The sequence below is a fragment of the Pezoporus flaviventris genome, unplaced genomic scaffold (assembly GCF_033815535.1).
Source record: "Pezoporus flaviventris isolate CSIRO_AGI_PZ_B2104156 unplaced genomic scaffold, CSIRO_AGI_Pfla_v1 ptg000015l, whole genome shotgun sequence".
NCBI lineage: Eukaryota > Metazoa > Chordata > Aves > Psittaciformes > Psittacidae > Pezoporus > Pezoporus flaviventris.
In genome coordinates, this window is record NW_026892563.1 from 13,803,061 (window position 1) to 14,090,205 (window position 287,145).

Consider the following 287,145-nt stretch of genomic DNA (forward strand, 5'->3'; position numbering starts at 1 on the left):
GAAGGGCCAAGTCCACCTGAATGTCCCATTCAGCAGAGTACTGTGCCTGGCCTGTATGAGCACTTGGTGATGGGCTCAGAGACCTTCCTTGCTCTGTCCTGCTGGCTGGACTATCAGCTCCCTGCAGTGAAAGGCCAGAAGCTCAGCCCCTACATGGATCTCACACTTCACCGCTGACTCAATGTCATGGAGCTGAAGAACAACAACAACATCTTGCAAACACCAGTGATCAGTCCATGGATGTGGCCAGGCTTCACTGGTTTGTGCCAGTGCTGCTGCCTGTAACCCTAATTTTGACTGAAAGCACCTGCTGCTCCTCTTGGAAGGATGACTTCCCACTTCTTACCCCTTTTAAACCCATCTAATATACAGCCAGGATATGAATGGGATGGACAGAGAACTGTGCATGCAACTGGCAGTTCCCCTTGTGAATCCATCTCCTGCACACACATGAAAAGCCTGCCTCTGTTAAGCAGATTTGGAGCATAAAATAAAACAACCAAAATATATAACCTGCTTTTTGCTGTTAGTCAACGTAAGATTTAGCCCTTACCTTCCAGCTAAGAGATACAGAGATTTACACAGACCCAAGCTCATGTTTCTGATGAGAAATTCTTCTAAATTATTGCGGAAGACAATCTGTAGTACAAACCCCTGAAAATGTTTCACAATTTGTGTAACAGCTTTTATTGATGCATTAGATTTAAATGCTTATAGGAAGATTCTTGCTTTGAAGTACCTAAAGGAGAATTGTTTCTGCGTGCTCCTGAGCTAGCTCAATTAAAAGCAGAGAAGCTTATGAAGGAAGAGGAGCTTTTCAAAGCAGAAATGCTGGACTAAAGGAACCTACTATACAGGCAAGGCAAGTGGCAGCACCCCATGCCTGCTGTGTGAATACTGAGTAAGGGCTTCAAGAACGGTTTGCATAAAAGCACAGAATACTTTAACCCAGTTAGAAGGGACAAGCACTTGAATAGGTTTGTTTAGAAGGAGGAATGCAGGAAGTTGTTTTGGGGAGGTGTATAATTTCTTTTTTTCTCCCTGTTAATACCTGTAATTGTGATCAACCCAGACAAACACCGGATTACTCAGTACAAAGATGTAGGGAGCTCTTTAAGTGGGCAGAAAAACACCAAATGACTAAACCACCAAATGATTAAAAACCATATGGAGTGGAAGTTTGGGGTAAAGGGAAGCTTGGGCTGAAAGAAAAAGAGTTTTAACCTTTCTGCCAAAATGTAACGAAGAAAAGTTATGAACCCAAATCTGTGTGTCTGAGGGAATCTGAACAAGCAGAAAATTCACTGGCAGTTTCAGGGATCTCACTGTATACAGTGAGGAAATCTTTTTCTTTTTTTCTTTTTTTTTTTTAATAATAAAATCTTGGCCGGCTGTCAAGTGCAACTGCTGTTTCGAAATTATTTCTGTTTTGAGATTGATACTAAATTATTAGAGTGATTAAAATCGAAGGATCTTTGGGTTTTCTATGCCCCTGCTCATACCCTTCCCCCAGATAAAGATTACAAACTACTTGCAAGAACCCCTGCACCAGGCATCTGACAGAAACAAGCTATGTCTGCATCCAGACTTGCCCAGAAGGCACTACAGGGCTAAACCACCCTCTGAATTACTCAGCAGGAGGCTATTAGCATCCTGCTCTGACTCTGCATTTTGACATGTATACATTTGCCATGGTTTTGCCCACCAAGTGGGTTCTGTCATCTCAGGCATCTGTAGAGTTCAAGTTTTGCTTAAACACAGGAGAGCAAAGCTCCAGCTTGCTCAGTGTTTTCCAGTGCACCAGCAGGATTTATTCCATAAGTACCCATGAATTAAGTAATGGAAGAGTAGAAATCTCATATTAGCCTCCAGGTGTCTCGCAATGGGGGGGGGTGCTTTGCAGGACTGTGCAGCCAGAAGGAAGCCTCCATCCTGGAGTGTGAGGAATTTTATATATTATACTGGGTAAGAGCTGTGCTCCCTCTCAGAAAAGTTTCTCAGCGCTGATATTTCCACCTCTGATGCCAGGAAAACTGCTGCTCTTTCTACACCCTCCCCTAAATGCAGCACCTGCCTCAGTTAGATAGCATTGTCTGCTTTTCCAGGTACTCAGGAAAAGAAAATCATTCCTACCTCTGAACAGCATCAACTGCTGACACAAGCACTGGCAGTTACTCTACAATTCCATAGTGTTGAAAGGGGAAGTAGAAGTCTAAGTGTTTAGTTTGGAATAAAGACTATATTGCATCAATGGCTCGGTAATCTGCAAAAGAAACAATCGATCACGTTGTTTGCAAATCTAATCAGGAAAAAGGAGTGATGAGTGGCAAGGAAGTTTGATGTTTGGAGTGCAAAGAGACTTCGCACCAGGTTTTGGCACTCTCAGGTGAAGAGCAATATGTGGTTATGCACTGTAAATAGGAAGAAAAGAATTTTTCTCTCCTTCCGGATTTCAGGCCACAAAAACCACAACTAAAATTATCTCACTCTATTTAACTGAAAAAAAATAAAAACATCAGATTTTTGCCAGATATTGACAGTTGATGTTTAAAGCTCAAAAGTAGATGCTTTTCAAAATGTTTATTGGCTTGTGAAAACAGTAGGTTATTTACCTAATCTGTTCTGCACCCTGAACTAGCACAAATGCCAGTAAGGAAACTTCCTGTGTGCCTTCTCCCATGCTGATCTTCTGCATGAGAAAAATTCCCTAGCAAAAATAGATTTTCACTCCCTCCTTGAAATCAAACACCTGGCTTAGGTTAAGGGGGCACATAACCCTGTCCTTGGCAATATTTGGATTGCAAGTACTATGGGTCAGGGAGCATTTTCTGTTATTGGCTTCTGAAAATGACAGGGCCTTCAGTTTATAGTTGCAGTGATGACAATGCTACCACTGAAGGATGATGAGAACATGATTATTGTCATGATTAACATTAATTTATAATTCAAATGCCAAGTATAAAGACCAGCATGCATTTTTCATCATTCTTTATCTTTGCAATTAATTTCTATCATATTCTAAAAACTATTGAATGTTGACCTACTTGAGAGATGGAGCTCATGAACTGATCTAATGCCTCAGATTGAAAGGTGGCATCAAGAGTGTGTCAGTCCCCCCCAAATGGTAGTACTGCTGATATAATTCTGAGCATCCGTTACATCAGTTTCATGAGAAAGAAAAGAACGTATGTGTGCTTCTTAAAATGTGTGAGGCAAATGAAATAGGACTGCATTTAGCACATTTTCACTTAGTTATTTTCAGAGATCTGATGGGATGGATGGATGGATCAGGGTGCACTGGCAAAGTCAGTAAAGGCTTTAGGATGGTCTACAAAGCTTCCATGCCCTAGCTGCAATGGATTTAAGAAAGCAAAAGCTTAGCTGATGACAACAGTAAACGAATCTTTTGCCTATATGCACCTAATTCTAAGCAATCATGCACCTAAGAGGAAATATACTGAAGAGGAACCTCATTCCTTACTTGCAAAAGATCTGGTTCTGATAGAACTTCTACTTCCAGAAGCAAGTGGGACAAGAATACTTTAGACACTGAAAAAGTTCACATGAGGAGCCCTAAGGGCTTATATACAGCAGCAGATGGGTAGACCCTTAATCATCAGTCTGAAAAAATCACCCTGATGTCACTGCTGGAATTTGATGCTTACTCCAAGATGTGATGAGCAAATTTCCTTACCAGCAAGGTAGAAATCTCATGCTGTGGAAGGACGCACAAAAGTATCCTAATAGGAACAAGTATGTCTTTATAGTAATAAGGGTCCAGTAAGAAAGTCTTATCATATGGCCCACAACTAAAGCAATATTTCCATGTCAAAAATGGCATGGCTGAGTCAGTTTTGCACTCTGAAGAGCTGCAGTGAATGACAGAAAGCACACAAAACCTCATCAAATTACCTAGAGCTTCATTTGGCACAAGGGTGATACAGACCCAGAAAAATGGGCTGTGTAATTCTCTAGCCCTTGGGGCAGAGAAAAGGAGGAACAGACAGAACATTTTTTGCCTTTAAGATGTTGCAGAAACACCCTCCACCAAGGAAAATATGATCAAGACAAAGCAAAGGCAAATTCCAGCAATACTGGTATTCCCTTTCCTTTTGCTGTGTCAAGAAGAAAAATGGGAGGTCTAGATTTTTTTAAAAGCAAACATCTGAGTTTTGAAGAGTCAGGTACCTACATTATGCAACTACAGTCCCCAGCAAAATGGGCTTATTTTCTATCTAGAGTTGTCTAAAAATAAATATGAAAGGACTGTTTGCCAAAAAGGGTAAGGGTTATGCACATAACTCAATGTCCACTTAGGAAAATCTTTCTGCATTACTACAAATAGCACGAACGATTATTCAAGCTGAAAGGTCTTTTTAATCTAATTTACTTTTAGGTCCTCTTCTGTCTTTCCCCTTTTACATTTCTATCAGTCTGAATAGTAAATGAAGATGAATGCTTTGTTTAGTTTTTATTTCTTATCATGTCTCCACCATTATATAATTTATTTTATACACATATCTTTATATTCACACACAAACATATGTACATATATAGAAACACATACAGGTACATGCATAAATATATACGCACATATACACACATATGTGCAAGGATACAACCATTGCAAGAGGAAATCTATTTGATTGAACACTGTCAATATTTCAATTTAAGGTGGAGCTGTACCAGCCTGTTGCAGCTTGATCTTACAAAACCCATTTTTCAACCATGATTATTACACTCTTTAGGCATCAGAACTGATACAGAAAACAGTTGCAACAAGGAAGGAGCAGCTCTGGCACAGGTAGATGAGACAAAGGTATAAAAATAAACAGTGGCTTGCATGACAGTCCCCAGCAACTATGTGCAATCTGTGAGGAGGGAAATGGTTCCCTGTACATTGGATGCTTGAGCTGGATGTTGTAAACATCGCCTAGAAGCTTTTATCTATTAGTTTAGTTTAAGCCTCTACCCTTAACATGTGCACCATAAAGGCAAGTCCCATAGCACCTTATTAACTTGTTTATTCTTTTCAGCTCCCTGCATTCGAGTTAAATCACATTATGCAATTAGCTGCTATGAAAACAAATGAATTACATTTTGGTTTTGCGTGTTTAAAGATCAGTTCAAAATCTGTTCTCTTCAAAAGGTATTTGATGGACTGACTTTGGATCAGCTTGATGTCTGAATTACTTTCCTACACTTTGAAAAGAGGCTGCTGCTGAGGTTATGTTAAAAACTACTGAGATGGTGCAAAAAAAAACCCTGTGACTCAAACAGTGAATTTTGATGATTTGGACAACTTTATAACCTTACCCATAGGGACAAAAGAATTCAATATTTTTAGGAGGTAGGTGTAACTGGGTGGTCGTCACATGCCACAAAGTTCATCCTGTAGCATATTAGTATTTTTTCCACTGAAAAGTCTAAATATCAGTATTCAAGTGATTCAGTTATTAACAACTACTTCTGGCAAATAAAAGGCAGCACATCTCATCTATGCTACATGACATTTATTTGTACGGAAAAAGGAAAGAGACAGTTACCATGTAAACAAAAGAAAAACAAGAACAAAATTTCACTTGCTCAGTTGAGCTCATCACCAGCTAAGCCTAATTTTGATGAGCTCTCCCATCAACAGCAGGATCCACTCTAATAGAATTTACCATAAATGGAGATTTGGGGGTTTACTGTTATCAGAGGGATTGACCAAATGTGAAAGTATCAATGGCAAGAAGAAACTCAAACTATTTGAAACCATTGGTTTCAGCATGCATTTGTTTTCTAAATGTGTAATAGGTCCACCATGGCTGTCATCAGAATGGCTCTGCATGATTGATTTTATGACCTTCTTCATGGAGTCAGTTCTTACATGCCTATTTCCAGTGTTAATGTGTTCCCCATAAAATGCATGTTGAAGGCATATAGAGGCTGTATGAGACAGGTCACAGAAAAAAACTCATCCCAGCCCAAGAAACCATTAAGGTTTTTTTTCCTCCTCTTATCAGTATATTCCAGGAAAACAAAGGCATTCAACTTCTTTTTATTACTGGGGGATGTATTCAGTCACAGAAATATCCCAGTTATAGAAGTGATAGTAAATGCTGTTGTTCAATGGGGGTAGGCAACAGCTTCTTTGCCTGAAGCATACTATGAAATTAGGGTCTTCACATTCTTCTATCAACACAGGACATCATGGGTGTATGAGGTTCCCTTTAAACCAAATCATGCATATTGTATGAGCAATAAGCTATCTTCTAGAGATACACTAGAAAAATTCTTAGTACTCTTTTTAAAAAAGGAGAAAAAAATTGCATGCCATGTGAAGAGAGTCTTAATAAAAAAGAGTACTTAAAATAAACTAAAATTTATATTATGCTATAATAAGCTATTTAGAAAAAGTCCAAGCCAGTTCCCACTGAAAATAAGTGGGATGAATCTGAGAAAACACAAGGGTGTTTTTCAGTAAATATTTATGTGAAAACAGAAAGAGGAACAGAAACTTGGCCATAAATTTGCCAAGGAGAATAGAAGGTGTCATTAACATTTCCTCTCTCTCTATGAGCCATGGGTTCTTCCTCCTGGGGAAATCACAGTGGAAAATTGTAAACAAATTTTTCTGCACAGCATCATAAAATAAATTCCCAGTTCTGTATTCAGTGATGGAGATATTGCCAGGCAACAGGAAATGACTGCTGTATCTTGAGAGAATGCCCTGAATCTATTATTTTTAGGTCATTCGTTAGTGACACAACACAAAGTTTCGCCTAGGTTTTACTCCAGTGACCCCACACTTGAAGCTAAACAGATGTCCAGAAATTTCAGGAGATTAAAATACACAAACAGATCTCTTTAGCTCACTAAAATCTGTAGCTATCAAGTGACAACAATCAGTGTGCAGTTTAGCAGGAATTAAGTTTGGCTATGTCCACTTAACATTACTCTTCAGGCTGCCCCATTCAGAGCTCCAAGAAGTCTTGTTAGGGTTTTTTGCTACAAGCATTAATTACCTTTTTTTGCTTAAAACATATTCAGAGGAAATGCTCCTTACTTTTTTGTTGTTTGTTTGTTTCTTTTTAAATTGGAGAGGAGATGATACTGAAAAGTTCAAGTCTTTCAAGCAAGCAGAAAAGGTAAAGCTCTACCAGAAGCCATAAATTCAGTGCAGGGTTAACAAAGGGTTTTGTGGAGTGTTTACATGCAGAGGTGTATTACATGATTGTAATAGTCCTCTTTAACTTCAGATTTTTAAAATCCCTGCAAGTTCTGTGTAAGTAGTAATGCAAATGACTTCATTTTCAGATGCTTCCTCTAAAATGTAAATGCATGCACCATCTTTGAACACAAATCTATTAACAATTTGGCATCATAGATGGCATTTTTAAATACTAAACACTTTGATATTCACCATCCTTAGTGGTATTTTATTTTGTTCGCCAACTGTCTAAAAACATGCTTACAGGCAGATTTTTCAGTTTAGGTGGCACACAGTAATCTGTTAAACTATAGTTAGCTACAACACTTGCAACAGCCTCTCTATACCCATCAGCTGTACCTAACTTACATATAGAGATATGGAGATACAATGAGGTTGAGCCCATTTTTTAACCACTGTATGCAGAAGCAACTGCTGTCCCTGTGTTGGTACGTGTTCAGGCAGAGGGCTGTTCTTGGTGGCTGACAGCACAGGGGGAAAAAAGCTACTATGCCACCCCCTGTATGCTGGGACCTGCTGCTAAAATTGAATGGCAATAGCTGCTGACGTAGTACCTGAAATACTCAGCAAATGTGCTGGTCCAGGATGTTTCCTAGCATCCATCAAGGGTTTTAGTGAATACCTGGCTGCAACTTAAAACAGCATGAAAACTCATAAGGACTTTCCTCTGACTTAACTCATGGCTAAAGAGAAAAAGTCACATTTTAGCAGCAAAGTGAGCAAAACCCTCCAGCTCACTCCCTATAAAGCTGTACTGCAGTAAAGATGAAGAAAAAAACCACCTGGGACTGAGGAAGGTGAGGAGGGGGGATCAGGGAAAGCAGAGTGGAAGGGAAAAATGGAGGGAGGAATAAAAGGAGGAATGCAGGGAGGGAGGAGACAAATCTGTATGTTGTTAGAAATAGCATTTGTCAATTCCATATACATGTAATAACTCTGAAAGGCCCAATTAAGGCAATGGAAATGCAGAAGCAGTAATGCAGAGATGAATCATCTGACCTAAAATAGAGGGAATGATGAAACATATAAGGGAAGAAAGTATATCATTTTAGTTTTAGCAGCAAAATAATTCCAGGTATAATTTTCCAAAAATGTTTGGCCAACTGACAAAAGACAGTGTCGGTTACTACAGCTTTATCCAGGTACAGCAGAGAACTTTCATCTATTACAGGCTATTGTTTAAAACGGACATGTCTCAGACACAAGCTAGGCAAGCACCCAGAGCACCACACATGCCAGCCATGTCCAAGAGTGACATCGCCAATTAAGGATACAAAATAAAATAAAGATCAATTTATCAGCTTTTTAAAATAGGATGTCAAATACGTTGTGAATTACAGAATCCCCCCTCACTTTGCCTTCAGCAGGACAGCACTGCACTAATAAATAAAATAAGACCACAGCATAGCTCTCATCGCAGTATAGGTCTGCAGCAGTTATGAAGCAATGGGGAAAAGTTTCCAGTGCAGACTGCCCATGCATATTCCCAGAACTTTTACAGCTCTAATTTAAATGAAAAACTGTCAGCTGAAGGGGGGTGGGGAGAGAACCATATCCAGGCAGCTGAGCTGACTGCCAGAGGAGAGGACAGAATTTCTGTTCCACATCACACATTTCTGCAGATTCCTGGGAACAAATACGCCCCTTCAGTAACTCCAGAGTCCATTGACAAGACTGTAGGGTCAGATTCCTCAACCACTGATGTCAGGATTTAAGGCTAGCTCTAAATCACTCAAACCTACCCTCTCCTCCAGCCTGAAAAATGCTAATCTCTCTTGCCACTGTGTCAGGTTCCAGCAGCAGTTCAACCCCTGTATGTCATCCAGGCAGCATGCAACCGCTGCCTTTTCCCAGTTCAGCTATCTCCATTGTCCGCATACAAAGGGAAATTTATATTTTCACCAGGTTCTCTCCAACAAGGAAATTTCCCTTTCGTATTTAAAGAAAACTTTAACACTACTTTGTGCTAGTTTGGAAATAGCAGGAGACATTAAGAGGAAAAAGGACAGCCACATACACTGAAACAGAGCTAGGTCCTTCCATGCCACTTTCGAGACTCTCAGGATTTTCTGTGCTATAATTAGCCATCTGGTAAGTGCCATCATCTTTTAACCCAACATCAAAATATACCTGCATAAGCATAAAGCCAATTTCAACCTAATGGCCAATGTCCACTTGAGATTTCTCTGGAGCTAAGCCCTCGGGTATCATAGCTCATCAAATGTCTTCTATGTGCAGTACAGACAATAATACTTTAGACATACAAATATCACAAAGTACAAAACCAAAAACCAGCTTAAAGCCAGATTTGTCTGCATAGCTTTATCCTCTTTACAATGATTCTCTTTAGCTTCATGATTTGTGCAGAAAAACTCCAGATACTCAGCTGCTTATGGCAACATGCCACAAGGAGTTATAATGCTGAGGCTTCACTGCAGTCTGCCCAGAAGTCTACATTACTTATGAGGTGGAAGTCCACGGCTGCATTAAAATTGATGCTTAGATACGGTGCACCAAGGCACATGTAGCCCGCGTGTAGTTGCATCACCATACAACCCCAGTTCAGGCTGAAGTCCTCTTTGCTATCATTTCCACCTCACTGACCCCTGCTCTTTCTAACTTTAATGCCAAGTGAGGATTCTTGACGAGACCTGTTGCTTAGGTAGCTGTGTAGGAACCTCCCTTAGGTCTTCAAACTTCGATCAAAACTTTGGGTAGTCTTCCCATTAAAAAGACTTTTCTTAAAAAAAATGTGGTTTTTCTTTTCCCTCCATAAGGCCCATGACAACACTATGGGAGACACTGCAAGAAGTAATCAGATTGAATCCAGCAAACCCAAGAGTGTGGCTTATGGGTGTGATTTTACCAATGGAGTTGTTTTCAACCAGAAACACTTGCCCTCCAGTTCTCCAGTACAAATTCCAGTTGTACTAGTCACACACGGTCTACAGCTATGATCTCTGCCAACATAACTAAGAGAATGACATTAGTGAAAGCAACACCTATACAACTGAGAGAGGGGAAGCCAGCTGTGTAATGGCATGGCCAAACTTTGCCTCCTCCTATTTAGCATTCAAAGTGGCACATATACATAGCACTGTGCAACCACATGTACCTACCAAATCCCTGGAATACAATACATTAGAACCAGCTAGGCCCTAAGCAAGATGCTTGTACTGGAGAGGCAATCAGCCTCTCTGTTGTCCATGCATAATTGGTTGATATATAATGAATTGCCACAGGGAACTGGGGGCAAGGGAGTCAACCTGACAAAAAAGCAAGTCAGGTGAAAAGACCTCTTCCAGAGCACTGTTTCTATACTTCAGCACTGTAAAGCAACATCTACTAAATAAATCCCCATTCTGTTTTAGGTCTGAACTCATCATGCGCAGAATGTAATCTGACAGTATAGAACTGACAATAATAAATTCCGTCAGTAGCCTGAACATAAAGCAGTAATTCAGTGTCTTGGTTATTTTTGCTGTGCCACTTGAACTTTCTACCCAGTAACGGATAAATCAGCATGAAGATGACATCAGTAAGGCTGCACAGGCCATAGAAATGTAAAAGCTGACCCATGGCTTTACAGGGCAGTATTTCTGTATTCACTGCCTGAAAGCAGGTTTCGGTTCCTCATCCCAAACCATGGGCCTGTCTTTATAGCACACAGAAAGGCGTAAGAATAAACTTACAGCTATTATAAATTGCACCCTCTCCTTGAAATACGTATTTTGTAGTCTTGGAATCACCATGTTAGTATCATATATGAAATTACTAAAGCTACACAACAGCACCCTCAGGTATAATACCTGCAGAAACAAAAAAATCAGCTTTTTTGACTGCAAAACCAAAAAAAAAAACCACTTAGAAATAACATTTCTGGCACTATATGATGAATCAGAGAAACGTAGACAGAATTTTTCAGCAAGACAATAGGTTTATTTCACAACTGTTGCATTTCTGTGCTTGATGAGAACTTACCACAAATCACCTCTAACATTTAGATACAATCTTCTGAAAAGAAAAATAATCTACATGACATACACCGCATTCTTCCAGCATCTTAGCAATGCATGAACACAAATGAACTTGCTGCAATGCCGAAAATTGTATCCATCTTTGCATAATCTCTAACCCCAGCAGATTGCTGTTTGAGGCCAAACTGTCTGACTGACACTGAGGAATTAAAGCATCAAGCTGACTTAAAATATACCACAGCACTAGCAGCTCTTTGGTGCTCTCTGTGATTCATTTATATAAACCTTCTAGAGAACTAAGGCTACAATCACAGTGCTTTCTGCCAAGAAACTTGCTCCCTAAAGCCACATTTACAGGAAAATAGGATGATAAATGTATCTATTGTACTGACGTGAAATTTTGCACAATCATTCGTTTTTCCTGAAAATAAACGTTGCTAAACATGAACAAAAGCCTGAGCCTTCCTTTTTTTATAATAAGCACAAGACACTTCATCTTCCTTTGCTCTTCCTTACTTGGAGTTAGTGTACAGACAGTATCCTAGAATATACTTGCCCTATCATCTGTCTTCCCGTTTGCTTTTTCCTTCTTTACATGCAGTTTGTCTCAAATAAAAGGCCAGGATGTACACACTGGTTAACTAGGAAATCAAAGCCACTATTTTAATATTGGCTCACACACTTCCACTGTAATCAGAATACTGAGGATTTTATTTTTAGAAGACTTAGACACTGAACTCCAGCTGAAGTTAATCAGAGCTGTGAAAATTGATAACATGAAATTGTGCCGTCTGCTGCACTGTGTCAGATTTTGTATTTCGGTTGCTCCTGCAGCTTTTTATCAACATCCGTCTTTTTAAGTACCCATGAATGGCTTATTAGTTGCAAATGAAAATACATTATTCTTTTAAACAATCATAGTGCCATAACCGTCTGCCTGTTTAAAGAACGTGAGCCTTAATACCTGCAGCATATTTTTCTCTGAATCATTGTCTGGCCTGTGGAACTATCACCTGTTCAAGTAGGTACCTATTTACTACTATATAGTAATATTGCCCTAGAAAACTGCTATCTAGCTTGTTGTGTCTGGCAGCATTTATCTGAAACTGTCCAAGCCCTTAGGCATGTGAATTCTGAGTGGAAAATATTAACTAGATTGTGCTATTTGCAGAAGAATGAGGGTGACAGCTAAAAAAAAATATTGAGACTTGGCACTTAGAAACTGCAATACCAGGAATTAGAAGAGTTTTACATTATAGTGTGTCACAGTTATTTTCCTGGTAAGAAATTTAAACCTTCAGAGTCTTCTCTGTGTACTTTGTTTCACACTGGTTATGGGAACACAGTGATTTTTGTAATACTCCCATAGTGTTTCTCTGAATACTGGCAAGTACTTTTGTAACAAGTGACAGGTTTTAAGTGGGAAAAGTGAGATTTCTTTCTACCTGCTAGCACCCATCACAGGAGGTTTCATGCAAACATTAGGAAAACACAAAAATTGAGGCACCCTTTTCCATGCACAGTTGTCAGCAATCAGAAACTGGTGGAAAATTCTATGTTTTGGCAAGTCATTAAGTTTTGGCAGATTATTTGGAATCAAAGCTAGACCTTTAGCGTTTCCAGAAACAGTGGCTGCATTCAACAGTGGCTGAAAGGAACTGGTTCATTCAAGTGTCTTCTGAGATCACAAGTGACAGCACTTCATCCCTTGGAAGTTCTGGGACAGAAGCTGGTATCTGATGGCATGGGGGTAGCAGCTGTAGCGTGTCCTGCAGCATTAGCATTTGCTCCACTGATAAGATTTTCAAGGCCAGCTGAGAGACACGGCAGTTTCTTAGAGATTAATTATCTCCTTCTGCAATATGTCCTTGGCAACAGTAATTCCAGAGTTTTCGGTGGGAAACAAGTCAGACATAACTCTCTGTCCCTCGGGTACTGCATTTCTGTTGTTACAGCAGCTGTGGGAGAACCCTAGGCTTTGGAAAGCCATGCTGCTGAGGAAGAGGGCATGCAGCAGCAGCACATATTCCTAAAGCTATCAAAAAACAGAATGGACCCCTCTGTATGGACACAAGGCTCAAAGAAAATTTACCAAGATGAAAAATTCTAACATCTGTACCTAACCGAGGTTCCGCCATCAAAACAAAGCAAAATTAGCCAGCATGGCATTCCTTCTGAGGTGTGCTCCTTCTTTAATCTATCTCCTTTCCCAAAACCAAGCTTTTTTTCTGTCAAACCCTCCTGTTAACACAGGAGTGCCCCAACGTATCCGAGACACTTCCAAGGCTCTTTAAATAACCTGATGTCATTAGTTCTAAATTAATCACAAAAAAAGTCCAAATCTTCACTGAGAAATTTTTAGGGGTCTATACATCAAAAAGGGCTGAAACTACAAATCTAGAAAGACAGCCTAGCTTCAGGATATGACTTCACTATTATTTTTATACTGAAAATGAAATAAATGTTAGCATTAAAAGAAAAATAAACTATCAAGAGTACAAAACTTGGACCTATAGTACAATATTTGTACCACAAAAAAATAGTACATTCTCACACATACAACCAGTGCAAGTGGTTTAGTATTTTCTAACACTGCACATTTTCTCACAGAATCCATGTCTATCAATCCATATTTTTAAAATAGCTTGCTTTACATTCCACATTTTGCAGGGGTTCAGCTTTTAACAAAATTCCAGTGATTAAGCTTGCTGGCAAGTATGATCAAAAGTTGATCTGAGTAGCTACTGGATACTCAGAATGGAAAACAAACCTTATACTCAACAAACATGCATCTGGTAATAACAGCTGCAACTGCACTCATAGAAATGAAAAATACATCAAACTCAGCACTCCATCAGAGCATTTAAAATTAGAAATGCTTGAAAAAAAAAAATGTTCGTAAACAAGCTATTCTTGAAGAACAAGAAAGTATTCAAATAATGTGAATGGCGTATTTGACAAAATTAACCTACTTAAAGACAACTTAAACCCCAAACAATTCTACAGCATGAATTCCTTGCGTAGATTTCATCAGAATCAAGAAAAATCTGCTTTACAGGGAATTAAGGCATCCATACAACTTGAATAATATCAAGTCAGACTCCACCATGGAATACAGCCACACTGAGTCTTCTTCCCTTTGGACCACAAAACCTTTGAGAATTATGCTTAAAACTATCTCAAATCATCTGCTTAAGCTTAAGAACTACAGAGAGTATCTGCTGTCTGTTGCCAGAATTACACAAGCCCCTGCATGGGCTCCATTCTCATGGGTGTACTTTTACTACAGAAACTGACAAATTAAAAATACTGATAACAAATGTGCAGTCAGACACACTTATACAGCTGTGTCTGCATACACTTAAAGGACCTTTTTTTTCAGCAGGATAATTCCAGCACGGAGGTTCTCCATCTGTCACATGGGCCCTTTTGGAGAAGTGCAGACAAGAAAATAATTATGCAAGGGCAGTTTGTTTCTGCTTGGCTGAGAAACAACTGAGTGCATATGAGAAAAGTTAGCAGGGCACTGCTAGATTTATGAGCTCAGTTTAATTTCAGAAGTGCTTTACTAACAGCATGGCCAGTGTCACTACATAAACTGGTTATGCAAACATATCCAACTGCTTTCCTCGTTGTTCGTTCCCATTAGCATTGAAGGTCCTGTTGTGCCTCTGGAACACAGCTGTCTGGGTTCCTGCACAACAAGCACAATCATGGAACTACTCTAGGTGAAATCAAGTGGCTTGCTTCATGCTGGCTCATCACATAGCCACACTCATAGAATCATTGCATGGCTTGGGTTGGGTTGGAAGGGACCTTAAAGATCATCTAGTTCCAACCCCCTGCCACAGACGGGGACACCTTCTATTAGACCAGGTTGCTTGAAGCCCAGTCCAGCCTGGCCTTGAACACTGCCAAGGATGCGGACAGCCACAACTTCCTTGGGCAATCTGTTCCAGTGCCTCACCACTCTCAGAGTAAAGAATTCTTTCCTAATATTCAACCGTCTCCCCTGCTTAAGTTTGAACCCATTATCCCCTGCTGGAACAGAAGCAGCAGTGGTGCAAACCTGTGACTGAACAACCCCATTGCCCTTAATGGACAGCTGGCAAAACCACCAAAAGAGCCAGCAATGACAAAAAAATACACCTGGAGACGGGAGAGAGGAGTGGGACCCACTGAGGTACATCACCACTGTTGCTGTCATTGATGTTGGCAACAAAAATGTGGCAAAAACGATTAAAAGCAGCATTAAACACATTACAGATTCTAGTAGCTGCTTCAGAGCATTTGTAACTTAGGTGGAATTATCTACAAGCCCACTCTGAAAACGCATATGCAGATTAATGTTAATCTCTAAAATTTGATTCATATTTAATGAAAAGATAATGGGACATATTATCCTTCAACAAAAACAAGGGAAATCTTGTAATTCTAAATTCTATTTTAATACTTGTATTTCAGCACATAAAGCCTTATTCAGGTATTTAATTCAAAGTGGGTAATATCAAATGGAAGCAAGCCTGAAGCGATGATAAAGTCCATTATAAATTCTCAAATCACATAAAGATGAACCAGCACAGCAGTTACAAAGGGTCCTAGCCAAAATCCACCAGGGCCCCTAATTCCAGGGAACAGCGGACTGGCCTGCAAGGCAGGATGTCATTGGACAGTGTTTCTTCATACACTGAGCTGGACCTTCACCTCCTGCATTTTAGAAAAACATGGATTAGAATTATTAAAAAAATAAACAAAACACAAACCGAAGAAAAAAATCAGCCCCCCCCCCAAAAAAAAAATCAAAACCACCAAAAAAAACCTTCAAACCCACAGCATATGAGGCTCTTAAATTAGGTGAACCGGGTTTCCCCCTGCAGCCCCCCACCCGCAGTACACAAAGTCCAGGCCAAGGAGGGGGCACGGGTTACCGCAGCAGCACCCTACCGAATCCGACCGCCACCGGCCCCACAAGGGGGACACCGGGCCCTGCCTCTCCGTGTGCCCCCCTTCCCCCTCCCGCTGCCTCAGTTTCCCTCCCGCACGGGAGGTGGGGGAGCGGGTGGCAGCCGGAGACGTGCTCGGGGACTCCAGGCGTTAAGTCGCCGTCCCCGCCACGCGGCGCCGATGGCCGATGAGCGCGTGTGAGGGCTGCCGCCCGTTCGGTACCTGTCTGGAGAGCGGGAGGCGGGTAAAGGAAGGGAATCCCCGTTAACCGTCTACTCCCCGCTGCCCTTCCCCACCGCCGCGCCAGCGCGACGGCTCCCCCACCCCCCTTGTCATACCCCCCCCCCCCCCCCCCCGCCCCTCCGCCGCTCCCCCGCCGGCCAATCGGAGCGCCGCGCACGTGACGAGCGTTCCCTTCGATGACCTCATCCCTGGTGTGGGATGACGTCAAATTCAAGATGGATGGAATCACGGCGGCGGCGGCGGCAGCAGCGCGCGCGGGCTGAGCAGTGAGAAGGAGGCGCCGTAAGGGGGGCAGCAGGGGTGGGGCGCGGCCGGCGGCGGAGAGGGTGAGTAACGGCAGCGCTTTGCGCCCGCTCCGGGGGCTGCCCGCGCCGCGCGGGTCTCCCCGTGTACAAAGGCGTCTTTTCCTGACGTAACTCTGAGGTGGTGTTTTTTTTAACCTCCCCTCCCCCCTCACCGAGCGGGGCTGCGGTCCCTGAGCCGCGCCGCGCGCATGCGTCGGTTACGAAACTCCTGTCGCTCGCCTTCCCCCTCCCCCCTCCCCGCGCATGCTCCCTGCTCATTGAGGAAGCGGCGGCGGGTGTCCGCCGCCGACGGCCACATAAGACTCGCTGGGGTTGCTGCCTTCTGCGCATGCTCCGGCTGCCCATCGCGGGCGTGTGGTGCGCCCCCCTCCTTCTTCGCCCGCCCCTTTCCCTCCCCGCACGGCCGGAGTCCCGCGCAACTGCGCCGGCGCGCCTGTGGCGGAGCGCCTGCGGTCGTGCTCTTACTTTACGCGCATGTGGGGCGGCGGCGTTGCTGGGTGCGGAGTTCCGCGTAATTGCGCCTGCGCCCCGCTTGCGGTTGGGTGGGGTGGCGGGAAGGCAGGCGCGCGGGGCCGTACGCTCGCCCGCCTGCCCGCTCGCTCGCTCGTGTCGTTTCCCCCCCCCCCCCTTCCCACCTCTACCTGCGCGGGAGGGAGGGTGGCGGCACCGCCTCAGGAGGAGGTTGCCCAGCCCCGCCGCGCCGCAACGGCCGCGTGAGGAGCCGCCGGGGCGCGGCGCCGCGGAGGCTGCCGGCGCTTCCGCCTGTGGGGCTGCCCGCGGGCAGGTGGCGGCTCCGGTCTTGAGCTGTGAAACATGGCAGAGGAGCCGGGGGGGCTGCGTCTCGGTGCTGTAGGTCCTCCCCGGTGTGTCTTGAAGGGAGAGCCGCGCTAGCCTGCGCGTTTCAGGGCGGAAAGCATCCCAGCAAGGTTCCTGCGGCGTATAAGTACATGCAGGTATTAAAGTGTAGCTTTGACTAGTCCAAGTGTTCTTTGGCTGTGTTAGTCATGAGGAAAAAGTGTGTCTCGTAATCTAGCGGGAAAGTCCTTCCTCTGGACTGCACAGCAGCGTGTGCTGTGCCTGCAGAAAGCTGTGGGAGGTGTTTGACCTGACCACAGCTGTCAGACAATCTTACTTTTAAAGTCCATACTGTCACTGTATGTCCAGATTGGATACAGCTCATGTGAAGTACTGAACGGCAGGAAAACTCAAAGGAGTTATTACTGAGACAGGAAATACTGTGGAATCTAATTCTGTCCTGAGTAAGTTCTTAATAATGAAATGGCACTTGTTTTAAAAGCTATTTGTTTTTTTTTTTTGTTGTAGTGGGAGTAAGCGGTAGGTAGGCTGCAGGTATAAGAAGGGATTATGGTGAATTCCATACGGTGAGGATCTTGTAGTTTAGTTACAGTTAATATTGTTATCCTCAGATAAAAGCTCATATCAATATAGATCTTTTTAATGTGTTTTTTGTACAACAAGGTTTTCAATACTAAATGAGGGGTAGTAGATGTGTGTTACAGGTAAATCTACTGCTTTTTGTTTGTGTTGCCTGAACGCTGCCAGTTACAGTGTTCTGTTCTGACTTTGTGCTGACAAACCATCTGCTTTGACTAAAATTTTCCACCAGGGTTATGGTGATGTTCTTAAGGGGAAGTTTTGAGCAAACTTTAGCAACTGTTTTTATAAACCTTGTTGGCAAAAAAACGCAAATTATGTGGCCTTTTTTGTGGTGGAAGGGCATCTGACATCGCTTTCTGTCAGAAATTTTATTACCCACATGCTGTATGGTTGTAATCTCATAAGAACATTTGGTTTACCTGTAGGAAGTCCAGACATCTAAAGATGCTGCGAACATCTAAGGAACTGTCATTTGCATGTTCTCAGCAGGGACTTGCAGGGAGATGTCACAAATGACAACCTGTGGAGTTTTTAGCTATAACGATGTGTGCCAGACACATCTCCAGCTCTGAGCTCCCCTGCGGCCACTGGAATGAAGATGACCCCTTGGGAGCAGAACTGAGAGTGAGTGACCATGTCTTTCACTCTCAGTGGTGTTCTTGCTCCTCCACTAATTTCAATATTGCCTTGTGATCCCAAACAGGATTAAAGTCATAATGAGTTAGGTGCTTTTTTTAATGCATAAGGTAACTTATCCTTTAGTATGCATTATCACTTATTTGATGTAAAAAGAGGCAATAGATTCTAAGTTCCTGAAGTCCTTTTTGCATTCTACCTTTAATCGTACACCAGTGTGATACATGTTGATATTTGTGCTTCCTATTCCTAGTGTGTAGGTTCCTGGTGGCAGGGTGATACTTAGTCAGGTGACTCAAATTCAACATGTTTCTCAGTCTGAGAATGCTGCAGATCACTAGAAGCTTGATTTCGCTAAGAGATTGGGGTTTGTGAGCTCATGTTTTTGTGTTTTTGTGTCTGTGATGCTAGAGAATACCGATATCCAGAGAATTAAATAGTTAGTGCTGTGATTTTCATAGTAGCGCTGACTACGCTTTCCTTAAAATTAGTTAGAGGCATGCTGATGTTTGGGTTTAAAGGATAACTTTACAGGAAGCCATGAGCTTTTTTACCATATTGAGGTTGTTTCTTTTCGAACTTAAGTAGCTGTGAAGCAGATACCATAAAAATAACATCAAGTAATTTCCCATTACAGTAGTCAAGATTTTGACAGTTGTTTCATCTGAGAAATAGTGATAAGTATGGTCTATAAACACGTGTAGACTTCCAGGGTGGAGGAAGGAGGAGCTGGGAGAGGAAGTTGGGCTGTAACCACCATATGGTTTGTACTGCACTGGGAGGTACTATGCTCTGAGTCACGCACCACAGTCACAGCTATTTCCAGCTCTCATTAAAAGAAATTATCAACTTCTGAGCGAGTGAGCTGTTTCATAATGAACTCTACTACTTTTAATGATCTGCGATGCTTGGTAGGGAAGAAAAAGAAATCTTGAGAGGCAGCAAAATCTTTTGTTGCAAGTGGAAAGACTGCAGTATGCCCTGCTTTAAAATGTATGTTCTGTGCAAAGGGATTTGCTTTCCCAAAATATTTATAGTATAGATTTAATATTAGCCTATGTGCTGTAATTTTTTTCCTTCTTTTTCTTAATGATAATATTTAAGACAACAATTCTCTTACATTTTCTTTCATTCAGCAGTGAAATAAAAAAGTAACTATCTGTTGCCTTTGATTATTGGCTACTTTATGTATTACGTTGTTCCAGAATAGTTTGGGCATATTTTATGAGCAGGAGAGGAAGTGTTATGCAGTAGTTCCACCTTCTTAAACTCATTTTGCCTCCACCACTGCCACCATCAGTTCAGCAGCCTTACAGACCATCAAAATAGAATTTTATCACCTAGTCCTGATTGTTGAGGGGGTTTTCTCTCTGAGATTTAGTGAACACACCTCTGTGGTACAAAACCTTTCGTACAGTCTGTGATGAAAAGGCATGAAAAATCCTTTGGCCATATAATTTCAAAAAAAATGTTGTAATGCTTTGTCCTGCCATAGTAATCTGTATACAATTAAATTGCAGTCTTCAGGAAAGGAAGAAGTATTTTCACTTTTTTTGTCTCAGAGCATTAATCTCCTTATCCATGGTTTGTCCTGCATCAGCACTTTAACGGTGTGAGTAATCTTTAGGTTGCAGTTCATTCTCAGTAATCTCTTCTTGATAAGTTGTGGTGAGCACAGAGACAGTTCTTACATGGTGAACAGTGGGTGTCTCTGCCACTTCTCGCTCCCCATCCCTCTCATCCACTGCTTTTCCTCCACCATTGTGTGGCTCAGGCACAGACCGGCGCCAAGCCTGACACCAAAGTACACTAGAACTAGGATTGTGCCACTGTTCTCAGTGGGGTGGGTGCCCACGAGCTAAAAAAGCATTAAAGGTACTTTGGGGTGAACTCTTTGGTGTTCTGGTCTGAATACATTTGTGAGTATCTTCAGAGAATCTTTTAAAAATTGTGTACTTGAATAGTAAATATGCCTCGCAAAAGCCCTTTCGAAGTAAGAAACGTGAGGAAAAGCAGCAGAATTACAGTGGTTTCTAATCACTGTTTGCCACAATGTAATTTACCTGTCACAACCAAAAGGAATTGGTTTAATTTGTGCCAGGGTATAACTCTTAAGTACAGTCTTTCAGCTGTTGAGTTAAATGGCCAAATTCCCTGGAAGTTCAGTAAGAACGGGGCCAGCTCCTCTCTCATAAATACTTTTGAGGAAAGTGTTCTTGTTCATGGAGGGGGATTTTTAATTATGAATTTTAAGGTATGTGAGATGTTGCCTGCCTCCAAATGCACGTGGACTTTGAATAAGCTGAAAATCTTCCATGTGCTATTCATGACCTTGTAAATCTCTTATGTAAAACTCATGTAAAATTGCTGTTGTCTTTCCCCTTTTGCAGTATCGTCTTCCCAGTATCTTGCCCATAATTACTGATGGCTGAATGGAGATGATGGCTGAATGGCGTTTTCTTTGGATCCCTTCAGTGGGTGGAAGATACCTGCGTTCCCTGAATCATAGGTTTCTCACTTGGCAATTTTTAGGCCCAGGTTTTATATTAGTTTTGCATGTTTCAGAGTAAGTGCATTACTTTTCCCCCAGTCTCTTGTTTTCTTACAGAAATCTTAGTGTAAACACAATTCTGTTGATAGAAAAGTACCTTATCGTCATATAATTGGCTTCTCTTCCCATCTGAAATGTACTTTGCCTGTACAAAGCACCTTTATATTAATAGAAATGTGCCCACAAGTAAGGCTTGTCATTTTCACTATACCAGCAAAATCAAAAGCAGTATGTAGACAAGATTTTATTGTGAATTGAGACAGTTAAACAGGGAAAAAAAGTGGCTTATATAGTAAAGCAGATAACGGAATATTATTCAGTTTGGTAAGTGTATCTCAGCATTACCAGAAAAATAATAAAGTCAACCTGGAGAAAGAATATATGTGTATATGTTTGATGTGTGTCTCCCCTTCTTCAAATTCTCAATTTCATGCATCTCTTACCAAAAAGTCATACGAAATATTTCTGCAGATGAGGTTTTTGTAGGTGTTTCTGTTGTATAGCCATCAAGCCTTTTGAGCTTGCCCCATCAGAGACTAATGGCAATGTTCTGAAACTCAGGAGAATAAAACCTGAAGGGACTTTTAGCGAAAGATATTTTTTAAGTTTCTTAGTCCCTTGATTTAGTTTACAGAAACTTGGATGATGAGTTAGACACCTTTCGCTTGAGGCATTGAGGCTAAGCACAAATACTTTCTCAAACTGTGTTTGCTGTGTTTTAATCTTCATGGACTCTTTCAAGAAGAACCAGAAAAGCTCACAGCTAGTGCCCTCTCCCTTATATCTAGTAGCTGTGCAATCCTGCGGCTGGCTGGATCAGTTTGCTGATCTGACAGCGAGCTAGTCCTTCCCTGGTGAGGGAGGAGAGATGAATTGCTCCTTGCAGGAGCTCCTTGCAGGAGCAATCCCTGGTTAGGTTAGACTGAGAGTAAAATGACATTGCACGCTTAGCTGCTGCTTGTTTGTAAACAAGAGTAAGGACCAGTGGAACTTTGTGGTGCTGCTCTGACGTCTTGTAGTTTGCTGCAAGTTGGGAGGAGCTATTTTGAGTGTCAGTTGGCAGAACTAAGGGTACTGCGTGTGAAAAGTAGCCTCTAATTTCAAAGGTAATTTCTTATATCAGGATACCTGTTAATTCTTTGTCTCTAGTGGGGGGCAAAATAAACTGCACAATATTATAGAATTTCTTCCTTTGCTCTAAATTTCTTCTGCTTTCTGTGTGAAGGATGAGTGGTTGAAAATTAATACATCAATTTCACACACTAGCAAATACATTATTTATCTGATTTTATGCCTGTCTTCATACCAGTGTCTCCTTGCTGATGACCCATTGGAAAAGAAAAAAAGTCTGTCTTCATGGAGAAAGTCTGCAGTATTATTTCCAGTGAAAACAGTGATAGCCATTTAAATCACATTTGGTTCAATCCAGAAAAACAGAATCCCCAAACTTGCAACGAGAGATTACTCAAATATTTGGTTAGAAAAAGATTATACAAGTGCAAACAACCTTGCTCTGCAGGTTTGGAGCTTTCACATATAGCTTTTGGGGATGTGTAGCAGGGAGTGTGTCTGTAAATATATATACATGGACTGTAGGAGAATATCTGTGTTGCCAAGGCTGTTGATGGGAGCAGAGGCATTTGATGAACTGCTGTCAAACTGACATAATAAAATCCAACATATGATCCTTGAGTAGAAGTTTAAGCAGTGTAGGTTCCTTTTGTATCTGAACTCATGGTGAGTAATGAAACGTTTTTCCCCTGTTGTGTCTGAAGCAGCATGTGAATTTTCAGAGCCTTCAAATCCTGTGCAAAGCACTTGCAACTGAGTGCAATATTCCCGCATTTACAGGGGGATACACCAGGAAGTCATTTGTGTTTCCTGGCTGACTTATAATCCATGTTTCTATGTGTTTTTCAGTGGGTTTGCTCCCACCACACTTCTTGTGTACGTTATCCCTGTTGAAACCCCTGTTCAGTCCCCAGTCTTGCCAGTCTCCTCTGTTGTTTCTTCCTCCTTCCTTGTATTCTCCGCTTCTAGCTGCGGTTTCTTACAGCCCTGGTGCTCCTTGCTGCGGCGTTGCATCTCATTAAGTGTTTCAGGTTCTCACTGCCACCCCCAGCATGCTGTTAACACAGCTTTAGCTGACAGCTATGTTGTTGTAATGGAAGTCAGCAGGCAACATCAACATCTTATTTTAGTCGCTTGTGTATTTGCAAGTGCAAGCTGTTATGCTGAAATTGTTCACATAAATACCTGCCTAATTCTACCAGTAAGGTTTCAGCATCAGTCACTTCATTGCTTCTTAAGGTCAAGTTTCAGATGGGCAGAGCTGACCAAACCACTTGCTGACAAAGAAAGGGTAGGTTCTTGTCTTCTTTTGCTGCAACTCTGGTGCTTATTTGACCTCTCGGTGAGCTGGTTAAGCTCCTAACAGTAAAACAGCAAAAATATCTAAAAAGCTGGATTGATTTTGTTTGTTTCCCGTTTCATTTTAGGGAGCTGAATCAACTTACTGGGAGGGCAAATGAGCAGCAGAGATGGTGAAAGGAAGAGAAGGGTACCACAGGGCTGGGAGGATGACATGTTATAGTAAGGGGTGGAGGGGAGGAAGGGGAAGTACCACTTCAAAAGCAGGTGTATGTTGAAGATCAATAAGCTGCTGGGCCAAAGATTAAGCTTTTTCACCCTTTGCTTGTGAAGAGCAATTTCCTTTTGTCAGAAAGTAATTTTGAAATAGTAGAATTGTCTTTTTCTATCCTTGTTCAAAACCAAAATAAAATAATCTTGCACCAAATTTGGTATTTAGATTTCTGAAATCTTGTTTGCTGAGATTGGTAGAGAGGGCTGTTGAAGACTGACACTAAAATCAGGAAGGCTGCAGTGCTCCAGCTGAACTAGCCCTTCTTGGGTCTGGACTCTTGCTGTCACTGTTCCTCCTGAGGACCAGCAGCTGCTGGCGTGTGGCACCTGAACACAGACAATAGGAGATTTTTCTGCTATGCTCCTACTGTTCCCTTGATGTAACCCATACATTATGGAATTGAAGAGGAAAAAGCTTTGTTTCCAGTGAGTAGCAAAGGTGGCTGGAAAAGAATGGTTGGAGAGAATAGAAGCAGATTATCTGGAGGAAAAACGTTAGGTAGTTAGTGGCAAAATAATCTTCGGCTGAGGAAGTACGAGTCCTCAAACACCTGTAATCAACATCTAGTATTCAAGAGACTGCCATAGTTCTGTTATCTGCAGATAACAGGCTAGGCACACCTTTTTGTGTCAGGCTGAGCACAGGGAGCCAAGCATTGGCTGTGAGGACAAACTGTTGTAAGGAGTTTTTGTCTTCCTGTGGCTGCTCCACTACCACCATTTGCTGCCTCTTCAGTTATGCCAATGCAATTGTTCTTGAGATTGTGGTTTAATATAAAAATTGACCAGCATTGGAAAAGAAACAGTATTTGGGTTTTTTATTTATTATCTGAGCTGCAGTGTAAAACATGCCTGCGAATATTTGTACTGGCAGGGCTGAAGGAGTGAACTGCAGTGTGCAGTCTCTGATCAACTTTGTTATTGAAAAGTGTTCATGTAGTAAAATTTTAATTCAGTGTACATTTGCTGTAGTAGTCTTTGGCATTTTTTTGTATCTAAATATTTCAGGCTTTCAGTTGATCTGTGTAAACATCTTAAAATGGTTCTGCAAACCAGTTCTGGTTTGGTCCTTGAAGTATCATAGCTTGTTTTATTTCTGACTGTTACATTTAAAGGCTATTAAGCTGAAAGTCAAGCGCTTGAATTAGGAAATTCCAGGATTAATGCTGCCTTTGCAGGATTAATTATGTCCCTTGCCATTTGTGTATGTTGCGGCCTTGGTTACTGTTAAAGTGACACAGTTATATTGTACAAAAGAGTTCTGCCTCCACCTCACAGAAGCGACTGCTCTGAGAATAAAAGGGAGGATCGTAGTGGAATGCTTATCCCTGTCTTATTTAATGTAATAAATTGAAGGTGTCCTGTGAATAAAAAGAATGTAGAAGAAGGATGTGTGACTTGGATTCTGCTTTAGACCTGCAGATTTTACACCTGTCTCTACTAATAGCATTACTGGTTTATGAGACTGTTGTAAGGAACACATAGTAATTACATGGTGTTTACTCTGTGAGTGTCTTACACAAAACACAAGGCCTGGGTAAAGCAGATTAAAATGAAATACCTGAAAATATTTCAAAACATTTGACTAATATATTCCTTTCCTACTGTGTTCTTGAAGTATGGGTTCTACACCTGCTTCTGTTGGATTTCTCTATAATACTGCTTCAGTTCAAGTTTCCTTCATAAGCATACTATTCATCTGTTACCTCCATATCCTATGCTACAACTTGCATCCAGATGAATCACTTGAGTTTGCAAATTCAGTGTCTTTCAGATGAAGCTAAAGGAAAAGATGCATTCCTGGAACACTCGTTCTAATAACACTCCTTGTGTTAATGCATGCTTAGGCCATGGGACTGGATTAGAGCCAATCAAACTCCACCACTTTAAATTGCAGTGGCATCTGCAAAGGATACGGGTAGCACTGACAGTCGTTCTAAGCAAAACATAGAAAGCTAACTTAAGTCAGATTGGTTTCTCAAATTCATAGAAGCTTGACTGCTCTGCATTTTTTAGGGGGATTGGGGGAATTATGCATTGTAACTCTGATGTGAATTAAGGATAAATTAGTGTTTATGAAATGATACTGCAAAGCGCTGAAACACTCAGTACCAATCGAGTGAGGAAACAGAATTCTGCTTTTGCTACAGTCATGATGCTGTTAAGTCATTCAGACAAGGTAGTTTGAGATCTAGAGGTGGTAGCTTAGCCCTATGGTATGATCAATGCCCCACGACTCTGAATGCAGCACACTTTTAAGTCATTTCTCAATAATACCGATTTAGACTTTGATCACTTACTTGTATCCATTTGTTATAAGATATACCACCCACATTAATCAAAGGGTTATAGCTTCTTAATATTGTTTTTTATTATCAGTTTTCCTTGTGAGCTGATGAATAGTGACACCTTTTTGTTGTAGCGGCATACATCATGTATAAATTATAAACTAAAGAGTAGTTTCTCAAGTCAGCTGTGAAAGAAGAGAATTGCTTCAATCAGACACATCACTGGCTTGTTTTACTACCACCATGGAGGAAGATAGTGTAAAATTCTTAAAGGTTAACTTGAACAGAATTGTAAGCGCATGCATGAGAAAAGAAAATTGGATATTGCTGATTTCTCTATGTCTGTGCATGCGCACAGATAATACAAATTTCAGCTCGTGTCCCAGAAGTTCTTGGTTTAAACCAACTTAAAACCTGAGTCTCTTCTTTTGTTAAGATCTAATTAGGAGCAGTGTACTGAGTTACTGAGATATCCTGCAGTAAGAAGCAGGTTGTGTTTTGAAGCATATGGAAATGGAGATTTCTGTACTGCAGTTTAATTGGTGCTTAGTGTACTCTTGGATGCATCTGAGGATAGCTGTTCCTCAACTTTATGGGTTGTGGGCATAAAGTGCTCTTATTTTAACAAATAAAACAGAGTTAGAATAAAGCAAGCACAGATACTTCAGTTATAGTTGTGTCACTTCCAAGAAACGAGATCCTGTCCGTGCAGTTATAAGTGACATATTTGATAGCTAGAAGTATATATTAACAATACTTATTAAGCCTAAGCAAACATTATGAATGAATCTAGATTACAGACAATAATCCTGTTTTCTTCTGCCTTCCCAGTATTGCTCTTTCCATCATCCTATTAAAAATTATAACAAAATCCTGTTAATTTGTTTATTCAGCAGGAAACCGACAGGGTTACTTAACCTCAGAAAAGTGGCTTGGCATAACTGAGCTTTAGATATCTGATTCAAATAGTTTATCAATGTAGTTGTCAAGATAGATCTTCATAAAGCTAAAGCTGAGATGATAGTGAAAGGATTGAACTGTTCCATCATGTGGACAGATATATTGCTGGAAGAGAACACAGTCCACCAGTTAGTTAGGTGTAATATTCTTGTTGTAAAATGAGTATTTAGCACTGTATTTGAAAGCAGGCACATGAGATGGTTCTTCTCATGCTTGTGGTAAGAGTTTTATTCTAATTCCCATAGCTTTCCTCCAGACAAGATGCTTTCTTCAGCACTGTTGATGTTGGGTTAGCCAGTTTATGAAATACAGAAGGATTAGGTGTGTTTACTTTAATCTCTAACAACTGTTCACAAGAGGTAACCTACAACTTCTTTTTTGTTGTTCTTTTTCAGAAACACCAGAATCATGGAGGGGCTCTTGCATTACATAAATCCAGCTCATGCCATTTCACTTCTAAGCACACTGAATGAGGAGCGTCTAAAGGGACAGCTGTGTGATGTTGTTCTCATTGTAGGAGATCAGAAATTTCGAGCTCATAAAAACGTTCTGGCTGCCAGCAGTGAATACTTCCAGACTCTGTTCACGAATAAGGAGAATGAGTCTCAGTCAGTGTTTCAACTTGACTTTTGTGAGCCAGATGCTTTTGATAATGTATTAAACTACATTTATTCTTCATCCTTGTTCATTGAGAAAGGCAGTCTTGCAGCTGTGCAAGAGTTGGGCTACAGTCTTGGAATATCCTTTCTTACAAACATTGTTTCTAAGAGTCCTCAAGCTCCTTTTCCTGCTTGCCCTATGAAAAAGATACTGTATCAAGATGAAGATGAAAGTAGTTCTCAGAAGAGAAGTGTCATTGTCTGTCAGAACAGAATTGAAGCACAAGTGAAAGGTATAAATCAAACACATGATTTAAGCCATACTTCTAAACCTTCATCCTCTGTTGCTGTCAAAACTAGCAGTAGACCACAAGTAACAAAACCAGCTGAAACCCTTCACAACTTGTCACTGACTGAAAGGAGATGGCTGAAAGAAAGCCCTGCGAGCTATACCAAGGTTCATGAAACTTCTGGAACTGTGGAGGATCAGAGCAGAGGTGGTTTACTGAAAAAGAACACAGTACTTCCTCAAATGCCTTTAGCAGAAAAAGAAATTGCAAGCGATGAACCAGGAAGCAGTGGTCAGCTTTTAAGAGGAAAGGCTGCAGAGATGTCATTAAAAAGATCGCGCCCACCAGTCTTGTCTCTGCGTGGTACATCAGAATCTACGTTTTTGTTGCGAGAGGCAGGAAAAGGAAGTTGTCAAGGTGAAGACAGGAATTTGCTATACTACTCAAAGTTAGGGCTAGTAATCCCATCTAGTGGATCTCGTCCAGAAAACCAAAGTATTGACAGAAGTGGGCCACTTGTAAAAAGTCTCCTTCGAAGATCACTGTCCATGGACAGCCAGGTTCCCATTTACTCACCTTCTGTTGACCTAAAACCTTCACAGGTATCATCATCCTCCTCACCAGGAATTAATGATTCCCAGAAGACATTTAATGTTGTATCTCAAAAGTCATCCTTGAAAGAGTCATCAGAGAAATTAGTCGCAGATGAAAAACCACAGGTAATACACCCACATCGCCTTAGGTCTTTCAGTGCCTCTCAGTCAACTGATAGGGAGGTTGCTTCTCCTCTCACAGAGGTGCGAATAAAAACTGAACCTAGCAGTCCACTTTCAGATCCTGCTGAAATAATAAGAGTTACAGTGGGTGATGCTTCAGCATTGGCAAATAAAGACTTTTCTTTTAAAACTGAGGATGATCATAAGGAACCAAGCAGCCTTCCAGCAAAGAGGAGATTTCAAGCTGATAGAACAATACCATTCAAGAAACTGAAGGCAGATGAGCAGGGTTCTCCTGGGTCAGAAGATAACTTTGAGGAAGGCTCAAGCCCTACGCACCTTGATGCTGATTTTCCTGATTCTGATGTCAGTAAAGATGAATACAGTGAGTTGGAAGAAGCAAGGCCAAATAAAAAATTTAAATGCAAGCACTGCCTTAAAATTTTCAGGTCAACAGCAGGTCTTCATCGTCATGTTAACATGTATCATAATCCAGAGAAGCCCTATGCTTGTGACATATGCCACAAGAGGTTTCACACAAATTTCAAAGTGTGGACGCACTGCCAGACGCAACATGGAATTGTGAAGAATCCCTCACCAGCTTCCAGTTCGCATGCTGTTTTGGATGAAAAATTCCAAAGAAAACTGATTGATATAGTGAGAGAGAGAGAAATTAAGAAGGCTCTAATCGTTAAACTAAGACGTGGCAAGCAAGGTTTTCCGGGACAGTCTGCTTCACAAGCACAACAAGTCATCAAAAGGAATTTAAGATCGAGAACCAAAGGAGCCTATATTTGTACCTATTGTGGGAAAGCGTTTCGTTTCCTCTCACAATTTAAGCAGCACATAAAAATGCACCCAGGAGAGAAACCAATTGGAGGAAATAAGGCTCTTAAGCAGAAAGATCATATTCATATTGAAAGTCCAGCAGAAAACAAAGAGGTTTATCAGTGCCGTCTTTGCAATGCTAAGCTCTCTTCACTTATTGAACAGGGAAATCATGAGCGACTCTGTAGAAATGCTACTGTCTGTCCTTACTGCAGCCTTAGATTTTCTTCTCCAGAGCTGAAGCATGAGCATGAAAGCAAGTGTGAATACAAGAAGCTTACTTGTCTTGAGTGTATGCGTACCTTTAAATCATCCTTTAGTATTTGGCGTCATCAAGTTGAAGTTCATAATCAAAACACAATGGCTCCATCAGAGAACTTTTCTTTACCTATCCTGGATCACAATGGTGAAATAACTAGTTCATCAAGATTGCCTCCTCAGGCAGAATCCAATAAAATGAACAATTTTGTTACTGCAAAGGAAGATGGTGTGTTCAGTGATTCGTCAGAACAAATAAATTTTGATTCTGAAGATTCCTCCTGCCTCCCTGAAGACCTGAGTGTTTCCAAGCAGTTTAAAATTCAGATCAAAGAAGAGCCTGTGGATGATATAGAGGATGAGGTCACCGAAACGAGCAGGGAACCGAAGGAAGTAGTCTCCAACAAAGATGCTGGTTTGTGGCCCTGTGAAAAGTGTGGGAAGATTTTCACTGTACGCAAACAACTGGAGCGTCACCAAGAGCTGTTATGCTCTGTGAAGCCATTTATTTGTCACGTGTGTAACAAGGCCTTCAGAACCAACTTCCGGCTGTGGAGTCACTTCCAGTCTCATATGTCACAGGCTGCAGAGGAGTCCACAAATAAGGAGCCTGAGATATGTCCACCAGCTAATTCTCCATCACCCCCACCCTTACCTCCTCCCCCACCCCTCCCCAAAATCCAGCCTTTGGAGCCTGATAGTCCGACCGGCTTATCTGAAAGCTCCACTACTACTGAAAAATTGTTTGTACCACAGGAGTCAGATACACTCTTCTATCATGCTCCACCACTCTCAGCAATCACTTTCAAAAGACAATACATGTGTAAACTCTGTCATAGGACTTTCAAGACTGCTTTTAGTCTTTGGAGCCATGAACAGACACACAATTAGCTTTAACAGATAAGTTTAAAAGCTGGTTCATTGGAGGCTGTGTTCAGGATCTCAGATGTATGCCATGTAAACTAGAAATTCAAGAGGATCAAAGTGACAACAAGGATGAGGAAAAATTTGGAATTTGTGATGCTGCTTGAATTTGAAGATTAAGGTAAACTAACTTGGTTAGTAGATAGCAGAGTAATTTAAAATACTGTGGTCTGGGATCTAATAGTAACAGAATGATTTTAATTTCATTTAACACTGAAATGCGATCACATCTGGATTGTATGCATGGATCTTCATCCCGTGATGTTGGTGTGTGCGTGTGTATTATATATAAAGTTATATATTAAATGAAAGAGTAACAACAATTTGGAGTCTAACTGTGAGTTTATAGTAGTGAAATACTGTAACCAACTTCATTATTTTATGGGTTTTTTTAAGAAATAAACACATGAGCTCCATATAAATACTTGCCATGCACTTGCAGTTAGGGAGGAAGTGGATGGAGTGTCTTGCTATATTGACTTAGGTCTTAGAAACCTTTAGCAATAACAAAGAAACCTCAAGTTTGAGTAATCCTGATGTTATTGGATACAAATGTTTGATATTTTAAGGGAACATAGGATTGTTTTTTTGTTATATGGAACTTGTGCAGATTAAAATAGAAAGTCAGCAATATTATTAAGATTTTATATAAAAAGTAGCAGCAAGCCTGCTTTCAGCCATTTAATTATATGTTTCTAAGGAAAATTGGGTGGGAGGGTGTACTTTACTTTCTATAATGTCCAAAGACTAATTTACTATAGATACTTTGGTAGTTGAAGTCGTATTAACAGCCATCTTAATGCAAATGGTACTGTTTATAATATGAACTAAGATTGAATGGATGTCAGACAAGTTTCATAATTTTGTTTCCACTATTTGTACAACTGTTTGTAATTCTAACTACAAAGGAATGTATAACTATTAAATCAAAAAGAGAGCTCATTAAGGCACAGAAGATGAGTTCTGTTCCTACACAGAGTAATAAGCTTGGCCATGAGTACGAAGATATGTTTTAATATAAACTAAAAATGTAAATATTTATATAGACACCTGTATAAATGAAGAAGTATGTATTTGAAATTTGTATTAAGCATACATATCCAGCTCAAAGCAGAGGAAAAGCATCACACTACAATCACTGCATTTTATGAATACAATGCATAGAATATTTCTTTCTGACGCTTTCTGTCATGTGTGATACCGTGTTGCAGTTTTCTGATTTGTTGAAAATCATGGTAATTATGGGATGCAGGTATTTTGTGTGGTTCCGTTATTTTACCTCAAATCAACTGGAGTGTTTAGTATGAGATCATTGATATTTACCAGAAGCTATAGTAAGGGTCCAAAATTACTCTGTAAGTAAAAGAAATATTTACCCAGAAGTAGGTGGGAAACTAACGGTGAAAAATTCTTCTACTAGAATTTAAACTTGGAGTGGTGATGAATTAAAGTGAACATAAATGATGCAAACAGTGTTTATGATCCTGACCAACTTTACCCTGTGTGGGCTGGGAGAAGGGATTTGCATTCCACACTACATACTCTTGAGTCCAGTCTGTGTTTGCTGAAAACAACAGGTCATGAGTTCCAGGGGAAGCAGGAAAGAATCTTTAATTTCAGCATCTCAACTAAGAAGAATTGCAAGCTGATACCAAGATTTAGGCAAATCAAGCACAAATGTAACTCCTAAGAATCTGAAGATGGGAATCCTTAGTTAGGCACATGCAGGAGGAGATTCTTTTCTCAGTGAAAGCCCAAGTGTGTCAGAGCACAGAGTTTTTTTATCATTATTTTTCCTGTAAGTTAAATTTAAAAGAATTGGCTCAGGATGGACCCCTGACATTTTTTCAGCTACCAAAATATTGCAATGTTCCTTTCAAGCCTCTTCTGTTTCAGTTTTGTTTAAAATTGTTACTGAACACTTCTAATAGTAACGTGTTATTCTTTTTTTTTTTTTTGTCCTCTTTCAGGCAAATGATACCTGAATATGATTGCGCTAATTTGTTAGAGTATCAGTTAAACTCTTTTGGTGACATTGCAATTAAAACAAGGTACTTGTTTAATAGTGACATTTTTAGTTACAGACTTTTTTATTTCACCTAATTAAGACTAAATCTCTTTCTTACCAGAAATAATTTCAGAACAAGTTTATTGCACTTCACCTGGTTTAATAAAATCAGAAAAACATAAAGTTTCCCTAAGTATCCTTTAAATGTATTTAAGAAATCTGTCCATATAAAATATAATCATGGGGTGGGGTTTTTTTAATGGTTCCTAAGTTTTCATCAATGATTCCTCTACACAACAGTCTGCAAATTTATATGTAGCCTTTTAAAAATCCGTGTGCTTTCTGAAGCAAGATGGCAACTAGGTCAGCTGTGTCATAATGGTCTAACTTCCAACTGGAATTCTGCTATGTAATACAATGATAAATTTCACACACTTAAATGAAAAGTTTGTGCAACAGCTTTGAAGGAACCTTGACGTTTTTCCTAGTACACTATGTGTTATAAAAAAATACATAAAATATTTTGGTCTAAGTAGCCTCTTTCTAAGCGTTTGGGTTTTGGGGGTTTTTTTGTTTGAATTTTTGTAAGTTTTTTTTTGAGCTGTGTGGGTTGGTTTGGTTTTGTTTTTTTTTAATTCAGTTCCTGTTGTTTAATAAAGGAATTCAGGATCTCTGAAGTTTAAATAGGAGATATTTATATAGCAGTTGTGGTTTTCTATTAGCTTTTATACAGTATCTTAAAAAGCCCTTGATAGAAGTGTTTATTTTGGAGGATACCGAATAAATATGCTTCCACTTATATAACTTTAATATATGTTTTAAAACTTAAATTATGGAAAAAAAAATGTTAGTTGCTTGTTTATAAATAAAGGTCTTTTGAAGAGTGTCTAGTTTGGCCTCAGCCAAAATAAAAGGCAAATTTATTGATACAGAAGCCTGTCTTCATCATATTTTGTTTAATATTTTAGCTGTGTGCTAAAGTGACACAAAGTTCGAGGTCTTGTTAAATATAAAAAGTGGTTTGCTTCTTAAATTTTGTGACAGGAATGTGCAGATGTTTTAATATATAGATTAGAATCTTTAATTCTTCATTTTTTTTGCTATTTTTATAATCTGTTGGATATATCTCAGAGGACTATCCTGCTTCAGTAGAAATACAGTGGAAATGTTTCTTGCATTTAAGAGGAGCAGGGTTGAGCCATGAAACGTATTTTGATTTGTTTTTCTTTTCAGGCACTGTGTTGGCAAAGTGTCTAAGTTAAGTTCCTTTAAGATCAGTCTTAATTTTTTAAAAACATGTGCTTAAGCTCTTTGGTAGATTGGGACCATGATCAACCTTGAAAGAGCAATGGCAGAAAATAGGTACAGAACCAAAAGTTTAAGTTAATTTTCCTCTACATAAAAACTGCATCTACAGCTAGGGTATAGTTCTGTAGTTTTATAAAAACAAAGGAGATGAACCAGTAATAATAGAGTCTCTACTTTGGGGGGATTTTTTTTTTTTGTAAGGGGGAGTGAAACACCCTCTGACAGTTAATTGGGCAGATAACCTGCTGAAGCAGTGGGTGACACTAGAATTTGTCTTACGTGTTTTAGAAGGGAGATGTAGCCTTATCCATGAACCAAAACACAGCTCTGAAAGTCTTCTTCCTGCATTTCCTATTTAGGCAGGCCTTCTAGTGACATCCAGTAGATTTATTTTTTTTTTGTCTGATGTTTGTTTTTCCCCAAGTAAGGGGGGGCCGCAGGTTTGGTCTGAAGCTATACGTACTCTTTGTTTCCAAGCTTCCAGTGATAAAACTACAAGTTACTCACATGGGATAAGGACAGACTATGCCTAACTTTTTGGCACTAAACAGTGAGGGTGCAAATATCTGGCATGAGCCTGTAATCTGGCAGGTGCCTATACTGTTTAATAAAATTGTTTACATTTTCCTACTAGAAGATTTAGATAAAAATCAAAGCAAGCTTAAGGGTTTGGGGTTTTGGGTTTGTTTGGTTTTTTTTTAATGTTACTGTTAATGAATCAGTGTTAAAAACTTTGTTGTTGTTTTTGTTGAACACAGCCTAATAGTATTTTTTTAATGTCATTGATTCTTGTTTATTTAAAATGACTTGTGGAAAATTGTACTATAACTGTTGTACATAAAGGGACACTATCAAGAGAAAGGTTGTATACAGTAAACGTACTTATCTGTATTAAGAATACTTGATATTAATAAAATCAAAGAATTTAAAACCAGGAATTGAGTCATAACAAGCTGCCTTGGCATCCTCAATTGTTGCAAGGATGTCTAAAAAATATATCTGAATTCTGTGGGTTGAGCTTATTTTCCATGTTGCTTTTTCTCTCTCTATTCCAGAATAAAGGACTTAATCCATTTTTTGCTTTTCTGGTTCCTCAGCCATACAAATTACTTTTTAAAGACACAAGCTTCCCACTATTGCAGCAGCATCTTTAATTAAAATACGTACATAAACCCAGAACAAACTATCTTTTGCAATGTAACATGCAAAAAACATATAAAGTGCACATTTTAAGGCTTATTCTTGACAGTGTCCCTTTAAAAAAAGCCAGGAAAATGGGATCACTTTTAGTGCTTGGGTACAGAGGAATAGTTTCTTACAGTTTCTAGAAATTTGAATTACCCAATATATTTGCTATGGAGTTTTCCAGTTACACAAAATCACTTGTCATTTTAAAGGATTATAGAGGTAAGACAAAAGAAGCTGGTTTTATAATCCTGTATACTTTACAGTCATTCTATATCTGTTCAATACCTGAGGATGGCTTTTTACTTTTTTTAGGACTGAGACTTAATAGCTTAGGGTAACTTTTCTTTAATGTAATGTAAATCCATTGCTGCTTTGTACAACTTTTTCTACTGTGTGTTTTCTTTACTTAGATCTTGACTAAGAAATGTTGGCGCCCAATAAACTTACACTTTGTTTCTTTTGAATTACTGTGTCTTATACTGGAATCTCTTGGCAAAGTGTGATGTTATTGTACATACCATTGTGTCTGCGGGATGGGAATTTTGTTTATAAAAGAACATCTTTTGATCTATTTCTTGGATGTAAATGGTATTTTTTACAACACTAAAATAATCGCTTTTTGTTTGTTTTAGTACATGCCCCACTGAACATATTACTGGAAAATACAAGAAAACCAACTGCTTTAAACAATCTCTTAAAAACTTGAGTGCAGCCCAGATTGTGCTTCTTATTCAGAATGGAACTTTCTGGAAGCAAGGTTACATCAACTGAGTATCTCTTTCATCTAAAGAGATGCAAGCCTGGATCAAGCCAGATGTTTGCAAATACATGGTCAGGACTGTTTATGGTATTTTGCAGTGCTCTCATCGAAAGCAGTTTTGCTGCATGTATTTCCCTCTTCAAAACCGCCTGGATGTGGATTCCCATGATGCAGAAAACTGTCTTTTGAGAACAGGGTTTACTAGGCCCCTCTTCAAAGTAAATGAGACATGTTTGAGAACTCTTAGGCCAGTTTTCTCAACTCCTTGGCCTCCACAATGTCTATCCTTTGTGCAGTTTGGTTGAACCCATTGACCAACTTCACTCACATTTAACAGAGGAGCAAGGTCTCCGAAGTTAACCTTTAACAGGTTTCATAAAAATCACTGACTGAGTAGCAAAGAATGGTCTTAGTGGGAAGGACAAGATTTACATCAAGAGCATGTGCTGAGCAGTTACCTGTGGTTTTTACCCCAGCACTTGACATCCCAGCGTGTGCATGTGTACTATCTTGTCAGTGTAAGTAAGTGTGGCAATAGGTCAGGTGAAACATAAGGCAGAGCTGCACTTCAGAAGTTAGGTGAGCTGTGGAAAAGGCAAAGAGAGGGCTGAGGGCTGTTCTCGAAGTTGTTCACGGAGTCATAAATCACCAAAGGTTTGGCTCCCTCTTTCTCCTTTCTGCATAGGGAACTCCTCCAGCTCTTTCCACATCCAGTTAAGATCTACATACAGTCCTCTCTCTTACTGTTTCAGAGCAGACTAAGATCTACTTAAATGCTTCACAGAAAATGCCTGCTCTAGAGACCATGCAACCTGTATTTGATATAAAAGCCAAGAAGCAAACTAAAATGATAAAAAGTTACTGATAATGCTGTAAGTATTATGCATATTTTCATGGTGGTTCTAATTCCAGCTGTCTGCTTCTAAGACAGTGCTCTGCAAACAAATCAGTAATGTTTACTTACTTTCCCTTCACAGGATGTTTCCAGTTATCACTCTTTTTTTAATATACAAACACTAAGAGGATATTTTTTACTTCTTGTATTACAAGTATCCTACGTGGGTAATATTTGTTTCCAGTCCTGAAATATTCTGATAATAAGAATTTTCAAGGTCTTGGCTGCAGGGAAGCAACGTACACAACTTCTATTTCCACTTCATATTACATGTGTTGAAAGAGTATATAGAAAGCAAAGACAGTTTCTGCTAACAAAGAATTTGCTTTAAAGTGCCTCTGCAGTTTTGATACTATTCTTAACAGTTTCTTAATGTCTTGTCAGTCCAGGGTCTAGGATGGATACAGCTGTTCAATATCATGGAGCCTGGCTGTAAACGTTAGCTTAAGCTGGTATTTGTGGGCGCATGCTCTCATCCAGCAACATGCATCGCTAAAATGAGGTCCACTGGTGTTAAAAACGAGGCAATGATGCCTCTTTTAAAACGAGGCAAAGATGCTGTAACATCTGTGAAAAAGTTTAAGGGAAGAAAAACTTCCCAAAAGATTGTTTAATACAATTTCCCTTACAATCTTGCCTTGGAGAAAGTTCAGATCCTTTTGGAACACTCTTTGAAAACTGCACATCACAAGGGCTTCACAAGGAGTGGCAATTATACCTATGGAGATACATTCACAGTTTCTCCCCCTTGCCACATAAAAGACTTCCTCTCTGTATGGCAGCCCAGGGCTGTGATTAACAAGGCAGCTGCTGTTTCCTGCTGCCTCTTCTTCACTCATCAATTGACTGAGCAGCCAAACACCATGAGAAGGAAACAACTTTGTTAGCTTGTATTCAGATTACTTGTCCCAGAAGAAATTTGACTGAGGCATGTAAAAGCATGTAAGCGCATCTTTTAAAAGCATGAAAACACATCTTTTAAAAACATGAGAAAAAAAACCCAAACTATAAAATTACCAAACTGTCACTCTGAGCAAGCCTGGAGGAGAATTACAGATACTAAAAATGAGATTTGAAATTGGGTGGGATTTTTTAGCAAGCATTAATTACTACAAGACTGAAAAGGGGGAAATCCACAGTTTTATGGAGGTGATCCTATAATCTATTACGTACCTCTAACGCTTGTGTGCATGCACTAGGAGGAGCCAGAAATAAAAGACTGAACCATCACATCCACCTGAAGAGCCACACTTGAAAGCATCACACCTAAGGCAAACCCTTCTCTATATCTATTTGTATGTATGTATATAAAAATGCATCTGAGTGTGTTTAACTATGGCTCAGTTACACTGAAAGTGCTGAGTCTGGATAATATTCCCTGTTAGGTCAAAGGCATGTTACAATACACTTTTGTCTAAAAGCTAGCTGTCTTCTCTGGAGTATTTTCACTGTTCTAGAAGGCAGCATGGGTTCTGAGATTTTTCAGAAGCCTTTATTTCATACTCTTGCTACTGATTTCCTAGAACATTGCTTGAAATGTGTTTGCTCTCAGTCTAATATTTAAAGATCTCTTTTAGTACTTACGAAGTCCTTTCTTCTTTCTGATGCCCAGTGTTCCCAAAGGTAGTTGGTCTTAGTGTCCTCAAGCATGTGTGTGAGGGACATGAGTGTTTGTACTGCACGGAAGAAGCACACATCCCTGGGAAGTCAGCAACTCCTGGGCTGGAGCCTAAGATTTAGGAGAGGCAGGAATCTCTCCAGTAGTTCCTTGCTGTTTCTTCAGATCTATCTTTGACATAAGAAGCCTTAACCAGTTGGACGCAATGTTAACTCTGAGGCTAAATTAACCCATAAGCAAGAAACGATGTAGCTGGAATCACTCATTGTGTCTAGAGTGCCGTCCTTGAGGAAGGCAGCCCGCAGTACTGCTCATGCGTATAGCAGTCTCTCCATTGCAGCACCGTCACCTCTGGTGATACTTGCGCCCTCTGGTGGAGAGAATAGAACTGGCTCCAGCAGGTGGAAATAAAAGAAGCTTCTCTGCCATGTTTTAGTTTAAAAATGTTCTAAAAATTCACAGTATTTTAGTAAATGTATTTTTGAAAAGTAATCATCATAGAAAAAATAATACTTTCAAACATGTTTTTTCTTCTTCCATTGCAGTACCAGGTGCAAGTAGTAAAAGAAATAACCAGCAATTCCAGACAAAACATCTGTTGCTAGTCCTTGATCCTCCTGAAAACCACTTACAAATAGACTATTTACTGGATATTGGAGAAAGAGAGAAGTGTGATCCTACAGAGAAAATAAAAATAGTTATAACAAAATGATAAGAGACTTCTGTAATTAATGGGTAGAATACTGATGTGTTACAATGAATACTAACACCATGGTGCCATTGTACACCTTGATAGGCTGTAATTCTCCTGCATGAATGGCTTCAAAGAAAGTACAAGTATCCAAGGTGTACCAGCTTGGGTCCGTGGTTGCTCTAATAGAACTGAAACACGGCTTTGCAGTTTTGCGTTATACCTGAATATGAACTTTGAAATGATGATTGATCAAAATAAAACATTGTGACCCATTTCTTTTGAAACTTAACCTATTTGTCAATAATTATATTTTTTGGGGCATAGCTGTTTTTTCAAGATTATTTTTTTTTTTTTTTACGGACAAGATTGTGTATGAAAAACATATATAATAAAAAGCTGTGAAAGCGATTTTCTGATCTAATGAAAAATTCAGTTCCTGGCAGTATGCTTTCTTAAGTACTTAAGAGATGTAGGCATTTGGGCAAAGAAGAATTGAATGACCTAAATGAAGTTTTTCTACTATGAGGTCATGGTGGATGTGTTACTTCTTCTTCAGTAGAGATTGGTGTTTGGATAGATCAGTATCCCCTGGTTTTGCAAAAGGACAAAAATAAAGAGCAGTTAGTCAAAGTGCAAGTCTAATGATGTCAAACCATGTCATCATCTCACAGCTTTTTTGCTATGGAGCAAAACTCCCCTGTTAAGAAGATGTTCTCTGGAAGACACGAGCTGGGGGGAGTTATTCCAGATCAAAAGCCAGCAGAGAGCTGGCCTCCTTCCCCCGACACTAACTCCTAGTTATGAAAGCTTGCTTAGTGGCACTTCCTCGGTGCCAGACTGCTGATGGTCTTCCAACAGGGTTTCTCTGGGAATCCCATCTTGCCTTTATTCCAGCTCTTTGCACACTCTCCGACAACTGTTGCAAAGCAGGGGGCAGCATCTCTGGTATGTTATAGAATCATAGAAACTTTAGGGTTGGAAAGGACCTTAAGATCATCAAGTTCCAACCCCCCTGCCGTGGGCAGGGACACCTTACGCTAAATCATATCACCCAAGGCCTTGTCCAGCCTGGCCTTGAACACTGCCAGGGATGGAGCATTCACAACCTCCCTGGGCAACCCATTCCAGTGCCTCACCACCCTAACAGGAAAGAATTTCCTTCTTACATCCAACCTAAACTTCCCCTGTTTAAGTTTTAACCTGTTACCCCTTGTCCTATCACTACAGTCCCTAATGAAGAGTCCCTCCCCAGCATCCCTATAGGCCCCCTTCAGATACTGGAAGGCTGCTATGAGGTCTCCATGCAGCCTTCTCTTCTCCAGGCTGAACAGCCCCAACTGTTGAGTCACATGAAACAAGATGGGTTACCTGGAAAGGGTCTACAGAAAACAAACTGGAGAGTACACAAGAGGGAGGACCAAATGGAGGAGCTCCTCATCTGGCTTTAACACTCCACCTTTTCTTGCCACACAACTCCTGGGCAAATGTGCCAGTCAGCAGGTGGAAGGACATGCCTGTTACCAGCCTCTGGAACAGCAGGTAAGAGAGTGCGGGAGACACTGAAATGCTACATGTGAAAGGGGAGATGGTCTCCTCTTTCATAAGAAGTAACATGCCAAGGGGCCGCATTTCAGGCATGAAGATTAACAGGTCTACTTCTGGCAGCTGAGCTGTCCAATGAAGAGTGTGTGGTGGTATCACTTCAGGCTGACCATTACACCAGCAAAATCTCATTGTGAAGACATGGTTCTAGCCACCTCACAGGTAAACTTGGCATCACACAGAGTCCTGGGACACTGGAAAAAGCTCTGCTGGCCAAAGTGCAGTTTTGCCACACTAAGGATCTCTTACACTATTATACTGTCCTGACAAAGCACTTCTTTCAGATTTCATGTTAGACTGCATGCATGGCCTCTTATGAACCTTCTCTTTCTTTCATGTGTGTAAAAAGTACTCTGGAGCTCAGAGACAAAGAGTTATTGAGAAAGGTTTGGATTGATTTTAGCTCTCTGCATTGTAATTTTATGAGTGATCATTTAATCACAGTGATTGAACCTACTGTGCTGCTTTTTTTTTTTTTTTTTGGTCATTGTTCTGCTCACAGTTCTAAAAATGAAATTGATTAAGTAACTATGATCTCATCCTGCTCCCTTTGCTTATATCTATAATGCAGGATGCAGGATAGTCTCAGATGAGCACTTTGCAGATGCTAGCTCTGAGTGCATAACCTGTTGTGTCACACCCTGGCATACACATTTGCCTGTGCCAAGTCTAAGCCACCATTCCTGCAAGAAACCTGGGAAGTTCAAACAAATAGTCAAAGTCCTAAAATTCTGACCACATTCTGTCTGTGGGGTGAAAAACAGCATCTCTGAACACGTGTGATGAACCTGGCAGCACTAGTTAACGGGTGAGAGAGTTCTTTGTTGTCCATGTGCCTAGGATAACTCTACCATCACAACATTCTAACATAGGCTAGGTCAGAGGAAGCTGCAGTTGTCTTCTTGCCTTTCCAACACAGAGTGAAACAGTTAACAAAATTCATACTTCAAAGGACCAAGACAGGACGTGTGGTAACCATGATGAATGATGCATTTGTACCTCTATTGTTCCAGAACCTTGTAAAATCAACTCTGTATCAATTTCACTCACTTTACATTACTTAAACTTGCTTTGCAACCATCACTGACAGAGCTATATATTTGCTAATTAAAAGAAAATACGGGATTTGGGAAATGCAGAAGTTGCTTAATAGTAATACAGCACATAGCAGAGCCTAGAAGCATGTCAGAATCACAGTTGCCAGCTTCAAAGTATATGGAATTATGAAAACCTAATTACTTTACTAATCGCATCCCCAGAGCTATGCTTTGATGGGCAAGATCCTGAATGTTCAGAGAGGGCTATTCCAAGTTCACAGGTGCACAAAAAAGGAAAATAATTAAATATAAATTAAATATTAGCTGCCACATCCTTTTGCTATACTTCAAAAGTAAAAATGTAAAATATTTCTAGAAACAAGATAGCTGTTAAAGTTCTGTAAGAGAAAACTGCCCTTAATAGTTAAATGTAATCTTTTACACTTTCTTGCCATTTCATGTTCACTAATTGGACTCACAAAATTCCTGCCAGTGAAGGAAAACTCTCTGCATGGCATATGTGGGGAACTGAAACATGGGACAAGCTAAGGGCAGGTTTGTCTGCCACAGCACAGTGCTGTATTAGAAATCCCTGAACTATCTGCAAACAAGCTGTTACAGCAGAGATACTGGTTGGATCTTAAAATCAACCAGACTAATCAATCTAGTCTCTCAGCAGGGTCAAATAACCTCTATAGGAAGCTGTGCTAGCATAGCAATATGGCTCCGGTTGTGGATCTCTGGAGATCTCAGCCCCTTGCTCCTTGGTATCGTGTAGGTATCATGTAGGTATGCTTGGTATCATGTAGGCAGATGGCAGCTGGTCAGCGAATGGAGTGGAGGATTTCCCTGTGTCCCAGGCAAATAATACTTTAACTTACGAACAGCCTGTTCTTCTTACGTAGGTACAGTCACCTAACTGCAGCAAATAAAGCCACGTTCTGGCCCTGTCAAGTTTGCAGCTTATAGGTGCAAATGCGGACAATGCATTTACAACACAAAATGATCAAACTGCTTCTCAGGCAGTGATCTGTTCCTCCTACCAGAGGCCTAGTCCCAACATTCTAATGTACTGTATTAAATGTTGATGGAACAGCCTTTCAGGTATCCCAGGCCCCAGAGAACAAGGTGAAAATCTGCAGCAAAGATTATTTACATTTCATGGAACAGGATCAGGTCAGGGAGTACTTCAGCAAACTGGACATATGGGCCCTGATGAGATGCACCCGCAAGTGCTGAGGAAGCTGGAGATGCCATCACAAGGCCACTCTGTATCATCTTTGAATGATAGTAATGACTGGGATAAGTGCCCAAGGACTGGAGGAAAGCAAATGCCACTCCTAACTTCATGAAAGGCAGGATGGAGGTTGTTGAGACCTGAGACCAGTCACCCTCACCTTGACCCTGAGAAGGTGATGGAGCAGCTAATTCTGGACACCACTTCCAGACACATGAAGAACAAGAAAGTCATCAGGAGAAGTCAACATGGATTCACCAAGGGGAAGTCACACTTGACCAATTTCATAAACTTCTACAATGAAATTACTGGCTTGGTAGATGAGGGGGGAGCAGTAGATATTGTCTGCCAAGGCTTCTGACACTCTCACACATGTGCAGCAAGAACTTACAATAACATTTCACTACCAACCTCAGTGACTTAATCACTGGTTGCTTGAGAATGTCAGTTGGGCAAAAAATACTACCAAAGTTCCTTGGGTGGGAGCTGCCATGGGTAAGGAAAGTCACCACGAAAGAAACAAAGCAGGCAAAGGAAAGCACAAGAAAAATGAGGACACAAATAGCGATGAGCTGATAAGGTAGCAATCTGAAAATCAAACAGGAACTTAACTAAAAATGAGCGCGACAGAAATAAATTATCACAAAACTTTTATTTACTATCAAAAGGCAATTTCCTCCCCTTTATTGCAGACCTCATACTGATAACAAGTCATTCAGCATGGCCTGCAGAAAGTACTCTTGGGGGATTTTTTTCTTCCTTCCAGTCAGTTTGACATCCCTGGCAGAGATGATGAAGCGCCAGGAATTAAAAGGAAGTCCTTGGATAGGAAGCAGAGGGAACAATTAAATGCCTTGTAGTCTCCTCAGCTATTCCTGCAGTGCTGCGGAGGGGTGAGGAGGAAGAAGCAGATCACAGCCCTGCAAGTGTTACCCTGTTAGGTGAAAGGGTGCCCGCCTGAAATGCTCACCGAGAGGCAACGTGGCAGTTCTATCCACCTAGCTCTGTAATTCACATAAACTAGGTGACTATGTCTCAGCCTCTGGAACACAACCATTATTACATCATCTTACTTCTGGGGAGGGGGGGAAGTCGAGTCTGTTTTGTAGCCGACTCCTGCTGCCCACTCTCAGGCACTACCACGTTTATCTATTGTATGCAAAGACGTGAGGGACTGTTCGCATTATTTTTCTCTTGCAGTTGTTGCTTAGTGTGCAAACGGCATCGGTAAATAACAGTGATCTAAGGGGAAACGTTTTGTGGTAGGAAAACCAACATCAGTTATTGGCTTGGCACCTCTTCCCCGGGCTTCTGAAAGCCCCATCGTCCCTATTAAAGTTCCCCGCTTTTGCCCGCCCGTGGGACCGCTCTTCTCGCCCCATTCCTCCCGATACAGCAGACGGTTTCCCCGCGAAGCGCCGCCTCAGGACGCACCCGAAACCGCTCGGCGCGGGCTGCGCCCCCAGACCCCCTCTCCCGCACGGGGCACCGGGCGCCCCTTCACCCATAGCGCTGCGGGTCTCCGGGGGACCAGCGGAACGAGGGCTCTCCGCCCCTCCCACGGGGTGCCCCGCCGCCAACGGCGCTGGGCCGGGGCCAGGCATCCCCTTCGCGTCCGGCCGGCAGGGGCGGGGCGGGCCAGGAGGGGATTGTGCCGTAAGCGGGCGGGGCGGTTCTATGTGGAGCGGTGCACCCGCGGGCTGCCGGCAGGACGTGGTGCTGCTGCTCCCGGCTCAGGGCCCTGAGCGGGCTGCTCCTGCCCGGCGCCGCTCTGAGCGCCTTGGTGGGGGCCGGTAGCGCGGCTCCCATTATGGTCAGCCATGGCGTGGCTGCCGGGCGAGCTGGCCGAGCTGCGCTGGTGTGCTCTGGTCGCTCTCTTCGTGGCGGCGCTGGCCACTCTGGCCGTCTACCTGGTGCAGTACGTGCTGCTGGCTCTGCGGCGGAGGCGGCCGCCGCCTTCGCCGCTGCCGTCGCCGCCACCGCGGCAGGACGAGCTGCAGGAGGAGGGCAGCTCCGTGCTGTCCTGGGCACTGTCGCTGGGCAGCTGGCGGCGGCAGTGGCGGCGGGCCTGGGTGGCGGCGCTCAGCGCCGAGGCGGCTGCAAGGGCGGTGAGTGCCGGGGACGCAGGTGAGGGGCGGCGGGCGGGAGGGCAACCGCGCCGCCCTGCCGCAGGGCCCGGCCCGGCCTGAGAGTTCCGGGCGGTGCCGGCGGCGGCTTCCCCGAGCCCGGCGGGCTGAGGCTGGGGCCCTGGGGTGTCCCGCCGAGGCGGGGGAGGGCGGCGTGTGCCCGTGTGCCGGCGGGGGCTGCTCCCGCCCGGGGCGAGAAGTGGCTGTAGAGACACCGGGACTTGGTCCGGACATATCTGTCATAGCTGTCAGCATGGTGCTGGCAGCGACTGCTGGTGTGTTACTGTCCTTCGGTGTTCGTATGTGCGTGTGTGTATGGGTATGCGATATGTGTGTTTGTATATGTTTGTATGTATATGTTTATATATTGTGTATGTATACACACACACACATATGTACTCGGTGGCAGTGTGACAGGAATTCGCAGGCAGGAGCTGGCCAGGGGCAGGGAGTGGGCACATGTGCGGGAGCCAGGAGAAAGGGGAGGAAAGCCGTGATCCCCGGTTGCCCCTGGTAGGGGCTTGTGTGCCGATAACATTGTTCGGGCGCAGGGAGCAGGAAACAATGGAAACTTCCTGGCCTGGGAGCCAGCGTGGGGCCTGCAGCCCGTCCTTCGGCAAATAACTCCTAGAGCCGGGCTTCCTTCGTGTTGTCTTAACGCCTTGCTGAAACTGTGTGTGTGTCAGTGTAAGGCTGAGGGCTGGTTTCCTCCATGCAGCCGAGGGACGGTGGGTGTCTCAGGTATTGGTCTGTTTGCTTTTGGCCCATGTCAGGATGGATGCTCAAAATGTGCCACCCTTTTGCATCCCATCCTACCCTTTTTCCAGAGGGTGCACTGTGCCATGTGGCTTGTTGGTTTGCGTATGTCCAGTTGTAAGATGCGAGGAGATTAGGTGAGGCTGTGGCACCAATTCTCTGGTCCTGAGGACTGAACCCCTGCCATGTCAGTGGAAAGTGCTGAGCCTAAACTGCCTCAGAAGCGGCATGTGCTTAAGTCTCCAAATTCGTGTGCAGCCCTCTCCCTAGGCTTAGGAGGTTCCTTTCGCAGCAGCCCACCGAGCTGTCTTCTTACACGTCAGGCTGGGGGAGAAGGAAGAGTAGGGCAGTGCCTGCGTGTGAAAGATAAGGAAAGTATTAAACACTTTCCAGACATCGCTGTAAGTTAGGGCAGCAGAAAGAAAATACCTCATCTGCCCTTTCAAATTGCACAGGGCAGGTGAGGAAAGCATAGGTTGTGCTGAGAAATGAAGACTTGCCTTGTACTTGTGGAAGATAAGAGCCCAGACAGCTTGGGTGCAGGTGCTGGGAACTGAAAGTAGCTAGAAACAAGCAGCAGCTTCCCGTCCCTGACTGCAGAGCAAAGCCGCTTTGACAGGGCCATGTACACCCTCCCGCCCGCCCCTGGTGAGCAGCTGCAGCCGTCTCTGGCCATGAGTTCACTGCCTGGCACTGCAGCGTGGCATTCCTTCCGCTGTCAGCCTCCCAAAACAATGTCAGTGGTGCACAGCTAATGAAATTCCTGTGTGCAAAACAGCCTCGGGTGACAAGGGAAGCTGTGCTGGCTGCTTGGTGTGGGTAGCAGGTGGATAATGCAAGTGCTGATGCCTCTTGAAAGCATGACCTCACTGCCAAAACAGATATAAAGCTGCCTTTTCCTTGCTGTCTGTGTGAAGACTGAGGAGCTGTCATGACTGCCTGCCGTCACCCATGAGGAAGGATTGGGGAGGGGAAGGTTTCTTTCCTCACCTCTGCAAGATGATGTTTGGGTTTTCTTAGTTTTGGCAGTGCAGCTCTATTATTAGGCCAAACCAAAAACGCCTTTTAAAGCTGCAGCATTGATTAATCCTTACTCAGGAAGAGCAGCTTCACTGAACTCTGACGTTGCTCATGGGCTTCGCTCTGCACTGTGCTATATACCTTGATATTCTGGTACAGAGTAAGATGAGTTATGATTAGGCCCATAGTTATGTACTAAGTATAGGTGTTCAAGCTCTACCCTGTATTATGTAGTGAGGTGTCATGCAATTAATCCATACAAGTTTTGACATACATTTGCAGTTCCTTCTCTGGTTCTTCCAGGAACTTTACTGGCAGTGTATTTTTATTACTTGGTTTCAAGAGACGGGTTCACCACCTAGTGATGCTTTCTTTTTTTCTTCTTTCTTAGGATTCACAGTTGCTTACGTTTGAGGAAGATGACCCACCAGAACCACTTGAGCTAGAAGTTAAACAAGTTGTTAGTATTGTAAAGTCAGCTCAAGAAAAGGTAAACTTCAGTTTGGTTTTGTTTCAGTGTACTTTTGGGCAGGAAATGTTCACTTTTCTTATTAGTGTCAGTGGGAGTTTTATTTGTCAACGCTTCTATACCTGTGACCTAAATTTGTTATGGCTGCTAAGAGGCTGCCTCTCTGGTGAGCCTGTGCAAACTCTTTGCACTGATTCACTCCTTTTGCAAGTCATGAGCAGAATGTCCTCCAGGCTTTCTACCAAATGGGCAATAACCAGGGTTATGCCAAGCTTATGGGTACATCCTCAATGAACTCGTAAGCTGCCCTCTCCCTACCCCCATCAGAACAATGGTTCCCCATCCTATTGCTGAAGTGTGGGGTGGGGATTTCATGAAGAAGGAAAGGGAAGGAAAACTTCTCCTCTGGGACAAAAGTCTGCCTCTTGATGTTTGTGTGGCTGATTACAGGTTTGCTTCAGAAGCTGTTGCTGGGTAGGGATCAGTGGAACAGGTGCAAAGTCCTGAGGGTGAAGTCTTGACTCTACTGAATCCTGTACTCAGTGAGGAGAGAATGGTCTCTTTCTTCCTCTCCACATACCCTTTCTTCCTCTTCCCCCACCCAACGTACTGCACAGTGCTTTAATGCATGTAGAGTGAAAATAAGGCAGAATGTGGCTCTTGGAACAGAGTAAACGTGCACTGAAAGGAGGAAGAAAAAGTATATATGCTTATTAGCAGTGATATCTTTTGCATTTTCATCCTAGTGACTGTAACTACTAGTCATATTTGCACAGGTGCTCTGCTTCAGGTACCTGCATCAAATCAGTCTAATGCTTTTCTTCTAGTTTTGCTTTGTTAATTTGGTTTGTTTGTCTGATTTAGATGTTAAGCAGCTCTACTATGATTCCTTTGAAAACTATGCATGCTTATCTGCCTGATACACAGCTCTAGGCACACCCTCATTGGTGGCAGCTGGGGATTGCCAACATGTAAATTTGTGCACTTGTTCACCTTCTTCTTTCCCTTGTCCCTCCTGTTTTTCTCCCCTGCCAGTGGTCCCTGCCTCAGCAGTGGTGCTAGAGAGAGACTGGAGTTGGTTGGGCTGTAGAGTAGACACTAATATTGCTCTGTGCCACTGAAGACACAAGAATGGGAAATTTTAAGGAGAAGGAACTACTAGGTATAAAAGTGGTGTGCTGTGTAACATGTGAAGTCAGCAGCTGAGGGAGATCTGTTACAAATAAAAGCTAGCAACTAACGGCACAAAAATAGGTGACTTGCAGCACAGTGTCTAAAACATTGCTGGAAAGCTGGAAGAGCTGCAAGAGTGTTTGCATGGGAGGTGTCCAGGAGGTTTGGGTCTGTTGGTTGCTCTTGGCCAGCAAAGTTCAGCAAGGGTGCATGGGGCCAGCGCTGTGCTCAGAGTACTGTGCCCATGGCTGCACCATGATTAAAACAGTGTCCCAGGGCTAAAACCCCTCTTTTGTCTTGCCTGTGTGCCAGAACCAAGGCACAGCGCTGCAGTCCTGGATTTCCCTGAGGTCATGCTGTACCACTGGGAACATCTCTGCTGCAGTCCTCAGCTGGCTTATGTGTTGTTTAACAGTAGATTCTGCCTGCCGTAGCAGTGAGGTAAGTTAGTGCCTGTGATGCCCTCTAGGCACCTTCACCTGCTGTGGTTAAGCTTGGGCAGTGGAAGGCAGCAAGTGCTGACTCCATGGGAGCCTAAGCCCAGGGAGCTGTTCGCTGCTGTAGGGCTGTTCTCTTGCTTTTCTCTACCTGTGGCTTTGTAAGCTGGCACCCTCCCTTATGCAGTCTTTGGTCCTTGTCTGACCTTGGGTTACATCATTTCAGTATGTTAATCAAGCTGTTATACTGCAGCCAGCAATCTAATGTGGTTTTGCAGCAGCTTAGACCAATATAAGCACATTTTAAAATGTATTGGATTAAACCAGGTTTGCTTATGTAAAGTGTTTTTTTCTGAACTGCCCCTAAACCTGTTTCCATAATCTTGTGCACAGCTGCTGGGAAAATTTCTCTGAATTATTCTTACTTTTTCAGTTAAGGTACAACCTTAATATTTATTTGGGTTTCAGCGTATAATAACCTTAGAGTGGAACTCCGATAGCTGCTTTCCCTCCTACCTTAAATGCATGCCTTTCTCTGAAACACCTCAGGAGTTCTCTCATACAGTAATTGTGGCTCTTATATATTCCTCAGGTAATAGCAAGGGTCCAAAGGTGGTTTTTTGTGCTGTTTTCTTTTACCCCCTTGCTTTTCAAGCTCTGTATCTTTGCATGTGAAATTGAAATCTCTCTCTGTAGCTTGTCCAGGCTCAAACTTCTGATATGTATTTGAAACTCACTACTGATATGATTGGCTCTGAATGCAGTTTGTGACCACATGCTGCATGTTTACCAATGTTGTAGCATCTCACAGAGCTCTGCACTTGCCTGAGGCTTCAACTGGCATAAGACTGTTGTCCTGCAACTGGTCCAAGATGCTGCTTTACTTGTGGTCTGTATAGCAAGAGTGTATAAGTGCCTTGATTCAGGATTCTGGGCTTGATTTAAATGCATGTTGTTTCAAATATGTAATTGACCTTGCATCAGAGAGGTTGTGATCATCAAAGGAAGTATAGGATTGAGGGTGAGAGATCAAAATAGCAGTAAACATGGGATGTGTAATACTTGAACGCAGCTGCATGCTGACAGAGCCCTGTGGTATGTCTTCTGTGGTGGGTGGTCCTCTGTCCTCTTGAATGCTGGGCCATGGGGCACAGCCAGGTGATGAGCCTGCTTGGTGCTGGGAAGTCTTGCTCCAAACCAATACGGGATTGCCAGCCTGACTGTAATTACTGTATTACTGCTGACAGCCCTGTTTATCACCAGGATGCAGGCTGACATGTGCTGTCCTTAGGTATATACACACTATCCTTGGCTTGAAGAAGCTGAAAGTTGTAAAACTGGTGTGTGGTCCACAGTGCAGTGCTACAGACGTGGTTGGGGAAGCTGCTGGTTGTCAGCCTGGCCAAAGCTGTTGTGATAGGGACAGGCTGCTCTGGGGCTGAAGGTTACACTACACTGCTTCTTGACAAAGCCTCTATTTATACGTCACCTTCACTCCAGTTTTGGGCCACAGCCTAAATGTATAGGATAAAGTGGCCCATTTTCATTGTGTGGTGTTGGTTGTTCTGTTTTAATAAAGTAAACATTAGGAATATTCTTAGCTAATTCTGCCAGCCTTTCCATTACTGCAGTGTTTTCAGAGGCTTTGAACTTCACAACAACAAAAAAGGCAACAAAAAAAGATGATCCTCTTGGGGGACTTGGTACAGATGGTTTGGATGGAGGAGGCTACAACAGAAGTCTCCCTTCTTTTCCTGCTTCATACCTAAATAGAAAGGGGTAAAATGCTCTCAGAGTGCCATTCCATTAATGAGTGATAACAAGTTGCTATACAAGAAATTACTGTCTTGGATCGCAGCAGGCAACAGCAAATATGAAAGCCTCATGTTATTACTTATATGATGGATCTTGCTGAGGGGAATGGTGGTGAGAAAGGAGGACTGTTTCACAGGCATCTGAGAAGTCCTGTTTTCTGATGAACTGTGCAGCATATCCGGAGAGCCCTTATTAACCCACGCAGCTGTCATAGCTTCATCTTGGTATCACTTTGCAGCCACCCTGCTGTAAGCTGGCAGCCTGTGTTTGTGCCACACTGGGGTGTCACAGCTTCCACTTCCATTTGCGCTGAAGCAGGTAGAGACATTGTGCAGCAAAGGCTGCTTTCTGCTCTGGAAAAGACTGGTTTCTCATTGTCACTGCTACAGTACTAACTGAGATCATTCTGAGCTATGTACACGTTTCTGTCTGATTATTTTTGGTGGGGTGAACTGTCCTCACCATCATGTGCAGTTCCTTTTGTCTTTAACTCCTTGTTTTGCTTGAAAAGCTGTCCTGGAGCTTTGCTGCTTTAACGGTGGTTTCTTTTACAAGCCTAGGTGGAATCATGGCCCTTCCAGCTTGCTTCTGTACTAGTGTAATTCTTTGTCTTTATTTACTTTTCTTCCATGGTGCTTGCTGTCGTATCAAGCAAATATCATGTAAATATATCATGAAGGAATTCTGTTTCCTTGGCTAAGGTGTTCCTTAAGTATCCTTTCACAATACTGTCCTGCCTTGTAAGTCACTCCTGTGAACCCATTCTCTGCAGCAGCTCCAGTTAATGCTGTCTGCTTGAACTTGATAGCTGAAGTGACACACAGCCCGACAGGCGAGGTCTTGCCATGCAAGATCACTGCTTCTTTGTGTCTCTGAAAGTACTTTCCTGATGCATTTTAGGCTTCCAGTCTGCCTGTCCTGTGGCTGCTTCATAATGTGACTGACTTGATGCATCAATGTCTCTTCCTTTGGTGTTCTCCCAGTGATAATACTGCCCTTTGTATGAGTAGTATTCGTTAATTCTCTACACACGTGCTGTATTTTGAATTGTATTTCTTTTATTTTCTTACTTTTTCCCCATCATTTCCATGTGATGTCTTAATCTTCCTTTATATTGCTGCTTCCCAGCTTGCTTTCCTCAGTATCATGGTTTCTCCTGAGGGATTTTGAACCTTAACTATGCAATTTGGTTGGTGCCTGACAGACTCCTTTGTAACTTGCTTCCACTTTCACCTCACTACTCACTGTACTGTCTTCTCACTTTCAAACACATCCCCATTCACCTTAACATGGGAATGATGGAGTGCAAGCTTAATTATCAGTGTGATGACCCTACTAAAACAGACAAGACAACATAATGGATCTCACCTACTTAAGAACTAAGTGTCTTGTAGAAGGAAAACATCAGGGTGGGGATTTGTTTGTTTCAGTGGAGATAATACTGGTTTGGGCACTGTCAGGTAGCCTGCCTGTCTTCCAGTCGTTGCTGCAGATGTGCGTGAGCCTCCTACAGGCTTGTGCCACATCTGCGTCTTTACAAACTAACAAGTCTGTTTCTGGTATTTATTTGTTTTCCCCCTTTTTAAGTGTAAGTACTGCTTCCTGTCCTTGCTCTGTTTGATATTCACTGAAGTTGATTAGGTGTATTGAAAATTCTTCCTGTCCTGGCCACTTGTACTCCCTGCTCATTTGTTTTATCCCCCTCCAGTCTCAAAGGAGTGGATAAATTCACATGCTGTATCAGTTTGTGCTTCGTTTCTGTTGCTAACATGGCAACTCTCTCTCTCCTGTACTCATTTCATCACTCACTCTGCCTTCACCCTGGTGTTTACCATTGTTTTCGGAAACTGGTCTAAAATTGTCTCATTATATTTGCAGGCAAATTTGCTTTGATACCAGCTTCTAAAAATCCACCTCTGGCTGTGCCTGCATTAGACACTTCGCTCCTTCAGTTTGTATATGTCTCTTGCTTGGGTAAAGAGGGAATGGTGAAGAAGCTAGAGAAACCCCCTCAAGAAGCCAATGCATAGGCTCTGATAACCAAGGAAGATCATGTAATTCTTATGCTGAATGGCTGTTATGACTATCATTTCTGACTGTAAAGTTTTCTTACAGTTAAGTTTTAAGCTGAGCACACAGACTGTCTATGTGGCCATTGACAAGGGAAGTTTTCCATGCAAAAAAAAAAAAGAGCCTTCTCCTTCTCAGAGGAGTACTCCAAAACAAACACGGAAAATTGTGGAGGTCCTAAATCTAATAGCATACTGATCCCTACAGTTGAGATCAAGGCAGCTTTTCACTGTGTGGCTGCTTCATGGCATGTACTCATTTTCTTGTGAAAATGGTGAAGATTTGTGTTACGTACTATAGAGTAACCTGCTCTTCCTGGAGATAAATGCCAAGTGCAGTGAAACTTACAGAAAAAAGGCAAGAAAGGCCTGTGATGCTGAGGGTTTTACCCATACATGTGATGTGGTCATGGCCTGGGGAAGGTGAATAATAGCTTATCCGAAGGGCTGTCAGGGAAGTCACAGCCCTTCAGCCTCCCTTGGCCACAGAAGGGAACCTGCTGCTACATGTGGAGAGGGGAAGGAAGAGTTACAAAAAGGCCACGCATAATGCACAGATCAGTGTGTGCCAGTGCCAAAAATGAAACCTCCAGGCAAGAGGACACCATGTGTGAGGAGCAGAGGCACTCCGGTGCTCCTGGAGATGAGACAGGTTCTATTGCTGCTTGAGGAAGGAAATAAAGTGAAATTTTGCAGCTCTGTCCAGAGGAGCCGCAAACAGAAAAAGTCAAGGTATAGAGGGGGAGAGCAAAGCCAGGGGAAGGGCTTAAATAGCTGTGGGTACACAAGTTTGGACACTTTGAGTTTCTCAGAAAGACGTGAGTCTTACTCAAGTGCTGTAGTGCTTTTCAATCTCCTTTGTTCCTGCAGCTGTTTATTGGAAATAAATTTTTTAGGGTAATTATACTAACAATTTTAGACATGTGTAAGCAAGGTGTGTTACAGCATCTGGAGCTTGTTGGATCTGGGTGCCCATGTCAGGCAGATGGGGAGCAGAGCCCAGTCATGTCAAGGAGTTTTGCCCCATCAGCTCACCCACAGCGTGGGCTAGTGTGGTCAGGATCAGGGATGGAGGTGGGTTAGGGGAGAGGCTGGTGGGTGAGGGGAGAGGCTGGAGGGTGTTGAGGAGCTAGCAAGAATAACCCTGGCATGGGGGATGATCAAGTGCCAGGAGTCAGCTGAATGTGGGGAGGAATAATAGGGGGCTGAGAAGGAGGAAGGTGCAGCCTTGCTGGTGAAGGCACCCGAGGAAGGGCTGAGAATTCCTTCCATGGGAGATCCCCAAAATATATGGAGAGACCTTGGCTGTTGACAGCTAGAGCTGCGGAGGTGCTGGAGAGAGAAAATACCTTGGTCCTGCTGGTAGAAGAATCCCTTCTTCTACATTCTTTGTGCTTCTACTTCACCTCATCCTATTTCTAATTTAGGAGGTCATGCTAGTCCAGATGTAAGGTAACAAAAGAGACCTGGGGTGTTATCTCTCTGGGAGTCCAGAATTAGCCAGCCACAGCTTCTGTGTGGTGGTATAAGGGCCTAACTTTTAAAGAGCAGTTTGTTATAAGAATGCCAGGCTTTCTAGACTCTAAACCACAAAATGTTGATGACTGGGGATGAACTGTAATAAGGAGGGGTGGAAGAGAAAGGTGAGGAAGATAAATGAAGAGCAGCTCACTTCCCACCAGTTCAGGTGCTACTGTTTATTGTGAACATCTCTCCTTCCTCTTCTCTGACAACCAGAAAGGGGTGCTTTGCCTGACCCTCCCTTCTACTCTTCATCTGTACAGAGAAAATGAGTTTGAGGAAGCAGGGTGGGTGGGGGCATGGAAGAAGAGTGTAGCACAGGAAGCCTCAGTATTTCTCTTCATGTGACTGTTCTGGGGAAAATGGCCTACCTATTTCTGCTCTGGTCTATCAAAGTCATCCACTACACTTCTAAAGGAATGTCACTTAAAAAGGGAAGTGGCAGTTGCGGTTTTTTAATCTGCTTCTCACTGCACATGTCAGTATCCGAGATGAAAACAGAATTGCTTTGTCTTCAAATTCTAGCCCATTCTCTCTGTATTTTGACGCTACAATCCATTCTGCTGCCAGAACAAAGGGATTCAGCTGACATACAGGCATATTATTTTCCATTTACAAATGTGGAACCCGTCCTTTTTCTGACTGGATTAAAAATTAGACCTCTGTACCTGAAGACCACAGTTATTTTATTGAAAATGAGGGGAGAAGGGGAGTAGGACTCTCTTGACGAGGTGTAGAAAGGAGAGTGAAAATTGCCCTACCTGCAGCGTCTGTTTCCATCCTTTACTCAGAAGTAAACATAATTATGAAGAAAGTGGCACATGAAAACACGATTAAGAAGAGAGTGGCACATTAACTCATCTACCAACTCTTCTGCCACACTGTTTTTTTAAGCAGTAATCAACCATGTAGCTTGGTGTTAGACATCCAGAAATTCCAGACAAATAGCTTTGCATCACATGTGCAGCAAGTCCAACTTGTTCTGAGTACACTGAACCTCCTATGCATGTGTGGATGAAATGTGCATGGATGATAAACCCACTGCATTTAGGACATGCAGGTGTCATCAGCTTTTGCATCAGACCTGTCCTTTTCCTTCCTTTGCCCTTGAGAAAGAAGTGTTAAAAGAGCAACGATGCCAATCCATCCTTGTGAATGAAAGGAGTGATTCAACTCAGCTTCTAAGTTGAAAATATAACAGAATCATAGAATAGTTAGGGTTGGAAAGGGCCTTAAAGATCATCTAGTTCCAACCCCCCTGCCATGGGCAGGGACACCTCACACTAAACCATGTCACCCAAGGCTCTATCCAGCCTGGCCTTGAACACCGCGAGAGATGGAGCATTTACAACTTCCCTGGGCAACCCATTCCAGTGCCTCACCATCCTAACAGGAAAGAATTTCCTCCTTATATCCAATCTAAACTTCCCCTGCTTAAGTTTGAACCCATTACCCCTTGTCCTGTCACTACAGTCCCTAATGAAAAGTCCCTCCCCAGCATCCCAACAAATAGAATAAGCACTTAGGCTCTCTGGTCTTGTTAGCTATTAAAAATACTTAAAAGTCAGTTATTTTCTATCATACTAGTGGGTACTCATTGACTATGTGGGATTAAGGGTCAGAAATCATTTCTGAAAGGATATAGACTCTGCGAAGAGGTGAGGGGAACTGATTCGGCCACTTCTAAACTATAATTTGCAGGAGACAAACCTGAAAAGGCAAATCTTGTTGCTTATGAGTGTGCTTGGGATTTTTATTTGCCATGTCCACCTCTTCCCCCTGTTCGTTAGTAATTAAGTCTCTACCTTAATGGATGTGCTCTGAAGCCTTTGATAATGATCTGGTTCTTCTTAAAAATGTATTCTGTAGAGCTCTGGGAGATTAAATGTATTTAAGGAGACACTGATAAGGATCTTCCAGAAGGTACGTGATTCATTTTAAAGCCTTCTGCTTCAATCCCAGTGCCCATAAGTGAAGCAGTAAGTGCACAAACATAATTTAATAGCTTGCATGCAGAGTTTATGTCAACAAATCTTGCAGCAAGTTATTTGTCTGCGCATTGCATTAACCTGGATAACTTTGCCTGAGTCAGCCTAAGGAGGGCTCAGCTATCCTTTCCAACAGTGGAGATGTGGGGGCAGTAACCACAGAGGGACAGAAACAAGCCTCTGTTTTCAACCAGCAAAGCTGTTTGCAGAGTGAGCTTCTCTCTGGCATAATAAGCCATTTCTCATTTCTGTACCTGGGGCTTTCCTGTGCTACCAGGTGCTTTCTGCACACTCCAGGGATTTTGCAGCCCCAGCACCTCAGTTGGTTTGCAGAGAAGAGGGAGGAAAAATCACTTAACTATCTGTAAACTCAGTATGATGACAAGTTAATCTTTCTGCTCTTAGAAGCGAGGGAGTCTACTCAAGGAAGTCCATTACAGTTGAGTGGCATACACTGTTCCCCAGGCATTTAGGTAAATCACCAAATTTCAGGGCCTTTCTTGATCTGTTCAAAGACTTGAATAAACTTTTAAAGGCTCCTGCCCCTTCCCACCCCACTGGGAACAGGAATTGATCAGACAAAATCTTCTTCTACAGCACCAGGGTTATGCCAAAGTTTCACATTTGTAGGATAACAATAAATCAAGTATTGTTTGGTGAAACCATCTGTCCCATGGTAGGCTACTTAGCTGAGAGCAGAAGAGTGAGAAGAAGCAGCTTCTTTGTCTCCCTTATGCAAAATTGTGATTGTTGAGCTTTTAAAGCACAGGAATCTTTGGCAGGTGAGGAGTTAGTTTTGTATTAGATAACAATACGAAAGAAATTTTGGAAAATACCAGAATTTCCAGGTATTAAATTTCACATCCAGAAGTGAACACTTGAACTACGGTTTATAGAAGGTGCAGAAGGGGGTAGGGATGTTTATAAAACTGCATAGAAATCTCCCACCTACAGAAGTAGCATAATTCTTGTAGTGTAAAGTCCTTCCTTCTCTTAGTTCCTTTCCTGCCTCCAGCAAACCTTTTGAAGACTAATTTGTTTTTTCCTTTCTTACCTCTTCCCACCCCTTTCATTTCATCAGGTGGTTTCTTGCAATGTTGTGGGAGATTCCGTTAAATTTGTTGTCACTGTCTCACCCACTTCGTCCATGACTGCAGAAGGTCAGTCATACAGCGTGAAACTCTCTCCACTTCACTTGCAGGTAAAGTGTTCAGTGTTGTTCTCTCTCTTCGTCCTTTCATTACATCTAAACCCACAGCTGAGTTGAGCCTCCTGTTTGCAAAGTGCATACAAGCTCGTGTTAACTGTGGTAGAACATTTATTAGTACAACAGTTTCCCTCTGGAGCAAGTCATAAGTTCATAAATTGAGCTGCCTTTTTAGAGCACTGTGGATAAGTAACACGTTGGTTAGACTGTTTGAATGTATAGAACACCAATACCCTTTTTTTACTAGCAAGTACTCTCAAAGCTTAAATAACTTCTGCCTTCTTGGACTGTCACTTTGAGTTTACTTACGAGAAACTGGTCTCATTCTTCCTTTGGCAAGGCTTAGTATGGAGCTTAATCTTCAATTTCTTTATAGGACACCAGAACACTCTCCAGTAACTGCTTTCCTATCCACAGCTTCAGCTCTATGTGAAGGATGGAGGAGAAGATGTCAAAGTTGACTGGTTCCTCATTAACGCCAATGAAACCAACTTTGAGATCCAGCCACTGCAGGAGGTTAGTCAGTCGATTTTGTTTGCTGTAATGGTTGAGAAGATGGGTCTCCATCCCTTCAGTGCAAAACCCTGCGTAATGCTTTTGGTTAGCAGTAGAGGTGTCTAAGAGTTTATGTATCAGATGAGGCTGGAAGAGCAAAACGCCTGTTCCCTTCTGTTGGCTTCCTTCAATAGAAGCATGGGGCAGTTACCTGTTGGTAGTGCTGCCTTGAGCTGCTTCAGTGAAACCTGTTATGGTTCATCCAGCAAAAGCCTACATCTCTGAAATCTAGGAGCATTTCTCAAGATTACTGAAGCATTACAGATAAACCAAGTCTGTGTCTGACGGATGACTTTGCAAACATTTTTCATCCACATTCAAAGGTGTGAAAAATGTATTTTCCTAAATATCTTCTCTCAGAGCACTTCTGAAATAATAATAATAATGGAAAAAAAACATTGTAATGGTATTCACATCAAGGTAATTACAAAGTTGCCCTTTCATTAACTTAAATCAGTTTTGAAATTAGGCAACAATAGCTCTGAAACAGCTCTGAAAAAATACAATTATGTAAGGAAATAATGGATGATCCAAAAATATCTTGATGGTTTTAGAATTATGCCTTATCTTAGTATATAAACACTGGTTCATTAAGATTTTGTTTTTTTTTTTTTACTGGGACAGCCCTGAAAGATTTCCTTCATGACTGAGACTCTTCTGTCTTTGACCCTTTGCAATGTCTAGGGATTTGTGGCACAAACATGATGACTTAAGCTTTTTTTACAACAGAGTGAAGACTTGATTGTGTTTTGTAAAGCTGGTTTTCTGAATGAAGGCCTCATTAAAAAATAGGTTTATTGTACAGTAAAGCTGCTTCTGAAGCCCTTGTACTAAGTGACCTACAGTTGTAATAATTTATGATTATAGTTTTTAAACACAAAAATGTGAAACTCATAACCGAAGACAGATGACTCTTTCAAACTGTGTTTTAATGTAGACTTTACTGTGCACATGTAGCAGTGTAATAACCTTCACAGGTTCAGGTGGCATGCTGATTATCCATGTATTGAACAGTCATTAAGTACTTACTGACAAATGTAGATGACTCTGGTATAGTCACTGGACTTCACAACCTGCTTTTTCGGAGATGCCAGGGTTTCAAAGGAGTTGCAACTTGCTGTGCTTTGCCACATTTTTTAAATGAGCCTGTTAAGTTCTTAATAGTTAGGGGCTTTATTTTCACTTTGAAGTTTCTATTAGCGCTTACTTAGGGAAGAGGTGAGGCAATAAACAGAGAGCTAAAGCCTGTGAGCAACCTACACTTTGGAAATTGCTTCTGCTCCTAAACTTAAATGTCAACTTTTGTGTCCTTTCTTCTTTTTGAAGCAGTATTGTGCTAACAAATAAGTACCTTTTTTGGCTTGTGATCATCTAGCAGTGGTTTTGTCTTCAGTCAAACACAACCTATTTTCTGTTGATAATAGCTGGGTGAACCTGAGTTGCATTTGGCAAGGTGGCTGACTGGCAGGGCTTGAGTTCACATGCGGTGACTTCACATCCTGGTGTGGCTCAAGCTGGGCATGGTAGCTGGCTGTACGCCCTTAGCACATGTCAAACCCAGAGTAAAACATCTTCTCTTAAGCCTTTTTGGTTGGTGATTAAGGTATTGTGGCTTGCCTTTTAGAAGGTGTTATGATGGAGCGTTACTTTCCAAATAAGTATAGTTAAAAATGAGGTTTGGCTGACAGGAGGCTTTTCAAACAAACTGCTTTCCAAGTAACTATGGAAAGATCAGAAAATACCTATAAGTAGAAGTCCAATGACTGTTGTTGCTGCTGTTACTGTTAAATAACAGATATCAGATTAGGTTGATGGCAAAGCAAGAAGCAGCTGGGATTTTACAATTGTCAGTGTTCTTCATCAGGATCTAGGTAAGGTCAGGGGAGGGAAATTGCTTCCAGAACAGTCAAAACAACCACAATTTGTCTGCTTATTTAAATAATACAAGTAAAGAAATGATTGAAACTGAGGCTTCAGACAACCTAATTTACTTTCATATTTTTTTAAAGTGAAAGAGTATTATCTGCAAGTAGCAGAAATGTGCCACTGCCTCTTTCCTTGGTGATTGTTTGAAGGAGCACAGTGTGAACAAAGCAGCATTTCTGTAGGACTGCTCAATGCTGTTGTATGTTTTGAAATAAGGGGCCTGTCATCAAAGGGCAGTTAGGTAAGAAGGCAGTGAAACAGGATTTTTGCACACAACATTCCTGGGATTTTTATGAAACACCCTAAATGTTGCTATAACACTTGAGTAATTGGGAAACGGCTGTTACTCCAAATCTGTTTGACCTGTTGTGCAAGCTGCAAGCATACCTTTAAGAGTGAAGAAGTCATTGCATGATGATTCCTCTACACCTAAGAAAGGACTGAGGCTTTTGAAATGACAGATTGCCTCTCGTTCCAAGAGCTCTCTGTGATGAAGGAGCATGTTGCAGGGTGTCCAGATTGGCAGAGCAAAGCCTGTGCAGAGATGAGGTTGTTTGAGGCTTCAGCTATTGCTGCCTTGCAGCTTTTATGTGCTGTGTGGCTGCACTGGTGTGGGTCAGGTAGTGCTGAAAGTTGGTGGTACAGAGACAGTACTATCAGAGCAGTCTACCAGGATTAGGCATTCAGTCCTCCACTTGATCTCCCTGCTGGTGCAAATTGGGTGTCCTTGTCACCAGTGCCTTTTTTTTGCAGCAGGGCCTCATTTATTGGCCATAGCACAGCAGTTGCCAGCCTGCTGCCGTCAGATAGCAGCATGATGAAGTCTACCTTTTGTCTGCTTTGCATTCTCCAGCTATTCTGTATCTGGACATGTAAATTAGTTACCTTTCTTTTAAAGCCTTGTTCTGGAATAGTGAAACCTGTCAGGTATGGTATTAGGTGAGAAAAGATGGATGAGTCCCCTGTGGTTTAGATCAGACCTTTTTCTCCTACTTCAATCTTTTCTTTAGGAAAGAAACCTCACTGAGATTTCTTCTCTGCTGCCTTCAGAGCAGTTGGGTACGAAACTGCCCTTTCTGTGATAGCTTAATTTAAAAATGTACTCCCTGTAGGGAGCTGAACAGAAGAGACTTTATGAGGAGTGCAGCAGGGGAAGCAGGCTTTATACACCTTACAATTAGTTGTGTGAAACAAAATTTGTGGGCTGTTCTGATCCCTCAGAGATTGTGGTGCTAAGTTCAGATTGCCATGAGATTTTTGAATGGACAGACATATGAGCTGGTCCCCCAGAGCAGTGTGACTATCTGTCTGTACAGTGCACTTTTCAGCAAGGTTGAACACCTCCAAAAGGTGCTGTAATATTTTTTCCAGTGCAGCACAGGATTAGCTGCTTCTCAGCTGTTACAAGCTGGCATAGCTCCCATTAAATCAGTGGAACAGGGCTGATCTGCTTATCTGATGACCTGATCTGCTGTCTTGGTGGAGTGAAAAGCAGCACAAAAACTTTAAAACACCATCATAAAATGTAAACTGCTGATGAAACTTCTGGTTTTCTGGCCAATAGTTCTGCCTTCCTAACTCTCTGAACAGAATGTGGCTTTTTCAATATATATTTCTAGTTTATTGCATAATATAGAAATGCAACTAATTATTTGAAAGATCTCTTATTACATTTTGTTGTTAGCAACAGAAACCATGTCTCTCTCTGACAAAGTTAATGTTCAATAGCTTTGGTGGTTTACATATACCAAATTAATACTTGCCTTAACATCTTTCGAGTTTTGAGAAGCATGATTGTTTGTTTCCTCTTAGGGACAGACAGCAGGGCCATGTGCAATATCTGAAACGCTCAGAGATGTTCTGAACAACCTCTTTAGCTCAGTTTCTCCATCTGTAGTGTTGAGTACGAAGCCTGCAGATGTAAAGGAGGTTCAGGTAAGTCTATTTCCTAAATCTTTTGAGAAATGTCCTTCTGCTTAGTGTTTCTATTACATATTCATGACTCACAAGCGAGTAAGTTTAACCCCGTTTGGTGATCAGAAACAACTGGAATGTATTCTTTAAAACAACATAGCCTTTGGCAGTGAAGGCTTTGTGATCATAACTCCCGGGTGGATTATCTGTTGATGTTACGCCCTATCACACGTTTGGTTCCCTATATCAGTGTGACAGAAGTTAAAAGTATTTGGTGTTTGCATATGTGCGATCCCTTGCGCTCTGCTTGCTTTTCACAGAATGTACAGAACGTAAGCCTTCTCCCTCAGGGCACTAGTCCTCCTAAACCTCCAAGGGCTCATGAACTCAAACTGCTAGTGAAGAACATCGCAGTAAACCTAACTGATCACAGTGCTGCAGGTAACGTAGCCCATGCATTGCTGCTTGCTTTCAAGCAGTTTTTTTTTTCCTTTTGGATGAAATAATTTGGAAGTTCTGGGTTACAGCCTTCTGTCAAAAGAAAATGTAAGAAATCGCTGTACTCTGAGAAACAGGCTTAATCATGCTTGTGCAAAACTGTGTGTGTTTTGCTGTATTTGAATATTTAAACACCTTGATCTTGTAAACAAATCCATCATTTCTGAAAGCAAATTGAAATGAGCATGTTTATAGAGTACGTTGATTATTTGTGGATTTTAGTTTTAATTTCTAAAAGTTATCAATTTGGGTGTGCCCAAGATGAGGGGCTCAAATCCAGCTCTCCATTAACTGTTAGCAGTGACATTGGTTTGGTTCAATGTTACTGCATGTTTACAGCTGATTTACTTTTGAGCAATTTGCTGACCTATCTAAACCCCTCCTCCTCTATGTAAACTCTCCTCAAAGGTGGTGTTTTGTTGTCAGGGATTTTTTCCCCTAATGAACTACCTCTGCAGGTAGCGGAGGGATTACCTCTTGCAAGAGGAGCACAAAGCCAAAAAGGCAGTCACTGTGAGGCTGCAGTATTGGTTTTGGAAAGTAGCACCAAGCCTGTCTCGCAAGTAGTCAGACTTCAGGTTCAAGCATGCCTCTGTCACCGACTGAGGCACAAGCAGGCACGTTTCGGATTTTGTCAGTGGGAATACAGATTTAAGGCTCTGTTATTTATGGTCACAAAACAATTCCATAATAATCTTTTTAGTGGAAGCTTCTGGCTGCTAAATTAGGCAAGGCACTAGTTTTGGATAAATATATCCTACTTACTCTACTAGGGTTTTTTTCCAGTTAGATGTAATAGGTTTCTGCCCTGGAGCCTTGCATAATGCTGCTTGCTCATCCTGGTTGGAAGTGATTCCCCTAAAACTTTCTGCAGACTGTTTTTGTAGAAGCAAACTATTTTTAAAGCAGTTCTGGAATTCTTTGCATTGGAATGTCCTATATAAATAAAACTGTGCTGGAAACTGTAGACTGCAGGAAAGCTAACTCAGAATTTGTTATTACTCTACAATTTTGCAGTGCAAACTAAACTTCTCAAAAGAGCAGATCATTTTGTCTGCCTTTAAAAGTCTTGAGATGAGATACCTTTGTGTGCATACAGTGCATGCAATGGAAGAATTCATCATATGAGAAATCTCTCTGCCCCCTCACTGAAAATGAGAGGAAAGGGGACAATTGATGTGCTCTGCTTTGGGGACCCAGATATTGAGAAGCAAAATCACCATTTGCTATCCTGAAAGGAGATGGAGGGAATTTTGCTGGTTCCCTAACAGCTCTGGGAGTGTAAATGCTTTGGAACTGTGTATGAGAAATAAAGCTTCCCAGTGGGGTTTAGCTGGTACACTTGAAATCCAATGGAAACTGCACAGCTGGGAAGATGCTAGCTTCTGGACATAGCTTGCCGCCTATTTAATTATTGTTCTCTTATGCTGGTGGTGTCTTCAGCAATAATTAATTATCCTGTTGCAACTGTGAGACTCAGGAAGATGTGCAATATTGCAGGCTAACCTCCATAGATATACAGAGGGCTGGGGAGGGATGGTTTGTCTGTCTTTATCATTATCATCCTATAAAGAATGGATGCTAACATGTTTAATAGGAGCTTGTGGCTTTCCTATAGGTATGTTGGTTCAACTGGTGAGTAACGAGTAGCAGAACTGGTCTCTGCTTATAGGTTGTGCCCATTGTTATCTCTTTAGTTTGTGTAGGTAAACAAAGATTATCCTAGATTTAGTACTATGTGGCCCACAGTGCATGATCTAGGGCAAAAGTGACTTCTGCTGTTAAGGAAAAAATTCTTAGTTGTGCATACCAGGGCAGAAATGCTGAAATACCATGTTCAGTGTCAGTCTGTCAATGGCTTTAGTGTAATTTCAGGCAGAACTATACAGGTGCTTCTACCCCAGGGTGCTGAGCTCTGCTGGCAGCAAGAGCGGGCTGCAGAGACATATGGCTACGTTAACAGAAAACCTCCCCAAGTTCATTAGCTCAGGCTCAGCTCGCTGTGGAAGCAGCTAAACTACTTACTCCAGGGTTAGCTTGGATCCCAAGTAAGCTGCATGTACATAGTGCTTTGTCTCCTCTAATAACCTTGCCAGGCCCAAGCTGTTTCTGTGTCTGAGATAGGGTTCACCACAGCCCCAGTGCACCACCAGAGGACCACTGAGAGGTGATGATAGTAAATACAAACCTAGATTCTTCTGGAGAACTGGAGGTAGCATATCTTTTGTTTGGTTTACACACAGCCAGTACTGATCTTTTTGCTGCTTTCCTTGATATTTTGGAACACTGTGACTGAAATGATTTCTGATGCTTTGAGAGACATAGAAAATAAATCATTTTAAGAAGACATTGTGGAAACTATTTCCCCTTGGAGCAGCAATATAATTGCTCTAATATGCCAATTTGTGATGCTATCAAATTCCAAGATCAAGGTAGAGATAATTCTGCACCAGTACTCTAAAATGCCATGAACTTCTTAAAAACCACAGTCCGCAAAGCGAGTGTTAACTAACACTACTGTCTTCATTCACTTGCTAGGAGAAAATGCTTGCTTTGATGTTCAAAGAGAGTACTGTGACTGTGGCCAGTAGGAACTTTGAAAACCTCTGGGTTTTCTAAAGCAGCTGAAAACAACTTTACTCCCTCCCTGCCTCGCATCCACACCACCACCTCCTTGCTGTCCCCCTCTGTCACCCTATCCTTTTTGATCTTTTTATATCTGCACAATTTTTGCTTCATGCCAGAATTTAACTGAGGTTGTCACATTTCACACTATGTAGAACAGTGCATAAGACAATCTTGACCATTCCCATTAATGTAGATGGTACGCAAACTGAGGGAATCAGTTTATTCTGTGTTAGTGTTTGCAATAGTCTGTTCAAAAGTGCAGTATGTAAGGAAGGGAGTTCTTCACTTTTTTTCTAAGTGTGCCTCTTGGTGATGAAATTTTAACAACTGGATATTGATTTTTCTTGCCCTTACAGGCAGCACAAACCTGGTGTGTATAGTTCAGCTGAATGACCCTATGCAGAAGTTTTCCAGCTCCGTAGCCAAAAATGCTGCAAATCCCTTTTGGAAGGAAGAGTTTATCTTGTAAGTAACATACCTACTGAGAATAGTTTATAGCAAAGCATCTTTTTGTACTTAAACTCTGTGAGGTTTTCGAGACAAGAATGGCATTTTGAAATATTCCAATCAGATAACCTCAGACAAATCTGGAGCTGGCAGGGACTTCAGGATATCTAATTACCCTCTGCGTGGATATGAGATCAAATAGGTGTCTAGGTCTTCCCTGGCAGATACCTGATTCTAGTAAATGTGTTAGCAAGGTTTTGAAGTCACTTTACCTTGAAAACTGCATTTGAGGAAACCTGATGTGTCTCCATTCTCTGCCGAGTCGGAAATATAAATGGGCAAAAAAATAGACTATCTAAAAGAATTGTGACTGTGCTTAAAAAGGGAATGTAAAGCTAACTAGATCTTTTTCTGTAGGACAAAAATCGGACTTTTGGCAGCCTCCATGGTATTCTGTGATTCATACAGCTTCTGTAAATAAGGTCAAAAGTGAGGAGTTCTAAAACTGTTTTCATTTCCACTTCCTAGCAACATAGCACAAGTATCTGGAGGCTTCTGTATTGTATGAGTTGAAGAAGGGGAAGAATCACTGGTGGCAGTGTGTATCAGAGGGGTGTTTTTCTACTGGCTTTAAACATGTGCACAGGCAGGCAGAAGCACCTTCCCAGGGAACAGGGGTAGAGATGCCACCATAAAACATACTACAGATAATGCTTGCTTTTTTTTGTACCAGATTATTAAGGTGAGAGGCAGTTCATGCACGGTGGAGTCTCTGTAGCTTTCCTCTCCTATCTCAGTTCCATTTCTCTCTACAAATACATATAGAAAATATGTATTTCAGAAAGTAATGCTGCTTGGTTTTGTGTGATGTTTTTATTCCCTCTAGTCATAGCCTGGCATCCACTATATCTGTTCCTTCCCTTGCAAAGCAGAGGCTTAGCTCACAAGGAACTGAGCGTGTATTCAGACCTGTGCCTGTCTGTGCTGAGTGTGCTCTTCCTCAAGGAGCGGTGTGTACTTCTGTGTGTTCCTCCTCAAGTTGAAGGGGGAGTGAGAGTGTGCACAGATCTTTTCCTGCCTCCTAATCACATTCTGCTGGACTTCACATATAAATGTTATGGAATGTGCCTTGCAGAAACAGGATAACTGAGGGAAGAAGCAACAAGGGTTGCTTGATTTGAAGTAAGGCGCTATGATCATTCCTCACAAGTTGTACAGGACTTAGAGAATACCAGACCCCTCTGCATGTGTGCCAGGGGTGGAGATGATTAGAAGTCCTTGTAGTCAGCAAAGGAGACATGTTATTGTAGAACAACGCTTAAAGGCCTCACCTTTTTACGTGGTCTGATAGTTGTGTGCACCTGGTTCTTAATCCTGCTGTCAAGTGGAAAACCAGCTAGGAAGTGCTCTTCCTTCAGACACTTGTAGTCCAATGACTTACAAGGTCTGATTTTAGTTATAAGGACCTACAGCTTTTGTGGAAAGCCACAGATCAGACTATGTTCTTTTGTGACAGTGTGCTGTATTGCTGTCAAGACATTAGGATTAACATGATGTTGATTTCTTCTCCGCAGTAGGAGGGAAAAAAAATGCCCTTCTGTAGCAACTTTCTATTCTGGAGTATCTCAAAGTGCTTCAGCCACTGGGTCTGTGAATCACTTCAGCCATCTGTTGGAAGAACAGCATCTGTGCTTGGTGCTCCAGAGCAGACACATTCACAGCAGTTTTGGACAGGAAGTTTGTAAGAATAGTACCCTTTCCAACTGAAAGTGCAGAGAGAGGGCAGGCAGGATGTGATTCAGTTGACTGGAATTTGGCCTTGACACTAGGGATAATGCTGGGGTTTCCATGCTGTTTTTCCGAAGTGCATGAGGTAAACCTGGGGACTTTTACAGATAGCTGATCAGGATTTGGCTGCATACCTTCTTTCAAGTTCACATCCTCCCCCCTTTTCTTTCTTCAAAACCAAAAACACCCACCAGTCTGAAGAGCAGTATACTGATCACCATATTGGGCTCTGCTTTAGCTTCATGTGAAGAGCACCAATTGTACCATCAAAGTGCTTCCTTTCAAGTGTTGGGGGTGCAGGAGGCAAGGTAGTGGCAGGGAGAAGCTTAAAACCTGCTTCACAGATGATGTCCCACAACACCTAGTGGAGGTGGGATGCCAAGATCACACCATCCTGAAACACAGACATACAAAAATAAAATACATATATGTATGTCCTGAAGACTTTTGGCAGAACACCTACTGAGAAGGTTGTAAGTTTATAAAAACAAGCATTACTGAAAGGTTCCTCAGTAGGTACCCTGTTTGCTTCTCTGGCTGACTTAGAGGAAAGGTTTTTTATCTTTTGTCTAGTTCACCTTGTGAAGTACTGCTTGTGCCAATGATTCGGCTAATAGTTCACATTGGTTTTGATGCACAGAGATTGGTTCTTGTTACCTTGTAACATCCTAGAGGCTCATTTGGGGAAAGTAGTACTGACTCCTCACATAAGACCTGCATCTATCCTGCTCTTGCAGAACACTTCCTGCTTTGACAGGATACCCAATAGCTATGAATTGGTTGTTGATTGATCCTGTTCCAGCATCTTGACTTACGGGTTTGATCCTGCCAGGAAAAAAATAGCTTCTTAGTGCTGTGGTTTAGCAGTCAGACTGGGGACCATCATCAGCTTGAAGGGCAGGGTTTGTCAGCTACTGGGGAGAAAGAAGGTCTCTGAAATTTTAGGAAATTGAACTTGTGCAACAGTGCTGGAGGAAACCAGGCCATGGTTTTCTGGCTATGATCCCTTTAGTCGGTCTTACCTGAGGACAGAAAGATGCTACGCATGTGTCATGATCAGCAAGTTGTACTGCCTGGCTTAGTGTAGCCAAAGAAAAGTTAGGGTGTTGGCAACTAGAATCGGAATAGGGAAGACCTAAGTGGGAAAGAAAACCTGCTTGCCTGCAAAGACCTAACATAGTTTCATTTATTTCACAGTGAACTAAGTGCCAAATCAAAATCATTGCAACTGCAAATAGCAGAAGATGGAAAGTTGGATAGTAAGTATTAAACCTGAATTATTTTGTATGATCACCTTGTGATCTAAACTTTGATATAAGTTCTTTTTTATTTCTAGCTGGCTGTATAGCCAGACACAGAATTGTAAGATTTCCGAACCTGCATCAAAGTGTAGATGTCTTTTGCTGACTTCACCTGGTAGTGAACTTGGGTATGCCTCAAGCATGGATCTAAGCAGTCCCTGGGGAAAGAATAACTGTGCAAGGGAGATCAGCTGAAAACAGCCACCCAGACTTGTATGAAATGGACAGCTTGGGGAAAATTTATAATACTAATATTTCTAGATTTTTTTTTTTCTCCTAAACATTCTGCATATACAGGAAAAAAATAATGGCCAGAAATGGTGGCAAATAAGTAATGTTTCATGTCTCCATTATTTCCTGTTGCACAGTACTATACCAGGCTGAGGAATAATTGTATAGTGGAAAGAAAGATTTGAAAACTGCCATGTTTGTGCTCTGTGTTCAGTTCTTGTAATTGGCTGCCTGTGTGCTTCCTCCTCCTCTCCCATCTTCTTACCCTTAAATATACTGACAGCTCAGATGTGCGCTGATTTTATTGATTTTATTTCTTCTAGGTCCTTTATCCACAAAGGTGACTGTACCTCTAGATCTGTTCAGGAAACAACCTTCTGGCCAGCAAAGTTTTGCACTGAACAGCAGGGCCAGTGAAAGCAGCCCAGAGCCAGGGCCCGGGCTGGGATCCATTAGTGCAGAGGTACTACTGTGTTTGGATGGTTTTACAGTAAATCTTTTACTTTGAGAAGTACTTGCGAATGCTCATCTTGTGCTTTGGACTGTCATTCACAGTGTGGTGCAATCTGTAGCTGAGTTACAGTAGAATATTCAGATTGCACAGCGTTTGTGTATATTGGAATACTTAGTTATTTGGCTCTTGAACCTTAGCAAAAATATTAGAGTACTAGCTAGAAATCTTAGTCTCCTTCTTCCATGACTGCTTCTAAGGTGACTTGTTTTGTTCCTTTCCTAGTTCTCTTTTATAGAACCCAGTGAATTGAAAACGTGGCAAGTACCTTCTCCAGTGCTGGCCACTAAGATAGAAAAGGATCGCACTGTGATGCCCTGTGGGACTGTGGTCACTACTGTAACTGCTGTGAAAACCAAACCTCGTCTAGAAGGGAGATCATCCCCATTGAGCACAGGTGAGGAAGTCCACTTCTTCCTGTGCTCACTCCTAGGGTTACGCATGGGGATCAGGAGAAATCGGGAGGGTGGGATGTCAAGAAAGGCACTGTTGTCCAGGCTTCCCTGATGTGTCAGAGGGGAGCCATTGTTTGTATGCTTCAGAATCAGGATTTTAACTTTCAGAAAACCCTGGGTTTATATGAGGAGTGGTTACTGCTCCTTTTAATACAAACTGTGAAACTTCATGGTAGAGTGATAACATAGAAGAGCCTGGGTTTGGTATCAGGCTCTTAGAGTGTTTTCTAATGACAGACCATCCTGTGCCTTCTAACCTTGATCTGTATTATGATCCCTAATGAGGATTGGTGTCATCTTGTGCCAAAGTTTATTTCATCGTGTATTTCAGGACTAGATTCTCCGATTCTTGGGAAAAGTATGGAAGTAAAACCTCTAAACAGTGTGAAGTGAAATAAGAAAGACTGCATTATTTTAAGTTGTTAAAGCAGATCTTTTACTTAAGTGAGTGTTGTCTAGCATATTACAGTAGAATGTTTAAAAACAATAAAGTCCTCCCCTTCACAGGTCTTCCTGTGTCTGGTTACTGTAGACCATGTATTGACAATTTGTATTAAACAACTTTCTCAAATATTTATGATTTAAACAGGCTTTAACACTGGTATCATAGATTTTTATTAATTCCATAATAAATGTATTGAGTAGTTTAAATAATCCCAAAACTTGGTCCTCAGGTTCTCCTGTGAAAACTCCAGCTAAAGTCAAAGTGATTGAAAAGGATTTCTCTATTCAAGCTATCCATCCTCCTGGTGCTCCAGTCAGCAAAACTTTATCATCTTCAGATACAGGTAATAGAATGTTCAAAGCTGCTCATAAGAATATGTCTGTCTCTGCTGCACATGGGATTAATGTCATCTTTTTAAATAACAGCAAACCCACATGGCTACTGCCTTTCAACAGGCACTGAGATGTTTGTGTTAGCAAGTGCAGTGGTGAGGGATATAGCAGTCTTGCAGTAAAAGTCTGGCTTGAACTGGTGATTAAAATTACTTATTTTGTATATGTAACAATGAGCTGTGGTTTGGAGAGGGGAGGTGACTGCAGAAAAGCCAGGGTGTCTCTTCTCTTTTGAATGAAGAGTCCTTCTTTATAAAGGCATGGGAAGCACTGCACAAAATTAAAACCCTGTGACACTTGCCTGTAAGGCCACTGTGATGTCCCCTCTGCCTGAGGAGACGGCATGAGGCTGGACTGACGTAAGGAAGACTGAATTCTCTTCCTGGCCCTGCCACTGGGCTTTTTTTTTGTGCTAATGCAAATACACAATCTTGCTGTGCCTGTTTGTTCACCTTCCTAAGTCATGTGGCATACAGTTGAAGTGCCTTCTGTGTGTCAGGTGGCATTGGTAATAACTTTAATTATAGGTCACTTTGACTGTATTAAACCTAATTTTAACTCTGGGGCATGTTACCTTTTTGAGTCGTAACTCTGAATCCTCAGGATATTTTTCAGTCTTGTGTATGGTCACCATCTGATCTTTCTGTAGCCCTGTAGGCAACCGTAATGAAAGGTGTGACTCAGTCTAGCTGCAAATGGCACATGGTGTGGAATTAGTTTTCTTTGTACAGATTTGAGTGAAGACGGGACAATCTGGAGATGATCTAGACTGCTCCTGGCACAGTCGGAAGGCTTTCTGAGAGAAATGGATTGGCCAAAAGACAGAAATCTGGGGGACAGTATGATCCAGTAGCTGTGAAAAACTATAAAAGCACTTGAGTCTTTCCCTACCTCTAGACTAAGAAGTACTCTGATACTATGAAGCACTGTGGTATTACTAAACCAATTTAGGAAATGTTAAGATAGCTGTAGACTGCTGAGTTAACTCTCATAACTGTTTCTAATATTAAAGATAGAAAACACTTACTGGAAAACTCTTCTGAAGACAATTTAGAGCACACTGATACAGACAGTGGTTTTATGGGAATGTAGGGGGAATTTCTGTGGAACATTTATACAATACAGCAGGAAGAAATATTCATTAGAATAAAGCTTTAACCCAGATTAAAGAAATACAAAGGAGCTTTTGGTATGGCAATAACTCAGGCAGTAGTTATTCCAAATATCATGCCAAAATAGCAACAAGGACTGTAGAAAAGGTGCTGTGGCCGTGTCATAGTTCTAAGTGATGACAACAATAAGAATTAGCAAGCGCCACCCATGCTGTCCTGGATGCTCTCTGCTGTGCCTGGAGGCTTTGCAGTGGCTGTGGAGATGGAGAAGTAGAGGTTTATAGTAAGTGTGCAGACATGCATGGGCATGTATACCCCTCATGCACACATACGACTGAGCTCCAAAAGTATCTGAGATACTTGATGCAGCATAATTATTGAGGCCTCATCTTTCATTGTATTAATGTCACAGGGACAAAAGACACTGCTGAGTTTAATTAACATTGGTGCTATTCCTGCCTGTGTTCTTTTGTTGTTAAAACTATTACAGCAAAGCCCCCCTCAGACAATTAAATATGGGGATTTTTGTCTTGTTAATTTTCTTAGCCTTGTTTATTCCTAAGCTTGATGAATTTGACGAGTGTATGTTTTTTTGCTGTGCCTCAAGTACTTGCATACCAGATGCCAGAAATAGACATGCTTAAAAATAAACTTGTGCTTGGCACTAGAGAGCATTTTATAAGGACAATTTTGTGTTCCTGTTCAGTGTTTGGACAGGAAGAGGGGGTGCAGTTCGTAGGCTTCGGAGGCAGCTGATAAAGAGCAGAGTGACTGCCATTTTGCCTTCCTTGTCCTACCATATTGCCAAGCAAATCTGGAAATGCTGAGCAAGGATGTCTGGAAAAAAAGCAAAACAGCTACCTGAAGAAGTAGTAATACAGGGCAGCTTTGTACTGTGTTAGAACTATGGCTTTTCATGACTGTCATACCTGATGCACTACCCACTGCTTCTGGATTACAGTCACTGCAGCATAGCAATGCACTGAAATAACTGGATAGTTTGTCTGTGCTTCCTCCCATGTGCAAGGGTTTGTAAGTGCAGCTTAGTTACCCTTTCTGGGTAACAGAAAGACAACACTCAATAGCTGGGTAGTGAATTGGAAGGTGTTTTGGTGTGCTTAGTGTTTAAAACATTTCTGCTAATTTATCGGAATTTCATGTCAAGAACAAGCTCTGCCTCTTTTTGCTCTGTTTTTTTTTTTCCTGTTTTTCTTTCTTCCCTCTGAAATAATGCTTTCATTTCAGAGCTGTTGGTACTGAATGGCACCGATCCTGTTGCAGAAGCAGCCATTCGGCAGTTAAGTGAGTCTGCAAAGCAGAAACTGAAGTCTCCTAGAAAGAAAAGCACCATTATCATATCAGGGGTGTCCAAGGTAGAGCAAAAAACTACACTTCTATTTAATGCTTACTACTCTAAAGTCTTTGCTCCTCTGAGCGCGATGTTAATGTGTTTTCTACTGTCTCCCATTCAGCAGTCGCAGCAGGATTTAGGTCTGTGTGCCAATTTGTTTCAGTAGCTGTTTCAAGTTAAGCCAAATCAGGGTGGGATTGTTGCATAGGGTGTTTTGGGGTTTGATTGGTAGATTTGACAGCCTGACTGAAAATGCATGGTAACCTTGGATGGGAGTGGGATGATTAGGGACTTGGGAAAACGAGCTCAGGTGAGGCCAGAGATTGTCCTTCTCTATGTTTTGCCCATGGAGGGAAGAGGCACAGAAAAAGTATGAAAGATATTTTCTGTTTCTTTCAAAGTTGTTAAAACTCTTTGAAAAACCTCCAACTCCTCTGGACTCTGTTCCAGAGGGAGGGCAAAAAAGACTTGCACATGTTACATAGCATTCCTCCAGACTTTCTTCATTCACAGCCTCAATCTCCCATCTGATGCTTGGTGCCTGGCTGTGTTCCCTTCCTTAAAGGCTGCTGTATGCATATTTACTGTCAAGTCTTGCTGTTATGCACAGAACCCCTAAAGAGCTCTGTGTGAAAGACAAGTCAGTGAGCATGAGTCTCTTGATCATCACTGTGCTGTGATGAGAGGGAGAAATGAGCATCAGCTGCCACAGTGCCAGGTGTATCTGCTTGGGAGATGGAGGCAGTGGGACTGCATGGATCTGTGTTTAGCTGATACAGCTGACACAAGTCCTTCTTCAAGATGAAGATGCGGTTATTTTAAGGACCAAAAGATTGCCTATGAATGCTGATCCTTCATTACAGCAGCATGTGTAGGAAAGTCCCATTATTTGCAGTGGGGCTGGGCTTAGGTGGGAGACATGTACTTAATTGGGTTTTTTTCAATTATTCGCCTTTAACAATATGATTAAAACTTGGCTAAATGCTCCTCCCCTTTAGTGGAGCTAGGAAAGCTTCCAGTGGCTTTATGAGAGCCCTGAGCAATACATGTAAAACTGTAAAGAAAATAAAGGAGTTTTTGCAGGGAGGCTTGTGGGTTTTTTCCAGCAGAGTGGCTTGTGTCAGTGTTGTCTCTTGTTTTCACTGGGCAGACCTCCTTATCTCAGGACAGTGAAGCTGCACTGATGATGGACTACGCTGCAGCCATGGACAGGTCCTGCAAACAAGTAGATCCACCCACTGCGGGGGAAGGTGTTGCAAAAGTCACCTCTGATGAAAAACTGTCGTTAGGTGCTTCAGAAATAGTGCCCAAAACTGATCCACAGCAAAGTGCCCATAAGGCTTGGGATTTGGAGAACAGCAGCCAGCAGTGGGACACCAACACACTCTTAGACCAAACCTGTGAAGAAATATCTGGGAGCTCATTAAGTGTTTCAGAAACTGGGAGCATGAAAAAATCAAAAGGTATGTGATTCTTATCTCTGCTTCAGTGGATCACTGCTTTCTCTATGTAACTGGCAGTATCATGCAACACTTCAGTGGTTTATCTCTTCTGTTTTTTGTCCTTAAACTCCTTGCGATTGTGATGTTGGTTGAAGTTGTCTTATTAGCACCATAGAGAGTGCAGTCCTCCAGCTCTCTGACTCAGGTCAGGCTCCCTTACACTCCCCTCCATCAGGAAACATAAGGGTTCAACCTTACAAGTTGAAGGGCAGCTCACTAAGCTCAACTCAATTATCTGGGAGAGAAATAACCAGCCACATTATCAGTTTGTCAGTGAAAACCATATCCTTGTAAACAAGGACTTATGCTATATTAGCAGTCCCATTACTAAGGTGAAAATGCCAGGGTTTCAGAGTTGCTTTCTGTTACATTCCTTCTTCTCCTTTACATCTCTGAGAACAGGACTCCCCTGCCTTCAATAAAGTGTGTGTTCAGGAAGTACCAGAGCTAAACCAGAGGTACAGTCTCTCTCAACTGCCTTGTGAACAGTTTCTCCCTTTTCACTGATTTCATTAATGCTAGTTTGCTAAAGAAAATGGAAAAAGGGTAATTTAATAAGTAAATAAGGGGTCAGATAATTTTGCTGTTGTCATTACACACCTGCATAGCTGCAGTCTGAGCATGTCTTAGGGTCCTTTGTGTTTCCATTATAAATCCATTAACCTCTGAGGCTGTAGCACTGGTTTGTGGCTAAGTGGTAAACACAGGGTCTGTTAGGAAGTCTGACACCAGAGCCACTGCAGTGAGCTGTGCCCTGAACAGGCTGCACACCAGTCTCACAGGCTGCACGTTGAAGTTGCAGAAATTGTTGTGTTTCTCACCCATATCCATCCCTCTTTATTATTTTCTATTCTTTCCTTATCCAGAGATAAGATACTGTGAAATGGCTTACTAAAAAACCTCAGTATATTACTAGATTATTGTAATCCCTCCCACTTAAAGCATGCACTGGACCTCTTTGCCAAGGCTCTCCCTTAGAGCTTTGAGGTTTTCTGGACTTCTCACAGCTTCTTTGCTCCACCTGGTAGATCAGGATGGTATAGCAGCAGTCAATTTGACATAGATTGGCACTGGAAAGTTTTGGTATGCTTGGGGTGGGGGTAGGAGATTAGTTGTGAAGGGATTTGTCTGATTTGGAGCCTGGAAGTTTAGGAAGCTGTATGGCATATTGCAAAAACTCTGGATTCTTCTTTAAAAGCAAGTGGAAATTTGTATGTGAGGTGTTGTCCAGTTTTGTTGTTCCCTGTGCAGTACACTGCAAAGAGATAAGGTTTCTAAAGATCCTGTTTACTCCGTGTAGTACAGGACTACTAAAAGCACAAAGTAATATTTGAGACAGTTGTCTCATCTTGAAAAAATACTTGTGAAGACTGCCTCAGATCCTTTTCTTTACACATAGACCTCTGTGGAAGTCTGGAACCTCTGCTTTGTCACAGCTGAGTAGCTGTGGAGTGAGACAGGAAATCATTTGAACCCTCCTGTCTTCAGTTACCTTTAAATAGTTCAAGATTTCTGTTTCGTCAAAAACTTTCCCTTAAAGAAACAAAACAACAAACAAACACAAACAAAACTCAAAAAAGCCCTCAAAGCAAACAAAATGCCTTCTGCTGTAAAAAGCCTTGTGTCTATTTAATGTCTTAAAGTTATCTCTCTGTTCTTTTTTTTATTAACTTTTGCATATTATTTTTTACTTTTCTGATTTCCTCTTTCTTACCCATTCCCTTTTATATACTTAAGAGGACTACTATGCCAGCCAGAATTAATTACCTACACAGTAAGTTATTTTGTTGGTTTGGTTTGGTTTTGGTTTTTGGTTGGTTTTTGGTTTCCTTAGAAAATGCAGCTTTACAATGGTTCACTCATTGTAAAAACTGAAGCAAAACATAGTCTGGCATATGTTTTCTTCTTCCCCCATCCATTTCTTTCCTCCCTCCAAAATTACTTTCCTGTGCTCCCATACTTAGCAGACTAGTCATAACAAATCATTCTGCTGGTGGTCGTGCTGTCCACGTGTATCACACAGAATGGACAGAAGGGCAGGCTTGGAGAGTGTACTCTACATTCCCGATCTCCCTCCATCATGCCCATTCCGGTAGTATCTGGTAATCAATCCACATCTGATCATGCAAACCATGTGTGACCCCATAACCGGGTATGCATATGCAGAAAGCTTATTTTAAAACCTGCTGCTTTCAGTTTTCTAGGTCTCTTTTCTAGCCTAACTCATAGAGCAACAAGGACCTCAGCAGGTATTTACAAAACCACCTGGATAAAAACTTTTGGAAGCTGGGAAGGAATGGAAATAAGCAATCTCTTTATCCTTGTAGATGTGGAAGGAAATCTTCATTAACAAAAATGAGATTCAGAAGTGATCCAAGCCCCTCATTTTTAGAACACCCTAAACTAGTGCAGAGAAGCCTATGAAGACCAGTCAGTCTGTACGGCACTCTTGACATGCTCTCTGCTTGTCTCCTGGTGTTAGGGGCAGAGTTGGCATATGGATCCTGTTGAACTCAAGAAGTAAGCATGCAAATAGCACGAGCATTGCCAAGCTTGCAATTTGGTGCATGCCTCCACAGCAGCTGGAGCCACTGTCAGGCAGCACATACCAAACTGGCTAGAGACTGATGGGTGGCAGCGGGGATGCGGCAAGCTTCCATGTAGCAATGACCTCCAAAAACACAGGGAGCTTTCATGTCTGGGGGTACTGCTGCTTGTGCTGAGCCTGTGTTGCTCTCAGGGAAGTGCTGCCTGCAGGTTTTCAGCTGCAGCGAGTTGCCACAGGCCACCAGCACAACTTGTGCAGCATTCTTGGTTTGTGTTTATTTCCTCATATGGGAAATCAGTCTGGATGGGTAGAACTAAATAACAGCTTACAGATAAAGCCTTCTGTCCTGCGCCTGTTGGCACAGCTTCAGCTGCAGCTGCCAGGACTGCTGGGCCGAACAGCTGACTGCTAAAACAAAAGTCACACAGCAGCAAGGCCTTATTAATCCACCCCAGCCTCTGCATATTAACAACTGTCAGTGTCATGGGGTTGAACACTGTTTCCTTTATGCTGTGCACAACAGCTTGAAGTGGTACTGTCTTGCCAAAAAGATCAATCAGAGAGTGGTGGAAGAGCAGTCAAGATTCAAATCCACAAATTCCAGTTGCTTTCTGCTTTCATCCCATCATGTCCTGTTAGAAGAATTGCAGCAGCAGCAGGACAAAACACATCAGAATATCCTCCCAGGTGCTGAGTGCTTAGTCCTTGAAGTACAAAGTAATAAACCCAGCACATATTTGTTAACTGCTCTGGTCTGAACAAAGAAGCCTCTGGCTGTGTGCAGCAGAGCTGCCATGAAAATACCTATTCTGCAGCTGTCACTGTGCAAAATGACATGCAGCCCCTCAAGTCCTTGGGGGACAAATATGTAATTCTAGCTATTGCATGGTATTGCATGAAATAATTGGTCTGTGTGTTGCTTTATGTATCCATTGGCAGTGGGAGGAAAAGCAGAATCAAGATTGTGCAGTGACAAGAGTTAATAGCTGAACTAGAGTTGGGAAATCTGATAGTGGTACAGGAATGAGGTGTGGAAGCTTTGCCAAGGAGATGACTGTCCTCACGTACTAAGACTCTGACTGCCAGAAGGCTCCTGTGTTGGCTTGCTACCTGGGTCCTCCCTCGTTCAGATTGGCTCATGCCACTAGGACAGCAGCGCTGCCCAATTCTGCACAAATCTGGTGCTATTTTAACATGGGGCTGATGTACTGACACCCAGCTAAGTGTTGCCAGTAGCTCGAAGCAGTGTCCCTGCCAGCGGCAGCCAAGCTGCCTTACACATCAGACATGTGCACATGGAAAGGGATAGTGGAATTTGGCAGAACGGCGGCTGCAAAACTAACCCAAGCTTGCAAAAAGAAGAGTACTGGTGGCTGTTGTTGGCAATGAGGTGGGATGACAGCTGCAATTGCCTTGGCTGCATAATAGGCTTGACATGGGATCAAGAGAAGGAATACAACAAAACACAGTAGCTTAATTTGCCACAGAAGGGATTTGAGCTCATTTCTGAAGCTGTTGGAAGCAAATGTAATACTATTTTTAACCTGCTTGAAGTTAATTGCTGTTCCTAACAGGATTTTAAAATATCAAATACTTTGTGATTGTTACTCTAGGTAGCGCTACTCAATTCATGTAGAACACTTGCTGTCTGGCTTGCATGGGCATACTGAATACAGGTTGACTGCCAGGTAGAGTTCTCCAGCACCAACAGTCCTTCACCTCAAATTAAAATGCCACCTTCATGTTGTGGATCACGGGCTAATCTCTTCCTTCTTTGATCCTTGAAACAAAAAAGAGTAACGTTACTTCTGCTATTTAATTCTTTTTATAAAATACTCTGTAATTCTGTTGTATTGGAAAGATTGGATATGCCTGTTTGACACGTGAGAACCCAGTGTGCAACCCACACCAAAGGCTGTGCATGTGTATGTTTGACCACTAACGCAGCTTTCAGAAAAGCATTTGAAATGAATAAAACGTGAGGAAGGAGACTTCCACAAGATGTGTGGATTGACTTTAGAAGCTGAAGTCAGAGGACTGATTCCTCATAGGCATGTTTCACTGTAGCTTTCCTCCCTTTTCAATAGCATCATTTCTAAAATGAAGGAAAATTAATTTCTTTCTTTAGTGCTCCTCTAGCAATACACGTGAGCTCTTCTCTCCTGAGCATTTCTGCTAGCTTTACAAGCGTGTGTACATGCATATGTCTAGAACTACCACAGTCTGTCATGATGCGGTTTGCATGATACTTGCATGGAACAAGTTGAAGTGGAGAAATACATACTTCCATGGAGTCTGAATTTCTCAGTGGTGTTCAGCTGAGAGAGAGCTGGATCAGAAGCGAGGCAAGGAGAATTCAGTAGCATGTAGTGTATGTATGGGTGCCTCTGGCTGAAAGCACGACGATTGCCAGTATCTGAAATCACGTGTTGCAAGGTGGAACTTGTACTGTTATGGCCTCTAGGTTACAAACCATGAATATTCTTGCTTTAGAGTCACCACACTCTTAGTTTTTTAACATTGTTGGAGTAGTTACCAGGGTGATGCTTAAACTGGAAAAGTTAAGACTGAGGCTTTTTCCAGTCATGCTGCAGTTACAGTTCAAGCTGAGCTCCAAGAGGACAGCAGCCAGTTGTGTCTAAAGGGCCCTCACCTCTGCTGTTTGCTTCCACAGGTTCGATTCTGAAGAAAAGCGCAAAGCTCTTTTTCCGCCGGCGACATCACCAGAAGGATCCTGGGATGAGTCAGTCACACAACGATCTCGTCTACCTGCAGCAGCCACTGTCGGAGGAAGCACGCAAGAAGGGAGGCACGCTTTCACGTATTCTGAGCAGAAAGCTCCTTTCCAAAAACAAAAGCAAGAACAAACTGAACGGTGGTTCAACAGAACCATTCATACAAGACTGAACACTCTATGATGGCATACTTGCACATCAGTTGACCACTTGTTTACACAGCAGTACTAGAGGACACAAATATGGCTGATGACTTGCATAAAACTATGTTCACTAATGCAGTGGTCCAGGAACAAACAGAAAGCTTATCTTTTTTTGTTTGTTTATTTTACCAGAAGACTTTTTCTCTCTGATAATAAAAGTTGCTTCTCCAAATACAAGCAGTGCTAATTGTATCGTGAGCTTTTGGAGGATCATGTGGTTTGTTATAGAAGATGAGAGATTATGGGGAATGGTGCATGTGGGGAGGACCTGCATGTAAGCACCTAGTTTACATTAATGGGGAGCTAAGAACTGAAACACCATACCTGCTGTATGATTGAACCACTGTAAAGAGAGAAGATACCACTGTGTTTCCTTACTGCAGCCTGGAATAGTAGCAACAGAAGTCTCACCTTGTTTTTCTAGTCAGGTTGAAAGGGAAAAGAGAGACCCAGATCCAGTTTGCATTGTAATTTGGAAACGGGTAAGTGTTCAGAAGCAGAACTAAAATGCTGATTAAGATAGCCTACTGTAATAACTGTAGCCTGCTGTAATAACTGTTCGATCCATATAGGTGGAGAGATGCCTTTGATATTAGCCATAAATCAATAAATTATGCAAATACTTACACTAGCTTATTGTTCAATGTTCTGTGCATAAGTTATGCTTTAAAAAAAATCCAGACTTTTTTTTTAAGTCTGCTTGAGTCTTCTCGCAGAGGAAACATTTACAAATTCTTATTTGTAGCTTTTCTTCCCTGTGTGAGAAGCTGCGTTAGTGATGCAAAAACTTACCTTAGGGGCTCTAATTCCTTCTCCCAAGTACTTGTTAGACAAGTATATTTAACCATCGTATCAAATGCAAAGCTAGGAGCAATAAGTGATGAATAGAGCGTATTTAACCCTATAATGCTTTTCATTAGACAGCTTATTTTACTTGCCGAGCACTTACTGAGATCTTAGAAAACACAGTTGTGAAGAGAGCTGTTTAAAACATAGTAACATTTCCTTTAGTTGGCTTTCAGTTTCTAGATCTGCCAATGTTGTCATGTGCCGAGTGGTTGGTCGGGTGAGTTTTTTAACTTTTGTTCCTAATTAAATATTGCAGCTGGCTCCTTAAAAGGGAAAACTGATGAAAGTAAAGGCATAGTTCTTGTTTGGGCTATTAAGAAGAGTAAAATGTCAGTCAGTATTTCCCAGGTACTGTCTTTTGTGCGTACCTGTACTTTTCCATTATCTGCATTCCTACTGAGGACAAAGGACCAAGCCTGTTCCCTCTAGCCAAGAAAAACATCCATTCCATCTAAACTGCTGACATGAATGGAGGATAGATTTGTGCCTGCTTTGCCAACAGTGATTTTCCCCCTCCCCCTCTTCCTCCCCTTAAGACGTCCAACACTTTGGCTGATATTTGGGCTTTCAACTTAAATTAATCGTCAAAAATAAGTCACTGAAGAACAGAAGCACAATTCAAAACTTCTAATGGGCTCTGCATTCCTTGGTAAATATTTTACAAAGAATATAAAAGTAGAGGGGTTTTGGTTTCTGTTTTACCAGAAAATACTAGGACAAATGAATTGTTGAAATGTTTTAACTGAGCCTACTGGTCAAAAATGCTGTTTATGTGTAACCTCCTAAAATCACTGTGGTAGTACAGCAGTCCAGACTATCAAATAGTTGTATGTTTGAGCATGCTGCTTATCATAAAAACACTTGAAGGCATTTTAATATTCTGTATTTTGAAAATGGGCTACAATTGAGTTTTCTAGAGCTGTAATGTGCTTAGAAATCCCAGTTCAGTAATACAGGTTTGTCCAGCTTGAATGTGCTTGAACACATTTGTTTATTGTTAACTTAATACTAAGTAGTTTCTTCACTTCTTTTACAGTGGTTCGTTAAATGAGCATTAAAATAACTGACATTATGTTGTCTCAACATACACTTTTTCCCTTGACTCTACTGGGAGCTTTTTGCATGACAGTGACAGGGCAGGGTGGGGGTCAAATCTCTGCCATGTTTTAAATGCTCAGTCTTGTTTGCTGAAGAAGGAAACAATAACTACTCACTGAGTGCAAGAAATCAAAGTGAGACTGAGCTCCATGGGTAGCATCCCCTTAAACTAAAAAAAAAGTATGGAACTGAGAGTGTAAAGGGAGCATAAAACACTACTTGGAAGTCTGCTTAAATTATTGAACTGGGATTTTAATTTATGGAAGCTTCATTGTGTACTTTGGAATGGGGTGGAAATAACACTGAATAACTTGCAGAAGTACAAGAGCAGGGTTGCTTGTAGCTTACCCTGTGGAACAGAGGCTTGTTGAAGCAGTGGGGTTTTTTTAGTTCATCTTTCTTAAGGTCTTGGTGACCGCCTAAATGCATGTCTTGATGGTGGGAACAAAAACATTCTATACTGCAAACTGTATGAAGGTTTGGGCTTGTGTATACTGAGAGAGAATGAATTCTTAAGATGAGGAAAACAAGGCATTTGGGGTAAAAAGGGAATTGTGTTTTCTAATTGCCTTCACTCCTCAGGAAAATAAACATCGTTTGGTTTGATGTTTGACTTCTATCTGGCTGGTGTGTTCCTCAACTCTTCCTACTCCTCTACAAATAATTTATGTCCTGTTGTAAAAAACAAGCTAAGGTACTAAATACAAAGAGATGACTGAGTTGCTCAGCTGTGACAACTCCAAAGGCCCACAGTTCTGAATCCCATTCCCCCCTTCTGAGATGATTAGGTTGCCACTGAACATCAGGAGGTCTGAGTATGTATATTTCTTGTATACATTAGTGTTTAGGTCAGTGTGAGTTAGATTCTGTGACAGCCAGCAGGAGCTGTGTGAATTGGTAGGACTGGATCTGTAAACTGGTGTTAACACTGTGACATATCCTGTCAGGTGTTGTATGTTGCCTGTGTGGTTGTGTGAAGGATGCTGGAGGGAATCATTTTGCTCTTTTATGTTTTGCAATATCTTCATAATTTTAATAACTACACATTTAGCAGCAGAACAAATCTCTGCATGATACTACACTGAAAACTTACTGCTTTCTGCCTTCCAACTTCATTACTTCAGTACAATAGCTTGGAAGCAACCTGTGAAATCTTTCTTCCTTTTTGCTTTCTTACACTCTTGTGTTTCTGAATGCAGCAGAGGCAGAGGATACAGGAAAGAAGTATTTATTTTATGATGATTAAGAGATGAAGTCTTGCTTTTAATTTCTGAAGAATTTTTCTGCCCATAACTGAACCTTCTTAATCTGTATTTGTGGTCTGCTTTGCTTTATGGCATTTTAGCTTTTCATTTGCCTTGATGTAAACAACCTGCATCCTTATCTAAACATGATTTGCCTTGGCTTTAATTTTCTTTTCATAGATTAAAGCAATAAAACTACCTAGTATCTCAAGCTTGACGGAGATCACTTTAAAAGTCACTTCAAAGAGGAGAGGGTCCTTTATCCCTAGATCACTAGTAGTTCAATCCAGAACAAAATTGCAGTTTTTTCACTCCTAACTGCATATGAAACTTGTGAGTCTTAAGCAGCAGGAAGAAGAAGGGATGCCCTGGAAGAAAAATGTTTGTAAAGAACTAAAATACTTTCGGCAAACTTCTTCAACTTAATGGACAAGTCATAAACTTTCAGGCAGAAACAGTGGGGTTTACTCTTATGCTATCAGATTTTCCTCAGCTCTTTCTTTGGGAGAGAGGTTGGGGCTCCACATCTTACAGACCTGTAGTTACTGTCTTGCTCTTTAGAGGACTTGGCTTACAGCACTGGGGTTTTGATGTGTTCTATTGCTTGTCAATGATACCAGTTTTGAAGATGAGTGAAATTTCATAGCATTTCCCTGTACCACATCTCCTTGCTGATTCTAGGTGGTTTTCAAGGGAAAGCTTCCTGCTGTGTATTGTAAAGTTTTGGTGTTCTTAATATGCAAAGTATTGTAGGAAAAAGTGAAGTTGGCTACATAAAATGCTATAAAATGTCTCTGAGGAAGCAAAATAAGAATCTTGCTTTTGGTTTAACATCTTTTTCAGCTCTAGTAGCTCTAGGTTTTAAGAGGAGCAAGAGCTCTATACAAGGTGGGAGCCGCATGGCTTTTTCATTTTGGTTTACTGCAGCTTTTGACTTGCAGAGCTGAAGTTTGAGATAAGTGCTTATCCTGGTACAGAATTAAGTATACCAGAGCTCCAGGCTAAGACATTCCCATTGTGAGTGGGAAGAGCTGACCTCATGCTTTGACCTCCCTGACTTTGACAGGACCTAAGTGGATTTATTCATACATTTAAGATTCAGCATATGCTTCTGTACATTTCTAAGCCACAGCCTTGGTGACAAACAACTCCAGATTAGTTGTATAAAATGGGTGATAAAGGTGAATAATACCATTTCACTCAGGATATCCAGACTGCTACTATGCAAGGTATGAAAATAACTGGGAAGGATGGGTCTGAGGTCTTTCCAATACTATAACTCTGTATTTCCCAATAATGTATTATGCTGTGATGTTCCAGGTGGGGTAAAACATTCTTTTCCAGCACTCCACTGTTACAGTCACTTCTGTGATGGATGTCTTTTTTTTCCTTTTTAATGTGTGTACACAAAATGAAGTTGGTGCAATTACGAAGTCTGTGATGTACAGATTTATTCTATCACCTAAAAGCCTGAGAAGAGGATTTTTTAAGAAATAACTACTGCTGTACATACAATAAAAGCCAGTTGTCTCCATGTAGTGTGCTGTCCTACATACCTAGTCTGCCATGAGTCAACAGATGGTTTTCTACTCCCCATCAGTAATTTGACCCCTTGTGTAACACAGTGCATTCACCTGTTTATTCAGGAGCAGAGTACTCACCCTATGTTGTCCTGGGGTGTTTCCGATAACCCTGGTCATTATCAGGTAGCCCTTTCTTTTTTTCTTGAGAAATCACCTGAAACATGGACTGGGTGGGTATCTAATGGAAAAAGTAACTGTGGAACTCACTGCAGTCACTTGTTCTTTACGTTGTAAGTAAGCATTTGTAATCTGGGGGGCAAAAGGGAAGGAGTGTTAGAGCCTAGATCTTGCACAGAAGACACCAGTACTAAAATGAGCACAGCTCAGGAGTAGGGTTCTCTTGTGCTGATTTTACTGAAGAAGTTATGTTCTATATTAATGCTGCCACAAAGCCCTACCAGACTGAGGGAAAAAACCAAAACCCACCAAAAATGGGCATTCATATGAAAATAGCTGCCATAGTGGTTTTATTCCCTTCCCAGAGTGCTGTACCTTCTTTTGCAAGGAAATTGTACGTTAGCTTACAGGGTGTTACTGCCCACATTTCTATGCCTGTTTATTTCATCTTCTCCGAGTGCTTAGCTGAAATTTTGTAATGGTCTCCTAACAAATCTTCTTACTTCTTCCTGCTCAGATCTTGGGTGAGGTTTTATAATTTGAGTCATGCCATTTGTGTACGCTACCGAAAGGGACTGTAGTGATAGGACAAGGGGTAACGGGTTAAAACTTAAACAGGGGAAGTTTAGATTGGATATAAGGAGGAAATTCTTTACTGTGAGGGTGGTGAGGCACTGGAATGGGTTGCCCAGGGAAGCTGTGAATGCTCCATCCCTTGGCAGTGTTCAAGGCCAGGTTGGACAGAGCCTTGGGTAACATGATTTAGTGTGAGGTGTCCCTGCCCATGGTGGGGGGTTGGAACTAGATGATCTTAAGGTCCTTTCCAACCCTGACTATTCTGATTCTGTGACCTACCAGAGCACGAGCAGGGGCAGATGTAGCACAAGTCTGGCATTGTGCTCATTCCTCCAGTTCATCATTCTTAAACAGTGAATGGAAGGCATCTTCATTTTGTATTATCTCTCTACCCCAGTGACCCTGGTGTCAGACACAAGTTCACATCCAATGTTAACTCTGCAGAAAGGTAGGAATACTGGGAGGGAATGGGGGATAGGAGGGGAAATCATTCTGGAGCTGCAGGATCCAGACTTACATGGTAAATCCAGACTGCTTCAGCTAGGAAACATAACAGCTTAAACTCTGAATTAGTTAATACTTACTCTGACAAAGTGAATGCACTGCAAGTAGGATAACCACCCTTGTGCACTGGCTGTCTCCTAGGCAGAAGGCTGGAGATAGCACTGTCAATGTGCATAGAGATGTACAAGGACAGTAAGTAAAAGCAGACTATTCAAAACTAAACACTAATCAGCTTCGACCGCTGAAAAAGCAAATGACCTGTACATGCACTTGGGTCCTGGAAAAATCCCCCTTACTACTCCTGTGCTCCCTGAAAACCTCTGATGAGCCATTTTTAAAGACTAAATGGTTCCCCTTCCTCAATTTAACGCCATTTTGCCAAGAAGCAGCATTTTCAAAATTGAAAGGCTGTGCAGTTTCAGTTTACCCAAGCACTTCGGAGAAGAGTCACGATACTCTCTACACTGGGTACTTGTGCAGAAGGGGACATGCACAGGTAAGGTGAGCAGCAATAAAGGCCCTTGTCTTAGCCAGCTGTTAAAGATGTAGCTGCGAGAGAACATCCCCCGGAGCGGTGCCTGCTTGCCATCATCTTTTTCAGTGGGGCTGTCACTGTGCAGGCTGGGCAGTCACACCACACCGCGTAACACTTTTGGGGGAAGATGGGACTCCCTTGCAGGCAACACGTCTTACTGAAGGAGACTGGGGCATCAACTGAATACCAAAAATACAAAGCGCCTAAGTACCTCTTTGTCCTGGCCTCTACCGGGGTGTTCTTGGATGCACAGCACGGGCTGCACCTGGGGGAGCAGCAAATGCTGCAGTAAACTGCACTCAGGGTTTAAACCAACTTGAGAAAGGAGGACACGCTTTCCTGGTCACCAGGATTCAGCAGTAGCCAATTACACAGGAAAATAGGCATTGCTGGTTACACGTTTGTATTCTAAGGGTGGCTACAGCGTTTGCTATCGAGCACAGTATGTCTGATAACATGCTGGTAACACCACGCTGACCACGCTTGAGAGCGCAGAACTCCTGATCCTCAACAGAGTCTGGGTTCGGAGGCCCTTGGGTCCTTGTTCAGGGCTGGGCTAAGGCTCAGTCAGCTGACAGCCTGCCGTGTGCATGATGCGGTGTCCCTGTGGGCCCTTCTCGCTCGTAAAGAGACTTCTTTAGGAGCTGGTTCCTCCCGGGAGGCGAAGAGCAAATCCCAGGTTGTGCAACCCAGCCTCTAAGCCAAGTCCAAAGGCAGCCACTTCTCTCCAACGCAGCGTAGGCCCTGCCGAGGGCGGTACGGGGGAGGGCCCGGCCTGGGGGGAACCCTGCGGCCCAGGGATGACGGTCGGGCCGTCGGCTGCCCTGGCGAGCGGAGAGCGGCGCCATGAGAGCAACAGCGCCAGCGGTGGCACCCGTAGGACTACCCTTCCCGTCGTGCTTTGCGGCCGGCCGCGCCGGCTTCCGGTGGCGCGTGGTTTCCGGAGCGGATCGGAACCCGGAGTCCGGATCCGATCCGGGTTTGGCCATTCCCCAGGCAGGTAACGCCGGTTCCCCGCGCTCCCGCCCGCCGCCTCCCCGCCACCCTTCCCCGGCCCACGCGCGGGACTCTTCACGCAGGATCACCGCCCCGTGCTCGGCCTGCGCCACCCGGGCCGCCGCGCCTCCGCTCGCCGCCCCACCGCTCCTCAGGGCGTGCGGGGCCGGGGCGAGGGCGGCGGCGAGAGTTGCCGGTACGGCAGCGGCTACGACCCCGCCGCCTCCTCCTCCGTCGCCTCCTCCATGCCGCCTGTTCTTTGTTACAGCGGCCGCGCCGCGGCGCGCGGAGGGAGGGCAGTAGGAGGGGGGCGAGGCGGGTCCGAGGCAAAACCCGGCGGAGCCGCTCCCGGATCCTCGGCTGGGCCCCGCCGCCCGACCGGTTCCTGGCGGCTGAGGCGCCGCTCACCCCCGGCCGTGCCCGCGGTCGGTGCGGGGCCGCGCCGCGGCCTCATCCTCGCCGCACTCACACACATTCACCCGCGACGACGGGAGGCTCCGGCCCCGCTGCCGGGCGCCGGCGGCGGCGGGGGGACGAGCCGCTGGGGCTGCGTGGGGCGGGGGAAACGGCGGGGGTGTCCCCGCAGGCGGGGCTCGGCCGGTAAAGCCATCGGTCTGGGGAGGGTGTGGGTCTTGTGAGGGCAGCGGCCCCAGTGGTGCTTGTGCCGCCAGTGGCGGCGTGTTCCCTTCGGCTGCTGGAGCGGGGAGCGCCCAAGTGCGAGGGGGAAATCTAAAGGGAAAAGGGTGGGAAGAGGAGGAGGCAGGTCTGGGAACCGGGCATGGGAACCGGCCATTACCGGCGGCTGACCCGGTGGCTGGCGGCTCTGCCGTTGCCTGCCCTGGCTCTGTAGGTGCACGCCTTTTGGAATCACAGAATGGTTTGGGTTGGAAAGGACCTTAAAGACCATCTGGTTCCAGCCCCACTGCCATGGGCAGGGACACCTTTGCACTAGACCAAGCTAAAAGCCCCGTCCAACCTAGTCTTGAAAGGGATGGGGCGGCCACAACTTCTCTGGGTAACCTGTTCCAGTGCCTTGCCGCCCTCATTGTGAAGAATTTCTTCCTTGCATCTAATCTAAATCTACCCTTTTTCAGTTTAAAGCCATTTCCCCTTGTCCTGTCTCTACGTGCCCTTGTAAAAGCCCCCCTACAGCTTTCCCGTAGGCCCCCTTCAGGTACTGGAAGAGGTGAGGTGTGTTCATTGCAAGACAAAAGGAAGAAAGCGGCAGCCTGCAGTGCTTGCTGTGCACAGACTTTCTGCCATACGCTTGTTTTCTGCTCGTCTTCATTAAACTTTGCATGTACTCTATGCACCAGAGGCAGAGTGACCATGGTCACTGTAAACGATGGAAAGGGAAGGTGGGTAACCTCACTACCCACTTTGTGATCCCCCCAACTGGTGCATAATGTGTTCCACTCTGCCTTCTCAACAGTAGCTGATAGAATGGTCGTACTTCTTTAGAAATACAGTGCCTTGCTGTAGTTTACTAGATATTCTGCCAGGTAGTTTCTGATTACTTTGAGCAGGAGCATGAACAAACTAGACTACATCATGAAGAAAACAATCTGTGTTTTTAAGTGCATTCTGCTTGCACAAATATATTTTCAGTACCCATCTGCCTCTGTTTTCAAGTTACTTATTCCCACTAGTTGAAGCCCATTCTAGAACTTTAATGGAAAAATGAAGCAAGAAGAAGGGGGAACATTAATTTGACTTTGTTGGTCGTTAAATACAGATTTTTAGGGTTTGGTTTTATTTTTATTTTTTTCTTACCGGGTCTTTTAAAATCTACGGCAAGATCAGAATTGCTCAACCTGCCACTGCAGCCTGATTTCTTTCTTCAGCAGTTTAGAAGGGGAAACGATGCTGTTACACCAGGTCTGATTTATGTGGATAGCTTACGGCTTGAGTGGTTCCCTGCTGCTGCACATCATGCTCTGTAAACAGATACCTGTGATGATGCATCCCCTCAGTGTCTTCATTTGGGTTCCCTCGAGTTTCAGAAGTGTCCAGAGGCCCGTGTTGCAGCTGGAGTTTGCTTAGCTCTGTGTATTACTCTCAGGCACAAATCACTCAATTAATTGTACTGATTATAAACCAAAAAAAAAACAGAAAATTCTGGTTTTCTGCCATCAGAATTGGGCCTTCTACCTGTGCTCTAACTTCTGTTGTAGCTTTTCACCTGGTTATTCACTGCTTAATGATTGCTCTCTGTTTTATATTAAAATATCTGTAATTCTGAGAAGCTTTTATTATCTCTGCAAGGCAAGAACATGATCATGTGCAGCAGGATGAGTGACTTAATGGAATATTTTTCTGATACAAATGCTTGAAAAGAAAATCAGACATGGCCCACAGCAGCAGCAGATGAAGGTGAAAAACTTTGAATCTGTCTTCAGTGCCATCGTGTGAGCTTGCATGGCACTTCATGATTCTGTTTACCAGCTGGGGTGGGTGGCATAATGTCATCTATTTCAAAAATCCTTGGGAAATACAGTTGAGATTTGCCAAGAGTTTTGGATCCCATGGGTTAGCAGTATACGAGTATGTGTTTGCAAAGCAGAACTGTTAAACCCATTTTGGGGCAGCCCTTCTTTTCTTACACACGCAGCAGTTTATAGCAAGGTGCAGATACAAACTCAAGGTTCGTAGCTCTCTTTGCACCTGCATGTTGAGGTGTGAGTTTGTTACCCGCTCCTGTTTATTTTAGAGGGAAATTTTATTTCCTGTTTATTTCAGAGGGAATTATTTCAGCAGGTCATTGTGCTGAGCACAGGAAAGACAGATAACAAATCAGGAATGTTGCAGTGTGGAAAATGAAAGTACGTGCTGCAAAAGTGAGAATTGTGCTAATGCAGACAGTGAGATGCAGTGTGCTTATCAACTGCGCAGAGTGCGTTTGAGGGACTTTTATGCTTTCTCCCCATCACCTTGAACGTTTCTGGTACTATGATTTCCCTGCCCCTTTGTTGCTATTCTCATCTATGGTCCCTAGAACAAGACTGACATGGCTGTTTCTGTAATGCTGCCGGTCATCAGTCTGCAGTTTGTGAAGAAGGCAACACAGGGAAGTCCTAGAAGGTGAATGCCTTTGATGAGCAGGTCATGCAGCAGCATTGCTGGTCTTGATGACTGTGTCCCCTGCGTATCTGAATCACTGACCAAGAAAAGTATTTGTTAATTCAGCCATATCGAGGATTAAAGTCTTGTCAGGATACAAACTATCTAAAAATAACTGGATGTACACGGCTTGAAAGAGTGCAGAGCATCTGCAAAACATCTTGGTTAAAAAGCAAAGCAAACCATTTTTGCCATCAACCTACAATACAGTTTCTGTGACTTGCTTTGCACCATTATACTGTAGGATTCTGTAAACACCTGTTGCATTGCCTGCAGTGCTTTCAGGTAAAAAGCTTTTGAGAAATTCCCTGAGTTGCTGCTCATGCTCAACATTGGGATTTTGTATCTAAGTTTAAGTACTTTATCGTAACAGTAGCCAAGAAAGGCCTAGCTTGTGCTGCAGAAGGGCAGCGCTGGCCCTTTACTGGGGCCGCAGGTGTTAGGAGGGATTGTGCTGTTCACGTGAGGTGGAGTTGGGGAGGGCAGTGCTTGGGACAGGCCGGGATGCCCAGACTCGGTGACCAAAATCCTCCTTAGGCTGTTGCCCAGATAACTAAGCAGCAGGATCCCACCTGCTGTGACCAAGAGCCACAGGGACCAGATGTTCTTTTGTATTCCCATCAGTTGACATGCTGGCTCTCCACTCAGCACCCCTCCATGTGGCAGTGGACGTCCTTTGGTAATTGGGAGTAACCTATGGATTTATAAAGGATTCTTTTTGCTGCTTCTGGAGGAGGTTTGAGGGGGAGCAGAGCATGGATGCAGCCAGCAGCTAAAGACTAGACATTGCTGCCTGGTGTGCACAGGCACCATCATGGCATTAGCCACAGGCTTGGCACAACTATGGAGTCCTTCCTGAAACAGTGGAAGGGGTTTTGTGGGACAGGGACTTCACTTGTGCTGAGAAGTCAGTAGAGCCGGTATCTGTGCAGTAGTTGCCTCTCCGGGCTCCAGCCTGAGGTGTGTTTCCAGGCCTCAGCCACACAGACCATATGAAGCATCAGTGTTCAAGAATAAACTCATAATGGGAAGTCCTGCTCCTGTGCTGATCCTGAGTGCTTATACACATCTCTGGCTTGGCTTTTGTTGTAGTGGCAAATGCATTATATTTTTTTTCAAATGGCTCTGCTAGCTTGGTGTGTCTTTGCTTACTTTTCCTCCCCTGTTCTCCCTCTCACAGGTTCAGTCTCTTATTCCTTCCTGTTCTCTTGACCAATGTGTTTGCCCTTTCTGCAGCCTCATTCTCTCTTAGAATTGGGTCATGATGTTCAAGTTGCTTTGCTTCTCACTGGGCCATTGAGAAAATTGCTTATTTGAAGAGGAGAACCTTTTCATGGTTAGAAAAGGGAAAACAATTGTCTAGATCTTGCTTGTGTCATGGTCTTAGCCATACATAATCATACTATTTGCCAACCATTTAGATTGCCTAGACGTCATTGAGGACCCAGTTTTTAATACATACTGCCAAAACTGATTTATGAAAGTGAATATAGGTTATCCTTATTTTACAGGTCAAAGCAAATTGATGACTTAACGTTTCATGGAAGATCAGTTACAAAGATGAGATTAGTTTTCCCAGGTTTTCTGATGTTTGTTACCGCAGTATACCTTTGCCTTTGGAACAAATCATGATCGTATCTGCAGTTCTTAGGTTCTTGAGATTATTGTGTTTATTTAATAACTGATCCACCCTTCAGAGGTAATTTTTTAAGCTACTGTTCAATAAAATGCTTCACTGAACCAGACAGGCTTTGTTTCTGTGCTGGTTGTTGCTGGCCTGGATTAGTCCTCTGGCTCTGTTTGTTCTGAGGCTCCACAGGAGCTTATAGCAGGGGATACACAGGAATGTCTGAAGGTTGGCAAGAGGAAGGATGAGGAATGACGTGTGACAGCATTGCCTCAGAGAGAAATGCCTCTGAACCTACGGACATTTAGGCTTCTTGGTGGTGAATTCAGCAACACATGTAATGATACAGCAGCCACTGAAGGATTTCTAGCAACTTTAATTTCTTTGACTTTCCATTGATACTCCTGCAATGTCTTTGGTATGGCTCTGGGTGAGTCAGCATCATTACACCATAAAGGGGTTCTATACTATGGAAAGTAGAAGTCATTCAGAACTAACCTTATCTTTTGTATTTTGGCAGGCTTAAAAATGGCTGGAGATGGCAGTGATGAGACTATGTTTATCTGTAAGTATTAGAAAATGATCTAATTCTGATGATGTGACTTGTCTACTCAGAATGTTTGAAATGAAAGACTAAAACAGACAAAGTTTTTATTTAGAAAAGTATTTATGTAAGGGAAGTTTAAACAGTTTGTGGGGTAAGAGAAGGTTGCTCATTTTAAGCATGAGCATTCTCATGGTTGGGTTTTTTTTTTTGCAACCAGATAAAGAGACGTCTGAATGTTAGCAGAGCAGCTTTTTCATGGTCGAAGTGAGATTGAAGGCCTAAAACTAGCCTAAGCCCTAACCCCAGCTTTAGCAACCAGGAGTGTCTGTGGGGAACTCTGACCTCTAGGCTGTGTGAAAGATCTGCACTTCCACAGATGGAGGACGCAGGCTCATCCTTTCTGGACAGTTAGTGTCATTGAATACGCGTTTCATAGACAAAAGAGAGTTTTGGAATTTTTTGATAGAAGTTTGTATATATACTTCCCTCAAGGTATTTTACCATTTAACCCATGCTTAGTTTTGTATTCCTCCTATGGCTGTAATCTCTTGAAAGTGTCACATATGGTGAGTGTAAAAGCCTTGGGGAATGTCTGCTGTAAGGCATCCCTTAGATTTTGATAGACACACTACACAATGTATCAGTATCAAGTCCCCTCTGCTTTTGTCATTCATCTGCAAAGGCGTGAGAGAAATATGTAGCTGATTACCACATGTAGTTTTGGACAATACTGTCTGCCCCTTGTTGAACCTGTGCAGTGGCTGGTACTTTGCAAAGGTGAGGGGTGTAGTTGAAAGATGAGGGGAATGATGAAGCGCTTCGTTTTCTCTGGCAGCAAAGCCAAAAGAGCCTGTTGCTCCAGCTATTCCTTCCTGTCCCCGTTGGTTATGACAACCCTTTGTAGATGATAATCCAGTTCTTTTCAATAGTCTGGTTTGCACATTCCTCTGTGGCTCCTTCACCCTCTCTAGTTTTGGAAATTTGTATTTATCCCAGATAATTTCTGTAATATTAAGGACAGTGTGAGCTGCAGGCACAGCTAAGGGTGGTGGTATGGTAAACAGTGCAGGATGGCTGTAGGCTTAGTTGTGATGCCAGTGCTAAGTGGACAGCACTTTCCCACAGATCCTTTTCTCTGGTACAGCTGTCTGGTGCTGTACAGCAAACTGGATTGGGAAATTCATTCATCTGAAAAATAAACTGATGGGAAAAGCTTGATGATCCTTTCCTTGGTTCACCAGAAGGGAAGAAACGGCAGCTACGCTAGGGGGTTGCACAAGCTGATACTACCACCATTTGTCAAATGTACATGGATTTTCACTGCTAAGCTGTTTTTGTTGCCAGAAGAAGAAACAATATGGAGCACTGCATTGTAGTTTGGGATCCCTTTTCCACATCTAAGAAGAAATTTTTTTGTTAGTTCACTGGGACTGATACTGGGAGGGAGAGGTTTCCAGTTAGGAGTAAAGAGTGGCTTTACCAGAAGGAGTATACCCTGGAATGACATGGCTTTTTTCTTGTTCTCTTTCCAAAGTGTAACCACCCTCTACTTTGCATCCTTACTGGGGTTACCTGACTTGCCCTTGTGAGCATGGAGCTCAGGTGTAAATCGCATTGTAGGAATATAACCCCTGTGCGATGATCTCTTCTTAAGCTGCATTAGCAGCTGACCAGACAGGGAAGTCTGACAGCTATTTTTTTACGGTGAAGCAATGTATATGCGTTTGAAATCCTGTTCAGTCAGCTTATTTTAGAAAGCCACAAATTATCCTGGTCTGAAAATTGTTTTTTAGGAACCATTCAGTTCTGGGTAATTTACAGCCACGTAAACTAGAAGTTAATTTAGGTAAGCTAACAGTGAATTAAGAAGTGGCTGAAGTGTACTGTGCAGCAAGCTGACTTGTTTGGAAAGGCACCAGAAGGTATCTTGGAGGTTTCTCTCCCTGCACTGTGGGTGAAGAGCCTGAGTGGGCCAGACATGGCTCTAGGCAGAGCTGTGCTCTCACAGCATGTTCATGCCCTGCTGAGACCCTGTGACAGTTCTGCTACTGCTACTGGGTTTGTGCCTCCTGTCACTAAGAAGACCACCCTACCCAAGCTCTTTCTAAAAGCCTGGGTGCTGGGAAAGTTTTCTTTAGCTGCTAGATGTTATGGCACTTTATCTGAAGAATAATGTCATCTTTAAGCAGAATAGTTGCTGTGGATGTAAGGCAATTATTTTCCTTTGAGAGAGAATTTTAACAATTGTCTTCTAATTGTACTGATCATTGTGTGTATTATCTCACCTACACAAGTGCCAGCTGTCAACTTGATGTTCAATTATACATGTTCTTTTAAGCAATATAAATAAACATCTGCCTCTGTATGTATGTATTTTGCCTGGTGTTAGATTTTGTATTTGGCTCTTGAAAGGAGAAGGCAGCTGTCTAACGGAGTGTTTTCCATCAACCTTTCTGTATGCTGTCTGCTTCCTTGCAGGGTGCGAGGACTGTGGGCAGTACCATGATTCAGAGTGTCCTGAGCTTGGCCCCGTGGTGACAGTCAAAGACTCCTTTGTATTGAGCAGGGCAAGGTAAGGAACATTTGTGTTAGCTCTGATTAACCCAACACCCATATTAGTTCTTTAAAGCATATTTGCTATTTAATGATTTTCACAGTGACAGCTGAAAAGTGAAGCCCCAATCTATGGAAAGCATATGGCCTTGATTAAATAGAAAAATTGATGCATACCCTTAAGTGCTTTACTGAATCGAAGCCAAAAAATAATATGCTGCTCATCAGGACTTGGCTTCTTTGCTGAGGTTTCTGGCAAAAAGATACTGCCAGATGGGGTGATGACTTCTGTCTTGGTTGAGTACCTGCAACTGTTTCCCCTCCTCATGTGTACCTTATTAGATTCATAGAAATGTGTGAGGATTTCTCATTTGTATGAATTGTTGTGTCCTCCTGCTTGGTATAACCTCTGAGAGGCAAAACAAGTTGTTCTCTTTATTATGAGATTTTACGAATGATAAGGGGTAATGCTTCTGTCAGAAAATGTGTGACAGTATGGCAGAAACATTCATGCTTGCCAAAAGAAACAAATAGGCTAAACCTAACTGGGAGAAAACAACACTAAGTAGTGATTTTTATAGTGAAAGGCAATCAGGAATGTCAGCAAACTTCATATTAATGTGTAAAATATAAGGCTAAGGGAGAGAAACAACTATCGTGAAGATGCAGGACAAGTCAAAAAAGGAAAGAGAGTTCAGATGGCTTCTTGTATTATAAAATGTGCTAAGGGCTTCCATATTTTTTGGGGGGGAAATCATGGACTTAAAATGTGGACAGCAAGTCTGACATATGGTGGCTGTGTAGGTCATACTGTGTAATCCCAGTAACAAACACTAAATGTGTTGGGTCTGCCATGTGGATGCCCTGACCCATCTCTGCCTGGGCCACATATTCTTGGTGCCCCACAGTGTACACTGGCTGCATAGCTGGTTTTCTGGGCTTTCCCAGAAAAGGAAGCTCCTTGCAACTCCTACCAGTCCTTGCCTTCCTATGCCTGGAAACCTGCCATGGATGATCTTCTGCATCAAGTGTTAATGAGGACTACTGTCTTAACAGGCCTGATGCTATTGTCTCTTCTGCTCTTGCCATAAGCTCCTGGGAAAAGCCTGATTCCTCCATCCCAATTACATCCCTGTAGGTATACACAGATGGCTTTTTGGGCCGCCACGCCATCTCTTTCCCAGGCTGATCAAGCTCTCCTTCCCCAGCCTGCCCTCACTGCTCTAGCCTTTGACCATACTGGTGGTCCTCCCGTGAGCTCAGTCCAATTTGTTACGTCTTTCCATTTCATGAGCCTGAAATGGGAGGTAGGATCTAGCAAGTGCAGAGCAGAGGGGGATGATCATTCACCTCAGTCTGTTGGCTGCTACAGTTCATACCATCCAGAATGCTTATGGTCCCCTTTGCTGCTGGGACATTCTATGGCCTCATGTCCAGCTTGCTATCCACCACCTCCCCCCCAGGGTCTTTCTCGCTGGTGATGGTACTGGCTGGGGTTCTTTCTTCCCTCCTGCAGGGCTTTGCATTTGTCCTTGGAATTTCATGTGATTCCTATCAGTTTATCTGTCTATCCAGGCTATCCAGGTCCCTCTGGATAGCAGTCTCGCCATCTGACTATGTCCCCCAGTCAGTGTGATCTGCAGACTGGACAGGAGTGCACTCCATTGTCCGTTCTAGGTTGTTGATAATGGTGTTAAACAATACAGAAGTCCCAGCACAAATCTTTGTGGTACCCCAGTTATGGTCTCCAGGTAAAGAACAGGACCCTCTAAGCCTGACAACCCAGCAGCTTATTTACCCTAGTAGCTGTGTGCCCTCCAGTCCATAACATCCCAACTTGGACAGAGAGATAGCGTTGAAAGCCTTACTGAACGGCATCCACTGCTTTTCCCTCATCCACAAACATGGTCATTTTATCCTGGAGGGCAAACAGTCTGTCAGGCATGAGTTGCCCTTAGTCAGTCCATGGTGACTGTTTCTCTTGCCACCTTCTCATGTGCCTCTAAATGCCTCTCAGAAGGTCCTGTTCCATGATTTTCCCAGGAACAGAAGTGAGGCTAACCAAGCTGCAGTTTCTTGTATCATCCATTTGGGCTCTTTTGAAGATGGGTGCAACATTTTTCTTCAGTCATCAGGGGCCTTCTCTGATGCCCATGATCTTTCCAAAACAATTGAGAATAGTCTAACTATGGTAGTGACTGCTCTGTCAGCACCCACAGGTGCAATCTGTCAGGTCTCTGGGCTTACATGGGTTGAACACTCATTTAATCACGTATGTGGCAGACTTGGCTGTCTCTGAAGTTGGGAGAAATACATGTTGACTTCTTTCCATGGGTTTCTGTACTGTTGTCCCATGTGTAACTTTTTTTTTCCCCTCAATTCTCTCTTCAATTTTTAGATCATCTCTGCCTTCTAATTTGGAGATAAGACAACTGGAAGATGGGACTGAAGGAGTGTTTGCTCTGACTCAGCTAGTGAAACGTACTCAGTTTGGCCCATTTGAATCCAAGAGAGTTGCCAACCTGGAAAAAGAATCAGTTTTTCCCCTGAAGGTAAGACAGGGCACATGAAAAGCAATAGCAAGGAGTCAGGTTTACCCACGATGAATTTATGCTATCTTACACTATGGGAAAAGATGTGTAGGGGCATCATTTGGGACATCTTTTAAGCATGCCCTGTAATGGACTAGCTAAACAACCATTCTCTGAGCAACATACAGAAGAACCAAACTGTAGATTCATTCTGTGTGTTCCATGGGAACATGGTTACAGGAGACACCTTCTGCATGTGATGATACAAGAGGGACAATGATTATGGCAGCTCATTTCAGTTGTTTTAATGAGTTTCTTCAATTTGATTGTATGTGATGAGTGACATACACACTAGGTTTATGGAACATGCAGAGTAAGTATTTTTTTCTGTCTTACATTTGTTTTACTCTTTTCTTGACAAGTTTTGGTAGGAATAATGCTACAGTAAAAGTTAAATTCAGTTTTAGTTTTCAGTAATACCTAACTCAGAAGCAAAGATCCAGAAAAGTGAATTGGGCATGCTGTTTGCATTCTCCTCCATTCTCCTGTATTCAGTCATTAAGATTTTGTGAGAAACTGGTTGCTATAGCAAGAATTCTTCAGATAAAAGTTCAGTTTGCTCCCATCCTGCCCCTGGTAGTCTGTCTAAGACATCCTCATCTGAAGATGTGACGGATACATCACATCACATACATCGTGATGCAAGTGTTGAGGCTTGCTTTGTCTCTGATGTGCATTGAATGGAAGCCGTTGCAAAAGCAGAAAATAAGGTTTATTTTTAACTTTGCATTATTTGGTAGGGTTTTATTATATGGATATTTTGTTTGGCAGGTGTTCCAGAAGGATGGGCCCCTGGTATATTTTGACACCTCAAATGAAGATGACTGCAACTGGATGATGATGGTGCGACCAGCCACTGAATATGAGCATCAAAACTTAACTGCCTTCCAGCATGACAATGATATTTACTTCACCACCTCCCAGGACATCCCACCAGGAACTGAGCTGCGAGTGTGGTATGCAGCTTTTTACGCCAAAAAAATGGAAAAGCCAGTGCTGAAGCAGGTCTCTAGTATTGCCAATGGTATGTGTGGGGGCCTTTTTTCCTTCCTAAGGGCCCAGTTCTGATAGGGACTGATAGTCCCCTACTGGTGTAGTTGACAGTGCTGTTTATCAAATAGGTTCTGACCCTGAGTTTGTTAGCCTTAGAGTCAGGCTGACCTGCATACATGGTTGTCCTACGAGAAGAAAGGATAGATGATCATGATATATCTAAGGTTTTGAAAATGGATGGCCTAATTGATGATTCAGCATCTTCAGAGTAATCAAACTGGATAAGTAGTTCTTAACTAAAGAAGTGGTGGTGGCATCAAAACATTTCTGGGTAGAAGAGCAAAGGAACCCAAGAATCAGTGGAAGTGTAAACATTTATGCAGATTTGCTCAAGAAGCATTCTCTTTCAATTGAAGTGAAAGTTTTGCTTTTGCTCAGAACTGTTACACAGTTTTGGAAACTTCCATGTATCTTATGCAGCCTTACATGGGACCCACTTGAATAAGTTAAGCTCAAGAGTGAACTGCCATTCCACATGATTTCTTGTGCATTGGCAAAGAAAGGCAGCAGGTTTTTTAGAATCTGAATTAGAATTGCCAGAAGTCTTTTTTTTTCCTCTGCCTCTTCATTTTCTTCTGCTTTTGCATTTCTACAGCTAAAAGGCACGATCCTTTAGCATTGCAAGAGCATTTTTGTTCTGCTCTTGAGCTCGAGTACTCCCTGAATGGTACTGCTAGTCTGAATATAATTTGGGGTGACAAATGGCTTGGGGGAGGGCATTGCCATCAGCATGCTTTACAGCTGATCTTGATGGTAAGCACATTCTTAAGTGCTACAGCTGAATCTATGCGGTTAAGAGGTTTTTGAATTCTGAGATGTTTCCAGTTGGTATTAACTGAGTTTTCTCTTTAGTTTAACCTGTTCCTGTATTTTTGTGTTCATATGGGTATTTAAAAATACTGTTTAGGTATGTCCTGCATTCTATGTTCAGCACTTTCACTATACACTTCAGAATATGAAAGGCACATTTTGTGAGATTCAGGCTTAAGAATGTTCTGGTTAGGATTTTACATGAGAATGTATTTGCAGGCCTGCCATAGGGCAAAACTTTCTGACTATAGTTACTGCCCTCAGCACAGAGCAAGAGAATCAAAGGAAATCTGGAAAGTAAAAGGAACTGTTTTTCCTCTTCACAGATACATGCTTGGTAGTGATGGATTCTGATAAAGAGGGAAATAAAACATCTTCAAAACCTTCGTCTGCTGTCTTCCCCCATAAAAAAACGAAGAAATGCAGCATACCAGCAGCTGATCCAGCAGGTATGCAAAAATCATGGTATTCTTAAAGGAGTCAGAGGACAGATACAGATCTAAAGAGCTGCCATGTGTACCACTTCTATGCAGATATTATGGTTATATAGCCTTGGACAGATCCTAATCTAGAGAGGATTTGAAAGTCTGCGGTTTCTTTTTATTTTCATGGCCATTGTGCTTATAATACATTTGCAGGTTAAAAAATGACAGAAAACCACAACTGCTTCTGACTTTGGAGGTGGTTATTAGTGGAAGTGGCGTGGGGGGTGGGGGGTGCAATTGCAGAGAAAATCTTCAGACGCTCTCTGCAAAGTGTAATAGTTCAAATTATCAGAATTTTGCTCACTAATACTAAAATTAGCCAGAAGAGGAGGAGAATTGTTGCAGATGTGTACAGAGCAATTAATCAGAAGATCCATTCATTTAATTGGATACTGTCACAGCTAAAATGTGAAGTTGACTGGGGAGTTGTCTTTGATTTTGGCACCACTGATTTATTTTGCTGGGGGAGAGGAAACTATGAAGAGTTTTAACAATCCCTTCATCCTCCTGAAAGTCCAACTTCAATAGAAACAAAATGCTGTGTGTTATACTTTGGGAATCCTAAAGTGCTCTCACTGAGATAATATTTTGGTATTTCCAAAGCTAAATATTATACCTCTCTTGATTCTGTATATTTGCCTCAAGTAGTACGAAGCAGTTGCCAACTGACAGATCTGTTCTTCCAAGTAAACTGGATTGCCCTGCAGCCATGCTGGAAGCCTGAAGTGGAAATCTAAGCAGGACCTGAGTCTTCCTGGCAAGGCAATGCATAACCAGGGTTTCCAGGTTTACTCCTTGAGGCAGCTAAGGAGCAAGGGAACTGCAGAGTCAGGGACAGTTTTCCAAGGCAGACTTCAGTTTTGCAGATGGTCCTTTTTAAGCTTTATTAGCCTGCAACTTTGTGAGGCTGGTGGAGTAGCTTACCTGTTGCCTGCCAATCTGACTGGTTTTTGAAGTTATGCAGAATCTTGGGGTTTAGGTTTGCTGGTTTTAGCCTCCCAGACAGAGCTCTGAACTTCTTTGTATAGTCTGTGAAGAATAAACTGATGTTGCTGAATTGTCTAGTCATTTTTTTGTTTAGTTATTACATCATGGATGAGATCACGCTTCTGTAGTGCAGAACATTGAACGTAACTTGTAGCAGGGACACTCTGTGCCTCAGAGAATCTTTTATTTTGGTCTAAGAGACAACACTGAAAAGGAGGAATATAGGAAATCTGTGGCAGAAACTGAGGCACAGTTACCCACACAGTTACCGTGACTGATACCCAGCCCGACCCGAGCAGCAAGTAACTCTCCTCAGTTTATATACTGGGCATGACGTGCTGTGGTGTGGAATACCCTTTTGGCTAGTTTGGCTCAAGGTGTTCTGTCCCTGCTTCCTTCTGGCCTCCCTTGCTCCTCCTCGCTGTCAGAGCATGAGACTGCAAAGTCCTTGGTCAGAGTAAGCATTACTAAGCAACAACTAAAAACAGTTCAGCAACTATTCTCAGGCTAAAGTCAAAACCACAGCACTGCACCAGCTACTGCAAGGAAGGAGAAAAATTACTGCTACAGCTGAACCCAGGACAGCTGCCATTCACTTAACTAATTTCAGTGTCATACTCGTTCTCTGAGAGAGTCTTGTCGACTGTGGACTATTCAGCTTTGTATGTACCAAAAAAAAAATCTCTGAACCAGTCTAGATTTATCAGATCCTCTTAACAAATTCAGACATATCATCCAAGGACTTAAAGACAATGGACACTGAACAGAGTAACTGTTTTCCTCTTTTCTTTTTTTTTTTTGCTTTTTTTATTCCAGTTCAATTTTCCCTCTAATTTCTTCTTTTTTTTTTTCTTTATCTGGAGTGAGCTGATATGTTAATGAAAACATATAATATGGTGGTTTTATAGAACATCTGATTAATGAAATTGAGTTATCATTATCCTCACCTTTACTTCCGTTAATCCAGATGTTCTTACTCTGCAATGCTTTTCATGGAGGGCGAAGAAGCTTCTCTTGCTTCTGTCCTCAGTTGACCCAGAAGAGTACTAGTAACACCGGTTTTAAAGGTGCTAAAAATGGCTTTATATTGTGCCTTTGATAATCACAATTCTTTAGAAAGTGATAAAAGGACCCTTTAGACTTCAAAAGAGCACTGATACTCTCTTTTGGCATCGTTTCTGTTCTAACTTCTCATCTGTTCTGATGCTTCAGGTGTTCATATTTGAAAAATCGTGAAATTATCCCAGATGCCCCTGTGGGCCTCTTACTGCTTAAATTCTGACTTGTGTTACTCAGGGAGTTATTGCAAGATAAACAAAGCTGCAGCAATTTTTCACCTTCCCATTTTCAAAGCTTTTCAGTATTTCTCCTTGTGATTTAGTGAACACTCCAGAAGGCAGCAGAGGTGCAGAAGCAGAGTCCAGCCAGTGGACGTGTAAAGTGTGTTCATCTGCATTCCAGGAGCCTCATCTGCTGACGGGTAAGTGCTAGAAATTCATGAGAGACTACTGAGAAAAGTCAGAATTCTGCTTTTCCAGAGCAGGGCACTGTGAACCCATGCCCTGTCTATGATGCAGTAACATAAAAGTCTTAATATTTGTGTTTTTTTAAGAAAGAGGGAAAATGGTAAAACAGTGGTATTTTGGATATGGCAGTCAGTGGTCAATCTATGGACAAACAACTGTGATCTTGAATCTAGAAGAAATAAAACTTGTATAGGAAATGACATGTGAATGTTAGGCATATCAGGGATGTGGAATTGCATGAAAAATGTGTAAGGTCAGTGATGCCAGCTTATTCTTAGTAATATTGTGTGGCATTTACAGCACAGATTTAGTAAAGGTAATGAAATACTTCTGGGTTTTTTTATTGCATTTCCTTTGCAGCTATATTGTGCAGTTTTCAAAAGAATTTAAAATATTGAAGAGCTCTGGCCATCTGATGAATCATTTCTGAAAAGAGGACCTAGGCTGCTAAATAACTTTGACATTCGGTAAAACATGCCTATTATCAGGGAGCACAACCTTTTTATAGTGATATCTAATAAATCTCTTAATAATTCAGTCCCTGTGAGTAATTGTTTCAATGTTTAATAGACTGTATGCTTTTGAAATAATTTGAAGTGAGTGTCTCCTAAGTGATGTTGCCCTCATAAGCTGGATCTATCCATTTGAGTATTTCATGAGAGTTTCTTACCTCCTTACTCTGATGTTCTTTCCCGTCCACCCAGAGCACTTGCTGAGTCACCTGGAACAAGCTAAAGGTGCCTCCCAAACCAGCCAAAATGAGGCTGTTGCAGAGAAAGCAGTAGAAGCTTCCCCTGTAGATCAGCCAGTGACTTGTGATGCAGCCAGTGCCAGTACAGACTCAAGGAGGAAGGCCAGGCGGGGAAGAAAGCCCAAAACAGCAAAAGCAGAAGCACCTCTTGTTGCTGAAGAGAGAGATTCTGCAGGTAAAGCAAAACTTAAGAAAATGCTAAGCATGTATCCGCTCTTCTGTATTGATGCCACCTTAGAAAGACCTAAAAAGTAGCAGAGACAAGATGGAGGGTTTTAGTTAGATCACTTAAGCAGACAATTTACAAACTTTGTTAATTATCTCTGATGGCCTTGTCTACGGTAAATGTTGTAGCACCTACACTTAGATTGCCTTCATTCTCCTGTGACGGTTTTAGTAATGGAGAGGCCTGGAGACACACAGAATAGTGGCTATGGGAGACCTGCCTAGGCTTCTACAAGAAGGAGCAGGAGGTAAAGCATCCTCCCTCTCAAGAGGAGATACCTTCCTCTGTCTACCAAAGTTTATTCTTGAAAGGGACCATTTTTCAGGGCCTTACCTTCCTTCAAGGGAAGTTCTAGTAGGAAATTTCATAATGCATAATCAACTGACACCTTAGTAATAGGTTGGAAAGGTTAAGAAACTGCCTCCCTAAGAGATGTTGACTACACCTCACTTGTCATTCAGTAGTGAATTTTTCTATCTTGCAAGAGCTACCTACCTACTCATTAGCAATCCATTATTTATCATTGACAACTAATATGTTTGTGAATAAATAATGTATTCATGCCAGATCTCATTACAAATTCTGTATTTGAGGTTTTATTTCTACCTATCCACATTAACTCTGTACTTTCATGATGTGTTTGCAGTGGAACGCGTATCTGACATTGTAACTCAGGTCCCACCTGAAGAGGTAGCCCTGCCTTCAGCTGCAGAAGAAAGGATTATGGAATTGGTTTTAGGAAAGATGCCTAGCACCACAAGTAGCATCAGTTCAGTGACAAAGTAAGTGTTCTGGGATGCAGTTTCCTCTTATGCTTAGTTAAGATTCTGTAGCATGTAACAGCTCTGCTCAATTGGGTCCACAAATGCTCTTTCTCATTAGTGTAAAATTGTGTGATGCTGCTGCTGCTACAAGAGCTGACTTTGAGTGCCACAGAGATGGCTTGTGCACTGGAGGATGGTGGTACAGAGATGGTGAGATTGGTGGTAGAATTTTGACACATAAATGATGAGAATTTAATTTTTCATTACGATACTGCTTTTATTTAGTGTGATTCCAAAAGTCTCCTACAGCTGCAAGGTGAAATATTACTCCCATTGAATGTTGGTGAGAAAACAGGCAAACAGATTTTTGCTAAAAAAATAAAAATAATAAAATATGCTAACTGTTATTACTCAGTTTTGCATCTTAACTCATAAATGATTTCTTGTTGATTTGTCCGTGTGATGCTTCAGATTTTGAGCAGTGGGAGGGGAAAACTTCAGTATAACAGTGCCTCAGGGAGATTCGTAAATATAATTCAACTAATTTAGGTTCTTTATGTCTTTTTGTCTTGGTATAATTGGCTTTTTCAATTATTTTTTGTGTAATAAAGCACTTGATTTTTCAGAATTGCCTAGTAGTGCTATATATTGAAGTCCTTAGCAGACACAGAGCCATCAAAAATGCGTTTCAGCAGGTGGTTGTGCTGGGAAATAGAACAGTACTGCTTCTTGGCACCCTGCCACCCTCTTATTATATATGCCTTTTGCATGCAAACTGCCAAGCTTTCTAAGCTGAAGAGTGCTAATATTTTCAGATGAGCAGAACAGATCCTTTATGTTCCTCTGAGGGCCTTCAAAGAGAATCTCTGAGGCTGGTGGCTGCTGCTTTTTTCCTCTTTGTGCTGGGTGAAGATAATTTGGAGTGAGCTGCGCTCTGACATCTGCCACTTGCAGGGGGTGGCCAGGAGGGTACCTTGGCAATGAGGAAGCCCCAGGCTCTTTCCCTCCTGCCAGAAGCTGAGCATAACACTCCTCTAGCTTTTGCCAGTTGGTGGGGCTCTTTCTTGCAACCTGTGGGATACCTTTCAGTCCCTGCCTTTCTTTCTCTAATCCAGTAGGTTTGCTCATCACCAAAACACCATGTCCCTCAAAAGAAGTTTAATTCTCTCCAGTAGACACGGTATACGGCGGAAACTGATAAAACAGCTTGGGGAGCACAAGCGAGTCTATCAATGCAGTATCTGCAGTAAGATCTTCCAGAACAGCAGCAACCTCAGCAGGCACATCCGTTCTCATGGTGGGTTTGCTTTTGTCTTGCATATTGATTTTGTGTCTCATTGGTTCCACCTTTGAGTAAAAGAGCTAGGCTGTTTTAGATAGTGGGATACATAATTTTAAGTGATTTGGGGGATGGGGCTTAAGTTGCTCTAGGAAACATTTTTGTTATGCAGGCCAAAGCATACAAATATAATAGTTGAAAGTTGGAGTATTTAAAATTTGAATTTAGGTACGTATTTTAAACAAAGGCAAGGATGCAGTGGTTTTTCCAAAGCTATTCTTGCCTTTAAATATATATCATGCCCCACCTTCACAGGCATACGGGCAGCATTGGTGTGTAAATGTCAGCTGGGTGCTTTTTAGCTTGTGATCTGCAGTTGCAGGTGTCCATGACCTAATTGTAAGGATTTTCTGATAAATAATCACTGAAAAAGGGTGGGGGAACCAAACAAAATTGTTGTCAAAATTGTTGGAAAAGGTTAAAATCCAGTATTTGGATCTCCTGAATTACTGAAGTGGCTCATCACTAGCCTGTTTGTTTGCAGTTTGTGCTTTGGTTTCTCCTGCTTGTGTGTGTTTGTGCTTTGGTTTCCCCTGTCTTGCCTGGAGTTGGTTATTATCAGTCACTGACTACTTTCTTTTTATGTTGATTGATCCCCTCAGGTGACAAACTATTTAAATGTGAGGAGTGCGCAAAGCTGTTCAGCCGTAAAGAGAGCTTGAAGCAGCATGTTTCATACAAGCACAGCAGGAACGAAGTGAGTGGAAATGAGTAGCGGGCTCTTTCTGAGCTTAGGTGAAAATGTACAGTGAGCTTCTAGGTGCTGGCTGGGGAGCTTGGGTCAATTATATTTGAGAAGGTATCTGTGTGAATAAGTGAGACATAACTGATAGGGAGGTAACACCTGTTAGAGCAGTGGATGCGTTGGCAAAGCATGGGTATGCTTTTGAGCATACAAGTCCTTTTTTGTGTCTGAATTTCCTAAAGAAAGTCATTTTCAGGTATCAGTTACAGCAAGACAAGCTGGTGTTAGCTGGACCTGCATGATCTAGAGATGAGATCTCACTTCAGTTTATGGCACTAAATGGGATTGTTCCAGTCTTGTTTGCTTGTCCTGTTTCATTTATCCCCACCTGTAGTGTCCCTCAATGTATGAACTCTCTGGGTAAAGGCTGTGTCATTAAGGTCTATGCACACGTGTAAACCTGCAGTGCTTACAGTAGCAGCACTGTTCCTGTTGGTGAGGGCTTTTCAGTGCTGCTGCCATGTAAGTATTAAACATGGTTGCAGTGGTGCCTTATCAGTGAATATTTCCATTACTGCTTGGCATTGAGGTCCTAAGCGCTCAGATTGCTGGAATCTGTTCTGGAGCTGGAGGGTGAGTCAGATTATGTCTTGTTTCTCAAAAATCCTATCACTGTGTTTGACTGGTGCTTATCAATGAGAGTGTTACATGCACACAGCTGCATGGTCTACTCTTTGTATAGAGCTCCGATGTGGGAACGTGGCAGGATGGTACAGCATCAGAGTTTTGCTTCACTGTGTATTTAAATGTCCTGTTGAAGGAAGCAAAATAGGAAAGACGGAAAACAGAAAAAGTAGTTGAGATTTAGCATCTCTCTGTCAGATGTAAGTGGGTGTTTTTCCCACTTAAATTCTTACTGTTTGCAATCCTCAGGTTGACAGTGAGTACAGATACAAGTGCACCACATGTGAAAAGGCCTTTCGGATAGAGAGTGCATTGGAGTTCCATAACTGCAGGACAGGTAAGAATGGCTAACCATTCAGTTTCCTCTGGTCTCTCTACTCATTTTGGGGGGATGTTGACAAGTCCATGTCAGCATAGAAACTACAGAAGGGAGTAAAAATTTAGATTTTTGGCATCCTCTCAAGAAGCAACCTGCCCCCTTTCCTGCCAAAAATCCCTCATTTGTGATAAGAAAAGTGTAACCAGTAATCCATAGAGCAACGCATCCGTTTAATTTGTTGCTTTTTTTTTTAGCCTTACTGCTTTTTCATTTGTATGTTCAGATACCCTGTTACCACCTCTGTTTAATTTTCTTTCCTGAAACTATGTTTTACCTCATTTCTCTGAAATAAAGGAACTGGAAAGGAGGCTGGCACTATCGATAATGTGTAGTTATTTCTGGGGTTGCAGTTTTCTGCTTTCTCATGCTTGCTTTATACTTGCGATAGACTCTAGATGTTGGTGTGTTGTTTTTTTTTCTCAGTATCATTAGAACCTGTTCTTTTTTTCCATAGTCATCTTGTAACTTGTGGTTACAAGTTACTATGTAACTTAACATAGTGACTTAACATAGTGACTTGTGGTTACTCATTTATGCTGAGGACTGTTATGCTTAGAAAATGACATCCTGGTTACTTTTATGGACCCATGGAATCACAGAATAGTTTGGGTTGGAAAGGACCTTAAGATCATCTAGTTCTACTGCTTTTTCCTAGTAGGGGTCTCTTTACTGGTGCACCAGCAGGTTTTTCATCTGATGTGGTGTGTGTTGCCTCATTAGCCCCCTACAGAACTGCAAAGTGGCTCTGGGTGAGGACATTGGATTTTAGAGGAAGCCCCTTGCTTTTAATTGTCCTTGTCCTCCTTTTTTTTTGGTGTTTTTTTTTATCCAGCCCTTTTCATTTTCATGTCCTTCCAAGTCTTCAATTAGTTTCATATCTTCTTTAGAGTACCTAGGTTTATTTTGCTCAATTACCAGTTTACCGTCAGGAATTAAGGACATCACCTTAACTCTTTCTGTTTCTGCTTCCTGTTTAGCCTCACGATCAGCCAAATTATTTCCAGTCTCTTGATCAGAGTTACCTCTTTGGTGTCCTTTACAATGTATGATAGCCACTTCATTGGGTAATTGTACAGTTTCTAACAATCGTAGAATTTCCGTTGCATGTTTAACCTTTATCTTCCCTGGGTATTTAAAAGTCCTCATTCTTTCCAGATTGCTCCACATGCATGAACTACACCAAAGGCATATTTGGAATCAGTTCATATGTTTATCTGCTTGTTCTCTGCCAACTCCAAGGCTCTAGTCAGGGCTATTATTTCTGCCTTTTGTGCTGAGGTGTTAGAGGGTAATGGTTTAGCTTCTATTACCTTTGAAGTTATAGTTATGGCATATCCTGCTCTTCGTTTACCATCTTTAACAAAGCTGCTGCCATCAGTGAACTGGGAATCTGCACCCTCCAGAGGCTCCTCCTTCAGATCTGGTCGGCTCGAATATACTGTCTATAGTGGCCAAGAAATCGTGAGTTAACGGTTCAGTAGGGGTTTCCTGAAGGAAAGATGCTGGATTCACAACATTAGTGATCACAATTTCCACATCATCCAGTTCTACTAGGATGGCTTGATACTTCAAGAAACGTGATCATTGGCAATAGCCAGTGGGTACCTTTTTGTTCTAGGACTGTTAGATACTGCATGTGATACTAACACGGTGATCTTTTGTCCCAGTGTAAATTTTTGGGCCTCTTGGATGTTTAAGATAACTGCTGCCACTGCTCTCAAGCATCCAGAGCAGCCTTTACTTGGTTCATCCAGTTGTTTTGAAAAATAGGCCACTGCTCTTTTATAAGGTCCCAATCTTTGAGCCAAAACCCCCAAGGCAATTCCGTTTCTCATGGGAATATAGCCAAAAGTGTTTAGTTATGTCCAGCAGCCCCAGAGCTGGAGCTCTCATGAGTCCTGTCTTTAAACTTTTAAACGCTTCTTCAGCTTGATCTGTCCGTTTTAGAAAGGTTGGATTTTCTTTTAGCAGCTCATATAAGAGTCTTACCAGAACACCATAATCATGGATCCAGAGTTGACACCATTCTGTCATTCCCAGAAACGTCCAGAGATCTTTAACCGTGGATGGTCATGGTGTTTGAGAGATTGCTTCTTTCCCGAGCTGCTCCAAGTTCTGGTTGTCCTCCTGTTATTTTGCATCCTAAATAAGATACTTGAGTTTGAATTAGTTGAGCCTTCAATTTAGATACTCAGTATCCATTTAGCCCCACCCAGTAAGTTAACAATTCTACAGTCCATTGAACACATTCTCTCTCAGTTTTGGTAGCAATTAACAGGTTGTCAACATACTAAAGTTGCTGTCTGGGTGGGTGCTTCCCAGGATTCTAATTCTCATGCCAATTGATTTCCGAAAATGGTCTGACTGTTTTTAAATTCCTGAGGTAACACCATCCAAGTGAGCTGTATCTTTCTTCCTGTTTCAGGGTTTTCCCATTCGAAAGCAAATAAATTTTTACTTTCTTTGGCCAGGGGCAGACAGAAAAATGCATCCTTTAAGTCCAGAACGTAAACCACTCCTGATTAGTATTCAATTTAGTCAATAAGGTATGCAGATTAGCTGCTACTGGATGAATGTCCTCCACAATTTTGTTGATTGCTCTGAGATCTTGAACTAGTCTGTAACTTTTCCCATCGGATTTATTTAGTGACAAGATAAGAGTATTATATTCTGATTCACATTCAATTAATAATCCATATTTTAAAAAAATATTTCTTTGATTCCCTTTTGATCCTCCAATTTTAAGGGATATTGTTTTATTCTAATTAGGCAGGCCTCCCTTTTATTTCTACTTTAACAGGCAAAGCATTTTTTTTGCCTTACCTGGAACTTCAGATACCCATACTCCCAGATATACCTGAGTAAGGATTTCTTCTATTTCAGGGAGGTCCTTCTGTTTGTTTTTCTGTTGAATTAAAGATAAACTCAAAACTTCAATTAATTGATAGGTTTTGACTCTTAATTCTATTTTGCCTTCTTTAAACGTTGCTTCTTGGCCTAGTAAAGATTTTGGAGAATTTGGCATGTATAAAAATTTATGCATTCCTGTTTGTTTTCCCAATTTATTCTCTAAAGGTTTCAGAAAGAATGCTTTTTTTTTTTTTTTTCTTTTTTTTGGTGTCCAGTAGCTCCCACATGTGTAACAAATTCTTTTCCCTCTGATTTAATGCTGAATAAGTTGCTCCTATATCCAGTTAAAAATCCCACTTTATTTCCTCTAGTCCCTAGTTTTAATTTAATCAGTGGATCTGCTAGGATAGATTCCCCAGGTCCCCATCAGTCTAGTTCCAGTTCAGTCACCAGAGCCACCCCATGGCACTCCCCCCAGAGCAGTCTCACTTCCAATGTCCAAACTCCTTACAGTATGCGCATTGATCCCATCCCACAGGAGAATTCAATCTCTCACCTCTGCCTGACATTCCTCCTCTACCTCTGCCTCCTCCTCTCACGTTAGTCCCTCCACCAGTTTATACTTGTCCCAAAGCAGCCACTCAGTGCTTTCTTCTTTACCTGTTCCCGATTCCTATATGCTCCCCACGCTTCTTTCACATTCAAATCCTTCTGTTCTGTTGCTAGTGACAGCAACCTCTTCCTCCTTATCAATAACAGATGGGGCAGATGCCGAGAGTGCTCCTCTTGGAGGTACCTATGATACACAGTCACCCAACCTATCTTCCTGATTACTCTGTTTGTTTTTTTGGTTTTGTTTTTGTTGGGTTTTTTTAACTTTAAACATCATTCCCCCAATATCACAGGCTGAACAACATGTCTCCATCTTAGCTTTCTGTTTTTCCGTCCTTTTCCAAAGCCAAAATCAGGGATCTGGCAGAGCTGTATTTATTTCACATTCCGTCTGCCACTCTGGGTGGTTTCTTAAAGTGAGAAACGTATCTGCATACATCACTTCATCCCATTTTCCTTGTTGTCTTAAAAATAACATTAATTTCAACAATGTGTTCAGAGTTCCATTTTTGGGCCATTTCTCCTGATCCTCCCAGAGTATACAAGGGCCACCATTGGTTACAGTATTTCACCAACATTTTCTTAGTTACTGAGACCCCAGGAAACCCTCCCGGTTCTTTTCAATGTGCCAAAATGCACCCTAAAGGACTCTTTTTCAAGATCTCTCCACTCTGCTGATTTCCCGTTATCAATCTCGCATTCACACACACACGGGATCCTGCAGACAGACTCCACACAGTTACAACACTTGAGACAGAGACTAAAATTGTATCAAACAAACAACAATTAACACTTATAATAGTCTGTAACCAAGACCAAAATCACAAGACCAAAATCATCACTATAACAAGCCACAAAATAGTCACACTCCACACGGTTACACCACTTGAAACAGAGACAATTAGTAATGCAGTTATAACAGTCTGTCACCAATACTAAAATCAGAAGACCAAAATCATAACTATAACACACCACAATGTAAGTCAAATACCAGTAAAATCCAAAACTGTTTCTACAGGATGCCCACTGTGTCTTGCAGGACCCAGACCATAAGATGCCCCCTGCTTCTTGTGGGTGTATACCAAACGGATGCTAGCAGCTGGGTATACACCTTTACCCATGAGATTTCCTATCTCGATTTACAGAAGGCTTCCAAACCATGCGTACGCTTACCAAACCAATTTACCAAAACGAGATGCCCCCTGCATCTTTACAGACTATACAAAAGAAAAGAATACCTTTTATGAGATGGTCCTTGTCTGCTCCCGCAGTGATCCGAATCTGAGCCGAGCTGAGGGGTTCCTCCGGGAAAAACTCCCGAGGGCCCTAGGGAGCCCTGTCCTCAGCAGGTCCTGCAGCCGAGCAGAGAGGGTCCCATCTGGGGTGCCAGATTGATTCGGAGAAAACTCCCAGAACAAACTCGCCAGCAGAGTTTCAAGTTGACAAGCAGGTATTCTTTATTGCAGCACTGGGAGACACGAGGATCGCTCCTCCAAGCATGTCTCTCCCAAGTGTCAACCAGGCTGTGATTATATTGTCCTTAACATACATATTCATTAGATTACATACATGACATCATACTTTTTAGAGAATGCCTCCTGTATGCATACAAAAATGTGGTAGTGGGCTTTCGGACCCCTGGTGGTTATTTCTTCATCACTTTGTTTTAGGATCGTTGTCATATCAGTAACCACCAGGTGTTTCTGGCAAAGCTTATTTTAGTAATTTCCTTTTCTCTATAGTTGCTAACAAAGCCTAATGTTTTTGAGGTTACTTATTTACAACCCTTCAATCAACCCCATTCTTCAGTTTGGTTTTTTTTTTGTTGTTGTTGTTTGTTTGGGTTTTTTTGTTTAGTTTTGGTTTGTGGGTGGGGTTTTTTTGTTGGTTTGTTTTTTTTTTGTAACTAGCTGCCAGCTCCCTGTATTACCGCCCTCCTCCTTTTCTGTATGCTCTGTGGTGGACGCCTGTGGCCCCTGTACAGCTCAGGCCTGGAGCAAGCAGCCCAGCTCTCTCAGCTTCCCTGACACCTTTCAGCTACCGCCAGCGTCCCGCAGCTCAGCCCCTGCTGCAGGAGGGCCTCCACCAGGGCACCGAGTGCAGCCCTGCCCATGGCGCACCCTCTCCTCACGACTCCGGTGCAGGCGCTCTCTGCACCCCGAGCTCCGCGCTGCAGCCCCCCCTCTCATCGGCTCTGTCTGGTGCCGACGCCGCCACCGCGGGGGCAGCCGGAGCAGAGCTCCCAGAGCGGGCCCTGGCCCTGAGGCGAGCGCTCCCCATCCCTCCCGCTGCCCGCTCGCGCTGCCGACGCCAACCGCCGCGCCACGCGCCGCTCCCGCGCCCCCTGTGAGTCCCTGCTCGCCTCAGCGGAGCTGCGGCTCCCGGGCAAGGCCTGGAGAGGGCTCGAGGCTCCCTCGGTCGCCGTCGCCGCTCGGAACTGAGGCTCCGGGACGCGGGGTTTCTCCTCGCTCTGTCAGACTAGAATCACCTGGGTAATTGCCCTTTACATCACCAAAGTAGGATTTCTCATTGTCTTTCAGAGGGTACAGCTTATATGAAACTCAGGTTTATGAAGAATGGAGAGTAATGCCAAGTAACCTCAGTATTCTGTTTATTCAAGGGCAGCAGCTCATTTCATCTTGTGAGTTGACCGCAACAAGCAGCAGTATTTGCTCTTCAAGGCGTTCAGCTGTTACTTTGTGGTTGGTGCAGCACTGGCAGATTCCATCTGCCGGACCATACTTTTGTGTTCCAAGAAAAGTCTCAACTACTGAATAAAAACAAATTCCCCATAGGCCTATTGTCATATGATGGCCTATTTTTGAGATCTTTTACCTTCTGGAACATTCTGTACTGGCTGGTATTAGGAGCCAGTGCTGGCAGGCAGCTTCTGGTAATTAGGTAAGAAGGATTCTGGTGCTTAGGCACAGCTGCTCATGTGATGTTGTGTTGTTGTATATGTAGTATACATATATGTCTATGTAGTGATGTTACCAACATCAAAAACTTGAACCAGCTGTAACAGAATCTACTCCAAATAATTTTAATGTACACTGGGCCAAAATGGAGTGAGGCCTTGTAAGGAAGTTACAGTGCTAGATTCCGTGTTCATATTAACGTCATACATACTTACTGCCTTTTAAAAAATCTTTAAAGTAAAAGAAGAATACATGCTTTTGCTTTTACCTCCTCAATCCATATAAAGATGGATTACATTTTAAAATTCAGATCTAACAGAAGAACTACCGAAGCGACTAACGAAAGTATCTGTTTTCGTCTGTAAATAACTGCATGGTTTCTCTTGCTTACAGATGACAAGACATTCCAGTGCGAGATGTGTTTCAGATTCTTTTCTACAAACAGTAATCTCTCAAAACACAAGAAAAAGCATGGAGATAAGAAGTTTGCTTGTGAAATCTGCAATAAGATGTTTTACCGGAAGGATGTCATGCTAGACCATCAAAGACGACACTTAGAAGGTAAGTATACTACAGATCAATCTAATTATTCCTCTTGAAACAGCAGTAGAGGTGGGAAGGTAAAGGAATTGATTGTGTCTTTTTTTTTTGTCAGTTGCCTGATCTTGAATAGCAGGATTCAGCAAAATGTGACATTTATTAAAAATAATAGTAACAGTTGTCTAATTCTATGAAAAACTTTCCAGTTTTTCATAGGCACCAAAGGCTTTTTTTTCAGTCTCACATGATTGAAGCCGGTGCTACTAACAATTGTGTGAAAGCTGGTTGTCTTATTCTGCAGTAGTTTAGAGTAGTTGATTGTAATTATATCATTTTCTTTCTTTGAATTCTATTCTTTTAAAAAAAAGAATTGTGGTAACTTGAAAATTTGAAGGCAGGGAATTAACTTGCAATGTAAAACTGAAAGTTATTATTGTATAAATATAGTATAAAGGGAATGCTGTGTGATGTTATCTTTCAAATTCTTGAGAATATATGAAAGTGAGACTAGAAGAGTTTACTGTTCAAAATCTCAAACACCTAAGGTTGATACAGGTACGCAGACCCTGGAAAAACTTGCGTGATGATAAATTGCCAAAGCATTAAAATGCCTCTAGCAATCTAGATGATAAAAACAAATGTGATTTAAGAAAAGCATCCAGATTGTCTAATTTGGTGCTGTAGGAGTAGCCAACCACACTCCTGTGATTCACACCTTTGTGTCATGAGCTGGAGGACAGCTAGACCAATGGCTTGAATGGCACTGGCAAGGCATCTCATGTTTAAGTGTCACCAGAACAGCAGCAGCTCTCTTCTTCCCTGAAAGCAGCAGAGAAAGAGGTGTGAAATCCTCATGGAGCATAAGGCAGTGCAGGATGATTGCTTCTCTCCTTGGAGGCTGTGAGGGGGAATTTCTGGGCCAGATACCTGATTGAAGTGTCAAGGTCTACTAGATGTGCCTGTTTCCATGTGCTGACAATAACTGTTTTCAGATGCTTTCTAATGTAAAAACCATTAAGCCATAATACATCACTTTGGTTGACTGTTTTTATATTCTTAAGACATCATTTTAATTTAGAAGTTATGCTTTTGTTAGCAATTAAATTCTGCATTGAGGCTCTTTCCAGTGTTTCACTCTTCTTTACAGTATTCACCTGAAAGGGCATGCAGATTGGAGTGGAAAAACATGGTTTATTTGTGCTTTTGTTAGCAATTAAATTCTGCATTGAGGCTCTTTCCAGTGTTTCACTCTTCTTTACAGTATTCACCTGAAAGGGCATGCAGATTGGAGTGGAAAAACATGGTTTATTTGTTTTGTTTTGTTTTTTTTTGATGGGGACTGTTCTGTTAAGGGGTGAGGCGTGTGAAAAGAGAAGACTTTGAGCACAACACGGAAAACATGGTTCGCTACAAGAAGGAGCCTTCGGGATGCCCTGTGTGTGGGAAGGTAGGTATCTTTGCCAGCGTGCACCATGCAAACCTCTGCATTGTAGCTCCAAGGATACTGCAGGAGTAGGGTGTGCCTCAACCCAGCACCTTCAAATGAGTTACTGTGGCATAACAAGTTATCACTTGTGTATTAAACCACAGTAGCAGCCTACCTGGATAGTCACACAGTCTGCCAAAAAGTTGAGGTGAATGACTTGCACTAAGGTATGTGCCAAGTCAGATTACCTCACAACTCAGACAGGCACAAGGTTAATGTGAGTAGTAACTCACACTAAGTAACTCACACTTAGTAACCAGTGAGTTACCATGTCATCCAGCTAAGACATTACTCTTCAAACTGCCTTAGCCCCATTATATATCCAAGCCCACTATGGCCGTGGGTTGTGGGAGCTGGTAGGACAAAGAGAAGAGCAAAACTGAAGTTCAGACTCGACTGGTTTTCAGGACGCGTAGCGCAATGTCGAGTGTAATATGGTCTCTGTGTCTGCCAGTGAAATGTCATGGCTTACGTCATGTGAGTGAAGTTTTCCTGCTGGAATATAAGCAGCTGGAGCTAACTGTGCACTGCAAACACTTTTCTATTAGAAATCAAAGTGAATTCATGGTGTGGCCGTGGCACTGTTGTATTTGAGTGTTTAACACTCAAGTTCTTAAGTTGCTGTTATCACAGGTACAAAGACTGTGAATTTAACTAATGATTTTGTAGTGCAAGATGTACTCAAGCAACTCAAGCTGGTGTGTAGACCTTTCATTTTGATGCTTTGGATATGTTACATATCAGTGAAGGTAGATTCAATGGATGTCTTTTAGATAAGTGGAACATCAGTGACTCAAAAGACACTGGCTAAATATTTCTAAATCTACCCTATGTAATTCTGGTGCCGCTTTTTTGGAAGTCTGCTTCTGATGAATAGCCAATTTCAGCCAGCTCCTTGGTACTGTAAACCTTTATTTTGCTGTGCCAGCAGCTTCTGAGGTAGTCTACATGTTTCTGGCCAGAGGGAATGAAACAGGACAGTAATCGTGTTCTGTGCTATCCATTGAATAACTTGAAAAGAACTGCAGCCCTGCAGGAAAGGATACAACCCCTTTTCCTTCCGCCTTCTCTTTTAGGTATTTTCATGTAGAAGCAATATGAACAAACACCTGTTAACACATGGAGACAAGAAATACACTTGTGAAATCTGCGGACGTAAATTTTTCAGGGTGGATGTGTTGAGAGATCACATTCACGTCCATTTTAAGGTATTGTGTTAATTTATTCAAAAAAGATATGTTATTTAACAGGCACTTGGACATATCAATAAATACACTGAGACTGTTATTGTCACGTGTTCATAGTGGCAACATAACAGTGATTACATACCCCATGCAGTGATGTTTCTACAGCAGGCTCACCAGTTGTGCTCTGATTTACCCATGGCTCTTTTGCTACATCTGAATTGCTACAGAGTTTGTAGACTTTCACATTTTAACTTATTTCAGCTGTCACTGCAGAGCACTTTTCTGCATGCTGTGGGAAAACCACCTCTGTGATCTTTTGTGAATCACAGCGGTTGTTTAGTTTAATGTGAGGAGAATAATTTATCAGTTAGGCTGCAGACAGATGTTCTAGTTGTAGTTTGGTTGGGCTGAGGGTTACTGTCATGCCCTGTCTTTGTAGGGAAAAAACAAACGAGAATTAATTGTTCCTGCCCTTTCCATGCCAGTGATTGTGATTCTCTTGTATATGCTAGCATAACTGCCTATGTATCAAGTTTCTTACCTGGTTTTATCAAAGTATTCTAAATCACAAAAATACCCTTATTAATAGTGCTTAATCAAACCTAGATAATTTTAATGTCCCTAGGTTAGCACTGAGTTGTAAGGAATTTAATTAAAAGGGAATTGTATTACTTGGTGGTGCTCATAAAAGATGCTTTTATGGATGTAACACTGTACCAGTTCAGTCTCTGCTTACATTAAAGTTCACAGAATCACAGAATGGTTGAGGCTGGAAGGGACCACCAGAGGTCATCTAGGCCAACCTCCCTGCTAAAGCAGGGTCACCTAGAGCACATAGATACACAGGAATTGTGTCTAGATGGATCTTGAGTATCTCCAGGGAAGGAGACTCCACAACCTTTCTGGACAACCTGTTACAATGCCCAGTTTGTACACAAAAAATAGAGTATTATTTATTTGGATAAACAGTTTCTCCTTGTTTAGTCATGGAGGACAGCGAAACTTTGTTTATCTGAATTGAAGCGAAACTTTGTTTATCTGAATTGAATGAGTCAGGAGGGTATTTTAAATAAATAATATTACAGCAATTGCTAGTGCTGCATGGCAACAAAACTTACTAGGCGTTACCTTTTGAAATAGAAGTTTAATCCATTAAAACATAATATTCTTTCCTGCCCTACACAGGACATAGCATTAATGGATGATCACCAGAGAGAAGAGTTTATTGGTAAAATTGGAATCTCATCAGAGGAAAATGATGACAACTCTGATGAAAGTGCAGATTCTGAGCCTCACAAGTATAGCTGCAAAAGGTGCCAGGTAGCTTTAAATACTTTCAAATTAACTTGGTTTTGGATGGGGGGAGGGAGTAGAGGTGTCCATAAATCATTCAGAATTTTAAGTAACATTAAGGGTTCACAAACAGAAGGCCAGTCCACGTGTCTGCTCTCTTCTGCTGTGCTTGTTACCTCTAATCCGTGAAGTTGATGCTCTAGCATAATACTTGAGGTGGTATTTTGTAAGGTGAATGCTGAATTGAGAAATGCAAATACAGACATTTATCTGTGTGGAAGGAAGCAAGCAAAACTGGAGAAAGAAAGGAACATTCAGATCTTACACTATCCTTTAATTATATGCAAATTAAAATAGTTACAGCATTTCTGAATTATACAGTCCACAAACTGATTAACTTTGATGAGATCAGGCGGTCCTCGAGTGGATATCTAATTTGGAGGATTAAGACTGCTGCTTATGTTAAGTGTCACTGGTTATTCACGGCTTACTTTCATTACTAACAGGGTGATATTAGAAGTACTGCTGGAACATACTTTACTCAGCCGTCAGCTGAGAGAGGAAGACTTTTTAAACCTCATACTGCATGGCTTTTGCCATTTTGGAAAGTAGTAATGGGGAAAAATGGAGTCCTTAAGGCCCATTTGGAGTCTGTGCCCTTAGTGGGCAAGCCCACTGTGCTGGGGCAGGGGGAATACAATAGCAACCACTGAGAACAGCAAAACTAGCCAAACTGACATAGGGACAGCAGAATTTTGGTATTTAAACCAGTAACTTGGCCCCTTGAAATTAAGAGCTTATTTCACAGTCTACACTTAATGTTGTGAAAGTGTTCAACTTACCTTCATTTTAAAGACATGAAGATAATAATACTTGAGTTTTCTGTTCCTATACGTGAACTGGTTTTAAGTGCAAACTGATTTTAAGCTTATGTCACTGGGCATAAGAAGATGGGTATCACAGAAGTTAATTACGTGCTTGCTTTCAATGTGTTGATTTAATGCCTGTCACTTAATGGGTCCTTAAACTGTATGAAATTGTATGCTTCCAAATGAGGGCAATTGTGCCATTCAGATGACAAAGCTCTTTTTGGAACTGGGTCTTTTAGCACATTTGCAGGTGTTTGTGAAGCAAACAGTTGTGTAAGGCAGCAGCTGTGGAAAATGAATATTAGCTGTAATGAGACAGGGAGTCTCTTTTTGGCTGAAAATATCTGTTCACGCATCTCTAAAGGAGAACAACATATGGATGAGTCTTAGTAAAATATCTCTTCTGAGCTTTTTAAGACTCTCTGTCTTTATTTTTTTTCTCATCCCAAAATATACTGTCACTAAGCTGTGCAGCACTGTCAGAAATAGCCTGACTAGTTCTAAAATCAGAGCAAAAGATCGTGCCATTATGGCCCTTTCTCCTGAGATGTTGGAGCATATATGCATACGCAGGGTTACTTAGCCCAGGGAGCCGAGTAGTGGAGCACCTATCTGTTGTAGTTGTAGCTCTTCCAGGAGCTGAGCTACAATCACTGCCTGCAGTGCCTAGAAATACCAACTCTTCTGGAGCTAGTGCCATTGCTTACTATGCAGAGTAGATGCCCCTGCCATGCCCTTAGAGCCTAAAAGACATTTTTCCCATCTGTGGCATCCTTGCTTTGACAGCTGGTAGAGATTGGACATGGCTCTCTCCAAGGCTGTTCCTTAGTGCACAAGTAATTGGAGGTCTTCTATTTGTGCAGCATAGGAAGCAGAGATACCATCTCAGACTAGTTTTCCAAATGGGTTAACTAATGTGCTGTAGCAGTGTGCTTGTAATGGCCAAAGGGGTTCAAGCCTAAATCCAGCTTTCACAGATTTTTCATCTAGTGATACACAGGGTATTTGTCTCCTAGCTCTGACTCTAGATCTCATAATGTGTTGCTAGATTGTTGCTGTTCCAAAGAACATTTTTCCCCTTTCATTCACTATTGGTTCATTCTGCAGTTGACCTTCGGCAGAGGGAAGGAGTATCTGAAGCACATCATGGACGTGCACAAGGAGAAAGGCTATGGCTGTAGCATTTGCAATCGACGTTTTGCCTTGAAGGCAACTTACCATGCACACATGGTCATTCATCGGGAAAACCTGCCTGATCCTAATGTGCAGAAGTAAGATGATGTGTTGGACTGATAAGTGAAGCTATCTTTCTGAAGTTACAGTGGCTCTGCCACCTGATGCTTGTAGAGAATTGGGCTGTACTAAAATACCTGAAACTGTATAATGGGTGTTAAAATGCTTACTAAAAGCTTTAAATATATATCACTAATGGTTCACGTCAAACGGATGCTTAGTTAATGGCCTTCCAGTTTGGGCTTCCTAAAGTCTAAACCTATGATTTTGGCGAATACTTTCTAAAGAGTATCATTTGAAGATTTAGCAGTGCCTGACTGCTCCAGGCTTGCAGTGAACTTACGGGTTTCCTAAGCCTCATTTTTAAAAAAAAAATTATGTTTCAAGGAACTTTTGTAGGAATAAATATTATTAAATTACATGCAGTTACTAACAGAAATGCCTGAAAACCACCTCTATCTCAAGAAAAGAATCATGGTTTCTGGTGTCTGTTTTCAGATACATCCATCCATGTGAAATCTGTGGAAGGATCTTTAACAGTATAGGAAATCTGGAAAGACATAAGCTTATACATACAGGTAAAGATGTTGTGTTTCTTTATTATTATCAGTATTAAAAAGAACTTTCTGTTGCCAGTGCCTGCCTTATGTTTTTCAGGAGGAAGCAAGTTACATGTTTTTACTGTAAGTTAAGATAAATGTTATATTTGTGCTTTTTTCTAAAGCAGGTAGTATTAATGAAGGTATTTGGTCTAGGCACACAATCCAGGTTCCTCATTACTAATATGCAGGATTCACCTGCTACAAACCCTAATTCTGAATTCTATTCTTCCCAAACTCCTATCCATGCTACCTTCTCACATTACATAGGCTGAAAACTGCTATTGCAAAATCATTTTTTACAGCTCATTATTATTTCATGCTATTCAGTATGTTCCTACTCCAGGCTTTATCTTTTCATTTGTTTGTTTTAAGATTTCACACAAAAAGCCAGTTTTTCTCTCTCTCCCTCCAAAGTGTTTTGGTTTAGTTTGGGCTACAATATGCATGAAAGATGTGGTTGACAGCACAGGTGGACTGTTGCCCTCTAATTCACCAGATTAGTCAGATTTTAGGAGATGCACATTTTTCATTAACATTTTTTTTGTTTATGTTGTCTTTCAAATTTATTTTAAAGGTGTAAAAAGTCATGCTTGTGAGCAATGTGGCAAATCATTTGCTAGAAAAGACATGTTAAAAGAACATATGCGAGTCCATGATAATATCCGAGAATACTTGTGTGCAGAATGTGGCAAAGGTATGTCTAATGCCTCATTTTCCATTAATTGTGATACTGAATAGCAGGTGAATATCTGAATTAAACTTCCATTCTTAGAATATTGGGAAGGTCCTTGGACTCTGTAAATCCTGCAGATTTGAGAGGTAGAATCTGTATTAATCAAAAGCCTTATGGTTGCATAAACTGTCCCTAATTTTATACAATTCAGTTTCATGGCCTGCAAGCCAAAATTGATTTTGATAAAATTTGCTTCTGTCAGGTGGAGGAGCCCTTGCCTGACTGAGTTCCAATACATTTGCAGCAGAAAAGTGAATACAAGTTAATTTTTCCATTCTAGGTTGTTTTCAGGCTTAAGAAATAGAGTAATTTCTCTCTGTAAGAGCTTAAAGAGTCAAGGTTGCTTTGACTTTTCAAATTGTTCGCGTTACAACTTGAACAAATCTGAACTGGTATTTTAGTGGCAGGCAGTAAGTCTGACATCTCTAATGGTGTCTTGTCTTTGCTTGTCCCTGCTGTTTTGCTTCTTCCTCAGTGGTTACTTAGATGTTTTCCAGAGCTTTCTTCCTGGAATTAAAATAATGATGATAATGTACATTGCTACCTAAACAATTAAAAATATGCAGTTGTGGACACACAGCAAATTCAATCTTAGAGCTTTTGGTTAACAACATGTTCATACCAAGTTCTCCTTTAAGGTGGGAGCAATGGACTAATTGTCACGCTGTACCCTTTGTCTCACAGGAATGAAGACGAAACATGCACTTCGTCACCACATGAAACTTCACAAAGGGATTAAAGAATATGAATGCAAGGAATGTCACCGAAAATTTGCACAGAAAGTCAACATGTTGAAGCATTACAAAAGACACACAGGTGAGGTCTCTAAAGATGTACAGAAGTTGCACTGAATCAGTTAAATCCTTCCTGAAAGAACTCTTAATGTAGAATGGTCTGGGAGTAAGAGGAAAACTAATAAAAAATATGCATATTCTGCTTTTTGAAAAGTGAGATTTTGACCTTTTGTCAGCCAAGACCACCTGATATGCAATGAAAATACATAGCTTAGATGGGTTTGTGTTTTGCTTTTGTAAGAGAGGTTGCTTTAGTCCAGGATAGGTCTAGAGTGTTTGATTTGTTTTAGGTTAGTCTTCAGGTTCTCTTTTCCTGAAAATGAAAACAAAATTTTACTTCCCGTATCAGTTTCCTTTGGATTCATTTTCTGACAGATATGGTGGCATGGCTTAGATAAAAATAGCTGGTGAAGCTGCACTGGTGCTTCTTATTTGGCTGTTATTTCTTTAGTATTTTTTTAGTAATATGAAATTTGGAATTGTCCCAGATACCTTAAACTGTTTTCACTCTGAATGCTAAATGTGCTCTTCATGCAGGAATCAAAGATTTCATGTGTGAGCTTTGTGGCAAGACGTTTAGTGAAAGAAATACAATGGAGACTCATAAGTTGATTCATACAGGTAAACCCTCTTCCAAATAGTATCCAAAGACAGTATCTTAATTTTGTTCCTAGGCTTGCTGTAGATTTGCCAGTCTTGGAACTAGTGTTACACAGCATGTTACCAACATAAAATTGTTCTTGTTGTGATGCTGACAATACAATCCTCATCTTTGGGGGCTGTTGATAACAGCGTTTCCCTCCATCTGCCACCAGTAGGAAAACAGTGGACATGTTCAGTCTGTGATAAGAAATATGTCACTGATTACATGCTGCAGAAGCACATCCAGCTTACTCATGATAAGGTAGAAGCCCAGAGCTGTCAGCTGTGTGGGACAAAGGTTTCTACCAGAGCGTCCATGAGTCGACATATGAGGCGTAAACATCCAGAGGTGAGTTAGTTTGGCATTTTAGCAAGTGTCTGTTAAGCATGCACTTAACTGAATCAGCCCTTTCATTATGTTATGTTTCAGTAGTAAACATATCAATTGTCAGCCCCTAAAGTTGAAGTTGTTCTGATTATTTAAATCCCTTTTCTTTTGCTGCCCCAGCTTAAATGTATATTTTTTCCTGTTTTGTCTTCATCCCTTAGTGAGTATAATTGAGTCTTTTTTCCCCATTGTGTTCTCTGTATTCAGAAGTGCTCTGAAAGAGGTGGTGAATAGAGACATGATGGCAGCATCTGCTGATGGTACAAAATAATTCTTAGTATTAAAGATGAATGCTGACTGCAGAGAATCTGGATTAGAGGCATGTTTTGTCTAACCGAAAGGGGTTCTTTTCTGTGTTTTAAATTTCTGAATAGCTATTGTGTTTCTCCTCAGCATTTCTTGATTAGGTTGACTGAGGCTTGTCTATTCCCTTTGAGGCTTTTTTTTTCTATCATTAGTATTGCTTTGCCATGAACATTTTATTATCATGATGACTGGGGAAGAAGTTAACAGAAAGCTTGCTTTATTCATTTTTTGATTAAAAATGCAGCTATATATCTGCAATGCAGAGGGCAATATTTTTCAGTTCTTTGATAAGCTGGGATTTGTAGATTCAGCTGCAAATAATGGAGTAGGACACAGTTGATAGGTTTATAAATAGAAATGCTAAAATAATATTTTTTCAAACACATTGTTTTCTGTAGAATTTATCACTTGTGTTCTATCTAGACTATAAAAATCAACATATTTTTCTACTGTCGTCTTTAAACTTTGCTGTTTTTCAGCAAGAAGGAAAATATTAGATGCCAAAAGGTTATCTTTTTTAAAACCATGGTTAATGTGCTTGTATTAAATGATATGTGTAACATGTTAGATTGCATCGTTTTTGCTTTGTGACAGGATTTATTAGGGCACTGCTTTATTGTTTGACTGTTGAACATTGTTGAACTGCTGCAGTTAACCAGCAGATACCCCTTTGCCTACAGATTCTGTCAGTGAGGATTGATGATTTAGAGCAGCTGCCAGAGACTACTACCATTGATGCTTCCTCAATTGGGATTGTTCAGGTAAATTCCTTATTGCAGAATTCTGGCGGCAGCTAGGTTCCTGGCCTACTGAAGGGTGAAGTGGGGACATTACTTTTTTGGTACATAACATAGCTGGGCACAGGCTGATGGACAAGAAATGTGCTTTTTTAGAGAGTCAGCCCCAGCTTAACATGTATAAGCAGATGCAAGCTGTTATCTGTTTCATTGGTTAACATGGGTGCTGTTAAAACGTGTTTTTCTAGCCAGAGTTAGCCTTGGAACAGGGAGAATTACCAGAAGGAAAACAGCATATAAAAGCTCCTAAACGTGGTCAGAAACGAAAACAAAAGTCAGGTGAGGAAGAGGAAGCTCAAGTGCCTGAAGACCCTGCCTTCAGTCAATACACAGAGAAGGAAGGTGAATTCACAGGGAATGTTGGAGATGAGACTAATTCAGCTGTCCAGAGCATCCAGCAGGTGAGCTCCAGTAGCAATGTGATGGGTAGCAGCCCTGCTTAGAGGGATAGCCCTTCTTTTCTCCTGATAGCAAACAGAAAAAAGTGATGGGAACATCTAGAGCTAATAAGATAAATTGTGGTAATATGAAGGTGAACATGGACTTTTAAAAAACAAGGAGTTGGACCATTAAGCTCCTTATGTTTGTTTTTATTTATTTTGGTGTTACCATCTCCTTGTTTGCCGGAGCACTTACTGAGTGAACCTGTGACTGAAAGTGTGAAAGTTAATTTGGCTGCTTGTTTTGAATATTGTAAATGCCTCCCTCCCATTATGTTCTTATTTCTCTGTGGAAGTTGTTATATTCCGAGCTTTCTATGTTCCCCTCTGTGTATGACATCTCTTGCTGGCAGTAGCAATCTGAGCCCACAAGCACTCAGGTGATCTTTCTTCATGCTTGATATATGGTGGTCAGCTGCAAGATACAAGGCTGAGTTACCTTTCTGTTTTTCCTCAGGTGGTGGTGACCCTTGGTGACCCAAGTGTCACAGCTCCTTCCAGTTCTGTTGGGATGACAAATATCACTGTTACCCCCATTACAACGGCAGCTGGAACCCAGTTCACAAACCTCCAGCCCGTGGCTGTGGGCCATCTGACAGCTCCTGAACGCCAGCTACAGCTGGACAACTCAATCCTCACTGTGACGTTTGACACTGTCAGTGGTTCTGCCATGCTGCACAACCGCCAAAATGACATTCAGATCCAGCCACAGCCAGAGGCAGCTAATCCTCAGTCTGTGGCCCATTTTATAAACCTGACCACCTTGGTGAACTCCATTGCTCCTCTAGGGAACCAGATAACAGAACAACATCCTCTGACATGGAGGTCAGTGCCTCAGACTGATGTCTTGCAGCCCCAGGCACAGCCAGCGCAACAACAGTCAGGACAGCAACAGGTTCAAACAGAGCAACAACAACAGATGTATAGCTACTAATTTATACTTCGACAAATTTTGAAATGGACAGTACTCAGAGACAAAAACACACAGACGTTTGGAAAATTTCTAATAGGATTGTTTGCTGGATACCAAACAGAGATGGGCAGATACAATGAAATGTAAGCTAAAATTGGCATAGCACCCTGCAACACCCTAACCATGAGATTCTCACACTGTCTCTAGACCTTGCACTGTCTTAAAAAAAAAAAAAAAGAAAAATTAAACAAATCTCACCATAAATTTAGCACCTCCTTGCGCTGTGTATTTTATGCAGTAAGACTGAGATTTGACAAAAGCATCATAACACATCTTAACCAAAGCAGGGAGATCCTAAATATCATGGCATTGGTGATTTAAAAAACCCTTTCAGCCATACCATGTCTCTTCGTTCCAGTCTGGAAATTACATCTGACAACCTTTTTCACAGTGAGGTGGAATGCATTTGTGGTCAGCTGGTGGAGACTGAAATGTAAAGACACAAATGGGCACCAGAATAATTGTCTTGTTTTTTATCTTCTTTAGGTCTTGTATCTAACAACATTGATAAAGTAGGTGGAGGTTGGGGCTTCGGGGAAGTGAGTGTGGTGTGGAAGAAAATATACCAATTTCACAAAGTATTTCCATTTTAGTCATGGTAAAATCCCTGTACCCATAACACAGTGTTAGTGCTACTTTAATCAGATAGCTGGTCTAATGGTAAAGCAACTTTTATGGTCTTTAGTCAAGTTTGAATCAAACCAAATATGAACTGAAAAAAGAATGTGATACAGTTTTATGTAATTTTTTGAAGAGCTCTTTCAGTCTTGCTTTTAGCTACTAGGCCTGAAGAGCCAGCAGTCCCCTTTGATCAAGTTCAGGATGTGAATTTTTCATCAAATATTATTCTTTCATCACGTAATAAACATTTGAGAAAGCATTCTTTTTATATATATATATATACATACATATATATATATAGCCTTTGTACTGTACTGTGCATTCCTGGTGAGTATTTGAGTGAAAAGCACTGATATCAATATGATTAATTTTTTTTTCATCCCCATATTGCCCTTTCTCACAGAAATAATGTACGGGTTCTATTCCTTTTCCAAAACTGATTTACAAAATTTATAGTCACGCACAAGGTTGCATGAAACGCAGGAACAAAGAATGTCTGAAGCATATGCTGCCACACGGAGGCAGCATGCCCTAGTATATAATGGGCAAAGTTTGCATGACTGGGATAAAAATAGTGGGTTGGGTCAAATGCATTGTTGCTGATACACTTTCATTCCATTCTCCATATATTGATGTGCAGTGTGGACTTTTGCATGTCAAGAAGATAGTATCTTTCCCACAGAGAAAAAGCAGCTGATATCAAAAAGGAATTAACTAAAAAAAAACCAAAAAATAAACCCATAAAAAATGTTGCTGCCTGGAATCCTGAAAGGCAAATCTGTACTTCCAGCTGTAGCTGAAGAACAAGGTGCTTTGGGGCAGCAGACTGAGCCACAGAACCATGCTAAAGGTTTTTGCTGAGGATAAAGCAGCTGCTGTGTTTGACACTGAAGATAGATTGATGGTTATAAAAATCCTGTCTGTGCCTATTGTATTTATGAAACTGTTCTATGTATTAGCAAAAAATATGAGTAGGAATGACTTCAGCTTTGAAGGTCTGTATTAACATGGACTACTTGACCCCAGAAGGATGCCTTATAATTGCTACAACAAACTCTTCCAAAGTATAAATGTTAATTGAAATTAATCTGCAGTGGTTTTCTTGGTGCCATAGCAGTGTCCAGATGCTCACCATGCTAGGCTCTGTGTAGAGTTTAGTTGTGTCAGAACGTGTAGGAAGGGGATTTTTGGAGACAGGTTTGTGTGTCAGGAACAGAATTACTTGTAGGTAAATGTCAGTAAGTCTGTAAAATGTCTGCATGGCAGGGACCTATATTTGATGGGACAAGGATGCATATCTGAAAGAAAATAGCTTTTACCAGTGTGGGAAAAAGAATTTTTCATTCCATGGCCCCTTCTCTCTTTCGCAGATCCTTTTCAGACAAATTGTGAGATCCTGTAATTTTATTGGCATCCCAACATCCTGATAAATATGGGTTTATGCCCCTCTATTACCAGGATTATTTTGTTGCTGGCTTGAGCCAGTTAAGTTTCTCATCAGCTGTCCTGTCCACAAATGTCCCTTCACACCAAACCCACTGGTTAAGAGGAAGCTAGGGTTTATTTTTGAAATACGTTGTATATGTTCTTGAAAGTACTTGAAACTTCCCCCCCTTCATCCCTGATCACTGTGTTTGTAAAGGCACATAATCTTTTGGCAGGGTACTTTAGAAGGGTAAAAAAAAAAAAAAGGGAGATCAAATAGGTCCTAGGTCAAGTTGTTATGGTAAATAAAAGATGGATAACATCTAAAACCATACATTTATATATGTACACATACGCATGGAGGGTTACGGTTCTGCATATAGTTTCTAAAAGATCAGGGTTTTGTTCAGACATATGTAAATGGTGATTAAGCTTTTCAGGAAGGAGAGGTTTCTTGCTTTAGCTGCAGAGTGAGTACATCTGCTCTGTGTTAGCACTAGTGATAGTAGTATTCATGATGCATTGAATCAACCTGAGTCATTTTACTGTGTAATTGCCTATTTGATAAGAATTGCACATGGAGGTAATCGGCCATTATAGAGTCCTCTCTGACTTCACAAAACCTCTTCATCCTAATGTGATTCTCTGGTATTCAGTACTCTTAGGCTTCCTCATGTGTGATTCATCCCTCCCATGTGAATCCCATTTAGGCAAGTCAGCATCTTACTCTTTGGGTAATGATTGGTTCTAGTGGATTTCAAAAGGAATGATCACACAGATGCTGGTTGTGACTGTGGTGGTGGGCACACAAAGAAGAAATGTCTCTCTTCAGTCTCCCAGTATCCCCAAGTTCATAGAACCACAGACTAGCCCAGGCTGGAAGGGACCTCGAAAGATCATCTGGTCCATCCTTCTCTGGGAAAGGGAGCCTAGGTGAAGTTACCTAGCACCCTGTCCAGTCGCATCAACTCTACTATGTCGTAGAATCATAGACTAGTTTGGGTTGGAAGGGACCTTCAAAGGTCCCTCCCCTCCCTGCAATGATCAGGTTGCTGAGAACCACATCCAGCCTGGCCTTGAATGCCTCCAGGGATGGCACATCTACCATGTTCCTGGGGAGGTAGTTCCAGTGGGTGACTGTTCTTACTATAAATATTATCCTAAATAATGTTCTGCTTTAGAAGGGGAAACTATAACCACTGGAAGGGCTTTGTCTAGGCCGGGCAATGGAGAGGTTTCTAAAAGCTAATCTTCCCAAAGCACTCCTTTCTGAAATGATCTTGACTTTCCGTGCAACCATTGCTATGGTACCTCATCGTCTCTTGGTGTGATTTTATTGTTACTGCTGTTATTAACATCCCTGTGAGAACACAACTGTATCTTGGATGTGCTGCAACATGAAAAACTTGAAAACGTTTGGTTTGATTTTTGTTTCAAACAAATTTTGATTGGAGATGTTGGAAATTGATGCCTTTTTGGACAGAGCTTACGTTGGATGAGCAGTGACTGCCAGCTGCTCTCCCAGCTAAGCCTTTCTTCAGATGAATACCAAAGTTATACTGATGCCATTTCAAACTGCACAAGAAACAGAACTACGTAAGGGATGTGCAATCTATATTTCCCCGGCCAATCTGTTCCTGGCCTCTTCCACCATAGGATGTGAAGGTTATACTGTTTTCAGCCATGTGCTGGAGATTCTCTGTAACAACTGCTCAGCAGCAAACTGGAACTACTTTGAGCCAAAGGAGTGACTTCCTGCACTGTCCTATGTATTGTCAATGTTACTGCTAAGGCTGTTACTTAACTGAATGCTGGCTGTGGCACGTGGGATCTGAAGTAAAGGAGCATCAAGGTACAGAACCCTTTCTCTACCGGTGTCATTCCTGCCTGATCCTCAATGCAGCGAACGTGTTTTTTCTGTTTTCTCTCAAATCACAGTCTCATAGAAGCATCTCCGGACTGAAGAAAATCATTGTAAGCCGAGTTGCCAACAAACACGATAGAAACACTTTATCCTGTTGCCAACCTGGCACTTTTGGCTTTGCTCTAGGGCAAAAGCCCTCATGAAAACAAACCCCTGTACCACGTCACAGGTGCAAGCCGCTCTGCTCCACGGCCTGTCTCCAAAACGACTTCAAGCAGAGCCTTGCTGTGCACCGTGGCGCATTCCCGGAGGTGAGCGGCTCCAGAGAGGAGCCTTCAGCACCGGAGCGAGGGGAAACCCCGCGTCCCGGAGCCTCAGTTCCGAGCGGCGACGGCGACCGAGGGAGCCTCGAGCCCTCTCCAGGCCTTGCCCGGGAGCCGCAGCTCCGCTGAGGCGAGCAGGGACTCACAGGGGGCGCGGGAGCGGCGCGTGGCGCGGCGGTTGGCGTCGGCAGCGCGAGCGGGCAGCGGGAGGGATGGGGAGCGCTCGCCTCAGGGCCAGGGCCCGCTCTGGGAGCTCTGCTCCGGCTGCCCCCGCGGTGGCGGCGTCGGCACCAGACAGAGCCGATGAGAGGGGGGGCTGCAGCGCGGAGCTCGGGGTGCAGAGAGCGCCTGCACCGGAGTCGTGAGCAGAGGGTGCGCCATGGGCAGGGCTGCACTCGGTGCCCTGGTGGAGGCCCTCCTGCAGCAGGGGTTAAGCTGCGGGACGCTGGCGGTAGCTGAAAGGTGTCAGGGAAGCTGAGAGAGCTGGGCTGCTTGCTCCAGGCCTGAGCTGAACAGGGGCCACAGGCGTCCAGCACAGAGCATACAGAAAAGGAGGAGGGCGGTAATACAGAGAGCTGGCAGCTAGTTACAAAAAAACAGCAAAAAAAGGAGGAAGAGGTGATCATCTGCTGTAATCAGTGCTGGTGCCGGCTCACCTTGAGTACTGGGTGCAGTTGTAGGTCCCACCGATTAAGAATATGAAGGCCCTTGAATGCAACCAGGAGGGCAACAAAGCTGGTGACAGGGCTGGAAGGCGTGTCCTGTGGGGAGCGGTTGAGGACACTGGGATTGCCTGGTCTGGAGAAAAGGAGGCTGAGGGGAGACCTCATTGCTCTCTACAGCTCTTCCCAAGGAGGGGAAATGGAGAGGGAGGTGCTGATCTGCTTGGGATCCACTGATAGGATGTGTGGGAATGGTTCAGAGCTGTGCCCAGGGTGATTTAGAGTAGACATTAGGAAGTCAAGGGGTTTTCAGCACTTTCAAAGACACAAATAGAGGTTACAGGTGGAAAGAGTATTTTATTTATTTATAAATAAAGTTATTTTATTTTATCTTTTATCTTTAGTCTAGTTTAGTTTAGATTATATTTTCTTTTTCTAAATCCCTCAGAGCTGGTGCTCACAAGCGTTAACACGATGCACATGCGTAGCCAGCAGCAGGCTGATGCATCCTTCAGGTTAGCTGGAAAAGAACATCCTTTGCAGCCTGACAAAGGAAAGCCGGGGCAGGAGCGGTGCCGTGGTGGTGCGAGAGGAGCGCAAGAACCTGGCCAGAAAGGGCCAGGGAAGACCTGAGCAGGGGTGGTGCTCAGTGCTACAGAGGACAGCAGCAAGTCCCGGGGCCATGCTGGGGCCACCCTGGGAGAGCTGAACGCTGCCTCCCCAAGGATGGGGGGCACGAGGGTCACCTGCGTGGAGCACGAGCAGCTGCCTTTGGGACACAATATCCCAAAGGAGCCCCATGAAGGGGCTGTGCTCGGCTGCGGAGGAGGCAAAAAACCCCGGGGACCCTTGCTAGTCCACCCTGGGGGCAAAAAAGCCTTCCCCCCGCCCCCCCCCCCCCCCCCCAGCTGCAGGACACGAGTGGCCACCTTTGTGGTGCATGAGCACCAGGCGATAACCCAGAGCACCAGGAACAGAGGAGACCTGACAAGTGGTCATGCTCAGTGCTCAGAGGAAGGCAAAAAACCCCCGGGGACCGGTGCCAATCTGCCCCGGGGGAAAATTCCTTCCTGACCCCAGCACTGGCGATCGGCTACTCCCTGAGCATGTGAGCAAGACCGGCTCCTGGTCCACGGGCTGGTTATGCCTCTAAGGGGACACTGGCTCTGCCTTTTCTGCCTCCGCCTGGAGCCATCTGAGGGGCTCCCGAGAGCAGCAAAATGCCGCTGGCCTGATCAGCCCTGGGGTTGAATCCTTCCTGTGCCTGACAGTTGGAGCTCCAAAGCACTGGGGGAGGGCACTGGGCCATCTGTGGATCCTATTTCTCATGGCTACTGCCACTACCTCCCCAGAAAATGAGGGCAGCGAGCTCCTCAAAGACTGAAGCAGGATTTCCATCCATCAGATGAGCTGTGAGCCTGGCCCCTCCAGGAGCTGGAACTGCAGCAGAGAGCCTCCCGCAGCTTCGGGCAGTCTTCCCCCCTCTGCCCCTCCAAGTAATTCCACCAGTGCCTCAAGGACTTCCTCTTGGGTGCCTTCAGGCTGCCAGCTCTGTCCTGGTGGCAAAGCCAGGCACTCTGGCAGTGGGACACGGGAGGACATTGCCTTATACTGCCCCGGAGCATTGTGATGCTGCGTTGCTGGGTGCTGGCACTATGACACAGGGGAGATAGGGCCCCCACAGCCTTGCCCACTGCAGCCCTGCTGCTGCCCCTTCGCCCAGCATCACTTGGAGAAAGGCCTTTGGGTGCTGGCCTGAGGCAGTGCCTGTGCTCAGGATGCCCAGGGGGATGTCCCTGCCCATGGCAGCTGCACACTGGGCATCACTGCTTGGTGTTCCTGTACATTAATCTCTGTGTTCAGACTGTGTCAATAAAGGCTTGGGAGCTCCAAAGCACTGGGGGAGGGCACTTGAGCCATCTGTGAATCCTGGGTTGGGGCAATCCCAGGCACAGCTACAGGCTGGGCAGAGAAGAGATTCAGAGCAGTCCTGCAGAGAAGGACTTGGGGGTGTTGGTTGATGAGAAAATGAACATGAGCCGGCTTCAGTGTGTGCTCGCAGCCCAGAAAGCCAACCGTATCCTGGGCTGCATCAAGAGGAGCTGTCGTGGTTTAAACCCAGTCAGGTGATCCTGCCCCCCTACTCTGCTCTTGTAAGACCTCACTTGGAGTATTGTGTGCAGTTCTGGTGTCCTCAACATAAAAAGGACAAGGAACTGTTGGAGCAAGTCCAGAGAAGGGCCACGAGGATGATCAGGGGACTGGAGCACCTCCCGTATGAAGAGAGGCTGAGAAAGTTGGGGCTGTTCAGCCTGGAGAAGAGAAGGCTGCGTGGAGACCTCCTAGCAGCTTTCCAGTGTCTGAAGGGGGCCTATAAGGATGCTGGGGAGGGACTCTTCATTAGGGACTGCAGTGATAGGACAAGGGGTAATGAGTTCAAACTTAAACAGGGGGAGTTTAGATTGGGTATAAGGAAGAAGTTCTGTATTGTGAGGGTGGTGAGGCACTGGAATGGGTTGCCCAAGAAGTTGTGAATGCTCCATCCCTGGTAGTGTTCAAGGCCAGGTTGGATGGAGTCTTGGGTGACATGGTTTAGTGTGAGGTGTCCCTTCCCATGGCAGGGGGGTTGGAACTTGATGATCTTAAGGCCCTTTTTGACCTTAACTATTCTATGATTCTAATCACAGAATGGTTTGGGTTCGAAAGGACTTTAAGATCATCAAGTTCCAACTCCCCTGCAATGGGCAAGGCCACCTTCCACTATACCAGATCCTTCAAGGCCCTGTCCAACCTGGCCTTGAACACTGCCAAGGATGCGGCAGCCACAACTTCCTTGAGCAGCCTGCTCCAGTGCCTCACTACTCTCACAGTAGGGATTTCTTCCTTATATCTACCCTAAATCTATCCTATTCAAAAGCAAAAAGCTGAATCTTATCTCATGGAGGTTTGTACATCCTACAGAAACACGGGATAGCACTCAGAAATATTTATTCTCTCATTTGTTACGGGGTACTAACAGAAAGCAGAAGAGGTTGAATCGTTGTTGGCTATGGTTTGTGGTGAGGTCTCTCAGGAAAACCTGCTGTATCAAATGCTGTTATGCTGTCTAAATTTGAAGTTTTCTTTGGATATGTCAGTATGAAAAGTGTTTTTGCAGAAAACTACCAGCCTCCTGTCAATCTAATGAGCTGCACTGTGTAGCTTTTTTTTGGTCCAGAAATTGTTTGAAGTTAACAGGCAGGTAAAGGTTGAATGTCTTCCTAGAACTGAAATTTCTGTCAGTTTGTCAGAGTGATTTGCTGGTGTTATGCGCACATAAAAATGCCTAGATTTCTCACCTTGAAAACTAGGAATGGAAAAAATGCCATGTATCCAAATGACAATCATATGAAAACTATAGGTGCTACATGAAAATAGATACGGTAAATAACTTTGTATTGCTGTGTGAATAATTCTTCTTCAGTCATGAGATTTCCTTGTGCTATTTAAATTAATAATAATGTCACTCCAATTTACTTTTGTCCTGACATTTATTACTGATATAGGCATACCTGTTGGAAAAGCTCTAACCTTTTGTATTTTTGCCAATTTTTTTCATGGTGGTTGTGCCTTGGCCTCATCTAGTGTAAAGGGAGAATGAAACATTGGAGGAGGAGTCTGCTGACCTACACCGTGATGCAGAGCAAAGCTCTGCTTGAAGTAGTTTTGGAGACGGGCTGTGGAGCCAAGTGGCTTGCATCTTTGAGATTGGCTGCTGAGGTTTGTTTTCACATGAGGGCGTTGGCAACAGGATAAAGGAAAAATGTGTTTCTATTGTGTTTGTCATCAACTTGGCTTAGAATGATTCTCTCCAGTCCTGAGATGATACTACGATACTTGCACTGTAAATGGCAAGAAGCTGTTAAATTTTCTTGATTAAAAATGCTGGAACACTGTATAAAGCCAAGGTGTAACCATGGTTGGAAGACATGTTTCTTGCCCTAAAATGCTGTGAGAAAGCTGTTCTGGATTTACTTTCCCTCCTGGATGTTGAGGTGCCAGTTCAGTTCAGGCAGGAGTTTCTTGCCAAGCCCCTGCTGTACAGCTAACAATGGCTGACACACTGGACTGCTTTTCTAGAGTCCGCCTTACTGATGCTAAGCTTAAATTCTCAAGAGCTGAGCTGAAAGAGGCAGAAAGGGTCTGCTTGGAGTGTGGCAGGGAAGGTGAGGCTGGTCCAGGAGGCTTCGGTCTCACCCCTGGCACCAGGATTTCATCAACACCTGAAGTGTAATGCTGTTGTCTTTCTGCCATACCCGTGAACAGCTCTGAGCATTCACAGTGCTTGGTTAGTTGCTAACCACTTTGAAAAGCTGGTTATTAGGTGCAGTAGCTGCAAAGCAACAATTAAAAAGACTGAGTTTGGGGATTTATTTCCTCTTATAGCCAAGTTTTTATGTTCTAATGTGATTTTGCTGTCAGTTGAGTGCTTCCCTCTATTTTTCTGTTTATTCATAGATTTTGATTTTAAAATGTTTTTACAGTGTCCCAAAGTGTAGCGAAATTGAAAAGACTACCAAAAAAAAAAAAAAAAGTAGTGGCAAACAGGAGAAACTAACAAAACTAATTTACTATGGATTTCTGCTCTTCTCCTGCCTACAGGAGTCTGAGGTTCCTGCCCTGATGCTAGCTCAAGGAAGGAAAGGACACACGGGCACATGCTCTGGCTCATTTGCCAGAATGACTTGTATAGGGATTGATACAGTGTTGTTAAGGAGAGCAGATACCAGCTGAGCTCTGCCAGCCTTCCCCTCAAGACACATGCTGGTTGCCGGATCTCTTCTTACTGACAGAGCTGGCTGTTTTCACAGAGCTCACAGTAATGTGTATCTGAGACTTGTACCTCTCATGTCAAGAGATAAATTCAAAACTGTGGGGAAAGAGTAAACCAAGAGCTGAGAAGCAATGAAATAGTTTGGAAGGATAGCTAAAAACTGTGGGGGAGAACATATACTTTGCCTGCTGTACCCAGCCGTGTGGTAAATTGTGGTGGATGCGGCACTGTTCACTAAATATTTGTGGTTACTGCATTCAGGTGCTAGTTGTTTTTTTTTTTTCTTAGCAGAACCTAGATTCTGTTACTTGTATAGGGGAAAGTGTTAGTGTGTGCTTGGTTTGCCGTAAATTAAATTCAGAGTAAATTACATTTGAATTCACACGCTTAGTGTGTTATATGCAGCAACATGCAAAAACCAGAGAGTAAGATGCTCAAATTATACGAGAATGAAGTAGGTCCACATTCATCACTCTGAGGAATAGTGAAAGCAAGGCAATGGGCAACATTTCCTCAACAGTGGCTGTCCTTTCCCATGCACAGAATAGACTTATGGGACATCTGGATGCAAGTTGGGCACAAGAATGTCATCAAGGGGATGACACTGGAATAAAGAGGGGTGTTTTACCATCAGAAAAACAAAAAGTCAAATCAGCTCATTAAAGGAAGGGGCTGGGAAGTTCTAAGCCTCTCTCTTTGCACTGCCAAGGAGCATCAGATAAAAAAGAATGGCTTTCAATCTATTATACTGGCTGGTAGGTAAGAAAAATAATGGATTAACTGCATATGTGAGCTCTTCCAGTCTCTCCACACCCATGCCTGTGTTAACACCCTAGTCTGACCTTTCAAAGGAATAAATAACTTCATCTGACTGATGTACAAATGGCACTTGTGCCCAAAGGCCCTAGTTATCATACACAATTCAGCATTGATTTTCAAAGTAAATGTGGGTACAGAGGTCGGGGGTGTTTGGGCACTAGTGGGTTCTTTTGGGGGCTGTGTCTGTTTAAAAAAGTAAAGAACAGTGACTTTATTGCCCTCCATGAAGCCCGTGCTGACGCACACATAAGATTTTTGCTGAAGAGACAGTGGAATCAGTGACAAAGCCACATTTTTAAAGATGAGCCTAAATTGCATAACCAAAGAGAAAAATGAGAAACTTTGTCCTAAAGGCAAATGCACCTACTTCACATTCACTCTCCTCCCTTTTCCACTACGTTTTTTCCCATGAAATACATGCAAATCCCAACACGCACTAAGTTTTCCTCCAGGCGTGATATACTTGCGTGATTATTTAAGTAAGAAGTGGGTTGAACAGAGATATGAGCTGTTCCTGACAGAAAAGTCTTGGAAAAAGAGAGCTCTATTTACTGCTGTTGTTTTAAAGTTATCCAGTCACCCCTGCGAGCATTTCTAGTTAGTAAGGGGATAGCTGTCATTCTAATTACACAGCGCACACAGATTTCCTCCTAAATTTACAGTCTTCTCACAGTATGGTCAAGATTTCTGAGTCTACCTACTTTAAAAAATGTCTAGAAATTATGTGTAAGCATTTTATCAAAATGAAGTGTGGTTTAAGAAGTAATTCAAGTTGAGCAAGAACTTGCTGTAATCAATTAATGCTTGCAAAGAATCACAAATTCTGGTTGTACAGGACACTTATCAGAGTCTGGGAAGAGTAACTGAATGTGTGTGGTCTCCTACACTTGGCTGCAAAGACTTCCAGCTCTCAGTGGCACGTATGTCCAGCTAATACACTCTTAACTGTACGGTTTAGTAAAAAAGAACAACACTGTAAATAGAAGAATTAAAGAATGAGCAGTGCTGAGTGGCATTGTTCAGTGGCAGCTGCAACAGCAGTCATAGGAAGATGTGTTTTAACCACCCTAAACGGGTTTGCTGACTGCTTCTGTTCTCTGAACATACACCTCCCACCAGCAGCTCCCCCAGTGCTGCTCATGACATGGCAGTTAGCCCCAGCTCCACCACCAGAAATCACAGAACCGCTGGTGCTGTAAGGGACCTCTGGAGATCATATGGTCCAAGCCCTGCCAAGGCAGGGCCACCCAGAGCAGGTGACGCAGGAACGTGTCCAGGCAAGCCCTGAATGTCTCCAGAGAGGGAGACTCTACGACCGCCGTAAGGAGCGTGTTCCGGTGCTCTGCCGCCCTCAGTCAGCGGGGGGCTAATACCTGCCGCGGCCGTTAGCGGCCGCACGCACACACACACACTCTCGCGGACCTCGGGTGAAACCACGGGCTTTGCCGCTCGCTGCACCCGGCGAAGGGGAGCGCTGTGGAAACCGCAGCCTAGGCTCTGTTACTGCTCTGCCTTTCGCCCTGAGGAGAAGGACAACAGCAGCCCAAGGGTGCCCGTTCCCTCTGCGCTCTGAGAGCGCTACCCGCTCCCCGCGCTGAGCTCGGCTCTGCGGATTCACACACCTGCGGCCGGGCAGGTGCGCCCGCAGACCTGGCTCGCCCTGCAGCTCTCCCTCGGGGTTCGTTAGTGCTGTTAGTCAGGTGTAGGGAGAGCTCCTCCGAAGGGCCAGACAGCTAAGGGCGGTGGGAGGGGGATGTAGAGATAGCAGAGGGGGCTGCGAGAGGCTGAGGTGGGTGTAGAGGTGGGGGGGTGGGGGGGTGCTATGGGCGGCTGAGGTGCGGTAGAGAGGCAGTGGTATAAAGGGGAGATGCTAAGGGTCCGTGTCGCTACGGGTGGGAGGGTTTCAAGGTCACTCCCAAGAGTTTTCCTCTCTGGTAGCTTTTGCTTCTGATCTACTCCTGTGTAACATTATCTAGGTGTTCCTGCTCCGGCAGGGGGATTGGACTAGATGATCTTTTGAGGTCCCTTCCAATCTCTAACATACTGTGATACTGTGATACTCAGCTTGTTAGGATATTGTGGATACTGGCATTAAGGCCACTAGGATGATGAGGGGTCTGGAGCATCTCTTTTATGAGGAGAGGTTGCGGAAGCTAAGCTCATTTAGTCCAGCAGACTGAGATACAATGCATGTAAATGTTGCAAAGGTGGGTGCCAGGAGGATGCTGCCGGACTCTTTTCAGTGGTGCCCAGGATGTGCAGCAATGGCCATAAACTAAAACAAGAGAAGTTTCATCTCAGCATGAGGAAAAACTTTATGTTGAGGGTGGCAGAGCACTGGAACAGGTGCCCAGGGTGGGTCATGGAGTCTCCCTCTCTGGAGATGTTCAAAATGCGTTTGGACATGTTCCTGTGTCACCTGCTCTGGGTGGCCCTGCCTTGGCAGGGGTTGGACCAGATGATCTCCAGAAGTCCCTTACAACCCTAACGATTCTGTGATTGGTCAATTAGAATAATTATGGCTTGAAATATTTTCTTCCATTAGTATTAATACTGCGTCTGGTGGAATAACTTTAAGAAAGTATTTGACAATGGATTATTTAATGTGTAACATAAATGGTAGTCTGCTCACCGTTCTGTCTGCCTTTAGGGATGTTGGCATTTCTGGCTTCAGGTCAGCAAGATGGGGCACTGGACAATTAAAAGGCTTGGTTGTAGCAGTTTAGGTTGAAACGTTACAGTGTGAGAAGGTTTGCAATATAAAACTATCAGGTCTCTCAGAAGCTTTCTGGTAATTAACTTTCTGGAAAAGGAATGCTTCCAGACTGGTATTTTTAGTAGCTGGAAATACAAAGATTCTGCCGGTTTTGTTGACAGTGCCTGCTTAACACCACTGAGTTGGCATACTGATTCCTGCACGTTTTCCCACGTGCACCCTGTTAGGTTTTTTTTTACCCGTATTATGTCAGTGCTTGACTTGTTTGAATCAATAGAATCAGTAAGAGCATCAGGAAAGACACAGGCTTTTGTACTGATGCTTTAGGCTATTGGGCAGAGTTTGTCTTCCAGATCTCTATGTGTTGATGAGAAAATAAGGAACCTCCTCCCAGCTGCTTGTTACTATCCTCCTTCCAAAGTTTGCTGCTGACTGAGATTCATCAGCTGATCTGCTTGGAGGCTATTTAAACTCTTAAAACTAATCCAGATTGCTGGGAATAATGCAGGTTAAGGAGTGTTCATCTGAGCAGCTGAAGTGGCAGATCTTTGAAGCTAGTAACACAGGGAAGAGTAGGGAGGTGGAAAACCACTGAGAACAGGCCAGTAGTTTTTAAGTTTGCTATTGTTGTTTCTGTTCAGAGCCATGAAAAAAACACTGAAACTATGTCTCCTTGGCTTATATTGCTTTATTCCAACACAAACAGGCATTCAGTTGAGCAGAAAACTGATTTAGTTATCTCTCTGTCATTCCCCCAAAAGAATTGGCTTTCAGTTGGATCCATTTTCTCATGAGTTTAGTGGTTGGCTGTGCCAGTTCCAGAGCTGGTGGATGTATGTGGTGGATAGAATCAGCCCTTTTCAGTGGGAGCCCATACTAATGTCAGGCTAAAATGACTGTGGAATTGCACTCTTGGTAATGATTGCTTTGGCTTTCTCTGTGGAAAGAGGTTTTACAGTACTGCTGTGGAATTAAGTTACAATAAAGGCAGCCTCAGCAAATGTTTGGGGTGGTGATCATAGGACTCTTACTGCATGGTTGTAATGAAAATGTTACAACTTGTGGCTTCTGGCAAGGTATAATTGTTTGCAAAATATGATTTTAGATTCATAAAATAACTTCTGCAATAATTAAAGAAAAACAGAAAACAAACAAAAAACCCTAAAGCCCACAAAAAATGTTCATGTCATCTAGGAGCCTGTAATCTTATCTGCTATTTTCACGTGAGGAACTTACAAAAATATAATATGGTAACTAAAACTCCTCTGTACTTCTACAAATTTTAGGCAATGGCCCCTGGAAGCAAGTTTAAGAATGCTGAATTGATATTACCCTGTGAATGGAAGGAATGCTGCTTTGTAGGGAAATGCATGGAGGAATTTTGTAATCATATTGCAGAACACTTGGATGAGTACCTACAGCACCCGCAGGAAACAACAGGTCATTTATGTCTCATTTGTCACGCAGATTACACCGCAGCTTGGAAGATTATTCCTAGCCTAGAAAATAATGTTGACTTCAGTTTACCTGCACCTTGGCTTTTCTCAGGCACAGCTGCATGGAGCCCTTAGACAAGGGCCAACTCCTGCTTTTTGCTTCATCTCTGATTGTCCTGGGTTTTTGTCTGTATTGATAGGTATTGCTAACGTGGAAAGGGACTGGAGACGTGATGTCATGAGAACGTCTGCTGAGGATTTTTTCTTTTTTCCCTAATATTAGGGCCTCAGCAGGTGTCTAAAGCAGATATTAGCAAATTATATTTGAATGCCAGAGTTATCGCCTTTCAGGGAACAGGCCTGCTGCTGCTTAAGGCTTCTAAGTGTAAAGTTGCCCTTGTATGAATCTTTATAGAAAAATGTAAAAGGAAACTTTTATTGTTTGTACAGTATTTGTCTTATTTAGATACATACACTGGTGGTGGTGTATTTCACATCTTTTTAATAGTATTAAATGTACTTAAAAGGAAAGCAATCCAATTCTGCAGAAAATTATAGGTAGTGTCTGTGGATGTAATAGCAATAATATACTAGACTTTTTAATATAGGTATTTTGGCTCTTGTGTATCCTGCTCTTTATTCTTAACACTGTAATCAAGTGTAATTACAGGTGTAGACATTTTAATTAAAGGTGAATGAGTTTTAATTAAAGGTGAAAAAAGCAGAATTGGACCAACATTAACAATGTCTCTGTGACCTAAGCTGCAGAGTGTTATAGTATATACCTAAGAAAATACTGATTTTTACAGTTTTTTCCTACTGAATCCATGAAGTGTCTTTCTACAAAAAGTTGTGATTAAGACACAAAGCACTCCAATATTGCTGCAGTTGTGAGACACTGGAAAATCTACTTGCTACTGAAATTTACAAGTCTTATCTAGTGCATTCTCACTAGATAGCAATTACCAGCTTCTCTGCTAAGGTTACTTAACAGATAGTGAAGTTACTACAAATGTAAGTACTCTTGGCATTCTCACCATTGTGGCACACAGTTGCAGATTTCATGCAGCGTTCTGTAAGATCTTACTTCTTTCTTGTGTTTAGAGCAGTACCCGTGTTGGTGGAGAAGTTGTGAATTTGAGGCTAAATATCCCAGAGAGCTGGTAACACATGTCAATTTTCACAGTTACCACACCAAACTGAAGTTCATAGGCTGTCAGTTATGGGCACTGCACCAGGATTTGCCTGCGTGTTTGCAGAGCAGCCGTAGCTGGCATCAGTTACCAAAGACTTCAGAGGAGTTTGTTTGCCACTGGGAGAATTGTGACGTAAGTGAAATACATTGCAATATTGCCATTTCTCTTCCTTTTCAAACTTTACCTTAGCAATCTTTGGATTTGACTTATTATTGGGAATACTTGCTCAATCTCCCCTCTGAACAATGTTTGCTACTGTCTTTGTAAGTAATACATAATTATTATCATAGCATTCCCAAAATGTAAACAACACATTTGTATGATACCTGTGACCTCTAATTCAGATTTTCTTTCTCTTTGTGATGACTAAAATGATCTTTTTGACAAAGATTCAACTTCTCCTGTGTTTTAAGAGCATGCGTGCAAAACTTTAATATAACTAGTTAAATAAAAATTTAATGAACTTAGTATTTTGCAGAGCAGTCCAGAGTGTTCATTGTTTGCCTTAAGAAAGGCAATAGTATATGTGATGTTTCCTTGGTCAGCTGGAAATGTCTTGGGTTTTTGTTTGTTTCCTTTTTTTTGTTGTAGCAGAAATTAGACATTTGCAACAGGCTGTTCATATAAGCCTTATGTCCAAATGTGACCAAGATTGGTTTCAACTAAAAGTGGTTTGTGTCTTGTCCACTTTTTGGTGTCCTGGAATAAAATCATTATCCATTCTGTTGTGACTGTGCAATTTCTGTATTAATAACCAAGTAAATCAAAGTGATTAGCAGTTGCTTTTTTTTTTTTTTTTTTTTTTTTTTGGCACTGTTAACATAGGTAGTGCTGCCTGTATTTTTTTATTTTTTTTTTTCTGCTTCTTGGATGTGTCCACTCCTGAGCAAAAGTAGCTTTGTGTTCATACAACGTTATAGGGAATCACTTTCTCTGTCACTGTTGGCCTCAGAAACAGTGAGCATTACCTGCAAAGGTATGCAAAGATATCCACAAGCGTGATGCCTCATAGATGACATCTTCTTATCATCTCCTTTTGCGTAACTGTTGAGCAAGATAGTTTTCAGAGAAAGAAGTAATGCAGGAAAATTGTCTATCTGGTCTACGTCATTTTTTTTTCCATACGTATGAGGTTTTTTTCTTTCATTTGGGTAAAGTGATATAACTGAAAATGTAAAATATTGGTGAAGAAGAAATAACTGAAATGAGTTGTACTGTGGAAATCAGAAAAACCGTAAAACTGAATTTTGCAAACCTCATATGGCAGATCTGATGCAGGTTTAGTAGTTTTACAAATCAAAACAAAACGTTTATGGTTTTCAAAGGCCTTTAATTCTTTTTTCCTGATGTCTCTCTAGGCCTTTAAATGATTCATGGGTTATCAACTTTTAATCATATTTCTCTGTTATCCGTGACTTTTTAATATCAAATTTGTGATAAAATTAATGACATAAACTATGGTTTTTGAGGTTATAAGCAAACACTAATGAGGATGAAATTATTTCCACGCACAGGAATGTCAGCTTGATGGTGCTTTACATAGATACTATATCCCTCACGCGTGTCATGTTTTTGAATGGGTAAATGTACTGCAGTGATGGAGTGAATGTACTTTTATTTTCTGATGGCATTTGTAGTCCATGCTTTTCTTTGATAACCTTACTATGTCCAAAGTTATTTCTACTTTCACCTTAAAATTTCAGCTTACAGTTTATATATGCTATGTCATAGCATATATAAAAGGTGAATGCCTCCTCATTTGTCTTATTACTGGACAGAATGTTTAAAAATACACATTTGGCTCTTTTGGCTCTGAATTTAGAATATCTACACTCACATAATACGTTGATACCTTTTTTCCCCAATAATTTTTATTTACATGAAATAAGGATTGACATAAAAATCTGAGAGCGACATTTATAGAGAGAGGTAATTTTGTTGTTAAGTCAATCTGTGAAAAAAAGTATTTTGCTTACTAGATTATGCATGGAAGTACCCCATTCTCTTCTTTTTAAAGCTATAAGCTTGGACATAATTCAGAGCATTATTCATGATGACTTATTTTGTTTACATAGTTTGGTTGCAAACTATTGTTACAAACAAATCTTGTTGCCATTATGTTTCATAGCTTATAAGAATCATATTTCTTAAAATGCTCACTTTTGTTATTGACTCTTTTTAATACACACCAATCAGTCTTCACTAGCACACTGCCATGATTCGTCTGTTTATTTAAAAAATAAAGATGTCCAGAAAAAACTTCAAGGCCCTCAGAATTAGGTTTTGCTGCCTCTGTCAGTAAGCACAGTCTTTTGAAAAGCATGCTGGGGAAAAAAAAAAAAAAGATGCTTAAAAACCAGAAGAAAAATCTTCCCATTAATTGATTTTATGTTCCATTTTTCATTTGTATAAGTGTATCAGTTTTGGCTGATGGAACCTTTTAGTCCACAGCATTTTGCTATATCTTTTTATACATGTTCATTCAAGTTCAAACTATGTTGTGAATTTTATTAATGAAAAGAATGTTTCTCAACTTAGTAGGCAGACTAGACTAGACCCAGGAGGTGGGGTAGGGCACACTGAGAAAGAGGAGAACTTTGAGGGCAGGGAAAACTACTTACCTTTCCCACCCTCCTGCAAATATGTTCCCACAGTTATGAATATAATTCTCTTTGAAAATCACCCGTACAACTTCCCCCAACACTTGTGGTGACTCCTACTGTGTCGGATTCAATTTCCCCAAAAGTAAAGCTTCTGACTCGGCCAACTGCCCCCAAAACTTCTCTTCTCTCCTACTTACATATAAATGTCCAAGAAAGTTCTAGTGAAAGACTTAAAGAGATGGTGCCAACAAATTAAACTGGGTTTAACCCCCATATGGTTACTCTGATTAAGAAGTAAAAAGGTTTTCAATCACTGTTTAGCTCGGTATTTTTAGTTGATTCACCTTAATATGCTTATATGCTTTCATATACACAAGACCTTGTATTTCTCTGATCATGTTTCAAGCCCTTCAGAGGAAATAAGGGCTTGTCTCCCTGAGGGTGCTATTGTGAAATACAGTGGAGTATGAATTTAAAATGCAGCAGTTTGCCTGCTTTAACTCCTTGTGTGAATGCTCTGTTCTGCACACAGAATGCCTAGCAGCTTCATTTAACCCACTCTACTAAGACTAGAATGGTTAAAACCATGTAATAAATTTTATAAGTTTTATTTCATTTATATATTTTTCCTAAAAGTAAAAAAAAACCCGGAGCTGTTTAAATTTGAATCAGCTGTACATCATCAGCAATGGCAATATTAGCCTAAGGAGTCTCACGTGTTTCCCATTTGTTCTTCCCAGAGTTTTGATTTTGAAAGCCAGATCAGTTCCTTGTCCCAGTTCAATATGTAGCCTTACAAAATTGTGCCAGTGCAGCAGAGAGGTTGAGGGTTTAAATTATTTGGAACAGAGAGGTATACTTTGAATTGTGACTGATGACAGTATGCAGCTGAATGACACCCTCTGTTACTTGAAGAACATTCAATGTGCAGTCTACTTTCACTCTGCAGGTGTGGATTTTTATGGTGTGAGACAGAGGGTAATTAGGGTTTAGTCCCCCTTGTCACGTAAGTACTGACTCATGGAGTGCTGTGTCCACAACACCTAATTCCATTTAATCACTGTGCAGCCTTCCCACTTCTGTTGGAATTACCTGTGCTGCCTTCATAGCCTCCTCGTGAGTAGGAGCAGGTAGAAGTGAAGGGAAGGGACAAGGTAAAATTAACCCAAGAAATAAATCAGCCTTGAAAGACACATCCCTGCCCCAAAGAATGGACAGCATTCACTCAATTAGTTTAGGCAGACTTTTCAACTAATAAATGGTAGGTGAAAATTCAGGACCTGGTTTTTGTGGTGGATACTGCAGAATGTTCTACATTTTTGTAGTTGTAGTAATTGTCTCTGTGTTGGGATGAGTTAATTAGATATTACTGCAATATTTACTGGTGTCTATTTGGTTTCTAAAAACACTTAAGTCTATGTTCCTGTCAGTTGATTTCCTGCCGAAACAATCTTGTCTTCTCCATGCTTCTATTTTGTTTTTAGGTTACCTTCAATAACCCTGTGTGGTTTTATCAACATGTTGCTAATCATGCCTATGCTACTGAGGAAGAAATTATTGCAGATCAGAAGAAAGCTGTTTATTGTCACTGGAAAGGTAGTTCATATAAAAAAAAAAAAAGTCCATTTTCACTTCAATGTTTCTTACAAAATTCACTTGGTGCTACATATTACATAAGAACTTGTGAGACACCTTCAGATATTTTTTTCATATATACTAAACAGTTGTAGAAACATTTTCATTTGTAGGCACCATGATTTAAGTAGAATAGTCCCTATCATCCATGGGGTTGAACACCCTCAGTTGCCAGCACCAAACAGGGTTGGCTTTCCTCATAATTCTACATGTGGCTGACAGTTCCTATACCACTCAAACTGATTTTTCTCTTCTATTCTACCACTTGGGATCAGTGTTGTCTCCCTCACAATGCTTCTTAGTGAGCTTGCTCTTTACTTTCCCTCCTCTGTTCCTTTCAAATCAAGGGAAGAACACCTATTGCTTTTTTTTTTTTTTTTTAAACTCTGTGGTAAGAAAGGGCATTTTTAATGCATTCGCTATATTGCTGACTACTTCTTGTGTTAAAATCATTTTCATGGCTTCAAAGCTGGTGTTCTGCCCTTGGCTCTACTGTAGAAGCCACATTCCATTGACAGTCTTTCATAGCAGATGCCTTGATTGTTTGAGTAAGGTCTAAACTATGGACTCCCATTTGATGTGCATGCCATTCAGCTTCAGACCTACTAAGAATATGAGCAGAACCTCTCCAGAAGAACAGACTTTCTGCTGAAGAATAATGAGACAATCTGTGGGACTCTAGTCTTGCAACAGAACATACCGTGCTTGCTTTAAACCAAACAATTTGGCTGTGTCTTGTAAAATGTGTCAACAAAGTCCAGGTTTGATTGGAATCCTCTTGGTGAACACCCAGATAGGTGGTTTTTTTTCAACTTATGAATTATAGTTACTTTTGGGGTTAGCTGTTCACTGCAATGATGCCAAAATCCCATCAGTGGTTGCAAGGTGACGTAATTTTGTTCCTTTTCACTCTTGAGATTAGCTGACAGATGCACTATTTTGGCTGGGAACTCACTCCAGTGACCTGATAGTGTAGAATCTGTAGGCTTTAGAGGAACAAAAGTCCCACATCGCTGTGATTGAAGCTTTGGATAATATAGCCTACTAGAACAGGTAAAGGATCTTCTCTGCCTGTACAGCCTAAATAACAGAATGGGGAGAAGGGAAATGCAGCAGAAAAGGAATACAGTGTGTCTTCAGATATGCTTAAGAAATGCCCTGCTATTAGAAACAGTGAAATCAACTGGTCTCCATGTCTGTTCTAGAAAGGATGAGAAGCAACGAGTGTCAGTTTTAACGAGAGGTGCAAGTTTTAAGTCAGATAAGCCATTTTAAAAGACTAGTTTAAAATACTTTAGCAGTAGTCATGTCTAGTCAATGAAAGACAACTTTTCATTCAGCCCCAAAATTAAAAAGCAAGGACAGGCCAGTAAGGGCTTATCTCGACGAGGAAGAAGTTGTTGTGAAATTGAAGGAACGGATGCAAAGTGGTTCCCCAGTACCCTCAGTGTACTAGCTGGTGGTCTGAGTTGGTTTTAATTTGTGAGGACACAGCAAGGGACTGTTCTGCAAGGGAAGACAAACTGGGGTTTAAGGGTGACAGCTGGGCAAGCAGGGAAGTCACTGGCAGGGTGCAGTCTCACAGAACCTGAACAAGAACAGAGCAGGTCTGCTAGTGCTAGCCCGGGTCAGCCACAGCCCAACCACCACAACCCAAGTCCACTGTGCCAAGACAGGTATGAGGTCAAGCCAAGAAGCCCAGACAGCAAGTCCAAGGCAGGACCAGTGAGGCACAACAGGTGGGGAACTGCAGCACAGGGTGTGTAAGTGGAGACCTCAGATGAAGTTTCTCACTGCTCTTTATTCCAGTTTAGCTGTTTTCACAGAACTGTGACTGAAGCTTGAGCAGCCACACCGTATCAGTGCAGACCTCAAACATAGGCAGCTACACTGTGTGGGGTGGAATTGGCTGTAGAGGAGGATTACAAAGATTGACTACAGGCTGCTCAGGGCAACCAGAGGCTGTTGGCATACTCAGGGCCCTGGCAGAGTTCACAAGGGAAGGATGTGTGAGAGATATTCAATCTGATATCTTGTATATTACATTTTGAATCTGGTTAAGCAGACAGAAATGTTCAAGTTGCTCTAGAAAAATAATCAGTCCTTCAGCTTCTGATCTAGACATGGGAACTTGCCATTTTTCTATTGCCTCTCCTGATCAGAAGTATCCTGTACAGAGTAGAGGTGAAAGAGACACTGATAATACTTTTTCCTCGTTGTAGACAAGGTGAGGTTTTAGGATTGCCTTTGTCTTTTATAAGGAGTCTAGACTTTTGTCCCTTTACTATGTGTATTGATCTGGAGCTCAGGAAGTTACCGGTATTCTGCCAGTTGGAGGTGGATATGGCTTGTTATCAAGGCTATTACATTCTTGTTCTACTTGAAAGAATGTTCTGATGAATAGTAGAAATGGAACCTGGTTAAATGAATTAGTCAAATCGTTTTTCTCAAATGAACTTTATGTGTTAGTTTCTGAAACCTAAATGTATCTAACCTGTCATTAAATTTGATTCACTTGATTACTCTTACCATGCATTATCCACAAAAGAGTATTTTATCTTTCCATATCTCTTGTTCTTGAGTTCAGTTTTAGTCCTCTTGATTCTTAAGAGTCCACGCTATTTCACATTCCTAAAAAAGTAGCTTTCTGCATAGCTGTTGTATTTTTTTTAGGTAGATGAAAGAGCTGCTTCTCCTTATGTGAGAGAATAGGCTATTCCTTCACATAGGTCTGAAGTTTTCTCCTGAAACTAGTTCTTTAGCTGCATTTACACCAATAGATTAACCTACTAGGGATTTTCCCCTTATTTGTCACATGTCAATAGTCAGAGCTTCCTACTGGTGCTGTTAGAGCGTTCACTGTGTCCACACCACCAGACTGTTCCTGAGCTCAAGAGGTCTAAGGACATAGCTGTTTTTATATGCCAAGATAGTTTGGTGGATAGCTGATTGCTTGCAGTTAACCACTATGTGAATGTGTATGTAAAGACAGAAAATGTGAAGACACCTGTATTCACTACCCCATCTTGTTCTTCTGGTTCTCCAGAGACCATGAAGATTGCTGGAGTTCTGTGATGGTGGCAGGCAACAGAAATAGTAATGAATGTTACCTATATTTTACTGTATGAGCATACATGTGGAGTCAAAGACTTTGACACATGAGGGTGGAAAGTATAACTGCATGCTCTCTGCTGGTTCAACAAAACTGAACTTTTTTTAAGACAAACCTTGTCAACATGTCTTGAAGAATTCTGATTACTGGCAGTGGCATGGGTATTTGTGAGGTTAAACCTCACCTGACTTTTGTAATGGTACCAGCCTGATTATTTTGTTTTTCCTAGAAGCAGCTTTTTTTGTGTATTGCTAAATATATAACAATAGGACATAAGTATATTATAGCCTTTTCTGTTTCTATGTAAGAAAGAATACAGCAGTCATATACAGCTTTTTCTCTGTTTGTTTGATTTAGATTGTCTAGGTGTATTTAAAGGAAAGCATAAGCTCTGGGATCATTTAAGAACCCACACGCAAGAAAGAATTGTAGCATGTCCTACTTGTGGAGGAATGTTCTCCAATAACACTAAGTTTTTTGATCACACAAAGAGACAAGTTTCAGAAGATAGTAAGTAAGCTCTTATTTCTGTTTCGAGATTTTTATTTAAGGTGTTTTGTGATAATGTGCACATGTAATTTCATAAATATTTCTATTTTTCATAGAAGTCAATTAAATGAAAGAGGGTTTCCTCCAGGAAGGCAGTGTTTTTCATAAAGTGTAGAAATTCTCTTGACTTTTCATGTCTGATGAATTAGGGTAATGTAAGTGAACAACAGAACACCCTTGCATCCATGTTTCAGCAGAAAAGCTATTTGCTTGGCAACTGTGGCATTGCACTGCCTCTCTTCCCTTGGTGCCCATGGCACAGTGTGACATTCCACTGACACTGAAAAACTGCCCGTGAATGGGAAAGACTTTTGATTACTGAAGCGAGAACCTCCACAAAAGCCAGACTCGGATTACAAAATCCCTGCAAGTAATCCCAAGTGGGCACTTGACTACTTTCAGGTCAAAAAGCTTTTTTTTTATTCTTCAGCTTTGCTTTTTCAGTATTTTCTTCACTAGAATACTCCCTACCTCAACAACTATGTATTAGTCGGCATGCTTTCCTAAAGAGGAAGGGAAGGTGATTGCTTTCTCTGGTTTTAAGAGCTTGGAATATATTTATGAATTGTGGATGTTTTGGTGATGGAAAGTAGGTGCATTCTAGGTAACTGACAGAAGAGCTCAAATTTCAGACTGTTAGTGTTTTGAACAGATTGTTACTCTGTTTGGAATAAATTTAACTTACTGATAAGCAATCCTTTTCATTAAGCCTAAAATAAATTTTCTTCTGAAGAGCACTGGTTAATGAAAAAGAAAATTGAAACTGTCTCAGTGGCTCTGTTAGTTTATTCTTGAAACTGTCAGCTTTAGGTTATTAATTAATAAGTCTTCCATAAATTATTTGTATTGCCACTAAACAGTTTCTATTTAAATTCAGATCGAATGTTTGTTTGCCAGAACTGTCAGAAACATTTTGCCAATGAAAGGCTGCTACGTGATCACATGAGGGGACATGGTAAGTCAGAGCTTTTTAAAATAAAATGTGCTTTTCTCAAGGTCACCTTGTACAGAACAGAGCTGTAAGTATCATTACATTAGTTGAGAAAATTAACATACCAAACTGGGGCAACTGTTACTAGTGCTGGGAAGTAAGAATTTCATTGCCAGCCCCTCTGAAGAGTGGAAATCCCCTTCTTCATGCCCTCTGATCACAAAGCGTAAGGGGCTTTCTGTTTCGCAATAGCTCCCATGAAGATGCTTGTTCTTCGCTTCTGTTTACTTGCTTTCATGACTAGGGGCATGGTTAAAGCCAAAGCTGTATTTTAGCTTGGGCTGCAACTCTGCTCACCTTGCAGTGCATAATCAGCCTCGCTCAAATACTGTAGTACTTCACTGACCTAACCACAGCCTCCCTGAGGTCCCCAAATTATTCCCACAGGTTATACTACAACAGCTATGACTTGCTGGGAAAGAATCCTACAGCATCTTAAGCACAAGGAAACATGTGATGTTGCTGTTGGACATACAGGAAATGCAGAAGCTGAGAGCCGGGTGGGTCTTTGCTTTGGGAAAAGGAATATTTGAACCATGTAGCCAGACCTGGGTACCAGTCATTTAGGTTGTATAAACATACAAGCAGCTTTGTGCAGACTTGCTTAGTCAGGGTAGAGTCTACTTTCTAGTTGAATTCTTAAGGAAACATGATTTTTCACTGTCTGCAAGTCAACACATTGATGCTTAACAACTATGCATTCGTTTTGGTGCTTACTGTAACCTGCCAGGACTGAACATGTTTGTATTTGAATGGTTTTATAGTTGACATGCATCTGACCAAAATATCTTAATTTTTATATTTTATACTAGAAAATAATTATGTTTGGTTTGCGTACTAGATTAGTTTTATTCCTTTGTCTCAGAATGATTTTGGACGTAAATTGTAAATAAATACAAATTAAGATTTATTTTGGTTTTGTTAGCTAAAGCAGCAATTTCAACATACTGTTGTTTGGTTTTAGTTTTTTTATTTTTTTTTTAATTAAAGCATAACACATATTGGGATAGGTTTTATATAGTAAATACAGCACATGGCTAATCGAACTGTTTGTTGCTGGTCACTCTGGCTGTGCTTAAACCTTTGTGAGCTGTACAATGTGCCTGTCCGTCCTTGTCCCCTGATAATTCAGACTGTGTTCTGCTTGCATAGCCAGGGAAAATGGCAAGGTGGCCGGACTTAGGAACAAGGAAAATGTGAAACTGTGTCGTGTCCCAGTAAGCCACAGTGAACCACCCACAATGTGAATTTGTCTGAAGGAGCTGGAAGGCATTCCAGGGTCCAACTATTCAGGCACTACTTAAATCCCTTCAGATATTAGAGCCAGCGTTTCTCTGGTTCATGATTCAGCTTTCTTTATAAATTCTGGCAGCACACACGTCTGCGTGTTAGTGCAGACTGCCAGTGCAGACATGACATTTTCAGATTCCTACCCCAGCATATTTCATAATAGCTTGCTGGGACAGATAAATATTGAAATAGTCTTTTAAAGAGCTTGCTTACCTGTAAGAAATGCTTCTGAAATAAACTGTGATGTGAATGCAAATGCTGTAGGTATTCTGAAATCACTACCTACATGGACATTCTTACATGCCAGACAACCAAGTAAACCACTGGATACTTTCAAGAGAGTGCTGAACTTTACTCATGGCAGTTTTGCAGATTAAGTTATTCCAGGCTAGTTTCCACATTAAGCTATTTATTTTAGGGAGGAAAAAAAATACCCATTTTTCCTGGTTTAAGACAAACTATGAGGAAAAGTGGCTATGCAGGGAGTGATTCCAGAATAGTTATAGTGCATTATATTTGCTTAGTTTTTAAGAAGACATGAGCACTTCAACTGCATGTTTTTCTTTTGCCATCTGTAAAGCAGTCAGTGGTTCTAAGATAATGCGTTGTTCAGAGTCTTAAATGTAACAGGTTTTGTCTAAATCCAAAACATCTTTATTGAGACTCTTCCTACTGCATTCATCAGGTTGCTGATTCATATGCAGCCAAGCAAACATTCGTTCAACTTAAGATGTTGCAGTCCTGCCTGCCAATCTGCCAGAGGTCCTCCCATGTTCCAGAATCAGAGCAAACCTGTGTCTCAGCCACTGCAGTTCGATGTCTGGCAGCTTAGCAAGCACCTTGCATTATTCTGCCTTAAGCAAATATACCTGAATGTGAAATAGGGAGGCGGAGGACAGACACGTATTCTTTCTGCCATCTTTTTGAGAGTGGTAATACCTAAAACACTAAAAGTAGATTTGCCAGTGCTTGTCTGTCAGAAGGCCTCCAGACAACATCCAGCTTTTAGAAATCCTCCCAAAGTGCCAAGGGCAAAACAGTAATCATCCTTTTTGTGACAGCCTAGAGAATGAAACATTATCTTCTACGCCTTTTTCCATTACCATCTATTTTTTTTAAAGTAACTTGAAACATTGTAAGATTGACCATTACTTCATTACCCTCCTTATTGCATTGATATTCCATTTTAATATCTTGTTTTTCTGTGTATTTTATTCTGAAATATAATATCTTACTTTAAATATGATATTTTAATATATTTTTTGTCGTGTCATAGCAGGTGATGTCCTGGTGAAGCTGGGATACAAAACCGAAATTATGTTTGTTTCTTTCTTTTCTAGTTAATCATGTTACATGTGCCCTTTGTGACATGGTATGCACAAGTGTCTCCTCATTGAAAGCACACACCAGATTCCGACACTGTAATGAACGTCCTTTCCATTGTCATCTCTGCGACAGAAGGTAAGAAAACCTGAGGCTTGTTGCTATGTCAGCAGAACTGTAGAACCAAGTTGGTGTTCTACAAGAGAGTTAGTAAACAAAGAAAAGTGTTCAACTGCTAAAATAATCAACTGGTCAATGAAGAAATCTAATACATTCATCTGATGTTCATCTGCTTTCACCTGCTGAGATGTAGTTCATGAACTTCTGGTGTACATAGAACAGATACTTTAAAAGATGAATTTTCTTGGCAAGACCATAAGTACACCAAAATGGTCATCACAACAAGTTGAAACACGGAGCAGTATTGCCTTAAACTGTGGGGTTTGCCACTCTAAATGATTGCTGGCTGTTTGCTGGGAGAGTTGCAGTCTTCTCCTTTGAGTGATTTTTCTGCCACGGGCTTACAATATCTTCTCCTGTCTTATGCTCTCATTTTTCTGTGGTGCTTTCTTTTGCTTTTGCCATATAATGCCACACAGGAGATAAATAAAAAGCCCCACAACATTGGGATGTGAAAGACCAGGTTATATATATAAGCACTGGCAAATTATGTTTACCAGAGAAGGGGAGAGGTCAGGCCTTTCCGGGCTGGAAGTGGGATAAAGTGAACAAGTGTTTTTGTACTTTTGTGTGGACAGCAGGAAATAATCCAAATTTCTAGACCAGAGTACTAAGTGACTGACTGAAAATGACAAGAATTTTCTCTACATGAACAGAAAGAGGGAGTGATGCCTTGCAACATGGTTGTTGAAAAATTACCTAGATTTGGGCATGGTATGGATGTGTGGGAAGAAAGAGGGAATGGAAAATGAAATTCGGAGCACATCAAAGAGATGTCTGTATTATCCCCTTTTCACAGGTGGAAAAACTGAGGTAGAGAAACAATTTACACATATTCCGCTTTCACTTGTCATTGTCAGAGCCAAAAATTACTACCTCCCAGTCCTAAACATTAACCACAAGACTACTCCTCTGTACTATTATATCTGTTATTTGTTTTACCTTGTTTTCAAGTTTTAAGAACGCGTATGATCTGCATAAACATGTTGAAACACACAATGATTCAGATGCCTACAGCTGTGATGTTGAAGGATGTGGTTTTATTTCACGGACTTTACAAACTTTGAAACAGCATTACAAGAGAGTGCATGTGGTGAGTATATTAAATAGCAGGATAAAATATCTTGCTATAAATGAGGCAAAATTCCACATTTACATGCCTTTAGTTTCTTGTGAATTAATGAAATGTTTCATTTTTGCATCAAATCAAGTATTTATTTGCACACATTTCTAGGACTCTTGCAAGTATTATGCAAATTTCCAATTCATCCTTACCGATATATTTTGAGTGCTTACTTTAGGTGCGTGCAGTTGCGTACTTGTCTTGAACCCCCTCCACGTACACCCAACCCCTTTTAAAACATGAAATAAAATGGCAATCCTAATCTCAGCAGCAACGTATTTCAAGGATTAAAGCCCAATGTCACCTTTCTCCTCACATTGGTACTCCATCCTTGGAGTTACCTGAAAATAGAGAAATGGTAAAGTATGTAAAGCTCACATCACTTTTAATCAGGTGAGTCTGGCCACAACGTTAAAATACAGTTTTGCTATATTTTATGCACGCTTGTTGCCTGCTGCTTCATTTTTCGAATTATGATAGTTACGATCACTGCTATGTTGTAAAATGCATATATTTTAGTGAAAGATACGTGTCACACTGCTACTGGAGTACTGATGGCCTATCCTGAGAATCTCCGTATTCACTGGGGTTCCTTAAACAGACATGTTTTAAAAAGCACAGGTTTTAAATGTCTTAGGAAATTCACTTCAGAAGAGTTTTCAACTAGTTTGTGTGATTTTTCACGTTTCAACAAAGGATTAATTTCTGCCATATGTACCTGCAAGCCTTCAGTGACTCTTAACAGTCTTTCTTTCGAAGAGTAATGGCACTCTGAAATACAAATGCCACATCTGTCAGAAATGTTTCTCCTGGAGTTATACATTGACTCTACATCTTCGAAAAGCTCATAAACTCCGCAGCCATTCTCGTTTCAGGTATGTTGCCAGCTGATTCTTGCTCAGATCATAAAGTTCAGGGTTTTTTAAATACTTTGTTTAAGAGATGCAGATATTTAATTAAATGTTATCTTAAGTTTGCTTCCGTTTTAAACATTCTGAGCATGAAACAATTTACTACTTAGGTTTCATTAGCACTGGTGTAAAGATAGTTAAACCAAGGAAATAAAAAGGTCTTTATGCTTTTATAGCTTTTACCACTCTGGAAAATCTTGTAACCTAGACTGCTGAAAAAATTTTTTGACCCTGCAAGTTATATCCACGAAAGAGTACATAAATATTTCAACAGCTTCTGTAGTATAAACAAGCCATAATCTCCATTTTGGAACAAGAAAATACAGCAAGTAAAATATAATTGTGAATAGGTACCTTTTATTTTCTGTTACATGACTTATATTTGATAAAAAACACCTACTGGAACCCTCTGGCAGGTGTTCCTTCATACAGAGTGTCTTTTGTTTAAGTGCCACCTAATCAATATCAATCTAATTCATCTTTTAATTGATTGCTGACATTCTCAGTTTTGGCAATCGAATTAGAAATTAGGTTATTCTTACTTTCTGCTGTAAATACTGTGTTTGTACTTGTATTTTTGGTATTATCTATTTTATTCCCTTAGATATAAAGAAGATGATGAGGGTCATATGAGTTTGAATGTAGCGGTCTATAATGACATCATGGATTCAGGTCAGGCTGTCAATAACAAGACAGGAACAAATAAGTCTTCACCAAGCCAAAACAGTTTTGGGAGAGAAGGAGGAGACTCATGCAAAAGAGACACTTCAACAGTAGAAATGCTTTTCATGCAGCTTCAGCCAGGGTCACAAGCTACTGGAGAAAATGTTTGGGTAGAAACAGAGACTTCTATGCCAGAGCCTGTGGATTCTGAACTTCAAACTGCTGTACAGCCATTTGAAAGCTGTTGTACTTCCAATGACGTTGATGAAGCAACACCAATGAATGTGAAAGAAAAACCAGCAGAAATGGAGCTGGGCTTGGGAATTCAGATAGCTTTCTAGAAAAACAGCCTTTTAATGGATTCTTACTGTGAAAACTATACTCTTCCGACGAGGTTTATTCTCTTAAATAAAATAGGTTTTAAAGTCTTCACTTTTATCCTTGACAGATCTTGTATATAATACTGTGTTTTCTCACCTTTCACATTAACTTATTCTAATGTGCTTAGAGAATATATGCAAAATACTATATTATGCATGTATAATACTTTAATTTATAGCCTCTTGGAGAAGAAACTTTTAAGTTCTATATATTCACCTAGCATATATATGTGTGCATGTGTATTTATTTATTAAAAATATATATCCCATGGGGAAAGTGTTGAACCAATGCATGAGACAAACAGTTTGAACTGGTAGGTAAAGCACCTCATTTTCTATTAGCCTCCTACATTACTTATTAGAAATCAGATAGCAGCTTGTGAGATGTATATTTAAACTCAGTTTTGGCAGGCTTCTTAGCTTTACTTAGTGACTTTCTCTAATAACTCTTGAAATAATTTCAGACTTTATTCTCATAAAGGACTTCTAAGCTACAATTAAATGATTACATTTAAATAAAAAACATAAGGTATGTTTAAATAAAATAGGTAAAGATGTTCACAGAGCTGGATTTATATAGGATTTATGTACAATTTGGTATAATGGAAATTTTATAGATATTTATTGGGTGCTGGAGATACAACGAGAAAGTAAATGAATGGTATTAGCAGTATAACTAAATGTACCCACCTGCGTTTTCACAAATAATTCCACATAGCCATGGTTATCCTGACCTGTTAGGAATAAGTTCATGGCAAAGGCATTTATTTGAGCCTTCTGTAAAGGGCATAGACAAAAAGACAGGTATCCTTCATCACAGTAAAAATGAATGGCAGTGTTTGAAACATTTCTTTTAAAACAGGAACTGAAGAAGCCCTCCAAATAAAATATCAAAGACTTGTATGGAGGAGAAGGTGGCATCCAGTCAGCTTGAAACCTAGTTTACCCTGTGCTAGTTACCACGAGCCAGTGTCCCTTGAGGACCCAGAGGCATTCTCTGAGAAGGGCTTCCTGTGCCACTTTGACAGTGCAACTTTCGGCGCACAGACAGAGCTATATTGTATCTGGGCACCAGAATGTAGTATCAGGCACACTGGGAATAGTTTGAACAAAAGTAGGCTGTCTGAAATTGAAGTGAGCTTGCAATGTAACCCTAAGGATGCTGGGGCACTTCTGTTTGGGAGGATTTACACTGCATCTCCTGTAGAAAACTGTCTCCCTTGAACTGGCCCTCCATCATGCAGCTGCTGCCCGCTGTTGCACACATGGAACATGAGGCTGTGCTGGGCCAGTGGGGAGCTGGGGTAAGGAGAGATGTGCTCCCACTCATCCCCATAGCTGGAAGAGCACAGCATTCTGCCCAGGACCCTCACGAGGGCCTGTAGGAGCAGGTGGAATGGTGATAGTAGCACCTGCTTCCTACATTTGCTGTCACAAAGAGCATGGGCAAGTGAACCCGCTGATGGGTTTGTGCCAGTTTGCTACACCTGCATAAGGAATGGGAGTGGGGCTTGCTGGAGGGAGCCCTAAGTCATGACTGTGCACCCATTCTCACTGCTGCTTCAGCCTGACGATTTGGACCAGGTTGTCTGCAATACTTGGCAATCCTGGCCAGAGAGAGAAAATGAATTCAAGACTCCTGTCACAAATACAGGTACAGTAAAACTGATGGCTGTAAAGAACTTCCTTCCACAGCTGTCCAGCTTGTTACTGCCTTGAAAGTTCCTGCTTTGCAGGCAGCTGAGATTTTTTGCGCTCAGCTTTTAGTATTATTAAATATGCTTGGCTGTAATTTGTGGCAATTCAGCTGATGTTTGAAGGGCAGTTGAGCCATCTGTGCAGTGGGGGCAGTCCAGACAGATGTGGGTGGCAGCCTGATTTTAATCTGCCTTTGTGCATGAATCAGAGACCCGGCATTTTTAATACTGTACAGTATGGGTACAACTGAGTCACGTTTCTCTGGGCAATGAATAGGTACCACTATAGCCTCTGGGACTTCCCCTGCTAAATATCAAAGGCCTGCAACAAACAACAGAGATGTTAATACTTCCCAAAGAAAGAGTCCTTTATAATGGAAAATATTAGTAAACCACAGCACAGAGGAGTCTTTTCACAGATCTTTTACAATAGCCTAGCAGGACTATCTGATCCAGTATCCAACAATTTACTCCTTTGGGTAGATCTCCATGCCTACCTGAGCAGGAGGCTGCTGCCTTCCATGCAGGCTGCACTGCAGGTACTGGTGTCGATTTGCACAAAGGCCATTCGGGGCTTCACGTAACAGATTTAAATGTGGCATTATAGATTTGTGCTTGACCTGTGGAACCACGCTTGCAGGGCAGTGCAAGTTTGACATTGCCACAACTTCCTGTGAGACTGTTAAATACATACTGGAAGACAAAATCAGCTGTGGAGACAGAGACAGTGGGATGATAATTTATTAATGGAGACCTGTTTTTTTAAATAATATTTTCAAATAATTTTCCTCAGTTATGCTGCTTAATGTCCCTCTAGACTTTTACCCTACTGTTGCTTAGATTTCACTTTAACATTACTCACAGGGTTTGCATTCACACAGGGGTTTTGTAAAGCTAAAAAGTTGCATCTGTTATCTTGTCAGTAATCTTGTATAGAATTTACGTTCTTACATTAGTTTGCATGTGGAGGCTTTGTTAACACCCGTGTCTTCACTAGGCAATAGTGGGTAGTGACAATGGATTTCAAAGGTGGTTTTTCAGAGTTTTTTGAATTTTATGTAAGAAATGTATTAGCACTACAAGATGGTGGTTTGCATGTACAAAGTAAAATAAAATATCCACCCGAATGGAAGCACTTTGGTGAAAGAAGCTGTTTTTTTTTCTGATTTTGATACCAAATTCTATATTTTCCATGCTCATTATTTGCACTGTAATAACTGTATGTAAATCTATTCACTTTTGAATATATGGATTTTGTTCCTGCTTAATTTTCAACGTGATTCTGAAGATGCTTTCTCCCCAGCGAATGCTGCCAAGCACCATCCTGCGGAAGTGTGTAGAGGCGCCTGCAGGCTCGTCGTGCCACCCTGTCCCATGAAGCTGTGTGACACTGGGTACACATTAAGCAAGTGTCTCCCTTGCACACACACTTAACTCAGCGCCTCCTAGAAGAAGGAAGCAGCTCTACAACAAAGAAGATATGATTTGCTGGCATTTGTGGGACCCAGCTTGAAAAACAACTTCCCGTGCACACCAGGTATGAGGTGGATGTGAGTCATTAGGGACTTGTTCTCATGGAGCCAGATCATCAGATAAGGCAAACTGGCGCAGGTCCACTGAGTCTGTGAAACCCGCAAGATCTCTAGCTGCAGCTCTGGCACGGGACCTGTGTGGATTTCGGTGGGACGGCGCTAGCCCTCAGCTTTGTAGAGGCAGGAGGAGCCAGGCTGACAAAGAAACCCTTTGATAATGACCTCGGAGATGGTGCCCTGCAGCACAGCTAACAGCAGGAAAAAATGTACCTGAAAAATGACAGCGTGTGCCAAGAAGCAGAGCAAGACCGAGCTTGAGGAAAGCATGCAGAATACCTTTTTTGTTCTCAGAGGCTTAAGAACAAAAATTTAAACCTAGGCATTCTTTTCCCCCGTACCACAGTAACAGCCATGTTAGTAATTCACTGCTTACAAACGTGATTAATCTTCTTTTTAATTAGTATTTTTTCACATTGTACAGGCTCTCTACCATCATAAATAGAGCTGATAATGAGATATATGTAAAATTAGGGTTGCTTAATACTTCTCAGTTAAGTTCCTGAATGCAGGGCTTTTTATGATCCTTAGAGAGAGAATGTTAGCAACAATAATTCAGTGGTTTCGAAGAAAGCAGTTGTGAAAAAGCACAATATTTGTCTCTTGGAAAAAAATTCTCAAAGCTGGATCATCAAGCAACACTATTGTTTTGCACAGGCTTTAAAATTTAGTGTCTGGGAGAGGAGTGGTTGCCCTGATGTGGGTTTTGGCATATAATTCCAGGCAGAAAGATGTTAAAATCAATCTGCAAAGACTACCAAAAGAGAATGTTCTGTTACTGTCTCTACAGCAAGGAGCTTATGTGATCTCGAACAAACTATGATTTGCCTCAGTTTTCTGCCTCCACTGATAAGCTCTCAGCTTTACAAGGAAGCCGCAAGATTTTTATTAATTTATATTCTGATTTGTTCAACTATTACAGTCACAAGCACTAAACCCACGCGATGAAGGCCCAAGCATGGTCTCCAGCCTGCCTTTTAATTCATGGCTTACTTTTGTATGCTCAAATCAATTTATAAAGGAACTGACTTCTGGGGTGCTGAGCAGGCAGAGCTGCCACTAACCTAAGCTCTGAACTAACAAAAATTCATACACATGCCTGACTCTGGGCACTATGAGCCATCCAGCTGGAGCGTGTCATTGACTTTAGGAGGATTACCTACACTGTACTTTGTTGGTTTTTTTCCAGTGGAAAAGTTAGTTTAAGAGTTCCCATCCTCTTCCTACAGCTCATTTCCATCTCCATGGCACACTTGCCAGTTGTTTGTGAGGGTGTGCTTTAAATGAGATCAGCAAGGAACTCCAGCATCTGCTAGGATGTGTAACCATGTCCCTTTCATCACCTTCTTCAGGGGTAGTTTCCTTCCAGCCCACTCACCTCCCCTTCTTTGTCTAATGTTGACATTAACAAGTACCTGGTAAGTCAGGCCAACCTTCTGATCTGCCTGAAAACTAACCTGGGAGGTTTTTTAAGTGACATCATTGAGCTGGTGTAGTTACTGTGCAACCACGTGAACTCAAGTGCAACCATGTGAATACAGACTCTGACACAAAAAGGGGAGGGCAGACTCCTTCACAGACAATGTAATTTTAGGCTGGCTTAGGCCAACTGCAGCGTGGCACCATTTGTGTATAAAAATCTGAACTTAGTGTCGTCGTTCAAACGACACTTGGTTGGGCTGGGGGGGCGCTGTCTGTTGCAGTCGAAGTTTGAGTAGCTGCTTGAGACAAGAACAGTCCAGCAACCAAGAAGGTGAAAAATGACTACCACTGCTGAACCCAGGACACTTAGCTTAAATGTTTGCACAGTGGGCAAAAAGATGGATTTTTGTGTTATCTTCTTGGAAAGTTGCAAGTTCCAAATTATAGCTTCAAACATAGTAGGGAAAAAAGCTATTACACAGATGCCACCTGCTATCTGTTCACAGAACACAGAAGCAAAATACTTTAGATCTAACATATCAGGGCTGAGGTCCTCTACGTCCTGTTGAAGCTTTATGTTGGTTGACTTCATACACAGCTAGCAACACTTTAGAAGCATCACAACCTAAAAAGAAAAGGTTAAAGCACTAGATTAAATCCTGGTCTCTGAAAGGACTGAGAAAGAGCTCAAGACAACAAAGCAGAGTAGGAAGAGAGTTTCTTTGTGATGCTCCTGCAAATGTATGTACACAGGACAGAAGGATTTTATACAAGACTGGTCACCTTGTCACAGAAAGATTGGTTTCACATGGCTTGGTCTCAACAAATCTAGTATTGACTGTTCTTTGTCAGTCTGGGTAGCTATTAGCCTATTTTATTTATTTATTTTAGTCAGTGACATGACTGCTCCAGAATTTCCTTGCCACCTTCTTCTTCTGCCTCTTGAAGACAAGCTCTTCTGGTGCCCTCTTCCAGCCTTCCTACGCTTTACCAACTAAAAGCTCAGAGCCCAGGTAGCCGGTTCTCTAAGCACCTTAAAAGTGAATTTTATTTAGGCCTAGCCCTTTTTGAAAGCACTTAATTAAAATTCTCTTAGATGAGCTCTTTCCATGTTCTGCCACGAGTTCTCACTCCTTTGTTGCTGCTGTTTGTTGAATTAATTCTCAAATCACAGTGCAGGCAGAAGGTATACTATTTACTTTTTTGCTTAAAGTCTACTGCCAACTAAGCAGAAGTTGGGGTTTGTCCCACTCAGGTTTACAACTTTCACCAGTTTCCCAATGAAGCAGGAATTTGAATGACAACAGAACAAACGACCTGGTGTGCTGTGTGGAACAAAGTGGAGCACACCTGCAGAAGGCAGGGCATCTGAGGCCCTAGTTCTCCAAATCACTCAAACTTCCATAGACCTCTATGACAGCATGTCAGGTTCCGTAGACTGATCCAGTTACAGCTGACATCCCAAATTAAAGCAAGGACAGTGATGATAACCAGGACAAGGAGGCTCAGGTAGAGGTGTAGTGTTGGGTCACACAGGTGACCTAAGGGCTTGTCTCTAGACGCAGTTGTTTCTTATTCTTGATTTATTTATACAGAGGTGCTCTCATTCAGAGTAAACCGGTTCCAGTTTAATCCAGAGTAAATTAAGCAGATACAAGTCCCTGTCAAATAGAGCCCCGAGAACAGACTTGATATCCCATGTCTTTTGAAAGTAATTAAATGTCTCCATAGATTCTTTTTAAATGGAGCTTTACAAAGACAAGACTGACTAGTGCTATTATCCTAGCTTTGAAACACATTGTCCTCTATCTATTGCCTAACCTACCAGATTAAATGATCATAGGCTAACTGCCTAGAACAATCAGTTTGAGTCTCTGATATTCAGTATGATAAACAAACACAAGCTTTATTAGCCTTTAGACATGTGATAGGTGTGAAGGTCACATTGCAGATTGCAATAGCCTCCTTACCATTGGGTTACACACCAAAGGTTGCAAACTCCTTCCTTCCAACTGCAGCATCTCAGTCACAGAGTAAGACCCTTTATCCATCGCTCCAAGACCTGTGACACCTGCAATTAGATCCACAAAAGGATTCAGGCACTGAAATCTGCCGCTGGGATCATCAAGGCTCCTAATCCCAGGGGCAACTGAAAACCAGACAGGCAGCACTTCTCGGCAGCACGGTTTCCCTAAAAACTGTTGCTTTGGAGCGCGCCTGATCAGCCTCCAGCCTTTGCCACACAGACCAGGCTGGCTCAAGCATTGCAGCCCCCCGAGCGTGATGCATTATCCTCCCTTGCCGAAGGGGCGCAGACCCGCTGGGGGTCCTAGGGAAGAGGAGGAAGGAACGCAGGTGCTGGTGCTTCCCTCCCCTTTATTTAATAGCTAATTGTCACACCTCAACAGCTGTGCGCAGCGCTCCCCTCCTGCTCGAGGAGCTTCACCCACGACCCCTGCACCCTACTGCCACACCTCGCGGCCGCCACCGCCACACAGGACCGGGAGCTCACACAGTGCCGGAGCGAGAAGAGGAGCCGAGGAACCGCCCTTTATAGGTGTCGGGGAAGCCAGAAGCGCTGCCCGGGCCCTAGGGAGCCAAGGGAGGGCGCTACGGCGGCAGCAGCACCCGAGCACCGGCAGCGGAGCCGGGCAGCGCCACAGCCGCTCCCCGCTCCGCTCCTGGCAGCGGCGGAGGGGGGGGCGGGCCCGGCCCAGGAAGTGACGCCGCCCTGCACCCCCCCGCGGGCACACCTGACTCACCTGGGCGGGCGGCGGAGGTGGTGGTGCCGGGCGGTCGGTCGGTTTGTCGGCGGCCGAGGAGCAGCAGCATGGCGAGGGAGAACGTCTCCCCGTGGGCCATGGGACTGCTGAAGACCTTCGAGGAGAGCGAGTTCGGCAGCTGGGAGAAGATCGGCTCGGGGGGGTTCGGGCAGGTGTACAAGGTGCGGCACCTCCACTGGAAGACATGGCTCGCCATCAAGTGTTCGCCCAGCCTTCATGTGGATGAGAAGTAAGGGGCGATGGGGACAACGGGGAAGTGGGGGGAAGAAGATCTCCAGGTATTGAGGAGCCCTTGGTTGCCCCGTGGCTCCCTGGATGTGCAGATGCAGCCAAGGGGCGACCAAGGGCTCCTTCTTCCACAACCCTCCCTTGTGTTTTTATCACACAAGGCACACAAATCATGCTTCCCAGGTGGTCATGTTTCCCAGGCCAAACAAGATGGTCAGGCTGCCTGTGTGACAACTTCTTTTTGAGCCCCAAGCCGTATAGCCCAGAGTTACAGATCTTGGGAGCGAGCTTGGAAAAGGGACGAACTGACCCAGCCCTGGGAGCTGTAGCATGTCTTGCAGCTCTGTTTACCAACAGCAGCAGTGGGGATGAAGGTCTGACTAAATTCAGGAAAGAGCTGCGCAATTAAGTATTCCCCAGGCAAACGTGGCCTTTGCCACACTTAAGCAAAGCCCGGACCAACACCTTTGGTTCTGTTGTATATAATGGGGCTGGCCTCACGCAAAGAGCGAGCGACGTTACTTAGCCGCTTGCAGCAGCTTGGAGAGAGCCGCCGCACGGCTGCAGTCTAGGGCTGGCCTGTTCCCTCGGAGCCATTTGCCCTGCCCTGGTCGTGCATGTGTTGGCTTGTGCTTAAGCGTTACGCCTGCTGCAGCTCCAAAGGTCACCAGAGGCAGTCCTCAATGGGAAGCGCAGGAGGAGTGAAACTGCTGGATGGGATCCGGGGGTTTCTTAAGCCTCCTGTGTCTCACTCCAGTGAGCTCCCTTCCTTGGGAAAAGCCAGCCCTTTCTCTTGCATTTGCATTAGTTGTGACTGCTGTGTAGTGGGTGGCTGGTGGTTAGCAGTGGGGCAAGCAGCTGGATCTGTGTGTGGGGGGGGTGTGTTGGGCAGTGGACATGCTGTCTTTGAGGAGCAGGTGCTGAAGGGAGATGTGCTGGGAAATTCATTTTCCAGTTTCAGGGCCAGCACTTCTCCTTGCATCTGCCCAGGATGGGCCCTCACTGTGTAGTCCAGTGTGGAGCTGTATTGTATTGCAGATGAAGATAGTGGGAACCCCATCCAGCTCACCTGCCCTCTGTGACTAGTTGTGGCCCATGGTGGAGGACAGCCAGCTATACTGTGCTTGCGCAGTCTGTGTGTGATGGGGGCATACCAAGTGCAGATTGCCCTTCCTAGGAGAACGTGGCTGTCAGAAGCTCCTTTAGAAACATCCTTCTGTTTCAAGGGACAGCAGTCACTTAGCAGCTGGTCAGCGTCTGTGCAGAGGGAGGCGAATTACGGCCAAGTGCTATTCACGGAGCTTTTGCAGTTCCACCTTAATTTCTGGATCTTTTCCAACTCACAAGTTGATCTTGCAGTTCATTTTCTGCGATGTGGGTTGGTTCAGACGCAAAAGGTTTCATTTGTTGCGGTTCCTGTAGGAAAAGGGAGATGAGTTGGCCTAAGGTTGAAAACGTTTATAAGCCCATCTTCTGCAGGATCAGTAGGGTAGTGGGACGTCTTGCCCATCATCTGAATTGTTGGCTTTGCTGTAGGCATAGCTTATATAATACAGTAAATGAGGCAAAATACCCTTTTTTAGGGGCAGAAGGTGAATATATGCACAGGGTAAGTGCTGTCTGTGAATAAAATGGAAAGGCCTCAGAGTTGCAGAGTGTGTTCTACTGGGTTACCCTGCGAGCCTTCCTACCATTAAAACTTCCAAGTACTTTTCAGACTTGATGCTTTTTGAGGCCTACTCAAAATAGTACTGTAGCTGACTAATTTTGCAGTTAAAATAAAAATACCTCATAAAAATAACAACATTTGTTATACTTTTCATTTGCAAAATACATCTAGAAATTTAGTTAAATGTTAATTTTCAGTCTGAGCCAAAGGATGCTGTCACCTATTTTAATATGAATAGTGAATCATGAGAATTGCTACCAAATCTCTGTATTAATATATTTGATGTGTGATAGAGAACCAGTGGTTATAAGGCTTGCAGGTATTGGAGGGACCATACAAACATGCAGTGGAGTAAACAAAAATGCCTTGAGAACTTGGGAACTTCAAGGCCATGTGGTTCCTGCAGCTCCTGGTTAATTTTAACAAACCAATCCTTGACGCAGTAATTTATTGGTTTTACTGCAGAATTTGCGCTTTGGATGCTTAAGGAGAGCTTTGATTCGAAATCGGAGGGTCCCTGGCCTTTGAAACAGCTGCTTCTGCAAAATAAAGCTAAATTTGTATCTGCTTTTCCTTCCGCTTTTAGGCTATTCTACCCCTTTCAGCACTCGGTAACACTGGCCCCCAAAGAGACTTCTCACCTGAAACCTTTCTAAGAAACTTGTGTCATTCAGATGGTGGGGTGAGGGGCACAGACAACATAAAACACAATCTCTTTAGTTCACAGGTTGAAACAAGCCTGTGTAATTAGGCAGTTAATCCAGGAGATGAATTTGGCTAGCCATTTCTTGGAACCCTGTGAAGCAGCAGTTAGAAGAATTACCAGTGGTATCAGAACTATTAACTGAAAAACATGGAGGCTTTTTCTTATTTATTTATTTGGTACCACATTAAAACCGTATTTGTAGTGGCTCGGCAGGGGTAATACTCTGTAGTCTCTCTTACTGTATTTCTGCAGACAGTAAGAGATTTGGGTAATTCACTTGGCAATTATCACCCCATAGAGCCAAGTGGCCTCAAGCAGAAGAAAAACCGAATATACAGTCAGAAGTGTTTTTATCTTCAAGCCCAAGCCCTCTCAGGTGATTGAGCCAAATTGTATTCCCAACACCTTATTTGCTCCCACTTTCCATCTCCTGAGATCACTTCCCGCATGCTACTCAAGATGCTCTCAAGATTGGGTGCTTCAGTGTAAGCCTGGAGAAAAGAGTGTGTCACCCAGAAAGGTGGAGGAGCCTCTTATCTAGGACTTGCAGTGGGGAGCACAGCACCTTCTCTTTACTCCTGTTGGCCAGAATGGAAGTGTGGTCTGGAGGAAACAGGTGGCAAGCCCAGAAAGAACAACCTGGAAGCCTTTGTGGGTTTCTTACAGCTGAATGTAAACGTGCAGACTATAATGAGTATGAACCATGTAACAGTTCCCAGAGAGGACTCCTCACTGGAGACATTAGCCAGTGGGGGTGATGACAGGGTGTGAAGGTGGAAAGATCTGACCTCTTGATTGGGAAAATAAAATGAGTAAAGCCCTACATGTACCTCCCTCTTCAGGACCTGCATTTAGGAGTGCAGCAGAACCTAGAAATTTATGAAGTTTCGAAATGTCTTGCTGTTAGCAGCTGCTGCATTTATTTGGGTGGTGAAGGTGAATGAATGTCTGTTCTGGTGGTCTCTGGATGTGTAGATAGAACTTAATACCCACCTCATGCTCCTCAAAGAGTAGGGATGAGCCTAGCTGTCTGCGTTAACCTGTAATACTCTTGTACCAGGGTTATGCAGCAGAGATCTGTGAACAACACTAAGATCTGTGTTAACCTGAAAGAACGAACGTTTTAACTTCTATACTTCCCCCCTCCCCAACATATTCTGCCCTGACCATGCAATGTTTTTTCTTTTCTTCTCTTACTCACTTTCTTCTCTGAGGATCAGCAGTATGAAGGTCATTAAAGGTGTACCTTGCAGAGCAGAGGTCACTGTATGCTCTTAAACATCTGCCATGATGCAGAGAAAAGAGCCCCTGTAAAAATGCAGAGACATTGTAATTTTGTGGATCCCATCATCACCACCAGCATAGTTTGTAAAGAGGTAACGTGCATTTGCCACTGAAGAGCAGTTTGAGTAGGCTGGCTGCTCTGCACCTGGAGGTGGTACATGCAATGGCCACATCATAGGTTTTCAGGGCTTTTTGAGTTTCTTTGGTGCAACTTGAACTGCTCTATCTCAGCCTTCATTAAGAAAATGTGTTGGGGTGGGGGGAATATAAAACTGCAAGGACCGCCTTGTGAGTTTAAAGTTGTATTTTTTTAGCAGTGTTATCTTTAGGGCATAAAGATTGGATACACACAAATGCAGATACAGTCATAACTCCTGCTGTTCTTGTGGCAGGGTTTGTGGTAAGAGGGTTTGGCCCTGGGAAGTGAGGCAGTGGGCAGGAATAAGTCCCTTGTCTCTCCAAGAGAATCTGAAGAATGCAGCCCAATCCATTCGGGGTCTGACTTTGAGTGGAAGCAGACAGATGTTTCGGGGATGTCAGAGGTCCCCCATTCATGTAAATAGTCCTGATTGCTTTGAGAACAGCTGATCTGTCATTGAGAACTTCACTGACAGAGATGCTGTTTGATACTGATGCAGTACTAGATCGCTTGATGTGTGTGCCTCTGTCTTCTAATACTATTATAGGGGAAAGTGTATGCACCCCATGATTTACATGAATTCATCTGTCCTGTGTGCAAGTTTTTTTTAATTCTTATTACCATAATGTTAGGATATAGTGCTGGAGGGGGAGGAGAATGGAGCCAAGTTGGTTAGAGAAGATAATTCTGACTCTTTAATTGTGTAGGTATTAAATAAGAAACACTGTTATAGCAGAGGCTAGTCCCTTGCCTCTTGACTGAGAAACCTCATAAGGAGCTTTTATTTTCCTCCACTTTGGAGGGAAGTGTTTCTTGATGATAATGCAGAATAATGTCTAAGCACTAGGAGTAGCTGAGCAGCATAACCCTGCCCATCCCATACTTTGATCTGTTAAATGTGAACTTGAAGAATACCTACACCATCCTTTGTTGCAGCATTAGCACTTGTGTATTGCATTGAGAAAGCCTAAGACTGTGCTGAGTGCCAGTAGCACCTTGCTAAGGGAAAAGGGAAGGGAAAGACCTTTCATCTTTGCCCGATGGAGGAGATCTTGGTTTAACGAGCTGCTTGTGTTAATAGGATTAATGCAAGTGCACTCCAGCACTTGGCTAATGACAGTTGTATTTTGGCTGTTTCTTTTTGTCTTTTTTCCTTTTCTCTTTCCTAAAGGTGACAGGAGCCTGTATTAGAGAGCTGCCTTGTCTCCCTGGCTATACCAGCTTATTCATTTTAAATACTCTGGTTTTGGGAAGGCTTGTTGTATGGGGGTTTATTTAAACAGGCAAATTAGATAAAGGGTACTTGGCCGTTAATCAGTCAGTTAATTTACTCACCTACCTGCGTCTAATTCAAGCAGAAAGGGAGCTTTTTTTGTTTTGTTTAAAGTGGAAATTCTCTCTTCATGGGCAAAATGAAGCAGCTGAGATCTGTGATTTTGGTGATGCTCTCTGTGGCTGTTGTTAGCCCTGGAACCCCATCCCTGCGAGTCTAGTGGTTCTTGTAAGGCTTTAGCTGTTGCTGGGTTCTTGCCTTGCTTTGGAGGGCTCAGACAGGTATTTTACATCCCTGACTCCAGAGCTCAGCCCGCCTAAGCCTGGTGAATTATGCTGGCTATGCATGTGGCTTGGAGGCAAGGAGTTGGTTGTATTATTCACAGGCGCTCCCTTCCAGCGTGCCAAAGAGCAAACTGGGTACTTGTCTACAAAGGCAATTATTTCACAAGAAAGTTGCTGTAGGGAGCAGCAGGAGCCAACATGGTGAACAGATAGAGATTTCCCTTATCTTTTTTTTTTTTTTTTTAACTCCCTGTGTATACATCCCTCTTAAACCATTTTTCATCCAGGTCTTGCCTCTGAAATAGGTGTGCTGCTTCTTGTTAGGCTAGACTTGCCCCCGGTGTGAGATGTTAACTGAGCTGGGTTATTGCAGGCTGCTACAGCTGATGAGGAGCAGCCATCAGTTTGGGAACTGTGTTGCCAACCTTGTATGAGCAAACATCAACTCTGTGCTTCCCAAGCAGGCAAAGCAGAGGGGAGGGGGATGGAGCTGTGCAAGTCTCCTAATGTGGAGTGTATGGGCTAAATGAAGCTCCCAAAATTGCTTCCATGTGGGAGCACTGAGAGTCTCTTGGAGGTTGTGTTTCAGCACAGGCCCTCTGGGTCATCCAGGCATCATGGAGCAGGGGGCAACAGCGCACATCTGCTTATCAACTTTGTCCTATTGCTTCAGGTACTGTTCTCCATTAAATAGTGTACGCACCTTGGGTACATTACAAGAGCTGTTGTGTAATAAGAGAGGGTCAGTTCACAAAACATTACCTATCTGACCTCCCTGTGTCCTCTTCTGTCAATCAGTGGGTGGCAGCAACAGTGATGCAGCAGTACCAGTGGTCCAGAGCTGCTCTGGGTCTACTCATTGTTGCTGCTACTATAGTAGATAGACTAAAGGTTCTTTCACACATCATGTGTGGCTCCCCGTTGTGAGCACAGTCAGCCTGGTGAGAGGACCCTTGTTTCCTCTTTCCAACTCAGTTCATCCTTGCAGGCTGTTGCAGCCTGAAAGCCATCTGTGAGGTGCAGAAGGAGTGCATGGCAATTGAGCCAGGGGGGCTTGAGCCAGGGGCTTGAGCTGGGAGGCTGCAGCTTGGACCGAGTAACGCTTAGCACTCTGTAAGGTCAGGCTAAAATGGCACATAAGCAATCCAGGGTGCTCATGACATATGCTGGTGCTGGGCCTGTTACATCACCAAAAAATGCGTGTCAGGAATTTTCGGCATCCACTGGAGCTGACTGAGCATAATAATGGAGCTGCCAAATCTAGGATTTGAGGACAAGGAGGCTTTTGCTGTGTCTCCCTAGCTAGAGCAGTCAGTTTGCTCCCCTAAATGGTGGGTCCCAGGGATTCCCTTCCCAAGGCTTGGGTCTGCATGCTGGCAGCCTGCAGCTGAAGCAATGCTGTCTGTGCCCTCTCCTGGTTAACACAGTTTTATGACTCACAAAAACTTAATGACTTTAGCCCAAGGAGTTACAGCAGTGGTAAATCTGGGCACTATGTGTGTTGTCCTCATTCTTAACAGCACAGCATACATAAAAGTGGGGAGATGGGCTTTACGCTAGGGGTGTTTGCACTGTTGGAAATGTACAACTTGCCTGTGGTTCAGTAGCTGTGAGCTGCCTACCATTAGAGGCATAAACCAAAGTTAGTAAATGTGGAAATATGCCTGGAGTACAGGCTGGTGAGATGTAGTGTGGTTCAGCCAAGTGATGGTCATGAATGTGGTGTTCAGTTCCTTAACGTTTTGTGTACGTTTGGTGTGGGGGGAGAACCAGCTACTCCATCCTTCACCATCTGTTCTCTTCTACCCAGGGAGCGCATGGAGTTATTGGAAGAAGCGAGGAAGATGGAAATGGCAAAGTTTCGCTACATCCTTCCTGTTTATGGCATCTGTAAAGAGCCAGTTGGCTTGGTCATGGAATACATGGAAACGGGATCACTGGAAAAGCTCCTGGCTTCCGAACCTCTGCCCTGGGAATTGCGCTTCCGCATCATCCATGAGACAGCTGTGGGGATGAACTTCTTGCACTGCATGTCCCCTCCGCTGCTCCACCTGGACCTCAAGCCTGCAAACATCCTGCTTGATGCCCACTACCATGTCAAGGTAGGCACTGGGCACTCTGTGCCAGGGACCCACCTTTGGATATTCTTGCATGGCTTCTGCCAGTCTGAAAGGCCTGAGAGAAACCAGCCGCATTCCTTTTGAGTTAGAGCCCACCAACCCAGCCCCTCAAATCCCCAAACCTGTCTGCCTGATGCATGCACCATTTCAGTACATAAACAGAGGTAGAGTTGAGCTTGTGAGAGCTCTCCTGAAATTTTAGGAATGTGCTAGCATAGTGAACTCTGGTTCTGAGGCCTAATGGGTCCTGCTGTAAATTTCCTTGCAATAAGGTCATGAGACAGATGAGAACAGGGAGAGAAAATCTGTATCATCTGTGCCATTTCACAGCTGCCCATGGGGTAACCTTGTTCAGTGTAGGTCCTTCTGGCTTTGTACACACCACTAAATACCCAAATCTCATTTAAGCTGGAGTCTGGAGAAGCCTTCCCAGAGGCAACTCATTCTCTTCTTTCATTTGCTCAGAGCATCTGCAGTAAAGAAGTATCTCTGTCCTGACTGTTTATGCATGCCAGAGGTAATTTAAAGAAATTTTTGTTGCTGTATCAGCATGAAATAATTTTTGTTAACTGTTTCCAGCATAAGCTAGCAAACCTATTTGCCTTCTCTGTTGGAGGTTCTGTTTTGACAGCTGGTCTAAGGAGACTGCTTTCTGATTCTTCCTTTTGGAGAGATAAGAGACTGAAATATATCATTTTCCTGATTTCCCCCCCCCCCCCCCCCCCCCCCCCCCAGTTAGTGGCCAAACTCTTAGCCTTAGAACTGCATCATTAATCATGCTGGCTGGCTGATACAACTCAGTAGTCATAGTACGAGTAGTCACAGATTGACAGTGTCATCATCCATCTGTTCCCTGTTTTCTTGTCCCCCTCAAACTAGCAAAATGGCTTTGGTCTTGCTGCACCGTACTGAAAAATGAAGTTTTCTTAAATTAAAACGTCTTCCCTAATGTCATGAGAATGTTGCAGCCATTAAGAGGTGTGTGCCTGTAATGAAGCTGCACCTGTGACAAGGTCTCAGCTTTTTTACTATGCCTTAGTGGTGTACTTGGAAGGATTTTCTTTGAGGTAGGAGGCATCTACAGGTGGTCCACGATATTATGACCAGAACATCAGGATCTGAACTGTTGGAAGTATATTCTCACACATTAGTGCTGAGGCACCTTTGCTAAGTATTTATTTACATAAAGTTTGTGCTTGCTTGCATAACTTCTTAAATTCCTAATTCTTGACTCATCCATGAGCCAAGATATGAAGGCTGTATTTTTCTCACTGTTTCAGGAGGTTGAAATGCTGTCTGGTATTCTTCCTGCTTTATAGCCTATATCTGGGTGGTGATACAATACAAGGGGGCAAGTGCAGGTACAAAAAAATATGTTTCTAGTGAGGTCACCGCTGACATCCCTGAGCCGTTGCTACTTGCTCTGCGTATCGAATACATGAAAGTCTTTGGACCTTCTCTCCATTAAGTTCAGAGAAGAATAGTCTAATGTTTCCAGCCAGCGGTATTTTACATTTGCAGGTACCTTGGAAACCCCTCCAAGCAGACATAGGAACCTGCGTGCAAAATAAGAGATGTACATATTCTGTGAGGTGCCTTCGCTTTAAAAATGTGGCCTCAAACCTTCTTTTTGTGTGATGTGAAGCTTGTAATTAAATTTCGGACCCTGCAGCTTGATTTAATGTGCATTTTCTTGCTGGAAGGCTAATGGAGCTGATGATTGAAGTGTTTTTGCTTTTTAAATGTTAGTGTTAATTTAGTAGGTGACTGTCCCTAATAGAATCCTAAGGTGAGTGAAGAGATGCTGTACACTGCAAAAGAAGAGTTTGGAGATAGGGAGGCCTTTATAAATCGTTTGCCCTGGAGCCAGGAAATGGTCAGTCTTCCAGTGGAGCACATTACAAATGCTTCTGTGTGATATTGCTAGTTAAATGGACACACACCCTTCTTCTTTTAACAAACACAATGCTTACTGTAAAATCCCCAAGTGAGGATGATGACTAACGCAGTTGTGCTGTACAGAACTTATCATCAAGTGGGTGCTTCCATATCATAAAGCCGTCTCCTGTGTGCATTACATAAGTGCGTGCTGAATTTTGTTCTTGGGAGGATAATTAAGAGGATGGGATTAGCCTGAGCACTGATCAGAGACAGATACTAACTTTTTCAAAGGCATGTTGGAGGATTCTTTGGTGATTTTAAATATACATATATAATATGTATAACGCAAGGGTAGGGTTTGCTGGTTTTTTGGAGAATGGATCCATGCATGCCTCCTCCCCTGTGAGTACTGCGAGAACTCACTCCTGACGGCTCCAGCCTCGGCTGGGAGCTCCCTTCCTTGCCATGTCCTGCTCCATCTTGGTTGCCTTAAGCAGTGTGTTTCCCTTGGGAGGATTATTCCATACCCTGACAGGCTTTGCTAGCAGGGATCAGTCTGCTGATTTATTTTTTTTTTTTAACTTAATATGAACCTGTTACTTCTGTTTGTACCAGCAAGGTCCTCCTTGCCCCTTTCTCCAGTGTTTCAGTATTTATGGGCTAACACCTCATTTTTGCTTAACTGGACTACGTTTTAAGAGCTTGTTCTTCAGCTCTCCTGCCCTCTGTACACATTCTGGATGTCTCCCCTGAGCTCCCTGTGATGTGGCAATTGCTTGCAGGGAGCTGGCGCTGGGGAAGCAGTGCCACATTCCAGCACTACCCTTGTGGGCTGTTTGCTCATTCCCTGCTCCAACGTGATCTCTCTTTGAGGCCCTCAGTAGGAAAATACACCATCACTACCCACCATGCAGCAGTCTCATACCCTAACTTGTTGCTGTCATGCCCTCATGCTATCTCTGTTGCTGCTTCCCAGGTTTCTTATCTTCAGTGTCCTGTGGTTAAGAGTGTTACTTTTTATTCAGGTATTTAAAATTAAATCAACTTGCAACTTAAGATGTTTGGGCAGAAGTGTTATTTGTAAGTTCTTGTTTCTCTTACTATACATCCTGTGCTTTGCATCTCCTCATCTTGTCATATATATGTGTGTGTGTGTATATACATATATATAAACACACGCACACATGCACATGTCTGCATGTGTGGGTACATGCATACACAGAGGCAAATCCAGCCAGTTATTTTTAATATCCCAGATTTTAAGAACTTGGAGTGGGATGAGCTGGTCTCAGCTGTGCACTGCTTTAAGCTCACTGTAGTTCCTTTTATTTCCCATAATTCCAGCACTCAATTTTAAACCAGTGTGAGGTTTGCCGCATGTTGTGCTGTGCTGATGGTCTTGCTTAACTTGGACAGGTTGCCTCTATGGTCTTTGCCTTTATTTGCTTCAGCTGAAGAAGGGGCTGCAAAGTTTCTGAGTGTGGAGTTAGAAGCAGCCTAATCAAATGGCAGATTTGTTTTTCAGAAAGCTGCTTAATGTAGGTTGTTAACTGTAGGTCAGAGTAATACCCAGAGGCCAGGCTGGTGAGGAGAGGTTGTCTCTCCTTATTATACTAGCTAAGGTAGTTAACACAGCCACTTTATCAGCGGTAATGCTCTCCTGTGATTAGAAATGAGAAGAGGCTTTTTTGTTTTGTGTGTCCCTTCTGCCTCTTTCCCACCCCTCCTGATCAAGGTTTCTGTGTAGGGCTGTTGTTAACTGGCTCTTTAATCCCAACCAACAAAGCTGGTTTTCACCTTGATCGGTTCCTTAATTGATCTAATTGTGGTGGCACAGGGGAGGGAACGATACCATTCCTGTTATGGCAATGCAGATTTATGATAGGTTAAAGTGGATGCTTGACCATGGCTTTGGCTCCTACTGCTTCTGAAGAGAGCAGTACCAATGTCACACCTGAAACAGGTTTTGAGAGTTAAGGTCTCAGGGCAGGTTGGGAAAGGGTGGAAATACAGTCTGTTTCAGGAAGACTTCTTTTAGTAGCTAACTGAAGTGTGTTCATAAACACTGAAGTAAAGAAATCTGTTTGAAGTACAGATGCTTATTTTGTCTACACTCAGAATTCATATTTTTTCCTCATTTTTAGTAGTCCAGGTCTGTGACCCATGTAAGTTTCTTAAAATTTTTGGTATTTCTTAAAGATCAGAATTGAAACAACCAGCCTGCCTCGCCTACCCCCAGAAAAACACACAACCTGCTCCTAACACTAAACCCTGTAGACAAGTGTGGCGGCATTCTCAGTATCCAAGCGTGCAGAGACTTTGCACAGAGACAAATACTGGATATGCCAGCAGTGATTAAAAATTAATCTGATGGCTTTGTTACCTATTTGGTGGAGAAGACCTTTTGGTGAACTCTGTCCCCAAGTCCATTGCAGTGGGTTCTTCAATCTTCTTTGCAGCATCAGATGATAAGTGCATGCTTTAGGGTGGCCTGTCAGGAGTCAGCAGTGAAAGCACTTTCAAGCACTGATTTTGTTCCTAGATCCCTACAGTATTTGGGAATAGCTGACTTTAGTAACCATTATAGCTACATGAGCATATATACTAGTTAAAAAAAAAAAAAAACAAAACACAAAAAAATTTTCAAAGAATAACTTGACAAACTCAAAGCACCTAAAATTTTGTGGTTTTTAAAAACTGGAATGCAAAGGTCCACGAATGTCAGAAGCAGAGAACAGCCTGTGTTCACAGTGTGCTCAACTGAAACAAACACAGCTAAAAAAGGAAAGAAAAAAAATAATCTTGAGATCTTCGAATCTCTCAGTAAAGTAAGAGTTGCTAGGAAGTGGGCAGGGAAGCACGTACAGCTCCCCTCCCCAGTCGCTGCTCACGTGTTTGTTCTCATGCAGACCTGTAAAGAGCAGAGACCAAGCAAGCTGTCTGAACACGAACAATCCCACTGTCTGCGTGGGCATTGGCCAATGCTTTTTCTCTTCTTCCTACTTCTTCACCGCGTGTTTTGCATGAAGAAGTCTGTCGCCTCCATGTCTCCTCTTAACCCTACTGATACTAGGTATGCTTTTGAAGCATGATGGGATCCACCTGAAATAACTGATGTGAGGAGTGAGATTACAGGTCCTGTTGGATCGTGGAGCAGGGCAGATCCCAGGGTGGGCTGCAAAGGCTAGTGGGGATGTGGAGGAAGAAGTGGGAAGGGGTGCTCCACTCTCACTATCTTCACCAGCAAGTGTGCCTCGTGTTGCAGAACTAGGTACCTGGCAAACAATTTAAAGGCAAAATAGGTAAGTTATAGGGCTGTGTTTTCCACCCACTGCACAGTTCCCACTGATGTTTAAAGAAATTGCATGACTAAGTATATTTTCCACATGCAGTGTGGAAAATTCACCCTAAAGGATCTAACAAAAGGCACAAAAATTGCCTGCAGAATCTCACTATTTTGTGGCAGGCTGGAAGAGAACAGTTCTTCAATTTCCAGTACTTTCTGCAGAATTTTATATTGAAGCTCTGTTCTAAAGATGTATTTCCTAGTAACAGGTATAAAAGCTAGTCCTTCACGGTAGGTAGGGGTAAGTTCATAAGGTAAAGCCCTTGCTAGCATAGGGGAAGGGGGAGGTATACTATGTACCTTAGCTATTTCTTGGCCTGTAGGCTGAGACTGTTCGATCCAGTGTGCTTAGCTGCCTGTCTTAGCCCTAGCCTTAGATTCATGCAACACAGCTGGTAGCTCTTAATGCAGGAGTGTCGCTGTGCTGTCTGTATTTCATCTTTAGTTCTTAACTTACACAGTAGGAAAGCCGGTGTTGTTTAGACAAAGAGGAAGGTGTTTTACTTTAATTATGCCATATGGATTTCTTGAGGTGTATACAAGTCTCTGCTTCATGTTAATCAAAGGATAGCAGTGCGCCTCCAAGTCGGATCTGTTCAGACTTGCAGTAGTCGGTTCATTTATTAACCTGACACCACGGGCTTGTGTGATTGGGGTTGTGCTTTTGTTCTCTAGTGGAGCACTAAGTGCCCCAAACTCATGCAGTACTTCCTGGGGCAATGGGTTCAGCTCTTCCCAGGGTGATCCAGCTTGCAAACCTGGGTTTCTTGATTACTTACTGCTTTCCTGGACTCCAGTGCTTGGCTTGTGGAGGAGGCCAGCAGCCCTGCTCTGAGAGTGTAAACCTACAAGCATGAGAAACTGTTCCTCCAGAGGGCTTTTCTTGTTTCTTCCCCCCCCCCCCCCCCCCAACGTTTTTCTTCTCAAGTAATTCCCACTTTAAGGATTGGACAACAGGTTGGGTATACCTGTGTGCAAGGGTACAGGAGTCCTACAGCCCCTGAGAATGCCTCTGTTGAGCTCTCTGCCCCTGGGAGAAGTTCCTCCTGAAGCCATGTGGGTTGCTTTGTTTGTTTTATGGCAAAGGGAGATTCCTAGCGTTTGAAGACCAATGGCTGTGTGGCCTGTCTGTTCTCCAGGAGGCCAAACCTGGCAGCAATTTTCTCCCTTTCCAGTAATGGATGCGTGTTACGACTGGCTTTGTGGTTATCTTTAGACAGAAACTTCTGACAGGATACAGTTGGAGCCTAGTGAAAAAAAAACAACTTTTTTTTTTAATTATGCTTGCTGTTTTGAGGGTGAACTTTCTCAAAGGAGAAGCAGTGAAGATCAAAAGGGGAATGAATAAATGAAAAACCTGAGTATTAGATAAAATAATGTCTAAGGCAGGGGGAAGGGAGAAATCTAATCTAACATGTACACAAAAATCAGTGGGATGAGTGGTTCAACAAGACTTGACTTTTCTTGAGATTTCCACTTAGCATAATAGACATTTTTGTCCAGTGGGAAATAAGGAAGACAAAGGAAATTCTTTGCCTGTCTGTTTGCTTGATGATTGGTATGCTTCTGAGAGCAAATGAATGCATATTTGTTTGACACTTGAAATTAAAGTAGAGGTGTGTCCTTTTTATAAACTTGCTGTCACTTGTTTTGTTCATTTCAGCTGTGTTGTTCACTGCGTCACTGCACCAACTTGCCATATCTCCTGGTTGCCAAAAAGAAAAATACCCTGTGTGGGTTTTTGGTGTGTGTGTTTTGGGATTTTTAACACTTGATGCCTCTGGTGTTGGGCTAGTCCTTGTTGGCATGGTCAGTGTAACAGTGGAATCTGAAAGAGCAATTCTCTGGCACCCATTGGAGAGCTCATGGTTTGAAAACAGGTGCTCAGAACACTTACACATAGTGTGCAATGTGAGATTACATAGGGAAAGGGGGTTGCAGCACCAATAATTACATTAAAGTACTTTGCACTAGCTAAATTTGACTAGTTCTAAATTACAGTAAATTGTCTTGACTGTTTGTTGTGTTTGCTGTGTAACATGCTGCTGCTTGCAACAAACTGCTAGCTGTTTAACCATAAAGAAAAGACTACCATAGCGTAATGCTTCCAGAGATGTTCCAGAGTGCTCAAGGCCAGGTTGGACAGGGCTTTGAGTAACCTGGTGTAGTGGACAGTGTCCCTGCCCATGGCAAGGGCTTGGAACTGGATGATCTTTAAGGTCCCTTCCGTACCAAACCATTCTGTGTTCTCTTGGCTTAGTACTTCTGCATGATCCTGTTACATCTGTCTCTCTTTACAGAAAATTGTTAATGCCTCTGAAGTCTGATGGTGGCATGCACTTCTCATCCCTTCTTCCTCCATTTTTTGCAGATTTCTGACTTTGGACTTGCAAAGTGCAATGGCTTGTCCCATTCCCATGACATCAGCATGGATGGCTTGTGTGGCACAATTGCATACCTTCCCCCAGAGCGCATCAAGGAGAAAAACAGGTGTTTTGACACCAAACATGATGTGTACAGGTCAGTTAACTGTGAAAACACTTAAAACCACTTAAAGTAATACTGTAAAATGAGACCTCTTTTTCTGGTTATAAAACCTAATTAAACATGAAACCCCTAAATGTAGTTTTAGCCTTACCTTGCAAAGGGTTACATTTGCTGTGCTTCTTGCAAAGTCTTAATAGGGTAGAGGCCTTTCAACAAACTGCAGCTGATCCTGGGTCTTGAGCATTATTATTCCAAGTAACATTTATTAGTAGCTGCCATGGGAGGCCCTCTGCCCACCTTTAATTTCCCCATCAAAAGGTACATCCTGACCTACTTTTTGAGTCTGTGACAAAATTCTTGGTTATCTTCAGTGGATTTCATCACTCAGTCTTTGATTCTTCTTTCACGGTAATGTTACTAGGAAAAAGAAATCATAGCTGCAGATTAAGAGATATGTCATATTCTAAATGGAATGCATTTCTTTAAAGTAGCTTTACAGGGTAGACGTATTAAGTAAAATCCACAGCAATGCTTTGCTGCTCTCTGATTTTGTCAGTTTTGATGTGGAGTAGTTGGTAAATGTTACCAAGAACAGCCTGGCAGCCTCCAGCAAGTCTCTTGTGTTTGCTGCCTCAGGTTCCTCCTGCAAAAAAGTAGACTTTCAAATCATATTCTTGCCTGCATCTTGCAGTATGAGGTCACCAGATGAATCAGATGCAGAAGTGAAGGACAATGAAAAGAGAACTTGGGAAAGTAAATCATACTTCTGTGAGCTTTTTAGCATTTTGGCTTTTTTGTTGGAGGATTTTTTTTAAGCTTTTCTAGAAATAATTTTTTTAAAATTTATTTGGTTTTGTAGCTTTTCCATTGTGGTTTGGGGAGTTCTGACTCAGAAGAAGCCTTTTGCAGGTAAGTTTGGTATATTGTGGGTTGTGTTGGAATTTTTTAGTTTTCTCCACTGATCAGTACACTTCCTGCCCCACCAACCCCAGATTATAAACATGTCCTCCAAATTCCTACAGTGGTGTGCGGTAGCCATTTTTAAGTTCTCAAATTCTGATCACACATGTAAGTCCTCCTTTGTCCTGCACTGTGAAAGCAGAACCCACATTGCTGCAGAGGCCCTTGTCTGCATCTTTCTGCTTCTGCTGGAGTTTGCTGTATGGATCCAGATTAGTGTGTGGCCTCTGCAGACTTCTGACATGTTTGTGGCCAACGAGGAATAGCACAGAGAAAGCCAGCTGGCAGGCACTGTGCTGTTTTCAGAAACAGCCTCTCTGCACAGAGGTTCTGTAGTTTATTTGTAGATTGCGGGTACAGATTTGTTCTTTAAAAAAAAATAAAAAGCTGTCTGTGAGAATGAGCCTTGTTCCACCCCACAATAAATGCACTGATCAACAGGCAGCTCTTTATTCTTTATGACTTTTCCTGTGTGCATGACTAGCCTATGTATAGCAAACATGTTTGAACATGTTCTAGTCTACTATTAATTTTTTTACCCAAGTGAGACATCCCATTTAGCCCAGTGGTTGACTTCAGAGTCAGGAGCCACAATACTGCACTGCTTGATTTGTGTTGTTCTTCACCTTTATGAAAAGTTCAGGTACCCGGTCTAAACAAAAGCTGTGGTTCAGTATTCTTACAGTAGAAAGGGAAATCCAAAGAGGCAGCAGAGAACTGCTGGATTATTTTTCTTTGGTTCAGTTTTTTTTGTTGTTTTTTTTAATGGTGGAAAAAGAAGGATTGTTCACTGACAGTTGTGTTTAACTGATACATGGGAAGTAGGTGCTAACACATTGATGAATGTGTTGTGGGAGAATTAAGACCAACTTCTTGTTCCAGGTTGATAAAAGAAGGCTGTCTAAATCTAGAAAAAATTATGAAGACAAAATCTCAGCCTAATACACTGTTAGTGCTGTTAGACAAAAGAGAAATCACACCTTTGGCTGGGAGATCTTACTTGGTGCGCTCTTGCTTTACAGAGGAAAACAACATTTTACATATTATGGTAAAAGTAGTTAAAGGCCACCGCCCAGAGCTACCTGCAGTTTCCAAATCCAGACCTCATTCATGTAATAACTTGATCAAACTGATGCAAAAATGTTGGCAAGATGATCCTGGTGAACGGCCAACTTTTAAAGGTAAGATTTCCTTGTAACTTGGCTGCCCATTCTTCTATGAGTCATGTTATTACTCAGGACTCTTAATCCTTGGGGTAAATGCTGTGAACCTCTGTGACAATAAATAGAGCACATTGTATGGTAGAGACAATGATACAGGCCACTTACTCGTTTGTGGAGAAAGGGATTACGTGGGGACAAGTCTGACCATGATGGGGTTATGTAAACTCAGGAGGAATAAGACCTGTACTGATCCAGAAATTATGTACATTTCTGTGTGTATCAGAGCACAGGAGCTAGTGTGATCTTCACCATACAAAGCATTCAAAGACCCTGCCTCTTGAAATGTACCATTGTGTACTGAGAAACTGAACTGTTTTCTTGTAACAAAACAATTTGTACATTCATTTTTCTGCCAACAAAAGGCAGCTCTGGTGAAAAGCTTGAACTTGCCCAGAGCACCTGCTATGAATTCAGATGCGCACAAGGATGTAGCAAGTGCTATCTCCAAGTGCTATTAGGTAGCATTAATGGGAGAGATTTGCTTCCTCTCTCTCCTCTTGCCCAAACAAGATACGGAGACTGAAGGGAGGATGCATTCCATCTTTTTAAATACATGTTTCTACATCTGCTGGTTGTAGACTGGCTCCCATTTCAGTCCTGCAGTGTAACCACCATGTAACATCAGTCTGGTCTGAATATGAAGAGGAGTTGTTCAGTCAGCCCCTTGCTTAGGTACGCACTTGTACCTATTGATGAGCTGCTGGATGGAATAGCCAAAACTGGAATTAGAGTTGTTAAGCTTTAATAATAAAGAAAGGCAGCAGGGCATCTCAGGGAAGTTTCCTATTTAAAAACAAACCAACCAAACTCTCTTGCTTTCTTCAAAGAAATCACTTCAGAAACAGAGGCTCTTTGTGAAAAACCAGAAGATGAAACGAAAGAGATGATAACTCAGGACCTGGACACCAAGAATTCCCCAGAGCAGCAGCCTGAGGTATTTTTCTCTTTCTGCCCCTTGTTCAAGCACACTAGGTTTTGTTGCAAGCAGGTTCCTCTGTGACCTGAAACTTCCCAAGCAACCTTCTCTTTGCTGCTTTTGAGCACTTTCCTGCATGATAGAAGTGGTCCTTCTTGGTGAAGGACTGAAATGCAAACGTGACAGCAGATGCATGGACCAGCTCAGGAAAACCTCAGGGCGGAACTGAGGGAGAGCAGGAAAGTTAGAAAGTAAAGGCTGGAACTATGTGGGTATGACACTGTAGACAAGAGATATGTGGCTCTAGTGGCTGTCTGAGCACTGATGAAAGCTGCCCTACTGCATCTGAGAATTTTCAGTTACCTTACTCAGAGGTTTCATGCAATATGACAGTGCTTAAAGGCTGCCTGCAAACTAACAAACATATTTCTTCCTATGGGGCCTCATGCTTAGTGTTCTTTACTGACCTTTCTAAAATGCTTGTTTGCTTCTCTTGAAGGGGATTTCTGCATTATCCAAGACAAAACAGGAACCTGATCTACCACTAGTTAAGGATTACAGTCTGTCAGAGTTGTTGTCCCAGCTGGATTCGGGGATTTCACAGACTATGGAAGGCCCTGAGGATCTCAGCCGTAGCTGTTCAGAGTCCAAACTTGCCTCCAGTGACAAGCGGCTTTCAGGAGTTTCATCCGTAGATTCAGCTTTTTCATCCAGAGGCTCCCTTTCCCTTTCCTTTGAAAGGGAGAGTTCAGGTAATGGTCAAGCTTTTCTTTGTAGTTGTTTGGACTGGGGCATGGGAGTCTTTGGATTGGAGAGTAGTCATAATAAAGAATAGCATTCTGGCAATCACTGTTAGTCTTGCTTTCTCTAGTCAGCACTGCAGATTTGTTTACTGGAGGTAGTTATTTAACAGAAAAAAAGAATGAGGTGGTTCCCAAACGTGATCTAAAGACAAATAATAAATCTCACTTACTTTTGAAAAGAAGTGACCTGAGTTCCCATCAAAGCAATTACAGAATCAGTCATGTAAAGGCTGGTTGGAAGGGAGGTCACCTAGTCCGGCATCCCCCTGGAAGTGGGACTAAAGCCAGTGCCCCATCAGGTCAGCTGAGTTTGTGGGGTTTTTCAGTTACGTATATAAGCCCAAGTCTGAGCACTTTTTTGAAGAAGACTCAACCCGTGTTCTCAGCAGCCCCTATCAACATTGTAATAAAGACCCCCACTGATGCACACAGGCCCCTCCCTTCTCAGTCCAGTGCTGCAAAATCCAGTTACCTGTTTTCCAGTTAGGCAAACAATGATTGCATTGAGTGCACAATGATTAGTGCAGGGAGATCAACCACAGCATCCTTGGGTCTTCATTCCACAAGAAACAGAATAAAAGTAAGCAGGGCTCTAAATCTGACCTGAAATTGTTTTAGAACTACTGTGGGAGGGGGCTTTCTTTGCAGTGAAGTAATTTCTGAAGCCACCAGATATGTTAGCTATAGGGAAGTAAGATTTGATGGCTGTCAGAATTGATGGTGTCTTTTTCATGGAGTAGTTTGGGTTGGAAGGCAACCCAAAGCTCATCTTTAAAGGTCATCTAGTCCGACCTACCTGCAGTGAGCAGGCACATCTTCAGCTAGATCAGGTTGCTCAGTAGCCTTGTCAACCTGATCTTGAGTGTTTCTGGGGTTATAGAGCATCTACCACCTCTCTGGGCAAACTGTTCAAGCATCTTGCCATCCTCATTGTAAAAAATGTCTTCCTTGTTTCCATCCAGATATTGGTACTACAGACATCCAGAAGAGGAAGCTAACAGAGGCCATTTTATCTGGAGATACCAGCAAGCTAATGAAGATCCTCCAGCCTCAAGATGTTGATATTGTTTTAGATGGGAACTCCAGTCTTTTGCACTTGGCTGTTGAAGCTGGTCAAGAAGAATGTGTCAAATGGCTCCTCCTGTACAATGCTAATCCTAACCTTACCAACAAGAAGGGATCCACCCCTCTTCACATAGCCATTGAGAAGAAATTTAAAAGCATTGTGGAGCTGATTATGGCTAGGAAAATCAATGTTAATGCCAAAGATGAGGATCAGTGGACTGCTCTTCACTTTGCTGCCCAAAATGGGGATGATTTCAGCACCAAAATGCTGCTTGATAAGAATGCATCCTTAAATGAGGTAGATTTTGAAGGCAGAGCCCCCATCCATATAGCCTGTCAATATGGTCAAGAGAATATTGTGCGGATCCTGCTGCGAAGAGGTGTTAACGTGAACATCAAAGGAAAGGATGACTGGGTGCCACTGCACTATGCTGCCTGGCAAGGTCATCTCCCCATTGTAAAGCTTCTGGCCAAACAGCGGGGTGCAAACGTGAATGTGCAGACTGTGGATGGAAGGACCTCACTACACTTAGCTGCTCAACGAGGACACTACCGTGTCGCTCGCCTTCTTATAGACCTGGAGTCGGATGTCAACATACGGAATGGGCTCTTGCAGACTGCTCTCCACATTGCTGCTGAAACTGGCCACACAAGCACATCGAGGCTGCTCCTTAAACATGGTGCAGACATTGAGGCAGCAACAGCGGAAGGATACACCGCACTGCACTTGGCATCTCGCAGTGGCCATTTAGCAACGACAAAGCTGCTAGTAGATGAAAGGGCCAGTGTTCTAGCCAGGGGCCCTTTAAATAGGACAGCATTACATCTTGCTGCAGAAAACGGGCACTCTGAAGTAGTAGAGGAACTTGTCAGTTCAGAAAATATCAGTGTTTCTGACAGTGAAGGGTTGACAGCTCTTCATCTGGCTGCACGAGGAGGGCACACAAAAACAGTTGAGGTTCTTCTGAAGCATGGGGCATACGCTGACATGCAAAGACCCACATGTCAGACCCTGCTACAGCTTGCTCAGCAGGGCAGTAGTAGTTCAGTTACTGTGTTGTTAAGTGAGACTTAAACAAAAGGGACAGAACTTGCTACCTTTCTACCTGGTGCAAGAAGGTTGCTGGACCTTGATGCGAGGGCCTTCTCCAGTTGTGCACTGACCCACACGTCAGCATGTCAGCTGATGGACTGAGGTGGAACCAGCAGAACCCACTCGTGTTTGAGTGTGCAAGTGAGAGCACACATGGACTAAGACTGGATGTAAGGCTAAGAGCCGGAGTCTGCCGTACTGTGGTCTGTATCAGTCATTCTGTGTGTGCCTGCCTGTCTGTATATTGACATTCCTCTCCCAAGGATGTTGTGAGAGAAGGATGCAACTTGTGGGTTTCCCCATGCTTTTTTTTTTTTTTTTTCATGTGCCAAACTAATTTAAGAGCTAACATTCTGCCTTTTTTTTTTTTTTTTTTTTGAGGAAAAAGAACCAACACAACCCAAAACCAGGATGATGTAGATTACTGGTTTATTGCAGTGATCTATATTTTGGGCTGAAAGCCTCCAGCATAAAATAAACACAACACAAATCCACTTGAAATAAATGCTAGAGATGAGGAAAGGGCTACTTAAGATAGAGCTAACCATGTTTGTTTGTGTCAGAAGGTACTCTGTTCAATGGAGACATTGATTGTAGATTTCCATGTACTTAGAACTGATCAGACATACATACTAACATGGCAGGATTCCTAAAATATGAAGCAGAAATAAAAGCTTAACACTGGTATCTTCATATACAGTACCACCCTGTATGTATTTTAAGATCAGTAAGCTGAACTAGGTGCTTAGTGGTTTGTCTTAGATGAAAAAGTCAAAGCTAAAATTCATACCGGACTCTGACTGGATGGTGTATTCTAACACCGTGATACCAATTTGCATGTTTGGAGGGGCTGATGACTAGACTGATATACTGTGTATATAGTATTTCTAGCTGTTGTATGCTTTTTTTTCTACTGAAGAAAATAGATTGCATAGAGTGGGTATGTTTTAATACACCTTTTAATTTCACTCTTTTCAAAGTTCTAATGTGATCTGTTATTAATAAAAGAAAGACTGTGTTCCATAGCTGTCTGTATTTTGTAGTTGTTAAAGCAACTGAAAATCCATTGACCAGCAGCAGCACACAACTAATGTGTTCAGTGATGCTGAATCTCAAACTGTTAACATGGAAAGCTGTCTTCAGTTTCACATTCCCCTTAGCTTTTATATGGGAGGTAAGGAACTTGAATGAATTTGAAGTGTTTTTACAGAATAAGCCTACAGACTAAAGCCTTATTTAACCTGTGCTGTAGCTGTTCAGGAAGTCTGGTTTTCTTCCCCATCTTGAAGCCAAGTCAGCTGCTTTTTCATCTTTCCTGGTGACTGGTAGGCTGCTGATCTTCCCTCCTTGATGGTGTGCTCCTACCGTGTGTGCCACAGAACAAGCAGCAGTGTGGTGCTTTGCTCCTACCTCCCTGACAGGAAAGATGCTCCTGTTCCAGAGCCCTATTGCACATACCTGGTGGCAGTGATAGGAATGATTCTAGGAGTCAAAGCGCTCCTCTGGGAATATAGCCCCCATGAACTTCAATACTTTCTTAAAAACCCAAACCCAGCCTCCTGTCACTGGAGATGGCAGTGGTTGAGGGCAATAACCAAAGGAGGATGGGTGCTTGCTGCTGTTTGATGCTGTTCCTTGCTCCAAGTAGGCACCCTCTATGTGCTATTTCCCTGGTTCAATTTCTTGAGCTTGAAGAGAGTTCACTGCCTGCCTAATGAAACTATTAAAGAATAGATGGTGAAGCCATGTTCATGCCAATATATGGAGCTTGCAAAGCAATGTGCCTCTTACTGGAGCATGGCAGTCACAGTAAGCTTCCTAAAGGTGCTGACAGTGAAACTTCTCGTTAAACAAACAAAGCTGTAATTTTCTTGCTGCTTCCTTACAACTTCTTTTGAGACCAATAAGGTTGTCATATTTCATTAAGCTGTACTTAATCAGTCACTCTTTATAGCGAATTCAACCACAGACCACTTAGCCTCTCAAGTCCTATGCCACTATGATTAAACACTTGGCCTAGCCTTGTACGCACCATACCCTTCTATTTCAAAGTCCTCCCGACAGTGAGATCTGAGATCCTTTAATTCCGGTGGTATTTGCCTGAGCTGCAAAAGAGCTGTTAAGACGAGGCAGCAACAGTCTTGTGCCTCCTAATAAAGGTGGTGCATGCCAGCTAGGCAAGGGGAAAGTACACTTTTGAAATGCTTTTAAAACAGCTCAAGCACTGCTTTGCCAGTACATTCCTTCAGTGCCTAATAATAATGGCACATTAGCTTCTAATTAAACATGAGGCCACACTCATGAGTCTTTATTTTCCATGCCGTCTTTCACAATAGCAGGCAGCAGCTGAATTACACAGAAGGCAACACAGCTGGCACTGGGGAAAGAAAAAAAACAACGAAGGGATTGCAATGACATGATGGCAGTGTTGGAGTGGGTATTTGTCCCAGTGAACCAGCCTTCCTTGGGGCAGGAGGGGTGAATGGGGGTTCTAAATTAGGACTAATGTAGCAATTACAAATTACTGTTTTGTAAAGGCCTCCTGCGGGTGACTTTCCTGGTCCTATGTTCACTTCCCTGACTGAGCTCAAGCCCTAACCGGGTGGCTGACCTAAAGCTGACAGGCATTTCTTTGCCTCTTTAAAGCAGTGCTCAAAAAATACACAGGCCAACCTAACGGCAGTATCAGGCTTTGTCACTACTTACCTACAAAAAGTAACCAAACCACCACCACCAAGAAAACACCAAAAGAACCAAACCCCACTCTACCAAAAGAAAAGAGAAATCTCCCTATCGTGCCTTACTGCACACTCAATATTGACTTCTCCCTAGTTGAGTTGGCAGGTTGAACTCAGCTGCCCCAAGTCTGAAAGGAAACCTGTTTTCCACCCCACTTTCTGCCAGCTTCCCTCCCTCTGCTTCAGCTCCCACCCTAAAGGAAGCCAAGCCAACAGCATGAACCAGCTCCTAAGTCCAGGGCTCTACCCACTCACTACCAGCTCTAGCACTCACGCAAACCCGTACGACATGCACAAAATGCCACATGCATGGGAAGCGGATTTGAGAGATGGTGTGAAGGCACTGAGGGCTCTATGGAGCCAAACCTTCCTCCAGGTCCCCCAGTGCTGCCTAAGCAGCAGAAAGGGCTACAAGATGAACTTAAGCACCTCTTGCTCACTAACAAAGTCAGGTAGAGGTTGCTTGCAGGGTTTCTGTGTACACCATGCTAACCTGCTTCCTTACGGGTTTTGACCATGGCCCCAGTGGCTATTTCAGCCCAAGAAGTAACTTAAGAAAAGTGATACAGTGAAATGGTGTTAGTGACCATAAGCTTCCTCTTTTCATCTCTAGACGTGATTTTTGAACCTGGCCTCTGCCTGCATGCTGTGGTAGCACAGTCTGGGTTTCAGCCACCACCCGTTGGTGCCAGCTCCCTGTGCAGGAGCCCCAGCAACAGGGAAGGTGCCTCACACCATCCCCATTCCTCTGTCCTCCATCCCAGCCTCCGCCGCTGGGGAATAGCGCAGGCTCTGATGCATTACCTGTCTGCACAACAGTTTGTTCCCAGCACCCAGTAGCTTTATTTACCTGCTACTTAGCACGAGGTGCTGCAGTGCCGTGTTTCTACAGGCCTCGGGAGGACTCGACAAGCCTGCGGTTCAAACATGCTCAAACGGTGGTGGCGGCGAGGGGAGAGAATTGCTGGGTGATTGCAAAGAGGCCCGCAGGCAAACCTCAGCCCTTTCATTCCTGCCTCCTCTCTTGCACCACCTTGGCTCTGCACAACAGGGTTGCCAGAAAAACAAGGCATGTGGGAGCTGCTCTACATGGTCTCCTTTAGCGGAGAGGTGTAAGGAGGGGGATACCTGCTCTCCTCCATGCTCCTTTAAACCCTGCTGAGTGGCACAAGATGCAGACTGGTTTGCAGGTTTCCCCAAAGACACAGGCAAAACCTTGAGGTGCTGCAGTGCTCTGCTGCTGGGGTGCAAACCTGTGTCATCTCCCTGGCTGCCCCAAGCCCTGCTGCTGATCAGATCCCGTCATCCCAGCACCTTGGGAAGCCTTTCCCCTTGCCTCCCCTTCTAGTACAAGGAGGACTTTCTTCAAGCAGCACTAATTTTGATCTGTCTCTTTGCAGGAGACCCATAGAAGTAAGGAAGAAGAGGGAGTTGGGTTTCTTTACACACAAGTCCTAGGGCCAGTCCTTAGTTTGAGCTAAGATTTCAGCAGCACTTAGCCTGTCCTATTCTTCAGCCAAAACTCCCTGCACGTGCATCCAGGTTCCTGCACGAAGACTTCGACTGCTTTTGCAACACCAGTTTGGAATTGCAGAGGGATGTATCATGCACGACACTGCTCTGCTCCCTCCCTTCTCCATGCTTTAACCTGGCAGCTGTGGCAAAACACCAAACACCATCACCCCTATTGCCGCCCTGAGCCAGGGAGAGATTCACAGCCCAAAGTGAGCGCTGATTAAACAGGGCAGTGTAACAGCACAGGAAGACTTTTCAACAGGGGAGGCGGCACAGGGCAGATCCCAACACGTTGGGCTGCTGCGGTCGCTCGGAGGCTGAGCATCATGGGCTGCCGGCAGCGAGATGCGGAGCTGGGGGACAGCGTGTTGTGGCTGGGAGCGGCGCGGGGAGGCTGTGCCTGTGGGGAGGCTGTGCCCATGGGGAGGCTGGCATGACGCCTGCATGGGCGGCAAAGCCCTTGATGCTGCACCGGAGAAGTCCTGACAGTGTAGGAAACAAGCAAAAATAGGGTTTAAAAATCACGGCTGCCACCGCCTTATTTACCGTGTGTTCTTTAAAAGCTGTGGAAGAGCCTTTCAGGCTTTCTGCAGTTACGTAGACCAAAGGCTGTTTAAACACTAATAAACAGCAACTTATGATCTGCACAGAAAAACCAGGGCCTGAGAGGTCCAAGTAGAAACATGCAGAAGGAAAAGATAGATACTACAGATGTGGCAATGACAAGTGGAAAGATGCTCTGTGCTCTTCCCTGGAAGAGCAGGCAAGAGCCATTTGCAAGCACTGCTCTCTGGGATAGGCTCTGCCCCACAGGCAGAGAGTAACCCTTGACAGCAGCCGGAATAAAGGCCCACACACTGCACTCAGAACAGACATGACAGAGAAATTTGCCTGATGAGCTCCCCCCCCAGTCTTCATTACTTAATCAGAGAGAGGAAATAAATCCTGACAGAGCCAGTTTTCACACGAGTTCATGCCCTGACCCTGCCTCAACAGGAGCCAGGTGCAACAAATTTCCTTTTTGTCTATTTACATAGGATTGCTTTTCTTAGTCCACTAACAAGCAAAACAAGCCAAGTCCTGTGCTGCCACTACAGACATCTGCCATGTGTTTTAAACCCTGCAGTAAGGTTGGCTTTAAGCATCAGAGATGCTTAGCTAAGGGCATTGTAGGAGGCCACAATTATAAGTGACATGTGGAACATTTAGCACAGTAGCTATATCCAAAGGCACATATGCAGTGGGGTTTAGACATTTGCAAAATCCAGTAGCTTGTATGGGGTGAATATAAAGGCTGACTTCAGCCTAATCTGAAGCCCCTTTGCCAGTCTCAGGGACTCATGAAAATCTCCTACATCTTCCTTATAAAAAAAAAAAAAGGTATTTTTAAATCTAAACAGCAGACTAGTCCACCCCATCTTGAAGATACTGAGTGAATTGAGATTAATTCAGCCTGCCCACCAGCTTTCCAAAGCAGAAAAGCCTTTATGATCTTCCCACTTGGTCCCAATTCCTGAGCACAGCAGCATCCCTTTACCCAGTGCACCCAGGGCACAACTTGTATAGTACCTTCAGCACAGGTGGGAGGTACCAGGCTTTCTGCCCACATTGAAGCTACTTGTTTTAACACACATGGATGTGCAAGCCTACACCTCAACTGAGCTCCATCATTGGGCACAGCAGGGAAGAAGAGGCAGAGGAGGAAGCTGCACGCACAGCTGCTGCTATAGTGGTAACCATGGCCTGGGGGGCAGAGCAGCAAAGGGCCACCTACCACTGATGAGCAGCCAGGGCTTTCTGTTTCCCCTTCACCTAAATCCGGGTTTGGATGGTGGTTAATTAAGGAAAGGCAGTACTGCTCTATTGCTCTCCAAGTCATATTGCTTTCAGGACCATCCCTGTTCTCCCCTCACCCTTTGGGCTCCTGACACATTTCTCAGCACACCAATTCCCAGGGAAGAAGTTTGCTTTAGTGCATCAAATGAGGCCAACTGGCGCAGACACAGACAAGCTCCCTTCCCACAGCTACAACTCTCAGTGTGCTTTGCCCTCCCTTTCACTGGGTAGGATGAAAGTGTTTTGTTTTTTTCCCACCAGTGTTTACTGAAAAGGTCCCAGCTCTGGGACATTTCCAAAGTAAAACTCTTTGCAGAATAGGAAACTGAAGGGCTTGCTTCCCATCCTTGGCTCTGCCAGCTTTGGAAAAAGGGAGAAGTTCAGTACTGCTCCTGGCACCCCCTTCCCGGGGCCACAGCAGTGCCAAGGACACAGCCCCAGACACGCTTTCGGTGGAGCACCCTTTCTCCTTCCTCCTCGCAGGCCTGCCAGGTCTAGGCAGCTCCACGGCAGCCCTTTGCCCTGGGTGGATGGTGAACCCTGGCAGTTCACGTGGCATGTGCCGGCACGCACCGCGCTACAGGTGGCTCCGGCTCACAGCGCCTGCCTTTCCATCAAGGGAGGCTCCTGCACAGACGAGGCTGGATGAGGTTTTCCAGGTTTTTGGCAGGGAGGCAGCATTGCAGATGCCGCTCAACTTTCTCCATTCGCTTCTCCCCATTAGCAACCAAAACGGCTGCTTCAGCCTTAAGCCAAGGTAAAGCCCAGTGGTGAAGGCAGTGGTAATTAGCTGTGCTGGCAGCACACCCAGCAAAGCAAAATGGCTGGGTAGTCATCATGGCTCATAACCAGCCTGTGCCAGTGGAAAGCTGAGGCTTCCCTGATCCTCTCCTTCCTCCCTCTGAAATTCCCTCACCTCTCAATTAGTTGCCTCCTTCCTGGAGGAGTTGAAAGAAAAAATAAACTAAAAGTCCAACAAATGAAAACGAACACACCAGCTTCTCCTCACTGGCAGAAACGTGTGCCTGAAGGGGGGTTCCTGTTTGTCCCCACTGGGGTGCAAGCTGCAGGGGTGAAGCAAGGCTGGCTTATGGTTGGGCAGAGGGTGCATCTCCCCAGAAGTGGCACAGCTAGCCAAGATCACCCTCAGCAAGGGACTATTTTGCTCCATGATGTTTTGGGGGTGGTGGGGGTGTGCCAGCCCTCAGACAGGCTTTCTAGCTGGAGTGGGTTAGGAAGAGTTGCTCCAGGGCAGGCTGTCATTCCCTTAATGACAGCAACCTGTTTCCAAGGGATTTTATGCATCTGACTCCCATTAAAACCAGAGGGACGCCGACCTAAGGGACTTGGCCGGCATCATGCTTGATGCCTGCAGGCAGGTGGGACTCCTCCTTCAGATGCTACATCCTCTGCTGCCTCCTGCCCCAGGGAAGGGCTGGGATGGGGGGGATGCACCACAGCACCTGCTGCCTCCCTGTAGCCAACAGCCCCGTGCATGCTCTAAGGCACCCAGAAATAAGACCCCGCAGGGCTTAAAGTCAGGTTTTTTCCAGGTAACATTCCCCAAGCTGTGCTCTGAGGTGTGCTGTATAGGGTGCTTGTGCATGCCACCAGTTTGTGCCCTCCGTGAGCTCATGGGCAAGGCTTTCCCTCTGCCTCTCTTCCCTCTGCCCTTTGCTTGACTGCTCCAAAGCAGCTGGTGCCACAGGTTGGCACAAGCATCTCCAACAAGGAGGTATGGCTTGCAGAAAAGGTTCTTCACCGATCAGCCCCGTGGCAAGTGTGCAGCAACCCCAGCTGCCGCTGCATCCCTGCTGCTGTTTGCAGGCAATTAACAGGGACGTGGGACAGGGTGAGGCTGGGCGAGGCAGGAGACCAGAGGCAATAAGGACGGGATGTCAAGCTGTTTCAGCTTTTTAATGTGGCTCTTCCTTCACTGTGATCACAGGGACGGTCTGGTGCCTGTGCATGTGTAACTACCCACACAGGCACACACAGGTTTACAGGCGTACACGTGCCTGCTCTCTGCCTGCACACATGGGCATGCAGCTGTGCACACAAGTTCACAAATGCAATATTCATTTCTCATTTTAATGGTGAAAATTAGCCACTTTTCAAGGCAGGGGACTCTCAGACCACTACATCCTCCAGACTCACCCCAGCCCAAGCCACTTACAGACAGGGCCGTACTCCTTTGCCTTCAGAAACAGACTACAAAACCGAGAACGGAGATGGCAGTAACACACCATTGCTCATGCAATTCTTTGCTAACCCAGTCCCACCAACCACTTGGTACCACAGCAGCTCGCAGATCTCCCTTTAAGCTACTTCATCCCAGCTCTCTGAGGTCTATCAGAGCATCCAAATGGCTAAAAGTTGCCTCAAGGTGTGTCCCCCGGGGCTGCCAAAGGTTTGAGTAGAGACATCAAAGCACTGCCACAACCCTGTAAGCCACTCCCATGAGATATTGATGCTGTCAGAAAGAAATCAAATCCTGGCTGAGGAAGAAACGTGCTCTTGCATAGCTACAAGCACTGGTATAATTGTGCCCATTCAGGTATTCCCAACCCCATAAACACAGTCTGGATCAGACCAGCATTCCCAAAATTCAGTGTTTTTCCTCAGTTTCCTGTGTTAAAAGCCTAAGAAAGACTCAGAACATAATCCTGCTCTAAGCAGTTAGGAAATAAAATGCTCATAAGGAAAATTGCCTTCCACATCCCAGTCACTCATCCCAGTGTTCACATTACCTATAATAAACATTTAAATATTTCCAGAATCCTACACTCTTCTCAACAGTTATGTTTCTTGAATATTTATGTATGCATAAATATACACATATTTCTTATAGAATCATAGAATAGTTAGGGCTGGAAAGGACCTTAAGATCATCAAGTTCCAACCCCCCTGCCATGGGCAGGGACACCTCACACTAAACCATATCACCCAAGGCCTCATCCAACCTGGACTTGAGCACCACCAGGGATGGAGCATTCACAACTTCCCTGGGCAACCCATTCCAGTGCCTCACCACCCTAACAGTAAAGAATTTCTTCCTTATATCCAATCTAAACTTCCCCTGTTTAAGTTTGAACCCATTACCCCTTGTCCTATCACTACAGTCCCTAATGAAGAGTCCCTCCCCTGCATCCTTGTAGGCCCCCTTCAGGTACTGGAAGGCTGCTATGAGGTCTCCACGCAGCCTTCTCTTCTCCAGGCTGAACAGCCCCAACTTTCTCAGCCTGTCTTCATACAGGAGGTGCTCCAGTCCCCTGATCATCCTCGTGGCCCTTCTCTGGACTTGTTCCAACAGTTCCATGTCCTTTTTATGTTGAGGACACCACAACTGCACACAATACTCCAGGTGAGGTCTCACAAGAGCAGAGTAGAGGGGCAGGATCACCTCCTTCAACCTGCTGGTCACACTGCTTTTGATGCAGCCCCGGATATGCTTGGCTTTCTGGGCTGCAAGTGCACACTGAAGCCGGCTCATGTTCATTTTCTCATCAACCAACACCCCCAAGTCCTTCTCCACAGGGCTGCTCTGAATCTCTTCTCTGCCCAACCTGTACCTGTGCCTGGGATTGCTCTGACCCAGGTGTAGGACCTTGCACTTGGCATAGTTAAACTTCATGAAGTTGGCATCAGCCCACCTCACAAGTGTGTCAAGGTCCCTCTGGATGGCATTCCTTCCCTCCAGCGTAACAACTGAACCACACAGCTTGGTGTCATCGGCAAACTTGCTGAGGGGGCACTCAATCCCACTGCTCATGTCAGCAACAAAGATGTTGAACAAGACCGGTCTTATGTGTATATACACACACATGTACATATGTATATGTGTGTGTGTATATATATATATGTGAAAGCCCTTGAAAGCATTCATTTGCTCAGTCTAAAGACATGCTTCTTTTGGATTCTGCTACTACCTCCTGTTGTTGTGGCAGGGTGAGTTGTCTTTACCTCTCTTCCTAGCAGTTACATGACATACAGGATACAAACACTTAAGTTTCCTCTATGATGCTACCTACTGACAATGGCTCCACCTCCATCCCACCCTAACAACCCAAATCCAAATCCAGCAGCAAGGGCTTGGGTTCAAAATAATATGTATGTCTGCTGCTCCTGCGTCATAGAGGACTGATTGGTTCGGAAGGGATCTTAAAGACCATCTAGCTCCAACTCCGCTACCATGGGCAGGGACAGACACCTGTCGTTCTGCTGTTTTCCCAAGCTCCATTTGTTTTCTCAGGTTTGCTCTAAGCCCTAAATACATACCAGATTAACAAAATTTAATAGTTGGGCTTATTTATCTCAACTAAAAGTGTCCTCTTGCCCCCTTCCAATGCCTGGTGGCTGCCAGGGGCTCCGTGCTGAGCCGCAGCCACTCCTCACCAGCTGTGCAGCAAGTGACAGCTGTGCCCCATCAACATGCCAGCCTCTTATGGCTTCCTCAAAGGTCTCTTGAGTGGCTTTAATTACCTTCTTTCACCAGGTAGCAAAGCTCCTGCCAAGAGCAAGTGATGGAGTAGACCCAGGCTGGACAAGGCCCTGGACTGCAGCAGGGCCCTGCCATTGAGCCCCCTGGCAGTGTTGCCTGTATGGAGAGTGAGACCCAGTAGCTCGGCTCTCTGGCAAGCGTCGTTTCTGGAGGGGCCTGTTCTGGGGAGAGGAGCAGGCCAGCTCTTGAGTGATGCTGGGGTTTTGGGGGCAGCTCTGCTGCTCCCCATGAGAGGATAGGAGGTGGGTGAGCCAGAGGAGGAAAGTCATTGCTGCTGCTGGAGAAACTTGCCAGAAGCCCAGGGGCAGCCTCAGTTTTGGGGTTTGTCCCCTGCCATGTGCTGGGGGACAACTAAATGACCTTTTTGAACAACCAGTTCAACCCTCCTATTTTGTCTCAAAGGCATTTGGCTGACAGTAGTGAAGTTAAGATGCCAGTACAAAGGCTTCTGTCGCCAGCAGAGTTTGGCTGCAGATCCAAGTTGTGACACGGTTAATATGTAATGAAGTTATTGTTATTGTGACATACCCAAGATCACCAGGTTTCCACTGAATAACTGATGAAGAGCCAAGAAATAATCCTTTAACTACGGATTAAATTTAGTCCTATTTGACATCCCAGTCTTTATTCAAGCCATTGAAAGAACCTAGGCTAGGAAGCTATCCTTGTTCCTCACTGGAAATGATCACATCCTGCTAGGATATTTTTCTAACATATATGCAAATGTAATGCGTTCTCCAAGCTAGTGTCTACTTTATGCCTATGTTACATTAAATGCTATTTGTCTTTAAAACGCCATTAAGCTGCCAACATATCTGTCCCATCTTACTTTGACCTCATTCGTGCCTGCAAACTTAACCCAGCAAACTTTAAAGACAGCTTCTAGGTGCCTATGTTTGCTGAAAGTAGATAGATGCCTATGTACCTGAAAGCAGCACGCATCAGGGGTGCTATCACCACAGTGTGACCTGGCTGTACCCCCTGGACACATAGCTGTGCCTACAGTCACCACACACACCAATGGCCCAGCCTGCCCTTCTCTTCCTTAGGTGTGCCAGCAGCCACTGGAAGGCTGCTTAAGCCTGCTGTCTTCACCTCCTGCTCCTCTGCTGGGTCCTGCCCTTTGGGTCCTCAGTGATTGAATGCATCCAGAGTTCAAATACGAAGCCTCAGTGACTCTCAAGGGTGAGGGAGGGAAATGAATGCAAGGGATAGGCCATGTGTTTCAGCTGCCAGTGCAGATTTTTCTCCTACCCTATATCCTGCCGGGCTGTATGTGTGCTCTGGATGGTGGAGGCACTGTGTGCCTGCTCCTCTGGAGAAGCTATTCGAGTGTTGTTGGAATACAGCTGCCAGCATCCTCTGTAGTTTAGCCTACTGTAACCTGGCACAGTCACTACAGTTTTTTTCCCCTATTTCCTCCTCTGCAGAGTCTTTTCTCCTCTGCCACCTATCATGTCTGGAGAAGAGAAGGCTCAGGAGGTGCCTTATTACTCTCTACAACTGTCTGAAAGAAGGTTGTAGTGAGGTGCGGGCTGGTCTCTTTTCCCAAGTAACAAATGATAGGACAAGAGGTAACAGGCTCAAGCTGTGACAGGGGAGGTTTGGACTGGATATTAGGAAAATTTTTTTCACAAAGAGTGTGTTCAGGCATTGGAACAGGCTGCCCAGGGAAGTGGTGGAATCACCATCCCTGGATGGTGGCCCTTAGTTACATGGTTTAGTGGTTGTCTCGGCAGTCCTGGGGTAAAGGTTGGACTTGATGACCTTAATGGTCTCTTCCAACCTCGTTGATTATGTGATGGAGGTCCCCAGAGATCCTTCTCTCACTTCCTCCCACCTTGGCTGGGCCAAGTTATTAAGGATCTCTCTCTAAGTAGCAATGAAACAGGGTGAGACCCAGGAAACTTACTGATTCAATGAAAAGAAAGCCAAGTCCTGAAACAGAAATGTAGAGGAGGAGGAAGAAAATCAAGAAGGCAGCTGGGGAAGAAAAGCACATTGTGGAATTATGCAGCATCCTTGTAACAAAATCAGTTATTCAGCTACCTGTGAGGGCACCCATTTGCATTTTTCATAGGTTATTAATTACACAACTCTTTTTTTTGAGACTTTGCCATTACAGCTCAACATCTGCAGCAGGCAGCCCAGCAGCACTTTGCTGCCTCCACTCCCCCAGCACAGCCTATTAAGTTTTCTCCTCCTGCCTAATTATGACAATTACCTTTTATTTCCCTTCCCTTACATTGTCTGAGCCAGCTGTTACAGCTTTAATGTTCTTGTAACAAAGCCCTTCTCTGCAAAGACCCCACCCAGGATGGCACCATAATATCAAGTTGCTATCAGGTAACAGCTGAAATCAGCTGAAATCAGCTTTCTACCAGGTGTTTCTCCAACAGCTCCTAAGAAAAAGGAGGCTGTGGGTATATTCTGTTTTCCTCTGAATGCTGCACCTCTCCATGGGCTCCTCTTACCATCCCTTCCTGCTCAGCACGTGCTGGATGAGCATGGAGGCATGGTCTCAGAAGCATTTCCTGAAGTGGCAGGTGCCCCAGGGAAGGGCTCAGCTGACAACCTTAAGCACAGCATCTCAGCTCCTTGAAGGTGAAATCCATGGCACCAAATGTCCAAGCATCACTGAGGCCCTGTGCTTACAGCCCTCCTGCAGCAGGACCAGGCAGCCCCTGCAGCATGGGCTCCCCTCCTGCACATGCTCGATCACAGTGCAGGGAGCTGTACACAGACCACAGCAGGTAACGTCCTTACTAATTACACACTGAGAGCACCAACAAAAAACCAGAAGAACGCATTTGCAAGTGCTAGAAATACATGACCAAGTCAGAGACTAATAAAACAGGGGGAACAGGGCTAGTCAGCAGCACTTGATCACAGTTGCTTAGGTTATTCGTTACATATAAACTTTCATAGCCATGTGGAACGCAGCACACCCAACTTCAGGCCTTCAATAGTCTGCAAGTGTGCAAAAGCTCCCTTGGTGAGAAAAATAGGAAAGTCCAGTATATTTATTCATCCCACCCTCCTCAGACACAGAGTTGCTCACTGTGTGAGCTCAGTGCCCTGCACTGATCAGAGAGAGAGAGCAGACTGTCCAGATGAACCCTGGGAAGCTGGGCTGGCCACAGTAAGGAGAGCCAAATCCCACCAAGGTTGCCTACACTTTGCTGCTCAGACAGCCTGAGGAAAGGCCAACAATAAAAAGCTCCTGTAACATACCTCAGGCTATCATTGGAGTTATGAGAGAGGCTTGGTGTAGGAGCTGTGCCTTGTAGAGTCTCTTGAGGAAGGAAAAGGACTGTGGGAGCAGCAGAGTCAAGTACCTCATCCGATGGGTCCTCCTATGGTGATCGCTATTTGTGAGATCACTGTCAAAGCTAAATATCTAATAGTTTGGTCTGAGTTGATGCAGCTATTGGGCTAACTCTGGGGTTAGGGTTATGGACAAGTCCAGAAGGAACTAAAGAGCTGGGTCTACCGCCGTGTTAAAAACAAGGACCTCAAGACCTACAGTAAGTGCTGCTGTCTCTAGGGGTAATTGTGTCATCAGCTTTTGAGCTAGCAATGCTTCACTGAAGTGGTCTCCTGTGTTAGGGTTGGGGGCTTAGGGCTGCCCTAACAAAAGATTATTTGGGGTACATGGGCATGGAGGCAAGTTTCTGAAAAGCTGTATGTAATTCTGAAATTGGCTGAGGATTCCTGGGTATAGGGAAGCTTTTGATTGGAGGGAGATGTTGGATGATCATCTGGTTTGCCTTGCAAGGGAGGAGACGGAGAATTTGGTAGTAAAGTTCAGCATGGGAAGAAGGCAGGTGTGGAGGAAGGTGTTTTGAGGTTTGGTTTTATTTCTCATCATCCTACTCTGATTCGATTGGTAATAAATTAAACTGATTTCCCCAAATTGAGCCTGCTTTGCCTGTGACAGTGATTGGTGAATGATCTTCCACTGTCCTTATCTCGACACACAAGCCTTTCTTTATATTTCCTCTCCCTGCCCAGCTAAGGAAGGGGAGTTAGAGAGCAGCTTTTGGTGGACACCTGATATCCAGCCAGGGTCAACCCACCACACTGGTATAGGTAGGTCTGAGGAAGTCCAGAACTGAATCAAATGCAGCCCAAAGACAGAGGATGAGGCAGGGTGCCAGCAGGGATTATCAGTGTGTGCTTTGATTGAGTTGCTCTGCTAAGGCCAGAGTCAGGGTTAAGGACCACAGGATCAAAAAAAATAACCCAAGCAACATTGTCTAGAAGGTGAATGCAGGCCAAAGTTAGTAGTAAGAAAGGGGTACTCTCAGCCTTCCCAGTAACACACCCAAACAATTCTGTTTGTCCTAAACAAATATTTTCCATTCAGGACTACTGGCACCAACCTCTCATTCAGTGATCAGCCAGACTTGCCACCCACTTCACAATGAGGATAACTTCTGCTTTTTTGAGACCTAATATCCATCTTACCCTTTGTCTTAAGCCTAGGCCACAACCGCATCTGTTTTTACACTGTCATTTCCTGTATGCTAGGTGCCAACTATAATGCCTGTTCAATGAGTTGAATCTGGCCCAGAATAATCAACACTGGATTCACACAGAGAGGTACTGGCTCATTTTAGCCTTGCAGAAAAATCTCTTCCCGCTCGTCAACAAAGCAATTTTCCTCCACATGATGCAGCCCTTATCTTAGCCAGACTGACACTGCAGGTATTATATCAAACTCTTCAGATTGTGCTCTTAACATTATAGACCAGTGATGCTGAGTTGAACCTAAATGAAATACAGCCCTTTTGCACCAGCTGATTTTAACTTTTAGGTTTTACAGGACTACAAACCACAACCAAATTATACCTCTTTGTGAGCCAGCTTGATAGACTTGATATCCTTGCTTACAGACCCTGAACTGGTACAAAACGAGTGAGGACACTTTCACCCTCATAGTGGCCATGCTGCTTTTAAATGTATAACAAAACCCAGCAGAACAGGACACAAAGCTCAGGAGATCTTCAGCCCATGTTAAACCAAACCCTAACCATCATGCCTTATGCCGTGTTTTTTCAAAACACACCTGAACAAATCAAAGATCCATGTTTCCTCTCAGGATGCCACCCTCACTTTTGCTTGTTTAGCCTCACAGGCACATGCACATATTGACTCATGCAGCTCTTTAGACCCTTTCCTTTCCATGTAGTCTCGATACAGGAGCCACAAACCCCCACCCACATGGCACCAGTGCTAATCAAAGCCCAAAGGTAGTGAAAACACCCCAGAAAGCTTAGGGCAGGGCCTCATTCAGTAGGGGCCAAGGAGTTTGCTGTTTTACAATGAGATAAATCTGAGGGCTGAGATGAGAGCCTGCGCAGTGTCCTCAAGGGCTTAATTGTTTTCCATAAGGGTGAGCTCCCCGAGGTCCTGTGCTAAGATGAAGGCCAGGATTAGGAACAAGACGAGCCCAAGTGATTTGCAAAGCTTGTAAGAAGGAGGTGAGCTAGCATTAAAAGGAGCAAATGACTTTTGGACTATTTTGAGATGAGACAGCAACTCCTACATATGTCTATGGGCACACACTTAATGCTTGGGTTGGAAGAGCCTGTTTTCCTGCTGTAATTGGCCCAGTGGGAAGGCAGGATTGGAGCTAGTGTCATGCTGTTGGGGTTATTTAGCCCATCTCACCATCTCAGTAAGCATTATCGGGCCAAACTCACCATCAGCTCCACCCATGGCATCTTCCCAGCTCCAGCAGCAAATCTCCTTTTCCAGGCCACACTGACTTTACCCTGCCCAATGCTTACACATCTTAGCAGATGGTGTCTCCTAAATCACCCTTTGGCAAACAGCAGCCAGTCACCGTAGCTGTTGTCTATTACATATCAAAGGAGAAGGATTGGGCAGGATTAGGGACCAAAAAAAAAAATGCATGGAAGATCTCAGTCTGCTTCTGAATCATTCAGCGGTTGGAGGCTAGGATTAAAGATGGTGCCACTGGAAGCCAATAGCTCCTGCTTTTTTTCTGGGGCAGGGAGAGTTTGCTGGGATGCTCTCCATGGCACAGTAGTATTCAAGTATAGGGTTGGCACTCTGGCCCAAATTCTACACCAAATGATAAATCCTGCAGACTTGCAGAAATACTGGTGTCAGTCTAGATGGCTTCTGTGTAACTGTGGGGCATGTGTGGATCTCCTGGATATACAATAGCAGAAGCAAATAACTTAATAGGTCTGTTGTAAGTAAAGCCTGCTTCAAAGGCTGGAGCTGAAGACCTGATTAAGGAAACCAAAGGATGAAGAGCTAAGCGGATTTACATGTTTTGCAACACCTCCCGAGGTAGAATGAAGGCTACTGGTAATAGCAGCAAGCATCTCCTGGTTTGTCTCAGGGCACAAATTGTTCTCCAGGCAAATACAGCCAAGCCTAGATCTGGGCTTAATACTGGAAAAAGAGATAACAGGGTCTGAAGACCTCTTTACTGTTGTTCTCTCTTAAGTTTAGAGCGTTACAATGGATGCCGCCCTGGCAGGAATTTACTGGCATATTCAGCAGTCATTGGTGCCTGGGTTAATCAGAGTGCTGCAGTCATTGGCACCAAACACGCATATTGGCTCAGGCCCAGGAGGTCCATGGGGCTTAGTTTGGTAACACCAGAGCCAGCTGCCTTCATCTGGCTATCTAGGAGCAACTTTGCACCTCAGCATGTGGAGCTGCATAGGTGTAAGCACCCCCACTGCCATGGCATCACCCAGCCAGGCTTGTTTACTTCCTGCTCCCTTTTTACCCTATGCTATTCTGCAGTCCAGACATGTCCTGACACCCATTAGACAAGATAAATCATATACAGAGAACACAGACAAATTGCTTAGGAGCTATAACTTCCAGAGTACATACACTGTTATTTCCCCCTGCTTTCCCAATAGCAGATGTTGGCCTAGATGATCTCTCCAAATGTTTCCATTTCCAATTAATTTTTCTTATAAGTGCACTTTTTTTTTAAGTTATAAAGAAAACAAAGCTTCAATTACTAAGGTTCTCATTTTCTATTAGATTAGAAGAACTCTGTTGACTCTGAATAATTGCCTTCCTGCTTCAGGTTAGCATTATTGGAAAGGCCATTGAAGCACATGCCTAACATGGAGCAATACAAACTATGGTTTATAAATTAACATTTTACTGTAGTAATCTCTCACATGAGCGGTTCCTCTGCCTCGTTTATGTACCCCTGTCCACCTTCATGTGCAAATGTAAAGCTCATGAATTTTAATAGATATTGGAAATGCTCACTGGAGTGAGAACAGAGTCTTTTCACTGGCCACAAACATAATACAATGGCACTAACATTTTTTCCACCCTGCTCATTTTTTTTGATCCTGGTTCTTATTTAATAATAAACCAGGCTGTGAACACACTGACTCATCTCTTGTTTTCTCTAAATAGCGAGGAGTTCTATTTATTTTTTTAATCAGTAACTACCCGAGAGAAAGGAATGCCTCATAAGATAAAGGCATTTAATTAGTTTGTTTGCTGTTAAGAAAAATATGTAGGTGGATGTGGGCGAAATGCCAAGCCAAAGTGGTCTGGCTTTACTGACAGTTCAGCAAAAGAAAGGTTAGACGTCATGGAAAAAAATTACCCCCTTAACAGGAAAAGCTGGACATGGCACATATTTCTCTTCATGATCCAGCTTTGTAACAGTAAAAGGAACCACTAACATTGGCTAACAGAACATACTTTAGGTGTAAGAGAGCTACAAAATAACAAGTGTGACCAAATAGGAGGACTTTGCCAATTACATGAGATTTCTTTCAAGTATCTTATTTTTTATTATTGCTATTACTATTATTATAGCAAAATCGAGTATACCTTCGCATCCCCAGACTGTAGAAAGGCCAACATCTCAGCACTGTTCAGGGGCACTGTGAACACCTGGCTACACTATACACATTTCAGAGCAGACTCAGACATCAGGCTACTTTCATTTATAATTCAGAGCACACTGTAACCAAGTTAGCGAACAAACCACACTGTATCAAGCATCCTAATCTTGATTTTAATGCTTTTCACATTCCTGTGGACATGAAACACTCAAGATACAACGTGCTGGAATCCCAAAACACAAACAAACCCAGTGAGCCCATAGAGGAGCACAAGCCTGTTTAGATTTTGGCCATTCTTGCTGAAGGCCAAATCTTCAACTAGACATCCTTTGTAGTCTGGATCCTTCTGGTATCCACTGCTGCCAAGGAGCTATTCCTCATACTTGAGTTTGTGCCGCATCCTGAAGGAGGAGCACTCCTGTCTATACCAATCTGCTCTCTAGGCTCTTCAGGGCATTTCAAACAAAGCTTTCCAGCTGGCTCTACCTCAGGAGTCTACTGGCATGTTTTGGATACAGTATCTTATTGCTAGTCATCCTTTACCCCTTAGACTTTTGCTCCAAATAACAACAAAGCAGCTCCGTATGTTTTCCAAAATCCATAATTCTTATCGTAGTGACGTGGCTAATTTCATCATCAGTCAGTTAGCTCCCACCTTTGGATTATTTAATCAGTTTCTATTACCAGGACAGACACTGAAATAGCCAGTCCATTATTAGCTGACTCCCATTTCTGAGATGAGTTGGTTTTGCTATGTTGGAGGAACCTGGCTGTGTGACTGCTTCTCCAACAGACTTTTGGGAGAGCAAGATGTCTGTTTAATGCAAGGCTTCACCACTCAGACAGACCCCACATCTCTTCCCATACCACACAGGTCTGTTACAGACCTTCCTTTCATATTACCTGTGGTTTTCCCTTTCATAATTGGAGGGTTTGTGTGCATGACTGCATGAGTGCTTGTAAGGAACTTAGTGAGACAATTTCTTCACAGCCACCCACCAGTCTATCCAGATGTGGGCACAGGACATGTTTGTAATCAAGTCTCCAAAACAAATCGAACCCAGTGGGAGGCATTCAGTTTTGAAGACTGTGCTTGACATTTCCAGCAGCTGCTAGTGATGGCACAGAGGGATGGATGGAAAAGAACATAGATATGAATAGAAGAGAGAACAGGAATTTAGATCAGGTCAAAGACCATGAACCATGAGCAAAATCAGCAGGTGGATGGCCATCTTCCCTTTCCCCTGCATCCCATCAAGACTTCCAACTTGTGCCCTTACGCAACTCTAATTTCCTTGGGAGACAGGCTGGGAACCCTACCTAAATAGACAGCAACTGGCTCAGCACTTCTCACTGAGGTAATGCCCACACCACAGGCTAAAAGGGTGCGACTGCTGCCTGGGAAGCCACGGCTCGGGCACTGATGGCAGCTTGTGTCCTTCAGCATGGAACCAGAAATCTTCCACGCTCCCAGGCAGGGTTTACAACTTGTTATTTTACCCCGTATTGCCATTGCATCAGGACTGGTGTCAGACACTTTAAACATCAGCTGATTACTTTTCCTTTCTAGGGTGTCACAAAGTGGGGAGGGGAGAGGGGAGGAGGGAAGGGAGAAGAACAAGATAGCTCTGAATTTTCTCCTCCAAGAGAAATTAGAAATTAAATCCTGGGTAAACAAATCTGCATTTTACACAATCTGTACCCCCAGAATGAGGCTAAAGGCAACAAGCTCTCCCTACTACATCTGCATGGCTTGGCCAGCTGCTCTTCTGCCAAGGAACACAGGCTCCTCCAAGATAAAAATATTCCTTCATATTTTGTGTTATCTTCTCTGGGTCACATCCCCTCTGGCAAGATGACACAACTATCATTTTGCAACACGTTGTCTGTACGCAGTGAGGACCTCCCTCTTTCTTTCCTGCCATTACCCTCCCCAAACTGATGAACAACTCTCTCTACTGCAACCGCAGCTGCTGTTTTTCACCAGGAGATATACCTGTGCATACAGAGCTCCCATTGCACAGGGCTAGAGCTGAACTGTTTTCTTGCTAGGTTGTATTTTGAAAGCTGATTCTCTAGCACAGAGGTATGAAACCTCCACCTCCATAACTTCCCCAGCATAGCGTGGTGCCCTGTGAAGTCCCATGTCTGTTCCCCATCCTTTCTACTGATCTTTGTCCAGTCACCATTTCCACCCAAATGACGCTCTGGCACTGCTTCCCAACTCCACACAGGCCAGTGCCTGGCTTGGGGCAGCTCATTGCTGCTGAGGAATGGCATGTGCTACTCCAGGAGCCACTGATATGGCACTGAAGAGCTCTCTGTGGCACCAGGTAAGGAAAAGGTTTCTCACCGCATTCAAGTGGAACAAAAGCCTTTCCCCTCCACTTTAGTGTCTGCACTTTCCATATTCAGCCCAGCTTAATCTTCACTGCACCCACATACAGTATTTAGCCATGTTATTAAGCCTTTGTAGACTGCAGCAGACACATTACCTGAAGAATATAGGAATTAATGTAATTGTTTTTAGACATGGCACAGTCTCCAGCATCAATTAAATACTTAAAGTAAAAGGTATGCATGGGAGGTAATGGTAGGAGTGTAAAAATGGCACTGGGCAAACAACTCTTAAAGAACATGAATTTCTGGTTAAGGGAAGAAAAAGAAATCAAGAGGGAAAGCCTGGAAAATCTTCCATCACATGAAAAGTCTCTAAAATAATTCACAAAACTTTTGTTGTGAGAATTAATACAGATAGATTTGAGAACTTAAAAAAAAAAAATCTCAGTATTCCTTATTTTTATTCTTTTGACTAGCATGTTTTATACACATATTAAATCACATTTTCATCTTGAAAACCCTTAAGTAAACAAATTGGTCTATCAGATGTTGGAAATGAACAGAGTTAAGAGTCTCAAAAAATGGAAGGAAGCATTAAGGAGAAATTGTTTCTCCTTGCCGGTACAGAAAGTAGGATATGGTAAAAACCCCAATTAAAAATTGAAATGAGGACTTCATTTTTGCAAAATACATATTGACATGAACATAAGTTCTGAGCAAATCACAAGTTCTGCCCATAAAATAACAACCCCAAACCCACTGCAAAAGATGTAAACCCCAGCTCCTCACATCTTCCTCAATACTTTCGCTCCTCCTCCCAAGTGATGATGTGGAGGAGAACGGTGAATTTCCTGGCTGCAGTAGATGTGGGCAGTGTTTTAAAGGTATAAGGAAGCTCAATAGGAAACAGTGTTGATGGAAAGAGGAATGAGAGAGGTGAGAAGCCTGGGACATATATACTGTAAGAGAGAAAACCTGACAAAGTAAGAACAGAAGAGTACTGGGGAACGGGAAGATGACTTAACAGCCTGTGAGCAATGATGAACATTTCCAGTGCTTGACACTTACAGTAATAAGTTCACACTCAGCTTCCACTCCAATGTCTGCCTCCCAAGCTGAAAAGTGAGCTAGCTAATAATCTGCACATTTCCTGTACAGTTCACTTGGGAGCTGCATCATTTACTTATCATCAGAACTTTTATTTAGACACCAAGCAGTAAGCCTGTCACGTAAGTAGGTCAAAGGCACACTTTGAAATATAAGTACAGATCCCAAGATATCACCTGCATAAAGTTTTAGTTAAACACTAACATAAAGAATCTAGATCTGGAGCATTTTTCATTCCTTAAGCTGCACCCAAACATTTTCATCCCTTATATCACTTTCTCACTGTCATCGATATACACATGCTTTTTTTCAGCTCATCTTTTGCTTTAAAAAACAGCTTGACTTCTCTTGTCTGTTCATATGTCAGCTGAACACAGCTGTCCGTATTATCCTCTGTTCCCTGCATCCACTGACTGCCAGATAACAAAAACCTTCTTCCCATCACCTGCTGCCAGGCAAAGAGCATGCTGTGAGCCCACTGACAGAGGAGAATGACTGGGCTCTGCTACTCATAGACAGCCTGGGTTTGGAGCAAGAGGAGGAAAAGAAAGAAAAAGAAAAAGGTGGCTATCATGAGGAAGAAGCATAATGGCGCTTGGACAAGGTGGTTTATTTCAGTTCTGCAGAAAGGTGCCAGCTTGGGTGCCAAGCTCTCTGAAGCAAGGGTAAGCTTTGAGGGACCTCACTTCACAGAGCCAAGTACAGGGGAAGGATTAGACAGCAAGAAGGGTCCTGAGCCATGACTGAATCATGTAAGAAATCCACAATACTAAGAGCAGCACAGAAAAAAAAAACACCTTAATCCTGACAGCAAGAGATCTGAGTCCCACCTCGCTCTGAGGCTGGGTGGGAATAGTGGGCAACCCTCATCTGTCTGCGTGCACGCATGTGCAAACACACACACAGGTACACACACGCAAACATGCCAGTTCGTCATCAAATGTGAGTGAGCAGTTTTCATCAAGGAGAGATTATCAGCAAGACAGCTATGAGAAAATGATAAAGGCCAATATAATTACACCTGCTTGTCTCATTGCTGGGTATTATGGGACTCAGTGTCTGACTCCTCACTGCTGAGGAGTGCTAAGTCCCTCAAAATGCATCGAAAGCCACCCTGTGCCTCTCAGGATCTGAAACACTGGACATTTGTATGCTAAATAGAACTGAACAGAATATCTGAGGGAAGTTTTCTACTAGAAAAAAGAAAAAAAAAAAATTAAAAATCCACCACTCAAAATATGCTTCCCCTGAATAAGTTTCATGGTCATTCCCATAAGAAAGGCAGGAACCAGATAGTCTTTTCCTCAAGGAGAAGAGGGAAAACTCTCTAACTCATAATTCCTTGGAAAAGAGTTAAAGTTAATACATCTTTACACAGTGGCATATTCCTTAGTCTGGGCAGAACCCGTTGAAAAAGCACACATAAAAGTCATGTAGCACATACCAAACCCAATTAATTTCTCACTTTCCCACAGAGAAAATTGGCCACTGGGAGTTTTCATGTCCGCATCTCCAAAGTCATTACGTCCCAACCACTCATAGGATAAACTTCAGCTAATTAGATCAGTCTCCCACATTTTAATCCTTGAATATCATTTAAAGTTCATACCATAACACCTAAAGCTCCTAGACACCGACTTGCTTAATTTGCAGTCATTGATCGCTCCACTGCCACTTTAATCAGATAGGTTGCAGTGTCAGAGACCCACTGAATTAGCTACCTGTGGGGTAATCTTGGGTGTGTAATACTGAGCTTTATATTAATAAAGGCTGATATCACCAGGATGCACTCCTGAGCAGATAGGAGATGCTGAAATGAGTGGAGTAATGAGGAACCCCACCCTTTCCATATATACTTGGTAATAACTGGTTTCCCTTAATGAGGCTCTTCTAAAAGACTGGCCTTTTCCTTCCCAGCAGCCATACATAATACCCACATAAGCATAAACGGAGACGTTTCCTTCCAAAGCATTGCTGTTATGCAACATCAAAAGGTGCATCTCCATCAAGCCAGGGGCATGTAAAGAGAAAGTTAGTATTAAACACACGAAAACGAATTCAAAATGGGAACCGTCCTGTCTGCGAATAAGCCCTGATGGGCAAGACATTACGTTCCCACATGACAGACATTTTTTTTCTAAAGGGTATCTTTTCTCAGAAAAGGGCCAGAAAATGGCTTATGCTCACCACGCACCCCTTTGGGTTCAGAGCATCTTAATTCAACCCTTACCGAATCATTACTGATTTCAGAAATTGGGCTGGACAACACAGAGCAGCAGCTGGGTTGTACATCCTCCTGCCCTCAGTGCTGCCCTGCTGTGCAGACACCAACCTCCAGCAGAGAGGCAAAGCAGAGAAAGTGGCAAACAAAACCAGCTACATCTCTCATAGGCATCTGACCAAGGATGGCGAGACATGAGCTATTATACACAAGCAACTGAAGAATCAAGGCCAAAATTTGCATGTTTTAAGCTTTTATCATTGATTTCCTGCTAATCTGCCTGGAAGTCCATCTTGCAGCTTCCTTTTGCTGTAAATCAAATCCCTTTTTTTAATCCTTTGCTATTGCCACAGAGCATGATTTTTTGTTTTTTCTCAAGCCCTCCTAAAACTTCCTCTCCCTCTTGCTGCGCTAGCTTGCATTTAAGCTAATTGGAGAGAGATCATCAGCAAAGTGAAGTAAGGTCTGAACACAGCTGTGTGTCATATATGTCTGTCTGTAAGATAAAGCTGGGTGGAGCTCAGGGAGGAAAAGAGAGTAGAGGGGACTTGGTGTGGGGCAGTCCTTAAAAGACCAAGGAGGGAAACACAGTACAGGAGGAAGCAAGATGCACATAGCTCCTCAGCTAGTGTGGTGAATGAGAAGCAATGGGAGGATGATGACAGCCCCTGGTATTCAAGAGGCATGCAATCCATCTCTGCAGGGACATGGCAGAGTTGGGATAGAGGGATGCAGGGACCTGAAAATCCCTGAAATAGAGGGGTGGGAACGCAGTGTGACACAGTTCCTGACTAACAGCGTTCACAGTACTGACACCGAGGGTGATACAGGCTTCTAAAAGAACTGGAGTTATACCAGAGTCCTACCCCTCAAATTAAAAATGTGCCCACCTTTTCCTTCCATCTGCATATCAAAAACTTGGGTCCAGACCCTGAAAGCTGACCCACAATAATGGAGCCAGACCGACCCATGGACCTCCAGAGAGACCAGCAAGGCTCAGGACTGGCAGTGAAGGTGGGCTTTGAGGAGTTAACACTGACTTGGGAAGAGGTATGTAAAGGGCCTGATACATCTCAGCAGATCAGCTGCAGATGAGAGGCCTTGAGAAAGGAAGAGCAGGCTTGGGCACTGAAGAAGCACCTCTACACACAAAGAAAAGCACCCAAAAATACCACAGCTCTGCCATTACTGATCCTGTGGGAGCCCAGAAGAAGCCTTAGGTACAAATGGAGCCCCAAACATGTACAAACAGAGCAAGACATGCACCTGCCTCCAGGAACCTGTGATGCAAGGCCAGGGGCTGAGGCAGCATGTGGCTACAGAAGGGACAAAAAGCTTGGCAGGGCTTTTGGGGAAGAGTGGGTGAAAGGCATGGCCTCAGTTGCCCTCAGTTAGCCTGCCCATTAGTATTAAAAGGCAGGGGAAGATGAAATGAAGGGATACTGAGGACGAATTGACTGTGATCACTTTGACAGGCAGCAACCTCCATGCAGCATTACCTAATCACTGTGCCAATTTTGGTAACACGGCACAGGGTTGGAGGGGCCTGCAGAAGGACAACGTGCAGAAGTCCACAAGGTTTTGCTTCCTCTTGGAGAGGACGGGTGATGTCCAGGTGCCTTGCCAAGCCTCCCCTTGACTCAGCAAAGCCATGAGTGCAAGACACACACCCAGCCAAGATCAGAAAGTACCTTGTGCTCATCACATGGAAAGCGCTATGGCAACTGGAGGGGCACACAGGAGGGCCAGATCTTGAGGCAATTATTCTGACCTTACTCAGTGGGAATTTTGCTTGAACAACAACTGAGTAATGACTTTGCGTGTTGGCACACACATGACACACCACTGCGTTTTATATGGGAGTTGTCCAGATTTCTACTTAGTTTGTGCTTGTCCTGGTTATATTTTGACAAAACAGTGCTAGACAAGCCTATTTTCTTCTAGCCCTTCCTGTATTTAATAGGATAGAAAACACCTTGGAGGGGTGGGGGTAGTTCCATGCTGCAACTTGAGCATAGCTACAAGACGCACAAGTGCAAATTTACTGCGGACTCTGGGCATGCTCTGGAGATGGTGGCAGGGAAGGCCTGCCTCTGCTTTGGACAGTATGGACAGGAGCTTTTCCACCAGGCGCAGGTACTGTTGTGTGTGCCTGGATTTTGTCCACCATCTTCCATCCCATAAAGCACTGTAACTATGCCAACTGAGTGCAAAGATGTGATCCTGTGCCATCTTTGCTGAAGGCTGTGTGGACAGCTAGGGTTTGTGAGATGAAGAAAGCACTTCAACGCCATCTGCTCACCCTGATTTCAGCTCTGCCCACAAGCAGACATTTACCACCTAGAGCATAGGTCACAAAGCACCTCTCTGTTCAGCTTTCAGGACAACTCTCCCCAGCACTGCCTGCAGATTGACAGATGCCTCATCCTGTTTGTGGTTTAATGCTTCTCCACCACCACTGTGTTTGCGGAGAAATCTTAAAGCAGCAGTGTCTCTGATCCAGCTCTGCTCCAAGACTCAAACACTGCCCAACCTCCTCCCCACTGCAAGCAGCCACACACCCTAATGAAGGCCTGACCTGTGATGACTGTTCTCCCCAGCCCGATTTCCTGGTCAAAGTTCTCCCACTCCTGAGCACGCACTGAAGTTATATAATAACACCCTCAAAGTGCTGTAAAGTGTTTCAGCATCACTGAAACATCACTTCTGAAGATGAAAAAATAAAACCCTGTTACCCACACAGACCTCTGTCACCAAAAGTTATTGCAGAATTCATTCTTCATTCCAGTAGAGGCTGAAAGGAAAACACTGCAAGTTTTACAAGATGGCTCTTATTTCTTTGAAAAGACAGAAAAGGATTCCCCTTGCAGACACCTGACATTTTATTTCTAACTATGCAACAACATGTTTTCAGCCAGGCAGTTAATACTAAGATATAGAACAGGAAAAACACTGTATGTGTCAAACTAAATACTGTCCTTATGAAACACAGTCATAACCACAGACTGAAACAGACCACAGTGCAATGTGTACTCCAAAAAGCCCCAAAACCAATCACATTACTTTGTACAACGGGAGGGCTTGCATCCCTCCTGCAGCCTCACTGAAGCGATGGGAGTGCAAAATGCCACCGAGCCCAGTGTGCTGTTCAGTCTGAAAACTTCACCTGTTGCAACAAGTGTGTTGTTGCAGGAGATACACTGCAAGCACTTGGCACCTTTAAAATCTAGTTTGATCTTCAGATAAGATCAGTTTACTAAAACAAGCTCAGAAATTGCAAAGGTCTTGTTACCGGCTTAAAGGAGATCTGCTCCAGAAAAGCTTTTAAGGCCATGGGTCAAGTATGCATTGCCAAGTTTAATAGCAGCAATTTAGGATGCTACCTGTTAAGCTGTTTGTAACTTAGGCCTTTGCACTGCATGGGCAGCCACCAGCAAGGCTGTAAAGCAGACCACATGCCAGCACCTTGACCTTGCCAGGGCTGAGCTCACAGGTTAATTTAAACCCTGTTACGGGCAATCACTTGGCACCAAAACAACCAAAGCACATGCGCACCATCTCTCTGTCACCAAAGGCAGGCTTCTCCTGCCAAAAGCCAGCTTGCTTTTAAGCCACTATGGACGTTTCTGTTTTGAATGCGTGTTTTAACCTTATTTTATTGTTAAACTGGCATGATTAGAGTGTTCAAATAAATGAAAATAAATGGAGGCCAGGCTGGAAAAGGCTTTGAGCAACCTGGTCTCATGAAAGGTGTCCCCACCCATGGCAGGAGGATTGGAACTGGATGATCTTTAAGGTCTCTTCCAACCCAAACCACTCTGTGATTCTGTGTAAGCACCCAAAAGCAGACTGGTGTATTACATCCAAGGAATTCCTTTCCATAAGGTAGATGAACTCAGACTTCAAAATTGACCTAATGCATTAAACTTAAAACTCCTGCTGATTTCGAACAGTGGCCAAGCTTCCTGTCCCACTCAAGGTGCAGGGTGACCAACACCCCTCAGTCTCATCAGATATATTTTTTGGCATCACCATCAGTCTCAGAGAACTTGCTCTGTAATCTGGCATTTTACTGAATGGGTATGTGAATGTATAGAACTTTCCTTAACCAGCAAGCAAGTTCATGCTGAATCTATTTTTGAAGTTACCACACAGGGTAACTCAGCCACATTGCAACAGGGTATATAAATCCCTGCATTCATAAACTCTTAGGGGAAAAAAAAAAGCCATTACTCACTTGGATTTTGTCATTGTTCCACTGCTTTACAGACTACATACAGGAGGCAACAAGCGTACGTGCGTAATTCCACAAAAAAAGTCTGTCATTTTCATATATAAAAGACACAAGCTTGGGCTCTAACCTCAGAATTAAGATCTTTTATTTTGTGCAGTTTCAGGTTTTTTCTGGGCAGCTTCACACCACCTTTCTAACATCAGCCACAAAGTACAGAAATTAATGTACACTATAGAATCATAGAATCGTTAGGTTTGGAAAGGACCTTAAGATCATCTAGTTCCAACCCCCCTGCCATGCTCTTCTTATTTTCTGCTGAGCTGAACTTCTTAGAACAGTTCAGTTTTTATGGTATATATATTTTCATTCACCTGTAAATCTTATCTATCCATATCTGTAGATACACAGAATATTCACCTTCCTAAAGCATTGACCCCTGTAATTTTTTTCAAGACATTCCTGTGGTGACAATAAACACGTGCTTATATGAAAGGCTCCCTTTGTTTCATGCTTTTATGCAATCTAGTACTGCTTATAATTAAACACTACGATAAAAAAAAGTCTCCCCTCCCCTGAAAAATCCAAAGTATTTTAAATGTGGATGAGTACTTTGGGAAGCAGGAAGACAATGTGTCAACAGACAAGTTATCATCCAGAAGCATTAATGCTTAGGGCAGAAAAACAGATGTGGCAACAAAAGCCTTTTGAGGGCAATTAATTATCAAAATTAAGATGAGATGCTTCTCAGGCAGTGGATCTGCTTAGTGTGAGTATTCTCCCTCTCCTGAAGAAATTTCAGCGTAAAGAAAAATATATAATGTAATGATCTCCTAAAACCACTCTCCCCCAAAGCCTTTCTTTCCTTTACTAGTTAAAAAGTGTCCTACTACAGATTTCTTTGGCTTCCTTTATATATATATATATTTTTTTTTTTTTTTTCCCCCCACACTGTGAGTTAACCCTGAGGTAAATAATTTCTCTGGAGAGAAGTTTAGGAAACAATGGGGAGAAGGAGTGGCTTGTTTGGAAACATAATGACACAGCCAGACATATTCAGTGTCAACAGATATTTCAATGCACTTGCACAAGGCGATATAATGGGAGAGGTCCGTATTGTGACTGGGTGAAAAAGCTTCTGCTTGTATCAGTAATGTATCATCATTACAATGCAAATAAGTCTATACCAGGCTCTACCTTATGGCATAGGGGGACAGACACTCATTATGAAGCCAGCCTTGGTTGTGAGAAACAAGAGGTCACTTCTTTCAGCACCCCATTAGTGACTTGATACAAACACCTGAACTCTCAGCTCCATCTCCCAGCTGGCATAACAGCCTTAGAGAGGATTACTTCATTAAAGAAAAATTAAGTCATACCTATTAATTAAATTTCTGTGTTGAAAAATACCATTTTAAAATCTACGTATTTCATGCAAGTTACTGACAGACTTTTATATGTGTGTCTTCTCCATCTCCCCCCCACGGTTTTGAAATAGTTGTCCTTTTTTCGTCATTTCCCTGCACCACCCCCAACCCCCCCCCCCCCCCCCCCCCGAAACCTGGTATTTGGGAATGTATTTATTTAATGAAGGTATTTCAAATCATACTCTAAAACCAAAGTAAGAAAACCTCAAGAAGAAGACACAATTTCAGATTCTTTCAAGTTAAAAGTTCCAATTGTCAGAGTTTGTGAAGATAATTTCCATCATCCCATTAATTCAAGAAATTAAATAATAAAGGAGTTTTTTAATTGACCTTCATTCTTTACTTGTCCCCTTTGCTCTCCACACTGCTGCCCTCCCAAGTCTTTCTTTCTCTCTCTCTCCTCCCTGCAAACAATCTTGTCATAGACTTTCTGAGCACAGACTGGAGGACTGTCACCTGCTCCACCAGACTAAAGACTGGCATTAGATGATATATATTTATTAGATGCTAATAAAGATTGGCATCCCAAGCTTGCTGTGCCACCCAGGGTCATGCCCCAGCTTTTGCCTTAGCGCCATCCTCACCACCACCAGTGGGGTAACTGTTGCCTCTGTTCTGCTCGTGCTCTGCCCCTTGCACTGCCTGCTCTGCTCCAAGGTAGGAGTTCATGTCAAGGCTTAGTAACTTGTTGCTACTAGGAGTGGAAGCTCTTGAACTCTTTCCTTCCTCCTCCTCCCTCCACCCACCCCATGGCAGGTAGTCAGGCAGAGGACACCCTGACTATTGTGGTGTTCAGGGGAGGGCAAGGAAGAGCAACCAGGGTTCGGCCTGTGGGCAGATACCTCTTCCTCTGCTTGCTTAATACACACCTGGTCTACTCCATGCTCGCTCTTTGCATGAGAAGCCAAATGGCCACATTCAACTTCTAGTGTTATTTAAGCATCATATTCATCTTCATGGAACCTGATGTTGCTGCTGACTGGCAAGAATCGACTCAAGTGCATCATTTGCTTAAATAAGTTGGCTTAATGCTACATTAGAAATATCCTTGAATGAAACGTAGTTCAGCTTCTTGCTCATGCTCCCCACTTTGCATAACTAAACCTGCAACTGGACTTTTGCTGCTCCAGAATCCACCCAGTATGCAAGCAATTCCAAACTTTATGGAAACATGAAGTCTTTCCGTGGATATTAAGATGTATCAACTTACATTACATTAAGATGTAATCCCATCTAAATATCAGTCTCAGTGCTACTGCTAACTGTAGGTCCAACCTGCTCTTCACAGCAGAAGAGAACTTCCACAAAACTCGGGACATGCCTCTGCAGAAAGGCAGCAGAGCATGTAGTCTGTAAGCCCAGTTTGCTCTAGATAGAAATCCAGATGCCATGTGTGTGTGAGAGGGTTGCTTTGTTTTTCACTGTTTGTTTAATGGACAGGACTCTAGCCCTTGCTTGTCACAGGTCTGCCAAAAAAAAAGAGCAGAGACATTCACACACACCCAAGCTTGCAGAGGTCTCCCAAACAATGACTCAGCAACTAGACCTCTCTTGGCCTTCTCACGGCAACTTCAGCGTGGCAGAGTAACAGCGATGACAGTTCAATGGCAACATTAGCTCTTCAACAGCTGATCTCTTCTGTAGGTTCAGCAAAGACTGTGGTAGGTGTTAAGATCATAGAGAGGTATGAAAATCTGCAGGGAGGGAAATAGAAAGGAAGACAAGACACAAAAATGGAAGTGAGAGGGCTAGGACATAGAGGGAGAAAGAGGAGAGGTGACAGCTGAGTCAGACAAGTCAAATAGTAACAACCAAAAGGGCTAGACTGGGAAGAAACCATTAAAAACCACCACTAATTAAAGACCAGAGAAAAATTATACCCATGCTCCCTCTATGCAAGCTCCTGCTTCTTGATAGCAGGGATTCTTCTACAGGGAGAGAAAAAAAGATCCAACCTTAGAACTAGTTATTCCTATAAAGGAGCTACAAATAAATCTACTTCCCATGAGGAGTCTCTGGACTGACACCCACCCTGAACCATCAGCACTGTAGCAGAGGGTGCAGCCACAGCACATCTTGTCTTCCCAAGAAGCTGCCTTGCCTTCCCAAAGAGTGAGTGCCTTGAATGAAGCACATCTCTTTTGGAGGTGGGTGATGTGTCGGCCTCCTCTGTCAGTACAATTAGTTGTGAGACACTGCGGGGCTGCCTACCTCCAAGCAGGAGGAATCATTGCTGAGCTTTCTGCTCCAACCTGATGTTTGCTGGGGACTTTCAAAACATCCAGAAATGTGATAAATGATTTATCTTTTCCTAACATAGGTCGGCTCCCCTCCACCCCACAATACCTTAAGGGCACAATTAAAGCCTTCTGGATAACAGGAACACTCCCTGGAGTGGTAATCCAGAAAGATTGCTGGAGCATTTAGAAACCTAAAGCTTATCTTCTGCACCATACAAAAGGGGATCTGCTTCTGCAGACATCCTAATCTACAGAATTCTATTTAAATTTCAGATAATTCCCAATCCCACACTAGGAATAAGAAAGGGCTGATTAGAAGCTGGGTGAATCAATATGTGCTGAATGGCCTAGAGAAGTAGGAACATTCATTTTGGCACTAATAAAACTGGGAAAGCTGTGGGTGGATGACTAAAAGGAACAAAGGGCTGCTTAACAGCATTGAGCTAGGGTAAAAAGGCCAGGAAGAAAAGCACTCATAAAACTTTATGACTAAGATCAGAATGAGATGAGAAATACACTGGAAGAAGTGTTGGATCATGAAACACACCACTTAAAACCTACAGTGAGTCATGCTGACTCCTGCCTTTTAGAACAGGAGGACTGCCTTGCTGAAAGGGTCAAGTTCCCCTCTTCAGTACCCCCATGAAACAGCTGGTTTCATTCAGTGAATTAATGTGACTACTCAAGGGAAGTCCAACCTTACATTTCAAAGCAAGATAAACATAAAGGTGCCAGAGCCGCTTGTTGTTCCAGAGTTATATTAAGAACAACAGCATTAGGAAGAGGGGAAAAAATTACCCAGAGGAGGTTACAGGGCAACAGATGTGCCCTGAAGGACTCAAAACAAGGAGAAAGCGACAGCCTCAGCCTTTGGGAAGAGAGGCTAAACATTCAACCCTGCCGGAAATGGGACGACCTGGGGCCAATGTTACAGCTCTTTGTCAGGGCCTGTATTTCTTCTGCCCCTGCTTTATTTGCCCTGTGGCTATATGGAGAACTTTCTCCTCCAAAGTTGTCAATTTGCAAGTCTCATGAGCATTTAACTGGCTTAATAATCTGGGTTTTGCTAATATATATTTGGAACCACAGTCTCTGCTCATTAGAAGCAATTTTCTTCTAGTAGTATAGAAAGGTTCTATATATTCTGAAACAGCAACATGTGAGGTCCCATGAAGATTTAGTGTTCAGACTTATTAAAAAGATTACTAAAATATTACTAAAACATTAAAATAAGATGTTTCAGAAGCAGTATTCAATATTAAAAACAAATACAGCACTGGAATAGATACCTAAAGGTGCTTGGTTTTGTGTTTCAATTGCCTTCTCCCCCGTCCCCTCCACTTCCCTCCTAGAACATACAATCCAACAACCTTTGGCACTGATGTGAAGTGGACCAGAAACAACACTGAGCACAGATGCATAATTCCAGGTTCTGCCATAAGGTCACCATGCCCCTCACAGAGCTTCAATCCAGACCTTGGTTACTTTTAAAGATTATTTAGAAACTCATTAGGAACACTAGCAAAGGGCTGCTAGAACTACATAGAAAATCACCAGTGGGATGTTTGGGGGGTGGGGATGGGGGAGAGGGGGAGGGTTGTTTTTATTTTTTGTTTTGTTCTTTTAAATTTTGTATTTAGTAAGGCTAAATTTGGCAATCAGGCATTCTAAAACCTTGCCAACATGCTAATTTTCTGCCTGAAAGACTTGAAACAGCTGTGCTTTCTACAGAGATTTTGAACTGTTATCAACACAACCCAAAAGGCAACAAACAGGATGAAATAGGTTCATTGAAGCAGGGATGCACTTGGAATGTTCTCCAGACCTCCCATCTCCTCCAGCAAAGTGAAGGGGGAGATCTGAGACAGTAGCAGGAAAGCAGCGCTTGGGGTATTCTTAGCTCTGCAGCAAAAAGATGTACCAAAAGACTCAGAAGAAAGCCCTCTGTTTTCCTGATGACCTCCAGTGCCTCAAGAGGCTTGCAGGTTCAAGTAAAATCTGGTTGCACAGATATACACTTTGCTATTTTCAAGCTAATGCTTATAAATACTGAGCTTCTTTGGTTGTTCAAGTTCCTTGATTATAACAGGCCTATTTCTGCTCCAAAGGAACATGAGAGTCTTCAAAGCTATTCCTTCATCTGGCATTTAAGATGGGAAGCATGATCCATGTGCTTGCAAGCAGACAACACATTTACACTATGTCAAGACATATTCAGAATACATTTACCCTCTTACATTTAAATAAATCTCACTGTAGCACGTAGACACTGATGAGTACTTTGCTACCGGGACATGTATGATCTCCGGGCCAGAGCCGATTTACAGGGCTGTTTATGGGCATGTGGAGGAGGAAGCCTGCAGCCTTCCAAACCGCAATACGCTGCTCTGGCTTTGCTTACCCCACCTCAGACTACAGCTCTCCGATGGGAAACTGCAACGTCTCAGGTCAAATTACTGACTGAGGACACCTAGTGGGATTTTGCTTAAATATCAAACACCAAACAAACACCCCAAACCAAAACCCAACAATTTTCTTCTGTCAGAAAACTTTTTATTAAAACCCATTATTACCATTAAATCTTCTAAAAAAAAAAAGTATTTGTGTTTTAATTTAGTTACTGATGCTACACGAAAGAAAATCTCACCTATTTTCCCAAATGTTTTCTCAGCTTGGTCATGCTACCACACACTGCTTTGGTTTCATTACCTTTCTGCATTCTTGGCTTAGACTGGTATTTCTCAGAGCTTGAGGTCAAAGGATCACTGTTTCACGGTCCTAAACCCATCAGTAGAAGCAATCAGCAACAGTAAGCTCAGCAGCATTATTGGTTAGAAGGGCTACATCACCTCAAAACTACCAGCAGAGCTCCAGACTGTAGAACAGCAATCAATGATTTAAACTGGAGCCAGGCAGAACTTTTCATGTTTACCCATTTGTAATGGCTAAAGTATTATCCTGTCAACAGAAAAACAAATAAATACTTGCTTAAGTCTCTTATTGCTGAATCACTAACATACTGACTACAAAAGATTATTGATTGACAGAGATTTTTAAATCAGAGGACACTAGAAACCAGTTCATGACTTCTATATTTTGGATCAAGAATAAGAGGATATCTTATGATGTAATCTGACCTTTGGCTGTTTGGTTGCTAGTGTTTTGGTATTTTTTGGTGGGCTAAAGCACTTCTGTGGATTTCTCTAAGCTCAGCACTTTTGTTTTGCAATACAGCAGCTGTGTGAGAAGGTTTTTAAAAAGCCAAAGTTAAATGCTGTGTGTCATTTTGGAAATCTCAGTCCATCTTCTGCTTTAGTCCTACAACTGAGATTTTATGGCTGAGGGCCATTTCTCCTCCTCTCTTTCTGATGGCAAGACAAACAGCACAGCAGCTCCCCAAAGAAGCAAGCACCCGCCTGAAATGGGTCAGAGTATGTGTGTGTGTGTGCACAAGTGCATGAAAGATTAATGGAGAAGCAGCTCTAATATAGTCTAATGACAGAATTCACAATGGATATTTTCAGATCCCTTTCTGGTATGAAAATCCATGGGAAATTGGTAACTGGACCACTACTTAGTCTCTCTCTGGGTGAATTCACCCAAACATGCAGGATAATCCACTGGTACAAGACAGTACTGTTTTCAAATGCACAAAATCAAATTGCCTTCATTTTAAAATGCTGAGTATAAGGAGGGTACAAGAGCATATATACATACTGAACACAAGCAGCATGAGGAAGAGAATGAGGCAAGGGGATGAGCCACCACCTTGGCTTGCACACTGGAGCATTATGGCTAAAATGCAGGGCCATGTCCCTGCCTACAAAGCAAGTTGGAGATAAGAACACTGCTCTTCTGGGGAGTTAAAGGATCACCCACTTTCCATTCACTTGGGTGCTAAGTCAGCCTTTCTGAACAAGATTTCCCTTCTGCCCACACTATGTTTGGTGTTGTCTTACTGAATGATCTTCCATTATCAGATACTGATAAGAGCAGGATACAGGCTCCATTGTTACCCCAATTCTTAATTTCTTACCAAGAGAGTGGTGTTACTTTAAGCACATAGCTCACGCTAGGAGAATGACACTTTTCAGCCACCCATTCAGAATAACAAGCTATGAATTTCAGAACCAAAGTACAAAAAGCAGAGGTATGACAAGCGCATCAGAGCGTGAATTAATACCTCTCAACACTGTTGAATACCCTGAACACCTAACATCATTCTACTTCTTTGACTAGACATGGCTGCTCAGGAGGTGTGTGCTGCTGTGCTGAAACGAGTCACAGGAGTAAGGTATCACCAGTTTTCTTCACAGCACCCATGAACACGGTCAGCTGTGTGACAGTAAAGCTCACCGATAATTAAACTACAAAGCAAAACCAGAGATCTGCTGGGTTATCTCCTTTTCAGATTTCATGTAGTCAACAGCTTGGTTCATTGCTATCTAAAGCATCCCTGACAGAGGACCTTTTACTATCTCCATCATGAGGGTCTTTCGGGGAAAGGGGGCAAGCCTTGCCCAGTTCCTTGTCTGAGCTAGTAATGAATCATCATTTAAACAATACAGCCTGATAAGAAACAGTCAGGGTCTCAACTTTTGCCCTGAGCTTTGTGGATTCTCCCTAAGCATCTGCTTGGCAGAGTCTGTGCCGGCACTACCCTTGCCCCAAAAGTGCATGCACTTCAAACACGTATCATAGATTATGAACCGGGGGGGGGGGGCAGGAAGGCTTAACCTAGTAAAGATCATGAATACAAGGCAGTCCTGATGGTTGAAGATTCACATCTTCCTATGTGGGTATAGGTGACCTATAATTTCCCCTCTGCACCCTCCAGGCACCACAGCCTGTAATCCCACAGGGTTTCATCATCAGGAAAGTTTCCTGACAGGCTGTTTTCTTCTCCTTCGCAATGCTTCCCTACCTGGCTTCAAATTTTACATGTGTTGCCAGTTCTTATGATTTTATCGTAACTGTCCCATGTTGTTTGTGGGGTTTTTTTTGTTTGTTTTTTTTTTTTTTTAATTAATATCTGAACTCCCAAAGGCAAGCAATTAAGCAGGAATCTCAGGTTTCTTAAAAAAAAAAATAAAAATCCAGACCTCAGAAATGCTAAGAAAAACTTGAAAATTAAAAAGAATAACAATTAAAAAAAAACAACTCTAAAGGCTAAACATTAGGGTGAGACACAGAAGAACAAACTTTTATTCCTTTTAAATGAGATCAAGAGTGTCCATATTCCAAACTTTTTTTTTAACAGTTTTTCTCTCTCCCCCCCCCCCCCCCATCTGAAGGAAATAGGAGGGGATGAAGCTCGAGTCAGTTTTGACTGTGTGATTATTAATATTGAATTTACTATTAACTTGACAAATTCTGATTAGTCTGAAGAGCTTAAATAATCTCATACACAAAGAGGAAAGATAACTATAAAATTGTTTATTGCTCTAATTTCCGTTATGAATGTCTTGGATTAATTGCAAATTAATTCTGTTTTGGTTTTGCTATTATTTACACAGCACTAAGAAAACATCAGACACTTCATGAATGCTGGAGGCTGATTTTAACTGAAATACAAATGCACGACCTTTATATGATTCTATGGAAGCTGAGCATTCTTTAATTATGATTTCAGCCTGGTCCCAGGATGTATTTTTTGCTAAGCTGAGTAACATTTTAAAATACAAAATGGATGCTTTGTGAAGCACTGGCATCAGAGGACAGGCAGATTCAGGCCCACAATAGCTCTTCTGTTCCTACTGGACAGCTAGTTGTCTTCACTTGCAAAGTGCTTAAACATCATCAATTCCTTGCATGTGTCTTTGCTCTGTTACACCCGTACAAGCTCTCACACAAATGCATCTCTCAGATTACCTCACTTGATAGACTCTTTGAAAGAGTTTATTTATTGCAACCCAAAAGCACTAGGAACCTTCAGGTGAGCACACCATTATATAAGGCACCACCTAAACAAGCAGCATAAAGACATGCCCTTCCACACAGGACCTGAAGTTCACAGCCTCAAATTCAGGCAGTGATATCCCATGTGAGAAAGTGGACAAACAGGACTAGGTGGGGAGAGTAAATTCACACACTGGTCTAGACATTGTGGCCAGTAAGGAGTTCTGAATTGTATTTATGTGTTGATTTAATGAGATCCACTGAAGAGGCATATTTGCAAACTATCATAAGGCCAGAACCCCTTCAGCTGTGTAGCAGTGCTGTTCACTATTTCAGTGATATCCAAAGGATCAAACACTAAACTGTTCAGATCAGAATTAGGCTCTTAAAATGAGGCTCAGCCAAGGAACTCTCATCAAGGAGCTCCCTGAATAAGGCACAATTACAACACTGGTGGTGTTTTTATTCGGGCTGGTGTGGTTTCAATCTTCAATTTCCCTGTTAGGCAGTCAGGTACTAATACGTGAATGCCAGACACTTAATGACAAAGGTACATAAAAATCATGCAACATCTGCATTCCCATGATCCTTGATGAAACTTTAAAAAAAAAAAAAATCTTCTCCAATCTATGCAATTTAAAGTGAAAAAGTGAAAGAAAAATGCTTTGCATACAGAGCCTGGACCACTATTTGCTCCAGTGGCCCAAATAGGGCTAAACCACTCTAGCCCCACTGGTGCCCCTGGAATGGAGGCTAGCGTTTTTACGTATCCCTCACACTCTACGGGGGATGAGTTCTGGAAACCACAAAACCAGCCTTGAAGGCTATGCAAGGGCAAGGGTGCTTTCCTTGAAGCTCAGGGTCTGGACCAAGAACTCATGCCTACCACACAAAAAAGCCCAAAGGTGGTAGGAATTTCCCCCAGGAATAACAGCAGGCAACAATGTTTTTGTTGTGGTTACTTGGGGGCCCTCCAGTTTCCACTGCACCCTGTCCTTTTCTCCATGGGCTATGCAAAGGTGGCTGCACCAGAAAGCGTGGCACCTCCAGCAGCAAGTCGCTGGCAGGCAGCAGCACCGGTGCCTCAGCCAGACCAGCCCCTTCTGGAGAAGGTCCCATGAACAGGCCACACACAACAGCCCTTATGGGGAAGGCAGAGCTCACCCCTCCTCCCCTGCTCACCTGGTCACCCTCATAGAGGAGCTGCTTCACAGAACCATAGAATGGTTTGGGTTAGAAAGGACCTTAAGACCATCAAGCTCCACCCCCCCACCCCCCTGTCATGGGCAGGGACACCTCACACTAAATCATGCCACCCAAGGCTCTGTCCAACCTGGCCTTGAACACCACCAGGGATAGAGCATTCACAAGTTCCTTAGGTCATTCCAGTGCCTCACCACCCTCGAAGTAAAGAGCTCCTTTCTTATATCTAATCTAAACTTCCCCTGTTTAAGTTTTAACCCATTACCCCTTGTCCTGTCACTACAGTCCCTAATGAAGAGTCCCTCTCCAGCATCCCTATAGGCTCCCTTCAGATACTGGAAGGCTGCTATGAGGTCTCCACGCAGCCTTCTCTTCTCCAGGCTGAACAGCCCCAACTTCCTCAGCCTGTCTTCATACGGGAGGTGCTCCAGTCCCCTGATCATCCTCTTGGCCCTCCTCTGGACTTGCTCCAGCAGCTCCATGTCCGCGGGATAGAAAAGACGCCAGATCCCGCCGCAGGCACTGCTCTCTCTCCCGCCCCGCCGCAGACCCATCGCCGGACCGGCGGCGCCCTCTGTCGACTGCACCGCCCGCTGTGGTGAGCCGGGGCTGACGGGCAGCCCGCGGCTCCCCGGGACGGCTGGCGGGGCTGGCCGGGAGGAGCCGACAGCTCACCGGGCGGCGCCCGGCGGTAGGGGTGTCCCCACCTCACCCTTCTTAAAAATAGACCTAGGCGGACAGCATTAGCGAGCTGCCACAAGGTAGGGAGGAGGCTCTTATCTTCCGCCCTGCGCTAGCGATTAAAAGGAAAGTTATTTCTTGGAAATGGAGTGCCTTACACGGTCATGGTGAAGAATTTCCTCCTTCTATCTCATCTAAACCTTCTCTCCTTCAGTTGAAAGCTGTTTTCCCTTGTCCTACTACTACATGTATGTAAAAAGTCCCTCTCCAGATTCCTTTTTAGGCCCATTCAGGCACTGGAAGCTGCTTTAGGGTCTCCCCAGAGCTTTCTCTTGTACAGTCTGAACATCTCCCACTCTCTCAGTCTGTCTTCATAGGAGAGATTAAAGTAGCTGGTCAGAATTTAAACTTCAACTATATCTGCACAAAACATTTTTGTTTTAAACTTCGATTTACCCTAGCTGGTGAGTACACCAACCTTCATGCCTACATCTCGCACATTATGTTAACTAATGCTTCATGCTGAAGCAGGAAAGGAGAGTGCTCTAAATCCACCTGCTTTCCTTCAGCTGCAGTTCCCCCTTTCCTGCAGCTACCAACAGGCACCATCAGCCAGATCACTGAAAACAAGTAATTTCCTTTTACTACAGCAAAACTCAGCCTTTTCATCTACCCATCTGTTTGAAAGGGAAGGTGTCCACAGACAGGTTCATGGTGAAAAAGCAGAAAGCAAGACCAAGCAAACAGAAAAGAGAATAACCCTATTCTTACCCGCTTTCTTATGAACCAGCTCTCTGAGGACAGGTCTCTCTTGACAGAGGAAAGTTGCAGTAATTGCAGATATTAACCCAAAAGGCCCAATGCCTTTCATAAAACAGCTACATGCACAATCAGAAACTGCAAAAAAAAAACCCAAACAAAACCCAGAAGCATCCTAAGCCCTGCTCACTCCCCACCTTCTATGGATTCTGCCAGCATAGAAAGGAAGATGCAAATCACCTGGGAAGCATTTAAAAAGTGCAGCGGCAGGGAACCTTCCCTCACATGATTGAGCTATAAAGGTCTGGCTTTGCAGAAGAAAGTGTTTTCAGCCGTGTTTAGGGCAAGCCACAAGCTTGAATAAGCATTGTTGTTCCGTGGCAATTTTGTTTTGCTATGACCAGGATGGGTCTTTTGCAGTAGGGGAACAAGTCAAAATATCTTTTAGGGTTGTCCAAATTTGCAAGTGGAGATCCCATGTGCGTCCCCTCCACACCCACTGCTCCTGTGTAAGGTCTTTCTTGTTACAACAGCTAATGGAATTTAGCTGGCACAAAAAGAGATCAGAGCAGGTGGGAATTTTCTGTGGAAAGCGACTGATGTAAGGTGGCACCACAACCTGCCCTGCTGCTTCCAGGCAAATCTTTTGAAACAGGAGGGCTACAGTTTCTTTCAGATGAACTGAAACATTGTCCAAAGGTAGAGAGACAATAAGAAGTAATAATCCCAGAATAGCAGACTGCAACTAACCAGGCATCATAACAGTCCTTAAAATGTCAGTTACAGAAGTTTGTTTTTTTTTTTTTCTAGCTAAAGACTGGGGTCAATAACGCTTGATAAAGTATTTTGTCTGTAACCTTTCAGTGTTGATAGGTAAGTAGCCCCCTTGTTTGAGAACTTATAGCCCTGTTGTGAGCAATAGCTTAATTCTTCTGTTACAGACCTACCTGAGATGGAGACATTTCAGTCTCCTGTTCTACCCTTCCTTCTTCTCTTTGCATCACTTCACAGCCACCCTGTTACATGTACCCATCCTTTTCCAGTTTTTGTCTCCTTTAAAGCATCTTCCTTTCAATTCAGCTGCTGCTCCTCCTCCACACCACCACCTTTGCTTTGCTCCCATTGAAAAGTTGTCCTTTCTTTCACACAAAACTTGTTACTTGCCCTTCTATCTGCCTCTTCCATCTCGGTTGTTTCAAGTCCCTCGGTTGTTTCAAGTCTTCAATTCCCCTCCACTCCTACTCTCTGCAATGCTTGTGGAATTATAATGCACGAGTTATTTAATTCTGAGGTGAAGGGCACTCCAGTTTAAGACATCAGTTAACTAGATTTTAGTCAGACGAGGGCAGTGTTACAAAACATGTTGGTTCTCAGTGCGACACTTCACTGCTGGTCCTCCCAGTACAACTACCTATGTCTCAGGTTTGCATTCTGAAATTATCTAGGCTGGAAAGAAATAAGCTCAGGAAAAAATAAATAAAAGAGATTTATGCCAAATCATCTCAGAGACGCCGTTTAAAGCAGGGCCACACTGACATTCTACAGAGGAGGCAGCAAATGCTGTGGCCAGGGAATGAGCAGCAAAGGATAGGAAGAATTTTTCAAGCAGAGCTTCTCTGCCAAAGGCAGCATGTTCCTGTAGTCCAAGGTTTGTGCACTTCTTTTTAATCCTGAAATTTGTAATTGAATTGATTTGCCCCTAATCCGCATTAGAGCTACTTTGTGCATACATGTCCTGGTTTCGGCTGGGATAGAGTTAATTCTCTTCCTAGTAGCTGGTACAGTGCTGTGTTTTAGACTTCATGTGAAAACAATGGATGTTGATAACACACCGATGCTTCAGTTATTTCTAAGTAGCACTTACCCAGATCAAGGACTTTTCAGTGTCTCATGCTCTGCCAGTGAGCAGGGGCACAAGAAACTGGGAGGAAGCACAGACATGACACTTGACCCAAACTAGCCAAAGGGATATTCTATACCACAGCACGTTATGCCCAGTATATAAACTAGGGGGAAGTTACCCTGAGGAGACTGATTGCTGCTTGGGTTAGGCTGGGTACCGGTTAGTGGGTGATAAGCAATTGCATTGTGCATCACTTGGGTTTCTTGGGGTTTATTCCTCTCTGCAGAGCAGGGAGCAGTGTTGCAGAAGATGAGGTGATCTGCTCTCTGTTGCAGTCAGACACACACAAAGGGCAGAGCACAGCTTTCTGTTATCTGTTAGGACCACTGAGCATCGCTGTATTCCTTGCACCAGTAGCTGGGCTGGTATGTCATGATTAGCTGACTTAATAAATAGCTGGGCCTATTAGATAAAGCCTGTAGTCTTCTTCTTTCTCTGTTTTGCCTCTATGCCTGTGCTTTTAAATCCAGTGCCAAGCCAGGGAAGCAAAGGGTGCTTGAGTTTTTAGCAGTTGCTTGTTCAGTTTATCTTAATGTCAAACTTCATCTCAGTGTGCCTTTTCTTACATAATAGCAGCCACTAAATTATCTCCCTGGAATTCAAATACCTTAGCATATAAAAGGTATGTGATTAATACTAACACAAATATGAAATGAAATAACATAATTGTTAATTTGAGGAATTTTTACTTAATAGTTTACCCACAGGCAGAAAGTGGTATCTTTAAATTACAAATAGGCAATTGATTAACAGTATCTCCTCTGTGAAATATTGTATTGAGATAATTTCTCAGTTATTTGTCAGGTGGTGCCGTTTGCATTGGCTTCAAAGGCTGTCCAGCGTCTCTGCAGTTGCTAGGGAACAGCTCCATAGCTCAGAAGAGAGCAGTCCTCATCATTGTTCTGCTGCCATTCACCTGCATGGTGACATCATTTTGGGTTTGTAAACATTTATGCAGATTATGGACTTTCAGACCAGCATTTGAATACTGATTGAATACTGTTTGGTCTGCAGACTGCCTTCAGGGTATGTACCTCAAACAAACAAAGATGAACCTGGTCTGGATGCAAAGTCCTAAAGTGATGTTAAAACTCCTACACTTTCCAGCTTCTAGGCATGTGAGATTTTACACAGCTCCTCAACTTCATCTGCTTTAAGCCAATACTATGGTATTTCTTTGGAAGTCCCAGGAGGGAGGTTTTGCTACTGATCTTTCCTACAACTCTTCTCTGGGCTTTCTTTAAATGTGCTTGATCAGTTCCTGAGATGTCAAATACAAACTTTCAGCCTTATCAGCTATAAAGCAGGGAGGAAGGATTCCTTTTCCCATTTGCAGACAATGCTCTCATTTGTACTTCTAGAGTGTGTTTATATTTTTCACAAAAGAATGGCATTGCTGACTAATGCTCAGCTTTTGACCCCCTGTAGACCTAAAAGTCTTTTCTACAGAATTTTCCACCATTTTGGCAATAGACCACTAAAAACTGCTGTTGGTGCAGGGGTGTCTAAGCCAGTTTTTACTCCCACTCTGCTGCAGTAGATTTATTGAGATTAAAATATTTTACTGACTTGCTTACAGAAATGTAATCAAAGAAATAGTTAACAGTAATGCAAGTATCAAATGAAATTGTCAAAATAAGGCAATGTTGTATCTCTGCCTGCTACCCTAAAGCAGGATATTACCCTTTAAAAAGAAGAAAATAAGAAAACTGTGTAATTTTAAGTAGATTTTGAAAGCTTTACTCAGATTAGGACAGAAAGCAAAAACAAGGGAATTAGCCCCAAATGCAGGTGTCTTAAGTTCACATTATTGACTAAGATTCTGCTATACGATGAACAGCATTGTGGAGGCAATTCATCTTATCCTAACCTAGAAGTTTAGCTCACATGAAGTCATCTACACTACAGGAACCTAAATTTAGGCATGTGTATCTGCAATCATGTCCTACCCCTGACATTCTTTCTGTCTATCTATATCTGTGTAATTTCTTTATTTCTTTCCACAAAGCCTGTTCCACAGTCACAGAAGGGGGAAATGAGACTGACTTGTCTTGCATAAGATCTCAGACTTGCTGAGTTGAAAGGTGGGATTCTGTTTCCTAAAGTCTAATGCTAATTCCCTGAGAATGTCAGGCAGACTAAGCCAGCACCAAGCCAGGAAAAACAGAAAAACACTTGATGTGTTTTTATTTATACACATACCAACCCCATTCTTCCCAATGAAGACCCTTCCTTTTGTTCAGATCTGGAGCAATCTCCAATGCAGATGCAAAGGGATGCAGTGTGAAGGCAAGGGAAAAGGTGGAGAAATGTAAATGCCCAGTGAACCCTTTCTGTCTGATTAGTGTTACTAGGAAGGGGAAGAAAGGGAAGGAAAGAGGCTGTGTAGGTTGAAGCAGGAAGCAGGATTTATCACCTATTTTTAATTCCATCAATCATTAGCTAAGGGGCTATAGGAGCTCTCCAGAGTCACAGAAAGAAGGAAAACACGTGCCCCAACATAGTTATGTCTCCAAAATGCATGGATATGGCTTCACACCAGCCGGTCAGAGCTGCTTCCCCCTTCCCAATATTTCTGTATTATTATATATTTATAATTAATATTTGCATCTATTTTTATAGCTAACCTGCAGCTTAAGATAGCATGTTTTACTGATTCTTATGCTTCAGAGATTATAAACTGTGTTATTTGTTCTCCTAGTTGTGACCTGGAAAGTGAGCAACACAGAAGGAAAGGCAGAAAAATGGAGTAGACCCAAAAAGAACAATGCCAACAGTGTAAACATATGTGACAAATTATAGCAGGTTATCGCTACACATTTTTACCCATTCTTACACACATTGACTTAGATTAAAATATGGGGGAAAGCAATGCTTGATGAATATCCTGTCTGCTTGCGAGAGAGCACTGTACCATATTTCTAGATGACAGCTGATGACATACATTTGGTTGAGCAGTAAGTGCTTGTTGGTAGATTGCAAACATGCTAGTGCAATGCAAACACTACAGCACAGAGGAGTTACATGCTTGTGTGACATACACATTGTTAGCCCAAGTGAGGCCAAATTTCTTCACTCTCCCTTTTTTTTTTTTGCTAGAAAACCTAGCTATTCCTTATTTGTATTAAAGATAATCTACTTTTACCATCTTGGTCTGGATGCTGTATTTATTGTATTTATCCTCACAAAACAAGGCAAGAAGATACTGTCTGCTCTCATTTAATTAGCTGAGAGAAAGAAGACAAGAAAAAAGTGAGGTCAAGTCTTGTAGAGCCAAAGCACTCAAATCCAGACTTTTAATGCCACTGAAGCCACTCCAGGGCCCCATCAGCTGCTGTCTATCTCTCTGTACCTCTTAGCTGTGTCACCTGGAGCCTTCAGTCACACTGAACTGCAGGCATGCCTAGGGGCTGTCTGCTGCCAGGATCATGCATCCCCAGCATGTGCTCCCTGGGCCAGGTAGTCAGATCCAGAAAGCAGGTACTGCCGGTCAGTAAGATGGGCTGCAGGCTGGGAAACACTAGCTGGGGCATGGACAGGAAGAAAGACTTCAATCTACCTCCTATCTGACTTGTGGCTGTAACTTGAATGTGAATCTTCCCTATGCCAGTATGGTGATTACTCCACAGGTATGAAGGGTGCTCATACTCATATCAGTGACCTTCCTTAGGGACATGTTTACCCTCATGCCCAGTATTTCTTTCAGTTAGACTCCTGCAGAGTCCATAAGACTCTGTTTGTACCTACGTTCCTTCCTGGTTTCCTATTAAAATGAAGACAAGTGATAGGAGAGAAAGCTCAGGCTACACCTTAAACCCCTGCGAAGGAGTACCTCAGCACACACACCCACTCGTAGGGATATCTCCAAATATACAGCCCCATGTTTTCCATTTATATTTGTAAGTCCATTTGAATACATTATTTCCTCCTAGTAACCATTTCTTCAAGCCTTTCTTTTAAAATGCTTGCTGTATGTTAAATTGGTTCTGTGTAACTTGAACTCTGGAGAGTCCCAAAGCCCAGCACATGACAGGCACAGTTGACTGGCCACATGGCAAAGCTGAACAGAGTTGTGCAACTACTAATTATAAGATTAAAAAATAAAAACACTCTAGTAGCAAACCAGCCCAATGGAAATGTTAACATTCAAAGTTTTGGCTTACTCATATTAAGAGGCACTAAAGGGCGCTTTCAACTCAGCTTTATGTTTAACTGTTAATAACCTTTATCACGTTATGGTAATTCCTCAGGCAACCACACAGATGTGAAAACCATATTCCCTTCCTCATGACTGTGAAAGTACATGTTATAACATCAAACTTCAAACAAAATTGCTGCATTGTGTGTATAAGTTAATATGGAAAATAATTCTACTATGATTAGGTTCTTGTTTATAACTTCATGCCCAAACCAGGCTGCTAGGTATATTGCCTTCTTCATTAAATTAATTTGGACAGAAAACTGAGCAGAAAAACGAGCTCTGGAGAGACCATATGCTAAAACAAGATCTGCTTTGATCCTTGAAAAAATAAATAAAAGAGTCATGGAGAAATAAATAGACCTGCTATTCTTATTGAAACTCAGGTTAGGCTTTCTTCCTCTTATTACACTCCACAGATATGTCCTTGCACCAAGCTATGCAAATAACTCCTGTCCAGGCCTTCAGTACTCTTTTCTCTTGCCTTAGAAGTGCTTAAAATCTATGCTTACGTGGCTACATTAATGAACAAAACTGAAACAATATTTGGACATCCCAGAATATAGGAAGAATCACTAGCATCACAGAATAAATGAGGTTAGAAAGGAAGTCATTGAGTGTCACCTGCTGCTTATAGGAGGGCCAGTTAGCTCAGGTTGCTCAGGGCTTGCACAACTGAGGTTTCAGTATCTCCAAGGATGAGGATCCCACAACTTCTCTGGGACCCAGTCTAACCAGCCTGGTGGTGATATTCTTTTCTTTCTTGCTAGTATCAGAGTATCCCATGTTTTAAAACATGCCCATTGCCACTTGTCCTGTCACCATGCACTCCTGAGAAGAGCCTGGCTCCATCCTCTCTGCTACCTCCCATTAGCTAGGTCCAGTCACTGATAAATTCCCCTTGAGATATCTCTTTTTCAGGCTGAACAGTCCCAGGCCCCTCTGCTTGGACTGTGCTCCAGCCCCTGACCATTTTGGTGACTTTGTGCTGAACTTCCTCCTGTAAGTACGTAACTTTCTTGTACTGGGAGCCCCAAACTGGCCACAGCATTCAAGATTGGCTTCACTAGGGCTGAGAAAAGGGGAAGGATCACCTCCTTGGTCTTTCCAGCTACACCCTTGCCAAGGTCCCTCTGAAGAGTAGCCTCAACCTTCAGCATTATTGACTGCTCCTGCAGTGGAAACTTACATTGCCCTCCCTCCAATTGCCTTCATCATTAATAAAGGCATAAAACACTACTGGTTCTAGTATTGATGCCTGAGGCACACTGCTGGTAACTGGTCACCAGTTGGACTTTGTACCACTGATGGATTACAAACAACCCTCTGAGCCAAGCAGTTAGGCCAGTTTTCCACACACCTTATCTTCCACTTACCCAGTCCATATCTCACTAGTTGGGCAATAAAGATATTGAAGAATATAGTGCCAAAGGCCTTGCTGGAGTCAAGGAATATGAATTCCACTTCTCTCCTTTCATCCATAGAGCCAGTTGTATCATCAAAGGTGTTCAGGCTGGAAGGGCATGATTTGCCCTTGGTAAATCCATGTTGGCTGTTCCAAACTAATTTCTTGTCCCTCCTGTGTTTTGGAAACGGCTTTTAAGAGGGTTTGCTGTGTGAACCCCCAGGTTCTGAGTTGGGGCTGACCAGCCTCTAGGTCCCCAGATTTGACCTTGGGGATGTGTGTGATATTTGCCTTTTTCCAGTCTCAGGAACCTCACTTACTTTTATGGTAAAGGCTCTCGGGAAAAGGCACAGAGGTCTATATTTCCAGATATATATCAAGCTAACAAATGACATTTTACTCATTCTGCCTTTTAAACCATAAAGAATACCACATGGCTATACCATTTATTGTCCTTACTTGGCGTTAATAAGGTGATTAGCAGATTAGGCTAAATTCCTGGAAAACAAAACAGTGGGCAGCTACTAAGAATCTGTGAGCCAGCCCATCTCCATCTCCACTGAGACTCAGTGGACATTTATACTTTTAGTACCTTTGGAAGGGAGGACCTTGTCCTCTTGACACATAAGCAGGAGAGCAATGCCTGGTGCAAAATAGACTAGGGAGTTTAGCAGGATTACTGCGCAGTTACTCATGTATATCAAAGTTTCCAGTTCTGGCCCTATAATCCTAGTAAGTTTCTGATCATGTTACTAATCATAGGTTTTGAGAGTAGCAGGAAGTCCAAGTTAGACCTCCTCCAAAAATCTCCTTTCACTGTTCTCTCACATATCCTTAATCTAAAGCAAACTCTCCTTCCGATATTGCCTACAGTTGTTATTATTCTGACACTTGTGATTCATTCAGTTTACTCATGCAATAGCATGCACCTGAATTTGAAATGTAAATGTGCTAATCTTATAAAAACTATTGCTTGATAATTTAAAGGACTTATGGCCAAACAAAGGATCTACAACAGTAGGAATGGTTATATGCACTGTTCTTTATGTGTACAGTTCAATTTTAAAATAACCACAAATTTGTACGTAACAATGAAAGTAAAAACGAATAATGACTAAGAAAAGTCGCGCCTCTCACTCTGTCGTTTTGATCATTAATTTCTATTTAATGTCAGGAGTTATGCGGAGGCAAACCCACATATGTTCATCCTTTCAATTTTCTTTAGCACAATATCAGCTTTAACAAGGCATACAGTACAAGGTATGCAGTACAATTATGTATATATTTTCACCTTTATGAGGGAAAGCTCTTTCTCTAGGTGGTATTGAACAACTAGAGTAGCATTAATTTTTTCACTAAACCCACACAGCTTTTTTCTTCAGAAACAAGGATCTGTCTGTTTATGTAAATCTTGGTACTGGTAAGTCAAGCATCCAAGACATAAATTTTAGGAAATAAAAAACAGAGAAAAAACCATGGTGCTTATTTTAGTGTTTAGGAATTATCTAAATTCTATTAAAAAAAAAATATATTTCCCAGTTACTTGGTTGGGGTTTGGATTAAAGGGGAAGATCTGACATTCTGAAAGTCCTGTTCCTGAGTGCTGAATCAATTTTAAGGATTTTGGCCAGAAAACTAAGGGTGGATAGGGAAAGATAAATGAAACTTAAGTTCTTAATTTTGCAAATTATGTTCTTCCTTGTAGTAGTTAAGTGAAAACACTTTTTTGAAGAATACTTAAATCTTGTAAATAGCCTGAATTTTTTGTTATGGCTTTAATTAAGCCATCTTCCCTCTGGATCATTAACCCCTTCCATGTCCAATTCCACTTTGAATCAAGCTTGGTGTGTGAAGACATATCGTTGTGAAGACACATTGTTGTGTCTTCAACAACGATTTTGGTTTGAGCACCTGCAGATTTTTGGCTATGTTCATGATATGAAGCACAAAACCATCTGTTTTCGGTACACCACCTATACAAGCTTAACATAACCTGAAGCAATGCAGTGACTGTACAATCCCACCATGCCCAGAAGGTCTCCCAGAAGACCTTTTAGAGGAATGTCTGGGACCTTATCTATACTGTGAAAAAATGCCTGAGGTTAGAAAGCAGAGGTCTCTCCGGGTTCGCTTTATTGCCCTCTGCATTCCCCACCTACCACCACCAAAGCAGCTCTCACTGCAGCAAGGGTTGCCCAAGTGGAGGGTGCCTGGGGGCAGCATCCTCAGCAAGGGGCCCTTGGCTCAGAGCCTCTGTTTGTTCTTAGAAACTTCAGTTCTCAAAACCGATAGCTGGGGCCACGTTGCAGGTAGGTATTAACTGTACTTCACCTGTGTTGCAATCAAGGGCAAAAATGTGCCTTTGCAATCTTAAACTTGTGCTTTTAAGCAACATGTTCCACTGGATTAACTTCAAGAGGAAACAGTTGGTTATAAGCAACGCATGCTTGTCCACACTAAGTTATGTAAGGTCAGCCCTTGTTGAGAAGGATGAAGGTACCTTGTCTTCCTTTTTAAATGAAAAAACAAACTGGATTTTGAAGGACCTAGCTACTGCTATTTATTTTCAATATATGAATTCTTGTCATTTCAACAAAGTAAAAAGCTGATTGCTCATTGTAGTTATATAGCTGATCATGTGAATAATCTCTAAGATTGAATATTAAATTCTTTTTATATGGTGATAAAACTGCACTTGGCTGAAGTTCACAACAAAATGCAAGTGAAAAGGGTTCTGAAACCCTCTCTCTTACTGACAACACACTCGGAGAGAAGGTTTCCGCTTTTTCTTGTGTTAATAGGTGGGGTTTTATTACTGGAGTATATTTTTAGAAGGACCCAAAGGGAACAATCTGATGGTCTTTCAAATTTAAGATCAGGAAAACATGGCAGGAAGAGAAAGAGCTGGAGCAAAAGAAGAGGAAACCATCTATGTTGGTTTTGCTGGAAAAACAACAGGTGGATGTGGATCACACCGCCAGGCACACATGAAAGTGAGACAGGTATTCAGGTCAGCAAAGCCTCATGTCTCATGGTAGATTCTGTTAAGAAAAAGGGATGGAAGAAAGCAGCAGCTACCAAACAGAAAGCATGTATAAGGAAGCCTCTTCTTCTGAAGATATCAACCAGGATGGGCAAATAAAGAAGGGAAGAGGAGGGCAGGTAGTCAGTCTCCAACAGCAAACCAAGTCAGATCCTCGGGTGAATGAAGAGCTGTAGCTTGCACCCACTGATTATTACAGTGTCTAGTACTTTTTCCAAGGCTGTAACTTCTCAATTTATATTACCCCCTTTTCAGTTCACTTGCTTGCATGGCCCTGAAGGCCCCAAACATATAAAAATTCTTGCCTTTTTTTTTTTAAATAAAAAACCTTTGTAGTTCACTTTTTGACCCTTTGTTATCCAGGGAAAGTCTCAACCCACAAGCACATATAGCACATTATTCCAGTGTTTCTCAGTGGCTTCAGAGAGCTGCTGACCATGAGGCTTAATGCTCAAGTTAGCAGCAGCGCTGGTCAAAGGATGGCCCTTGGCCCCTCTGATACCTACTGGTCAAACCTGGAGGCCTACAAATAGGTCAAGTCTTTTCTTCCTCAGTCTTCAAAAAGAGAACAGCCAACAAGGTGATCTGCTGCTCTGCCACAGACTACTACAGGAAGGCCCAGGCATGCCTCTTTTAAGTTTAGCTAGAAATAAGTGAACACTACTTACAGTGCAGTATATTTAGGGTTATATATTTATACATGTATTATTTCAACTTGAATGACAGGGGAAGTCTATGTTGGGGTATGAGCAAGATTTGGTCTACTATAGTGTGTGAAATGCTGCATAAGATCTGAGTTCTTTTAGCTGCTCCTAAGGGATGCATGACACTAAAACCACTAAAGAGCAAAAATCTGTGCTGGCACCAGTGATACATGTCCTAGCATCTCACACCTCAGACAAAAGTGTCCAAGAAAAACCAATCAAAAGCAAGTCCTGCAACCTTTACTTTTGTTTAGCAGAATAGGTAAGACATGCACCAGTTTCTGAAGCACAAAAAAACACATGCTAGCTTTAGACTTGCTAACCCACTTTAAACAAAAAACCCACAGAAAAAAAATGTATCGTGTGACACACGATACTGTTTGTTTCCCATACAGCTTTACTGAAACAAGTCTTTCAAGTAATCTTGTGGCAGAGAGTTTTATGCAATACTCCATTAGAATTTTTTCAGATGAGGGTTGTTTCTACATCCCGTTCTTTTCCTGAGGTCGGTGCAGTCCTAGTGTGAAAAGCCTGTTCCAGCTGTCTGCCCCTTTGAGGCTGCAGATCCAGGCTGCCTCCCCAGGAGGGTATCTGTCCATCAGTTAGTCTCTAGAGAATGTGGAAGATTTCTGTGGTGAACTCTTTATGTTCCATCTTTCAAACCATCCTGCAGAAGCTCTGTCCCTAACTTTCACCCTTGTATGCTTTCAGTTCAGATGGTCTGGGACAAAGCCAAACAGAGGACTTGATGCAGACAGTGTCACAGAGTCAGCAGGGCTCTTCCCTGAAATTTATGGGCTTTTTTATTCAGCAGCCCAGGACAAAGTAATTTGTCCTGTCCTGAGCAGGTCCTAATGGAGCAGTTCAAAGAGACTGCCAGAATAGATGAACAGCCTCCAAGCTCTGAAGGTCTGAGTAAGAGACAAGTTATTTGGCAGAGTTTTATGAGAGTTTTATGCTCACAGCTGACATAAGCCCGCATGGACCACATGTTACCCCATAACAGGGATGACAGGCTACCTGCCTTTCACTTTGTGGTTTTAGCTTCGGGTATACATCTAAGAGCATAAGAGCATCTACAAAAATGGACACTCAGTTTCAGTGGTGTTTCACAGAACTGCTCACCTTCTGCACTGGGACACTAGATGCTGCTCAGGACAACAGGATACAAAAATTTCTTAGCTGAAAACAGTATTGTTGCTTCTGGGAGGGAGATCCTGTTTTGGAGGTATAGGTCTGACCTTTGCAGAGCTTTGCAAGGTTGCTTTCCTCTTTGGATTATCAAATCTTTCTGGATCACTGTGTGCTTGCATACGATGTCCAAGAGCAAGAGACACTATACTGTTAATAAGTACTTGCACTGTTAACCTATCCCTATTTTAGCGTATACTACATTTCACTGCAGCATAGTCCATATAGAGCCTCCTCTGGCTCAAGAGAAGCAGACTAAGACCTCCATACTTAGCCTGCTGGGTCTGGGTTACATGTTCCACTTACCTCTGGACAGCCTGCAGCTGGGTTTATCAGGACAGTCTGCTGATACAGATGGACAGATACAAAATCCTAATTTACTAGGCTTGCACCACAGGTCCTTCCTGGCTGTAAAGGCTAATTTGTGTATTTATGTCCTCCAGGGACTTGGCATTGCAAATCTTTCACAAGACAAGCAGGCTAATCTCAGCCAATTGAAATAATTTTTGCTAGCCTACTTTATTCTTCCAGAAGGGAGCATCTGAAGAAACTGTTAAAGAATTATTGCTGGTCTTTCTGGGAGCTCTTTGAGGATGATGGTGAAGTGCCTCCCTGCAGAAACAGTGGCACTAGCCTTCCCTGTTCACATGCAAATGTGTGGAATCTCACCACAGCCAAAACCTGCTGGTCTTGCCCCATTTGGAGCTTGACAGATAGCGTGGGTGTCCCATCTAGCTAACAGTCTAGGCAAAGAGCCCTATTGCCCATAAGACCATTAGAACAGGATTGCCTCTCTCTCATGGGACAGGAGGTGTGTCTTTATGCTGTTTCCTGCTTCTTTCTTTTTTTTTTAATTTTTAATTTTTTTTTTTTTATTTTTAAGGAGTGCAGACTTGTTCCATTCAAAATACACGACTGATTGAGCTAATCTGGGTGCACAGGATGCAGGATACCTTGTGGCCTCCTTGAAGTCTTTTGATGAGTGACTAACTCTGAACGTCTGAAAGTCAATCAGCGTGCTGAATGAAATGACTAAAGGGCATCTGGGCTAATTGGTCATCTTTAGCATATCTAAGGCAAAAATTTCAAGTGTTCTCAGAGAGGGCTCAAACAAGTGGTGTCTTGCTAAAGTACAGGACACTCTCCTGAATGGCTAGCTTCTGGTGCATGTAATGATACATGTAATTACATGCCCTTCTGATGCATGTAATTGGCTGTTAAAGGTCTGGCTCTTTTCTGGATTCTTTGCCTTAAGGTTATTTAACAGTTCCCAACACTCACAGGGTAACATCCAACTCCAATCTCTGCAAAGATATCAGGTGAAGCATGTTTTCTGTGTGGATTCCCACTATTCTTGTTTTAAATTCAGTCCAGCGTTAAAAGATTACGTATTGACCAGGCTTTTCTAATAAATCTGGCTGGTATCAAGATACATGAACAAGAGCAGACTAATTTTAACAGGGTTATTTTGTATTTATAAACCATAGGGAAGATATATTAAAACTCTCTCTATGTTATCTAGCCCACCCAAGTGTTTCCAACATCTACCTTAGCTGTTCTGGCTGCTCTTTGAGAGATTATTGGGCTACCCAACTCACCACCTTTTAAATTAATTTCCAAGGTCTGAACCTTCACATGTTTATCAATTGACCCTCACAGCTTCTGCACTGGCACTCTTTTGATAAGCCACTATCCCCAGGAATAAGCCTGGAGAGCTCAGGAAGCAGCAGGACACAAAAGCACCAACCTCTTTCGTTACTTCTGAAGACCTAGCTCACTCCTGAGCAGCAATCTGAAGGTAGAATGCTCTCTCTCTTCCACTTCAGCACAGACAGTTTAAGAAGAGGTTAACTCCTTGTTTTCATACAATAGGCACCCTGCAGCATTCCTGCTGTGTTCCAAGATGTGAAAATCCTCTTTATCAGGCTGGAGTAGTTTAGTAGAACTAAGGTCACTAGAAACAGGGCAGGGGATTGTTTTGTCTTGAAGATCCAACAACAGGAGACAAAATAAAACAAGGTAATGTTTTCACTTATTGTATAGTTGGTAACATTTGCCACATGGACATAAGCACAAGCAGAAATTAAACAGAGCCAGAATCATTAACAAAGTGGCAAAATAAATGAAAATGACACACTCCCCCCCATCATTCAATATTTACAATGTGCCCCCCTCCAAATCTGAATAAGGGAGGACGGTTGTGAAGTAGCCTTTAGAAATAAAGCAGGAAATGGAAGTACAACTCCCCTGAACAATTACAACCCAGTTGCTTCTTGTTATCTGTGGGATTACATAGCAATGTAACAGCAAAAGAAAAAAAGTGTCAATATTAATCCAGTCCAGATACAGGAGCATTTTGTCTCACAGACAATCTTTTTACACCTCAAGGAAATGTTCTTGCAATATTCCATGTGTTTCAGGGTACTTCAGTACCTGTATCTTTGCATAGACAACTATGCAGTCAGTAGCAACACGAGCTTTATGAAGGCTGGAGCTATGCATTAATGCTATTAGAGAGAGGATGCTTTGCAGTAGGACTAATTGTGTGAAAAGTGGCCTATGAATACAGAAAATACCTTGAAAAAGTTTGAATGACAGAAAGAGATTGGGAGGAAGGGAAATCTAGTCTAGCATAACAGGCACATAAACAAAATAGTAGAAAAAGTCTGGGAAGATGGAAGATGGTTCCAGACAGATGGTTGTTTTTTTTAAATGGGAAATGGACCAAGTAATCTAATTTTCATGCCTATTTCCTATGTGAATAATAAGAGTATGTGGTCTGTAGTCTTGTTCAGTAAAACTACAGAAAGAGTTAAAACAAAGCAAAACAACTGCTTACATTTAAAATCTTCAATACAAAAATGGTACATGAAAATACTGATTGATGGGAAGCAACTAAACTTTCAAATAACTATAGGTCCATGCAAACAACTGCTTACATTTAAAATCTTCAATACAAAAATGGTACATGAAAATACTGATTGATGGGAAGCAACTAAACTTTCAAATAACTATAGGTCCATGCAAACAACTGCTTACATTTAAAATCTTCAATACAAAAATGGTACATGAAAATACTGATTGATGGGAAGCAACTAAACTTTCAAATAACTATAGGTCCATGCAAACAACTCCAAAATAACCTAAATTTTGATTGTAAATTACTGTAAAGATACTTACTTTGTGCTTTAAAAACAAACAAATAAACAAAACAGGGCAGGGAAGTTATATTTCCAAGTACTTCAAATATTTACCAGTTCCTGAAGCTTTTATAGGTTTCCAAAATAATGTGGTCTAGCTACTGTGACTTTTTTATATGTTATCATTTCAGTCCTAGTACTCATGCCTCTCTCGTGATGCTAGAGATGGAAAAAAAAACCCTTAGTATAGCCACAACATGTTAATAAAGTTAACTATCAGTTGATCCACTTGTTACCTGACTTCTATCTTCACTCTCTATTCTGCTTTTTTTCTTCAAAACCTGTGCAGACAGACTCAAGATAATAAGCATTTTGCAAACAAATTCTATAAGTCTGTCTGCAGCACTGAGTGTGTGTATCACATCCCCTATGAGCCACAAACCTCTGGAAAGACTGAGAGATATAATGGACTATGCTGAGAGTATTGGGCAATGGAGCATGGAAGCACGGGAACATAAAGTTAGTAGAAGCCACTCGGCTGGTTAACACCAGAAGATCTACTAACCATTCTGGTCCTGCCCAAACCAAACTCCTACACACTGTGGGAGGAAATAAGTTCTCTGCAGTGCACATGGGGAGGTGGCTGGGCAAGGTGGTGTGGATTTCTCCTCTCATGAGAGAAGGCAAACCCATTTGTATTGGTAGCTAGAATGGTGCTGATAACACACTGTGTTTTTTTTTTGGCTACTGCTGAGCAGTGCTCCCACAGCATCAACACTGCTATTCTAACATCCCTTCCTCCCCATAGGCTGGAGGTGGGAAAGATCTTGGGACATAGCCACGAAAGCTGACCAAACTGACCAAAGGGATATTCCATACCATATGATGTCTGCTCAGCAATAAAGGCTAAGAGAAAGTGGGAGGAAGGGGGAGCATTCATTACTTATGACATTTTCTGTCAGGAGCAACCGCTACATGTACTGAAGCCCTGCTTCCTGGGAACTAGTTAGACATTGCCTGTTGCTTGGAACTAGACAAAAAATCATTTGTTTTCCTTTGCTTCTGTGTGTGACTTTTGCTTTTGCTTTATTAAACTGCCTTTACCTTTACCCATGAGGTTTTTTCCATCTTACGTTCTACCCAACTGTCCTGCTGAGAAGTGGAGTGATAGAGCAGCTGGGTGAGCACCTGGCATCCAGCCATGGTCAACCCACCACAGTCTGGCCCCACTGGCCAATTCATAATAAAAGTACAGTGTTAAGAGCTAAAGCATAGACTTTGTCAGCTTTGGATATTGATGGAAATATTAATTTCCCTACAGTATTTTCTACAGTGCACATGCAATGTAAGTGGTTTTCATTGTACCTATACTTTGAATAGCTTTAAACAAAACAGCAGTGAAGAAGCCAGATGCCAGCCCTAGCTGGTATATGTTTTATGAGGACTATTGCTGTTGCTACCACAGAAGTATTTAAGAGGTCCATCACCGACAGAAACTTGTATTGGCTAGCTTGTACTCCTTTCTCAGGATGAGTTCAAATTACCTTTTGAAAATTACTCACTGGGTGGTTGTAGAGGAGTTTGATGACCTATGTCAAACTAATGACAGAGAAAAAAATACTTCCAGCTATCTTCTTTTAACTTCATAGAACCTTTGACATGTTTCAGTGTGGTTGGGATTTGATCCTAAAGGAGTTACAGAACTAATAAGAAAAAGTTTGGTAAATGAGCAGTTAAACTCAGTAAATTCAAGAATTTACTTCCTTAATGCTAAAGTGTTGGCAAATAAAGCTAGAATTAAAGCATCAATCTTTCACCTCTTAGAGGAAAATAGTAATGCCATAGTTCTCATTATTCACCAGAAAGGATCTGTTTTCTCATGCCACCTTCTCTAAAGATAAGAAGCATTTTGGCTTTGTTTTATTTGTGCCTTCAAAAACAAGACTTCTTTACATAAGCAGCAGGCAAGCAAACAGTTCTTGAAGGAATTAATTCTGAAGGAATTAATGTAGCCACAGAACCAGAATAAACCAATGAAGAGAGTCAGACTTGAATTAAAAAGATGAAGTAAGATGGAAAAATGCAAACATATTTTAGTCATTGATGAATAAATTGTAGCAAGCAGTAAGAGTGCTAAAAGTGCGATGTTCTACTTCAGGTTAATACTTTTTATACTAAGATAGAGGAGTCGTAACTGTGATTCAGAAATTATATCAGAAATCACAATTTTTTTCTACACTCTAAAATGCATTCATATTGCAAATAGGGCTTCACTGAACCACTCCAGTTACAATAGAATAAAAAAAAAAGGTCAAGAAAAATAACTGAACATATTGGAATCAAACTGTAAAATCTTGTCTTACTCACAACCATAACGTTGCCCTGTGAAACGTTATGGTCAACACATCTAGCAGCTTCTATGGATAGCATAGCTTCTTGAATGGTACAGAACGGCAAAAGTCCCCTCATTAGGAGTATTTGTTCAGAAGTGCAATAACAGAAACTGAAATATTGCATTTGCATATGCAAACAGCACTTCCTCATAATTGAAATGAAATACTTCCCCCCCCCCCCCGTTAATTGCTGGCTCGCTGAAGAATACAAACAAGTGAAACTGAACTGCATTTTCACTTGCTTATAGCTGATCCAGTGAACTGGATCAGTATTTTGTTTGCAACCCATCAGTGATTTACAGTTTTCTGCCTTCATCTGCACAGTTTATCATGGAATTAAAACAATGTCCAATTGTTGATAAAAATCAAGTACTTATACCTGATGCAGGAACAGACCATAAAAGCTCGCCTAGCTGCACATAAACATAAAAAGAACACTTTATTGTTACCCTTTTATAACAGGTTAATCAACAAGTCTCCAAGCACTTTTACAAATATTTGGTTAAATGTGAAAATAGCTGTACTCCTCTTGATAATGCATACCAGTAATTCCCTTTAACAGAGCAGGAAATGGAGGCAGATGGAAAAAGCTCCCCAAAGTTATACAGCAAATCTGGAGCTGAACTAGGATTGAAAGTGAAAAACCCTTAACTCTCTACTATTCAGACAAACAAAAGGCAATTCTTTTCGGATAGGATTTATCTCTGGTTATCTCATGCAGGTATGCAAAAAATTCAGCTGTTCAAAAGGATCATTTGGGAAGATCTGGCTCCACTAAATCAATGTTAATTGATTCACATCCAGATCCAAAACATCACTTTTGGTTTCTAATTGAAAAAAAAAGAATTAACTCTTAATTTAAGATTTATTACAGTTTGTTTCTTTTTATTTTCTCAACCAGTATTTTTCTGCATGCATCAGCAAAACCACATATCTATGATTCTAATTTCTACTGAAACACGTTTTTCACTAATTATTTAAATCCAATTGCATAAGAAGTAATTTTCCTTTTTAAAAATTCATATTAAATAAAATATTTGAAAATGTAATATTTCTGCAATTCCTTTTTATAAGAAGAGTAGGATCCGTCTGCACCAAACCCCATAGTCACTGATGCATTGTAGTTGTTTCAGGCCTGTTTGCTGGCACGAGAGTAACTATAAACCTGGTCTAACTGGCTGAGTAGTTTGGATTTATGGCTGCTTTGTGTTACAAGTGCAAAACAAAGCTAAGCCACCAGAACAGTTAAAAAAAAAAAAAATAGTCACAAGTATCAGGAAAAAGCCATACCACAAAGTTGTTTAAGTTGTCATTAAATTACTGTGCCACAACAGCAGCATTATTTGAATGTGGATAGCAGGTCAAAATTGTAGGTCCGGTTCCATTCTGATGTAGGAAAACGCAGCTGTATTTACACGGTACACCCAGAAAAATCCAACAAAGAGCAGTGTTTGAATTTATAGTCTCTCTTGTTTTACAGTAACAGACAAGAAACCCATTGAAACAACATGCACCTAAAGGAAAGTTAAGGTCACTTATTATTTCTGACAGTTTATTCCCTCAGGGAGAAAGCAAAGAATTTCATAACTCTGTGACTTTCTTTGTCTTTACACAAGAAAGCTAAACTGGGATGGGTGGGGGGGGGGGGGGGGGGGAAGAAGGGAGAACCAAGAAGAGCCATGGCAATTTTCTGTTTTTCCACTTGTGTAGGGCTTGAAACTCCTGAAAAAGTTTCTGACAGGCTGGGAAAGAAGTGCGAATGTTCACAGGGACACACCTTTCTAATCTGCAGGCACAGGGACCCTCTCCTAGCTCCCCATAACAGGGTAATTCGTTTAAGGAGTTGTAGTTTTTCAAGCATATTTAGTTAATACTTTAACAAAGGACTAGCTCCTCTTTCACAGGCACGCAACAGTTAGAAAAAAACCCCAAACGATTTTCCAAGATATCTGCCTGTTTTTCAAATATACCTGCAGCAGGTAAATTTCTGTGTGTGTATTCTTGGTAATATCAGCTGATGCAAATGTACTTCCAAAATCAACATAAAGCTTAGTTATTAAATGACTAATTAAGCTGCCAGGTTTGATACCGTTTTATGGCTGAGTGAGCAACTGTAGCATATGTCGTAAAGTGTCAACCACAGAGCTCTCTCTCAGTACAGGTGAAAAAAAAATGCATATAGAGGACTCCACCACTGTAGGGCATAAGGTAGCACCTGGTGCTTAAAGCTGAGTTGTGCAAATGAAGAAGCTGTTGAGTTGGGTGAGTCAGTTCCTCATCTGAATGTTTGTGGGTTGTCGGGTTTTTTTTCCAGTGTGGGCTTTAGCACCAAATTTCCTTTGAGATACCTCTAATTCTAGTCCTACTGGTGTGGTAAAAGGAAGTCTTATGCTGTAGTTGATAGTAGCAAGGGCAGAGTCGTCCTGGCATGCTTTCAGTCAGAACTCTGCAAGGTTGGGTTTGGAGTGACCTTATTTTTGGAATGATCAATGACTCCCTTGGGGTTTTGAATAGACACTAGAAACACAGGAAAAACTTCAGAAGTAGGAAAGACAACTGAGTAAAAGGCATGTTCAGTATTAACAGAGTAGGAAAAGAACTGCTACGACAAAGTGCTGCAGAAACAAAGTGAGTTATGACTAACGGCTAGGCAGAGCTACCTTAAAAAATAAAGCAGGTGTCATAGGAAGCCATGTACCAAGAAAGGTACCGTGTAGTAGGATGTACAATGGTAGGTGATACCAGATACTTAAAAAAGATCAGTTTATTTTACATGCTGAAATGCAGATGCTTAGCACGAATCTACAGAAACATTTGCTTGTACTCCCGTAAAAAACAAAACATCCAAACATCCTTCCTCTGCCCCCTCCCCCCCCCCCCGTGCATAAATATGGAGGAGGAAGTGGCTCACCAACCGTTTAACTGTTAATTTTAAGTGAGAGAAAGGTGTTTGCATGTGGAGATGGGCAGTGTTAGGCTGAGCCATGCTAAAGCTCTCAGACACCTGGTACTCTGGGCTGCGAACTCTGGGTTGCTCAGGAAGAGACAGTCTCTCCTCCAGAGGACTCACCTGCCGCTCCCAGTGCACGCAGCCACCCTGAAAAACTAAACCCTGCCCAGAGCACTCCTGTAAAGGTTGCTTGTAATCCACTAGTAAAATGAATAACGAGCACCCTGCTCTGCAAAGGCATTATGAATACACAAGAATACACACGTACCACTATTTGGGAAGAGATTTACAGGGCCACGAGCTCACTCGTCCGCTAGAAAGGACAAGCTGAACAGACCTAACAGCTTCTGCTGCCAAGAGGAGGCAGTGTCCCCCTCCCCACCTCCACCTCACCGCTTCCACTGCTCCAGCTCTCCTATCCCTTTGACCTTTGTTAGCAAACTGAGTTAACCTTGGGGAATATTAACCCAATTAAAAAAAAAAGCAAAAAAGCAAAAAAGCTTTTAGCACGTTAGAGATCTGAGAGGCCAACACTTTGGTAACCCAGATACCAGCCCGGAGGAAGGGAGGAATTGGGGGAAAGAGGGTGGGAATGCACTGTTCACTGACCGGCTCAGGCCTCTCTGAGAAGAAAAGGTGTTAACAGGGGTAATCAACGAGCTGCTGGCTTATGCCCAGATCTTCAAGTCTGTAAGTAAGTAGAGCGCCATTCTTTCTAATGGAGCTGCACTGAATTCTCACCACCCCACCCCCCCACCCCCAGCCGGCAGGTCTGGTATCGTTTTCTAATGCAAAAAGCAATGTGAGTCCTCTTAAAAGAGTTTAAAACTTCTCTGGTAGAGGAGCACATCGCATTTCAGCACAACATATTTGTTACCTGTTACCGTGTCTTCCCCAGTTTTAACACCTGAATTGATCTAGTACCTTAGAAGCGGCTACATATAGACAACATCAAGTTACAGGGGAACCAGGTTACGTATTTTACATCTCCCTTTCTCCTTACCCGTAGTTATTGTGCAAGACATTTGGATAAATCCAAAGTAAGATCCAGAATATTCTTAAGCGCAAAAGATGAGCTTTGTCTTGAGAGAGGCACTAGGCATCATCACTGCAGCACTACATAGCTTCCAAATTACTTTCAAAGAAAAAAAAAAAAGTGAATTTCCAAAGTAGAGAAATATTCAGGTTCAAATGCAGAGCAGAATAAATCTTGGGGCAATCCCCCTTGAGAGATGTGGTCATCTCTCCTTGTGGACATGATGCCAAGTGACAGATTTCAGGGCTGTTTCTTTCCATCTTGGTAAGGAAAATGAACAGGGAAATCTTCTGACTAGATAGCCTGCTTCAAACCTAAAATGCTTCTAAGATCTGAAGGTCACCAACAGAGTTACTGTAGATTAAAGACAAGGATATGCCATAGAGATGAACATAGTAGAGAACTACAGAAGGTGACACCACGGTATATTTTGTTTCTGACCTGGGACAATTTTATGTTTTACTTCAGGTGAAATTTGAGGTCCAATTCCTGCAACTGAATTCATACTGGAAAATTACTGAATCTCACTGATTCCTTATGGGAGAGCATGAGAAGAAGTAGCCCTACAAAAAGGTTCAGCTGAAAAGCCTAAGTTTAAGGGTGTTTCAATACTACTTATGTTTTTTATACTAAAGGATATGAAGATACATAGAGTTCTCTTTGAATAAACATATGAGCTTAGCTTCTTGGTGTACTTGATGTAATTCCTTGATATGCATTTGGAAATACAAACAAACCCCAAACACTTATCATGCTGAACCTGTGTACTGTGCCTTATCTGTAGTCTCTGAACAGAGATGTTAAGATTAGCATGCAGCAATACTGTAGCTAACATGGCACTTTTATTAAAAGTGAGTGGAATTTCTTCAAACACCTATGCACTTTTCCAGTCATACGCTGAGATTTTAGGATATAAGTGGATTTATTTATTTTTTTTTTCCACTGGAGCTCAACTTTTGGCAGATAAAAACCTCACTCCTGTGTAGATCTGCTTTACAGGGGAGTTACCACAAGTTATTAGAGCGTTATAAGTAACGTGACCATTGGGATTGCAGTGATTTTCCAGAGTGCCTCTTTATTAAATGGCCTAAAAGGCAGAATTAAAAAGAAGCAGTTTGCTTGGGCTGGATGGTTTATAAGCACTCTTTACCAGCTCCTGACCTGCTCTGTTCAGGGAAGCCTTGTGGCTTCTTATTTGCATACAGCACCCTGAAACACAGGGAAGACTGGCTGACGTGGAAGATCAAAAAAAATAAAAGGCACGGGCCCACCACCACAGCCCCCTCAGGCTAGAGCAGAAACCCCAAGACCCGGGGCACGTCAACCCCGGAGCGCGGCTCGCAAGGGGAGGCACCATCACCGCCGCGACCCCGGGCTGCTCCGGCCAGGGGGTTTGCACGCCCTTTCCGGGGGTCCCTTTGCTTCCGTCCGGCTTGCTCGTTTTGCAGACCATGGCGGGGAAAGAGAAAAGAAGGGGGAAAGGGGATCCTCCGTCCACCTGCCGTCTGCCTGGGGACGGCTGCCGGCCCCCACCGGGCACAAAGGGTTGGCGCACGGCTCGGCTCCCCAAGGGGATGGTGGGCGCCGTCCTCCTGCAGGCACTGGCCTCCTCCTCCCCGGCAGTGGGAGGAAGGGGCCGGGCGACGCATCCACCTGGCGGCACCTGCGCTTTCCCCGCCGCTCCCCCCGCCGGGTAACTCCTCCCCGGCTGCGCCGGCTGCTCCCGGCTCGGTGCACCGCGTTCCGTCCCTCCTGGGCTTCGCACGGGCAAGGGCAGTCCCAGGTAAGCGCGGTGCTCTCCTCCGTGGCCCCCTCGCTTCACACGGACTCTTCCTCCGAGACCAGCCTGTTCCCATATGCCGGACAGCACCGTCTCCCCGTGGAAGGGGCGGGATCCGGCCAGGCCGCTCCGAGTGGCGCCTGTGGTTTTGGCTTTTGATTATGGAAGTTAACTTTGGGGGAGAGCGGAGGGACCCCGGGAGCACCTGAAAATCGCCATCCCGCATAGGGGCCAGGGGAAGTGGGGAGGACGGCACACGTATGTCGTCGCCTCCCGAGAGCAAGAAAAGGAGGTGCGGGTGGATAAAATCCCGGGGGCTAGTAAACTCACATCTTTTCTGTGGCGTTTCCCTGTGCTTTACCCAGTTGCTCCCTTTCCGTAGCTGGTTTCTCTACTGGTAGATGAACACGGAAAAGTTGCGGTTCCCCGCGGAGCGGTGGGCAAAGCAAGGTGGGAGCTGCGCACTACCTCAGGAGAGGTGGACGGGTTATTGTGCAGTGAACAATGCTGTTCCAGGAGGTACGGGAGAAAAGGTGCGCGGTGCTGTACGCACGCCAGAGCTGGCCCACCTCTCCCTTCTCGAGGTGGAAGTTGTCCATTTCTTGCGGCGTCGTAGAAGCAGACGGGGCGCTGCGAGATTAGGCAGCTTTGTCAAGGTCACGGCGTGAGCAGTTGGCCACACAGAGGATGGGCAGCGTCTGGTTCTGGGGTCTCTTCATTGCGTTCCTTGCAAAAGCACCGGTTTCTGATATCGTTGTCCCAACTTGTCAAGTAATTTTGGAGGAGTAACTCTGTTGATAGACTGCCTTCCCACGGGAGCCCTAGCGTTGAAACTACTGGGCCAAAGTTTTGAATGCTGAAATAACCTTTACTCCCCACTTTCCCTCAGGTGGTTTTACTGACTATCACAGTTTACCCGGACTTTTGAGTTCCACCTCAGGTTTCTGGGTGGGTGCGTGACAGTGAATATAAGAGACCATTCTCATGCTGTGCCTTTGTCTTAACTATTAGCGTTTGCCCTGAGTAAAGTGACACTAATGCCTTTAGCACCTTAGGAAGAGCCAAAGGAAGCAGCTTCACCTCTGAAGGGTGACTTGTATCAACTAAGACAGTGTTAGGCCAGGAACGAGACGGATCAATATAAAGCCAACAGACAGGTGGACTAAGATTAAATATAATGTCAAAGTAGGACTTAACAGAACTTTTTTCATTTTTCCTTTAATTCTTAAACCGTTAAAAATTATACTAGTACATAGAAAAGTTTTCCTGGAGCAAATCTGTCACAGTAGTCTAGCCTGAAAATGGAAATAAGTTGAAAATATGTTCCTTGATGTTGATGAAAGACCAAAGCAAAACAGTATTCTGGAATGCTGGTCAAAATATTTCTCTTGGAGTTACTGCTCCTGAACATATGGGCTCTTCCTGTGTCAGGCAAGGTTTGGTCCACACTGAATAGTTCCAGTACTGCGATGGTAGCTCAGTTTTGTCTGAGCTACTGTATCTGTACTTCTCCCATGTCTTCAGTGCCTGGATCCCTAAACTTGTCTCTGGCAACAGGAGCCTCCCTGGGGAGTGAATTCAGACCTCCTTCCAGCAGTCTTGCTTTTCTTCAGTGTCACACACCCCTTGGAAGTGGTTTACAGCTCCTCAGGATCGCTAATTCACAAGTTGAAAACAGCTGACCTGGGGGAATACCTAAATAAGTCTGATTTGTTAATATGGCTAGTTCTTATTTTCCTGCAGAATGAGCACCTATTGGTACCATATTCATACAATATTTATTTTCAACTCTAATATGGTAGACAAATATTCTTGAGAGCTTTTTTTTTTTTTTTCCTTTCTCCTTTCTGGAGTCTCAGTGGTGTAGACAGACACTTGAATTTTATTGCCAGGTGAGGTTATTTGCTTCTGCCATGGACGGGGAAGGACAGAGGAAGAACTGGGGATGTAGCATAGGGAAAGAAAGTATCCAAGTGCCAGGCTGCCTGTTGCTGTTATCCTCTAGCAACACTGTGATCTGTGCATGAGGTGGTGTGTTGTGTGGGCAATGGCTGCATCTGCAGTTGTTGCCTGACCGATAGATCCATCTCCTACCATGCCAGCAAATCTTGTTCTTCTGGGCTTTTCGTCCTTTCTATTTCAGAAATGGCTTTTCTTTCGTAGGGTATTTTGCCACTTATGCACTCAGCTAGGCAACACCACTTTGGCCTCTTTTCTCCCCCCACCCTTCCTAAGAAAGGCATGTAATATACTCATGATGGGCTGAGTTTCATGGTAACATCTGTTCAGAGAAGACAAATAGATGACTATCCGTAGTATGACCACAGCATCCTATAACTGTTTAAAACAAGACTGCTACACTCGGAGCTTTTTCATGTGGAAGTAGTATTAACCTTATTTTGCTGGTATTGGGAATAGTCGTGGACTAGTAGTAGCTGGTAGTGCTTGTCAAGAGGCTCTGTTGTTTTTTTTTGACAACTGTTGATAAGTAGTAGCACAGTTTAATGGTATTTTAAGAGTTAATCTAGAGTAGGTTCAAAGCTATTTCTTAGGAGATCTAAGAATGCCAAGGCTCTATTTGTGGCAACCTTTCATATAATTATTTACACAGCCTCATGTATTTCTCTGCAAGATGTGTACTATTACTGCATAGGCACACTGGGTAGAGCTATTGAGAAGGTTAGCTAAAAGGCCAGGACATTGGAAGAACCTGGTTTTGAATACTTGAAGACATTCAGTTGCTTTGTCTTTGATCCCTTCCAGAAAATAAAATTTACCCTGTGCAGTAAATGTTACTCATTTTGTGAATCATCTCCATAAAAATACTCAGTACTACATCCTGCAGAAGTATCAAGGAGCTCTTGTTAATCAAATGACATGAAAAATCTTAATTAGTTCCTTATTTAGTTCTTTTTCATACATAACCGGTTTTTTTTTAACCTTTCTACACTTCAGTTGCAAATCATGCTAATTTTTAGTGTTGCTTGTTAAACAGGAATCTTGACCTTGTTTCTTTTCTCTTGTTCAGATAGCAGAGGCAGGAATTGCCTACTGTGTGAAAAGATCATATAAATGAATCTGGAATAACCTCTTTGCTTATTTTCTCTCTCTTTATTTTTTTATTGCCCCTCCTCCCTTTCCTGCCCACCTTTATACCATGGTTATATTGTGTTTAAGGTTCTGCTACTGAAACTTATAGATGGCTATAAAACTGTTTGGAATAAAAAGGATGAACGCATACTTCCTTTCTAGCATCATCAAAAAAGCTGTAATTTCTTGGCTTGCCCTTTTTAAGGTTGAGCTTTGCACTGGAGTTACTCCTTTGCTATCTTAATAAGCTTTTCCAGTTTATTCATTTGCAAGTACTGTATTTCTTTATCTGGGTAAAGGGAGCAGCTGATTTCTTGGATGTGACACTGAGTTAGTATTCATGTAGAGTGTTTGGGTGCTGTTGTGTTTTGCCTTTTAGAAGCTGGATTTTACTTCATGCATTTGGCTTTTAATTGTTCTGTTCTCTCCTTCCTTCCTTGTTTGCATGTGGTTGCTTTCACGTAGGTCTAACTGTGAAGAACTAGTTTTTTGTTTTTTGTTTATTGTTGTTTTTCAGTTGTAGATACCTATCATAGAGCTTAGCAAACAGCTAATGTTGTTTCTATTTCAGGAAATACCACAAAATATGTATTGAAGTAATACATAAATGCAGGAAGTATGCTGTTGCCCATATAACTTTGGCTTCGCTGGCCAAGTTGAATTCAGTGTTGCGTTAGGATATCTGAAGTTAATGGCTTGATTCTAATTGACCTAGGCATGGAAACAACATGGAGTGATATCTGTATAAAGGCTTGTGGAAACTAATATAGCTAGCAGTGCTTGTGGAACTCCATGCTTCCAAAGCATGTTACTGCTTCTAACTGACAATTGCGTCAGGAATTAGCATAGAATTAGTACAGAATAGTGTACTAAGGAAGTACGATTATTATTTCTTGCATGGAGAACTAGGGTAGAAGCCAGCAATTCTGGTTTCATTAACAAAATCACGGTTAAATCTTTAGCATTTCTTTGCCTTTTGTTCTTTCTTTTGTCTTTTTGGGATGTTGGCTCCTGGCTAGTGAAGGACACACAATGTAGAGGAGTCATGACCTGCTGCTGTGAGGAGGAGGTAAAAGTGGAGGCTCATATTTACCCAACAGTAGTGAGGTGGATGACGAATTGAGGACCACTTACAGCTGAGCAGCATGACCCTGTGCTTGGTGCTTTTCCTGTCCAGGGGACAGTGACTGTCACTGTGGTAGGGAGGAGGACAAGCCTTTGGATGACTAATAGTCTAGGAAGTTTATATTCAGTTATGTTGTATGTTATCAAATGAAGTACAGGCCAACTCTACTGCAGCTTTTGCTTAAATATGAAGAACTAATTTGCAGAAATCCATAGAAAAAATTAAAAAAGCTACAGAAGTTGTTAGCAAGCTGATCTACAAGGCCCTGGCCTCCTGGGCCCTGTCTTCCATACCTTCAAGTCTGCTGCGGGGGAGGGAGTTTCATCCCTGTTTCCTTGCCTGAAAATTGCTGTACACATTAATTCCACTAGCTCACTTTAAAGGACTCTTGAGGTTTGTTTCTTCAGATATACCCAGTAAAGTGCCATTATATCTTGTCAGACATCAGGGGGAATGACTGGCAGTGGGAGGGAAGGATAGGTGTATGTTCCCACTAAACTCTTCTGTATGAGGGTGGGTTTATGATACTTTTATGTGGGATCTATTTAAATATGTCTGATGTGTGAGGTGAGTTGGAGGCCAAAGTATTGGACTATTGAGATAAGATGGACCAGTCTCTTCCAGCTATATAACTGCTGGGATGGGGAGTATTTGACAGGTCTGTTTGTTTCTCCATGACCCAGCTTCCTTATCTGTGAAGTTGTTGCAGTATTCTTGGTGTATTTGTAAAACCTTTTGAGGTGTGTCAGTGATGCATGTTTAGGAAAACTAGATTATATCACTGTTGGATGCTATACATGGATTTTTGCCTTAAACTATTTTTGCAAACTAATGGGAGCCTAGTGGTTTTGCTTTAATCTGTCTTTAGTGCACTGGCAAATGTATATGTGTAATAGCATGGAAATCTGTATGTACCTATGTTGTGGTTTAAGCCCAGCCGGTAACTCAGAAAGGTGCAGCTGCTCATTCACTCCCTCCCTTCTTCCTCCCACTCCTGAAGGGATGGAGAGGAGAATGGAAAGAATGTACCTCACACAGGTTGAGATATGAGCAGTCCGGTAACTAAGGTATAACACAGAACTACTACTGCTATCACTGACAATAATTATGATAAGGGAAATAACAAAGGAAGAGAATACAACTGCTCGTCACCTGCCAACAGATACCTCTCCCAATCCAAGCAGCGATCTAGCCCTTCTGGGTAACTCCCCCCAGTTTATATATTGGGCATGATGTGCTGTGGTATGGAATATCTCTTTGGTTAGTTTGGCTCAGGTGTCCTGTCTGCTTCCTCCCTGCTTCCCTCCTCCCTGGCAGAGCATGAGACTCAGAAGGTCCTTGGTCAGAGTAAACATTACTTAGCAACAATTAAAATCGTCGGTGTTATCAGTGTTGCTCCAAAGCTGAAAGTAAAAAATGCATCCCTGCACCATTTACTAAGAAGGAGAAAAATGACTGCTACTGCTGAACCCAGGACAACCTATGACTTCCCTGTGGTTTTTGGTGTGATAATGGAAAACTGTTGTTAAACAGAAGCTGGATGGGAAATAGATTTCCAAAGCCTTTGAAAAGCTAATGTAAAAAATACTTGTTTTTTTCTTTGGTCATAGTATCTGTTTGGTCGCAGTACCTTACCTCAGAATCACTACTTCTGTCTGCTATCCCTGAACTTCCTAATAATTTTCCCCCCCTCCTTTTCAGAGAACAAGGAACAAAAATTTCTTCCTGTGACTTGTTACTTGTCCTCTAAATCTGTGCAGAGCTACACTTCCTGACTCTGCTGTGAAGAGCTGGGTAAGAATGGATGCAACATAAAGCATAAGTCCTGCAGCCTTAGTCACCAATCTGATGGACTTACTGTAAGTAGGAATAAGGCTTGTTTTTTTACATGTCTGCCATGAGAATGAGAGTTCAACAGTGCATTATTATTTACTTTTCTTTGTTAGCACTAATAAGCAAATACCAGAATGAGCCTTCCTAAATTGTTATGAAGTATTGGCGTGCTCAAGCCAAGCCGCTGTTGAGATATTTACAATTCAGCTTTGGGTGAGATGATGCCTTAGTACAGGTTCTGAAACATAAGCTTATACTTTGGGCTGAATTATGTTGTGTCTTAATACAACTGTTCTTTATAGTCACGGTTTTCAACAGGGGTCATGGCAGTGTGCCTGTGTGCAGGGTACTGCTTTGCAAGCTGGAGAAAGGTATTTCTCAGTGCGTGACTGAGGCACTTCCTAGGCTGCTTTTTCATGTAGAGTAACATTATGAAAGGACTCAATAGATTAAATTTTTTATTAAAATGATTGCTTATAGAGGTGTATAACTGCCTATTTTCGAACTGTACCAGAAACATTTTGTGTTTCTTGTGTCTTTGCTAATCTGTGGTTTTACTTAATGTTAATGTTTAACTTTAAAATAAACTGCTATATGCTTGAAACATTGGATGTTGCTCCTCTCTTTTACTCTGTGTGAAAAACTTCCGTATTGATGTGGCATATGATTTCCCTGCTGTACTTTTTTCCCTGTTTTTGCCGTGGTGGCTACAACACACAACCGAGATGACAACTGTTTGCGGTGTGGAAGAGTGAAAAAGATGTGGCCTGTGGGCTGCTAGCCGTGGCATTGTTAAATGAGTTAGTTGAATTTGTATTTCCTGATGCTTTGTTCATGTTCTCGTTTCTGTGTCATAAGCCTCAGAGCGATACATGAGTAAGTGTTGAGAGAGGCAGGAGGACCTGAACTTGGTACTGACACCATGTGGGTTGTTGCCAGGATATTCTTTAACTCATTCTGTCAGCGAGAGTGAGCACTAAGTTAATCTTCTTGGTTTGTGTGGAGCTCGTGTTAATGAATAGTTGCCACTGTATAATCCTCAAGGTTGTATTGAGAGGCTATTGAGATCTGATTTCGTGCTGCGCCTTAATTTGGACCTTCTCTTGAAATACTTGTGTATTTTTTCCCTGGAGATTTGGTGTTTTTCCAAAGGGAAAACTGACAAGAGATGTGGCAAAGCTTCTGTTTGTGATTGTTCTGTTTTTTTTTTTTTTTTTATTTTTCATATAGGTTCAGGTTTTACTTCCAAACACTTGAATTGTTTTGATATTGCTGATAAAGATGACCTCTACTGTAGTAAGTAAAATATTCAAAATATTCCTCTCTGATTTTTTTTCTCTAATGAGGTTTTATTTGTTTACAGGTAACAGCCTATTGAGTGGTGGTGTGGTTAACAAGTCTTTTAAAATGTGGAGTAGTTGTGTTTTCTGCAAAAAAGGAAAGTTACTCTGAGGCAAATGCAAGAGGCTTGAATTAACTAGCACTTCAAATGCCCAGGTGCTCCTGGGAGACATTTGTGCTTTTAAAGCTTGTTTTGGAGGTATAGATTGAAATGGGTTCTAACTAGCTCTTCATGCTCTTTCAGGATAAATATTCCACATCTGTTTGTAGGCCAGAAATACCTTAGGTATACCTGGTGGTGTTTTAGGACATTATGGGGCAGTAAGCATTCATCCTAGACCTGGACAACTGCACCCAGAGAGGCTGTTACTTGTCAGTGTTTCTTTCAGTGATGGTGCTACCTAAAACTGGCCTTGCTGCTTATTTCTACCTTGTCGGATGTTCTAATGCAATGGTTTGTGCAGCCAGCTGGAAGACTGGGCTCAAGAATCCTTCTTGAGTTGCTTTGGATCAGGAGACTGATCCCTTCATATGCCTTCCAGCCTCACTCTGTTATTTTTATTATTCAAAATGCAAGGTATTAGGCATGTACTATAAATCTCTTTGTGCGAATTTGAGTGACTAGGATGTGTATGCATGCATGGTGTATTTCTGCATTGGCAGAATTATTTAGCAGGGTTCTGAATGTAAATGGCACCTGAAACTTACTTTGTCCTAATTGCCCTCTTGCCTCTCGTTTTTAATTTTCTCCTGTTTCCTTCACCTCAACATTACCATTTAGGGTCCACCGCCATACTATGAAAATCGTGGCTTTCAGCCAGAAAATGTCTGTTCTGCCAGGCAGCCAGTAGGTGCTAACCCGTATCCCCAGTACTTCACAACAAATGCTCCGTCAGTGCCAAGCTATGTCCCAAAGGTTGATACCTATCAGTCGAGTAGGCCAATAGCGCATTCATCCAGGAGAACATGTTCATCAGGTAAGTTTTGGTGTGATTTCTTCCAAATTTAGACTTAAGGTCTTCCTAAGTAAGATAATAAAGGGGATCTTCCTTTCCAACTCTGGTATTGAAGGAGCCACCCCCCTGTGGATGAAGAAGTAATAGCTGGCTGGGATACCAGCGTAACTAGACAGCAACTTGGGTGATTTGGAGGAGGGACAGTGGAATGGAGGAAAGTCTGTTTGGCAAAAAGTGTGGGGTTTTTATTTCAAGAAAATAGATGGTGGTTTGAAATTACCTTATTTTTGAACATAATTTCTCTTTTTCTTCTTGCTTTCATTTCAGGTGTAAAGAAAGCCATAATCATTATAGTAACTATTTTAATAGTCATTTGTTGTGCAGTTGCTGCTTTCTTCATTTGGTATTTTGGTAAGAATTTTTTTTTGTTCTGAAAGGAAAGATGTATTAAACTTTTAAAGTTAGAAATATAAATTCTTCCATTTTATGCCAAATTTGTGACAATAAAGCCTTCATTACCTATCTCTTGAGAGATGACTGTAGTAATAGGACAAGGGGTAATGGCTTAAAACTTAAACAGGGGAAGTTTAGATTGGATATAATGAAGAAGTTCTTTACTGTGAGGGTGGTGAGGCACTGGAATGGGTTGCCCAGGGAGGTTGTGAATGCTCCATCCCTGGCAGTATTCAAGGCCAGGTTGGACAGAGCCTTGGGTGACATGGTTTAATGGGAGGTGTCCCTGCCCATGGCAGGGGGGTTGGAACTTGATGATCTTAAGGTCCTTTCCAACCCTAACTATTCTATAATTCTATGAACTTATATTGCTTCCTAATGGAGTTTGTGTTTTTGTTCTGCTTGGGGTTTTTTCCTCCCCTCCCCTCCAGTCTATCTACAGAGCTGGTGAAGTGTAACTGTGTGGCACCATACCTGTTAGTAGAGAGTAGCTTGAGCTCTTGCAAGGGTTTTTGCACTGGGGGATAGCTGGCACGTGGCTGTGTGTCGCCAACATATTCTGCAGTGCATTTCATCAGGAAGTTACTGCTGCGCATCTTTTCTGAAATGTAACTGTTCTGAACTTGAACTTCACGTAAATTCAGGTGAAGGAAGAAGATTGAAGCAGATTTGTATACCTTAACTGCAGGAGTGTAGACCATCAAGATACCTTTTATTTTGATAAAACGGGATCTCTCTTGGAGCAGAAGTAATTCGCATCCATTTGTTTGTTTCTGTGAGGCTTTTGCTTTGAAAGTGCATTAATGTGTGAGCCCAGCCTGTCTCGCCGCTGTGACCCTTACCACAAATGGTGTCCTCACCTTGGAAGTCATCCCTAGCCAGGGTGGCTGAACTCTGAGGCTGGGCTAGAGCACTTCCGTTCAGTTTAGGATAAGTTTGTCTTGTGCTATCTTAATTTCCCTTTCATGAAAGCCACTTTTTGAATGAAACTAAAAAACAAATTGTTATGCTTTTAGGAGCCTCTCTGTTCTGTGGAGGAAACAAAAGGAAGAGAGAAGGGTGTTAATTTAAAACTATTAGGATGAGACTCACTTTATTTATACAGGATGAATGTAATCTTGTTTTAAATGGCAGCTAAAGCAAAAGGATGTAATTGGAGTAATTGCTTTCTTCCTCCTTTTCCGTTTCTCAGTGTTATGTTTTGTCAGTGTAAAGCTGACTCCTTTTAGACAATTTAATGTTGCTTGCTTATTCACGGGAGGCAGTGGACAAAATCCAATCAGCTGCATCAGTGACTTAATCTGACAAGTAATGTAAAGAACAGAGCATCTTCTGTTGTGTCAGGCTAGGTCTCCTCCCACCTCTGAGTTAGGGTTAAGGTTAGAGCTCTTTCTGATGTTTTGCTTTATCGAAGTGGAACACTCCTTGAGAGTAAACAGTAGTCACCTAAGGCTAAGGTAATTGATGTTCAGTCTAATGTCTGTGTTGCTCTCTACCTGCAGTAGAGAATCGTTGTCTTGGCTCCTTAATTGAGTGTGGATCTTCAGGAGTGTGTATACCACCCTCGCAGTGGTGTGATGGAGTGAGCGACTGCCCCAGTGGGGAGGACGAAAACCGGTGTGGTGAGTGCTGTCAGTCAAGCAGGGGGACCTTCAGCCAACTGCAAGAGGTTTTTGAGCAGATTGCCTAGTCTAAAGCCAGCCTAAGCTACAATAGGGCTGTTTTAGCCTAAGTTATACCTCTAAAATGGTTTTAGGATGTTTGAATGCTTTGAAGGCTGTATCTAGATACTCACTTTGTTTCCAGACCGATTGAAAAGCTGAAACAAAATGACTGATTTCAGGGGTTTGAGATGGCTTAACTTTGAATCAGTTTTTAGAGTATCACCTTTTCATTTGAATGGGATTTGTGCAAAACTGAATGTTACATTGTCTCTGGAATGAACAGTCATGGTTGACTTTGAAGTAGACTTTCAGGTGATAATATAAAGCTGGTGGTCTTCAGTCAGGCTTGTCTTTTTCCACATATTTTGCACTCTTCATTCTCCCAGTAATGCTTCAACTACTTCATAACTCCTTTGTGTAAGAAAGCCTGATCTGGTCAGTTTGTTCAACTGAAAAGATGCCAAGGGAGGCTTTAGTGCAGAGCTGAAGGTGGAAATATCATCAATTTGTCTGTTCCAGAGGCACGGCATCTCAGTTCTAACACCTGTGTTGTGCCAGTGCTACTCTAGAAAACTCTGGCTGTACTCTTTTAATCTCTCTGGGAACTTTTATTCTGCACGTCTTGTGTAAGGGTAGTATTTCCTGGCATATCCTCTAAGGCTGTTCCTCTGCATTTGGTTAAGTAATGGGTTTTTGGAGAAGCTTGTTCATTCCATCCTTTTGCTTGAACTGTTTTATATTAAATTAATGTGCAAATAATTTTGCGTGTTACATATGGGATACAATACGTAAGGGATACAAAACACAATGGGACATGGAGTGTCAGAGCTAATTGCTCCTTGTTACATTCTTGCACTATAAGCACTTCTATGAATAAATTTGATCTATTAATATCCAATAAAAACATATTACAATAGATTATATTTTATTTATACACAATGCATGATATATTAAGAAATACATGGTTGCGTAGATGATGAGAGGCTATTGCAGTCTTTCTCTTTGGTAAAATGTGAAAGAGAATTTTGAGCATAAAAGCTGTAATGAAAGATGAACAGTCTTGAGCACTTGCATTTTTAAACTGGCAATTCTTTATATTGCTTTACACAAAGTAATAAAGTCATTTCAATATTTCTGTCTACTTGGTATTTCTTCAGAATTGGGATAGAAGGCAGCATTAAATTAACACCACTTCATATGTACAAAAAAAAATATTATGGTTAACAATACTTTTAAGGAGAGAGAGAGAGAGAGCAGTAATATAGCGTGTGATGTTCTTGGTTTTTTTTGTTTTTTTTTCTTCTTCCTTTTCTGGCAGTTAGACTTTTTGGACCAAACTTTATCCTGCAAGTTTATTCACCTGTCAGCAAATCCTGGTATCCTGTTTGTCAAGATGACTGGTATGATGATTATGGGAAGACTGCATGTAAAGACATGGGCTACAGTGTGTAAGTCTAACCTTCATTAGCCTTTGCACATACATAGAAAGGTTAAAATTTCCCTCTTGCTGTTTTAAAGACTGTGTATGTGAAACAAAAAGCAGCTGGCAGTCTAGTTTTTGTGAACGAAGGTGGGTGTTATTTTAATAGTGGTAGCTGTTACAGAATCAAAATGAAATATGGCCCCAATGAGTTATGGGGTCTGACCTGCATGCCGTAGTAACTCAGTGGAGTCACTTGTACCCAATACATGCACTTACAAACGTCTTCCAGAGCTAGCTTCAGATCATTATAATTGCTCAGTAACATCCAGTCTGACTATCATCACCAGTGTTGCATAGAAAGCCTTGGCCTTCTGAGGACATAAGTAACACAAGCTCATGTGGAAAATCGATGTAAACATTTGTGTCCCTGAGTGCTGCCTGTGTTCTCCTTGCAGAATGCTGTAGGCTAAATTCTTCTATGGTGAAACACTTGATGTTGCATCTTTCTGACGCAGTTGTCAAATGCTGTCTGCTGTTGTGCATGGAGTAGTGGGGTGAATTTATTGCCCAGGCAGAACTTGTGTGTGCCCACTCTGTCATCATGGCACCCTGAATTCAGGTCTTTGAACCAGCAATGACCCCAGCAGTTCCAACTCTAGTAAGACAGCCCAGCAGCGACTACATGGAACTTGTCCTCACCTGGAAAGGCTGGCAGAATAGCACCACTTGCTGCTGCTCTCATTGTGCCACAGAAACGTGCCTGTCATGAGTTACTGGACCTGAACTTTGCTATGCTGTGTAAATGTACTGGCAAAGGCATCTCTTCATCTTGCGCTGTTTCATGAGGCTGAAGATTCCTGCTGTGTGTGCATATTAGATAAAAATAATATTTTAATCTAGTAACTGTTTGATGGGAAATGGAACTTGACAAAATTTTGAAGAATCTGAGTCTCTGGCACCTTACAACACCCCTGGGGTACTGTGCTTAATTAAAAAATAAAATCCTATTTTTGGTTGTGCTTTTGTGAGAAACTGTAGCTTGGCACACTGTACTGGTTTTTGTTTGAAAACTGAAACTGCTGGGTTTCATAATGGACTTTCTGTTTTGCAGAGATACATACTACTACAGTCAAGGAGTAGCAACTGAAGATGGCTTTAAAAGCTACATGAAGCTGAATGCAAGTGCTGGGAATGTAGACTTGTACAAAAAGTTGTATTGCAGGTATCTTTGTCTAATACAAGCTTATTTCCTTTTATCAGCGTCTTTCTAGCTTTGTAAGAGGTGTAGTTTCTTCCTGTAGCATAATGCAAGCACATCTTTTAGTGGGGGTTTTTAGAGGGAAAGAGACTTTGTTTTTCTTCTATTTGAGCAACTGCTCTCCTATTTAAAACCACAGCTGTCTTTTTACCTCCCTTCCTCTCTTCATTTTCAAAAGAGATCTTCCGTCCTGCTCCCTCCATGCTGCCTAGATGGCTGCCATGTGAAAGGTACTTTTCTAAGGCTCTTTAGCCATCAACAGGAGTTTCTATAAGGTGTCAATAGCTACCAGCTATATAACACATTCACAGCAGATGGTACAGCTTTGGATTTGTTTTTTTTAGTCATATGAATACACAAAATGGATCTTTCATTGTGGAAAGTTATTTTTATTCTCATTAAACAACTCTGAGGTGTCTGGTTTCTAAACCTGTAGACTGCTGTGCCTGCAAAGTTCCCGTGGCTTCGTTGTTTAGATTCTTCTACAGCTAATTCATAATTTGGCTCAACTTTTTCCTCACGCTGTTCTTCGTATTGCTTCTCAACAGGCTTACAGACCTTTTGTGCAAGAAATGGTGGAGGTCAGATCATTGCTGGTAGGGTAGCTGGAAAGGGAAAAGAAAACTGGGAACTCTGGGCAGGAAAATGAAAGTGAGAGCAGGGCATATAGCTGGAAAGGGCAGCAGCAGCTGGAGGGTGATCTTTGCTCACCGTTTTCTTCACTGTATACCTAAAAACCCGGGTTTCTTTTTATTTCTATTGCAGTGATTCCTGTACATCAGGAAAGGTGATTTCTCTGCGTTGCATACGTAAGTGACTGTTTCTCAAACTTCTGCTTATTCATGAAATGCCCTGACTGGGAAATCCTTTCAAATAGGCATAAATAATTGCTATCTTTTGATGGGCAGATGATTTAACTCTTGGTTTCCAAGTTTCAGATGTTAAAAGATGAGAGCAAGAAGGGAGAGGAGACGAGAATGTTGGACTCCCAGTTGCTTTTGTCTTTGCTGCCACCAGCTCCTTTAAATTTACTTGCCTGCAGTGAAGCTTTGTAGCCTTTACCCAGTAATTGTGGTGGGACATTTACGGCACATCTGCTTTCCAGCGCACAGACATTGGGAGGGCAGTGTGTTCTTGATGGTGGTGGCTGTCATAAGGCAATTCCTGGTTGTTGTCTGTTTTGTTGCACAACACAGCACTGTGTCTGTGTGGATCACCAGAGATGCCTGAATACCACGTTCAGGGGTGTAAAGAACCACTGGTTTGTGGTGAACTGAGGACAGCAGCTACCAAATACTAATCTTGATGTTTACAATATGAAGGGAGTGTGGGCTATGGGAGACTTGCGATCTTGGTGTGCAAGGCAGGGGTGCAAGCTAAGGCATATTGAAGGCCAGCAGTGCAGAGGTCAGTCTGTGCTCCTCTCTGCTAGGGAAGCCTTTGTTGCAGAAGCCATCTTCCAGACCAGCTTGCTCTTTAATGCTTCTGTGTGTGTAACTGACTCTTTAGAGTGCGGCCTCTCCACTAAAAGCGTCAGCATCATGAACAGAATTGTGGGCGGCAGCGGGGCGGTGCTGGGGCAGTGGCCATGGCAGGTCAGCCTCCACGTGCAGGGCACCCACATCTGTGGAGGCTCCATCATCACCCCTCAGTGGATAGTGACAGCTGCCCACTGCGTGGAAGGGTGAGTCTGTCCTTTGTCTCTTGAGTGGTGATTTTCCTTGCTCCATGCTGAAATACACAGATTTGCTTAAGCCTCCCAACTTTTTCCTTTAAAACTGAATTAAATACCATTTCTTCTCTCCCCCCCGCCTTTAATGCAGTTGCTAGGTATGGTATTTTGTCTAGGTAGCAGTATGATTTTCAATCGTTAAGGGAAAATGTTGTGGAGGAGGCTGGCTGCAGATCATCTGTCTATTTTCTACAGGAAGAAAATCTTACTTGTTGAAGGTGGAAATTAAGTTGAATGGTGGTGTACAGCACAGGTACCCACCCAACTGAAGATGTAAACTCAAAGCACAAAGCTTAATGCCAGGCAGTACAGTGTTTTCATGAAGGTGTTAAACTGCACTGTGAGGAAAAACAAAAAAGGGAAAAAAAAATTGGGTGAAAAAAAAAGCAAAAAAAAAAAGCCAAACCCTCAAATATCACACAGCTGTAGATATGATCAATTTGAAGATGCTTGTACTGCTTATTTCCTCTTATCTTCATGCCACATGGTAGTGAAGCCCAAGTCAGTATTAAATGTTAGTTTATACCTGTCCAAGAAGCACTATAAATTGGCATAAACAAGGAAAATAAGTGGTACTTGGTACATTTTTAACATGTAAAGGAGTGTTGAGGGTGTTGTGGTACCTATGTACAGTGGCAGAATGTATTTAAAAGGTGGCTGCTTCTGTTGGAGGAAAAATTCACTAAGGAAAAACATGTTTAATGGTTGGTTGACTGGATCACAAGTTGAGGCTAAGCCAAGAAAAAATAACTTTGTCCTTAAGCTTGAGAAAGGAATGCAAGTGTGTGTTCTTACGTGATGATCTTATCCCTCCTTTGTTTTCTGATTTGAGCTCTGTAAGATGCAAAAGCTTTAGGAATGGCAATCAGGCTGTAGCTGGTACAGAGCTGGTTTTCAGTCTTGTGGTGGGGTTGGAGTTTTGTTTGTTCGTTCTTAGGTGTGGGTTTTTTTTTTGGAGGGTGTTTGTTTTTGTTTGTTTTTTTTTTGAGGGGGGACAACTGTTGCAAGCACTACTGCCTTGGCATTTCTTGTGGAACGAGTTCTAACACTTGTAGGAAGTTTTCTAGTGATCATTTTTAAACTATGCTGGAGCACAAGACTACTTAAATTGCATCTAGCAAACATGCTCAACATTTAAAGCTACCAAGACCACACACCAAAAACCCCCACAAACCTGTCATTTTCAAGATAGTGAAATTCCTTCACTGGATCATGTTTTTACTCCTTCTGGCTTTTGCCGCCCCTGTGCGTTTTGGATAGATAGTACGTGAATGACACTGCAGACATGTGAGACCTCAGAAATAACTGCTTGATCCCTCAGCCATGGAAATCAATAGACTTCAGTGTTGCAGACTCAGACTATAATTTTCTATGCTGAGTGACTAAGGGGACAGACAGTGACACCCCTTTTCAAAGATTTTTTTTTTAATTTATTTTTATTTTTAATATATTTATGAAATTAGAGTCAAGCTTTCCCGAAGTGAGAGGTGTTGTAATTTGTTTACCTTGTTCTTTGGAAATGGTAGTCAAATGCACGTGTGTTCTTGGTCACACATGCATTTGACTACTGTTTCTGAAGACTGTTTTTTGAAGGTCATAATCTGTGACTCATTACCAGAGAAGCAAACCTTCTAATCTTCCTTTTTCTCTAGACAATTTTCTGAACCGCACAGCTGGAGGGTTTATGCTGGGATTCTGAATCAGAATGAGATGATCATCAAAAATGGTTACAAAGTGCAACAAATAATTTCCCACCCAGATTATGATACAGATTCTAAAGACAACGATGTCGCCCTTATGAAGTTAGAGACATCGTTGAGTTTTACTGGTATGTATCCTGCTCTTAGGGAAAAAATCTGATAGCAATGAGCGTGTCCATTAAAACGTCTGAATTTCATCAAGAAATCCTTGTAGATATTTACGGGAATAACACAAAATGTGGGTAAAGAGACCTTAGAGACAGAGACGGGGTAGAGGTAGAAGCAGAGGGCCCACCCTCCAATTTTCTAAGTAGAATTTATTTAAATCTAGTACATGGTAAAAGAGCTTGGGCTTATTTCAACAATTTTCTTTTACCCCAGAATGTTGTACAGTGCTTACATATTGCCACTCCTATATATACAGGCTCAGGACATAGAGGTGGGGAGCTGACTAAACCACAAACCAAGTTCTATCAAGTAACAATTCGAAAGCCAAAAGAACAACCCCAAAAGAAGTGTTCCAAGAAGTGTCTGTCTTAAAAGTAGATGTAGGTTGTTTGTAAGCAAGCAGTATAAAATAGAGAACAAACCATATTTAAACTTGAAGTGCTTTTTATGTACAGGTCCTTTGTATTTCAGTGCATCGTTTTGAAGTTCTACTGGAAGCAATCTGCAGGAGCTCTTCTGCTGCTGCTAACCTCTGTTTATCAGGTTTTTCGTTTCCATTGAATCCTGCTTGCTTTGTAATTATTTTCAGCAGGGTAAAGTACAGGGAAAATGCATGGTGTGTATGTATTGAAGCGGTGGTCATGATTATGGTTATGCATTTATTTTGAATTATGTCTGGACATCTGGGATTACAGATGTTACTGTGTTTCTTTTGTAGATACTGTACAGCCAGTTTGTCTGCCTAATCCAGGAATGATGTTTGAGCCTAATCAGGAGTGCTGGATATCTGGATGGGGAGCAGAGAGCCAAGGAGGTAAAGAGTGGCTCTGGAATACTTTGATCTTCTACATAAACCACAGCAACTGTAGGGAGGTGTTCTTTGCCTCCTGCAGATTTCATGTGCTTTTAATAGCCCTGTAGATAACACAGTTGATTTGGGGTTGGAATAGGCAGGTAGGTGCCATGTTCTCTTGCTTTACAGTCCACTGACAGCAAAGCAGGGTAACTCACTGAACTCTTGGGAGGGAGTTTTAGTGTCATGTTGTCTCTGTGTGGTGGACCATATATCTTAAGTGTCCATCCCAATGTTTCTAGTATGTTTAATCTTGAGCAGTGCTAGCAGAAGAGATTTATAATAGTGACATAATGTGATGCTTGTTCTAATTTTGTCTTTGTATGTGTGGTTTTGTGTGTGTTTTATTTTTAGGTAAAACATCAAATAACTTGAATTATGTTAGGGTGTCCTTAATAGAACAGTCTACGTGTAATTCTGTCTTTGTCTATAATGGTGCAATTTTGCCTACAATGATCTGTGCTGGATATCTAGAAGGAGGAATTGATTCCTGTCAGGTTAGTATTTCTCATGACCGCATAATAATGATCTGATTATTTTTGTGGTCTCACTAGTAGGCTTTTCTAATGATCTATTAATTACAAACAGTTGGGGGGGGGGGGGGGGGATGTGAGGAAGGAAAGATAACATTTTGGTTGAGTTTCTAATTCCTTTGATGGTGCATCCCTTAAAAAGGGTGAGATTTTGTTTCATCTTCTGAATGGCTGCCAGAGTTCTCACTAAATACCCAAAGAGGGTAAGGCAGTCCTTTTGAATGCTTCAAGGATGTTTTGTTATCTGGTATTTAAAGTTCAATGAATGATCTTCATAACCACAGTGATACCCTACCATTATGTTGGTGAACAAGAAAGTCAATAATGCCTGTATCATTTAGTGCATTGGGCAAACAATTTTCATCACTATTACAAGCAGTCGTTATTTAATACTGTAATTGCCATCACATTTTATTTTAGTGACTGCCTTACAATGGTGGTTAGCTTTTTTTTGAAACTTAACCTGTATTCCTGAAGTGAAATGGATTGTGTCTTTTCTGGTGGCCAGGTCAATAATAATACATTTGCATTTTGTGCAGGGTGACAGTGGAGGTCCTCTAGTAACTAACAAAAACTCCTTGTGGTGGCTGGTTGGAGATACTAGCTGGGGATCTGGCTGTGCTACTCCCAATAGACCAGGAGTGTATGGGAATATGACTGTGTTTACAGATTGGATTTATAAAAATATGCAGGTAAAATATGTGGGTGGTTTTAATAATTGAAAATGTCCAAAATTCTAAACCTTGATTTTTTTTTTTTTTATTAAAAAAAAAATAAATGTGACTTGTCTGCTAATGGGGCTGTTCTGTTGCGAAGCATCTAAGTAATTGATAAGGTAGGCAGTCAGCTGTCAACAGAACTTGAACCTTTGTTGATTTGTTTTTTCTACACAGGCAAACCGATGACAATGCTGGCTGTCCTCCTTGCTGATCAATGTTTCTGAGAACAGGAATAAATGAAGCCATGGGTGCCTGGGATATTTATTCACTTTGCAAATGATTTTTTTTTCCTCTTTGAATTATTTAAAAAAAATAACATGAAGGATTGCACACTCGGTTCTGTGCTGGCTACAGTGACTGATCTTAATCAATGAAGGATTATCACAATGATCACCTTTCTTCTTGTGGTGGTCTTGTGCCTGGCAGAAACTGTTCTGTCACCTGCTTAATGAAATGTTTCCTTCTAGTTGAGTAACTCTGACTTGATAATCAGGTACAGGCTTATAATGGCAATTTTAATCAAATTTAAAGATTTTTGTAGCAGGATGATGAGACGGTTTAGTAACGTTTTAAATTAAATGTTAAATAATGTGAATGTTGACTCTCTGAGCTGCTGGTTGGCAATTTAAAAATAAATAAATGTTTTTTGGTATAGAATCACAGAATGGTTTGGGTAGGAAGGGACCTTAAGGACCATTTAGTTCCAACCCCCCTGCCATGGGCAGGGACACCTGCTAGACCAGGTTGCTCAAAGCCCTGTCTAACCTGGCTTGAACACTGCTAGGGATGGGGTATCCACATTTCTCTGTGGGTACCTGTTCCAGTGCCTCACCAACCTCATAGTACAGAATTTCTTCTTAATACCTAAACCTAAATCTACCCTCTTTCAGCCTGAAGCCATTCCCCCTTGTTCTGTCCCTACATGCCCTTGTAAAAAGTCCCTCTCCAGCTTTTCTGTAGGCCCCCTTTGGGTGTTGGAAGGCTTCTGTGAGGTGTTCCCTGAGCCTTCTCCAGACTGAATAAGCCCAACTCTCTCAGCCTGTCTTCACAGCACAGGTGCTCCAGCCCTCTGAGCATCCTTGTGGCTCCTTCTGGACTCGCTCCAACAACTTCATGTCCTTATTATGTTGGGGGCCCCAGAGCTGAATGCAGTACTGCAGGTCGGGTTTCATGAGAGCAGAGTAGAAGGGGAGGAGTATATGTATGAAGGGAAGTTTTCATGCATTATGGTAGAGGCACACAAAAAAAAAAAACCCAACTGTGTATTCAGGTAATTAAAAGCCCTCAGTATCTCAGCACAGCAGTCATCCAAGTCAGATTGTCTGAAGTGAGACCAGTCCGACTGTGCTGTTCTGCCTTAAGCTTCTCTGAACCCAAAAAGGGCAAACCCTGCTGTCACTCTTGATGTAGGCTGTGCTCCAGAGCTGTAGCAGGAAGCAGTGAATTAAGTGTCCCAAAGGTGAGGTTCCTGGCTGCGTGCATTGAGGTTGAGTCTTGAACTCTCCCTGCTGAGAAAGGCAAAAGGCAAAGTTTTTCAGTAAGGCTGTGTTGCAAGCGCTAGACCTCCAATTGCAGACACACGTACAGAGGCTGGATATTTTATACAAAGAAACACAAATTCGCATTTCTGTGTAACCAGATGAACTACCTCATTTATAAAATTTGGCTTTTAATTCCTTACAGCTCTCCTTTTGTGTATCTGCATGTATGTTTTTAGCAAAATGTAATTAATGTCAAGAGTGCCACCTCAAGTATGATTTTGAAACTTATAATCATAGTGCAAAGGATCAAAAAGCCATAACCAGTCTATTTTAAGACAGATACATCTTTTGAATGAAATGACTCCACTAGTCTTGTTTTCTCCTTTAGTACTGAAGTGCAATTATCTTGCATGTAAACACTGCACCAAATAAATTTTTTTTTTATGAATCTTTTTCCTTAGTCGTGGTTTGTATTTTTTTGCTTTGTGTTTGGTTTTGGGATTTTTTAATTCTTTTTTTGGAGATAGTTGCTGCATTCAGTGTCTGAAGTGCTTTGAGAATCCAGTTAGAAAAGAAAAACCCTAAAATGTAAAACAAATTAAAACAACACAAGAGGGTGATCCAAGAGGCTTCTTTTTTTTTCCCCCTAAGGTCCTTGTACAATCCCAAGGCAAGAGAGCTTGATGTCCATGAATGCTGCATGTGTTTTAGTGGCTGGGTCTAATGAAATCACTCCGGCTTGTGAAAATGAATTAAATAAGCAAGTTTAGCCTAAAGGCAGTGGGTCCATGGAGTCACACCCTATTTTGTTATTACATCTCATGCTGCCTGAAGCAATGTGTGCCTGCCTGTCTTCTCAAGATGTGAGACAAGGTGCTTTCAATAGCACATGAGCATTAAGTGTGACTTGGGGGATACCATGAAGCAGTCAACAAGTTGAAAGTACATTCAAAATAGAGATTAAATAAGTTATTGTGGGATCAGGCTTCTTTATGGCTTCTGACCTGCAGCACTGCAAGTCAGTAGTAGCAAAACATCATTATACTGAAATGTGGAAAACTGGCTGTAGTGCTAAACAGAGTTAAGAAAGTTGTACGCTCTACTGGGGTGAAAGCTGTGCCACAGAAGTCAGCCATGTTTAGCATCCTGGATGATTTAATCTCTTGGACATCCAAATTCCTGCTATCTACTGAATTGCCCATCAGTCCCAAAATTTCAGGTGATGCTCCAGGCTTCTAAAAGAAATAGCCTCTTAGCCTTTCTCTACAAATCAGAGAACTGACAAATGAGAAGCAAAGCCAACAGCATCCTGTAGATGTCCTGATAAGATGTAGTTCCCTTTTTTTCCATCTAGGCTGGCATTGTTTCATGTCCACTGTGTACACTCTACCTACTGGGCTGGGACTGAACAGTGGCAACAGCTTGCAGAGTTGTTTTTCAGGCCACGGCAGGAAAGACATCAATCACCGTGAGGCAAAACCACAAAGGGAAGTGTGGGGTTGCTAAGGTTGTGCACTATGCTTCATCTAGGAAAGTCAGGTAATGTGATTTCTACAGTTTGTGAGTAATACAGCTGAAAGCCCTCATCATCAAACAAACAAAACACCACAACCCTCAAGAGCTCTAGCTTTTTAATAATTATTTTAATGGTTATACAAAGTTCATAAAGCAAATGTTTAAAACTCAGACAGCATTTATTCAGTCACAACTCCCAGAAAAGAGCACTTAACATAAGGGTAGGTGTTTGCATGTAATATGATTATGGAAAATAAAGCAAACAACACTAGAAATGGGTGCTGACGTTACATTTTCAGGGATTTTATGAAGTTCTTCAATAATGCTAGAAAATGAGTAGACTGAAAAATTAAGAAATTACAGTGAGGTGAATTTTCTCAGGTACTGGCGGGCTTTGGTGAGACGATCAGCTCTTTCACTGAGGTAGCTCTTATGCTTCGCAGCTTCACTGTCCTCCTGAAGCAGATGGCTTAAGTTGTTTTTTTCTTGCAAAAGATGCAACATTGTGGTCTGTAAGCCATCCCCAAAGTCATGAAAGGCAGAAGACAGGATGATCAGAGGTATCTGATTAGAGAGGCGTTTACTTGCTCCCTGCAAAAAGGGGGAAAGAAGGCAGAAGACTTATTTCCCTGAAAGAACTAAACCAGGAAGGGGCTACAGGAAGTACGGGAAGAAATGACAGCACATTTTTTAAATGTTAAGCACAGAGTTACTGGTCAAGAAGGGAGTGCTTCTATGAACAAAAAAAATGTTTACCATTAGTCTTTTGTACCTAAAAGTCTAAAAACTAAGAGTTAAGGGAATGTCAACTGTTGCTTTTTTCTCTCTGAACTAAACCCAAGGCAGGCTGTTCGCCACTTAGCTCTGCCAGCTATTGTTGGTAAGAGCTTATCCGAGGACATACCTGATGAATAGTACTTGTGAACAATTTCTGGCATCAAATATGTATTCTCTGAATACTACCAATCCATTATGGTACAGGAAATCAAAGAGTGATTTTTACTAAACTTGCTAAATTTCTGTATTTAGATGGTATTTCTGATGTGGTTGTCCTTTTAAGTGTAAGACAACTTTGGAGTAAGCATTAGCTTTAAGGGAAAATGCCTTCAGCAGTAGTGAGGCTTTGTTTTGCCTACATTACATCTATTGATACCTCAATGAAATAATTTTCTGCTAAGCTGACAAACTGTCTGGTCTGCTATTTATATATGCAAATTGAAACATTGACCTAGAAGAGCTTGTGGGATGCTTCTCCCGGGCTTCACTGATGCTCTTGGACAATGGGAGGTTCAAAACCTCTCCAATGCTGGGAGGGAGCTGCCTCCAGCCCTCCTGGTGCCAGGTGAGCACTTACTCCTGAGTGACTGGCTGCAATTGAGAAACATGCTGTCTTCCTTTCTTCTTGTAGCACCTGACTTGAAAATGGCAGTGGGAAGACCTTGAAGAGGCACATTTGATTTGTAGGTCCTATAGGGTTTGGGCAGCCTGTTTCCAGAGAAGTGTAAGGTGTTTCTGGCTTTAAATGCATCTGGAATTCAGTGGGTGCAAATCTTCCATGTACAAAGGTGGGGTTGAACTCAAGCTGAAAAATACCTAAGACTAGATGTTTAGTTTTTCTTTCTGTCTTGCAGAGATCTAGTCAATAGCAAGCAATTCGGCTGAGTCAGCTAAAACGCTTATGCCATTTTCAAAGGCCGTGAACACTTAAAAGCTTCCATTGCATTCAAAATGTTTTGACCTTGTGTAAGTCCCATGGAGATATGATGCTCTGGTATTTGTTATTGTTGAAAATGGCTCTTAGGACATTTACAAAAATGTCTAACAAACTTCTGGGACATTTGTGCTATAGCAGAGAGAATAGTGAGGTGGCAGGGAAGAGTTTACGCAGTTCTGCCTTTGTCTCATTCTCTGAAAGCTGATGGTTTTCTCTCCCTCCATCAGCCTGAATGTTTAATGCAGGAATTTGTCAAAATCTTGCTATTAGAACTCAAGGTGAGCTGTTACCTACCTACTGCATTATTAATATTGAACTTGTTGCTTTCTGGGAGAGTTTTACAAAACAAAGATCAAAAGCAAATATTGATACTGCATGTTCTCTTTGCTGTCTTTCTTTAACACAATATTTTGTTAAAACATCCCATTTGTCTTCAGAGACTTAACTTCTATGAGCTCTCTGCAATGCAGCATACACATTCTGATCTCTACAGATAGCTGAATCCGTTTTAACTTAACATTTTATTATCACTCCTCCCGTCACATTAGTTTAGGCTCTGACTGCAAGCCACTGATATGGCTTTCTGCTGGCAGCAGGAATACACAGAAGGGCTTGAGGCTGACCTGAGCTGACCTAAGCTCTCAGATGCTCTGCTAAATGCTGAAGTGCTGTACATAATGTTGTTAAGCTCATGGAAACTAGTGTTATTTGAAAAATGTGATATAGACTTGCAGTGGGGAAAGCTACCCTAGGCCTGTTGCTTCTTTTGCTGTAGAGGGGGGCTTGTCATCAACTGAATATCAGTAACTTGTAGTTACAGGGCCAAGGGCTCTTCCTCATCCTATCCTCTCCTCCATGCTGGTAAGTGATCGAGAGAACATTGTACTGGCATGGGGCTGGATAGTCAGCAGGAGCCACTCCTTTCTCTGTGAAAAGCTAGAAAACAGGGCTCACTTGCCCATAGTGTATTCCCTGAGCAAGGGGCATCAGGGAACCATGACAGGCTGGGAGGCAGGTAATATGTGCTTTAGGAACCAACTGTCATTTTAAGAAATGGCAGGCTTCTCTAATCGCCATATCTGGCACTGTGCAACTACTTCTCCCTAGAGACTGTGCTGAAACAGCTTTCTGACCAGCTTTGTCCTGGCATTTTCATCACTGGTCAGAAGCTCTGATTAGTTCATACAGAAGCTATGCCTGTACTTGGACAAGACACTTATACCCTCTGGCTACTATTCCCTGCATAGTAGTAGTATGAAAGACTCAATATGTTAACTACAGTGAGACCTGGACAGTGGGTATATAGCATTCAAAGTACAGAACAACTGCTGTATGATCATCTGTAAACTCACGTAGAAGTAAGCCTTCGTGTGAGAAACCAGTTCCCGGACAAAATAGGGCTCTTGTTGCAAATCAGATCCAACCTGTGATTCTTTCCCTTTGCTGACTTTCTTAAAGTATTCTCCATTAACAGATTTTAAATCATTTATGTAAAGGTTATCCTGGCAGTATACAATTCTCTCCATTTTAAACTGGGTCCGGATACGTCTTTGAGCCTCCTCTGCTTGTTTCTCTCTAACGTCTTCAATTCTGGTCTAGAAAAGAAAAGGACAACAAGTTCTCAGACATTTGCTTTTTTTTTTTGCAAAGGTGTCAGTGCATAGCAGCAAAGTTCCCTCAGTCATCCTCAAATTCCCTTAACACGCTTTCTTAGCACTCTTAAGAAAGCATCCCGTCTTTTCTTTCATCTTTAGTGTTTACCAGAACTTCTTCCCTCTGCATCTCTCTCACTGTGTTATGCCTAAAGACCCTCCCTAAATACTTCTGTGTTTGGCTGAAGTAGCTTATTAGCTTGGTATCTGATTGACCTGGGAGCTCAGTAGGGTTTGGCCATGCAAGTAAAATAGAAAACCATCTATTTCACTCACATTTGCATTTGAGTTTCCTTTCTAAGCAGTACCCTGTGAGTGGACACTGCTTCCTTGCTGTCCAGCATTGCTTCTCATCTCTTCTTCAAAGATCTTTCTGAGAGAAAGGCTCAACGACATCCGTATCATTTAACTCTATCCCAAACTGTGAACAGTCATCATGATTTTTAGCTTGTCTGCTCTTGCTCCCTTTTATTGAAGATGAGATTCCTGCACTGGCTAACAACATGGCTTGCCTTTCAGAGAGGCAAAAGCACTGTTTAGTGCTCTTAGGCTACCCACATGCTTACAAATCATTGCAGAACTTAAATTTAAATTAATTATAAACTCTTCAAGGCTGCCATATTGTGTTTTCTTTGCATTGTGGTGTATGTATCAACAATGTGACCAGAATGAATGAGGAATGTATGTTTTATATCTTGTCAAATTTGTACCAAAAGACAAAAGGCACTTTCATTAGTCCCATTGTAAAGGTGCTATCATTTTCGTGCTCTTCCTTATTTTATAAAAAACATAGGCCTGAAAGAAATTCAGTGGTTGCATAAGGGTAATTCAATGAGATAGGTACTCTAAGCAGTATTTACAAATGTTGTCTTTACAAATGGCTGTATTTACAAAGGCCATTCTGTCATGCTCTTATCTCAGGTTACAGGTAATGTCTCACCTTAACAGCTCTGTTTAGATTGTGGAAATTGCCAAAATGCCTTATAGTGAGTTCCATAAATTTCTCTTCAACCAGTCCTAACAGACAGAAGAAAAACAGACAAAATAATGTCAAGTAATCAAGTGAGGTTTTTAAGCTATTGTTAATATGAGACTTGGGAAAACTACCCATTTTCTATATTCATCCAGAAATAGCTGGGCAGCTGTACTGATGTACTGTGCCTTTATGACCAATACAAACAAGTAGGAATTTAGATTCCTAGGTCCAAGAGTGTGAGACATTAAAGACCTGATGTAATCACTTAACACCCGAGAGATTGAATATCCCTGAGATTTCCTTTATAAAGCAATTTCTGTGCTTACAGCTGTATCTGAACAGATGTGCCATCACTTGGCCATGTAAGCACATCTGCATCTCACCCCCTGAGTTGCCCCTGCAGGGAGAGGGGCTAGCCACATACAGGACAGATCACTGAGTCTGGCACAGACACCGTAGATGCCTTCTAAGTCAAACATAGGAGAGAGAGGATCATGACATACTTTTTCCTTGGGTGGTTTTTACTGGATGAACTATGTACTCTTCCCCCCAGTCTCAGCAGTCACTGTGTGATACAACATACAATACACTGTATGATACAATGTACAACAGCATGCAAAGAACTGGCAGAGAAGCTGGGCTCCCAGTTCAGGTTTGTGAATGCCACTCCCTGGGTTTGGGAATACCAAACTGCTGGGCTGTAACCAGGTACTTCTACTGTACTATTACTTTACTCTGTTATTTAAGGTAGTTACATTCTAACTTTCTTCCACCAGCCACTGGGAAAAGTATTAATAAATGCCGGAGACCACATGTAGAGATTGGAGGCTCTAGAGAAGAAGTAAGACTCCAGGTTGAATCAAATTCACTTCCCCACTCTGAAGAATCCTGGCTGGAGCTCTTGCTCCAGCAGTGAGAACATTTGCTCATCCTGGAAAAAAAAAAGTTAGGTGCATGAGTATCTCCCATGTAACAGCCTCATGAGGCCTGTGAGACGTACCAATCACCCTGTTCTGTATCTCAATGGCTGGCTCCTCCAGTTCTATGATCTGCTCTTTTATAACATCCTCAAATGTCCTGTAATTGGTAAAACCTGGGAACTCTCTTCCACGATACTGTTCTTCATATTTCCATGCTTTACCGGGTACAGTTTCGTTAACTGCAATATTAAAATAACATTACTTTACAACTAATCACTCAATTTATGAATATCAGATTTACGAAAGAGGTCTATTTCTCCTCTTTGAAATGCTCTTGAGAAGAGCAACTACTGAGATGATCTTTCAAGCAAAACCATTACTACAGAACTGTGCTAACACGTTATTACTCAGTTAATGACACAATGGAGCAACCACCTATATGACAGAAAGCAACCCAGAAATCATGATGGGGCTCAAAAATACTGGTTCTTCTTGGAATTGCTACCCTCATGGAACAAAACAATACCCCAAACTCCCTAAACAGTCTTATTCCAGGGAATCTACTGTTGACTATCTATTTTTATTTAAGATATCACAGTCAATATTTCTTTGTTAACATTATATGACTTTGCCATCTTAAATGGGGTATATCTCTTTGAACTGGTTTACATATTCAGGCGAAGACAGGTCTCTGAGTGTTTCGGAAGGTTTCAATATGGCCCTGTTTGGGGGTCAAATTTGTGAATCACATGCAGATGTGGAAGTAGAAGTCAAGCTATGAATGCTTTCAGTTCTAACATTCAGATACACGAATCCATAGTTGGATAATTAAAAAAGAAAAAAAAAAATCAGTGGAAAAAACTCCACAAAAAAACCCAGAAGTGGATGTAGAGAATCTGTTTCAGAGTCTGAAAACCAACCTGTACAGTTAAGGTAGTACAAAGTTGTAACATAGCCACAAGAACATCTATCAGCTTTGCAACAGAAAGTTCAAGGCTTCAAATATTAAAAGTGTCTACTCCTCTTAGTACTTTCATTCATCATAAGAAAGCTCAAGTTAAACAGTGTCATCTGACATGTGATGATGTACCTTCAGAAATCCTAGAGGTGACCGATAATAGAGCTTTTTCTTGAGGAAGAGCTCGCTAAAGCTACCTCTAGTTTTCAAGCTATGTAAGTGAACTTACTCTGCTGCACAGGTAAATACTTTATCTGGGCATATATACACATGAGTTTGGGGTAGCATATTGTCAGCAAGAGCGATGCTGTTGTAAGAGCTGCTGTGTGTTGCTACGTGATCCTATTGTGAAGTTAGATGTATTAGTTTAAATCAATGGGGATAACCTGAAAGTGCCCAGATGGTTCCCCACTGTGGTTCAGCTGCCTTGGAATGCCTTGTAATGCAACTCAGTTGTTCTTGTCCTCTGAAGAAGTTGTATCCTTCTGCTAGTGCTTTCTGCTATTTTTTATTTATTTTTTTTTGTCTATTTCATCATGCCTTCATTATCTTACTCTTCTATTCCTGTCCATAAAATCATGTTGATTGGCCTGATATTTCATGGATGTGACATAAGAAATGTTAACATACACTAATGTCTGTCTGTCTTCACATATATATATATGTTTGTCTCTGGTTGATGTCATTCTTGCAGCCTATTTGTACCTATCATTTTAGAGGGACTAGTAATGCTGACATAGATGTGCACAGAATTTGCTTTGAGAACTGCTGCTTGTCTGATAGCTGATGATAATTCATCTCTAAGAGCAAGTGATGGGGTCTCTGAAAGATGTGAAAGAGATGCTGCAAAAGATGTTGAGTGTACTGCAGAGTTTAGCTTGCGCGCATCACCCTATGCCTCAGTTTAGATCTGAGTTCAGTTAAGCAATTAACAAAGTGGGAGATGCACAGGAAGGGGTGCTCTTTGCAAGGTGTGGTGATTTCAGACTCAGAATTGCTTTCTCCACACCTTAAACCAGAGCTAAAATTGAACAAAAAAGACTAAAATTGCAAAATGTTCCTAATAATAGTAATAAAAATAGTAATAGAATTATAGCAGATTCATTATATAGTTTAAAATAATGATGATGATGATGATAATATGTTTGGTTTAATGCTGTTATCTAGAAGAACGGTTCAGAGACTCACCAACCAATTTTGTGCCAGGGCCCATAGTCTTGATTTTACTGCTTTGCTGGGAGAAGAGAGACATTCACTGATCTCTCCGTAATGACAGCATTTAACACAAGCTCTGTCCTTTTCCTCAAGGACTAAAGCATAACTTGCCTAACATTACAACAGATGCATACTCCCCGCTTCTTGTTTTTACTTTCTTGGAACAACCCATTGATGATGCTGTGTCTTGATTTAAAAGCAAGGGAATGGAATCTCAGGTCAGCTGCAAACAATGGTTTTCTATGCTTACCCTTTGCAGCACACTCTAGGAGAACCGTTTCCCATGTTTGGAACTCTTTGCGGATTTTTGTAAACAGCCTGATTTCATTTCCAGCCAACTGTTCCTCTCCACGTATTGTCTGAGAGACATCTTGATTAAAGAGTTTGATCAACTGTAGTGAATTAAAGAACAAGCAAGAATGTTGTAAAGTTTCATTTCTCCAGACTGACTTGCATCTGTAAAGCAAATCTGCAATCTTTTGATGTTAAAGCAGGAGCATGGTTCATTGAAAACATCCCTTCCTTACATCTTTTATGCTTGCAACTCCTGTTGTTTTGTTTGGTTTTTTGTTTGGCTGTCCCCAAACCAGCACAGCTGGAGGAGAATAAACTTGATACTTTTTTTGTTTTTCCTTTCCTGTGGACTCTTAGAACCATTTAGCAAACTGTATTTGACCAGACTTGTATGAAACCTTTGAAGGCTGATGAGCCTTCTTAAGTGCCCCTGCTGGCCTCCTGAAAGCTTTCTGTAAGGGATTAGTTCCCCAAGATAAGATACTTGGACGGACTAGTAAACCATATTTTGATATCAAGAATGCATTTGATTTTATGAGTGCTGTAAACAATATAAACCCTTCAAAAAGTTTGTGGCAGGCAGGAGTGTAATTTTTCCATCCCTGAGATGCTTGAGTTTGACCTTTCAACTGAGTTGTTGTTCAGTTTTCATGACATAATCACATGAAAAATATTGCTAGAAGGGACCATGAGCTCCTGTGGTCCATTGTTTTTGTAGCTATGATGTATTCCTTCCAGAGGTTTGTCTATGTTGCTCTTGAAACTCTTCGATGACAGATACCACAAGCTTCCTGGTGCTCCATGCCAATGTTTTCCTAACTTTTAGTGGTTTCTTTTTCTCCCACATTTACCTCTTCATTCTGCTCTGTGACAAAATCAATATTGATACTCACATCAGTGAGGACAGTCAGCTTCTCAGACTCTGTTGTGGGTGAGACTCTTTTGTACTTTTGTAGATCCTGTAATGTTTTTTGTAGTGCCTCATGAATTTGTTTCTCCAGTGCTGGCAAAGTGTTCTGGTGGGTAGACAGTGAAGAAGGATATTTAGGTAGGTTGAACATGTTTGGCTTTGGAAGGAAAATAAAACCAATCTAAGAATGACCTATACCTGCACAAGATCTTTGCTGCTCTTTGAAGTCTAAGAGCTTGCTGTCCTTGCATCCCACACATGACAGTGGGATACCATGGAAATACAAATATGGCCTTCATTGAGAGAAGGCAGGGGGCTAAGACCTCTCTGTGAGGTGGGCAGAGTAGCTACAGTCCCTAGGCAACCTAGCAATAGTCCCTAGCAACATTTCATCTATAGTGAGCCAAAAACTGTCCTCACAGGTTGTGCCAGGGAGGTGATGATGTGGGGAATGCACTGACCCTTCCATTCCTGATAAATGCCTGATTGAACACAGCTGTTTAGTTGCATCAGGATATGTAAATGCTTTTTTTTCTCCTTCAGTATTGAATTTAGAGGCTCCCTGTATTTTAGCATTTTCCCTTAATGGAATAAGATATATTACTTGCAGATACATGTCTATAAAATTGAAACTCCAATATATTTACATTAGTATAATAATATAATAAAACAATTACTTGATTTTTTTTAAGACATTTTCAGTTAAATAGAAATTATTGTGTTTTAGTACGCTCATAACAGTAACTTGTCACCCAGTCAATCAACATTCACAAACAGAAATAACATGGCTGTCATTGAAAAAGCAGGAGTTATGAGTCACAAATGAAATTATTTGTCTATTGTTAACGTTCAGTTTAAGATTAACAGAACACAGGTTTTTCACTTATAACTCTCAGTGCAATTTGTCCTTAGATTGTCGGACTGAAGGATAATTAAGTGCTCTCTATGCATATAAAGATGCAATCCAATTGCAATCAATTGCAACCCAAGGTTAAAGGGCTGAACTTATTTCTAGATTGTAACCAGCACAAACAGCTTAGTATAGCGCTTCTGTTACTTACAATAATATGTCCCACAAGTTCATTTGTGAGCTTTTCTGCCAGATAAGGGATAGTAGCTCTTCTTTCTTCCAGCAGAATGCTGCAAAAAAGAGGAAAAGGTGTTTTTGGTAGACTGCATGGGCAGGGTAAGGAGGTAGCACTGATGCTTTGCTCTTTTTTCACTAGTTGTACACAATTTGAGTAAATACACAAATTGAGTAAAAGAAGGGCTGCCTGAGAGTTCAAGCACAATTGCAGCAGCAGCCTAGGACTCTGGGCATTTAACGCAAGAGTTGTTTGGCAGCCGCTGATACTGGCTAAGCAAACGGAAACAGAGAAGAAGCTGAAAATAGCAAATTGTAACAGCAGATTAATGTGCTGCTGTGTTACTTCTGCATGCGTGAAGTACACTGATTCCAAACCCTTTTCGCCTGCCATTCTCTATATTATGATTGATTTGCTGCTGAGTCATCTTCTGGGGAAATCTGTGCCCTTAGCACAGTCAGTATCCTTTCTCATGCTGAGTTTAACCATGTTTCCCAGTGCATGGAAATACTTTAGTGCCTGACTTGAAATGCTCGACTTGAAGTGCTCAAGCACTTAAGATGTTTAAATTAGAGTTTTTGAAATTATTTTGAACTTCTGAAGACCATTGCACTTCTCCCAGGGTTAAGGGGAGATATATATATCGAACTTGCATCCAAAACGCATTTTAAAGTTTTATTTGATGTGTAAAATTCTTCTGGCTTCCTGGAATGTAACACTACATGGGCAATGAGAAGTACTGAATATCATTAAAACTTGTTTCTAACCCTACTTTAAAACTCACCAAGTTGACAGGAAGCTTTGAAGTGACTTTAATATGTTTTTGATTAGGTCCTTGCTGTGAGAAGTACCTGAAATGTTTGTGAGTCTGGAAGAATTTTCTCTCCTGCTGGATTGCAGTGGCCAAGGACAGTTTGTCGTGGATGTCCTGCTGCCCGCGACACTTCACAATCATGTAACCTTTTTTGAGGGGGATGACCTTGTTTTGCATTATCTTAATGACAGACTCTTCAGTTCCTCTATCCACCAGGTCAGGTTTTGTGAGGATCCCTGGGAAATTACCCAAAAAGAAAGCTAGTCAAGTGCAGAGGTTAAAGGTGGGAGAGGTGTAGCAGGACACCCAGAGAAGGAATACTCTATACCATGTTTTATAAAGCAACTTCTCGTCATTTGTTGGGTTTTTTTTTCTCCTCTAGAGAGCTCTCAGCTCTTGGGCTTTGCACTGTAAAACTTGCTCCGCAGTTGGCCTCCCACCCTCTTTATGTCTTGCAAATCCTTTTTTAACAGGCAGCAGCAAAGCTTTCCTGCAATTGTAACATATAAGCCAGCAAGACTCAAAATTGAGGGATTCTTTGAGCTACTGGATCATCTCAAGCTTTGTAAATAGTTCATTTAGGCTGTTTTCTTTTTTCCTTCTTCTAGTAGCTAATTCTACAGATCTAGCACGGAATACAGAACATCAGACCTTCATGGAAACAAGATTCACATTTCTCTTCAACTTGTAGATCAAAAATTGTCTCACCTAGTGTCCTTTCTCCAGTGGGATCCACCTCTTGAGCCATTTTCAATGCTTCTGTTGTTGCAATATCCACATTACATGGCACCACTACCAAATTGAGTGTTTCTTTGAAGCGAATAATTTTTTTAAGTAGTATTTTGATCTGTAATGCAATACACATTAAGAAAATTCAGTGAAATTAGATGCTTCCATGTAAGATGTGACTATTTCTAGCAATATGAGCCACTGTTTAATGGCATTAAATGTCACATTTACTGAGGATAGTATTACATGCTAAAGGATAGCATGGAAATGGGTCAGCAGTAAAATGCAGCCTCTTTTTCTATGTCAAGATTAATCTAAACATCTAGCATGTTTGGATGTTATGCCTGTCCTGAAAGCTATGTGCAGTTTAACCTCTCATGCATATAATCTGTCATGGAAATATTGAAGATATTTTGCAAATAATCACGTGTGAGAAAAACAAGTTCTGATACCAAGGTACACACTTACAGAAAGAAAGCAAGATATATCATAGAATCATAGAATAGTTAGGGTTGGAAAGGACATTAAGATCATCTAGTTCCAACCCCCCTGCCATGGGCAGGGACACCTTACGCTAAATCATATCACCCAAGGCCTCATCCAACCTGGTCTTGAACACTGCCAGGAGTGGAGCATTCACAACCGCCCTGGGCAACCTATTCCAGTGCCTCACCACCCTAACAGGAAAGAATTTCCTCCTTATATCCAATCTAAACTTCCCCTGTTTAAGTTTGAACCCGTTACCCCTCGTCTTGTCACTACAGTCTCTAATGAAGAGTCCCTCTCCAGCATCCCTATAGGCCCCCTTCAGATACTGGAAGGCTGCTAGGAGGTCTCCACGCAGCCTCCTCTTCTCCAGGCTGAACAGCCCCAACTTCCTCAGCCTGTCTTCATACAGGAGGTGCTCCAGTCCCCTGATCACCCTCCTGGCCCTCCTCTGGACTTGTTCCAACAGTTCCATGTCCTTTTTATGTTGAGGACACCACAACTGCACACAATACTCCAGATGAGGTCTCACAAGAGCAGAGTAGAGGGGCAGGATCACTCCTTCGACCTGCTGGTCACGCTCCTTTGGATGCAGCCCAGGACACAGTTGGCTTTCTGGGCTGCAAGTGCACACTGAAGCCGGCTCATGTTCATTTTCTCATCTAGCAACACCCCAAGTCCTTCTCCACAGGGCTGCTCTGAATCTCTTCTCTGCCCAACCTGTAGCTGTGCCTGGCATTGCTCCGACCCAGGTGTAGGACCTTGCACTTGGCATGGTTAAACTTCATGAGGTTGGCATCAGCCCACCTCACAAGCATGTCAAGGTCCCTGTGGATGGCATTCCTTCCCTCCAGCGTATCAACCGAACCACACAGCTTGGTGTCATCGGCAAACTTGCTGAGGGAGCACTCAATCCCACTGTCCATGTCACCGACAAAGATGTTGAACAAGAGCGGTCCCAACACCGATCCCTGAGGAACACCACTCGTTACTGATCTCCAGCTGGACATTGAGCCATTGACCACAACTCTTTGTGTGCGGCCATCCAGCCAGTTCTTTATCCACCGAGTGGTCCATCCATCAAATTGATGTCTCTCCAATTTAGAGACAAGGATGTTGTGTGGGACAGTGTCGAACGCTTTGCACAAGTCCAGGTAGATGACATCAACTGCTCTACCCTTGTCCATCAGTTCTGTAGCCCCATCATAGAAGGGGCTACAAATTGGTCAGGCAGGATTTCTCCTTAGTGAAGCCGTGCTGGCTGTCACCAAGCACCTTGTTGATTTTCATGTGCCTTAGCATGCCTTCCAGGAGAATCTGCTCCAAGATTTTGCCAGGCACAGAGGTGAGACTGACTGGTCTGTAATTCCCTGGGTCATCCATTTTCCCTTTCTTGAAAATGGGGGTTATATTTCCCTTTTTCCAGTCATCGGGAACTTCACCTGACTGCCATGATTTCTCAAATATGATGGCCAGTGGCTTCGCAACTTCATTTGCCAGCTCCTTCAGGACCCGTGGATGGATCTCATCAGGACCCACGGACTTGTGCACATTCAGATTTTTAAGATGGTCTCGAACCAGTTCCTCTCCTACAGTGAGCACAAGGTCTTCATTCTCACAGTCCCTGCATCTGCCTTCCAAGACTTGTATCATGTTGATAAATCTCAAATTTGTATCTCTGACAGGAGAGAAAATGTCTTTGTCTTATATTTCAGTGGAGTATTTGTGGGAAAAAAAGAAACAACCCAAAACCTCAAACCAAAACCAAGCAACCAAACAAAAAAGTCAAACAAGTCATCTATTTGGTGTTGCTTCTATGTTTCAATGCAAGACTAAAAGAGTTTGTCATAGTTTGTGTTGTATTACAAAAGGCTTACACACATCTACTGTGCTTATACTAAAGTAAGTTTATTCTTTTTTTCTCCTGAGTTTTGGTAAAGGTGCCTCTCTTTTATACTTCACATCCATCCCAATTTCTAACATGCTACAATGCTATAGCCTCTGTCTATGAGGCATGCAGGTTGAAAATGTATGGAATATGTCATACCTGCTGCTTTTTTCTGAATACAATAGAAAGATTGCTATCTAAGTGTGAAATGAAATTAGTCTTCTCCCAGCGAATTAAGCTCAGATAATCCAATCTTGTCTTACCTGCTGCTTTCTTCTGAATACAATGGAAAGATTGCTATCTAGGTGTGAAATGAAATTAGTCTTCTCCCAGGGAATTAAGCTCAGATAATCCAATCTTGTCTCAGTTTTGTTGATATGTCTAGTTCAGTTTGTGCTATTCTTATTCCAAGTTCCAATTTAAAGGTATTCTAGGAGAAACAGTACACCCAGCTCCTGCACATCATCCTTATAGATCATAGAATCATAGAATAGTAAGGGTTGGAAAGGACATTAAGATCATCTAGTTCCAACCCCCCTGCCATGGGCAGGGACACCCCCCACTAAACCATCTCACTCAAGGCTCTGTCCAACCTGGACTTGAACACCATCAGGGATGGAGCATTCACAACTTCCCTGGGCAACCCATTCCAGTGCCTCACCACCCTGACAGGAAAGAACTCCCTCCTTATATCCAATCTAAACTTCCCCTGTTTAAGTTTTAACCCATTACCCCTTGTCCTGTCACTACAGTCCCTAATGAATAGCCCATCCCCAGCATCCCTATAGCCCTCCTTCAGATACTGTAAGGCTGCTAGGAGGTCTCCACGCAGCCTTCTCTTCTCCAGGCTGAACAGCCCCAACTTCCTCAGCCTATTTTCATATGGGAGGTGCTCCAGTCCCCTGATCATCCTCGTGGCCCTCCTCTGGACTTGTTCCAACAGTTCCATGTCCTTTTTATGTTGAGGACACCACAACTGCACACAATACTCCAGGTGAGGTCTCACAAGAGCAGAATAGAGGGACAGGATCACCTCCTTCGACCTGCTGGTCACACTCCTTTTGGTGCAGCCCAGGACACAGTTGGCTTTCTGGGCTGCAAGTGCACACTGAAGCCGGCTCATGTTCATTTTCTCATTGACCAATACCCCCAGGTCCTTCTCCACAGGGCTGCTCTGGATCTCTTCTCTGCCCAACCTGTAGCTGTG

At 42.5% G+C, this 287,145-nt stretch overlaps 7 protein-coding genes and 2 long non-coding RNA genes across 21 annotated transcripts in view; 6 read left to right on the top strand and 3 right to left on the bottom strand.

The window, feature by feature from the left end:
- The first annotated feature begins 16,503 nt into the window (after window positions 1-16,503).
- On the top strand, window positions 16,504-37,903 carry ZBTB21 (zinc finger and BTB domain containing 21). Of its 6 annotated transcripts, XR_009743422.1 has the most exons (4): window positions 17,450-17,638; window positions 21,110-21,285; window positions 27,557-30,897; window positions 35,913-37,903. XR_009743422.1 is itself a non-coding variant. In XM_061453514.1 (3 exons), the coding sequence occupies exons 2-3, from the start codon at window positions 21,152-21,154 to the stop codon at window positions 30,741-30,743; spliced, it is 3,321 nt and encodes a 1,106-aa protein (XP_061309498.1). In that variant the 5' UTR covers window positions 17,450-17,638; window positions 21,110-21,151; the 3' UTR covers window positions 30,744-35,744. The 6 variants fall into 6 exon arrangements, 5 of the variants coding, with proteins under 5 accessions (XP_061309502.1, XP_061309498.1, XP_061309503.1 ...); XM_061453514.1 differs by lacking the exon at window positions 35,913-37,903 and having other exon boundaries at window positions 27,557-35,744; XM_061453517.1 differs by lacking the exons at window positions 17,450-17,638; window positions 35,913-37,903 and adding an exon at window positions 18,671-18,707 and having other exon boundaries at window positions 27,557-35,744.
- Window positions 37,904-44,807: 6,904 nt separating this feature from the next.
- Window positions 44,808-82,806, top strand: C2CD2 (C2 calcium dependent domain containing 2). 4 transcript variants are annotated; one of them, XM_061453523.1, is made up of 16 exons: window positions 44,808-45,231; window positions 47,417-47,515; window positions 57,579-57,698; window positions 58,122-58,220; window positions 61,998-62,120; window positions 62,420-62,540; window positions 65,582-65,690; window positions 68,658-68,719; window positions 69,316-69,455; window positions 69,729-69,900; window positions 70,633-70,746; window positions 73,153-73,280; window positions 74,409-74,721; window positions 76,498-76,534; window positions 77,243-77,280; window positions 79,983-80,014. In XM_061453523.1, exons 1-14 carry the CDS (start codon window positions 44,944-44,946, stop codon window positions 76,521-76,523), a joined length of 1,914 nt encoding a protein of 637 aa, XP_061309507.1. In that variant the 5' UTR covers window positions 44,808-44,943; the 3' UTR covers window positions 76,524-76,534; window positions 77,243-77,280; window positions 79,983-80,014. The 4 variants fall into 4 exon arrangements, with proteins under 4 accessions (XP_061309507.1, XP_061309506.1, XP_061309505.1 ...); XM_061453522.1 differs by lacking the exon at window positions 77,243-77,280 and having other exon boundaries at window positions 79,983-80,122; XM_061453521.1 differs by lacking the exon at window positions 76,498-76,534 and having other exon boundaries at window positions 79,983-80,120.
- Window positions 82,807-87,644: 4,838 nt separating this feature from the next.
- On the top strand, window positions 87,645-128,257 carry PRDM15 (PR/SET domain 15). Of its 3 annotated transcripts, none has more exons than XM_061453525.1 (25): window positions 87,645-87,752; window positions 93,016-93,060; window positions 95,521-95,614; window positions 97,994-98,147; window positions 98,958-99,210; window positions 100,376-100,498; window positions 102,903-103,001; window positions 103,752-103,973; window positions 104,671-104,806; window positions 105,904-106,085; window positions 106,730-106,824; window positions 107,746-107,833; window positions 114,649-114,816; window positions 116,148-116,242; window positions 117,358-117,489; window positions 118,654-118,788; window positions 120,738-120,901; window positions 121,362-121,441; window positions 122,040-122,159; window positions 122,883-123,014; window positions 123,530-123,613; window positions 123,808-123,983; window positions 125,009-125,089; window positions 125,314-125,526; window positions 126,023-128,257. In XM_061453525.1, exons 2-25 carry the CDS (start codon window positions 93,024-93,026, stop codon window positions 126,497-126,499), a joined length of 3,540 nt encoding a protein of 1,179 aa, XP_061309509.1. In that variant the 5' UTR covers window positions 87,645-87,752; window positions 93,016-93,023; the 3' UTR covers window positions 126,500-128,257. The 3 variants fall into 3 exon arrangements, with proteins under 3 accessions (XP_061309509.1, XP_061309511.1, XP_061309510.1); XM_061453527.1 differs by having other exon boundaries at window positions 123,811-123,983; XM_061453526.1 differs by having other exon boundaries at window positions 105,907-106,085.
- RIPK4 (receptor interacting serine/threonine kinase 4) lies at window positions 101,819-187,166 on the top strand. The gene is made up of 9 exons (XM_061453528.1): window positions 101,819-101,823; window positions 164,705-164,893; window positions 172,058-172,349; window positions 179,966-180,114; window positions 180,941-180,990; window positions 182,064-182,222; window positions 183,092-183,198; window positions 183,680-183,932; window positions 184,946-187,166. Exons 2-9 carry the CDS (start codon window positions 164,712-164,714, stop codon window positions 186,121-186,123), a joined length of 2,370 nt encoding a protein of 789 aa, XP_061309512.1. The 5' UTR covers window positions 101,819-101,823; window positions 164,705-164,711; the 3' UTR covers window positions 186,124-187,166.
- LOC133269354 (histone H4 transcription factor-like) lies at window positions 138,618-157,221 on the top strand. Of its 2 annotated transcripts, none has more exons than XM_061453529.1 (11): window positions 138,618-138,743; window positions 139,716-140,389; window positions 141,068-141,221; window positions 142,322-142,545; window positions 146,501-146,612; window positions 150,121-150,273; window positions 151,190-151,267; window positions 153,934-154,054; window positions 155,051-155,189; window positions 155,979-156,094; window positions 156,735-157,221. In XM_061453529.1, the coding sequence occupies exons 3-11, from the start codon at window positions 141,071-141,073 to the stop codon at window positions 157,132-157,134; spliced, it is 1,494 nt and encodes a 497-aa protein (XP_061309513.1). In that variant the 5' UTR covers window positions 138,618-138,743; window positions 139,716-140,389; window positions 141,068-141,070; the 3' UTR covers window positions 157,135-157,221. The 2 variants fall into 2 exon arrangements, with proteins under 2 accessions (XP_061309513.1, XP_061309514.1); XM_061453530.1 differs by lacking the exon at window positions 138,618-138,743 and adding an exon at window positions 138,788-138,854.
- On the bottom strand, window positions 140,450-142,433 carry LOC133269356 (uncharacterized). Its single transcript, XR_009743425.1, has 2 exons — window positions 142,210-142,433; window positions 140,450-140,718 (listed from the first exon to the last, which is right to left on the bottom strand). It is a non-coding gene; the product is annotated as an uncharacterized LOC133269356 (long non-coding RNA).
- Window positions 155,117-164,606, bottom strand: LOC133269355 (uncharacterized). Of its 2 annotated transcripts, none has more exons than XR_009743424.1 (4): window positions 164,394-164,606; window positions 163,852-163,952; window positions 157,864-157,907; window positions 155,117-155,560 (listed from the first exon to the last, which is right to left on the bottom strand). It is a non-coding gene; the product is annotated as an uncharacterized LOC133269355 (long non-coding RNA). The 2 variants fall into 2 exon arrangements; XR_009743423.1 differs by lacking the exon at window positions 164,394-164,606 and adding an exon at window positions 164,282-164,360.
- A 70,579-nt stretch (window positions 187,167-257,745) lies between the features above and the next one.
- TMPRSS2 (transmembrane serine protease 2) lies at window positions 257,746-271,224 on the top strand. Its single transcript, XM_061453532.1, has 13 exons — window positions 257,746-257,797; window positions 258,624-258,819; window positions 259,126-259,209; window positions 260,754-260,873; window positions 262,234-262,363; window positions 263,450-263,560; window positions 264,362-264,405; window positions 265,106-265,280; window positions 266,981-267,156; window positions 267,915-268,010; window positions 268,404-268,546; window positions 269,122-269,274; window positions 269,476-271,224. The coding sequence occupies exons 1-13, from the start codon at window positions 257,783-257,785 to the stop codon at window positions 269,485-269,487; spliced, it is 1,455 nt and encodes a 484-aa protein (XP_061309516.1). The 5' UTR covers window positions 257,746-257,782; the 3' UTR covers window positions 269,488-271,224.
- Window positions 271,225-272,406: 1,182 nt separating this feature from the next.
- LOC133269358 (interferon-induced GTP-binding protein Mx-like) overlaps window positions 272,407-287,145 on the bottom strand; it is a 21,075-nt gene continuing 6,336 nt past the window's right edge. Inside the window, exons 6-14 of the mRNA XM_061453533.1 lie at window positions 283,544-283,682; window positions 282,873-283,071; window positions 281,998-282,076; window positions 280,920-281,042; window positions 279,983-280,124; window positions 277,640-277,798; window positions 276,604-276,680; window positions 275,364-275,606; window positions 272,407-272,888 (exon numbers count right to left, since the gene is read on the bottom strand). Coding sequence (XP_061309517.1) covers window positions 272,655-272,888; window positions 275,364-275,606; window positions 276,604-276,680; window positions 277,640-277,798; window positions 279,983-280,124; window positions 280,920-281,042; window positions 281,998-282,076; window positions 282,873-283,071; window positions 283,544-283,682 — 1,395 coding nt within the window. The 3' untranslated portion in view covers window positions 272,407-272,654. The remainder of the gene's footprint in view (window positions 272,889-275,363; window positions 275,607-276,603; window positions 276,681-277,639; window positions 277,799-279,982; window positions 280,125-280,919; window positions 281,043-281,997; window positions 282,077-282,872; window positions 283,072-283,543; window positions 283,683-287,145) is intronic.

Bases quoted from the DNA above. Each gene is read 5' to 3' on its own strand.
- C2CD2 (XM_061453520.1), top strand. From the start codon at position 44,944: ATGGCGTGGCTGCCGGGCGAGCTGGCCGAGCTGCGCTGGTGTGCTCTG. The intron at 68,720-69,315 runs GTAAGTATTAAA...TATTTCTTCTAG, and splicing joins AGAAGATGGAAAGTTGGATA to GTCCTTTATCCACAAAGGTG. The intron at 69,901-70,632 runs GTGAGGAAGTCC...CTTGGTCCTCAG, and splicing joins ATCATCCCCATTGAGCACAG to GTTCTCCTGTGAAAACTCCA.
- PRDM15 (XM_061453525.1), top strand. From the start codon at position 93,024: ATGGCTGGAGATGGCAGTGATGAGACTATGTTTATCT. The intron at 121,442-122,039 runs GTAAAGATGTTG...TTTATTTTAAAG, and splicing joins ACATAAGCTTATACATACAG to GTGTAAAAAGTCATGCTTGT. The intron at 123,015-123,529 runs GTGAGGTCTCTA...CTCTTCATGCAG, and splicing joins GCATTACAAAAGACACACAG to GAATCAAAGATTTCATGTGT.
- TMPRSS2 (XM_061453532.1), top strand. The intron at 259,210-260,753 runs GTAAGAATTTTT...CTCTACCTGCAG, and splicing joins TTTCTTCATTTGGTATTTTG to TAGAGAATCGTTGTCTTGGC. The intron at 262,364-263,449 runs GTAAGTCTAACC...TCTGTTTTGCAG, and splicing joins AAAGACATGGGCTACAGTGT to AGATACATACTACTACAGTC.
- ZBTB21 (XM_061453514.1), top strand. From the start codon at position 21,152: ATGGAGATGATGGCTGAATGGCGTTTTCTTTGGATCCCTTCAGTGGGT. The intron at 21,286-27,556 runs GTAAGTGCATTA...GTTCTTTTTCAG, and splicing joins TTAGTTTTGCATGTTTCAGA to AAACACCAGAATCATGGAGG.
- LOC133269354 (XM_061453529.1), top strand. From the start codon at position 141,071: ATGGCCCCTGGAAGCAAGTTTAAGAATGCTGAATTGATATTACCCTGT. The intron at 141,222-142,321 runs GTCATTTATGTC...TCTTGTGTTTAG, and splicing joins GCACCCGCAGGAAACAACAG to AGCAGTACCCGTGTTGGTGG. The intron at 142,546-146,500 runs GTAAGTGAAATA...TTTTGTTTTTAG, and splicing joins GCCACTGGGAGAATTGTGAC to GTTACCTTCAATAACCCTGT.
- RIPK4 (XM_061453528.1), top strand. From the start codon at position 164,712: ATGGCGAGGGAGAACGTCTCCCCGTGGGCCATGGGACTGCTGAAGACC. The intron at 180,115-180,940 runs GTCAGTTAACTG...TTGGTTTTGTAG, and splicing joins ACCAAACATGATGTGTACAG to CTTTTCCATTGTGGTTTGGG. The intron at 182,223-183,091 runs GTAAGATTTCCT...CTTTCTTCAAAG, and splicing joins TGAACGGCCAACTTTTAAAG to AAATCACTTCAGAAACAGAG.